General features: G+C 38.2%; 26 protein-coding genes, 4 long non-coding RNA genes and 1 pseudogene across 54 annotated transcripts in view; 19 read left to right on the top strand and 12 right to left on the bottom strand.

Moving 5' to 3' along the window:
* The first annotated feature begins 815 nt into the window (after nucleotides 1-815).
* LOC113684372 (uncharacterized) lies at nucleotides 816-40,670 on the top strand. Its single transcript, XM_089204531.1, has 74 exons — nucleotides 816-952; nucleotides 1,028-1,110; nucleotides 3,188-3,714; nucleotides 4,276-4,443; nucleotides 5,075-5,116; nucleotides 5,430-5,492; nucleotides 5,998-6,069; nucleotides 6,609-6,689; nucleotides 6,938-6,985; nucleotides 7,578-7,631; nucleotides 8,885-8,938; nucleotides 9,957-10,010; nucleotides 10,167-10,220; nucleotides 11,322-11,375; nucleotides 12,302-12,346; nucleotides 13,219-13,272; nucleotides 13,735-13,779; nucleotides 14,688-14,741; nucleotides 15,326-15,370; nucleotides 15,489-15,542; nucleotides 15,919-15,963; nucleotides 16,395-16,448; nucleotides 16,815-16,859; nucleotides 17,459-17,512; nucleotides 17,816-17,869; nucleotides 18,170-18,223; nucleotides 18,421-18,474; nucleotides 18,831-18,884; nucleotides 19,110-19,154; nucleotides 19,595-19,648; nucleotides 20,174-20,218; nucleotides 20,797-20,850; nucleotides 20,931-20,984; nucleotides 21,103-21,156; nucleotides 21,683-21,736; nucleotides 21,860-21,913; nucleotides 22,158-22,202; nucleotides 22,374-22,418; nucleotides 22,721-22,774; nucleotides 22,861-22,914; nucleotides 23,702-23,755; nucleotides 23,933-23,986; nucleotides 24,292-24,345; nucleotides 25,132-25,185; nucleotides 25,806-25,859; nucleotides 26,558-26,665; nucleotides 26,809-26,862; nucleotides 27,693-27,746; nucleotides 27,889-27,942; nucleotides 28,078-28,131; nucleotides 28,430-28,483; nucleotides 28,885-28,938; nucleotides 29,014-29,067; nucleotides 29,291-29,344; nucleotides 29,769-29,822; nucleotides 29,891-29,944; nucleotides 30,098-30,151; nucleotides 30,852-30,905; nucleotides 31,146-31,199; nucleotides 32,032-32,085; nucleotides 33,234-33,287; nucleotides 34,104-34,157; nucleotides 34,875-34,928; nucleotides 35,429-35,446; nucleotides 35,568-35,585; nucleotides 36,257-36,274; nucleotides 36,426-36,443; nucleotides 36,942-36,959; nucleotides 37,277-37,294; nucleotides 37,846-38,077; nucleotides 38,627-38,739; nucleotides 38,994-39,062; nucleotides 39,182-39,391; nucleotides 40,025-40,670. The coding sequence occupies exons 1-74, from the start codon at nucleotides 942-944 to the stop codon at nucleotides 40,160-40,162; spliced, it is 4,854 nt and encodes a 1,617-aa protein (XP_089060657.1). The 5' UTR covers nucleotides 816-941; the 3' UTR covers nucleotides 40,163-40,670.
* Nucleotides 40,671-42,177: 1,507 nt separating this feature from the next.
* LOC113684410 (uncharacterized) lies at nucleotides 42,178-44,361 on the top strand. Its single transcript, XM_027201781.2, has 3 exons — nucleotides 42,178-42,388; nucleotides 43,313-43,526; nucleotides 44,165-44,361. The coding sequence occupies exons 1-3, from the start codon at nucleotides 42,316-42,318 to the stop codon at nucleotides 44,184-44,186; spliced, it is 309 nt and encodes a 102-aa protein (XP_027057582.2). The 5' UTR covers nucleotides 42,178-42,315; the 3' UTR covers nucleotides 44,187-44,361.
* A 346-nt stretch (nucleotides 44,362-44,707) lies between these two features.
* On the bottom strand, nucleotides 44,708-46,645 carry LOC149047279 (uncharacterized). Its single transcript, XR_016186050.1, has 2 exons — nucleotides 46,546-46,645; nucleotides 44,708-45,428 (listed from the first exon to the last, which is right to left on the bottom strand). It is a non-coding gene; the product is annotated as an uncharacterized LOC149047279 (long non-coding RNA).
* A 557-nt stretch (nucleotides 46,646-47,202) lies between these two features.
* LOC113684366 (solute carrier family 61 member 1) lies at nucleotides 47,203-58,881 on the top strand. 17 transcript variants are annotated; one of them, XR_016186043.1, is made up of 16 exons: nucleotides 47,203-47,505; nucleotides 49,002-49,146; nucleotides 49,364-49,424; nucleotides 50,419-50,526; nucleotides 51,044-51,162; nucleotides 52,250-52,389; nucleotides 52,496-52,588; nucleotides 53,034-53,113; nucleotides 53,402-53,472; nucleotides 54,491-54,545; nucleotides 55,400-55,448; nucleotides 56,078-56,131; nucleotides 56,467-56,569; nucleotides 57,441-57,561; nucleotides 58,102-58,191; nucleotides 58,717-58,881. XR_016186043.1 is itself a non-coding variant. In XM_089204533.1 (16 exons), exons 1-15 carry the CDS (start codon nucleotides 47,346-47,348, stop codon nucleotides 58,143-58,145), a joined length of 1,368 nt encoding a protein of 455 aa, XP_089060659.1. In that variant the 5' UTR covers nucleotides 47,203-47,345; the 3' UTR covers nucleotides 58,146-58,191; nucleotides 58,717-58,881. The 17 variants fall into 17 exon arrangements, 8 of the variants coding, with proteins under 8 accessions (XP_089060659.1, XP_089060658.1, XP_089060660.1 ...); XR_016186041.1 differs by having other exon boundaries at nucleotides 56,404-56,569; XM_089204533.1 differs by having other exon boundaries at nucleotides 56,404-56,471.
* Nucleotides 58,882-59,498: 617 nt separating this feature from the next.
* Nucleotides 59,499-65,988, top strand: LOC113684368 (protein SLC31A2). The gene is made up of 4 exons (XM_027201726.2): nucleotides 59,499-59,891; nucleotides 64,548-64,614; nucleotides 65,086-65,245; nucleotides 65,365-65,988. Exons 1-4 carry the CDS (start codon nucleotides 59,742-59,744, stop codon nucleotides 65,714-65,716), a joined length of 729 nt encoding a protein of 242 aa, XP_027057527.2. The 5' UTR covers nucleotides 59,499-59,741; the 3' UTR covers nucleotides 65,717-65,988.
* Nucleotides 62,437-63,233, top strand: LOC149047278 (uncharacterized; annotated as a pseudogene).
* LOC113684365 (4-trimethylaminobutyraldehyde dehydrogenase) lies at nucleotides 65,923-72,522 on the bottom strand. The gene is made up of 7 exons (XM_027201719.2): nucleotides 71,855-72,522; nucleotides 70,716-70,871; nucleotides 69,337-69,599; nucleotides 68,631-68,771; nucleotides 68,188-68,376; nucleotides 67,707-67,936; nucleotides 65,923-66,727 (listed from the first exon to the last, which is right to left on the bottom strand). The coding sequence occupies exons 1-7, from the start codon at nucleotides 72,228-72,230 to the stop codon at nucleotides 66,520-66,522; spliced, it is 1,563 nt and encodes a 520-aa protein (XP_027057520.2). The 5' UTR covers nucleotides 72,231-72,522; the 3' UTR covers nucleotides 65,923-66,519.
* A 732-nt stretch (nucleotides 72,523-73,254) lies between these two features.
* LOC113684364 (uncharacterized) lies at nucleotides 73,255-76,923 on the bottom strand. 2 transcript variants are annotated; one of them, XM_027201718.2, is made up of 2 exons: nucleotides 76,864-76,923; nucleotides 73,255-76,743 (listed from the first exon to the last, which is right to left on the bottom strand). In XM_027201718.2, exon 2 carries the CDS (start codon nucleotides 76,616-76,618, stop codon nucleotides 73,904-73,906), a length of 2,715 nt encoding a protein of 904 aa, XP_027057519.2. In that variant the 5' UTR covers nucleotides 76,619-76,743; nucleotides 76,864-76,923; the 3' UTR covers nucleotides 73,255-73,903. The 2 variants fall into 2 exon arrangements, with proteins under 2 accessions (XP_027057519.2, XP_089060655.1); XM_089204529.1 differs by having other exon boundaries at nucleotides 76,843-76,906.
* Nucleotides 76,924-78,268: 1,345 nt separating this feature from the next.
* On the bottom strand, nucleotides 78,269-83,096 carry LOC113684419 (protein SLC31A2). Its single transcript, XM_027201788.2, has 4 exons — nucleotides 82,913-83,096; nucleotides 81,801-81,870; nucleotides 80,733-80,880; nucleotides 78,269-79,725 (listed from the first exon to the last, which is right to left on the bottom strand). Exons 1-4 carry the CDS (start codon nucleotides 82,916-82,918, stop codon nucleotides 79,473-79,475), a joined length of 477 nt encoding a protein of 158 aa, XP_027057589.2. The 5' UTR covers nucleotides 82,919-83,096; the 3' UTR covers nucleotides 78,269-79,472.
* Nucleotides 83,081-84,925, top strand: LOC149047277 (uncharacterized). Its single transcript, XR_016186040.1, has 2 exons — nucleotides 83,081-83,226; nucleotides 84,760-84,925. It is a non-coding gene; the product is annotated as an uncharacterized LOC149047277 (long non-coding RNA).
* A 2,360-nt stretch (nucleotides 84,926-87,285) lies between these two features.
* LOC113684394 (kinesin-associated protein 3) lies at nucleotides 87,286-98,156 on the bottom strand. Its single transcript, XM_027201760.2, has 17 exons — nucleotides 97,783-98,156; nucleotides 97,513-97,644; nucleotides 96,548-96,702; nucleotides 96,263-96,318; nucleotides 95,332-95,473; nucleotides 94,789-95,010; nucleotides 94,249-94,326; nucleotides 93,468-93,646; nucleotides 93,317-93,370; nucleotides 92,870-92,978; nucleotides 92,341-92,441; nucleotides 91,448-91,669; nucleotides 90,828-90,993; nucleotides 90,290-90,415; nucleotides 89,786-89,884; nucleotides 89,335-89,420; nucleotides 87,286-88,870 (listed from the first exon to the last, which is right to left on the bottom strand). Exons 1-17 carry the CDS (start codon nucleotides 97,809-97,811, stop codon nucleotides 88,259-88,261), a joined length of 2,568 nt encoding a protein of 855 aa, XP_027057561.2. The 5' UTR covers nucleotides 97,812-98,156; the 3' UTR covers nucleotides 87,286-88,258.
* Nucleotides 98,157-101,232: 3,076 nt separating this feature from the next.
* Nucleotides 101,233-124,225, bottom strand: LOC113685512 (conserved oligomeric Golgi complex subunit 7). The gene is made up of 23 exons (XM_027203021.2): nucleotides 124,019-124,225; nucleotides 123,311-123,355; nucleotides 122,711-122,766; nucleotides 122,346-122,430; nucleotides 121,864-121,953; nucleotides 121,675-121,743; nucleotides 121,449-121,484; nucleotides 121,042-121,162; nucleotides 120,532-120,614; nucleotides 119,514-119,624; nucleotides 118,513-118,671; nucleotides 118,303-118,354; nucleotides 118,051-118,178; nucleotides 117,047-117,121; nucleotides 116,397-116,462; nucleotides 115,819-115,981; nucleotides 115,237-115,446; nucleotides 109,912-110,045; nucleotides 105,349-105,438; nucleotides 104,034-104,148; nucleotides 102,443-102,583; nucleotides 102,111-102,201; nucleotides 101,233-101,674 (listed from the first exon to the last, which is right to left on the bottom strand). Exons 1-23 carry the CDS (start codon nucleotides 124,217-124,219, stop codon nucleotides 101,596-101,598), a joined length of 2,400 nt encoding a protein of 799 aa, XP_027058822.2. The 5' UTR covers nucleotides 124,220-124,225; the 3' UTR covers nucleotides 101,233-101,595.
* A 259-nt stretch (nucleotides 124,226-124,484) lies between these two features.
* On the top strand, nucleotides 124,485-139,169 carry LOC113685511 (ER degradation-enhancing alpha-mannosidase-like protein 3). The gene is made up of 22 exons (XM_027203020.2): nucleotides 124,485-124,750; nucleotides 124,835-124,880; nucleotides 126,761-126,861; nucleotides 127,538-127,577; nucleotides 127,687-127,799; nucleotides 128,185-128,338; nucleotides 128,812-128,946; nucleotides 129,244-129,349; nucleotides 129,692-129,789; nucleotides 130,315-130,440; nucleotides 130,617-130,700; nucleotides 130,796-130,879; nucleotides 131,136-131,260; nucleotides 131,540-131,702; nucleotides 132,655-132,839; nucleotides 133,738-133,867; nucleotides 134,423-134,507; nucleotides 134,801-134,916; nucleotides 135,603-135,722; nucleotides 136,225-136,270; nucleotides 137,014-137,211; nucleotides 137,436-139,169. The coding sequence occupies exons 1-22, from the start codon at nucleotides 124,644-124,646 to the stop codon at nucleotides 138,023-138,025; spliced, it is 2,952 nt and encodes a 983-aa protein (XP_027058821.2). The 5' UTR covers nucleotides 124,485-124,643; the 3' UTR covers nucleotides 138,026-139,169.
* Nucleotides 139,170-142,654: 3,485 nt separating this feature from the next.
* Nucleotides 142,655-154,482, bottom strand: LOC113685516 (uncharacterized). The gene is made up of 2 exons (XR_003447574.2): nucleotides 154,261-154,482; nucleotides 142,655-142,903 (listed from the first exon to the last, which is right to left on the bottom strand). It is a non-coding gene; the product is annotated as an uncharacterized LOC113685516 (long non-coding RNA).
* Nucleotides 147,703-185,930, top strand: LOC113685515 (voltage-dependent calcium channel type A subunit alpha-1). 4 transcript variants are annotated; one of them, XM_027203023.2, is made up of 44 exons: nucleotides 147,703-148,077; nucleotides 148,350-148,454; nucleotides 148,587-148,726; nucleotides 153,261-153,364; nucleotides 156,387-156,539; nucleotides 157,186-157,382; nucleotides 158,358-158,467; nucleotides 159,232-159,347; nucleotides 159,654-159,810; nucleotides 160,577-160,749; nucleotides 161,935-162,047; nucleotides 162,377-162,486; nucleotides 162,689-162,820; nucleotides 163,345-163,426; nucleotides 164,061-164,184; nucleotides 164,970-165,129; nucleotides 165,577-165,598; nucleotides 165,749-165,803; nucleotides 166,436-166,556; nucleotides 167,899-168,028; nucleotides 168,506-168,565; nucleotides 169,149-169,255; nucleotides 169,849-169,960; nucleotides 170,707-170,814; nucleotides 171,283-171,335; nucleotides 171,602-171,650; nucleotides 172,095-172,195; nucleotides 172,601-172,802; nucleotides 173,462-173,626; nucleotides 174,503-174,610; nucleotides 175,123-175,206; nucleotides 175,855-175,983; nucleotides 176,419-176,484; nucleotides 176,945-177,054; nucleotides 177,899-178,037; nucleotides 178,249-178,376; nucleotides 178,832-178,928; nucleotides 179,379-179,484; nucleotides 180,257-180,373; nucleotides 180,504-180,613; nucleotides 181,850-181,861; nucleotides 182,214-182,291; nucleotides 183,214-183,303; nucleotides 183,778-185,930. In XM_027203023.2, the coding sequence occupies exons 1-44, from the start codon at nucleotides 147,874-147,876 to the stop codon at nucleotides 184,111-184,113; spliced, it is 5,175 nt and encodes a 1,724-aa protein (XP_027058824.2). In that variant the 5' UTR covers nucleotides 147,703-147,873; the 3' UTR covers nucleotides 184,114-185,930. The 4 variants fall into 4 exon arrangements, with proteins under 4 accessions (XP_027058824.2, XP_089060652.1, XP_089060653.1 ...); XM_089204526.1 differs by lacking the exons at nucleotides 181,850-181,861; nucleotides 182,214-182,291; XM_089204527.1 differs by lacking the exons at nucleotides 147,703-148,077; nucleotides 148,350-148,454; nucleotides 148,587-148,726; nucleotides 153,261-153,364 and adding an exon at nucleotides 154,494-154,730.
* Nucleotides 185,931-187,584: 1,654 nt separating this feature from the next.
* Nucleotides 187,585-195,374, top strand: LOC113685517 (uncharacterized). The gene is made up of 10 exons (XM_027203025.2): nucleotides 187,585-187,998; nucleotides 188,346-188,557; nucleotides 189,227-189,291; nucleotides 189,389-189,493; nucleotides 189,841-189,973; nucleotides 190,221-190,907; nucleotides 191,524-191,602; nucleotides 191,764-191,832; nucleotides 192,320-192,408; nucleotides 193,364-195,374. Exons 1-10 carry the CDS (start codon nucleotides 187,759-187,761, stop codon nucleotides 194,040-194,042), a joined length of 2,358 nt encoding a protein of 785 aa, XP_027058826.2. The 5' UTR covers nucleotides 187,585-187,758; the 3' UTR covers nucleotides 194,043-195,374.
* A 1,710-nt stretch (nucleotides 195,375-197,084) lies between these two features.
* Nucleotides 197,085-198,085, bottom strand: LOC113685514 (uncharacterized). The gene has a single exon (XM_027203022.2). The coding sequence runs from the start codon at nucleotides 197,883-197,885 to the stop codon at nucleotides 197,184-197,186; it is 702 nt and encodes a 233-aa protein (XP_027058823.2). The 5' UTR covers nucleotides 197,886-198,085; the 3' UTR covers nucleotides 197,085-197,183.
* Nucleotides 198,086-199,701: 1,616 nt separating this feature from the next.
* On the top strand, nucleotides 199,702-206,402 carry LOC149047276 (uncharacterized). The gene is made up of 3 exons (XM_089204525.1): nucleotides 199,702-200,072; nucleotides 203,756-204,183; nucleotides 205,304-206,402. Exons 1-3 carry the CDS (start codon nucleotides 199,879-199,881, stop codon nucleotides 205,858-205,860), a joined length of 1,179 nt encoding a protein of 392 aa, XP_089060651.1. The 5' UTR covers nucleotides 199,702-199,878; the 3' UTR covers nucleotides 205,861-206,402.
* Nucleotides 206,403-208,645: 2,243 nt separating this feature from the next.
* On the top strand, nucleotides 208,646-210,151 carry LOC113682404 (sulfiredoxin-1). The gene is made up of 2 exons (XM_027199574.2): nucleotides 208,646-208,884; nucleotides 209,778-210,151. The coding sequence occupies exons 1-2, from the start codon at nucleotides 208,672-208,674 to the stop codon at nucleotides 209,985-209,987; spliced, it is 423 nt and encodes a 140-aa protein (XP_027055375.2). The 5' UTR covers nucleotides 208,646-208,671; the 3' UTR covers nucleotides 209,988-210,151.
* A 1,940-nt stretch (nucleotides 210,152-212,091) lies between these two features.
* Nucleotides 212,092-213,782, bottom strand: LOC113682403 (dolichol phosphate-mannose biosynthesis regulatory protein). Its single transcript, XM_027199572.2, has 4 exons — nucleotides 213,695-213,782; nucleotides 213,421-213,510; nucleotides 212,879-212,981; nucleotides 212,092-212,476 (listed from the first exon to the last, which is right to left on the bottom strand). The coding sequence occupies exons 1-4, from the start codon at nucleotides 213,695-213,697 to the stop codon at nucleotides 212,415-212,417; spliced, it is 258 nt and encodes an 85-aa protein (XP_027055373.1). The 5' UTR covers nucleotides 213,698-213,782; the 3' UTR covers nucleotides 212,092-212,414.
* Nucleotides 213,783-213,982: 200 nt separating this feature from the next.
* LOC113682401 (uncharacterized) lies at nucleotides 213,983-216,789 on the top strand. 4 transcript variants are annotated; one of them, XM_027199569.2, is made up of 6 exons: nucleotides 213,983-214,242; nucleotides 214,863-214,892; nucleotides 215,211-215,249; nucleotides 215,341-215,394; nucleotides 215,857-215,952; nucleotides 216,426-216,789. In XM_027199569.2, the coding sequence occupies exons 1-6, from the start codon at nucleotides 214,084-214,086 to the stop codon at nucleotides 216,513-216,515; spliced, it is 468 nt and encodes a 155-aa protein (XP_027055370.2). In that variant the 5' UTR covers nucleotides 213,983-214,083; the 3' UTR covers nucleotides 216,516-216,789. The 4 variants fall into 4 exon arrangements, with proteins under 4 accessions (XP_027055370.2, XP_027055369.2, XP_027055372.2 ...); XM_027199568.2 differs by having other exon boundaries at nucleotides 214,860-214,892; XM_027199571.2 differs by lacking the exon at nucleotides 215,211-215,249.
* A 1,409-nt stretch (nucleotides 216,790-218,198) lies between these two features.
* Nucleotides 218,199-220,998, bottom strand: LOC113682407 (potassium voltage-gated channel subfamily A member 7). Its single transcript, XM_027199578.2, has 2 exons — nucleotides 219,233-220,998; nucleotides 218,199-218,734 (listed from the first exon to the last, which is right to left on the bottom strand). The coding sequence occupies exons 1-2, from the start codon at nucleotides 220,440-220,442 to the stop codon at nucleotides 218,418-218,420; spliced, it is 1,527 nt and encodes a 508-aa protein (XP_027055379.2). The 5' UTR covers nucleotides 220,443-220,998; the 3' UTR covers nucleotides 218,199-218,417.
* Nucleotides 220,999-222,538: 1,540 nt separating this feature from the next.
* LOC113682409 (high affinity copper uptake protein 1) lies at nucleotides 222,539-229,727 on the top strand. Its single transcript, XM_027199580.2, has 4 exons — nucleotides 222,539-222,859; nucleotides 226,321-226,387; nucleotides 226,610-226,796; nucleotides 227,583-229,727. The coding sequence occupies exons 1-4, from the start codon at nucleotides 222,740-222,742 to the stop codon at nucleotides 227,782-227,784; spliced, it is 576 nt and encodes a 191-aa protein (XP_027055381.2). The 5' UTR covers nucleotides 222,539-222,739; the 3' UTR covers nucleotides 227,785-229,727.
* Nucleotides 229,728-229,799: 72 nt separating this feature from the next.
* On the bottom strand, nucleotides 229,800-244,533 carry LOC113682408 (protein SLC31A2). Of its 2 annotated transcripts, none has more exons than XM_089204523.1 (4): nucleotides 244,359-244,533; nucleotides 231,233-231,302; nucleotides 230,393-230,606; nucleotides 229,800-230,076 (listed from the first exon to the last, which is right to left on the bottom strand). In XM_089204523.1, exons 1-4 carry the CDS (start codon nucleotides 244,362-244,364, stop codon nucleotides 229,818-229,820), a joined length of 549 nt encoding a protein of 182 aa, XP_089060649.1. In that variant the 5' UTR covers nucleotides 244,365-244,533; the 3' UTR covers nucleotides 229,800-229,817. The 2 variants fall into 2 exon arrangements, with proteins under 2 accessions (XP_089060649.1, XP_089060648.1); XM_089204522.1 differs by lacking the exon at nucleotides 244,359-244,533 and adding an exon at nucleotides 233,007-233,199.
* LOC149047275 (uncharacterized) lies at nucleotides 234,536-236,094 on the top strand. The gene is made up of 2 exons (XR_016186038.1): nucleotides 234,536-234,560; nucleotides 235,897-236,094. It is a non-coding gene; the product is annotated as an uncharacterized LOC149047275 (long non-coding RNA).
* On the top strand, nucleotides 237,761-241,501 carry LOC113682406 (gamma-butyrobetaine dioxygenase). The gene is made up of 4 exons (XM_089204520.1): nucleotides 237,761-238,679; nucleotides 239,297-239,402; nucleotides 239,968-240,170; nucleotides 240,723-241,501. The coding sequence occupies exons 1-4, from the start codon at nucleotides 238,018-238,020 to the stop codon at nucleotides 241,057-241,059; spliced, it is 1,308 nt and encodes a 435-aa protein (XP_089060646.1). The 5' UTR covers nucleotides 237,761-238,017; the 3' UTR covers nucleotides 241,060-241,501.
* Nucleotides 244,534-246,687: 2,154 nt separating the features above from the next.
* Nucleotides 246,688-251,999, top strand: LOC113682405 (gamma-butyrobetaine dioxygenase). The gene is given in 6 exon segments (XM_089204521.1): nucleotides 246,688-246,825; nucleotides 247,364-247,575; nucleotides 247,578-248,004; nucleotides 248,556-248,661; nucleotides 249,916-250,118; nucleotides 250,680-251,999. Coding segments are annotated over 5 exon segments (1,236 nt in total). The 5' UTR covers nucleotides 246,688-246,825; nucleotides 247,364-247,412; the 3' UTR covers nucleotides 251,017-251,999.
* Nucleotides 252,000-252,171: 172 nt separating this feature from the next.
* On the top strand, nucleotides 252,172-259,135 carry LOC113682396 (GDP-fucose protein O-fucosyltransferase 1). Its single transcript, XM_027199562.2, has 7 exons — nucleotides 252,172-252,458; nucleotides 254,776-254,894; nucleotides 255,409-255,532; nucleotides 255,958-256,123; nucleotides 256,797-256,992; nucleotides 257,790-258,026; nucleotides 258,652-259,135. Exons 1-7 carry the CDS (start codon nucleotides 252,245-252,247, stop codon nucleotides 258,829-258,831), a joined length of 1,236 nt encoding a protein of 411 aa, XP_027055363.2. The 5' UTR covers nucleotides 252,172-252,244; the 3' UTR covers nucleotides 258,832-259,135.
* Nucleotides 259,136-259,832: 697 nt separating this feature from the next.
* On the top strand, nucleotides 259,833-262,492 carry LOC113682395 (uncharacterized). The gene has a single exon (XM_027199561.2). It carries the CDS (start codon nucleotides 261,162-261,164, stop codon nucleotides 261,903-261,905), a length of 744 nt encoding a protein of 247 aa, XP_027055362.2. The 5' UTR covers nucleotides 259,833-261,161; the 3' UTR covers nucleotides 261,906-262,492.
* Nucleotides 262,493-272,473: 9,981 nt separating this feature from the next.
* LOC113682399 (uncharacterized) lies at nucleotides 272,474-274,618 on the bottom strand. The gene is made up of 3 exons (XM_089204237.1): nucleotides 274,579-274,618; nucleotides 274,166-274,291; nucleotides 272,474-273,157 (listed from the first exon to the last, which is right to left on the bottom strand). Exons 1-3 carry the CDS (start codon nucleotides 274,616-274,618, stop codon nucleotides 272,562-272,564), a joined length of 762 nt encoding a protein of 253 aa, XP_089060363.1. The 3' UTR covers nucleotides 272,474-272,561.
* A 106-nt stretch (nucleotides 274,619-274,724) lies between these two features.
* The window catches only part of LOC113682394 (RNA-directed DNA polymerase from mobile element jockey), a 7,118-nt gene continuing 2,605 nt past the window's right edge, over nucleotides 274,725-279,237 (top strand). Inside the window, exon 1 of the mRNA XM_089204236.1 lies at nucleotides 274,725-276,971. Coding sequence (XP_089060362.1) covers nucleotides 274,725-276,971 — 2,247 coding nt within the window. The remainder of the gene's footprint in view (nucleotides 276,972-279,237) is intronic.

The following is a 279,237-nucleotide window of genomic DNA, read 5'->3' as shown; positions in this document are numbered from 1 at the left end:
CCGTGCTCGGTTTCACTTTATTGAAGAAAGTTGTCACATTTAAGAGACTACTAACTGTAGAATTCGGACTGTGCTGTAGATGTAGACTCTCATCTTACAATCGAATGTTGGTTGGGCTGTGGTTGTCCTTCTTTCATATTATTCTAAACGGTCAAGTCGGCTTACGAACTTTTCCGTCTGCTTTCGAGCAGTTCCTTCTGATTTTAGAATACATTGGATTGCATTTCTCGTGCGCTTTTCTGGGGATCCGTCATCTTCGACCAGCTCCGTCTTAAGGGTCAAGAAATGTGCACTCGATGGACTCCGTCTTACATCGCGTATTGCCTGATTTCTGGCAGTTCCCTCTCACCATGTAGGGCTCTCTTTGTTTTCAAACGCTTCAATCCAGCCCGGACAGTTTTTCTCTATTATTTACGACTTGGGCTCATTTTGAAAGGTTCCATATGCCTTGGACAGTTCCGTTAGCTCTCAGTGGTTGTGTCGGACGTTTAATAACATAAATCCTGTGCGCGGAGGCAAATTGCAGGAAGCAAAGTGCGGGCGACAGAAGGTCTCTGGTATGCGGTTTGCAGCATCTTTTCTGATCGCATTTTGGTTTCTAGTGACATTCAAGTCTCACAACTACGGTCACGTTCAGTATATTTGAAGGGCTTTATGTTTCATGTGTTTTCGAGACAAAGTTGTGTTGTTATTATTATTTTTTAATTTTTTATGCGGACGCAACTGAAATATACCATCTAAAGTTCTTTTTTCTGGTTCTGCACTTCGATCACATGTAAAATTACCCGCGTCTTAACTGGCCAATCAGTGGCCAAGCCTTATTCCAACAATGGATCCTACATAACCACAGCACTAAAGATCCCTGTGTTGAACTCGCCTTCTACCGCGGATAAAATTGCAGCATTGGCGGTCTCCACACAGGGCCGAAACAGACGCCAGCCATGTTTCCCTGGTTAGTTAAGCGTTTTTATTGTTTTAAATGCAAACTGACTCGCTCTGTCATTAAATTATGTTGTATGTGTTTCAGTTTGCAGGGCCTTAGCACGGCTATTTTATTATGCGTGCTCATGAATCATGGAGTTTCGTCCCGAGACGTTGCCATTCACCCCGGTATGTTGATGCTAATTTTTATTCTTACCCAGGTTATCCTCACCTAAGTAAATAGTCTAATGACCTCTGTAAACGAACTGTAGGTAGGAACTGAGCAAAAGTATGATACAGAAATGTAAGATCAACAGTTTTCCAGCAGTCTGTGTGCGGGTAATGCAATCACAGTAGTTAATTTCAAAATGAATCCTTTATGTTGCCCATTACAAAGCACGACTGTCTGCACATTGTGCGAATCTCTTACTGTCTTCTCCAATTATCTCTCTGAATAGACTAAGCATACTTAAGAGCATTTATCTCCCTCAGAATACTAATAAATTTTGTCAGAAAATATCGAACATTATTTTCACATTACCTGTCTGATCAGTTCTAAGATCGCGTGAGCGGGAATAGGTTATAATAACAACTCTTTCTTTCTGTACTCCTCAAGGGCAACAGAAGGAAAGAACATTAATGTCTCTTTCTAGCTTTATAATCAATTTTTTTTGCAAAATCTTCATTCTAAGCTTCTCAGTGTGAGCGATGAGTCATTATAAGAATTGGTGAATGTTCTAAGGTCCTGCTCATCAAATAATGTGTTGAAAATTCGTTGTTGTAAACAAACGTTCATATCAAAACGAGACCTCCAAAATATTTTAGTTTACGTTCACAAATTTTCATAAAAATAGAAGTTCGTTTCATTCGAGTGCGCACTATCACTTTGATCCGGACAGAGGTGAACAATTACTGCTTCTTTGATGGAGGTTCTAAATGAGCAATTTAACCCCAACAATGGTGCATTGTCTTTGAAAACTCTCAAGCCTGATATCTATGTAACCATTAGAAATATGTTCGTGAGGTGAACTGCTTCATAAGCCTTTCCAAGTAGAGTTTTAATGTTCTAAATAGCCAAGATCTCAATTCATTTAAGGATTGAGCTTTCATTATACTCTGCACGAGAAACGAAACTCGATCGCTTACGCTAAGGGACAGTCAATCATTGTTAAAATTGAAGGCCCGACGTGCTGTTAGACGATACGCAAAGAGAATGCCGAACCACATAACTAAGATGTCCCAGAATGTTTTAGTTATCTACGACTCTTAGCATTAGTTAATGTAAATTGGTTTGTGATAACGATACAGTATTAGTGATTTTAAAAAGAATCCTCGCTTTTTAAGAAATGTGTACGCTACGAAAGGACTGAAACATTTACGTTGATACAGACTTTATTCTTCTCCAAATTATTGTTGTTTCTATTTGTTTTGGTTTTGTGATGTTTTTAATTGCTCTTATTTGTTATGTGTGTATACAGACGTTCATGATGACATTTTCATTAGCTTGGTGACCAAATTTTCGTAGACGATTCGCGGATTATATTTGTACCGCGTATTGAGAGAAGGATGTCTGTTCTTTGAGAGATCAGAATGATAATTTGGTTTGGAAGATCAGAGAGGAAATACTTCTGACTCAAAGTGGCGCGAAAAAAAAAATTATATTCATTGTAACAAAACATTTCCACGTACTTCGTCAGAATTAGCCTTTCGAGTCTCTTCGGAAAATATTCAGAAAAAAATCTCAGCGTCCGGATTTGTCACACCAGTCTGCGCGACCTTCACACCACTGTGCAACCTTTATTTCCGTCACGCGCAACACGAAGCGTCACTGCACCGTGGGGGTGAATCTGAAGATACTGGAAGCAGAGATTAGAAATTTGGACAAAAATCAAACGAGCAAATATGAAGGAATTAGATCAATTTCATTCAACTGCATGCGCTTCAATAAAAGCGATAAGCCAACTCAGGGTAAGAAGGCCAAAAGGAGCGAAAACATTTACTGATTTCCAAATATTGAGGTTTCCTTTATCCTTTCATTGTTACTACGTGTTAGACTTTTTAAAGAGGGGGGTGGGGTGGGGTGGGGTGGGGAGAGCCGGGGGAGGGTCATTGTTTCACTGCAAGAGAATGGGAGGTGTTATCATTATTCATACAATAACCATTATTCATACAAAGTATATTGTAGGGACACCTTTTGCGTCAAAGGTGGTATGTCAAAGTTACAGAGCTTTATTGCGTGCCTCTTCCTGCTTCCATAAAATTTCAGATACTGCTGACTTAGCGGATTTTGTGCAAGAGTTTCAATGGAGTTTGAGCGAGCTCGAGATCGAAACGGTTGGTCTTTGTCCAAGCCGACCACTCCCTTCTTCAAGCGACCAAGAAGTTGAGGATGTTGCGTACGACCTATCGTCCACGAGTGCTACGATAAACACCACTGTGGAATCGCTTTTTCCTAATGGTTTTCCTGAAGATTTTGTTTTATTCGCCACTGTAAAAGTAGATCCTGACAACACCGCAGACTTGTTCACGATAATGGACACCGAGCAAAGTCTATCTTTTAGTTTGAGCCCTTTGGAGTTTGAATACAGGCGACGAGGGAAGGCCCCATTTCGAGTGAGATTGAACCAAAGCCTAGCTGATGGGGCGTGGCACAGAGTGGCCATAGCAGTTAGAAAGAAACACGTGACGCTGTCTTTAGATTGTGCCGAGCCCAGAGGACATGTAAGAAGGCCCAGGGGATTTAGACCTAGTTTTGGTCGAGACAGTGTTGTTCGACTGGAGGAGCAATTCCAGGTAAGGATACAACTAGACCTGACATGGAAGTCGATTCGGCATGGGGTTCATGATCTGTACAAGTGAGGTTTTGAAAGTTTACCTAACTGCAGAGAAGCAGTTATGTATAGTGCAGTTTGAAAACTTCCAGAACATCTTAAATAATCACAAATAATGAAACACACAAGCAAGTTTTTTGATTCGGTTTTTTTTCCAATTTGAGGAGATATACTTTATTGAGTATGTAGTTGGTAAAAGCTAAAATGTTTTTTCGACTTGTATACAGTGTTTGCAAAGTGGAGGTGGTTCGTGGCACGGTAAATATCCAATACTTCTACCGACACTGAGCGGAATATTTGTTTTATTATATACCATACAGAAACAAATAATTAGTTCATTTCTGCTAATATATAAAAAAAAATTGGTCAGAAGTTTCACTCTTGGTGCTCGCTTATGTCTCTTCAGGTACTGAGAGTTGAATTGTACTTGCCAATCACTTTCGAACTAGCCAATCATCTAACGCGAAAAGCATATTTACTTTCGTGGTTTAATCTAATTTGTGGTTTCTTTTTTCTTTTTCAGGGATCTTTACAGCAGCTCATAGTAGCCCCAGATGTGTTCAGAGTTCTTTCTTACTGCAAAATGTTTACTACCGATTGTGACAAACCTCTGCCATACGCGCCTTTCCTCAGTGGTGCTGCCCAAGAGCGCCGTGACAGTAACGTGCAGATCATCAACAACGTCAGATATGTAAGTAATCGGCTTAGTAATCTGTGTCGCGAAAAAACACTTAATAAGGCGTTGCGTCGTTGAGTAATCACTGATAAACTATATGACGCAATGTCTCGGCCAGAAATCCACGCGACGAGTGATACACTAAGCTAATCATGGGGTAAGATTGAAACATCAGCTTTTCTGTAAATGTAAGTAGGCTCTTTGCAGTCTGATCGAAGCGTTTGGTGAGTAAAACGAAGCGCGATAGTAAATAGCGCGATGATGGAGGTCAAACGAAAAAACCAGGCATATATAAGAAAAGAACGCGACCCAACTCAAACCTGCTTCCTTTTCTACTCCGCTTCTACTATCGCGCCTTTCGTCTGATTCGCTCCAGTTTCCTCACTGTACGCATTTTTCGTGATTGTCTCTTCATCTTTCTTTCTTGTCTTTATATACACCTTTTTCTGTTTGTTAACAGTCTAACGATATTGAATGCTCTTTTGTACGTAGTATGATGGTTTGTCTCACGATGTAGTCACTTTCGAAGTGGATCGCATCCACGTAGCATCCATATCCACTTTCGGTGTGGATCGATCCATATCAAAAGTGATTGAATCGGGACAAAAACGTTTGTATTATTCATTCAAGATGTTTTTATTTTCAGATCAAAGGCGAGAGAGGAATTCCCGGACCTCCGGGTCCTACGGTATGTTCCGTCATGTCTTAACCCTTTAACTCCCAAGATCTGATTGTCAATTCTCCCCTCTAACTGCTATCCATTTCCTTGGAAATAAGTTACAAGAATTTGGTGTTAGATCAAGATAACAACTTCCACCTTATAAGTTTGAGTATTCTCATGACGTGTTTGCTGGATAGTGTTTAGATATTACAGGGAGAAGTTACATATAAATCACTTTTGGGAGTTAAAGGGTTAACTTCTTAAATGACCCAACCTTCTCTACCGTTTGTCTTTTGTTTGTTTGTTTTATAAGAAAGCGTTTTCTTTTTTTCTTTGTCAGGGATCGCAAGGGGCGGTTGGTGAAAAAGGTTACAGTGGGCCTAGAGGTGATCAGGGAGCAAAGGTATGTTCTGGCATCATTTTCGCAGACGTTACAAACAGCCCAAGAGTTAAGGCCGTTAAGGAAATAAGTACAAATCGTAGGTTTTCTAAACCTGACTGAGCCTGCAGCATTTCCTGTATCGCTAAACAGCGCGATTTTTGCAAGACTAAGGGCGCGACCTTTCCATGAGTTAGGTAACAAAACAAGTTATCTGTAGTAGATAATAGCACTTACGAATGGTGATGTCACTGCACATATTTTCTTTTGTCGGTTATCAAAATATTGCTTGTTATGCTGCTGATTATCAGCGCCGCGCTTTCATCGGGAAACTATTGAATATGGCTGCGAACTGTTGTCAAAGTAAAACTTGATCGACAATTGCCTAACAGGTAACAAGAAAATCAAACACACTCATTTGACCCTTGACTGTTATATGAGATGAAAACCAGTCTGGTAAAGTATCGAAGAGAAAAACGTTGTTGGTGAATATTCTGGACTAGGTAATAGGGTATTTTTTATTTTACAGGGACCTCCGGGATCTCCCGGTACAGCTGGACCCCCCGGCCCTCCAGGGCCCCCTGGTGACGGAATCTATGTCGTAAGTGAAATCGCCATCCCTAGTTTCTGGAGCATTTTATTGAGTGTTGAAAGTAGTCCGAGATCGCGTTAGCTTGCAATCATATGGTACCGGATTAGTTTAGAAATCTAGTGCCAATCTCTCAACCAATCACACGGTAAACTAAAACCAGTGGTGACACTCGCATTGTCCTGCACCTAAGGACGGCTATTACACGTGCTAGCTCTGGCTTCTAATTGGCTCCTCTTTGGTCAGTTCTGATAGATAACTGAGGTTTTGGTCATAGTTTGCTCAATTGAAAAGCGCTCTTACAACCACTGAAATTGTGTAATCAAAGATCAAAAAGGAATAATGAATGAAATCGGCACCTAAAGACAAAGAAGCTTTCATTTTCTCGTACAACCACAAAGTGCACAACGCAAACTAGATTTTACACGATTAAGGGACAAATAAACAAAATTGTCCAAATTTACCTATTCGTTGAGACTCGCTGTTTGTCAGACCTGATTTTGGGTATGTTCACCTCTTCAATTATACATTTTGAACTTTTGTTATTTCAGAGATGGAATAGACTTCAAGGATCGAATGAAAAGGGCCCAGGCCCCGTAGCGGGCGGTCTTGTAGTCGAGCCCCCCGCAGTGGTGAGTTTTTTAACCAATCGTAACCTCTGAAGGGGTCTCCGCTTTGGGTTAACACAAAGCCATGGCGAATTCGAACAAAATGCTGTGTTTTGCGTGTTTTTTAAGTAACGAACCACAAAGAGATAAATTTTCTTATTCTAGCTACAGGGAGATACTGTTGAGATATCTGCCGATTAGTTCTCGGTTCATTGCATTTTTTCTAGTTTTTCTTTTTTATTTATTTGTTTTTATTTGTTAACATTTTTTAGCCGGGAGAGCCAGGCCCACGGGGACAGCGAGGAGCACGTGGACAACCGGTGAGTATAGAAAAGCCTCTGGTTCAGTAATGGAGCTGATGTAGATGAACTGTGTCATTTTCACCCCATGGTATGACATAGTCATACTATAGGATTTATGTAAGGACCTGAAATTCACTCATTCACACACTCCATTCTGATCTGTTAGACAAATAATTTATGCATTGAATGCGGATTAAACGTGTTATTCCCAAACTCTTTTCCTTAGCCGTTCTTTTTTCTTCAGTTCATTTACCTGGGGGAAGAAAAAAGGCGAAATTTTTTGCAGTTTCCTGCCACTACCAAATCGTCAGACAACGTTTTATTTTACCAAGTGCTTTACACACTCATCATACTTAACAAGACACGTTATAATGTCTTGGCACTTTCCAACAGTCTAATATTGATATTAATATTGTGAGCAATAATGTTTATCTGGTTCTGTTTGTTGCACGACTGTCTACATTTCACGAACTCTCGCAATGTGCTTCAGTTTAAAGAAAATAATATTTTAGAAAGGAACGAAAATCTTTCTTATCGAGAAATGTCGTGAATAGTCCTAGTTGAGGGTGATGTAATCTTGTTTGAACCTGCTGTAATCTTCTCTCTGCAGGGACGTCCAGGGAACCCCGGTGAGAAGGGATCCCAGGGAGATCCAGGAGCCCCGGTAAGGAACACATCGTTTTCTTTACTTAATACGCGTCCGGCAGTACTGAATAGGGAAAAGATAAATGACAACAATAATTTTAAAAAAAACATAGAAATTGCTTAATTACGTGATCACTCCGATATTTTTTTATAGTCATTGCCTAGAGCCCTAGTCGAGTTATTTCTACCTCACAATGACTCGTAAGCTTAGTGTTATCCTCTGCATTTAAGTTTGGTTTCTCCAAGTAAAGAGGCGCAATGACGGCGAGTTATTTGGCAAGCGATATATCAAGTAGCTGCACATGGTGAATAAAGACGCTATCCGCGCTTTCCTGAAAGAGAAGAATTATCATAAAGAACGAATTTCCATAAATAATGGAGAAAGTAAAGCACTGATTAAGTAACTGTGCGAACATCTCCCATGAAGACGTTTGGGTAATTTCGTACCCAGACCTTCCACGATCAAAAAAGCGGTTGTACATTTCAGTTACACGGTAGGATCTGGGTAAGAGATTAGCCGTCGGGTCTCATCGTTCATGGATCATGCTTTTCTGGGTCAACGTTTTTACAATCTAGTGTATGTAATTTAAGCATTACACCGCAGTTTCTATTGGTTTTCCAATAACCCCTACGTAGGATGTTGGAAAAACACAAGGAAAGTCCCGAGCTTCTCCTAACATCCCAAGTGGGTTATTTCGCCGGTAAACCGCTGGAAAGTGTGGTCTATAGCATTTTATGATATAACCAAGGTTTTACCAGTGCAATAAGCGATATATTTTGACCAATCAGGGCAATCGTAGTATCTCAGTAGTGATAGCTGCGGTGCGATCATGAGCCCTCTTTAGTGTTTGGAATACTACTATCCTGCATTGGACAACACAAACATAATTTGCGTTTTTTGATGTTTTAATCCGATAGCATCCACTGACAACTTTAACAATAGAAAATTGTATTAACCCTTTGTATACCAAGGGGGTGGTATTTATTTGTCACAAAAATGACAAAAAGCCTCAAAATTCGCCCAAAAACAAGCTCGATGGAAGAAATCCTCGAAAAAACTAATTAACGACTTTATGTAATTTACATTGAAATGTAGTATTAGTTTCCAGCCCCTCAAAGTGCTCTTTTCAGGCCGCCCGAATGGGGTCTGTATTTAAGTGGCCATATATGGCCACTTGGTACGCAAAGGGTTAATCCATGTCACATTTTCTTAGGGCTGATTGAGCCAAAAACTAACCGTTTAGCTGCTTTTGTCCTGATTTTGTTTCACAGGGCTTACCTGGTAACCAAGGCAACCGAGGTCCACCTGGTAGACCGGGAAAACCGGTAAGCTGTAAATGATACGTGAATATTTTTCTCTCTGTCGAAAGTAATCAGGGAATGCAATGGTTTTCCTAAACTTCTTTTTTTATTGGTCGGTGAATCTTGTGTAATCAGATGAAAATCTAAAACCGATAGCGCCTTGTTCATGTGAGTATTACCACGCCTCGGGCACGCTTTGAGTTCTGATTGGTTCTTTGTATTATCTATGGTTACTCTGATTGGCTTTCGTCACCAGTTGGCACGTTTTGAGCTCTGATTGGTTCTTTGTAATATCTATCGTTACTCTGATTGGCTGTCGTCGCTAGTTTGCTTTAGTTTTTCAACATTTGTCTAATAACGTAGATCGTGACTTATCGACTTCGCCGTTGACTCTACTGATGGATAATAATTAGATTCTGTTGTTGAACGCCACGCGACATTTAGGGATGGCTCCAATTGCCTATCCTTATTCTAACCCAGGCTCTCCGTGTAAATGACACCAGAGACCTTTAGCAAACCACGACGGCGACGGCAACGAGGACGTGGCAAAGTAAAAGATCTAATTAGCAGAACAATAGCTCAATACGTGCTTTTCAAAATTGTGTACATCTCTTAGCCGTCCTCTGTAAAATGACAACATGATATCATCAAAATTTGCGTGGTCCAAGAAAGGAAACCCCAACGGCAAATTATTTAAGTTTCCATTTGGAACTCAACGCCGCTCTCATACGTTTTGCTGAGGTTAACTTGCGGAAGGTAAACACATCGAGTCATTCGCGAAATTCCAACGAAAAATATATATTTATTTTTAAGTCGACGTCTTCCTTGGCGTTGCCGTCCTAACTGCAAAAAGTCCCTATTCTTTCGACAGCGCAGGAATGAGAAACTATTTCCGCAAGATCACTGAGAGTAATCGAAATGATTCGACCAAAGCATCAATATCCAATAAAGGAGTTAACTTCTCAGTCGCATTTATTGTATTGTGGCTCAACACCGACCTTAACCTCGCCTTTTTTAAACAAAAATATTTGTTTCTTTTCAGGGTCCCCAAGGACCGGACGGACCAAGAGGTACCCCCGGAGTTATGGGAGAAAAGGTAGGAGGGAGGGCTCGCGAACTTGAAAATTCAGGGTTACTGAATGGACGTAACACATGAAATGATTAACCATGACGCTCTGACAAGCATGTAACTTTTATAAAACTAAGACTATAGCGTGCTGTAACTATACTGCTGTGTGCTTCACTATTTCAGGGAGACAGAGGAATTGAAGGAATGGCGGGAATGACGGGCCACAAAGGACCACGGGTAACGTGAACATTTCGATTACCAGCTGAAGTTTTGTGTTCAATAAAACTTTTGACAAATTTCCCCAAGTTTTGAGATGTTTCGACATAAAACCATGAGAAAGGTTACGCTTAGGTCTCCATTATTAGCGATGTTGGACGCGCATTTTTACGCCCGCGAGAAGATTAGAGACGGGTTTGGGAGAGGTTTGCCAGGAGCCTGGCACTGGTAATTTTCAGTGCTTGACTCTCGCCGGTGCGTGATGCTTAATGCTTCATTAGTTCTCTCGGGCTAAGAAACGCCTTGGCTGAAGCGTTATAATGTGGTTCTGTTCGCTGGCCAGGTTACGCATGATGCTATCGGCAAACGGCAGAACTTGTTGCCGTTAGCCTTTTTTCAGCCGTTTTTATGCCACAGTGAAAATACCGTTACTGTTAACATCATTCTTAAAAACTTGCTATCACATCGTGTCTATTTCTTGATATCTCAAAGCAACGATTAACACTTTACCCTGGAAGAACTTGAATAAATTTCAGTGGTTATGGTTACTTTTTTACGCTATGAAAAAATACTTTGAATATAGTCAGAGCTATGTACTAAACAAGATAGTTGTAAGGAATGCATAGCTCAAAATTCGCTGAAACCGAATACGCAGTGATACAAGAAACTTCGAAGTAATTTGCGTTTTGAATAAAGTTTCATACTCTTCAGTTCGACAAGGACTCTTGTACATGAAACGATCTTGTAGAGGTGAAAAAAAGAGATGTATAGATCTGAATATTTTAACGAGCCGTACATCAGATTTTTAAAAGGAACTAAATCGCGAACATGCAGAGATTAAAAGATGATGAAAAGATTCGAAACAGAAATGGAACAGCGGTGGATAACGATGGGAAGACGTCCTGAAACATTAGTCTTAATTTTTCATACTTAAGATATAAGCAAACTGTAAAGCACTCCATAAGAGTTTTAAGTTTATTGATCGTCAGCACTAGTATGTGTAGAAAATGGTCTCTCAAGCGGCTGAAACTCGAGCAGTGTAATAGCAAACTACAAAATTTCATAAAAGCATATTTGATAAGAATATGAACCACATTCATGTAAAGTTTATATTTTTCCTAGGGTCTACCAGGCATGCGAGGAGAAAAAGGCGACAAAGGTGAAGCTGGTGAAAGAGTAAGTGCCTTTCATACCTAGATATGGCTGCGTCTCCTCTTGTTGTTTTTCTCTTCTTTCATTTTCTTTTCTTCTTATGAATTGTTCATCTATCCATCAGTCTGTCTTCCCGTCCTTTCGTTACTCGTCCTTTCGTTACTCGTTTCTGCCAGTCACGTGGTCGATCGGTCGGACAGTCAGTCGGTCGGTTGGTCGGGCTATTGATCGGTCAGTCAGTCTGTCGGTCGGTTAGTCGGTCGATCGATCTGTGAGTTAGTCGGTCGATCGATCTGTGAGTCAGTCGGTCAGACAGTCAGTCGGTTGGTTGGTCAATCAATCGATTGGTTGGTCAGTCAGTTGGTTGGTTGGTCAATCGGTCCGTTGGTTGGTCAATCAGTCGGTCGGTGGGTCGGGCGATCGATCGGTCAACCAATCTGTCAGACAGTCAGTAAGTTGATTGGTTAGTAGTTGGTCGGTTGTTCGGTCAATCTATCGGTCGGTCATTTAGTGTTAACAACTGGGTTGAAAACGTAAATTAGCCACCGTAAAGAGTAAAAAAGCTGACGTTTCGAGCGTTAGCCCTTCGTCAGAGCGATGGCGAAGGGCTAACGCTCGAAACGTCAGCTTTTTTACTCTTTACGGTGGCTAATTTACGTTTTCAACCCAGTTGTTAACACTAAATTACCTGCTTTACTCTCCCACCGACGCAGCACCACAGTTTCTTTAGAAACTTACCCCTTTATCGGTCGGTCAGTTGGGTCAATAGGTCACTCAGCCGGTAGTAAGTCGATCAGTACGTCAGCCAAGCGGTCGATCGGTAAGTTTGTCAATTAGTCCATCCGCAATTCGATCTGACCCCTCCTTAGTCCTATTCAGTGAAAAATGAGATTCTGAAATAACAGTGTGCGATGCTCTGCATTCACTTATTAAGCTTTACTGTTTTACAGGGCGATGGTGGCACACCAGGGCAAGCTGGAATGCAAGGTGAACGGGTAAGTATTATCACTGATAGTATCCCACCAAGTATCCCACTATTTCGTCTTTGTTCTCGACAGATCTGTTTCTGTTGTGTGTAATAACAAATGGTGGGACCAACGGTAAGAATATAAGTCAAAATAAATTAGTATCAAAAAATGGAAAATTTAGACTTCATTAGTAACGAGGACTTGTCGCCGTTAACAGACCAAGAGTTGTAAACTATTGAAAAGAAAAAGAAATCGTTGTTCTGGACTCATAAGTCCATTTTAGTACCTTATCACGTTACACATAGCAAGTTGTTTGCTGGTTCGTGACTCATCATCACTTGCGGCTAAAATAAGCAATATAATGTCTATTTTTCGAAGATTATAGTCAATTGACCAAAATGTTGCCTCTTGTGTACACACTGATTAATACTGTGATTGGTCAAAATTGTCAATAAAGCCACTCGTTCCAATCCACATCAATTCCACTACTATATCCCAGATTCTCTCACTAAAAGGCAAAATGGCGACTCAGTCAGCCCTAACTTTGAACGTTCTCAATGTAACGGTAACGCTGGTAGGGGTAGATGATCAAGAAAGAAGGTAATCACCGATCCTAGGGTCTCTAAAGTAATTTTCTGGAGAAGATTAGTAGTTTTTGCAAGCATAAAATCTATGTTTTTATCACGCATCGTTGGTAAAAGTTTCTCAAGGCGTGTACATACACTTAGTTGGCGATCGAGGAACAAACACAATTTGAACGATATTTCTTGGTTTTATTCAAACTTTAATTTTTGTATCACGTGATTACTCTATCTTGTTTGACAACTCTTTGTGGATTTATAAAAATTTAACCATAGAGTTTAACAAAATTAAAGTTGATTAAATTGTTTTCATTCCAGGGACCCCAAGGAGAACCAGGAGAACGGGGACCGCCAGGGCCGAGAGGATTGCAGGTAAGTATCGGCAAAAAACACCTTCACGGGTTTTTCAACTAATTAACTTTGTATAAACAAGTTAGTTGAAGTCCTTCAACACTACTCTAGTTCAGTGAAATAAGTAAAGCTGTGAATTTTGAGAGTGATCTGATAACTCTACAAAGTTGCAAAATGGAGAAAGTTGCAAAAGTTTAGACCTTTTCTATAGTAAGGAGGGGGTGCGGGTGAGGGGAAAAAACCTTGTTCCCACCATACAAAGTTCTTTGTCAGTTTGCAACACGTTATCATCATACTTGGCAGTTTTACTTATTTCGCTGAGCTCTTTCCAGCTGCATCTATAGATTTTCTTTCAATGGTGCATGTAAAAATTTTAAAAATTGCAAATAGGTCTATTTGAGGTGATTGGTTGTCATGAGACAGAGCCTTCGAGGCTAACTCTGTTACATTTTTACTTTATCCCTTAATTCATAATATCAACAGGGAGGTACAGGAGAGCGAGGTCCACCAGGACCCTCTGGATCACCGGTAAGGAAATAAGTAAACAATGGTCTTCATTTGGTATGAAAATAGGCTGAGATATTTGTCTACAAACATAACCTGTTCTAATAAGCAGACAGTTCTGTAAGAACAGTGCCAGTATTATCCATCAAAAAATTTTATACAATATGCAGGATAAAGCATTAAACAAGTTTTCCCTCAAAAACATCCACATGCAAGGGATGGCAACTCTTCCAGACTTGATCCTTCTCCTTTGGCTTTTTTGTCAAATGATTCTTCTTCTGATGCCAAAGATTCAGTAATGAAAGTAATATATCTTGTCTTGAACATTTTTCTTGTAACAAGATTAATCAATACCTTGTAGTGGAAAGGAAAAAAGATTTTGCACATATTCATTAGGGTGACCTCGAATATCACCCTAAGAAATTATCATGAATCTGATTCACAAGCAATACACACAACATATGGTTAAAAGAAAAGAAATTACCAGTTTTGGTCTTGTCAATATTGAGTGTACAGTTTTTTTTAGTGTTGACATGAAAAAGTTAGTAAAAATTCGTAAGATGTATGGTGAAATAAAGATTAGTTGAGTATCAGTGAAGGGTGTGCATGGAATTTTGGTGTGCATAATCTAACTTTCCTTCTTACCAAAGAAGTCTTGGTCTGATGTTTATTAGTTGAACTCAAACATGAGGGGTCCATAATCAGTCTGTAGCCAGGTCATTGTATTGCATCACATTGTGGGCAAAATACTGAACCCTTGAAGTGTCTCTCTCAACTCAGGTTTAATCTGGAATGGATTAGCACCCTTTTCAGAGGGAGCAGCGATATTCCCAGTAGCTTTGCATTGAAGAAAATAGATTATGCTCCAATGCTGTGGACCTATTGGCTTGAAACCAGACTTACTTTCTTTGTTTTTCCACCTTCCTACTTAGGGTCCCCCAGGTGCTATAGGAATTCAAGGTGTGCAAGGCATGAGAGGACCCTCGGTAATAATAAAATAAAGCTACATAATATTCTGACATTTTAGATATGTTCATTTAAACTAAAAGCTTAATAGAATGTGCACAATGGATGAGAATCAATGGAATTGTTGTTAGAATGGACACTTCTCACTGCTGAAGCCCAGGTTTGCATTCTTGGATATGTGATCAAATGTGGGTCAAGTTGGCTCTAATCTCAGTGGTTAATGCTTTTTCTCTGAGTTCATGGATTCACAATTCTCCACAAAAACCATACAGCCAATTCAAATTTGACAAGGAAACAGTGGAGGATTTCAGAGCTACCCTGTTCATATGCCATTTCTAAAATCCAATTTTATTTTGATTATTTTGAAGCTTGTTTTCATTTAATAAGACATATATTCAGAATGAAGGGTCTTTTTTTTTTGGAGGAGCTGGGAGAAAATCAGTGTGAAATACCATAAAAACTGGATGTGGATCAAACTGAAGGAGACTCTAGATACTGATGTCCATATTCATGTTTAACCTTCTTCTGTTTTGGTACAATTATATTTTTGTCAAAAGTAATATTCAATAAACCAGTATTCAATTTTCTCTTTTTTCTTTTCAAGGGACCTCCTGGTATTCCGGGTCCCCCAGGGCCTATGGGACCTAAGGTATGTCGCATAGCACTTCCAACCTTTTTCTTTCTAATACTAATGTGGGAATTACTTTTATTGGAGATAATTTGTCATTCATGTACCACAGTATATAATCCTTATTTACTATCTTTAGGGTGAGGCTGGAAAAGTTGGTATGCCTGGTTTCCCAGGTACTGATGGTGTGCCAGTAAGTAGAGAGAGAGAGTTATTTTGACTTATAACTAGTACATGTAACCTCCTATTAAAATACATATAATGTATTTTTATTGTGGTTATGGAAAACAGCAATTGATGGCCTACCTAAAACGCAGTTATTCACTGAAGAAATAAATAAAACCCATTTGCTGCAATTAAATATAAAATTTTCACATATGACCTTATGGTTGCATGAATTCTTTGTTATTGTCAACTTTAGCCAATGTGGTAATTAAACAAACTATTTTATTTCAGCTTTATGATTTTAAATGTTCAGTTAATAAACTTTGCATGAAGATGAGCACAGGCTTTGAGGAGTATGTACTGACTTCTTGTGGGGTAAATCTAATCCTCTGACTATATTATAGGGATACCCTGGCATTGAAGGACCACCTGGACCCAAAGGCGACAGAGTAAGTCAGATTTAATGTAACATGCTATAGTTTTCAGCAAAAGCTCTAAAGTTTTTGATCAGGGGGGAGAGAGGTTCATTAATTTTTTTTTTTTTTTTTTTTTTTTTTTAACATTAACCTCTTCTCTATTAGTATTTATAAAGAAGATAGCTTTTTACAGCATTTTAAGTATCTGAAATTATCAAACAACCCATTAACACCTTAGTCTAAGCTTGTGGATTGTAAAGTTCTTCAAGTTAACACGTTTTTAGTTGACTGAGTGCATATGTTTGTAATTTTATCACAAAGCACCATAAATTATTTTTATTAAATTTTTCACCCTTGTCATGCACCCTTTTTAAGTTTTCAACATTACAGAATTTGTTGTGTTTCTATTTAAGTTTAATTTTATCAATGTTTTGATTGATATACTCAATGGATGTATTTCCCAGGGTGCACCAGGAGTTAGAGGACCACAAGGCTACCCAGGCCTCCCTGGGCCAAAGGTGTGGTACAGTGATACAGCTCAAGGATATTTTCTATTTACAATAGGCATTTTCATCTTTCTACTCTGACACATTTTAAACAATTCATTCCCTTCAATATGACATACTTCAAATTCACATTCTAGGTTAATTTTCTAACTTAATTTTGAACCAAAAGCTTAATTTTGAGAAATCTTGTATCATAATCTATAACTTATCTTTGCATTTGTCATTGACCAATCAGAAATTAAATTCTTTGTTGGACTTGAGATTTTAACCAATATATTTCATTGTATTTTTTTTGGCCTTTGGCACTCAATCTTTAAGTGTGCTTTAAATGACAAAATTAGCCATTTAATGATAAAAGAATGCTTATTTTTTGCACAGGGGAGCAGAGGAAAACGAGGTCCAGAAGGAGAGAAGGGTGAAGAGGTTTGTATTTCCTATTTTGCATTTATATTATAAACCTGTAGACCAGGGGTGTTGGCTTTCATCAATTTTATTTTGATTCAGCTCTCTAGATTGATTTTACATCATAGACCAGCAAGATTATATTTCACGAAACCAATCTAGCCTCATGATAAATCTTCTGTTTTGCTTAGCTGTGCATTTAATGAAGAAAAACTGTCAGCACAAGTATTTTTTCAAAGGGATTTTAACCTGTTATTCCTGATTAACTGCTTCTGCTGTAGAGTTTTAATTAGTGCAAAGAAAATTTAATGATAACATAGCTTGGGAGAAATAGAGATTGATTCTTAGGTGTGAATATAACTGTCTCAAAAGGAAGCTGAAATCTCACTTAAACACACTAATGTCTACAAATAGGGCTTTTCTTGGGTATGGAAATCCTTGTAAAACACCAAAGTTTATTCAGTAAAAGTGATAGCTTCAGAGTATGTGAATCACAGGTACTAATGAAATGCATAGGAGCAACACTCATCCATCAAACTGAATACCTTAGACTTATTGAGACTTGACCCTCATCTTCTTGTAATCAGCTGTCACATTGCACCTATTAATAATCTTCACAGGGACTAGCTGGATTTCCTGGTGCAAAAGGTGATGAGGGGCCAAAAGGAGAAGATGTAAGTGAAACAAAAAACTAACTGTTTTTGAATATAACCTACCCTGCGTGAATTCCTAGCTAGTTTTATGCACATGCAGCTAGCATTAAAATGGTTACTTTGACTTTTGAAATCTCTTCTCCCTCAGAGTTCCAGTCACCTTACCAAAGGCATTTTGATATACCCTAAGTACCATAATATGAACTCATATGAATTTGAGTTGAAAAGAACCATTCAGTTATTCCTTGAGAAGTAAGGTTTATCCCAGGACTTTGCTTAAACTGCTGTAAGTTGTGATTACTGTAATCATCGTCTTCCTTGTAGGGTGCCTCAGGAGGAGTTGGTGTGCCAGGAGGTGAAGGACCTGAAGGGCCAAAGGTTTGTTTACCAGCTACCTCAGTGATCTGAATCATATTTCTTAGTCTTAATATATTGACAATCACTATCGACGGAAAATTTTTGAAGAGGACTGATTTCAAATTTTGAGAGGTTTCTCAAAAACAATGAGTTTACTCATGGCTTGAAACGTTAAAAAGCAAAATATACAGCTCTAATGACTGTTAGGTAAATCATTCAGTCCAAATACCTAGAAAGGCTGGTAGTCATCAACAAGCATGACCAGCACTGCACCCTTAAATGCCATAGGTAAAAAAAAGTGTTTACCTCTGATAATTGTAGGGTCGCAGTGGTATCCCAGGACCTTCAGGCCCCCCTGGACCTACAGGAGTAAAGGTATTGTTTATTATTGTTAGTTATTATTATTATTGATATAAGTTATTGTTTTCAAAACATTATGATTACATGTTATCACATTATGATCAGATCAGACTACTCTCCATATATAACTTAGTTTGAAACAAAAAGTTAATGGCAAGAACAGCCAATTTTATTACATTACCCCTTAACATTTATTGGCATTATTTTTTCAGGGAGAGAAAGGACCACAGGGAATGCCTGGGTACCCTGGTGAACCAGGAGAAAAGGTAGAGCAGACAAATCTTTAAGAGCTGTTCATCAGTAAATGGAACTGCTTTAAGCTCAATTAATAGGCAGTGATGTAGGGAATTGCTGGGAGCTGAAGAATGTACTTGACTATTAACAAAATTTTCCTAGGTTAAAAAAATTTAACACTGCACAAACTTTCGGTCGACACCGCCTTGAAATGACACTCAATTAGCTGCATTTCAGTGTGGTGTTTTGATCATCAACATGTGTTTTGGCTAAATCTGTTGAATATTGTGTTTCAATATATTTGATATTGCATAATGGGCAATATTAGCAAATTATAAAGGCTGTGTGTGTTGATATATCCTCATATATGTGTATTTTTTAATGACAGGGTAACACGGGTGCAACAGGGGCAAGAGGACGAGATGGATCAAAGGGAGTCAGGGTGAGTCTGTATGGGCTATGATGCTCTGCAAATAAATTAGGATGATTTTTCAAGACAAGAGACATGAGATGCATGGGACAAAACTCAAAAGTTTTTGTAAATTTTCCGTTATCGCCCCAACCCTGACAATATTTTAAATTCCAGATCCATGGTCAAAAGACTTGTCACACTCCTCTTACATTCATATTTCATGAGTTTGTGTTATTGTTGTTGTTTCTTTTGTAGGGGGATCCTGGACCACCAGGGCCGCAAGGAGGAAGAGGATCTAGGGTACAGCCAGGCTAAAAAGCCTACTCCTCTTTGTTCTCTTTAAAACACATCCATCACATTGTCTCATGAACCCACTGTTAAGTGTCATGGCAATAATGGTCACAGCCTGCCATGTTTTAGTGGAAGTGTTGAACATAAAGAAAAGATAACCTGAAATAAAACAAGAAGTCGGTGTCTGTAAAATAACAAAGAGTTAAAGGAAGCAATGTAAAGGGTCATTATAGTGCCACACCCTTTTTCCCTTTGGGCCCCCCTCTTCACCCCACACACCCTCATACTCTTTAATTTACATTATCCCTTTTTTTCTGTTGAATTATTGGGAACTTACAACCACGATGCCATAGGCATAAGTATTGCGAGTGATAGATAAATCCGTAAATTGTTGCACTAAGCCCCCATGATTTCAGTTGTTATAACTCACTTTGTTTACGTGTCCATAGGGTCCACGTGGTGCGCGGGGATCCCCCGGAACTCCTGGAACCAACGGGGCAAAGGTGAGTCATACTGGTTGAGTTTCATGATACTGGTACAACAATAATGATGACGATATCAACAGTTAAAATGCTAACAGTAAAAGGAATGATAAAAATCTTCTGAAACCACAGAGGTAACAAACCTGATTAAGTAACAATGATAGAGGGTAACTATTTTAAAGAATCTTGCCTACCAGAAAAAAGCGTCTTCAAAAATACGCTCACAACGCTAAGTTATAAGTTCTTTATAAATGGGAAATCTCGTGTTCGCGTCCATTTTATCACTGGTTGATGTTCCTTAATTAAACTCTTCCACGTTTTGTTTACACTGCGAACCTTCATTAAGGTATTCATCATGTATCTGTTGAAGGTACAATCTTAGCATTCGTAATTAGCACATTTTTTTTTAAATTCTAGACATATTCTTGCAGCTTCTTTCCATCATTGTTTCACCTTAAGCTCTTGAAGGGCGACACACTTAGAATATGAACTAATGCAAGGAGACATGTTTATTTTATCATCTTCATCTTTTAATTTTGTTGTTAGGGTGCTGCTGGTGAGCCTGGAGTACCTGGTGACCGCGGAAACCCGGTAAATAGAGATTATTCCATGGAAAATGTGCACGAACGATTTTAATTCACGAGTTGTGAAGCATAAAAAACGAACGAGTGAGCGCAGCAAACTAGTGAGTTTTTGATGCATTGCAACCAGTGAATAAAATTGTTCAAGCACTTTCCATGGTATGGTACTTTTATTTCATACATACTGAGATTTTTTCACATTTCAAAGATTGGAAGCGAACGACTGTGAAAATACACCGTTCGTCCAACCAGAGACACGAGCGATAGTACTTCATAGTGTAAACCTCAGTATCTGAAATAAGTAGTATTACAGGATTATGAAGTTACTTAAAAACAGCCTCGAGTGAATAAAATCACACAGGGGCAACAAGTTATGTTAATAAACGTATATGATTCGAGGATTTACGGTGCTGTAAAAAGTGACTGGGAAAATCTTAAGGAAGCTCTGTCACATTAATTTGAGTCAGTTTCTTTAACTTGCAAATTCAAGCGTAATTTCACTTGACCTGAAAGCTTCAAGAAATGCCGGAAACTTTTGCAAAGCATGTGTCTTGTCTATAGCTTGACGTCTTTGTCTTAATGAAACAGGGACCTCCGGGACCTCAAGGGGACCGAGGACAGGCAGGACCTCGTGGATCGATGGTAAGCCGTGTTTTGTTCACGTGATTCATCATAGGGCACTTAGAGTATAGAGTAATTTGAAAATATGTTTTTCATATCAGGGTATTCCAGGAAAAGCGGGCCTTCCAGGATTTCCTGGACCTCGTGGAGAAACGGTGAGATCCAAGTTTTGATAGAGACTTTTAGTTTATCTTGATCTTTCGCTCAAACTTTTAGTTCTCGCGATGTTTTTGATAATCTTTGGATTGAGTGCGTTTCTGTCGTGGGTTATAGGGACCTCAAGGAAAAATAGGGCCGCCAGGATCCCCCGGAATACCAGGTGGACGGGTAAGTTATTTTTAACATGTTCCGATGACAAAGAGGATCGAAAGAAAATTATCGGTTTAATTTAATCATGGCGAGGATTCCTTTCCTGTTATCACTTGACGATTTTTTTAGAGTAGATTATTGTCAATTTTGAAGTATATTAATGTTATAATTAATCCAGTATATAGGCATCGCTTTAGATAACAATTAAAATAGAAAAAGTCTTCAGTTTCCTAGGAGCCACTGAATGTCAAACCGAGAATTAGTCAAGAATTATTTGTATACTTCAGCGAGAATAGAAAGACCCGGAAAATTGGAGTCAAGTGGTTAAAAAGAGAATCCTTAGGAATCTGTTTCTGTAAACTGTTTGATATGAAGTAGGCTCATCAAAGTTGTCTAGCTTTTAAACTCTTGTCAAACACATAACCAATAATAATCCGACCATGCCAGGTGAGAATCCGTTGGACATTCGTTAAAAAACCGCTGTGAGTCATCAACTCACCGCTGTCTGCTTAGACTCATTTTTAACATCCTCTTATTGATTTAGGGTCCTGCAGGTGAAAGGGGAAGCTCAGGATCTAAAGGAGAACGTGGCCGACCGGTGAGAACACAATAACGCACTATCCCTCTGCCCGTGTTTGATATGATTCAAGAAGAGACATGATGAAAGTTGTGTGGATTCACGCACTACTCTCGATAATATCGTTATTTTTGTCGTATCTAGGGACCCCAAGGATCCACAGGAGACCCAGGGGAGCCTGGCAAGGATGGTTCAAAGGTGCATAACAGTTCTTTTTTTAACCTTCTAATCTTTGAGGGTTGACGGATTTATTTTTTTTTTCAGAAACGCCTGCAAAGCACTACGTAGTTATTTGCAAAAGTGGTATTAAGTAACCCTTTGGCTTTGTTCTGCCGTTTGAGATCTGCGTTTTCCTTTCTTTCGGATAAAACGAGTTATGTTGCATAAAACGTAAATCACACTTTCTTTTCTATTTATTTCGTTCTGTATTTTTCCTTATCAGGGAGAGCCTGGTAAATCAGGCGCGGACGGTAAGGACGGTACACAGGTGAGAGCTGAAATTTTCAAGTTCTCAGTTCTGGAGTAGAAGAGAAACATGATGGTCTTTTCCTTTCCATTACCATTCCGCTACTCTGGGAGGTGAAATGCTAACACTCAAACAATTGATTTTGCAATTTTTCTTTGGATCTGAGCATTTTTCTTGATTCTTTATATTTAGGGTCAGCCAGGAACACCAGGGCCGAAAGGTGCCATGGGACCGCCAGTAAGAAACAAGTTTTTAAAGAGATTGTCTATTTGTTAATTATCATAAGTGTTTTATTTTTTGAAAGTTGATTGGGAATGATTCTTGAAATTAAGCCTGAAACCCATAAGAGTGACTAGTGTCACCACTGATTATGAGACTGAAAGGAAATGATCTCCAACTGAAGAAATTCTTTCAGTATTTTTCCTTGTTAGTACCTAAGGAAATGTAAAGAGAACAGTATGGAAAATATGCATACTGATGTAAGGGAACAAGCCACCTTAAGATTATTATTTCTAAGGGTCATTTGGTTGTTTCCTCAGGGACCCGCTGGACTCAAAGGAGTAGAAGGACCGATCGGTCCGCCAGGAGCACAGGTAAAGCGATGAGTATTGGTCAGAGTTTCATTTTTTTTCTTATTACATCCACCAGCAGTGCAATTAAATCGTCCATATTTTTTCAGGGGCCTCAAGGAATGCGCGGACCACCCGGACAACCTGGACCCCAGGGTCCTATAGTGAGTTCCGCAAACATATTTTTAAGCATTTTCAATGCGTTCTCCATTATTATTCGAGCTACAGATTATTTTCATTTTTGATCTTGTAAGAGAACATCCTCTACATCCACTTTTATAATTTGGGATAGATGTACTTCGTATGTGTAATTACATGATTTCGAGTGCAATTTGCGATAAATAAGCGCGATTAAGTTTTTCAAATGCAAACAAAATTGCATGACACCGTGGGTCGAGTCCAATTTGTAGTCTTTGAAAAAATTTACGAGTTTACGAGTTTGTTTTCCTCTTTAGTTGATTTTACCTTGTGACATAGTTGACTGGTTCGCCCGCTTGCCTTTGCCTTGTTGCCTGAGTAGTCGGACTTCCCCCACTCTCTTTCCGGCTCTGTTAGGTATCGGTCTACGGCAGTAAACTGTGCACGAAAGCTATCACGCTCGTATTCTTGCCGGTTTTTCTTCCGAACTGTCACCTTAAACTCCTCGTGAAGTTTGTTCAGAGCCTCCGATTCATACTTTACAATTCCCAAGACTTCCAGACTTTAAGCCATATGTTTGCGCTTTTTGATGAATTTGTTTTTAAAATTCACCCTCAAACTCGGAATTAAAACGTTTTACTGTCCATTAATCTGTTCGCCATTTTGGTTTGTTGGTCTTTCGCGACTCTCCTGTCAATATATTTAATTTCAACTTTCTGCACTGTTTGAGATTAAATAAAAATTTATGCATGCATTTCATTATGAAATCAATGGAACTTTAACAATGATTATCAATCACGTGTCTTCTCGCAGGGGAGACCAGGTCGCCAAGGACCTCAAGGACCAGCTGGAGAGAAAGGAAGTAGGGTGAGTGCACGTGCGTAGCACTCAACTTCAATCCTCTATTCTGAATATCAAGTTAATTGCGCATGTCCTGAGTAACTGGTATTTGACGAGTTCGCGAGTCATACTCGCGCGTGACTTCTGGCATGGCAAACTATTAGGGTATTTAAAATTTGAAGCTTTCGCATGTTATCCTGTTAGGGAGAGGAAGGAGCTCGTGGAGAGCCTGGACCCGAGGGGAAATCTGGACTTCCGGTATGTAACGTTGACATGTTTCTGATCAGTAATGATATGCTGATGGATGTTTTATAATAGAATAGTTTTAGTTGTTAGGTAGAAAGAGATATTGTTCAGTGGTTCTTTCATCATTTGTACACAGTCCCTATGAGTTACTAAAACTTGCATCTCGTTACAGTAAGGCTACTGGTGAACGTTTTTGCTACAAACTGGACGCGTACCTGATTGTATTGAGCTGCATGAATTGATGCCGTTAGGGACTTTGCTTTAACCGTCTGCCAGCAAACACTTGACTGCGAGTAACTAATTATTTTCTTGTTTAGGGTAAACCTGGTGAGGAAGGACCAGCAGGCCCCCCTGGAGAGGAGGGTGAGAAGGTACGGGAAATGTTTACCTTTCTATTTCAAGAACTGCATTTAACGTGATTCCTCAGTTTTGCACCGCGCATCCTGTATTGCGCATTAAAATCACGTAATTAGGGGAATGAGCGTGCGTGTATTCCGAGAACGCAGTGTTGTTTTTCAATCCATGGACCAAGTAAAGAGGTACGATGATCTTTCGCTCTTTAACGAGCACGGTGACCTATATTTTTTTCATTGTATGATTTTGGGGAACAAATTATCCCTTTTAAATTGGGGAAATTAAGGAAAAATTCTTCGAAGGGAAAAAAAGATAAAGCTAAAAGCGTGCACGAAACCCATTACTCGAGGATGCAAATTATGACCTTTAAAGGAACCACTCGATGAACGTTTTGAGTCGATTTCGTTTAAATTTGCGTGATTTTCCCACAAATTATATATCAAATTGTTCCATACGCTCCAGACTTTCTACCTATTTAGTTTTTTTCAAGTGTTACTTTAAAAACCCTTGCTTCTAGCTGCAGCAAAATGTAACGTGAACCGATGAAATGACGCGCGTGATTAGTGCCAGAACAGGCATAAATGGTGTAATTTTGGCCCCATCATATGTCTCAAACAAGCACGATGACTCATTTTTTTTTATTGTATTTTCCTGGTATGCGTGTAAGGCTTTTTCGAAATAAAGGTTTTAATGAAAATGCGGTTCCTCTTTTTCATTTTTTAAGCTGGTCTTCTAGTAGGACAGACCTGTTACAAATTATTCGTTTGTTCAAGGACACGAGTTTTGAATTTTTTTCCCTTCAGGGTGACCAAGGAACGTCAGGCATACCAGGGAAGAAAGGAGGACAAGGACCAAAGGTCATTTATGACGTGTTTCATAAAATCGAACGTAAACCGCTTTTCGTTTAAGTGAGGTGAAATCAAAACCAAACTGACTGATTACAACGCCCATTAGCCTTTTAACTCCTGTGGGTGACCAAGACAGAGTTTCTCCTTACAATATCAATGCAATATCATGCAGACAAGTGATGAGAATAATGAAATTATCTGGGGATTAATAGTTGATCCAGTGCCAAATTCTCCGAACGGATTTCATTAGAATTGTAGGCAGACATTAAGAAGAATTACAAAAGAGATCTCGGGAATGAAACGGTTGATGTTCATGGCTTCGAGAGGTCAACTCAACAGCACCGTTTTTCACTATCAACAATAAAAGTTAATCAGAATGAACGGCAAAGTTTTTATTTCATCTAAAGAATGTAGACATTATTTGGAACTCAGTACGATTCATATACTCTCGAATTTGCGCCCGAAGCGTTTTTCAAAATTAGGTTTGGACAAGAATATTCCGAATCGCGGGTGAGAATTTACAACATTCACTGTGTACTGATTAATGCGGAAGCTAATCTTTAAGCTTCAAGTGCGCCTTAAGTGGTTATTTGCCAAACCCATCAACTGATATTACCTTACCTTTTCAGGGACCTCCAGGCCCCGCCGGACAAACTGGCCCACCGGGAAAAACTGGACCGCCTGTAAGTACCACAAACTGAGCAGAGAGCTTAAAGGCACTGTGCTACGAGTTTTGAAGTATGGAACGCATTTCGATTGAGCGTCGTTACACAAAAACCAATGAATTCAAAAGAGCCAATCAGAGCAAAGGAAAGTATCACAAGAAGCCAATGATAACTCAAAGTTAAAACAAGCAAACAGCCTAAAGCGCGGGAAAACGCGAGTGACCAAGTCAAGTAAAACCAAAGCAATCCCCGATTACTTTCGGGATTGAAAATTTCTCTGTGTTGTAAGATATTGGTTCTGTGAGATGGGAGAACCTTACAATAGTAAGAATGAGGATAGCAGTAACAAAAATAACGACAGATAAAGATGATTACAACAGGTTGGAAAATACGACTTTTGAGGTATTTGAGGTCACCTTTTGAAATATGCACAACAGATTTCAAGCGGTTTGTTTGTTATCTGTTGAAATTTTTCTCCATTTTCGTGCGTTCTCCATTCTATTTTCATTTTGGTTCAGTGGTACCTTTTTAAAAAATTTGTATATAATATGCTGCGCGACTTGTCTACCATGTCTCTCACCTTTGCAATTTAAACCGGTGCGGTTCGTTAATCAAGGATCGCTGTAAATTATAATATCACTGTAACTTTTTGATGACTTTGCGATGTTGTTAATCACTTATGCTTCTTTTTCTAAGTCACTTTTTTTTGTCCATAGGGCCCACCCGGTGAGATTGGACCCCAAGGGGCCACTGGTCCAAGGGGTGAGAAAGGGAGCGACGGAGGACGCGGACCACCCGGGCCTAGTGGATCTCCGGGAGTTCCGGTAGGAAACAAATCTTTGACTTCTCTTAGCGCCAGAGCTAAGGGTGAAATAGCAGTTAAAATTCAACGCAGTGAAAACGTTGTGGGTGTTTTTTCATGTATCATGATGTAAGGTATTGAATGATTTTTATTCCTACTTCGAAGGGCGTTCCTGGACCCAGAGGACTGAAAGGTGAAAGAGGACCCGGTGGTCCACAGGTATGTTCAAAAATTGTTGTCTCAGTCGTACGCGGAAGGGATTGTTGTGGATCACGTGTTTTTAATTTCTATAGTTTCGGTTGCGCATGCGTTTAAAGAACTTTCTAATTGAGTGTTGTAAACTCAGACTGTCGCAAACGGTACAGCCAATCCAAACAAAACCGGAAATGAGAAGCAACGAGAATGAGAACTCGAAGTAAGTACATGTAACCGACTTCAAGCGCGAGGAAACGTGGCTAATCAGATCGCGATTGTGTTAAGTAACACATCTGATTGGTTGAGAACATGGCGCGAATTTTCTATGCCAATCACATGGTAAAGTGAAGCTCAAAGCAACACAATCTTGGGTTAATTTTTTACAACTTTCAAGAAATCAGTTAGCTTTTCTTAAATCTGTTTTCTGTCCAAGGAGCGCCTTAATCGATAATTACAACGATAATGCAACTGATAATTCAGTTAACACATAAGATTTTAGTTGTGTTGACGTTAGAGTAAGAGATTCTGTGGCGCAAATTTCATTTTTTTGTGTCAAGTTATGACCAAGTACTTTGACTAGGATGTGCTCTCCTCTTTCCTAATGTTGTCTCAGTTGTCAGCAAAGCAAAAAAGGCTTACTTTGCGCTACATACCTTAACAATTAATATTTTGTTTAGAAAAACTGGCTTCTCAATCACTTAAATATTTTCCACCATAAAGGGACCTGATGGATTATTACTTTATTTACATCATGGTGCCGCGATAGTTTCATCATTGCGATGTAACTCATTCTAAATTTAGATTTTGAAAAGTTTGTTACATTGTTTGATGTCATTATTTCGTTGTTCTCATAGGGATCTACAGGATTACCAGGTCCTCGCGGCCCACCAGGACCGGCGGGAGCTAAGGTTAGTGACATCATTAAAGATATCATCCATACGTCAGGTTTATGTGGCCAAAAACTGTTACTTGTCCTAGTGTTTCAATGGTAACTCACTGAATAAGAGTGCGTTTGAGACAATGAAAACGTAACGACTTTGAACTCCACAGGGAGACCAAGGTGAACCTGGTGAAACCGGTACTGATGGGCGACCTGGAGAGAAGGTGAGTGGCTTCATTATCATCCCTTACAATGAAAACTCTTTTCTGTGGGATCTCTTTCTGCATTACATTTTTGGTATTTGAGATAACTTGGGTAGAATGTTATATGCTGTTCTAGAAGTGAATTTGGTTTCATAGGGAGATCAAGGGCCGAAAGGTGACGCAGGCGCCCCAGGGCAGCAAGGCCCACCGGTAAGCTTTTAATTTTATCTGTTTTCGTTTTGACATGTTTAAGAAACAATAAACCTCGTTTAGCCTGTTGCAGCTTACGTTCTCACGTGAATGCAATAAACTATCGAATGTCTTAGAGCCCGGTAGGTAAATAAAAATGCTCATATACGTATCAAGGACGGGGACTAGGAAGGCTGTAAAGGAAATTGTTTGAGGTTTTTAAAACCCTTTACACCCTGACAATGCAACGTCGTCGCTTTTCACCACTAGCTAGGTATGTTAATTCCTGGTTATTACACCACGTGAATTTCTTTTACAGGGCCGAGCTGGTCAAGCGGGATCAAAAGGCGACCGAGGGGACCCCGGTCCGCAGGTATGTTCAGATTGTGCAAATTTCTTTTTTTCTCCTTTTCATAAGTTTCTCAAAACAGTGTAGTCGATCAGGGCTGCATTATAAAAATTATTGAACGAGACGTTTTCCGTAAAGTAGAAGAGGAAGCCAAGCAACTGAGCAACTTTTTCTCTGGTTGAGCTGCATTCCTTTTCGTGTACTCGAGAATTAAACTCATGAAGCAGTATGGTTAGAGCAGTTTCAACATATTTTTTTTGTGTAAGAGTTGATGTAATAATGCTGAAAACAAGAGAAACGCGCTCCAGCCGGAGGCGAAGCTTTGGAGATGTAAGAACATGACCTTTGGTTGGTGAACACCGGGAACCCTCTAGAGGACTTGAAATTTGTGTTATATACTTTAATTGCGTTGCTTTCTTTGCTAGGGTCCCCCAGGACCACGAGGTCCCGCCGGCGCACCAGGACTCAAAGGACCAGTGGTGAGCATTTTTGAAATGTTGTGTATAATCAAGGCTATATAATACTGAGCTCTAAATTCTGGGTCATGATTTTAGGGTGCATCTGGACCCCCAGGACCTCAGGGCCCACCAGGGCCACAAGGTACTAAGGTAAGACTTTGGAACTGGCGTGATGTGGAGTTCTTGATATTGTGTAAACCATTTTCAGACAATCAACACTCTGTGAGGTGCGTTTATATGCAACATGTTTATGTACCTGCACTTTAACCCTACTCACGGAGAGAACCGTTATGAAGAATTACAGAATGTATTTGTTCATGTAAATGAGAGAGTTCCAATTTTTTTTTGTTTTCGTTTTTTTTTCTTTTAAAAGGGAGGTCCTGGTGCAGAGGGAAAGGACGGACAGCCAGGTCCCCCAGGAGCAAGAGTAAGTTTTCGTTTGATGGAAGATATGATTGTTTCATTTTTCTGGAACTTGTTGGATTTTTAATGAGACGTTGTGGCATCAACTTTTAAACTTTTAAAGATATTTTGCTTGACATGAAACAATTTAGTCATTTTTTATGATGGGTTGTTATAAATTTCATGAACACCAGAATACATTCGAAATGTAATTTTTTTTATGACCAATCACTTTAGAGATCTGGAAATGTTAAAAAAAACACACACACAAATCCACAAGCTTATTGGCGTACCTGCGCATGCGTACAGTTATGATTTCTCACGCCTAATTAGCTTTATTACCTTGACACGATTACATTTTTTTCTCGATTTTAAACCTTATTTTTGAGTCTTGCGGTAGAAAAAAAAATGAGCTTTTGGTATATTTTATTGTTTCACTTTCTACCTAGGGTCCTCCAGGCGCCAGGGGAGATGATGGAAACCCCGGCAGTCCGGGTGAGCCGGTAAGTAAAGCTGTGTTGATGACACAAGTAGTTACTTAGTCTCATTCTGTCGCACGTTGTCGTTGCAGGGAGAGCCTGGGCCTCGTGGATTCAGTGGATCTGATGGCGATCCCGGTGACAAGGTAAATACATCATCTGCTTTATGTAGGCCGCATTGAATTCAAGGGCTGGCAAAGTCTAATTTCTTTTGATTTTCGTATGAAGTCGTTCTTTGTCAGTGATGCATGCTCCCTTTGATGTCATGTTTATCATAACGTTTTTTTTTCTTTCTTTAGGGTGACACTGGTCCACTGGGTCCCCCAGGGGTGGCAGGTCCTCCTGGCCCTCCGGTAAGAATTACTTCTACGCAGCCTAAATTCAAATTAGTGAGACTGCAGCTCGCAGTAAAGTTGTTTAAAAGAACAGCAATCGTATTGTTGCGAGAATGAAAGAGGATGGGGTGTCCACTCTGCTGGCGAGTGAAATGAATCTCAAAAGATTCCTTCTCCGCTCCCACTCCCCCCAATTACTCACGGGCTGCGTGCGCATCACCCCTGCTTCTTCATCTGCATTGGTGAAATAGAGAGGTGGTTCGCATTCTTTGTTTGGTAAAAAAAAGGAAAATAAAAAAGGTGCAACAGCAAAATATGATACTCTTGGTTTCTTCTCGTTTGAGATGATACTTGCGTGTGAAAATATCTGGACTTCATCTTGATCCATAAAAACGTCAACGACAGAAACAAAGATCTCGGTCATTATACAGAGTTTTATTCTTCATCCTTGCTCAGTAATGGAAGTGTCCCAATGCAGAAGGTCCATTTTGGTTGTTTGGTACCAGAAGCAAAAAAGAGGCGAAGAATTAACAGAGTGTGGAATATTTCTGCTATTTTCACTTTTCACCTTTCAGAAGAAAATATCATTAGGTAGCCTCGAGGTGAAAAGAACTAAGAATAATCAGTGTGTATCTATACCATACTTAACGTTTGGTCAGCTTGTCTTACTTAATTACCCTGATGATCAAACACTAATCATTATGGATGTCGATTTCAGGGACCAAGAGGGGACAGGGGACCGGTCGGCGAAAGAGGAACCCCCGGTTCTCCGGTAAGTGGAGTAATCCCGTCATCGGTCTTAATCAGTACAATTGCAAACTTAAGAAGGGCTGAATCCTGCAACTCGCATTTGCCTTCTTCAAATATTCAGTTTTTCCTGAGTACCATACTTGATGTATAATTGCCACGCCTCTGGAGGGGATCTAAAGTGTAAGCTTTCGTTCTGAAAGCACGTTTGATATTGCCCTGGGTAATACGGTTATGATTTTTATTATTATTATAATTATGTTAGGGTGATCCAGGACCGCAAGGATTGCCGGGACTTCAAGGACCGCGCGGAAACACTGTAAGTATCTACCATAATAAGCTGCCAAATGAGGGAAATAGAGGAAAAGAAGAATGAACTTAAATTTGCCTCGCTCTCAACATGTGGCTTCATAGTTCAGTTGGTAGTGGCGCTCAACTAGTATTTAAAAGCCACCAGTTCGAAACCAGTGGAAGCCTAAATTTTTCCAGGTTCCTCTTTTTGCAGTTGTTTAGTTGAGGCTTAGATCATTTATTTACTTCGTGTAGTGTACAGCATAAGACAGCTCTGGTGACAATTCTTGTAAAGTGAGCTAACGAGAAATTCACTGACGCCAGCAAAAGCAAATATCACAATATCTTAATGGACCAATAACAGCTTGAGGTAGAAACGTGCTTCGAGTTGATTGAAGCGCGAGCTAACGCGCAACAGCATGCTTGTGATGGGCTCATTCACTTTTACTAATGTTCGCTTTAGCCAATAGGGTGTCTTATGGCATTGTTTATGGCCCGTGGAAGATATCATCCTTGCAAATACATGGAAACCCAATGCAGACAGGCAACTGCTTTTTAAAATACTTAGGCTCAATTATTCGAAAGAGACTTTCACAAAGTCAGGATTAAACATTCAACTAGGTTTTAATTCCTCTGCTACAAAAGTGTGTACAATGCCGACTTTCTAGGTGGTTTAATTCATTGTGAGACAAAACTTACGTGCTCATGAGCATGAAGCCTCTCTGCCAAGTCATAAAACTAAACGAATAATTTACCACGTGCCTGTGTTAGATTAATCATGATTGAAACAACCCAGCCGTGTCGCTTCGGTGCTGGGAGGCTTGTTTTCCGATGTCTTCAACGATATATTTTACTATTAGGGTCCAAAAGGAGAGAAAGGATTGCAAGGATCCCAGGGAGAAAAAGGAGACAAGGTAAGGAAAGAAAAATTGAAAATAAAGCAAAACGCAATAGTTCCTTTTGAAAGAAAAATCTGCAGATAGAGTTAAACTCTCAGTGACTTACGCTGGTATATTATTACAATGGAGACAAGACAAAAATAGCATCGTTTTTTTACATCAAATTTATTAACTTATCTCAGGTCAAGTAACTATTGGTTGCACAGATTTCAGCCTAGATAAATCACCACATTGAAATTAAGTAATGAAAATGATAACACCTTAATTATGATAATAATGATACTTAATATATGTAGCGCTATTTCTATTGCTATCCAAGTGATTTTAAAATATCTCACGTAGAAATGTCTAAAACATGAATAAGAAAAACTAACTAATAAAATGACTAAGCTGTCAAAATCAGAATAAAAACTAAGAATAATAAAACCATGCAAATAAAAACTTACTAGCTACCTAAATAACTTATTAACTGACTAACCAGTGATAAGTTATCTAGTAAAAAGCTTTCTTTAAAAAACTTTCCCTAAAGCTTTTCCCAAAAAAGCTTTCCTAATGGTGGGTAAGAAAGTGTAACCCAAATAGCTAAGTTAATCTAGTGTATGATCCTGATGAATTCTCTTACCAGGCAAGTGTGTGAGACAAGGTCACATCTGATAGAGTATAATAAAGATAATTACAAGTGATGAACAGTATCTTTGTATAAGATCCGATACGTGTAATACCCCATTTACACCAAAGCTTGAACGTGTCTTAAAGTTGTTTTGTCAAACACAGTGTAAGTTTTTTTTGCTTCATAGAAGCTGCTTAACCTAATATTTATTGAATTAAAATGTAGCACACCGGAAAAACAAGTTAGCAAGTATTTGAATCCTAAACGGTTAAGAATATATGAAAGTCATATATTTGAACTGCGGATAAAGATGTGAATGAAAGTGATCCTCGCAGTAATGTGCACTACTTAGGCAGTAGTGAAAATAAGGCCTGAAAAAAAAATTCAGGCCTGTACGGGATTTGAACCCATGACCTCTGCGATACCGAATCCTATGGAAAATTCAGTGTTTGAGTTTTCTATTTATGATTTTCACTCAGTAAAAACTTGTTTAACAAAACTGGTTTTGGTGGTATAAGCGATACAGTTAACCTTTATTTGTCGTTTTCTTTAGGGATGGCCTGGTTTCTTCGGTCCTACGGGAGTTGCTGGCCCATCTGGTGATAAGGTGTGTAAAACTAATGAAGGGGGTTACTTTCTGAAGAAACTGTGGTGCTTCATCAGTGGGAGGTGTTACATGATAATTTGGTTTTCATAACCAAAATTGGCCAACGTAAAGAGTATCTAAAGCTGACGTTTCGACCGCGAGCCCCTCGTCAGAGTGAATGAAACTAAGTTCATCAACTTATGACAGGCCCCCACGGTGGAAACGCTAATGGTCTTACTTATTACCGATTAAATCCTTTCACTGCCTCAGATTTAAAAATCAACCCTTCGCACTGTGTGCCATACATTTCTTATAGTTTCCCTCAAATAATATCCCCTACTTAACATTTTTTTTTCCTCTTATTACTCATCTGCTTGAAAATTTACTGATGTGGTAAGGAGAAATTTCTTTCTGGTCATTCCTGACAGTGAATGGTCGTAAAAGGATTTTTTGGTACAGTAAGGGCCTATTTACACGGTACGACTTTGTCGCATGCGACAAGCTTACGACAGGCTTATGACACGAATTGTTTCGTGTAAATCAAACCTACAACTCGCTTACGACTCTTAAGTCATGTCGTAGGCCTGTCGTAAGCTTGTCGCATGCGACAAAGTCTTGCCGTGTAAATAGGCCTTAATATGTCGTTCTGTTGAACAACTCCGTGCCATTATGAAACGATAGTAAAAGTAGAGTAGACAGAGTTATTTTAATTATATCTATTAGATTGTCACTCAACATATACACAAATGCTGGGGAATACAATTGAATCACACACACGTTTTTGAGATTCTTTCGTTTCTATAGCAACATTTAACATGCTAACTGTTTCTTTCCTAGGGTGACGTTGGTCCTCCCGGACCCCAGGGTTTCCCAGGACCCAAAGGTGACAGAGTGAGTATCAAAACAAAGTGAACTTCACTTGACCAGTACAATTAAGCTGTAAACAGGCTTTGCCACTTAGTACTTTTGCTTTTTACTGAATTTTTTTTTTTTTTTTTTTACGTAATTTGGGTTTTTTTTGTTTATTTTTGTGTTGTGTTTTATTTGTCTGTACCTTTCCTAGGGTGACATTTTGGTTTTGTACTTTATCTATCTAACGCGGCAGTTTTGTTGGATAATCATAAAATTGAATCAGCCATATACAACATAATAGGCAGTGCCTATCGCAGGGAGCAATTTGCCTGCACCATCCGCTTCTTCTTGATATCAGCATCCTGCAGACATTGTTGAGCCAACCCCGTAACTCTCGGGACAAAGTGTTTTGGACATTATACCCCCTCCTACCCAAACATTTTTATTTCTCGTAAATGTAGCTCCACGCACGTTTTCCAATATGTCGACTCACAGAAACTATTTCATGTGAAACTGCTGCCAAAACTGTTATATATATATATATATATATATATATATATATATATATATATTATACTTAAGTGCATTACATTGTCAGGAGCTCCTGACATTGTAAATCGATTGTTAGTACTAGATGGCTTAATGCTCGGAGATTTTTCTGATTTACGCGGCTTTAAACTGGGTTGAGTTTCATCAACTAAATGTTGTGACTTACTGGGTAGTCTCTATTTTAATGGCGTCTTTATTCTGTCCCAGGGTGAGGACGGGGACGACGGACCTGCCGGACCACCAGGGCCGTCAGGGCCTAGGGTGAGTAATGGTTATTTTTAGAGTAGATTCTAATTACTATATGGTTTGATGAAACTCGTGTATAGGTCCGCAATAGTATTTTTGATGTTTTGCGATTATAAAGTACAGTGTGGACTTACCGGGTAACTAAGACAACTACTGTCATTCAGACCAATAAACGACACGATCAACAGTTCCTCTAGGTTCCAACTATTTGTGGCTCCCGCTTACAGTGTTGCGTTACTTTGTGCGGTAATTCGCGCCACATACATTGCGTTACATAAGTCTATTCGTTGCTAGGTTTTGACTGACATTCATATACGTTGCTATGGGCCACGTGCACCCAGATCAGATGAGTTTGGAGGGGTTGTTTTTGCGAGTTTGTGTCGAGTAAGAAAATTCTGTCTTTCGGTAAAGACAAGTACAATTTACGAACCAGAAAGTGTGTTATGGTCGCCACAGCGACACTATTTATTATTTAAAGAGAGAATTACTCAGAATTGTTTTTACTTTATTTGTAGGGAAGCACTGGTCTACAGGTTTGAAAATTGTTTACTTCTGTTGTCTTGTTGTGAAACTTATTTTTCGCTGTTTTTGTCCCGTCCTTTTTCGTCTCAACTTTGCTTAGTGCTGACGTTTGTTTCATTTCTGTTTCAACAGGGTACCAAGGGAGATAGAGTAAGTACAAAAAATGAATCCTTAACCCTTTGGCCCTCAAGAATGACCAGCATCTAATTTCTTCCTACAGTATCAGCCATGAATCACACATTAAGGTCATGAGAATAAAGGAAATGATCAACAATGAAAGAGGCTATTGATTGTTAGAGAAATTCTCCTCGTCAGCACCTTTGGAAAGTATAGAGAACAGTAAAGAGAATATCCATGTTGATGTCAGGATATAAAGAGAGGTCCGAGTTCCAGCTCAGGGTGGGCTTATTGTGTTGTGGGGAGGGGTGCGAGGCTTGGCAAGCATCTCATGCAGAGGGAGTAGCAATAATCCCTATCTTAAGCGTTGTGGTTCACATGTCCCTCGATAAAGACTTTAGTGTTCTACGGCAAGCGACTGGCTTTGAGAAGAACTGTTTCATTTTCCAACTTTCTTCTTCGACTAGCCCTGTTCGATAAGCCATGTAAAAAAAAGTTATATTGGTAATGCCCCTTTGAAAAGCCTATTACCACTGATTAAAAAGACATCTTGGTAAAACGTTGCAAAAGTACTTTTGTTTTTCTTTGTTCATATCGTTGTCCTATGCTTGAAAAACATATTTTATATTCATACTGTTAAGACGTCGGTAGGCTTACTTGTCTCAAACGCGTTTTAATGTTTGTTCTCCTCCTCTTCCCTTCAGGGACCACAAGGAGAAAGGGTAGGTTTTGAAAAGAGTTGTTGTGTGTGCCCGGCTAGATCATCATGTGATTACAACAACTGTAATATTTTTTCTCCTGGATTGTCACGTTTATTTGTTTGTATTTTTATTTTCATGTCTCTGACCGGGGTTTGTCGTACTTTTATTTCAGGGTGACCAAGGCACTCAAGTAAGTGATTTTATAAGTTGAGCTCTGACAGATTGTGCGATCAATTTACAGTTGAGTTTTGAAAATAATCTATGTAAGGGTTAGGTGGTTTTACTTCACGCTGTGATCAGTTTAACCCTTTAAACCCCAATCTAATTTCTCCATACAGTAATGCTGCTGAATCATTCATTAGCACTGTGAGAATAAAAGAAATGATCACCAACCTAAGAAGCTTTGATTGTTAAACAAATTCTCCTTGTCAGTACCAAAGGAAATGTGTGGAGAATGTAGATATTGATGGAAAGGTGTAAGGGGTTAAGAAAACTGGCACCATGTTAATTTTAAGTATGAAGGCTTTTGGTTGAGGCAGTCTCTCTCTTTTTTATCATCCGATTGTTTTAGCGTAATCTCTGCTATCTCTCGCTTCCCTGCTCCATTGCCTTCGTGGTCCTTCTCTTCTTCTTTTCTCTTTTCTATTTCCTTTTCTCATAATTTTGTTTTCCATTTATTTTTCTTTAGGGACCTCCAGGCCCACCGGTAAGAAGTAAACTATTTGTAATCAAACATTTATAATTAACGTGCAATTTCCCCCCGCTGATTTAATGAGAGCTTTTTCCTTGAAGGAAAACGCCCCATCCCCCATCAATTAAATGAAGAAGTGCACGCAATAAGATTGCGTATTACACGTTGCGCAACACCAAGGATTGACCTTTAAATAAAGACCTTTTGCAGCCATTCGGTGCACAGTACATCCAATGTTCTCTTCAGCTTACAGAAAAAGTGCCTATTTGATTACTTGTGTCGAATAATTGACGACAACTTTCTGAATTCCTTTCTGTGAAATTGTTTTTCAGGGACCTCCAGGAGACATCGTAAGTAGTGAAATGTTGTCACCTTCTTAATTAAAGGTTTTCGACTCACCATTGTGCGAAATTATATGTGTACAGACGTTCACATGGCCTTAAGGGAAGCATTCTCCACCCACTCTCCCCAACCCCCTTCCCCCCTCTCCTTCCCATGTCTTGGAATTATGCGGTGTTGGCAAATTAAAATTAAATTTCCTTGGCTCATACCGCACGTGGCTACAGAGAACGTTTTATGATAACTAAATGAGGGATACTTATCTTGGTGCTGGTGATAAATTCACTGAACATGTCAATATGCGATGATATTACGGTGCAGAAAACAATTATTTTCTGGTTCCCTTTATTTCGGCTGAGAAAATAATTTTTCTCCTTGCATTTAACAGTTTAAATGTGCTGGAGCTCTTTCTCACTTAAACACGAATATTAGCCTCTTAGCCAACTTATACATGTTAGAATCAATCAATTAAAGATAATGTTCTTTTCTGGGGTCGTGAAGCTATACTTCGACTAAATCATTGTTCAGATAATGTTCACTCTTCTCTTTTTGCTTTTGCTAGAGTTCATTCCTAAGCAGTGGCTACTTTGTGCCCGGCCGCGTAGAAGTTGGTGCGGACAAAGGAAACACCAGAAAGAGAAGATCTGTGGATTCAACACACGACACAGACTCTCAGGGACTGATCCAGTCGCTCAAGGATGAAATCGAGAGTATTAAACGACCAAGTGGAACAAAAGCTAACCCTGCACGAAGTTGTAAAGATCTGCACTTATGTCATGGCGACTTGAAAGACGGTAAGTGTTGTTGAAACCTCCAGTCGGGCGCCATGGATATCCCATGTACCTAGTAAGGGTCGAGGAGAAGAAGCTAATGAATCGAAAGGTTCGAGAACTGTCTGGGCCAAGAAGACATTCAACTCTCTTTATCCACTTGAGATTGACCCTTTACACCCTAACATCAGTGTGCATATTCTCTATACTGTTATCTATACATTTCCCAAGGTGCTGACAAGGAGAATTTGTTTTACGATCAAGAGCTTCTTTAGTTGGTGATCATTTCCTTTATTCTCGTTGTTTAATTCAGGGGTGACATTTTATGGGGAATTTAGATGCCAGTCACTCTTAAGGGTTAAGAGGTTAATAGTCGGTATTGGCGAACTGTCAAGGAAACTCAGCTGTTGTTTGCGTGCGTGCTACTTGGTTTAGTCCAAGAGCACGCCTAGTTTTTCTCTCTAAAAACCGAGATGAGCTTCTACTGTAATTGGACTTTAGTCTCGTCAGAGTTTACCTTACCTGAACTAAACCTACTTCTGCTTCCTTCTTTTCTTCAATAAAAACATGTAGGTTTGTACTGGATTGATCCAAACCATGGCTGTATCGAAGATGCTATTCAAGTGCACTGCAACTTTACTGCTGGCGGACAAACCTGTATTTCTCCTGATGTCAACACTAAGCGCGTATGTACAACACCTTAATTTATCGTGAAAAAGTCCTTTACAGAGCCCATGTCTTTCCTCCGTCAGTATCTTGTTTGTAGTAGTCTCCCTTGCTGCCTCTTTTTGCAAGATGTCTGAGAACAATTCTCAAGAGGTTTCATGTAGCCCGATTTTCCTGTCTTTCTGTGACACCACTACTTTTATTACTAATTTTATGACCTCACTTTAAGGCGATAAAATTGGATGTGTTTTTTTCTTATGTCAAAAATGAACAGGCTGCTAACAAAAAGTGGAAGAAACTCACCGGATCTGAGTGGTTTAGCGAATATGAAGATGGTTATGAGGTGACATTTTTTCCTTCGTATATTTTCATTTACCTAGCATTCATAAGTTTTTGATTGTTGGTTGGTTTGGTTGTTTTCCATTGCATAAAAGTGATTCTTTTAATTATATCTTTTTCCAGATCTCGTATACGGGTGTTGGTAAGACGCAATTGAATTTCTTGCGGTTACTTAGCGAGAAAGCGACGCAAACATTCGACCTGACTTGCAAAGGATCTCAAGGGTGCTTCGACAGTAAGAGTAACGCGCTGGAGAAGGCCATCAGACTACAAGGAGCTAATGATGGCATCCTTTCTTACATGAAAAACGATCCAACCGTCAAGATTACAAAGGTATGAGCGGATAGCTATGACAAGTATGAAGATGACACAGTTTTAGCCAAGTCTTAGAATGCATCTCGAGTGAATAAATTTTTTCTTCGGTTCATACCGATCAAGCGAAGTATAGATTGCGCCCTGACGGACATACGCACTGTCGTCGCTCGAGAACCAGGGTTTCTCGGTGTGATGGATTGCCATGGATTCTTATGTATGGGACTCCTCCGGTGCACATAGTTATTTTTGCGCAGTAACTTCGCCATGACAAGACGTGCCCGGGTGGTTAGTCCATCGGATAGTTAGACGATTGATCAAGCTCCGATCGAGAAATCGACACCCTGAAGTTTATTTTGTATTTCAAGATTTCACGATTATCTGCTAAAGGATATGTCATGTTAAAACACCCTTTCAACTGTGTTCTTTGGTGAGTAAACTTACAGTGAAGACGAGGCCTTCAAACTCTGGAGTTATTGCGCACGAAGTAAGCGCGCTAGAAAAGCCCCATACCTAAGAACCTCTAGCAACCCCATACCTTTCTTGAACGTTCTTTTACAAGATAATTAACCACGAGTGAAAGAGGATGGTCAATGATTGGGGAGTATTGACACGCATTACATTCGACAACTTTGTTTTTTATTCTTTCCTTAGGTCCGAACAGACTGGAAAGCAGTTGTTCACGTAGAAACCGAAGACCTCAATCAAATGCCCATAGTGGACTTCGCCCCTGGAAAATTTCTTACTTCCAATGAATTTGGTTTTGAAGTTGGACCTATTTGTTTTAGTTAGTTCTTGTTGTAACTCAGTGTCTTTCCTCTTTAAATTAACTCTCGAGTGAAACTATTAAATAAGATGTTCCTCTGAAAGGTATATGGTTCTGCGTAGTGTTGTAGTTTTTATCCTGTTCAAATAAAAGTCGTCATAGAATTTCCTTAGTTTACCAATGAAACACCAGAGACAAATAATCATAATAAAGTGTCATCCGTGTACAATATCTGTTATTAGCGTTTCGTTAAGGCTAAACACAGGAAAATATGAATAAAAAATGGAGAGAAAGACTCTGGTTGAAACGCGCGGAATTATATTCAGTAGTAAATGCCTCATTGGCGCTTGGGTGTTTGTTTTAAATTCTCGCGTATTGTTTGAAGTTGCGAGACGAAGAGGAACCTTTGAGGAAAAGATTTCTAAAAATGACTAAGTCAGATTTCATTAAACTTTGTAATATTTTGTTGACTTCAAGGTATGGTTTGTGTTTGCAAGAATTATATTTATCCGAAAATAAAGTTACCCAGTACGAGAGGTTTCATCCCTTTTATCCACCCAGCACTGGTTCATTTACAATTTCATCTAGTTTAAAAAACAAGGAAACAAAACAAACAAGAAAAGAAGAGTTAAAACAAACCAGCCTGATTCAAATTCTGTCAAAAGGGCCAAGAAATCACATGGTATGAAAACGGCAATGTTCACAAAACATTTGGTAATAAGAAAATGTATCCTCTACACACGAACTCTCCGACGAGAGCCTCGGCACTCGAGTAAACACCGAATGTTTTGCTGTTCATAAAATAAGTAGCGTGAAAATTATTGCATTGAAGCCAGCTTTCAGATAAACAGTAGAAAGCTCTAACGACTTGGTTAGTCCAATTCTCAAATCATTTGGCATTTTAATCCTTTCACTTCAAGATCCAAGCGTTAATTCTCTGCACTGGTTCAATCATTACCGCTACCAAAATTGACATTCTACTTGAAAATGTATCGAAAATGATGTTGTCTTGAGAAATTACTTTTTGATTAATCCCGGAGTGAGATGCCCTCGTTCAGTCTACAATATGACCTGTGCTCCTGTTTACATGTGAGAGACTGAATTGATTTTATATGAATTAGAAGTGAACTTATGGATATGCAACTGGATTTTGAGGACATACCAATAAGCAAGAAAGTCGACTGTGTATAGAAAACAACTTATCGTCTGGGTTGTAATTGATGATTGTATAATATTCCACTCATTTAATTCTAATTCTGTCAGACGAAGTCTACGAAAAGGACCTGAATAATCGGACGACACTCGGTCAGGTGATGGAATACTCCGGGAGGGCCCCTCCAACTCACCTTCAGCCGTGTAGCTAAATTGCTGCAGAGATTTTCTAAATTTGGTCCTTATTTAGAAGGATTTCTCTCGAATCGCAAAAATGTTACAAATCTCTTGTTCGAAATACCGATTCAACTTCCGGCGACTATGTGACCCTGGTAACCGTAATATTTTAAGCAGATACTAACCTGCATTTCCTGTTCATATTTTGCAATATACAGTATCGTCTGTACCGCACCCAAACAAGTATATGATACAAGAAAACATGAAAACATGAACTGGTCCCCTGTGCGATGCAAATGATTTTTATGATAAAAGACATTGAAATGTAATAACTGCCAGTTGATAAAAACTGTTTGTTTTCCCGTTATCACAGCTGTCAGGTGACGTGAATAGTCCAATATTCATGTTATTAACTGTTGTGACATTCAGTGGTAAGGAACCCTATTCCATAGGTTTATCTATACCTTTTGTAAAAATACTTATCACAAGTGCGACAGTTTGGTAAAAACTAGATGGGTCGGTACGAATTTCTTGAGGTATGAATACAAGACCTGTCTTAGAATAAAATAACTCAGGTATTCACCTGCAGAGGAGTAAACAGTAGTTTTTGAAAAATAGTCAGAAACACGAAGCTTTACAAAGACAGTCTCTCGCATTGTTTGCTTAGTTCTAATTTGTGTTTACTTACGCCTGCTATCAAAAAAAAAAAAAAAAAAAAAACTTTCGGGATGTTTATTACATCCACACGAGGCTCTCATATTTCTTGAAGGGATCGAGTTACTATAAGACGTGCTGGCCGCGAGAAAAAAAATCGAACCACGTATCAAATTCGGGAACGAATTTCAAGAAAATGTACTTCAAAGTGTTGTTTGTTGTTGGGCTTATGCTCCCAGAAATCTCTTCAGACATTGTCGACTTAAACAGTAAGCTTATCATTTGATATTTTGGGATCTGTGACAGTTAAGAATTTGCTATTTTCTTTATTTCTTTACTCAACGCCCCTCACGTTCTCTCGAAAAAAAAAACGAAAAGCCTCATATCTATACCGCTTTCGAATTCTCAAAAAAAGAGAGCAGAAGACAGTTTTGACTATGAACACCTCCCGCTAACCGAGTTCGAAATCATATTGTAAGTTACAGACCGAGTATTTTCCCCTTCGATTTAAGGACTAAGGGCAAAAGAGGGCCAGAATTCATAGGAACAGAAAGGAGATACATAACTGACAGTACGGACTTGGACGAAATAGTCGCTAGTATGGCCTACTTTACAGAACTCAAATGAAAACCAAGTAGAGTGGCTTGATTCAGTATAGCTCGACAGTGGTTTTTAAATGTCTAATCTAATTCTATCACGCCTAATCAAAACGACTATCAAAACGAAAGTCCAATCCCCGCACTTGAAATTAGTTTGCCACGGAAAGAACGTGCCGTTTGAAATCAAGTCGTGCTCTACTAAAGTGCGGCACGGTAGGGCCTGGCTTTCCAAAAGTACTTGTAAGCGTCGTGTTGCTATTGTGCTTGGCACGCTAGTAGCGCGACGTTTGAAACGACGTTTTAGATAATTCTTATGTCTATGCCGATGATTGTGGTAGTTTTGGAAAACGATTTCTTCGGCTTCAAGTGGCTGACGGAAGAGTTTAAAATTACGATTAAAATGAAAAGTAAGAAAAAATATCTGCTTCCATTTTCCCACGCCGAAATGAATCAAATGAATAGTATATCCTTTAATTTTCTTCACTGTCAGTAACGGGCTAAATGCTTCATTTCTGAGTGTTTGTTTTTAAGATTTCTTCCTGAGCAGATCTAGAGTAATTGTTCGGAAGTTCAATGTAAACTCCTCCTTAACAGGTTTGAAATGTAAAGGACAGAACTCACCAGCCCATGGTAGTCTGACCTGCCATGAAGACACTACCACTAAGGAAGTGTCGTGCACTCTGAAATGTGACCACGGTTATGACGTAGAATTCCTCGCTGCTGAGCGTTATGTGTGTAATACTGATGGGACTTGGAGAGCTCAGCCATTATCCACTGGCTCACAATGGCCGAACTGTAAAAAGTACAGGTGAATATGCACAGAGAAATAGTTCAGATTGTCTCGATGTCTTTCTTTCTTTCTTTTAAGCGATTTGACAGCCACACACGGGAGACACAATAATCTTCGAACTGAGAGCCAGCCTCACATAAGATTTAGCGTGTTCGTTGACTCGCCTCCTTTCTTTTTCTCTATCAATCGATTGATCAGTCGGGATATAAATCAATTAATGAGTCAATCACCAATCAATAAATTTCTGATCAATCCATAAATCAAACCACCCTCCAACCGTTCGTCTGTCTGTTCGTTTCCTCATCCATCTATACAATTATCCATCCAGTCATTTACTTGTTTATTAACTTCTGCAACCTTCCTTCTTGATAAACATTGTTTGGGTCTGAGGCTATTTAAACACCTCAATCTGTTGTAACTTGAAAATTACCCGTGCAAGACAATACATATACAAAAAAAAAATCCAAGCGCCAGAAAATGAAATTATTTCTATTTCTTAAGTCGGCACTTACGTTTGCATTTGCGTTACGGAAGTTCACGCATTTATTTCCGTGCGTTCGCATTTGTGACCTATTTGCAAAACAGGTTTTCTAGATCCTTTGATGATTTAATATCAAAGCGTCACTGTATCAATGACATGTTTTGTTATGTTTCAGCCGTGGAGAACCGATTCCATGATCGATGATTCAGTGAAAGTATACGACAGGGCTGAGAGCTTCAAATATAACATAACTTTATGAAACTGACCTCAATGACATTAGTTCCAAAAAATATAATTGCTTCAGGAGAGGCTGTTACTTCTAATAAATGAATGGACGAATAAACAAATCTCTGGGCGACCTAAATTGTAAAATTATATGTTTGCTTGCTTGTTTGTTTCTGTGTGGAGTATTCAGGCCATATCCCTTAAAACAGATTTTCAACCATTGGATGTTTTTTTTTTTTTTTTTTAAAGGCAAATATTCCCTGCCTTATATCCGATTCCTCACAGTTCCATCGTAAGTTGAGGCTCGTTCCCGAAAGAAAACGTATGCGAGGCTGAAAAACGTAAATGGCAAACCTACGTAAGTTTCGGTATTTAAGTTTAAGCTCTTTTTTCCCTACAGAACTTCAGATTAAATATCACGACTATGCTTGGAAACGAATGAAATTCTCTTAAATTTGATTACGCAGCTTTAGTTCAATTACTGCCCGCAGAGGAAGGGTGCTCTCGTCCTGTTTATTTCCCGTCATTCTGTTACAGGCTATAGTCGACAAAGACTTAATCGAGTCACCCTGCTACAAAATTATCAATTTGGTGCACTTGTCACATAACGTCTCTCAGCAGAGGTTTTATTTTCCCATAATCTCAGCCAGGGAGGATTATTCTCTCATGTCCTTCTCAGTCATTTCTCACAGGTTTTAGAAGGCATAAATTAAGTTCCTTATCTTGCGAGGAACATAGACACCCACCAAGTAATGAAAAATCGTTTCAGCAGGCTCCACCATATTGGAGAGAGAATCCTGGAGATAACCGACAGCCCACCAACAGGCAAGTAAACATGCAGTCGAGGCTGCCGCGCAACACAAGGGCACAGAGAGGACTAAGACTAAGGCAAAGAGTCCCGCGCCAACCAAAGAGGACTCCGCTATTACGAACACAACAAACGAAACGATAAAAGTGATGAAAACGAATCCAAGAAATAGCATACAAGGGACAGAGCCTGCCAGAATAGCGGTGCTCACAAATAGGGCAGTCAGTGGTCTTCGCCTGAAGAATCTGAGCAGCCAAGATAGACGAGTAGATCGTTTGTTCACTGGCTGCTGTTTCTGCCAATTGTTATTTAACATAGTCTTTGGTTTGTCGTCTGGCAAATGGAATCTGAGTCTTGTGTGAATTTTGTTTTCACTAACAGTCCCTTGATCACGACTTGCCATAACCTTTGAGGAGTAAAATTTTTTTAGAAATTAGTAATCAATAGCTAAGCGAGCTGCATTCAATTTTATTCAGGTAAAAAACTTTGTAAGCGATCGGCAGTGGTTTCGATTTTGTCATTGCTAAAGCTCCTATGAAAAGAAATAAAAATACAACCATAATAACTGAAAAGGTTGACTAATTTATTTTCAATTGGAGGGTTCCTACGCAAAAGAGCAGCGTTACAATTTGTGAAAGTAGGTAGTGAAAGCGAATTGATGAATTCTCATCTGGCTATTCAATGAATGCTATCAAAATCTCTCAACCTTGTAATCAAAGGGAAAATGACGTTCATGCATGAGGATTGATTGCGTGGTCACGAAAAGGAATAATGGAAAAAAAGACTGGAAATATTTTGACCGAGAATGTAAGATGGCTGATTGCACTCAATGAGCAAGCCTTTCGGAGCGCTAGATTAATAGATATTAAATTTTGAGCGGTACGATCCGACTATTTGAATATGAAATGTTGTGTCTAGAAGTCAATCATTTGTCAGGGTAATATCAATGACTAATTTAGACTTCCAAACGTAGAAAAGCGGGAGAGCAAACAGTAATTTTTGAAAGTAGTCAGAAACACGAGGCTTTAGGAAAAACAGTCCCTCGCATTCTTTAGTTGGTTCCAATTTTATGTTTACCTATTACGCTTTATAAAAAAGATATCCTTCGGGATTTTTTTAACCTTCCACACGAGGTTCTCAGATTTCCTGAAGGGATCGAGTTACTGTAAGACGTCTTAGCGGCGAGACCAGACAAAATAGAATTTGTTATAAGATAAACTCTAATGAATACTTAATTTTTAAAAAAGACTACATTTTGAACTCTGCAATCTGATTATTTGAATGTGGAATCTTGCGCATCTAGAAATTGATTCTTTACCAGTGTAATTAGACTTTGAAACCTTGCAAAGGGGCTGGAAGAACACAACACAAATACGGTATCTGGTCGAGGGTCTGTTTCGTATCACTGACTTGCTGCACTACCCAAATAAACTTCAAAGCTGACCTTCTATTCTACTTCTCTCTATGAGTAATGATAAACAGATAAACAGATAAACAACAACGAATCAAAGTATCTCTTTTACCTGAGAACTAAATCTTTGTCATACAGACACCATAGTCCTTTCTTAGCATTTTGAATTTATCCCGTCTTGATGACGTCAAAATTGAATTGAATTTAATCGAACGTCAGTGCAAATGTAACGCGCGTGGGATATAAACTTGTCCCCAGGACTCTTCATCCCTATCTCGGTAGCTTTGGAGGCTTATTTCTTAACAATAAAATACAAGTACAGTCGAACCTACGATCGCCCACGATCGCCCACGATCGCCCACGATCGCCCACGGGGAATGACCGCTAATACAGGTTCCACAGAATAGGAGTATTATAAAAAAGAAAACCACCAAAAACGCCATATTTGCCTAAATTAATGACTCAGTGTACAAAAATACCTATAACTGATTATGGATTTTTATTTAAGTAGTTGCTCTTCAAGAGACCGTTCGATACAGGTTTGAGAACAATACAAACAGGCCATTAGGACTCAGCAAAGGGTGACCACGACCGCTTAATAGAGGAGACTGCTTGATAGAACTAAAAATAACAATAATTAAGGGGAAAAAATTTCGGGACTTCGAAAATCGACCGCTTAATACGGCGTGACCGCTTAAAGCGGTGTTGCTTAATACAGATTCGACTGTGCCTGAAAATAAATTATTGTCGTAACAGTAACCTTGCAAGTGTTTTCTGGTGGCTAAACCGTTAGATCTACCAGTCGCAATTCACTTTCTGTTGAGGCACAAGAGACTTTTCAAGAGAATTTTTCAGCATCTTGGAACGATGCCCCTCTAGATGAGAACTAAAGGAAAGGAGCTGAGCTAAAGGATGTTTATATACGAAGCATCATTTTTGTTTTTGTCAGTCTTTTGTATTCTTTTATATTTACTTACGTCTTTCGCGAAAGAACAGCCGGTGCAAAGTAACGATGGGCGACCATTTCGAAGATTCCAGCGCATGTACCTGATTGTTTACCTGATGGCACAAGGTGAAAAAATATATTTTTGCGCTAATCATGCTTTGAAATATTATTCTGATAGATGACAACTGTTTATTTTTGTGAGGAGAAAGGGGCTTCATGAGGGGAACTAATTTTCCCTTTACCTTTGCCGCGGTTGGGTAGGGTTGACTTCAAGTCATGGTCACCCGTTGTCCAGCTTCTGTAGCGATTGAACCAAAACACGAAATTATTACAAAGTACTACGTCTACACTAATGAATATGACAATAAATTTGCTTACTATTGATTTTTAGCAATTGTTTTGAAAGATACAACCGAAATTGAACCAGTATCAACAGTTTAGCAACAGGTACCCTGAAGGATGCCATAGGCAAGTAATTCGCCATTAAATTTTTTTCACAAATCTTTCAAACACATCTCTGATGCAAGTCTGATGTAATCTAATAATCTTGGGAGAAAGATCAACAAAGAAGTTTCCATATTCTATTTTTGTGGTTGTTTTTTTTTTATTTTGTTTGTTTGTTTGTTCAGTTTCACATTGAAAGGCTTTGTCACTATTCAGGAAATTAAAAGAAAAAAAAAAGACAAAAAAAAGAAGAGGTCACCCCAAAACCTTTTTGTTTTTTGACTCATTATGTTCGTTGATCCAAAAGACTAGTAACTCAGATTCTGCTGGTGTCATCGTTCCCGAAAATTTCTGATTATATTCGTCTACATTTACTTCAAATTCGGGAAAGTCGTTTAAACAAAATCCATTCTGGAAAGCGTTTACGACGGACTTTAAGTGACGAAAGGCCTCTACTGTCAATTCATCTTAGACGCTATGGGAGACGCGATAATAGATGACTCCAATGGCGCTAGTGCTGGGAAAGTGCTGGGAAAGGGCTGGGAGACTGGTAACTTCAAAACAAGCATGGAGACAAATAACGACATGGCGGCTAATGGCGTGTTGCTCATCCTTACAGAGTTTCCAGAATTTGAGGCAAAATTTCTGAAAAATTTGCAGACTGAGGGCCAACATCTGGCCGCCACTGAAAGTGTATACTTATATGTATGTAAACCTGTGCGTTTTACCCAGTTGTTTAGGTAGGAAATAATGTCTAGGGCGCGAACCGTGTGCATACGGACTTCTGGTCACATAGAAGTAAGCAAGAGGGTTAAAGATCAGCTGGAGGTCGTTGAGTGCGAGTAGAAAGACAAAATGGCGTGTGAGACAAAGGAATTCGATTTTAAATTCGTCGTAAATTGTACAACGAGCATAAAATGGAATTTTGCAGTTCCTTGTGGATTAAGTTAAAATGTTTGCATGTACACAGTCTGTAGCTTATGGTTTACCAGAAAATTAGACAATTTTGAATTTTAAGTATCCTATCCTACTAACCGAATCAAAAAAAATCTGATGATCGGAAAGAAACTGATCAATTATTATCAATATATGACTGTGAACTGACTATGGGTCAAAAGCGATGCTCATTTTTAATTATTTTTTTGTCCGGTAGTCAACAATTTGAATTCTGATTTTAGGAGCTGACTGGCTGCAGGGTCCACATGTCTACGCATTATTTTCCAGTTATGGAATGACATCCAAGCAAATCAACCAGCTTTTTGTGGTAGGATTTGGTTCCTCCATGGTTTTTGGTACAGTTGTGGGCTCGTTTGCTGATAGACTGTGAGTTTGTAATTCTGGTTTGCCCACATTATTCATATTTTGTTGTCTTGACACGTATAAAGAATAGTTTGTTATTATGCCTGAACTTTTCCATATCAAAACACACAGGGAAGCAAACATTATTAGCTAGTGCAGCTGTCAGTTTTTCCTGCTCTTTGAAGAGTAGGGTAAATATTGCTTGTGGAGACTTAGTGAAATTCTATATTTTCTTTTACAGAGGAAGAAAATTTAATTGTATTCTTTATGGAGTATTATATGGAGTGGATTGCCTGTCAAAGGTACGGCGACATTGGCTTGGTGAAACCAATTTTATTAAGGGTATTTTATTTACTTATTTGCCATAATTAGACATGATCGTGCAGTTTAGCCCAAAAGCTGGCTGAATGGAGGCCTGCATAAACAATAACAAGGCCTGAGACTACAACACTGGGAGCCATGTTCCCCATTCCTGGAGAAGTAAATGGGTTCTTATATGTCCCCTGCTAACCAGTACAGAGAAGGGGTCAGAGATGGGGTCAACAGTTTATTGTCCTAATCTGAGAAAACTAGAATAACTAGCTATTGGCAGATGTCACAGCAAAGGCAGTGCATTCCCCACAATTATTTTAAGACCCTGAGTGTTGGTTTGTCGGTTTGAAGCTTGAACTGTCAACCTCTCGCACAGCAGGATAGAGAGTGGTAGAATGGCTTGGGCATTTGATGCAAATGGAAATGCTGTGGAGTTAATTTGTCAAAAAGTCTTGGTAACTTAACAGGCCAATAACCTTAATCTTAAATCTAAATCTCACAAACAGTAGTGGACCGTTGGATAATTGACACAAAAACGCCAGGAAACCATCAATCATATAATCAACAAGTTTATTTGAAGGAATTATTTGATCTGAAACATACAATTAAGCAATATAATATGAAACATTCGAGTATTTACAACACCGATTATAAACTTAAAGTGGATAATAAACCGACAGTACAAGCTAAACTAATTGAAACTTACTTCTGTCACCAGTTTCCCGTTAAATTGATCATTTGGTGTAACTTTTATAAAACTGGTTAGCAAACACGTGTAAGAACTGAACTGGACTGAAACCTAATGAACTTGACATATGAAACAATTAAAAGTGTCAATTACATTGTTTGTGATCATTGTCAATCATTAATAATATTTTGTCACCGTAACAAGTATGGAGACCTTACAGTTTATTTCATTAAAGTTTATTGCACCTCACAATTATACTTATTATTAAGGAGGATTGTTATAATCTTATTTTTTAGCATGTACCCAGTTACTGGGTGTTGTTGGTTGGTCGTGTAGCCGGTGGAATGGCAACATCCATTTTGTTTAGTGCTTTTGAATCATGGGTAGTCTGTGAACATGACAAGGTATTGTTGGGAATTTTTGTCTGAATGTAAGTCTAAATAGAATCATATTTGAAATCTTTTCGGCTGTGATTATTAAACTGTGGGTCTGTGTCCTGGTGTCTCTTTGCAAATTTAAGGAACTAATGTGAATGCACCCTATCTAATAATGAAACCAGGCCATCCTTTAATGAAAAACTTGAAACTTTCTAATAAAGGTTGAATTTACTTGATACTGATGTCCAGAGTCACTGAAGTGGGAGATTTATAAAGCTACCCAGGAGACTGGAAGATTCATCCAAGCTATCTGAGAGACTCCCAGAAAATCTAAGTGATTTGGCATATGTGGGAAAATTATACTATGCTCAAGGAAATCCTTACCCCCTCACCCCCTCACCCCCTCACCCCCTCACCCCCTCACCCCCTCACCCCCTCACCCCTTTCAGAAAAGAAAATATTGATTGTGACTCAAAATGTAACCTTTTATTTCTTAACAAGACATATAGAGGATTAACCCAATTCAGTATCCATTTTGTTTCAGCAAGGATTTAGTAAAGATTTGCTTAGTGACTTGTTTTCAAATGCCTTTCTGGGGAACTCCTTGGTTGCCATTGTCTCAGGCCTGGTTGCTCAAGTCTTTGCGAGTCATTTTGGTTTTATGTAAGTTTATCTCAGAAGCTTAACAGTAAGTCTGTTGGACTCCAGGTCCAATGTCTGGGCTTGAGATCTGAAGGGGGGGGGGGTGGGGTTGTTGGGGGGTTAGTACCTTTCTCTCCACTCAGGAGTATAAATGGGAACCAGGAGACTATCAAGGAAGCCTGACATAATGCCAGTGTGGGGGAGGGGAGAATGAGGGGCGGGGTAACCTGGATGGACTTAAGCCTCTTAACTAAGAATCAGGGACAGTAGGAATACTCCTCATTACCTCATGCCACAGCTGTCTGGATAAGGTCTGGCACACTATGGCAAGTTGACTGCATACCTCACCTTTATCAAGCTGGGAGTAGCCAGAAGGGTTTCCTGTGGGGTGTGGTCAGAAAAATCAAAAAAATTTGTTTGGGCTGTACTTTTTTTGAGCTTATCCTACCTGTACTTTTATGGTCTATGTGTTTTTCCAGATTCTGGATTTTGTATCCAAATAGTCAAATGACTTAAAGATTAAGTTCTTATTGTGTTGCTGGTATTTATTATTTTTGATCAGCCTCCCTTACAAAGTTTTTATTTTGCCAGTCTTTTTATTGGTTACCAGTATATTTTCAATCAGTCTGTAATTGAAATTGCTGTACAGTGGTGTAGAACTGTAGGATTATGTGCTCTGTATTAACCTTTTACACCCTAACATCAGTACACATAGTCTCCATACTGTTCTCTACACATTTCCTTAGGTGCTGACAAGGAGAATTAGCTTAACGATCCAGAGCTTCTGTAGTTGTTGATCATTTCTATTATTCTCATGACCTTAATGTGTGATTCAGGCATGATATTGTAGGGAGAAATTAGATGCTAGTCACTCTTAGGGTTAAAGGGTTAAGCTTAGTATTTTCATTCTGACTGATAATTGCTGATTGTAGTTAAGCCCACATAACATTGCTTTGCTCTCTGTCATTGCTCAGTGATAAAAGTAATGGTGATGTTTTATACTGCTGTCAAGCTTCAGCAGCCACATGTACATGTAGGTTATACAATTGTCCTAGATCACATTGAGCTCTGAACAGTTTAATGATAAAGATATCTGTTCACGTTGCAGAGCTCCATTTAGTCTGTCATTTGTACTGCTGGTCCTTACAAGTGGAATTATCTGTTGCTGTTGGACAGAAAACTATGGAAATATAAGCAGTGATACAAGGCTCTCTGTAATTTGGCAAGGAATGCAAGTTATTAGACAGGGTCAGTAAAAGAAGATGAATTTAAGATTCACTCATATGGTTCTCTCTGTAGTATGATTTATCATTCATTTGGTTGTGAGTTGTCATCAAATCTTCATTGTTATCAGATCCAAAAGTTTTTTGCCTCGGACTGATACAGTCTTTGTTTGAGGGATCGATGTACTCTTTTGTGTTAGAATGGACTCCAGCTCTCACTCCTGGTAAGTTATCTCATAAATATGACTAATACTTATCTGTTGGGGAGGGGTTGGGGAAAAGATTACATTTCCGAGAAAGTCTGTACTCGAGCTAAGTGGCCCACCCAGCCAGAGCTTATCTCAGTTTCCTTAGCATGAAGAGACCAGGAGTATTGCTACTCCCCCTTGGATGGAATAATAGTCCATTGCAAGGTTACCCCCCCCCCCCCCGGAATTTTATCTGAATGGAGAGAGGCACTGCAAAACTAAAGTGTTTTGCCAAAGAACACAACATGCTGATCCAACAAAGTCTTGAGACCGGTCCTCTCCAACCAGAGTCCAGTGCATTAATCATTAGGTTACCAGGTCTCCCTCTTTAGAGTTACTGTAATACAATAAAAATTAAATGATATAACACAATCACAAGATTTAAAACAGCTGTCATTTTTACTCTGTGCATTGTTTTGAGAATTTTTAGATTCAGGAGTAGGCATAAATAATGTTGACCAAGACAACATTCCACATGGATGGATATTTGCTTCTTTCATGGTAAAGTAAAGAATTAATGGATGTAACTGTTAAGAAAAATTTTATATTAGACCAATAAGAAATTTTTGTGTGATTATGAGTTGTGAAAGAGAGGAAAAAGCACAGACTGCTCCAATACAAAAATTAAAAAATGCTCAAATTTGAAGAATTTCATCCTACCCCTAATTTTCAGTTTCTGTATCATGAATAACTTGTGTGGGATTTCATTTGGTGTGGTTAAATGAGGTGAGAATTCACACTCCAAAAAGACTTTTTTTTATGTAAAAAAAACGTTTTTTGTTGTTCTAGGTGTCTGTAATGCTTGGTTCACATGTCTTTAAGTTACTCTCTAGAGTAACTTCTGTGGAGTCATTTTTGAGGTACAGTGCACAGTAGAATTGTTTCCAGTAATACTTTTGGTTTAGCCTCTGAACTTGAGACCCACCTCACTAAACCTATTATATAGGGGTCTGTAACCCTTTATCTCCCAGAAGTGGTAAACAGGTAACATCTCCATATATTATCCATGAATTATCCACCAAAAAGGTCATGGGAAATCTCAAACTTATCAGGTTGAAGTTATCTTGATCCAGCACCAAATTCTTCTAAATGATTCACAAGGAAATGTGTAGCAGCTTGACAGGAGAATTAACAGAGAAACCTTTATTATTACTGCTTGGCATAATTGTTTCTTGAAAGTATGAGGCCTTGAATAATGCAAGCTGGGGGGAGGCCTGCCAGGGGAAATAGGGCCAGACCCCTCTTAAACCTCTCCTCGACTCTTTTCAAATCTACCTGCAGGCAGAGAAATACTTTCCTGCAGTGTTGATAATGATGGGCTGCTTGCTAGCTACCTTTTGGTTAAGCATTACAATACTTAGGTTGAGATCCACCTCAGTAAAACTTCTATATAGGGGTCTGTAACCCTTTAACTCTCAGAAGTGGTAAAAAGGTAACTTTCCTTTTATTATTCATGAATTATCCATCAAACAGGTAACGAGAAATCTCAAACTTATCAGGTAGAAGTTATCTTGATCCAAAACCAAATTCTTCTAATTGATATACAAGGAAATGTGTAGTAGGTAGAAAGGAGAATTAATAATCAGATCTTTGGAGTTAAAAGTTTGAGATGCTAGTGACCCTTGAAGGCTGAATGTGTCAATATGATTGAAAGGTTTGAAAACTTCATAGTTTAAAGTTCAAGTAAAACAAAAAGGTAGTGAATAATTCAGCAGAGTGTGATGGAAATGAAAAAGCCTTAAGAGATGTTGTAATCAATTATTCAATAGTATGTAATACAGATGTATATGTATGCCAGTTGCATTATTTCTAAGAACCAGTTTGAGGTGGACACTAGCAAGAGTTGCATGGATTAAGGTGTAACACATTTCTCCACAGACCTGTATTTGGAATGGCAGCCCTGTCGTTGATCACTCCTGTAGTTTTTTCAAAGGTTTGTTTACAGTTCAGAGTAGTGTAACCTGTAAGTGGAGAACCAACCTTGATTGAAGGCAAGCTGTTAACCCTTTCACTCCCACAAGTGACCAAGACAGAATTTCTCCTTACAATATCAATACAGTATCAAGCAGGCAGGTGATGAGAATAGAGAAGAATATCAATTATGGGATTATTAGTTGATCCAATACCAAATTCTCTGAACTGACATCATAAGAATTGTACAGCAGATAGTAAGGAGAATTACTAATTAGATCTTGGGAGTGAAAGGGTTAAAGAACTGTTAAGAGGTGTTGACTTTTTTGTTATCTTAAATTCCCTCCTCACTACTTACATCTACATGTAAGAGGCTTGTGAATTTATGAGTTAAATTTTATTTTTTATACCCCAAATCTTCAATATATTCGGGAAATTTTTTTTAAAAGCAGGAAAGTTTAGCCCAAAAGTAATTGAGTATCAAAGACACCAAAAAAAGGCTTAAGATAGCAAAATTGCCTCATGTGTTTTGGGACAATTTTTGATAAATGTTTGTGTAGCTGACATGTACACTTGCTGCCAGAATAAATCTGGTTCTGTTGTCCAGCCTAATAAAATAATGTTACCTCAAATTATTCAAGTAAGTTGCAGTGATTTCTTTTATTGAAAAGTAATGTCTCTTCATGCTATGTTGAATGGTGTCTTGTTAAAATCAACACATTCTCTATGTGTTACTCTGTTACTAGAAATGAAAGGGTCCTCACTTGCCCTTGTCGTTGAGTACCTTCTTGCCTGGAGTTTATGGAAATTGTATTCTTACTTTTAATTGTATGATTTCTGTAAGATTTCAAGTTTCTTTTCATTTCCATCATGTAGAACCAATCTGTTGTTTTTGTTGGATTCTTGGTGTTTGAGTTTTGTGTTGGTAAGATATTGATGTAACTCAACTTAAAAATAAAAGAAAAATCAAGTTTTATCTCCACTCGGCTTCTGGTTTGTGGAGGAATGGTAAAATTTACCATGGATAAACTCTAACAGGCAAAAACTGAGAAGGGTACTGTACCCTACCATCAAAACCTGACCCAACTCAGTACCCCAAAAAAGTATTTCTCTCCCATAACAAGCATGCTTGCGGTGCTTTAAGCACAACAAGGATCTTGTGTTTTTCTTTTTGTTTTGTTTTGTCTTGTCTTTTCTTTCTAAGCTAATCAGGAATAGGTTTTTCTTCCCCATGCTCCATAAAATGAAGAAAAACTCGTGCCGCCCTCTCGACCAATCAGATGCAGAGCTAAGTACTTAGTCCTTCGCGTCTGCTCGCGGCTGATTGCTTGAATTCACTGCGAGTTTTCATTGGCCTTTGAAATTTTTCCTTATTTTGATTGGCCATTATCATTAATTTGGTTGTGGTTTCCTTGACACTGCAAAGAAAAACAGCCCATTATTTTTTAATTAAAAGGATACCACTAAGCTTGCCACAATTCATTAAAATGGCAATTTATGTATGTTTCGCTGAGCTATGATGTCATAGCTTGTTGCCTTTTTTTTTTCTTGAAGGAGTCTTCTGGCCAGCTATGGGAGTGCTGAGAAGTAAATACGTCCCTGAATCAGGTAATCGTTATTTATCTTAACTTTTGGAAGCTTTTTTTTAAAATTATTTCTGAGTTTGACTTTAGAGAATCATAATTAAGTAGGTAAAGCATCTTGATGGAATGATGTATGTGTTGGGAACCCGGAAGGAAAGATATTCAATAAAAATTTCGTCTAAGGGAGATATTTGGTTCAAGTAACAAACTCGATGTTAATTCTTTTCTTGACTTGTGGTGTGGAGTTTAAGAATCTTTTCCCAAAATTTGACTGTCATGTTTCCTCTTCATTTTCAGCTCGTGCTACTGTCATGAACATATTTCGTGTTCCTTTAAACCTTATTGTCATCACTCTTCTAGTTCAGGTTTGTTTGCGCGCTCTGCGATGGTTCAGCTTGTTGTTTTTCAATCAGCACAGATCTGCGGTTATCGACCGATTACATTCGCATCAAGCTGTGTGCAGGTATTTTTTTATTTAAAAAAATCTATAGACTGGATTGTTGTTTAAGGCACATTTTCCGGCTCGCGTTGCTCAATCTGCATAAATCCGAGATTATCTTCCGGTTACACTAGCATCAAGCTATGTACAGGTGGTTTTGTAGAAAGTATAGAGAGAGACTGAAATGCTGTTGACAGAAAATTTTCTGATTTGGTTCCTTAAATAGCGACTGCTTTCATCTGATCAGAGAATAGCGTAAACCGTAACCGTGACACGTGAATCTTGTGACCTCAGAGCTTCTCAAATATCTTATAATTTTAAAATACGACGGTTAAATGTGATAGAGAGTTACGTGTGCACAGATTTAAAATTCATCACCAACTGGGTCGTTAGCGCTGCCTGACACGCTTTCTCCACTCGCGGAAAGATTTGAAACAAGTCGGGGAGAGATTCACCGGGGGTTTGGCACTCATTGTCAGTACCAGACCCCGTGTAGTCCTCTCGTCGGATCGCGTTGCTCATACTTTCCCGCGGGCGAAGAAACACTCGTGCTGATGCGATGATAACAAGAGTCTGCTCGAACGATTAGAGTTAGAGTCCATGCCTTTCTCCACGTTGTGGTGGTTACCTAAAATCTTGTCTAAAGATGATCCCTTAGCAGAGAGGAAGGTTCCCTTAATAATATTGCCATTTGTGCCCCGATGTACTTGAAGCAAATACGTTATAGACGTTTTGCAAAGTGGTTTAAACGTGAAACTGAAGTCAAAGAGGCACGAATTTCACGGAAATAGCTGTAATGTTTGTCATATATTTAGACAGTGAGAAAAAAATATTTTTAAGGGAATTAACTTGTACTTTTTGATCATTAATCAGATGGACGGTTCTCTCTCAACAGGACTTGTACCTTCCATCGGTGTTTTTTTGTTGTGTGGTGTTCTTGTCCATCTGTTGTGCCGTGCAGCACTGGTTATATCACTTATCTTTCCGTTTTTCAACTTCTACAGATGACGTAAAAGGTGAGTCGTTGACATTAGACTGATAAAACCTCATCATTTTCACTCTTTACAGCATTGATCAAAGACGAATTGCAACCCCTCGAATATTTGAAATAAATTCCTTTACATCTAACTCGTTTCATCTCTTCCTATGTTAACATTACCGACGCTGTTTTTTTGGATAAACGACGAGAACATAAAAGAAAATGTTTGAAAAAAGAACAAAATAAAAAGAAGTGAGAAAAGATTAACGAAAATGTATCTCGAGCACAATATCAGCTAAGAAGTCCTTCTCCCTTTTACTCGAATGATAGTCACTTTTTGGAACTTAAGTGAATATGCGCAACTGGTGTCACATGTGAATGTAGTAATGGCCTAGCTTATCGTAGTCTCTGTGGCTTACTTTTAGAGCATCGGAGCCTGGAATCTGAAGGTTTGACGTTAGATTCTTCATGGGGACTCCGAATTTTTTCTCATTGTTCCACGTTCATAACAAGACCGAGACAAATTTTTCTTTTTTAAGTAATCGCGTCTTGTTAATTCATGTACTTTTCTTTTCAGGAGAAGCGCATTCAGAAATTTGTGACGTCGTACGTACAGTATAGAACTGTTACGTGACATAAGCCAAAGAGAGAGCCTATGGTTATTCTGGTAAGAAATTAAAATCTTAATTTAAATGTCGTACACATAGACTAAACAAGGTTCCTAAAGAACTTAGTGTTTAAATAACTCGACATAGATAAGAGAGGTACCGTTGTGGATGATCTTTTTGCAACAAGTTATTTTTTCTCTTAAATATAATCTAACCTCGAGATCGGAAGTTCTGAGGGTCGAATTGTCTTTGAGTCTCACATTGCGTCTTTTTGCCGTGGTCGTGACAGATGTCCACCAAATTTATTAAGAGTTTTAAATGAATACCACACGTCTTTCGCGGCTCTGCTTAAAATCAGGTGGGGATTTCAGAATGGCCATCCACCATATGGTGTATGAAATGTCTTGTAAAAATGCTGAATTCATCATATCTCTTCGATATGTAACCGTCTAGTCATCCTTCTGAAACATGGTTCCTTTAGTCAAAGTTTTTCGTTTTTTTTCCGGCTTTTATTGAAGTTTAGACGTAATGACTGGTACTTTGTTTTGATGAATAACAGGAACGAATGTCCATTTCCTTTTCAGGAATACCTGAAGTTGTCTTCCTAAGGGTCAAAAGAAGGATAATCAACTTTTTCTCATCCGGACTGATTAAATTTTTTCATGTAGTTGTTAAAATATTACGAATCAGTCCGTGACTCATTTGGAACCGATTCGGTTATTAAAATTAAAAAAAAGTTATGAGTTGTCTTTGGGTATCACATTGTTTTTTTGCCGTGGTCGTGACAGATGTCCACCAAATTTCTTAAGAGTTCTAAAAAAATAGTACACATCTTTCGCGGCTGTGCTTAAAATCAGCTGGGCTTTCAGAATGGCCATCCACCATGTGGTGTACGAAATGTGTTGTAAAAATGCTGAATTCATCATTTCTCTTCAATATGGAACCGTTTAGTCATCCTTCTGAAACATGTTTCCTTTACTCAACGTTTCCCGTTTTTTTTTTTTTCGGCTTTTATTGAAGCTCGGACGTAATGACTGGTACTTTGTTTTTATGAATAACAGGAACAAATCTTCATTTTCCTTTCAGGAATACCTGAAGGTGTCCTCCTAAGGGTCAAAAGAAGGATAATCTACTTTCTCTCATCCGAAGTTTTTTATGTAGTTGTTAAAATATTACAAATCATTCCGTGACTCTGTTTCATTTGGAACCGATTTGCCAATTAAAATTTCAAAAAAAAGTTTTTAATTGAAGAACGTGAATCTGCATAAGTTGAAGGTTATATTGCACGTGAATAGATTCACGCAAGAAAGCTGAAGAGGAGGTCAATTATAGAAACCCACTGTAGTGGTTCGTGTTGGTCTAGTAAACATGCTAGAAGAACAACTTGAAGCCATTGTTTTATAAGTGCATCGAACCAATCAGATGACAGAAATGAAGTAGTCTATTTGTATGCGAATATATGACGCACTTGAGAAAATTAAGGAGGTTCATAACATATAATCATAAGAGCTTTTTACTGCGAAGCATTTATTCATAAGCTGCTCAGTCTCCGATGAATATTGTCTACTTGTGATACATTAGCGCTCTTCTGACGATTTCGAAATTCAAAATGTCTCACGGCGGTCATTCGCACGGTGGGGACGGAATGCACGGCGGTGAACGTCCAATGCTGACAACACACGCGTCTACCGCAGCCATGGATCATCACGGAGGAAGCTCAAACCACGGTGATCATAGCGGGGAAATGGCCGGGCATGTGGTAAGGAGTTATCAACGGCTAGCTTTTACTTCATATTGTTAAACTACTTTCTTAAAAATTTTCTCAAACAATTTCAATTTGATAAGCCAGGCTCTCCGAGAAAGAGCCTTACTGAAAGTAATGAGGCCACTGCTATGTTTGCGCTTTTCATATAATGTCTAAATTGCTATATAATACGGAGATTCTCGGTTTCGTGAGCACTGAAGAGAAAATAGACTTCACGCGGTTGAAGGAACTATTTCAAAGAGGGTTATCACAGTTTCATCACAAGATCTAAATAGCAGTTACTTTATTCCGGCTGCTCCTTTCGGACTTATTCCGGAACGCACAATCACAAGTTAGTTTCATGCGTAATTTCTTTACTTCATTTCTATTGGGAATATTTCCACACGCTAGCATGGACATAATAAAGTGATCGTTACCTCTGCGACCACTTCTTTCATTTCTAAGTTAGAGGTTTGTCTTTAACCGACCCTTGTTGAAGTCCTGCTGCTCTGAAATGGCGCATAAAAAAAGCTTCCTACTTCTCTGAAAGTACAAATACCAGAAAAGCAGTTGTGACACGAAAAGAGAGGTCGAACTCAGGAAAGTTTAGTATGCGAGAAAGAGGAAGCGTATATCAAAATCGGGGTAAAAAATAAACCTCTCGTATCAAGTATGGCTGTTTTATATTATTATTTTTGTGCACGCTTATATAGAACAAAGTTGTTTGGTTAGCTGCCATACTTCAGTTTTTGTTTGAAGGGTTTTTTGTTCTTGTTTAATAGCCCATTCCTCCGTTTACAGTGTTTTAAGTTATTACTAATGACTTGATAACCTTGCAGTAGAAAACATTCTTTTTTTGAAATAGATCAAGGAAAGGATCCTCAAATCAATCCATTTTGTTTAACAATGTTTATGTTTTCTGACAAGAGAATTTCGAAAGTTAACAAGGCCACTCGTTTGCCAAAGTATTTTGTCGAAAACAATATGCGAGTGAAGACCTCGTTGGTCTACAAAGGCGAAAAGATAATTAAGACGTAAAAGCCAATATGAATGCCTTTCGTGTAAATTGTAAATGAACAAATTACATTTAATCAGAACAAGATCAGGCTTGTTAAAAAACAGAGACTTGAATGACCTATTCGACGCAAAGTGTGAAGACACAAACCATTGTTTCTGAGGGTTTGTGAGAGAGGTACGTTGATAATTGCAGCGCGATTCTGACATAGCTAATCTACAAAGATTTTAATTCCAAATATTGGTGATTGTTTGTTTGTTAAAAATATATATCGCCCACGAAACCGGAACAACGCAATATATTTTTAAAAATAGGCACGTACTTGCGATAGAAACTTTGTTTTGTTTGTGGCGGTCATCTGGTCAGTCTGATACGTGCTTCAATGGATGACCTAGCTCGGTTAAACAATTCCCCCGGGGCATCGATATTTAAATTAGTTACGCATTCAATAACTGAGCAGTTACACCTTTTGCTGTTCATTTACGCAAAATGTACATTCATTTACGTCAACAGTTGAAACTATACGGCAAATATACATTCATTAGCACTTCAATGAAATTCATGAACGCGAACGAACTTTCAATAACGCTATTTGCATATTTATTAACATTCAATAGCATCAACGGATGAACAATTGCACCTTTGGACAATAAAACATAACAAATATACTTTCAATCTCGCGTAATGATTGATAAATAACACCAATAGAAAATCAATTGCATAGTATGACAATCAATTGCGTATTAGAGACATTCAATAATACAATTTGCATAGAGACGTACATTCAATTGCACCTTCATACAATCGTTTATTCAAAATGGTCAATCATTAACGTGAACTGACAAACATTGGTGTTTTTCGAATAAACAATAGGATGAAAAAAATATTCATTAGTGTCATTCATCGTAGTTACATGTATTTTATAATACTGAACAAAAATACAAGAGTATGTACATTATCATTTAAATTTTATGTTCCTTTTTGCGCAATATTTTGCTGAAGCAGATATAAAATGAAGAACATTTTACATGTTCAGTACACAGTACGCTGTATGAACAAGTGGACAGAAATAACCGGAGAAAATCATGCCACCAAGAAACAGAATCCTACTTGAACAGCGTCAAAGAATTATTCAAGCCTTCGAAGATGTGAATGAAGATTATTTGACGGTTGCCGCTACTATCGGAGTGAACCGTTCAACTGCAAGAAGTATCGTTGCACGATACTTGCGAGAAGGAAGGATCGCGGAGAGACCACGAGGAGGAGCAAATCATGTTCGAGTAGATGATGAAATGAGGAATTGCCTGAATGACATTTTGAACGAAAATTGCCTGCTGACACTAGCACAGATAAATCAAGAATTGAGACAGCGTCTTCCAAGAAAACCAACAATCCATGACCGTACAGTAGCAAGAACACTTGAAGGTATGTTGTATCGTGTGAAATTGGCAAGGCCACTCCCAGTTGAACGAAACCGCCCTGATGTCCTGCAAAAAAGAGTCGACTATGCCAACTGGTTCATGCGCCATGCTGTAGTGAATCATAGTATTTTCGTAGACGAGCGTGGGTACAATATTTGGACGGCAAGAAGTCACGGACGAGCAAGGATGGGAGAGAGGGCATATCGACAAGTATGTGGTCAGCGAGGGAGAAATGTTAATGTAGCACTGGCAATTTCACCCACCAATGGACTCGTTTCTCGGTGGAATGAATGGACAAAGATTTAATGATTTCCTGTCACAGACAAGGCTAAATCTCGACCCAAATGAACATGTGATTTCATTTATGACGGTGCACCAGCCCACAACAATCCTGCCATTCCTGGTCCTAATTCTGAGCTTAAAAAGCTACCACCATACAGCCCGTTTCTTAACATTGTAGAGCAAGAAATAAGTGCCTTAAAAGCAGCCATAAAAGCGGACATAAGCCGTCCAGAGCAGCAAGAACAGATGAACAACAGAGCACAGGCAAGACGACAAGGAACCGCGTTAGGCAACTTCCGCACTCAATTGCTACTTCAGGCCCTGCAAAGAAACATAGGCACCATCACGGCTGCTAAATGTGGACAGTGGTACAGATTTATGCAAACGTACATTCCAAGATGTTTAAATAATGAAGAAATTGAAGGATAATTACAAAACATTACATTACAGTACACTGTAATCGAACAATTTTGAAATTTCTTTTTCCCTAGTTGATTGTTATTACTACACACATGTTTGTCAGTTCACGTTAACGATTGACCATATCGAATAAACGATTTTATGAAGGTGCAATTGAATGTACGTCTCTATGCAAATTGTATTATTGAATGTCTCTAATACGCAATTGATTGTCATACTATGCAATTGATTTTCTATTGGTGTTAATGACTGATCAACCATTACGCGAGATTGAAAGTATATTTGTTCTGTTTGATTGTTCAAAGGTGCAATTGTTCATCCGTTGATGCTATTGAATGTTAATACATATGGAAAAAGCGTTATTGAAAGTTCGTTCGCGTTCATGAGTTTCATGGAAGTGCTAATGAATGTATATTTGCCGTATAGTTTCAACTGTTGACGTAAATAAATGTAGATTTTGCGTAAATGAACAGCAAAAGGTGTATTATGTAGGAAGCAAGAATGAGCAGAAGCGCAAAAATCTTCCGTTATTACGAACATAATCAACCAGTTTAATTAGAATGGTTCTGTTCTCTTTAGTTGTTTTGTTTGAAATGCACCATGGAGCTGCACTGGAAATATGGAAAAGTTGTTAGAGGTGTATATCAAGGTGCTTTCCCAGCTCGATACTTGGCAAGTCGGTTCTTATTCAGAACTATGAAATTCCAAAAAACTTCCTAATTTCTCCCTGCTCTGTTTGTTTCCTTTTCTTGTTTGTTTGTTTTCCGAGGGTACTTTGGTGTGACTTACTATTTACAAAACTGATATTGGCGACCGTAAAAAAAAAGCATTTTTTTTCTTTTTGTTTTCCCACTTCTAGACAGGAACGCAATCTGTCGGACACTTTGTGGTGTATAAAGCTTCACTCTTTTCCTGTCTTGGTTTCCTCTCGAACCGATCACACCAAAGTGTTGAGTCAGATCCACTCAGTTTTGACACACAAAACGTTTTTTTCCGTCACTCTACAAACACTTGATCACTAAGGCATCACAGTGTTGAGAGGGCTTGAAATTGGGAGGCTGGACAAGACATTTTGAGCTATAGTTATTTATACATGCTCAGCTGAACTATACACCCATTTCGATTGGTTATTACTCATGATCTACCAAAGGACAGTCCCATAGATGACGTCAGCATTAAAAACCTTTTGCTTTTTCATCATATAAAACAAATAGATTTCATGTTAATGCCGAGCGTCTGTTAAGTAATAGATAAAAGTAGTCGAAATGTGGTAAGAACACCAGTGGCCCACTTGGCTGAACTTCACGTACCACTGTTTTGTTCTCACCACATTTTGACGCCATCTGTGATCTGGACCGATGTTTATTTTCTGTTCACCCCAATCTTGTTTCTTATATTCCCTCTCCCTATGACAAAGGTCAATCAAGCCACGAAAACAAGTCACATATTTCAATTCCAACGTCCACTCTGGTAGACAGTTGGCATTTAATTGTCTTAGAATATTTCAAGCATAAGTTTTGCTTCCATTTTAAGATGATGTTCCATCTCAGGAGAGACCTCAGTGTCTTGTTTGAACATTGGGAAATCACTTCAACGAAAGGTAAGTATATTGATAAGCAATGAAACGATTGTGAAAGTGATAAATCTACGATAGAGTTTCTAGGTCGATATCACTCTTAATACACCAACAACATGATCTCGGTGCAAACGGGATGATATATACTTCAGATTATTCCAATGTTCCTAAGCTTCCGAGTTAAAATGAAAGCTTGAATAAAACTTAAGAAATACTTGAGGGAATTGCTGCGTAAAGTAGAAAAACGAATGTGAAGACATCAAATTCTCTACTGGATCCTAAGATAAGCATGTTCAAGTTCTGTTAATGTTATATTTCCACTCGTCACTGATGGCATATGCGCTCAACTCATGAACAAAAAGCTTTATTTTGGTGGCCTTATAACTGAAATCCACAAAAGCAAAAGAGGGTAGTTGTACATTACGCAGGCCTTCGTTCTAACAAGGCGATGGACCAGTGCTTACACTCCCCATTTCTTTCCCTTCCCAATTACAGTGTTGATTGGCTCATGTGTTGCAGTATTGTTCTTGGCTGTACTCTATGAAGGCCTAAAAATCTTCAGAACAAGGCTGATGCATACACATAGCAGAGATGCGAGGGAAAGCAGTCGTGGAAAAGACATCACATACTGTGGGAAAACTCGACGGGGTTGCAGGTGAGACGGTGATTTGCTGGTGTGAATTTGTATTTTGTGCCGATTGGATTTTCATCACAAGGTTGGGGGAGGGGGGAATAAAGAATGCACCATAATACTAAATTTTCTGTCGTTATTAGACAGAACATGTGCACATGCCATAATTTGGTGCAAACCATAATGCACGTCTTGCAAGTAGTGCTGGGATACCTCCTCATGCTGGTAGTTATGACGTTTCAAGTGTACCTTGGGGTTGCTGTCATAGTCGGAGCAGGCCTGGGCTACTTTCTGTTCGCAGGATTCGCTCCTGAGAACAATCCCAAGGAAACAGAGTCTTCTGCTAATTCCGGACATGGGAGTCCCGCCATGGTGGTAAAAGTGACCAATTTAGACGAGATAAGGAGTCAACAGTCTATGGAAAACCTAAGTTTTAATAATTTGGCCATTAAAAATAGGGCGTTTGATGGCGGAAATATTGAAGGTGAAAAGTAATTTTTTGACAAAGTCTGAGAATAGTCAGAATTTGTGCTTTGGAAATTCATTAAACTGAGAAGACCTTGATAGTATATAAATTTTTAATTACTCAGACATACAGAATTAATATAATTATTTTTCAGAAACAAGAAAAGCCGGAATAGACTCATGTTCTGTATGTGTAACATAATATCATTAAATTGGAAAAAAAGGTCGACAACAGCTTGCTCAATAAATCAAAACAGAGCTTTATTTTGTATAATTTCGAAGTAAAATAACTTATTAATTGACATCCGTATATCATTTTCTTGATCTGCAAGTATTAACAGTTGCCGGGTTACAAACTTAAGTGACCATAGCTAGATCATTAAGAGTATTTAGTTATAAATTGTTCCTCTCCCACTCCACATGCCTCACCGGACGGAGTTAGTTCGTCCTATGACTTTCCATAAAACTTCAGTCAGAGGGTGCTGTTCTGGTAGGTTGATTTAACACCAAATTCTTTTGAATAATTAACAAGATAATTGTGTAGTGGTTACAAGGGAGAATTATCTTTACCACGGAAATGAAAGGATTCCTTTTTGTGTGTCCATCGCAGGGAAGTATGCATTAATAATTTTTTCAACTATGAATGAAATCCTGACGTCTGCAAATTCACATGGCTTTGAATTAGAATTTTCATCAGTTTTCCCCTTTTGACTTGGTTCCTCTTTTAGAGAAATGCTTAAAACAGTATTTGGGTAGTATTTGGAATTTCAACCCGCAGTCAAGCTATCGTGCAACTCAACTGTTCGACGACTCTGGCGGATGCCCTGATTTGGTTAAAACGGCGACTCCACATCCCCCATTTCTACGTAAACTGACTTAACTTGCGTGTAATATTCAATGGTGTCTTCACCCAGTTCGCGACCCACGCCAGACTTCTTGTATCCACCAAAAGGAACCTCGACCGGTGTTAAATTGTAATTATTGATCCAACAGGATCCTGCTTGAAGATTAGCAATAACACGATGAGCTCGATTGAGATCTCTGCAAAAAGATATGAAGGATTTCGTTTGAGAGCACATGCAAAGTTTCGTGTCCACGTAATTTTACATGCAAAGTTTTGAATGGTTGCTCTGGAACGGGATGAAATCTGGCATTTCGTTTCTCTCTCTCGGTAGTCCGTTTTGAGCTTAATCAGTAATTTAAGTTTATAGGCATAGAGTAAACATTGATAAATTAAGGCGATGTAGATGGCCCGTGTGGCTGGAAGATTTGTGGGAGTTTAACCCCTGTACTCCCAGAAAGGATTAACATGAAACGTCTCCCTATAATGTCAAGACATTAACCAATAAACAGGTAATGAGAATATTCAAACTTATCCGGTAGAAGCTGCTATCTTGATTTAGCAACAAGTTCTCATAACTAATTTACAAGGGAATGTTGAACAACTGGAGGGGAGAGTTGACAATCAGATCTTAGGAGTTAAAGGGTTGATGCGCCATCACTACAAAAGCGACCAGAAATTCTATTAGGGGAATGGAGAAAGGAAAATTTGTATCTCCCCTGGATGCTTCACAGTTGGTTTTCGCTGCTCCACCGCCTCCATTTTAATAGAACCATAAAACCATCTGCTACACAAGTTGATTTATAAGAAGTGAGGAAAGGGTGTGGGAGTAACTCTTTGCCAATTAGCCGTTGGCTGGCGCTACGACGATGGCATTTCCTCATCCACAAGGAAGTTTCGAGGAGGTCTCGAGCAAAGTGAGCTGGCGCGAGTGTTACAAGGGGTCTAGCACTAATAATGAGGGGCCCTCAACGTAAGCTTTGCTTTGTTGCTAAGCGCTGGTACAGCTGGTAAAAAAAAAATGAAGGTTATAGACGTAGACTCTGACACAGGAGCCACACATATAACCACTGAGGTTACGAAATGAGAATGAATGGGTCCTCAACCCCACTGATCAAATGACTAACTACTTCCCCATTGTATCGTCTCTCAGACACAACCCCTCAAATGCACTCTTACTTTGTAAAAACTCCTGCAGCCAAACCAAAGTCAGTGTTGTTTGCTCTCTTAACAGCTTCTTCTTCAGTGTCAAATGGCAGCACTGTCATAACAGGACCAAATATCTCCTCCTTAATAACTGTCATCTCGTCTGAACAGTCAGTCATCACACAGGGTGACATGTAAAACCCATTGGCCAATCTGGGTTCCTCCAGTTTAAGGCGTTCACCTCCACAGAGAATTTTGGCACCCTAAAAATTGACAATGCTTTATTTTTAGTTTCCGTGTCTTAAAGACCTGTCATAGCTTACAAAGTAAATAGACTTCTACACTGAGAATCCAGAATTTCTTCCTCACTTTGCCAATTAGCCATAGCTTTGGCGAGCATTTCATTTGCTATTGGAAATATTATAGTATACCAGAGGAATTATTTAGAAGTTTCTCTCTTTTCCAAAGTCTTTTAAAATCAATGTACACTAAGCTATTCATAAGATGGTCTCACCTCTTTCTTTCCTAATTCCACATAATCAAGAACTTTGTGAAGATGTTCCTCAGAGATCAATGCTCCCATCTGAGTGTCAGGGTTCATGGGGTCACCCACTCTGATTTTTTTAGTGCGCTCCACAACTCGGCTCAGAAATTCATCCATAATGCTCCTTTCAACAAATACCCGAGTTCCATTGGAACAAACCTGTTGAAACAAACAAATACACTAGTAATACATACATAAGTAACTACACAAAAATTCTTAAAATAATTCCTTACTAGACAGTGCTTTGAGAATTGTGTGGTATATCAAAATATACCATTTACATTATATTGCAAACAGATGCACCTTGCAGACTCCTATTGCCTCATGAACTAATAACAGAACACTAGTTGTGTTCATGAAAAATAGTATTTTTGTAAAAATAATGAAACAATTGAAAAAATTCAGTTTTATACCTCTCCTTGTGTAAGGAAGTTAGCCATCATTGCTCCCTTAACAGCATTTTCAAGGTCAGAGTCAGCAAAGACGAGAAGGGGAGACTTGCCTCCCAGCTCAAGAGTGACATGTTTGACACCAGCTGATGCATCTGCCATGATCTGCAGAAAAAGTACAAATACATGTAGAGTGTAGATACAATACAAACAAAAACCATATGAAATCAGACCTAGAAATGGGTTTACTCAAAGAGAATAATCAGGTGGGAGGTGCAAGGGGGGCTTTTTCAAGTACATACCATGTTCAAGACCTCTGGTGGATAAAATCCCAACAAACATTGTGTATTACACAGTATCACTCTCAGGAATCACATTTTACCACACTGTCCTTGACATAAACACATTTTTTGCCCCATTGTGCTTCATGAAACCTCACAAAAAGACCTAGTCAAACCTTAAATACTTTATTAGACCTACAAGAAGTTGAAAAACTCTTGAAAAAAGCCTCTAAAGCTTATTTTCTGCACCTTAGAAATAATGTTCAAAGAAAAGGGATTGGTGAGTCTCCATCAAAACCTATCAACCTAGAAATTATGGCAAACATTTTCAACCAGCTAAGAAAAGAAAATCCCACTCAATTTCAACCCATACTATAAAAGGACATATAAATTGACTGTTTCCTATATTTGATTACTCATCTGTTAGCTATTTCTTTCACAAAGATTACCTTTTGTCCAGTGGGTACAGATCCAGTAAAGGAAATTTTTGCAACATCAGGATGTGATGTTAGCAAATGGCCTGTCACTCCTTCTCCCTGAATAACATTTAAACCACCATTAGGAAGCCCTGCATCAGTGAAAATCTCAGCAATAAGAACAGCAGTCTGGGGTGTGAATGGGGATGGCTTGAACACAATTGTGTTTCCACAAGCTAGGGCAGGAGTAGATTTCCAAACACAGATTTGGAATGGGTAATTCCAAGCACCAATTCCTGAAAATGCAAGAGACAGTAGATGTTAGTTTATAAACACCTAACTCGTAAAACTAAGGATTCTTTGTAATTTAACACATGTACAGTATTGTGAAAAAACAATAGTATAATCATTAGCTTTAAAGAGACTCTGGTCTATAAGGATCAGGTTCAAGCCCTGCTGGAGTCATTTAACCTGTTGTGTTCTGAGGTGAGATAGATGTTGCACTGACACCCACCACTGTGGTGTATAAATAACTACACAGCCAAGTGAATCCACAACAAATCTTGGTGGCTGTGATGATGAATATCATTGTCGATAGGAGTGCAGATCATGCTAAACCACTGTCAATTGGCTTTTTACCACAAAATTGACAATGACCAAAATTTGTTGGGGACTCCCTTGGCTGCACCTCGTGAGTCCACAACATTTTGACCATTGTGATGATGATCATCGTTGTTGATTAGAGTACAGACCATACTAAACCACTGTCACTTTGTTTTTTTACCATAAAATCAACCTTCAATAAAAACATTTTTTCATTGCATGACACATTGAAGTGAGCTGTGTTGTCTGTACTCTTCTTGACAATGGAAAATTGGCCAATCAGATCATGGCATTACTGTCAATTGTAATAAAATACATGGGGGATTACTGGGGGTTACTGATCACTAAGGGATTCTTGAGGAATTAATTATCATAGACTAGCATCTGATTTAGGTGCAGTTTATGTAGAAACTTATCAATTCATTATTTTCATGTTAAGGTAAACAGGGATAAGCTGACAGTAACTTGCTCATTAAGCTCTTATAATTCCTGTACTGGAAGTACTTTTGAAAGGTATCATATCGAGAAAAATTACATTTATCAAACAAATAAAGGTACCAAAAGCTTTAACATAAAATCTGGATATCTTTCTAAAACATCCATGGCTAGGCTTCCCAAATGGTTGCATTTTTGAGTAAATGAAAAGGCTATAATTCATATGCTACAATATTTGGTTACAACATATCATTGTTGCATTACAAATATCTTAGGCCAAAAGTCCACACCATGATCATACTAAATATTACTGAGCAAGACAACTACTTATCTTGTTTTCAACCAAATTATTCAGTTTTCTGTGCATCACTTACCTCCTACCACTCCTAGAGGTTCTCGCCTTGTGTAAGAAAAAGATCCATTAGGAAGCTGAATGTGCTTGCCACTAATGGTTGGAGCGAGACCAGCATAATAATCTGTGACATCTGCACAACCTTCAATATCCCACACTGCTTCATGAAATGGCTTTCCTATTTAATCAAAATTAAGAAGTAACCCACCAGGGTCCAGTTGTTCAGAGGGGGAATAGCACTGTCCAACAGATAAATCATGATATAGTGGATAAGTGTTTGCAAAAACATACTGGAAATAAATATGAAAGCTATCTTTGCAGTAATGAACACTACCTAAGCAGAAGTGATTCAGGTCTGTGCAGGATTTGAACCCTGACCTCTGCAATACCAGTACTATGGTCTACCAACTGAGCTAACAAGTCAACTGAGAGCTGGTCATTATGTTGGTTCAAAATAAACCCCTGAAGTGATGACTAAATGACTGTGAGTATGGTGCTGGGTTATCCACCAGAAAGTGATTTACCCAGCTGATAGCATTATCCACCCTTTGAACCACCAGGGCCAGCATTACAAAACCCAGTTGAGCGACAAGAATAATGTGGGTGGTACCATGCTGGGAGACTATAGGTTACCATGCTGATCAGCCATTGACTGCCAATAAGTATGTGATCTTCAAGTTTGTGATCACAACCACTAATAACAGCCATTTTTGATTACATGTCAAGAGTACTTCAGAATTGCTTTGGTTTTGCTATACTTTGCTATCTGATTGGTGCAGCAAAGCTTTGCCACATATTCAACTAATCAGCTTCAAAATTAAAACAAAAAGCAAAAATCGTGATGAAATTCAACAGAGTATTATAACACAAGAGGGCTTACTTATCTGAGGTAATATTGATTCCAAGAGTAAAAATTTTTGAGTAATGGTGGAACAAAAATGAGATGTTAGACAGGTGTGGCAAATAAGCTCACATGTAGGCCTACTAACCACTGAAGAAAAGAGAGGTTTTGTTGTGGGTGGAGGGAGTAATCATTGTGTCCACTAAAACTATCAAGACTGACCCATATTCCTGAGGGCGAATATTGTGAAATAAATAACCTCCAAAAAAACCCGAAAACAGGAGTTTGTAACTAAATATTAACCGATTCAATCATCCTACCGGTGTCCATGACCTCAACTGTGGCTAAGTCTTTGACTCTACTCCGGATAATTTTGGCCGCTTCACGTAAGATTTTCCCCCTCTCCATCCCTGACATTTTGGACCATGAACTGAAAGCCTCTTTCGCTGAGCTCACTGCACGATCTACTTCCTGTTTTCCTGAACCTTGTGTCTGACAGATAATTTTCCCAGTAGCTGGCTCAGTGACATAGATATCGCCTTCTTCTTCCTCGCTAACTGGATTGATCCGATGCCCATTGATGTAATTCAGCGGCTGGCAAGGTTGCCCAACATTGCTCGATAGATTACGGAGAGAGCATAGGAAAAGATAACGTCCATTTCGCAGAAGAGGAGTTCGAGAAACTTGTAATATCATGCCTTTTTCGCAAAATGTACGTTCTTCGATCCAAGTTATTCAGAAGTACAGCGATCTTTCGATGTAACGTTGTACGAACTGACTAGAAATTTGCTAAGCCACGAGAACTAGTGCAAGTCCCTCGCGAGGATGGTCTTATCTCCGTCACGAAAGCACGTCACGCTTAGTCACGCTCATATCAAAGATCATCAAACACTGGGGTCCTCAGGAGCCCACTAATGGGCTCCTGGGTCCTAAACTATAAAACCAGTTGAATGTTTAACGATGAAGTGGAAAAATCTGTCAAAACTTGAGAAAAAAGATAATGAGCCCAAAATTATCATATAATGCAACCTACCGTGACCAGCACTTTCGCGAGAGGTCACTTTTAGCGACTGCCTTGCTTTTATGTTTTTTCGCTCCTGTAACTACACATCCAAAAAGAAAATAAAAAGACAGTTGACATCGTTAAGATTGAAGTTAAAAATTCTCTGGAACACGTACGGAAAGGAGGAAACAAAAGGAAATACCATTTTCCTTCTACAAATCTAGGTAAGACACCAACTGCTAATCTCTCTTGATGACTCCGAGTAAGAAGAAAAATTGACGGAAGTCCTACCAGCTTAAGTCAATTAGTACTATTACCTATTTTTTAGTTGCCAGTAGATTTCTGGGCCGCCATACTTTCATTTGTTAGATAAATAGAGGGTAACCGCTTTTACGTTGACTTGTGAGAGATTATTCAGCGTTAATTGATTTCCGGTTGATTTTTTGCGATAAGTGACAGATGATTGAACAATAGGGTCATATTATATATTTAAATTAAGAGAGACCAGAGCGTGGGACAGAGAACGGTGAGAGAGAGCGGGAGATTAAGTTGATTTTATAAAATAAAACGTGAAGTTTCGGAACATAGCAGATTCTTTAGTCTCATTTCCGACAGACTTATGATGCCTCATTGGGCTTATAGGACCTTATAGCCGTATAGCACTTTCCCCTTAAGACCCAACCTCGTTTCCAGGGCAAGGAAAGCCCTGGAACTGAGTTTGCTTAGATAACACTAATAATTTTAATTCCTTCAGGTACTTTGTTTTAAGGGTAAAAAGAAAGTTTTTTACAAGTTCTTTTGACGAACGTTCAAGAATTGTTTGATTAAGTTGACCTCATCAAAATTTATACGCTTTTTCTCGTTTTGGATTTGGTGGTGCTACGTAAATTGTAACCAATGAGGGAACTGTTAGCTGTTCATCAAGGGAAGGGTTACTAAACCATCATGAAAGTTTGAAATCCGATTTAGGCAAAGACGTCAGTGTATATCAAAGAACAGGCTTCAATTTTTCTCAAAACATTGGAGATATGAATTTTGTGAAATTAGATCCAGATAAACAGTAGTAATTAGCCCGCGTTATTCAATCATTTATGTTGATAGTTTGGAACAAACATTTCGCAGAGCTTGTTCAACCTGTAAGAAAACACTAAGCTACTATAGTCTTTTTCGTGTCACTTTTTATCCAGTTTCTGTCAAAATATGAAGAAAACTGTTCTTCATCCGTACGAACTTGGCGAGGGAGAATGAAACAGATACAACACCGTCATTCTGGGAGAAGAAGACGTTCCATGAAATGTCATCAAACAGTTCACACTATTCGCCTCGTTTTAAAGTCAAATATAGGTTACTTCACACGAACAACAGCTTAGCCGTCGCTCAATAAGAATCGATGAATAATCTGACACATTTTTTGGAGAGCCGCTAACTCCTTTTCTAGCTTCTTAGCAGCAGTGGAAAGGTTCTTGCCTTTTGCGTAAAATTTGGAGAAAAGGAGGTCTTGTTGTGGAATAATGAAGGATGGAAAGGCTTTATCTTCACAGATACACTTGTGTATTCTCCCGTAAATTCTTCGGATCCATTCGGTTAGACTGCTCCTGTCATCCAGGCCATGCTTCTCTAACTCATAAAACAAGGCCATCTTGAGCCAAAATGAGCAAATTAAAGATTGAGCTTTGAAATTTGCTTCATCATAAAAATATTCTTGGCTGTCTATTAATGCTGGACAAACATCCCGAATAGCCTTCGCTGTGATGTAAGCATCCTTGACGACTTCAGGAAGCTTGTCAAATAACTTGCTTTCCATGAGTGAAAAAGATATTCTTACTTCATTGCCATAAATACCATGCTCAAAGCGCGGAATGGTCATCGCAAAAAGGCACTGTTTTGGAATGTCTTCTAGCACGGAACTTTGTGGAATTGCACCCCTGGGCCAAAACACCCCGGCATCTATTACTGGCACGAGGTCGACTGAATATAACATATTCTTGTACACTGGGCCATTCCAGCAGAGTTCAATGATGATTGATGGCTTTGGACGGACGATGCCTGTATCGGAGCTGGGAAGAACGAAGTTTGAGCAAATCCTGCAGCAACTCCACAGGCTGGAATCAAACATCACCAACCTTACAGTTTCCTCGAACTTTGATCTGACCAAATATGGCACGAGATTTCCGTCAGCGTCAAAAAATTCGTCGATATTCGCATTGTCGCTACTTCTTTTCAGACGTACAAAGCCAGGAGAGCATGAATCATCGTCGACCACCTCAAAAGAGGAGCTGAATTCTTCAAGACTGCACATAAAGTCGAACTCATCAGGTAGGCCAGTTTTGGTTTGCTCTCGAACACTACCAGACATTATCACTGTTGAACGGAAACGCTGATCACGGTCTGCGACTCTCCGAAGAATCTCCACTATCAGGTTTTCTGTTTCTTTGCATATCTGGACCACCTCAGCATCTTGAAGCGCTACTTTACCGATCCTTGGTGTATGAAGAATATGGGACAAGTATTCTTCCATATTTCTCACAGGATTGATTTGCACTTCTGCTGCATCAATTGAAATAGATTCTTCTCTCTTCCTAAATGGTAGATGGGGGTTAGCCTCACCTTCCTCGAGGGCAAAGAAGGCGCATAGTCTACATGAACTATCTGGCAATCTTCTCTCGTGCTGAGAAGTCGAACTTCTTTCGTAATTCCTAAGTGACTCCACCATTTCTTGATTGAGAGCCGAAAGTGCACAACTCATGGGACTTTCATCCAGACAGTTTCTTAAAGTGACATCGGCTGTCGCAAGTGAGACTTCCAAATACATGATCACGGCAGTGTTATTTGAGAATTCTGCATAATGCAGTGGCGTTGACATAAAATCGTCACGATCATTGACGTTCCAAGGCACTTCCAAACCTCCGAGCTGCAGTCCTCTGTTCGCGAAAACCATATGCGCCACTGTCACCCCTTGTTTTCGAGCGCTGTTCCAATCGATCTCCTGCACCACTTTCTCATTTTCGCAAATGCAGTCCCAGGGCAACTGAAATCCCGTCGTATGACTTTGTTGACATGTTGCAGTGACTTGAACAGCTGTAAACCCTTCCGCGTCTTTTGCATTCACGTCTCCTCCGAGTATTATTAACTGCTCCAGCATTTCTGTCCATCTATGAACATCAGCCTCATAACTTACATAATGTACAGGAGTGCGAAGCATTTTGTCAACAGAATTCAAAGATGCTCCATGCTTGAGTAGGACCTCCACGGATGATGCAACCTCAACTTTTGACGTTAAGGAGCTGCAGTTATGTAGCATCAGTACATGTAAAGGTGTCATTCCTTGATCGTCTGATATCGCAGGATCTGCACCATACTCCAACAGAAGTACCAAGGTAACCAAGAGCGCATTCTCGCTGCGGAGTTGAGACGTTTTCTTGGAACAAGCCATCATCAAAGGTGTCTGATGTTTTTTGTTCAGGGTATTAACAATGACACCAAGCTTCAACAGGACTTCAGCTATTTCGTAAGCGCGATATGAGCTGCAGATGTGCAATCCGTTTTCGCCCTTTGAATTGGTGTGATGAACATCTGCGCCATGTTCAATCAAAATGTTTATTTTTGGCAGATTTTCTGCATATTCTTCTTCATCTATACACCCGTAGGCCATGCCACAAGCATACAAGAAAGGCGTGTCACCAAAGTTGTCTTCAGCATTAACTCGTGCACCAGATTGCAAGAGTACTTTCACTGCCTCAGGGGAAGCATTTGATATGCAAGCATGTTGTAAAGGTGTCTTACCTAAAATGCTGCGGTGATTTACCTCAGCACCGGCGTTAAGAAGCATTTTTGCAGCCTCCTCAGATCGGCAATAATATAAAGGCGACTTACCCTCCTTGTCAAGAGCATTTACATCGTTTCCCATACTTATGAGATATTCAGTCACATCTGGTCTGTTCTGAGCCGATGCCACATGAAGTAGGGTCCACTTGTCGTACCTGACAATGGCGTTAACTTCGATATCTTGGCAGACCTTTGTTATATTTTCCAGTGGTTCACGAAACAATTTAGCTATTTCTCGATAGGAATATTTCTCCATATCTGTCTGCGTCTTTCACTTCTGAATATACCGTTGTAGTACCTCAATTATCATTTATCACCGACGACTATCCGTCAATCGATCGATATACTTCCATGAAAGGTCGCAACGTAATGTCTGGTTGCCTACGAAAGTTAGGTCAGCATTAAGTTATGGATATACTAGGACGCTGTACAATTAAGTTTCACAAGAATAAATTCCAGGATGAAAGTGAAATAACATACGTAGACGCAAAATATCTTAACCTGGAAGGCAAAATATGGCTTCGCTCTAACAACTTCCGGCTTCTTAAAGCGAAAGAGACTAACGTCATAAATGCCGATCTATAAGTTCCAAGCCCTTTTCGGCTTTCAGCATCCCAACGAGGCGAGACAAAGGACGTCTTCCGGTTCATCCGGTTCATAACTCAAGGTCGAGTCGGTACCAGGCCTGAGTCGGTACAGTGGAACCTCGATTTAACGAAATGCTAAGGGACTGGGGAAATTGGTTCCCTATATCGAGGGTTTGTTCTATCGAAATTTGCGGAGAAACAACCAAAATGTTCGTTAAATCGAGGGATGGTTAATTGTTTTTTTCGTTTTTTGTGGTGTGACGTCGCACTACCCAGCGTTTTGGGATCGGAACGATTACTGTAAATAGCGTTTGTGCTTTAATGTCTACATGACGCCGTACAGGTCTGTACATAGCTACAGCACCCTGTTTTTAAAGCAAGGAGCACAAATTTCGGAGCAACTGCAGAATACCCTGCCACTTTGGTCCACCTCATTTACATGTGTCGGGAGACTTTGAAGATCGAGGCATGACACAATAAACGTTATTCTTATTCAGCGACATGTAAATGAGTGGCAGGGTATTCTGTGACGTAGTCGTGGGTTTCATGATAATCACAAATCTCGTTGTTTTGTCATTGCGTTACTGGCTATCTTAGAATTTTCCTACTATACTGACGCAAATGTAGTAGCCATTAAGTCATTACGTTACTGGCTTTAATTTTTTATGGTCGGTAATAATATATACCATCCGACAAACTTAGTGGCTTCAAGAAATGCTCGTATGTATAGACGAACAAAATTACGAATGTCGCCGTTATCTCAATACCGTCGGTATTTATAATGAGCTGTTACCTGTGAAGTTCTTCAGATTGAAGGCTGTTGATTCTTGTTGGTCGGTTTCGCGTTTGTCTTTTGTCACGTGTTGACATTTGTTCGTTATATTGGGGTATAATATGCGTTTGGGCTTTCGGATTGTTTGTTTTAGCGAGGATTTCGTTAAATCGAGGTTCGTTTTATCGACGTTTTCCCATACATTTTATTGTAACTTTGGTCGGGCTGATCAGCATCGTTCGTTATACCGAGGACTCCGTTATCAAGAGGTTCGTTAAATCGAGGTTCCACTGTAGTTTGATCTGTTTTCTGATCTGGGTTTTTTTTTACGATTTTGTTTTAGTTTTCTTCCAGCACAAACTTTTTACAAAAAGCCAGACAACGGGAAAAAATGCTACGTTGAAAAGAGAGAGAAAAAAAAACACAAATCCAACGAAAAAAGGGATGTGGCCCTCTTGCCTCCTACTTGTCAATCCATCCATGCTTTGGATTGTCCAAGGCAGCATACACTTAAAAAAATGTCAAACAAACCATACATACAAAAATCTAATTTATAAAAAAATGTTTATTATAGTTATAACTCAAGCTTATTTCTTTTCCACCCCGGAATAGGGTTACTTGAATTCTATGCTTTGGATTGTCCAAACCAACGTACACTAAAGCATTTGTCAAACAAATCATACATACAAAAATCTAATTTATAAAAAATTTTTATTATAGTTATAACTCAAGCTTATCTTTTCTACCCTGGAATAGGATTACTTGAATTTACTTCGCGTTCTAACTGGTGTCTCTTCAAAACCTTCAAAATCTTTCCTTTCTTATTTTCAATAAACTTAATTATAAACTGACTTAATATCGATAAAGGAATGCATCTTGTTTTCTATGTTACTAGTATGTTTAGCCCAACAAAGAAAAGTCTGACTCCTACAAATGAATAATGTTGGCCAGGCGTTGATATAAAAACCCTATATTGGTCATACAACAAGAAATAATCCATCAATAAACAAGTGCTTATTAAGTGTATCCACTTATAAAAATTCTTAATATTTCTTAAATAGCCAGAGTTGAGATATTTCAGCTTGCTACTTGCTTTTCAGCAATTGCAGCTATAGGCTTACAATTCTTGATGTTACTCTTAAACAAAAGAGACGAGGGAAGCCATTGTGAAGGCAATACCTCTTTCATTGTGCTTCTGATTACCTTAGAAATCCATTACTGATGTCTCTAAACTGAAAAGCTATCATCATTCTAATCAAAACTATAACAAAATTCTTGAAATGTGGTTGGTCATCACCAGCCCAATTTGAGCACTAATAAAACAGGCTACATGTCATGCTTGTAATTGGACAGTGTAATAGGATAGTTACAGGGACAGTTAACAAGTCATGCTGTGTTAGTGGACAAAACACATTATGCGTGTGCGCTGTTGTCTCACAATTTCCAAGTTAATTGTTTATGCTTTTTTTTTTTAAGAAAATGTATAAATGATGTTACTTTCTTTCTCAAATTTTGTTATAGTTTTGATTAATTGACAGGACCAATTCTGTCTGTAATCATACTTGTGATTAAAAAAAACAGACTCCCATTTCCAGTTGTCTGATTTTGTTAATCACTTGTATGATTACAGACTGAGTTGGACTCCACTCAGTGGTCTTATTACCATTATCAATAATCAGAGAATTCCAAGCAGACACTTCCTGTACTAGTCAGTACACTGTTGACTGACCCTTTCAATTAATCATTTTTCTTCATAAGGAACCAGGATCCCCAAAAGAGGAGACCCTTCCGTAGCTGTCTAATGTTTGACTGGGAGCTTTCCTCTTTCTATCAAAATAACACTCCATGAAAGGGGTTGCCAAAAAATAACCAATGCCGCAACCAATGACAACAGCTAGAAACAACCAAACATTGTATGTCATAGCCACCAGCATAAGGAAATATCCAACAAGAAATTGTACTAAATACAGAAAAGTCCTCCTGAGGTGATCCATCAAATTGAACCTAACAATAAAACTCAGAGTCAAAAGGAAATTGTGACAATGTTCATACACCTTGCATCCAAAGCAGAAATGTTTAACCCAAGAGTTAAGTCAAACAAAGAGTGAATACAAGTGTAGTCTGAGCTACAGGATTCCATTCTATCAAACCTTTACACCCTTATATCAGTATTCATATTCTCCTCACTGTTCTCTCTATATTTCCTATGGTTCTGACAAGAAGAATTTGTTTGAAAGTCATGTGCTTCTTTAATTGGTGATCATATCCTTTATTCTCATGACCTTCTACTTGATTCAGGGGTGAAATTTTAAGTTATTAGATGCCAGTCACCTTTAGGGGTAAAAGGGTTTAAGTTAATTGAAATTTGCCTTTTACTATGGAACTGGTGTGGTGTAAATGAAACTAGGCAGACCATTAATTTTGAGATAAGGGGATGATAAATTTGTATCAAGCTTGGGACCAAAAGATATCTTACTCCTTACAAGGAATTTAACCTCTGATGCTCTAGTTCAGCACTCCAATTTTCTACTACAAAACAGTAGAGAACTCAATGGGTGAGTTTAGCAGTAACTAGTTTCATAAGTAACAAGTTTACACAGATCATGTAATGACACACTCTCTCTCTCTCTCTCTCTGGCAGATCTACAAAGGGAGAGAAAGGTTTGAGGTTTGTTGAGGGGCACAGGGGTTTAAAGTGGAAGTTACATACTACCATTTCTGAAACATAAAATACTACATAAATTTAACCAGAACAAAGGATGAACACCAAGCAAATAAAAAAAATTTTGCTTGCAGTTCTAAAAGCTCTTAGGGAAAGTGTTTGTTAAGAAAAGGCAGTTAATTTAGTTACAAAAAAAACTTGCTGAAGAGACTACAACAGTTTCATAAAATTGCATTTAAATATTAGAAAAATGTAATAAGCAACTCATTCTGCAGTAGTCTCTTTTGAAGTACCCTGACCAGTTTGTAACTAACTAATAAGAATAAGCACCGTTTAAGTCTAATTTTACCTGCTTTCATTGGTATGTAGGTGTCCTAAGAGAGGCATAGATTCAGAAGTTTTCTTTTCTGGTTTCTTGTTTGATAGGCCTTTATAAGACTTAAGACTCTCAAAGAAAACAGCAATCACAATTATGATAGTGCATGATCCAACCAAACCTGAAGAAAATGGAAATACAAGAATTCAGTGAATGCTGTTAATTATCCTTTGTACCCAAACATCAGTGAGCATGTTTTTCTTACAGCTCTCTATACATTTCCTAAGGTGCTGAAAAGGAGAATTTGTTTAACAATCAAGAACTTCTTTGGTTGATAATCATTTCCTTTATTCTTGTGACCCTAATGTGTGATTCAGGGTGATATAGTGAGGAGAAAAATTAGTTGCTAGTCACTCTGAGGGTCAAAGGGTTTGGGGAGCAGTAAAGTTCTCCTAATTAGAAGCATGTTTTTCACAAGGGGCAGTTTTTAAATATTAATGATTATATAATAAGCTCAGTTAAATGCACGCATTCTGATTGGTTCTCACTTATGATCTAATGGAGGACAGACATATAGATGACATCATCATTAAAATTTTTTTTTTCCGTATTTTTTAATTCTTTATTATATAAAACAGATTCCAAGTTGCCATGCATATGTTTAGTAATAGATCACAGAGGATGTCAAAATGTGGTAAGAACATCAGTGATACACTCGGCTGTGCCGCATGTGCCACTTTTTTGTTCTTACCACATTTTGACGTCATCTGTGATCTATTACTGGACAGACGCACAGCAACTTGGAATCTATTTGTTAATTAGATATTAGGATTTTGTTATCAATATCAAGTAACACCATTCTGTAACAATAACACAGCCATTAACCCTTTAACTCCCAAGATCTCATTTGCAATTCTCCTTACTTTTTTCCCAATTATTCTCATTATGTTAGTTTGGAGAATTTGGTATTGGATCAGTTAGTAATCCCATATTTAATATTTTTAATTCTCATCACTTGTCTACATGATATGGTACAGATATAGTAATGAGAAATTCTGTCTTAGTCACTCATGGAAGTTAAAAGGTTAAAGTGAAACCAACCTCCAACACTTGACACACTCCAATCTTTGAACAAAATATGTGAAATATCCCGTGAAATAGTAAACCACATCTAGAAAACATTAAATTAAACAACTTAGTTATCCACAGTTTAATCATGATTTAACATTTTCTTACACTGAAGTAGAACCCAAATATTATAAGTGTTTTCAAATGTTGGGTTACTGGTTCGTCTTTCATGGCCTTGATTTTTTTCATAAAATAACACACCAATTAACGTCAACAAAATTATAGACTTAAATAATCTGGAAAATATGATAGTTTCTTGGGGAAAGAGATAAAGAAAGATGTCTTTCGTCTTGACACGAGCGTGCGACAAAGGAAATTTCTGAGTTCCCATGAGGGATCGAGTCTCAGTCCTTCGGATTCCGCGCTCCAATGCTCTACTATTGCGCCACAGAGACTACGGGAAGTGGGGTCTATTACGAAGTTCACATGACACGCGTTCTGCATAATGCTAGGATCAAAATGTCGATAACGTCATGTTTGTAAATGGAATAATGGTAAGTTTTAAGCTCAGCAAAGAAATATAAAAAGATGTTTTCCGTCTTGTCACGAGCGTGGGACAAAAGAAAAATTCTGAGTCCCCGTAAGGAATTGAATCTCCGACCATCGGATTCCTCGCTCCGATGCTCTAACACTGAGCCACAGAGACTCTACGGTGGGCGAGGTGCAGCGCACTCTTATGCAATCTTCTTTCTTAGGTCGAAAACCTATCTTTCTTGCACGAGTTTACAATGAGGAAATGTGAAGGACATTAAAATCTATTAAATTTTCATCGAAATCATAGATGAAATGAAAAACATAAATTTGGAGTCAACATATAAATTTTGGAACAGACTCGAATAAGGCGAGCTACAGAGTACACTATTTCGGGAAAACATTTACATTCTATCTTTCTTGCACGAGTTTACAATGAGGAAATGCGAAGGAAATTAAAATCTATTGAATTTCCATCGAAATCATAGATGAAATTAAAAACATAAATTCGGAGTCAACATATAAATTTTGGAACAGACTCGAATAAGGCGAGCTACAGAGTATACTATTTCGGGAAAACATTGACGTTCAAATTCGAAGAAAAAATCACTTACTTGCATGGTGATGCTAGTCCCAGATTTTGATTGGGAGGTAATCGTTAATTTCTAGACTGAATATGAGTTGTTTAGATATTCAAGAAAACTGCTGCATCTCAGTCACAATTTAATTTGGAGGGTTTTATTAGGCAACTATTCCGTCTCATACCGATGCATTAGATTCCATCCACCAAAACCACCTTGGTCGAGAGGGACTGAGATGGAATGATGGAAAAAAATTACGAAGCTACGACAACATGCCGACTTATCCCGATGACCCAAGTGTATTATTTGTTTGGAAAATTGCGTCAAAACTTTTTACTAAAGAAATGGTAAGTATTAATTTATTGTTCGATTGTAGTATTATAAAACATTTTATGCAATTTTATGCAGATATTTCACGTATTTAAAAGGTGCTTAGATGTTACGTAGTTTTGGTGGATGTCATTAGGGAACATCCACCAAAACTTTCACCAAAACCATCAACAATATATTTTTTAAATTTTATCTATAGCCATTGTTAGATGTTCAGGGAGACAAAAGATTTATACCACTAATTAGCAGTTAGTGCTCTGGCTAATTATTTTTTATGGTGCACAATTGCTGACCGACCAAACGTTCATAATGATTATCATAACTCTTAACACATAGAATAAAGTGGTTTTGGTGGATGTTTCTCTCCATCCACCAAAACCACCACAGAAATTTCTGCTACTTCCTTACAGAAGACTGATGTGACCTGCTATTTGGAGTACATAACCACAATCTATTTCTTTGTATGTAGAGATATTTTGGAAAGTTCTTGAGTCAGCACCTTTTATTATTGAAACCGTAATCATAACATGGTGCATAATATAGAATACAAAAGGTTCTGGTGTGGTAATCATGTAATCTTGAAACAGGAGAGTTTTTAACTGACTTAAACTGATTTAAACAAACATTTGCAACAAAATTCCAGGTCCAGAAATTTCTTCCACTATTTCCGCCAAAATCATAACCTTTAAGTACAACAAATCAGCACATTAGTAATTGTTATCAGGGGTCTGAAAATCCTGTAAATCTTTCACATTTATTTCAAGTAACCTTTAATTTCACATGGATGAATAAGTATACACTCAACATGCAGAATGTCTTACAGTTTACAAACTATTTCCCTTTTTATGGATAGACAGTGAAAGGCCTTTGCCACATTGGTGAATCAAACCACTGTATACCATGCATTTTGTGATAATTGTTTGTTTTTGCTCACAATACCCAGAAAAATGGAGGGGATAAATTTAAATAGCAAATTCTCTGGTTAAAATTAAATAACATTGGAAGATCAAATTAACTTTGTACTGTTTAAAATTCAGTTTTGGTTTCTTGCTTATTCCAGCCTCTTGATATTCAAAAGCATTCCTTGTCATTTTTGTGTTCTTCTGTGTACATAACTTGAAAAATAAACACAGAGAAAGGAAACCACAAAGGATTAAACTTGAAGCTAAAGCAAAGTTTAAGTTGAGCCATAGCTGATCCAAATACTGAGCACTTTGTATTGTAACCCATTTTGCAGTAAAGTTTATCTATATGTCTGCCAGTTTGTCACAAGTCTTACCCCTCTCCTTCAAAAGTCTCTATAAATAAATTTTTCTTTGTGGTCCCTAATTGATGATTAGTATATTACAGCTCCTCAATTTTCCTCTCTCAAGTCAAGGTTACTCTAAATTTAACAAAGTAATAGACTTGATAAAACTCAAACTATAACTCAGCTGGCTGCTACTTGCAACTTTAATTTCTAGATATCGGTATACAATAATCAATATGTTATAAATAAGAACCCTAATGCTTAATTTTGCAGTGATCACCTTCCTCCTTTTGATTTGCAGACCAGACTGGAACCTCTATAGGTGTGTTTGCTTGTTTTGAGTGGGGATGGAAGAAAAGGAGTCATGCCGCATATCTGATTTATTAAATCGCATTTGTTCTGTTTATACATGAGTAGAACTACCTTGTTCTCTGAAAAAAATAAAATTTCTCGCATTTTTATCTGTGCTTCACAGTCAAACTTCCTTGTGTCTTAGACAAGAAATCTTATTTTCTTGAAAACAAAATCTTTATTTCCAGCCTTCTGTAATAGGTAAATATAACAGTGTAAGATGAGTGACAGTGTATTTCTCAAGTTATTTTTTGGAATGTGACAAAACGGAAGTGTCATAGCTTGATAAGGAGCAAACATATGATTGCTTGATAGAATGCAAAAAATGCAGAATTGCATATATTTTCTCCTTTGTCAGCAGCATATGTTAGTGAAAAGTTCTTACAATTGTTAACTTCTAAACCATCTTCAATTTAGCCAAGATTGAGCTGTTATCACGTTTGTCATAAAAGTATTCTGAGATCAATGTCATATGACCCATTCATGTATTTGACCTTTCAAATTAGCAAGCCATAGTTGACAGAAACACAAAGGTTGAGGATAAAAAGAAATTATTATATACAGTACTTCTTCTGTATCTTTTAGTTTCCTTTCCTCTCCAGCTGTTCAATCTATGCCGTGCTGGCAATTGAACACTTTCCTTCCCAAAATTAGGAAAGGCACACCAGTAAAAAACGAATTTTTGCTCCTTAAATATCTCATGCATCTTCCCCCAGTATTTTGTGACTTCTGTCCGAGGAAGGAGGTGTAAGCATTAAATTAACCCGAATGATTCCACGATTGTGGTATCATCCAAGCCATGCCAGAGGACTTGAACTAGACAAACTAGTGAGAATGCACAATAGCGATAGCAAAGCTTTGTAATGCTAAAGAGCTATATCAAATATATATAAATATATGTTCCCGAAACCTTTGACAGCTTTAAAGAAAGAAAACTTCGTCGTCAATCCTGTTTCAAATTCCGGAATAAGTTTAAGCGCCTCATCAACAGAATTTACGTATCCTAAATTATCTGCATGTCTACCATCAATGGTTCGCGACTTAAAATTCTCGCTATGCTGTTTCTGTTTGTTCCTCAAGAATCATGGGATTTACAGCTTCGGATGTTCGGCTACATCACTTGCGGATTTCCGAGAATCTTCGGTTATGTTTTGCAAGTTATTAAATATTCCATCTCAGTCCCTCTCGACCGAGGTGGTTTTGGTGGATGGAATCTAATGCTGACCCATACCATAGTTAGTAGATATACCGATCTTCAGTCACGAGATGAGCACAAGCTCAAAGTTGCCAGGCGTTCAAAGTATTCCTTTCCAGTCTCTTGTCGGAAAAGATTATTCGCTTCCCTTATCCCTGATGCGCCGACATCAAAAACATTTCGAAACGGTGTTCTGCAAAATTTCCAGAGAATCATGGGAGGTGGTCTGATGATCTGGTAATAAGTCAATCGTGGCCATCTATCTTCAAATAATGATTTCATCAAAGCGTGCGTTTTTTAATCTATCCACACGAAAATGAAAGAGTCAATGGAGCCTTCGTGTAGCCGTACCCTCCCCCCCAAGGTGAAACGGAAGCGTTATCTCGCCTCCGTTTCGCCTTGGGAGGGGGGGGGGGGAGGGTACATCTGCACGTAGGCTAGTGTCAATAGAAAAAAATTTATCCGGATGGGTTGATTAAAGTCCACAAGGAAAGGTTTGCGGACATGTTGGGCGGAAGGCGAAGTTGTAGAAATGGAGTCGACTTTTCAAATGTATTCAGTTACTCTAAGGCCTAATAGCTTTCTGATAAGACCGTTTAGTTTGGGAAGTTTAATGAACGTTTGATAGTTTCACATTCGTATCAATCGTGATTGAAGAAAGGGGCGTCTCAATCAGCTATGTTATAACACCTTGATGTTTATCGAAAGACTTTTAAAATTAAAATTCGAGTTATCAGGATAAATTTAGGCTAAGGGTAAGTGGAATTAGTTCGACTCAACAGGGAGTTCGAGTTATTAGAATTAGTTGATAGTAAATAAATGAAGACTTAAACGAGGTCAAATCCAAGGATAAATCGGATCATTTTCTAATTAGAGGACAAAATTAGGTGACGTGCAAACCGCAGTGTCCCGAAATTAGCTCCCAAAGTCATCTTTGGCGCCTTTCTGACGAACATGCAATGTCGTGTGTACGAGGAAACTGTCGTCAAAAAATAGCTATCTAGGAAATGATCATCGTGAACACAGCTGTGATAAAACCAGACACCAAACAAGACAATACCGTCAAATATGTGATTCCACCCTCAAATTCCTAAAAAAAGTGCGTAAAGGAAGACACTAGAGAATGCAATGGGGGGGGGGGGGGGGGATTTCAAGGTACAAAGAAACGCATCGGTTTAAGTTCTAATACCCAAGCCAGAAAACAGGTTTAGTTTTTAAAAAATGTCAGTTAATCATCGAACAGCTATAGAATTATTTCAAGCAGAAGTTATGAGATAAGAGTTAATTCTCGATAGCGCAGCTCAACCTTTAATAGGCAAATATATTAGAAGACGAAGAAAAGCACTGTGAACAACAAGTAGCCTTCACAATAAATATATATACACTTTTGGATTACTCACAAAAAGCGGTATATTTCTGAGGTTATTAAAAAAACACTGGCATGGCATCTTGAAAAACATCGTTGCGTTTCCACAATTTGTTCAGGAAAATTTGGGGTTTACATGTGATTTTTAACCACATTTCTCAAGGCATTAGGCAGACTAAAGACCATGCTCAGGGCGAACGCAAACGAGAAAACCACTGAAAAGAATCAAGAAAAAATATGAAAAAGTTCTCCTCTCCAAAACATATTAAAATAATTTTACATCACTTGTGTACGACCCGCTAAAAGGCAGACAGCAATAGATCATGATCGAAGTGTTTTCCGTTCGAGTATAAGTGATTCTAACCTTGCTCTCGTTCAACTCCTCAACTCTCAAGATCTGATTGTTTATTCTTCCCTCTTGCTGCTACACATATCGTTGTAAATTAGTTGTGAGAATTTGGCGCAAGATCAAGGTAGCAACTTTACCTGATAAGTTTGAGTATTCTCATTACCTGTTTGCTGGATAATATAAGAATATTATAGGGAGAAGTTTCATGTTGATCACTTCTAGGAATTTAAGGGTTAAGAGATGATCGTACTCTTTTTTTCTGTTATTCATATACATTTATAAGTTACAGTTGAGATAAATAGTCTGTTCGCTGTAGCCATGTATAGAAAAAAAAATCTTACAAACAATTAAACCAGATTGTAATGTAGTAAAGGCCAAAATATACACAGCTCGAAAGGAGCCAACCAAGTGTCAAAATGTTATTCGCTTTAACACAGAGGTTAGAGCCAACTTACATTACTCATGGAACGTCTAACAAGCTCTTTCATTCCTTTGATAAGTTTATAACTTTGGGTTAATGATCAAACCAAGTCAGATAACTATCTGTAACCAAACTGCGTGTCTTCATAGCTTGATCTCATTCTTGACACAGGCCTCCCATACATATCAGTTTCAGGCTCCATTATTTCAGCCCCATAAGCTTCAGAATAACCTGGTGACACAGGCCGACCATACCGACTGCTAGGCCGGGAAATTTGACCTTGTGGAGGACCATAAGGTGCCTTGCCAGGCTCGTCGTCTATCAAATGTCCCCAGCTCCCCATGGCCCCTTCCCCTGCATTAAAATACCCTACTCCGTCATCAGGGTATCCCTCATATTGCCCCATGGCATACGGGCTCACGGGATGACCCGCGGGATTCAAGTACGATTCTCCGTTGAACATTCCGAACTCGCCCGGATCCTCCATCATGTACTCCGGAGTCATGGCTCCTTCACGCGACATTAGCGTGACAGGGTCGTCGTATCCCGGATGACCATAGAAGAGATCAGGTCTGTCGAGTGGATCACCGTCCATGAAGGAATCATCACCATACATCAGGCTGTCATTGTCTTCCATGACAACTTTGTTTTCTATCATTTCCAGCCACTGAGAGTTGTGCCAGCGAAATTTCTCTGCTTGGATCTTCTTTGCCCACTCCTCGTCGTATTCCTAAAACATTAACATGGACTTACTCAACAACTGTGTTCGATCAATGACACGTATATGCTTCCGGGTTTCTGCATTTTCGACTTCAAACTAAAACTGTGTAGCAAGCACAGAAAAAAGCCACACGCACATTGGTTAGTTTTTGCATCAATGTCAGTATCTGAACAAATGCGCACCTTCCCCTTTTTTTTTGAAAAATGGGTTTTTTATGATTATTTTCTAAGGCTGGAAGTTAGCATGAAACCTTTGCAATTTCCTCGGCGAGTGTCCTTCACTGATACCAGCCAATTTCGTCCTTAACAAAACTCCTTGTTCAAAACCTGGCCGGTCAGTTATTGGAGAAGGGGTCGTGCTACGTAAACACCCCACATTTATCCATCTGTACTGCACACCCTTCCTATTGGGAAGTTTATGAAAAAACAAACAAACAAAAAACGACTTAATAAAAAAAAAGTCAACAACAGTACCATGATAATGTCGAGAGTCTGGTCACAGACTTTGCGGATTTCTGTGTTCTTGTCGTGCATCAGATCAATAAGATAAGCAGGGGCCTCTGAGATGCAATGTTAAGGTTTTTAAAACCCTTTCAGTTAAACTAAATGAAAATTGACGGGAAAGAAGGTTCATCATAAAAAGACAGAATTGATTTAGTATCGAATTCTTTCAAGAGTATTAAGTAAAATTACAGGAGAACTTAAAGTCTACTTCCCCGAATATTTCTGCAAGTGGGATTCAACCAATTCATTCTCATTCACGTAACAACATGGACAGCTAAACATCTAGCAGGATAGAACAGACACCCGCTTCATATTAGTATGAATCCATGTCCTTTGTAACAAAAAATTCTTATGAATACCCTCTAACTCTTTTTGTCCACATTAACTTTTTTTCCTCCAAGCAAGTTTATTTAAAGGATACGCGTTTGCTTCACAATGACCTCCCTTGTCGCCTTGTGAAAAATCATTTGGTAGAAAACGTAAACTATTTGTAACACAACCTCATCGTCTTCTTGTTTAGCTGTTACAACAAAAAGACAACAAAATAATCAATTCGAAGCCTCTCTCGATCTTAGATAAAAAAGGCAACTGTTACTTAATATCATAACTTTTCGCTTATTTACATCCTTATACTTCATCACTACTTATTTGCTCTTTGAATTTCCACTGATTTTGTATTTAAGTTTGCCAAGATCTCTGATGAGGCCCAGATGCAGAACAAATGAATACGTAAATTGCAATCTATGTCAATTTTCTCTATCTGTAGCCAACAGTGTTACTTCCTATGTTTATCATTTTACCTCTTTGATTTTCATTTTAAGTCTCCTTCAAGTTGAGGTTGTTTCTTCCCGGAACATAAAATGACTAAAAAATTTACAACTGACCCTGAAGTGAAGGGTCTTTTCTTACGACAGAGAAGACTTACCATTCAACAAGTCTATAAGCATTTGAATGATGCCCTCCCTAGCGAACACAGTGGCGCACTCATCGTCTAATGACACGGTGCCAATTAAGATCACTACTTCTAGAACAAGGTCATCCTCTGCTACACCTGTAACGAGGAGGTATTTCACATGATTGAATCAGTCACGAAAAAGTCGACAGTAAAAAGGAAATAACTACAGCGTGCAAACAGGACGTATTTCACGAAATAAAACTGATCAAGGTTAAACTGGTTTGTCATTTGGGTTCCCAAGGCTTTCAAAAGCAAAGAGAAGGACTTAAGAGAGCGGCAGAAATTCTTTGAGCCAAAAGAAGTGATATTATTTCTGTTCAAATCATAACCATTACAGTTTCCTAAAATAAGATTGGTGCATTGGTTTGTTACTAATTTTTCATTCCTTGTAATCGAACAATACAATCGAACAGATAAAGCAGCCAATCACAATAAGTCCATTCAGCTAAATCCATCAATCATACCTAGGTTTGAAAAACCCACCCCAATACACAGTGACTCTACTCGCCTGGATTCAGCTTTGTTTTAATGTAATTCAACATGTCATAATCTGTTAGCAACTGCTGAAAATTCACATCTGCCACTGTCAAGTTTCCTAAAATTCCCAAAGACTCCAAGACGAACTCTTCATCGGGGCATTTCTGTACAGCGTTGGCAAGGTCACCGATATATTCCTAAACAGACACAGTCGTGTTTATTATTACGAGAGTGGTCTTCACGAGTATCACCTGATTAACCAGTAGATTCTATGCTGCCGTGCGTCTGTTAAGTAATAGATTCCATACAGTGTATGGCGTCAAAATGTGGCAAGATCGAAAAAAAGCACACGAGGCGTAGAAAAATGTTGTAATAGGGTAATTAAGTATCAGCTGAGTTGATAATGTAAATTTGCCACCGTAAAGAATTTTAAAGCTGACGTTTCGAGCGTTAGCCCTTCGTGAGAGCGAACGGAGAAATTGTGGGTTGTGTGTGTTAGTGTGTGTAGAAAAATGTTGTTAACGGCGACGTCATCTATGTGTCTGTCCTCCAGTGGATCATAAGTAAGACCCAATCAAAATGCTTGGCCTTATCATAGTATATAAAAGATATGCATCACCAAGTTGGTCTTCACTGGTTAGTATCACTTACCACAAACTGGGCCTTGGTAGGTCCCTCATGCTGTGAGATATTCCTAATCATCTTTAGCAACAAAGGATCGTTAAACTTAAATGCTCTCCTCATGAGCAGCTTCAAGCCTGGCCCTTCACAAATCAACTGAGCATTCCTCTTGTTAGCTGCCAGGTTAATGGCCAGCGCGATAAGCTCCAGGTCAATACGATCTCCTGGACACTCCAGCATCATCTGCATCATCTAAGGCACAACCATAGTGTCAACAAAACAAGTGTGCCAAAGGAATAAAGGGGCTAAATTCCTAAAAAAAACTATAGAGCTGCATTAGTGGGGGGTATTACATGATAATTTGGATTTACTGTACTTCATATCGTTGTTCAAACTCAGGATTTTTCTTTGTTTCATACCTATGGAAAATGTATTTCATTTATTTTTCTTTTCTTTTCTTTTTAATCTTCAGCATCATTCGTGTTTTTCTAATCAATGAATTAAAAAAGAGGGGAAACTACACTGTACTTACACAGATTAATAAACTAAAAATGTATTACAATATTTCAAAGTAAATTTGAAAATCATTTGCTCAAATTGACAGCAGAACCTCCCAAAAATGTGAAACAAATCTAAATGACTATAAGGTTGAATAACTATGCTCCACTTGTTAAAACACATGATGAAGTCAAATACTTCACAAAAAAGTTACATTGGTTTTGCTTTTCAAAAAGTATCAAATCATGGTTTTAAATCAATAAGGAATGAACATGTAGTTCAAAAATTTTCCATGGTTGTCACCAGATCTGAGACAAAAGAAACAAATCAAAAGGGGTATGAAAAATCTTACACAACAGAAAACTTTGAGGCACATTCTAAATTATGTACAGAGTTCTCATGCAGTTAGGAAAAAAAAAACTTACAATAGGTATACAGTCTGTGTAGGTAAACATGGACTTGAATCTGTCATCCATGCTGATGTGGTACAGAATGCAAAGTACCACTACACTGTGAATCTCATTGGCTAGATCAACAAAAAACAACAACATCAAGGTATGAAAATTTTTGTTTGATGCTCTTGGTGTGATGGATCCTTTGGATGTAGCCAAAAAAGTAATTTTTTTGTGCTGATGCTTCTGTTCATATAAAAGATCATTTTTCTGAATACAATTTTTTTCCAGAGTGATTTCATGATGGAAAAAGTAAATCAAGTATGATGAAGACACTTCATTTCATCAAAGATCACATCTTGGCCATACTAAATCCTCACTTGTCATGATATTTATTCCATGCTACAAGAGTGCAGTGGGGAAAAAAACAGCGCTTACCCAACCCAAGATAAAAAGGAAAAAGTCAGCATATCAACAAAACAATATATCTGAGCCTCTTATGTAACTTAACTTTCCACTTGTTTAATCAAATATTCCAAAGGTTAGATAGATGAGGACTTACAAACAAGTTGCACAAGTTTTGGAAGAATTCCTGCTTTCACTGCTTTTGCTCGCAGGTCGGTGTCAAATGAGAGATTAAGAAGCAGGCGAAGTGCGATGTTAAGAAGATCCTTAAAAGTAAGATGACATGAAACAAATTATCACATGGCTGATGTTTTTGGAAGAAATACTTTTGTTGCTTTTTTTTAGAAACAAGATCATATAGCTTTTTCTTTAATTATTCTCATTCTCTAGTTTAGAAAATGCATTTACCTTTGTTGCTCACCACAACAAATTTTGTGGAAATTGTGAGGTTGTTGTTCAGTATTGCCACTTGTGTTACATGTAAAAAATATGCCACTCAGTTCCCAGATGAAGTGGTCATAATGAATCTACAAGTGTTTTAGTTAAATAAAATACTCACATTCATACAATAATATCTTTCCATACTTATTTCAATATTAAATACCTCATTTGAATGTGGAATCAAGTTGGCCAGCTTCTCTAATATGCCACATTCTGCCTGAAAGAAAAAGAAAACATTTTAATGATGAAAATTCCTAATCCTCAACTCCAAAGACTTAGCACAGTACTTTTCAACCCACTAAATAGTGACTCACCATTTCAGCTTTGTTCTCCATGAAAATACTCAACTTTTTAAGAAATGAGACAACCAAAATCAGTAAATCTACATTGTCTCTTTCCAAAAGCTGCACTAACATGGAAACAATCCCTTTGTTTTTCATCTTCATCTCAACCTTTGCATCTTCAGCCAGATTTAGAAGCAAGTAAGATAACACTAGGAGAGTGAAATATACAGCAATTATACATGTTATAAAAACACCCTTGACTGACTATTGCTATATTAATTAAAGGTAACTATAAAAATCAAATCAATTAACCCCTTTGACCCCTAAGAGTGACTAGAATCTCATTTCTCCCTACAATATCGGCTCTGAATCACACGTTAAGGTCACAAGAATATAGGGAATGATCACAAGCTAAAGACACTCTTGATAGAAAAACAAATTCTCCTTGCCAGCACCTTAGGAAATGTATAGAGAACAGTATGGAGAATATGCATAATGACATTGGGATGTAGAGGGTTAAACTTTGGGGTAAAAGTGGACTTGAGCTATACTCCATGAGAATGACATTCTGCTCTCTTGCTGGATTTCCTTTCAGGATTCTCTTTCAGGATTCCCAATGATTGCCCAATCACTTTTGCAGTAGAGGATTATTTCTCACTGGTACTCCACAAAGTAGCCTCCTAAATAGACAAGACTGTGCCCTGCATGTTATCTACTGTACCATTTTAGAAGCCACCAGAATCACCCAAGATATCTAAGGTTTAAAATCACAAATGAAATACCCCTGGAAGTGATGTCTTCTAGGGTTTACCTCTGAGAAGCTGCTCTTGCTTTTTGACAAGACCAAGAAATTTCTTGAAGCTCCTTTCATAGTCCTTTCTATTATCACGTTGTCATGTTAAGTGAAAAACCAGAGCTTTAGGCTCATAGTCAATTAAGGATAAGAAAACTTGAAGTGACTACCAATCCATTGCAAAAAAAAAAAAGAAAAAAAGGGTAATAATTTAATTATAGGTAGGGCAGGACTAGTGTGTTAGAATTTACTCCTAACATGTGAAGTCTTGAAGAGAATGAAAAATCCCGCACATCAACAGTTCCTCTTACTGCAGTAATTTAAATGCAATTTCTGAACAATGTGTTCCATGAAAGCATGACTGGAAATAAAAAACCAGCAAACCATCCAGGAGAAGAAGATTTTCATCAACTTCATTTTTGTCACATAAATTTTCCTTCCCACCTGCATAGTGAAAATATATGGTCTAAAGAAATTCCCTCTTGTAAAATCTGTGGAAGAACAATGCTGAGCACCATTTTGAAAAAAGTTACCATATGGACGACATTTTAAGGATATTATTTTTCTTCTTTTCCAGTTCAGCAGACCACTGCTCATATCTCTTAATTTCACTATCCATGACTTGCATACACATGGCTCCAATCTTGTAATGGATAATAATGGAATGGAACTGGGAGAAGCTGGAGAAACAGAAGAACACATACACAATGTTGGTGGTAAGTTCTGTGCTTTTCTTCCAATCCTCCCGCAGCACTCTAGACAAGGCACCCAAAACAGGTTCTACAAATAAGACAAGTAAACTGATCACTTTTATGGCATTATTAAGAATTTTTCAGCTACTTTTAAGGTTGTGTAAAACTTGCAAGAACTATACATTCAAGTGAAAAAAACACTTTCCAAGAGGGACCTGACATAAGTAATTAATAAGTCCTGTTGTAAGCCATAAATACAAGAGAATACCAGAGAGAAGCATGACTCTCCAACAAACCATATGTTGGTTGAAAATTCAAGAGGATTTTTTTAAAAAAAAGTTTTTTTTTCAATTAAGCGACAAAAGTGGTCCCAGATCGTATGGTTTTTTACTACTTTTTTTATACATACCATTTCCAGCGAGCTCCTCTAAGTTATCAGGATTTCTTGAAAGCTGTAGTATAAGTGCAGTTCCTCGTATTTTTTCAGGAAGTTCTTCATAAAGTAACTCTACATACTCCTCTATGTCATTTATGTTGGCTTGTTCATCTAGCTAGATTCAGTAAAGAAAAAGCTCTAATTATTCACTGAACCCTGGAAATCCCAATAATAACATGAACTTCAGGGCTTCTGCAGCATAAAATCTCTGGAAATTCAAGTAGAACTCATGACTAATAATTAAAAAATGAAAAAAAAATGAAAAAAAAAAATTCAGGTCTCACTTGATAAAATGAAACCTTTACCATACATACACACAAAATTAAACTTACACTTTATTTAATCCTTTAACTGCCACGAGTGACCAAGACAGAAATTCTCCTAACAATATCCATACAATATCAACCAGAAAAATGATGATAATAAAGAAAACTATCAATTTGCAGATAATTAGTTGATCCAGTAATAAGTTCTCTGAACCAACATTATAAGAATTGTATGGTTGACAGTAAGGAGAATTTCAAATTTGGTGTGGAAGTTAAAGCATTAAGTGGACACTAGCCCAAGCCTACAGTTTTTCCTCTCATATAAGCGCAGAGCACAATAACTTTGATCATTTTCAAAGCATTTATTCCGAAAATCAAGAGTTACTTTGGCTGCTTGAAATGATCAGATTTAAGACACTTGGTTGTAAACAATTAGTTCCAAGGTTTAAGTCTACAGTCACAGCTCAGATGTCTATGTGGCACTATTTGCCAAAGAAAGTCTTCTACATCAGTTTCTTTCAAGAAATTCAGAAAGGCCTATGAATATTCAATACATGTGCTTGTGAATTTTTAGAAACAAATGATTTAATTTTAAATTACTCTATTTCCAATTGCATGTGCCAAAAAGAAAAAAATACCTCAGTCCCCTCAAAGTCAGCTGCTGCATTTCTTAGACTGTCTCCTTTCTCTTTACCTGGAAGAGATTGTAAGCATGAAAGAAAAACTCAAAACAACATAATACAGTCACCTCAGGTTACAAGTTACTCTCTAATCACTAATTCAAAAGTATATGGTACAATATCACTTCCATTATAGGCTTAAATGAATTCATAGGTATTAGAAAAAATTTCTTCCAACTGCTATTACACATCATTCCTCTCATCTACTTTATTCTGAGAAAAATCTGGTTGCTATAAGATCACCTTTTGTTTTTCCCGTATCTTTCCTGTTTTGTAGATAGTACAGTAACTGTTCCACTTCAGGAAGTTTGGAAGGATGGATAAGCTTGCACTTTTCAATAACTTCTGCAGCCAGCTTTGCTATATTGGTTGTGGAATTTAGACTCTGAAGACGAATTCTGTTGATAAGTAACACATGATGTTCTTTATTTCCTGATTAAACACACTTTTTATTTGGGCTACCATGTAGTTTTCTTGATTGCTTTTAATTCATACTAATCACAACAACAAAAGAAGTTATTTTATTTAAATTTAGAAAATGTGTACTCCATATCAAACTTCTATTTTAAAGATTCCTCAGAGGTAGTACACCAGATTGAAAATTGATTAACATCGTCAAAAATTCTTCTGCAACATAAGTTGTATTAAAAGTGCTTTAATTGTTCACAGTAATCACAATAATAATGAATGCCATTTATTTTAAATTTAGAAATTGTACATTGCATATAAAACTTCTACTTTACTGATTTCTCAGTGTTCGTAAACCGGATTGAAAAAATTATTGATGTCATCCATAATTGTTCTGCAACATACGGAGATAGTACCGTGCTTCAATTCACACCAATCACAACAATAGATGTTATATTTTATTTTAAATTTATTTCATATTAAACTTATATTTCAGAGATTTCTCGCAGGTAGTATACTGGATTGAAAGAATTGAATGATTATATAAAAAATTCTTCAGAGACATATGAAGAAAGTACATGTGATAAACAGCGTAAGCAGCGTAACTAGGAAACGAATGAAGCGCCTGAACCGCCCACTACAACAGGAAAACAATTTGAAGTTGTAAAGAAATCCCAAGACCAAAGTCTAAGACTTGGCTAGCTCATTACACGAGTCGTCATTTTAACCTGCCTATCGGCCTATGAAAACTGTTCCAAGCCAAGAACCTAACAGAACCATTACACATGGTGATAACTTACACTTTCTGACACTCTTTCCGCTCCCCCAACATAGGCTCTCCCAACGGGCCAAGTATAACAGCTTCCAGTTCATAATTAACCACAATAGCCTTCTCTGTGGGATGAGCATCGATGCTTCCTCCCTTCACTCTCCTAAAGGAAGTTAAAACTCGATCAGTGAACGAGAACGAAATTAAAGCTAACAAAAATTGAAGGAGGCGCCCGCCGACCGCGGACAACGACCTTGTCAAACGAAACTTTCGCTAATAGTTCACACGGTTCACAGCTTACCGTTTCAGATATCTTGCCTCCTCTTGCATTTCGTCCTTAAAACAAGACTAGAAAGCGTCCAAATCTCTAAAATAAGGCAATTTTAACGCTGCCAAAGGTAATTGTGTAATTTCTTCAGCTGCCATTTTACATAACCTTGCTCCCCGTTGAATGATGGGAAATATAATATTTGCTGGAACGGACTTATGGAAAATGGATAAGCAGGGCGGAGAAAGGTTCTGAGCAAAAAGGTGGTGTCGACTATAACTGCCTTCAACCAAACATTGGCTTTTTCTGAAAATGGCGGCAAATTCGGCAATTTTGAATGCCGGGCTGGAAGAATTGTTTAGCCAGGATCTAGCGGATGACCATTTCATTTCCACCATTGTCAATATGTCGTCGCGGAAGTTTGTTGTGCTAGTTAGAGGAGTAAATGAACTGAATGATTGAAAATAGTTAAAAAGCTTCCGGGCAAACTTTGAAACATTTGTTTTATAAGTTCCTGTCACAAGCTGACACCTGTCACTTAGCGAGCGCAAGAAAAAGGCCATGTACTCTTTTGAATGAGCAACAGCAAAATGGCTATACCGACGGTTTTCTTTTAACAGTCAGTGATCTTAAGGAAAGTATAATTCACCTCCATGGGTGATTGATGTACGAGGATTTACCTCTGCTCAGTCAGTTGTGAATGACAAGGAAGAGCGATTGTTCTTCTTCCGTCGTGGCTTATTAAACACATTTATCAAACACCTCTGCTTAATCAGTTTGAATAGCAAGGAAAGAGGCGGCGAGAGTGTTCGTTTGTTTGCTGCAATGACGTGAGCAAATCTTATCTTTCTTCGTGGCTTATTAAACACACATGTTAAACAAAATTACTTGGCTTATTAAACAAAGGAAGCTTTCTAAAATGTTGAGAATCTCTGCTGTTATTATGGAACATAATACTTATTTGCACGTTTTTTATATATCAACGTAGATGTGCGAGACATTTTTAATTGAATCGTGAGGTTTATGGTCAATACATCACAGTTTTGATTATACTTTCTCGCACATTTGAGAACTCTCCAAATTTTAAGTAAACACTTAAAAATTTGTTCGCCAATCTTTCAAATGTAGCTGTTAACTGCCGTAAAAGGAACCTGATTTGATTAATGACAGAGAGCCATACTAATTCTCTATTCTATTCGCAAAGAATGGTCCCATTTAACATTTGCTGGGGAAAAAATTGTTCCTCGCATCTGACTCCGGCTTTTTCTTTGTAAAGACTTAAAATTTTGCATGTGCGTGGTAGAATTTTGCATGTGCATGGTAGAATTTTCCATTCATCAAATGAAAAGAAAGACCAAAGGTCGAGATGAGCACAAATAAATTAGACTTCCGCGCTGAATGACCGGGAGAAAAGCAGGAGAAAAGCGCGCTTTCTCTGTTCCTCAAAACGAAATAACAACTTTATCAAGTGAGTAACTTCACCTGGCAAAATGAAAGTAAACGAATCAGAAACTGTCGCTGATAAGGCGTACACTCTTAGATCACTGTTTTTTTGTTTGCATCTTCCAAGTTTCACCTGGGAGTTGGAGGAGAACACCATTCCCTGGGTTGTGTTTGGCATCACAGTTTTTTCTTCTCCCTTCATCGTCCTGCTGAACGTTTTAGAGATCATAGCAGTGAGCAGGAAGAAACGACTGCAAAGAGTGTCGACAGTATTGCTGCGTAGTATGGCGGTGGCAGACCTACTGGTTGGTGCTTTATCCATGCCGTTAACCGCTACTGTTGATTTATTGACTGCTCATCAAACGCTTCTGGATCATGTCTGTATATTTCACCTCGTTGGCTTAGCTGCGATGTATTGTGCTGGTGGGACAGTCGTGCTTCACTCGGCATTCATAGCCTGGGAACGATTCTTGGCTGTCAAGAAATGGAGGGTATACAAAGTGATTGTGACACAACGCCTTATGAAAAAAACTTGTCGTGGTCGCTTGGATGCTTGCGGCAATCATAGCAACACCATACGTAATGATTGGGGCTGGTGTAGATCTTAAAGTATATGAAAACTTAGCTCTGATACGGGGTATTGGTTATGTTTTCTTCATCGTGTTAATCATATTTTTTAACACTATGGTGTACCTTGAGTTACGTAAGCGAAAAAGAATCAAAACCCTTAAGCCGAGGTTAACTCTCTAATCAAAGAAAAGTTGGACTCTAAAGTTGCTAAGATGACTGTTTTGATGACTTGTGCAATGCTTTTCTCGTTTCTTCTTCCAGAGGCGTGTCTCTGGTTGGGATATTTGTTCCCAGTCTTTCGGAAAAACTCGGCTTTTCGATGGTACGAGATATTGATGCAGTTACACTCATTGGTAAATCCATTGATTAACTGCTTTAAAGAATGCTGTTTAAGAAATACTGTCCTCAAGCTGTTGCGATTTAAAAAATCCGAGCTAATTCGGCCCCACACTTCGTTCTGTTAAACATATGAAACCTCTCAGCCCACAAGAGGATGTCTTGGAGAACCAGATAGACAAAAAAGGAATTACCTTCAGGAGAACTACACCTATACCTGATTCAGTATTTGTTATAGAATCTGTTTATGATTCCTGCAATCGAATTAGGGAGCGAAGATCTATGTCAGTTCCATCGCTTGAGATAAACAGCACCAGATTTAGAGGTCTACACACTCACCAACGATTCACCTCATGCACCTTAATATCAACAATAACTGTCAATGCTCATGACAACGCACGACAAATTTTCAAGAACAGGGATCCCAGATTTCCACCTTGTGACGTCCAATTAAAGCAAGTCCTGAGAGCGGAGTCTAAAGATGTTACTGCATCAATGGATTTGGTCTGTTGCTGCCAAGACTCACAACATAATTTAGTGTCCACAAAAGCGGTATATCTGTTTTCATCAACCATGACAATCGGTAAGAAGGAATTAGCAGGACAAAAACACATTTGTAGGACAAAAATATGTTAAACTGAATATCTATTCTATTCTAAAGCACTTTCGTATGCTCTCTTGACTTCAACATCCTTGGACCTAACAGAAATAAATCATTTGTAGGTTTGGTGACATGCATGATATGTTTTAAGTTCGATATCGAATGGATCAAGGCACAAAGAAACGCTGAATTAAGAGTTGGCTCGGGAATAAATTCAGTGTTCTTACTTTTGCAATTTTCTAAGAATCTAAAACATCTACGATATAGAACTTTGGTCATAATTTTGTCAAAATGATGATTACATCATCATTGTAGTTTCTGTTTCGACATTCGCAGAAATATCTTTTTGGTGATTTTTTTTATGACTTTCCTTGAACTATACTCCAATACTGTGATTCTCCAGACTTGACAGATAATGTTGGCTTCCCAGGTTTTGTGACTTGTAGGAATCCAGAAATCTACTTTAATAGAAGGAAGCACTCGCTACAGAGATCAACAACGGAAGCAAAGCAGACATTCAGACAGATGTTCTCTTTTAAAGTTTTAAATTTTTCACATACGGTTCCAAAACTTTCTACGTGGTTTTTCAATAAATAAAATTTCCTCCCTATTCATTTGCTATCGAATTATTTAACATAGGTTGTTCAGTAAGTCGTGATTTTTGAGGACGATAAAAACATTCCTCTTTCATAATCTCTCCTCATTCCCCTCTCTGCCTTCATAATTGCAAGTGTCTCTAAGGGTGATCCTGTTACAAATTGATCTTGGCATTTTAGCTCTGAGGCGTGATTTTCTCTTCTGGCTGCTACACATTTCCTTATAGAGTGTAAATAGATTATAATCTTTCATCGAGGTACAATCTCGCCGATTGCTGGGTATAAATGCCAGGATTGCAATCAGTGGATGCTTCTTATTCCAGCTATTGCCATGGTGATTCGATCCTCCACACCCAGTTCATGAGCAACCTCGTGAAACCTGAGAGGTAGAGAAATGAAATCATTAATAAACGGCGAAAAATTCGTTCATTAGCAAAGTAAATGTTAGCCTTATAGGAACATTCTTCTCTTTTCAAATGTTGTCAGCTGTAAGTTCCCGCGCAAGGGGCCCCTTTAACAAGTGTGTGAGAGGCTAAACGCCACAAACCATCTCCTTTATTTAACAACTAGATTAGAAACAAAAGTTATTTTACAATAACAGAAGCAGCCTGCCACAAGCAATTAATACAGTAGGGGATCTAAGCCCAGTTGAATAGTTAGCTGGGTTATACACACAGACAACAGACAGATTGACAGACATGTAGACGGGAGGACTGAAGGGCAGTCGGACAGAGGATAGAGAGAGAGAGAGATAGACAAGGGGACGACAGAAAATTAACTAGAAATTACTTTGCTAAACAACCTGATCGACTTACTTGTCACTAGTTGCTTTGAGTAACTCATTAATGTGCGTCAGAGTTTGACTTGGTGTTACTTCTAAAGCTTCCAATACGTTGCAGAAGTAATCTGTGTCGAAAATATCATCTTAGTTAATACTGTGGCATAGATGTGTCAGTTACAGGTCCTCTGAGGCGTGTGTTTGGTGTAACACAAAATTATTTTTTTTGTCATTTCCCGCCCTACTAGGGCTATCAGAAGTCAGTTTAAGCTCCTTAATCAGCTAATAAATGCAAAAGGAATCAAGCAAGAGCAACTTCTTGCACCTTAACGCATGAAGAAGTAGAAGTTTATTAAGTACATTAAGTACCTATATCAGCCAATAGCTGTTGAGTGGAGTATGGTGTCAGCTCATGGATTTTCAGGATACTCTCTGTGTAAGCGTGCATGGTGCCACGAGCAATAGATCCCAACCAGAAGGTCCCAGGATGATGTTCATCTTCAGATGCAGCTAAATAACACAGAAATTAACATTAATGCAATGCTTACTCGTTCAATTCTATCCCTATGTGAGGCAAGTGAATAGGTTTGTGGGTCGACAGATTTGGCCAACAAAAGCTCAAGAAGTTGGGATTTTTGTAAAAAGTGGATTCGAATATTAGACTGTGGATCGTGGACCAGCTGGAATTTTGTCCAGATTCGGGATTTTATTTGTTTAGAGTTTCAGATGGTGAATCATATTCATTTGTTAGTCTCGTGTCGGACTGGATCAGTATGTTTGTTTTTCATCTTTTAGAATTTAAAAGAGACTTGAGAAACTTTCCGGTGGTACAATCCCTTATGAATTCACAATTCCATCTTTTCTGTGATGTAACGCTTTCACGCAACCTCTCAAACACCAGCAAATAACAGAAAACGTCGAGGAAAATCTAAGTGCAGTAGAAAAAGAGCACAACATCCATAGATACACTCATATGCTATGCACCATGGGTACTATTGAGGGAATCATTTTACATAGACAGATGTGAATTGTGAATGCTACCATTAACCACTCTGGCACATTTTCTCTTTTCTGTTATCAGTTCCCTGCAACTCACCGTGCACATGAAGCGTACTTTCTCGCTCGTGTACTTAACTTTTGTGTAATGTTACTCAGTAGCGATCCAAAAACCTCAAGGATTGAAATGAAATACTAAACTTTCACTTAAGGCCACTAATTTTTGCGGGAAACAAATGTTTTTTCAAGTTGACCTTCAAAATTTGGATTGCATTAACCAGTATCTGTTTCACTCCAAACAAAAAAAATTAACGCTTTCGACACCTCTCGCTATTATTTCCTATGTAAGGTAAAATGGTACACAAGCCGATAACCAAGATTGCGTGATCCAATCATAACGTTAAAAATTAAAAATCCGAGGCTAAGAATTAAGTAGTGTCTAGCAACGCACTTTTACATATGATGGCTCTATAGTCACACAACCAGTGCTACAATCAGAACACGCACTATCGTTCGAGAGCGCGCGCGTTTCCATCGCCTTTGATGACGTGACGATAGACATAACTGAAACTTCAGTTGAAGTCTCTGATTCGGACGTTGCGCAGACAATCTGCTCTTTCTGAGAACATACTATGACAAACTTAAACGCTGATAGACCAGCTAAATTTGACATCATAAAACTGTTAGGAAAGTGGCCTTAATCTGGAAAAGAACAAATCTGTACACTGGCGGGTAAGCGCTTACAAAAACTATCTCAACCTTGCCGATTCATCAGAATGCGTCGCCTGATAAGTTTTTAAGTTTTAATTTTATTTCAGGCATAATTTCAAAATCCTTGAAGTAGCGCTCAGAGAGAAATCATCCATTAGAGAATAGACAATTCACTGATTATGTCGGTTTGTGGAAATCTGACACTTTTTTTTTTACTTATTCTTATCCGCTTAGGGATACTTCATAGCGTTACCTTGAAGATCCGGGAATGGCAGATTTCCCGCCTTCATGGCTGTTTCCAGAGCGGGGTTTTCTTGTGTTATGAACGGCTCTAGTTGCTGAGGAAGAGTGAGGAGGTAATCTCCAATCTGTAAACGACAAAGAGAAATTATCAGGCGAAAAATTTCGGTCAGGCTATCAACACAAAGGTATGTGAGGCGTTTTCTTAAAACCTACTAGTACAGTTCATGTATTAAACTCATAACTCAGTAAGGACATAGGTGGCTTACAAAAAGCGCCTTCCATATCAGCTAGTCTCTTTAGTTTCTATTGAACTTTCTAAAACTGTTCAGTGTACTGATCAGAGTCATTCCTGTATGATCTATCTGACTGTAGATGAATATGGAACAACGCTTGCGAGAACGGCAAGATTATTTTTTCGCTTTGTCTCTATTTCATTACTGAATTTTTTTGAAGGATAAGACTAGACGTGAGCAAAATCAGGGGGGAAATTCAACCTTTCGTACTCGCAACTACCTTGAATTCATTCACATCCAGCAGAGTTGGAGAGCAAAGGCAATTTCTATAGGTTTCGTTGATGGCACGTTTAAGGGAAAATTAGCAAAAGTAACATAAAAGGACAGTTTCTAAAACATAAGGGAAGTAGTTACGGCAAATGAACCCTTCGCTGCGCTTGATAGCGGCTATGATCATCCCTATTACCAGAATGAAGGCCCTTCAAGTGGAAGGAGTTTAATTCACTTGGAGAATAGTTAGATTTTGGTAAAGCGGGCGACGGTTCAAAACAGCACTTTAAAAAGAAGTGAAGACCTCGGAAATCAAGACATATTAATGAATATGTCGCCGTTTGAGTTCAGAAATCTCTATACCGTTTGTTTGTCTCCCGAGATCTGATTCTTAATTCTCCCCTCTAGCTGCTGCGCATTCCTTGCAAGTTAGATACGGAAATTTGGTGTTAGATCAAGAGCTTTGAAGAGGGGCTAACGCTCGAAACGTTAGCTTTGAAACCTCTTACAGTGGCCAATTTACATTATCAACTCGGTTGATAGAACCAAATTATTTTGTTACACTCCCCCACAGACGCAGCACCACAGTTTCTTTAGAAACCTACCCCCTTTATACTTCATTACCTGTTTGCTGGATAATGTATGGATATTGTACGGAGAAAGTACATATTAATTACTCCGGGGAGTGAAAATTTTCAACTTCTTTCACACTAAATCCCAGTACTGGCTACAGCATGTAAAACTGACGATATGGACAGAAGGTGTGAACATCGTTCGTGGCTCCGTAATGTTTCTGGTCATGCTCTGTTAGTTGATACTCACGTGAGTAATGTATCCTAGCGGAGATAAACTGAACGCGGGAAGCTCATCACTCAGTGCAGCCCCAGATTCAGGGGACTTGGCAGACCAAACCTGGTTAACAGGGAATACTAGTTAGAGATACAGTAAATGGCTGGATCTGGTGGTAACATGTGAACGTGTAGTCTGATCGTCCGGTTGACGGTAGAATTAAGAAGGACTGTTGTCGGTAGAAGTGACTGTAGAAATCGATTTTCTTTCCAAATTTAGTTTAAAATTTTCCTCTTCCTCTCCCCCTGGGTATTCTTTATGTACACACGCGCACCGCGCGTGATTTTCACAAATAAGCCAATCATGTCAAAGAACCCTAACCTTAACACTGAAAACTGACGTGTACATTTTTCGCGTACTTTTGCTGTTTTGTTTTACGGAGTTAAATTTAGTTGTTGTTTTGAGCTTTCGTTCAAGCAAATTTGTTACCCCTTTGTTTGGAATTTAAGAAATGAAGGATTTTTTATTGAAGCTAAATGCTGTAGTTAATTTAACAAGATCGCTATATATATTTCTACGGAGTTTGGACTCTAGCCCCATTTTTCGTAAATGGATTTTTTACAGTGGCTGTAAATGATCATGCTCACATGATCGGAAGTCATCATCAGAGTCAAGTGACGAGTTATTGTCAGTCGAGTGTATTGAGTCCGATTCGTGTGAACTGATTGGTCAGTTTAATCGTGATGATACTAGCTGCAAGATTCAAGTGGCCTATATCGGTCGTGATTGGTCAGTTTTGATCTGTCGGTAATGTTAGGTCGTTCTGTTTTGTTTGGTTGGTCTGTGGTGTCAATGTTGCGAATAAGTCGTTTGTACGGTTCTGCTAATAGTTGACACCTGTTTAGAGGAGTTTGTTCTAAGTTAGTGAGCCTGCTTTAATGAGTCATTTGATAAAAAGAACTAGTGTTGTAGGTTAGGCATTACGCAGAGTCCCACTCAATAACGTGGTTTGAGAGTCTATGATTGCCAGCAGTGTGATCGTTGATATCACTTTTCCTCGTCGCTCGCTTGTGTTTGGTAGGTCTTCTTGTGAGGTATCTGCCAGTTTCTCCGATGTAGGAGGCTTGGCAGTCGCAATACTGGATCTCGTAAACTGCCGCCTGTTTGTTTTTCGGTTCTTTCTTCTCTCTGGCGTTGGTAGTAACTAACGTAGTGTAGTGATGGGTTGTGAGCAACGCGGATATTGAAGGGTAGGATGCACGAGATAATTTCAGACATGCCCTTTATGTACGGTAGAGTCGCTGTAGTCGTAAGAGTCGCGTTGTCGTTTGTTTCAGTTTGTTGCGCTCGACCTAATAGAGTCCTAATAGTCGTGGCTGTGTGATATCGGGTTGTAGGATGACTCGTTTGTTAATCAGTCGTTGTTTTTCGGTATTCTGTAAACTGTTATCCATAGCAAGCCGCCGTCACGGCTTTCTAGGAAGTCTGGAAAAGAAGTTTACCATGATCTTCGATTTCTTTGATAGACTGTATGTCAGTGCTTTGTGCGTTAAGGTGATGGCGGAATGCGTCGATTTCGTTCTGTCGCACAGCGGTTAATCGTATCGTCGATGTAGCGTAGCCAAAGTGGTATTGTTTGTCGTCAAGTCGAAAGAGAGCGTTACTCGATGCTCTACATCACAATTTCTACGACGACAACAGAAACTTACGATCCCACAGCTGTACCGCGTAACTGTTTTAGGGTTTACTGTTGTACTGAAAGTAAGTTGATGCAAGGCGCAGCTGCAGTTAGGTTATAATGTCTTCTCTCGATAGCGGTAGGTCGAGCGAACTCATGGTCGCATCGGGAAAACAGGTTTGTGTAGCTTCGGCAGACCGTAAAGTTTCGGTGGCTGTGGAACTGAACAGCTTAGTCGATAGTAGCGTTGGATGTCAATGGCGTTAGTCGTCTTAAGCGTCAGTAGTTTAGGGTTGAGTTTGCGTTGAGGCGTAAGAGTCGGGTCACGTTTGAGTTCTTCGTAGGGTTTGTTTGTCGTTGACTTGTACGTCCATTTTGTCGTGATAGTCAGTTTTGCCCTCAACAACGGTAATTTGTCCTTTTCGGCTGGTAGTAAAACTATATTCTCGTCGTTTTTCAATCGTGCTTGTTATTCGTCTTGAGTCAAGTCCACGACACTGACACTAGACTATACAATCAGCACCATTTCATGACGGTAATTTAACTAAAGACGAATAACAATAGCCAAGACGACTGAAAAACGGCAAGGACATAGTTATACTACCGGCCGAATTACTGTAAGTTGTAATGGACAGAACTAAGTCTCACTACAAAATTGGCGCATCATTCAACGACAAACAAACCTACGAAGAACTCAAACGTGACTCGACTCCTACGCCTCAATGCAAACTCAACGCTAAACTACTGACACTCAAGAAGACTAACGCCATTAGTATCCTACGCTACCATCGACTAAGTTGCTTAGTTGCACCGCCACGGAAACTTTACAGTCTGCCGAAAGTACACAAACCTGGTTTCCCAATGCGATAATGAGTTCGTTCTGTGGATCTCATGCAAACCAACCAGCTAATTACCCGACGACTACACTACAACGGCTCACTGAGAAATCCAGACAAAACTACAGTCCACCGAGGACTTCCTTAACACCATCAAGACTGTACAAATACACAAACCTGGTTTCCCAATGCAACCCATAGTTTCGTTCTGTAGGCCTCATATACACCAACTATTTAAGTACAAGACGATAATACTATAACTGACAAATCCAGACGTAAGCTACTATCAACCGAGGACTTCATTAACGCCTTCAAGACTGTACAGATACCTGACGACTACAAACTTATGTATATTGATGTTCACCAGTATTCCACTTCAATTGGCAATACAATCTCACTGAGACTGCGGTTCGGCCTACTTCCGTCACCAAGAGAAGACATTATAGACTTACTGAACCTTTGCCTTTCGTCAACTTACTTTCAATACAACGATAAACCCTAAAAACAGTTACAAGGTACAGCTTTGGGGTCACCAGTTTCCGTTGTCTTCAGAAATTGTGATGTAGAACATCGAGGAACACTCCCTTTCGACTTGCCGACAAATAATACTGCTTTAGTTACGCCAAATTGACGATACAATCACAGCCATAAGACACAACGAATTCGACGCATTAGACCATCGTCTTGGCCAACAAAACACCGACATACAGTCTACCAGAGGAGTCGAAGAAAATGGTAAACAACCTTTTCTGGACTTCCTGGTAAGCCGTGACGACAACTTCATATGGACAACAGTTAACAGAACACCAAGACATACCGACAGATTACTACACGAGTCATCCTATAACCTGACATCAAACAAAGCCACAACAATCAGGACGCCGACACGTTAAGCGCAACAAGCATGCAACGGAACAGACAGCTTGTCCGACGAGAACAAATACCTTCACCATGTTTTTTATTAAAAAAAAAAAACAACAACAACAACAACTATAACGGCGACCTCATTCGACCTACCCCACTGAGACAAACGGCAGCGCAACTCTTACGACTAAAACGACTATACCATACGTAAAGGGCACGTCTGAAACCATCTCGTGCATCCCACAAGCCTTAAATGTCTACGTCACCCACAAACTCATAACACTATGTCAGTTACTAACCAACGTGAAAGACAAGGACGAACTGGAGAACAGACAGGGGGCGGTTTTGAAGATCAAGTGCTAAGCCTTCTACTACGGAGAGAATGGCAGAAACCTCCCAAAACATGAGCGAGCGACTGGAAAAGGTGATGTCAACAATCACATTGCAGAAGATCATGGACGTAGAAACCACACTATTGACTGGGACTCTGCGCAACGCCTAACCTACAACACTAGCTACTTTTAACGGTTGACTCTAGAAAGCTGGTTCACTTACGAAGACCAGACTCCCTTCAATAGGTGTCAACTACTTCTAGTACCACAAAAACGACTTATTTGCGACATTTACGCCACAAATGAAACGAACAGACCGACCCAACGTAACCGACAGATCAAAACTGACCAACCACGACAGACCTACGCCACTTGAGTCTTACAGCCAATAACATCAATAAACTGACCAATCAGTTCACACGAACTGGACTCAATACACTCGACTGACGACAACTTTTCGTTTGACTCTTATGGTGACTTCTACTAAGGTTATCGAAACGTCAGTCACTACAACAGACGACGGTCCTTACGACTACACTCACCCCTACGATCATACTACCCGATCACAATAATTAGAGGATTGCAAGGTATTTTAAAAGTAGTATTTTAAACAGGGCCCTTTTCGAACGGGTGACTGAAGACCGAGGACGAAATAGAGACTGAACTACTACACCCATACAATAGAACTAGGAGCAGTTTAGTGTATTGTGGTGTACTTCGGTGTAGTTTAGTGTAATTTAGTGTAGTGGATGTATTGTGGTCTAGCGAGTTGTAGTTTCTTTCGTGGGTATAGTTTGGTGTAGTGTGGTGTAGTTTGTTGTAGTTTGGTGATGGACAATGGAGAACCAAGAACTGAAAAAAGAACAAGGCTAAATCTTAACGTTACCTCCAGTTTAGGTGTCCGCCCAAGCTGTTGTTTTATTTGGATGAAAACAATGTCAAAAGCAAAACTGTGCACTCGCTCATTCAAAGCTTGAAATTGATCAGAAACGGATGAAAGGACAGTGGCCGAGTCACCGGCTAAGATATAAACAAACAAGAACAAAAGGCGTCGCTACATCTAATATATGGGAATGTGGATCAATAACAAAGAAGGATGGAACATTAAGATACAGGGGTAAGTAAACTGATATAGGGGAATGTGGAGCAATAACAAAAGGAGGATGGAACAATAACATACAGGGGAAAGTAATCTAATATATGTGAGTGTGGAGCAATAACAAAAGGAGGATGGAGCAATAACATACAGGGGTAAGTAAACTAATATATGTGGGTGTGGAGCAATAACAAAAGGAGGATGGAACAATAACATACAGGGGTAAGTAAACTAATATATGTAAGTGTAGAGCAATAACAAAAGGAAGACGGAACAATAACATACGGGGGTAAGTAAACTAATATATGTGAGTGTGGAGCAATAACAAAAGGAGGATGGAACAATAACATACAGGGGTAAGTAAACTAATATATGTGAGTGTGGAGCAATAACAAAAGGAGGATGGAAAAATAACATACAGGGGTAAGTAAACTAATATATGTGAATGTGGAGCAATAAAAAAGGGAGGATGGAACAATAACATACAGGGATAAGTAAACTAATATATGTGAATGCAGAGCAATAACAAAAGGAGGACGGAACAATAACATACAGGGGTAAGTAAACTAATATATGGGAATGTGGAGCAATAACAAAAGGAGGACGGAACAATAACATACAGAGGTAAGTAAACTAAAATATGTGAGTGTGGAGCAATAACAAAAGGAAGACGGAACAATAACATACAGGTGTAAGTAAACTAATATATGTGAGTGTGGAGCAATAACAAAAGGAGGATGGAACAATAACATACAGGGGTAAGTAAACTAATATATGGGAAAGTGGGGCAGTAACAAAAGGAAGACGAAACAGTAACATACAGGGGTGAGTTAACATATATATGTGAATATGGAGCAGTAACAGTAAACTAATAAATGCGAGTGTGGAGCAATAACAAAAGGAGGGTGGAACAATAACATACAGGGGTAAGTAAACTAATAAATGTGAATGTGGAGCAATAACAAAAGGAAGATGGAACAATAACATACAGGGGTAAGTAAACTAATATATGTGAGTGTGGAGCAATGACAAAAGGAAGATGGAACAATAACATACAGGGGTAAGTAAACTAATATATGTGAGTGTGGAGCAATAACAAAAGGAGGATGGAACAATAACATACAGGGGTAAGTAAACTTATATATGTGACTGTGGAGCAATAACAAAAGGAGGACAGAACAATAACATACAGGGGTAAGTACACAAATATATATGAATATGGAGCAATAACAAAAGGAGGATGGAACAATAAGATACAGGGGTGAGTAAACAAATATATGTGAATATGGAGCAGTAACAGTAAACTAATAAATGCGAGTGTGGAGCAATAACAAAAGGAGGGTGGAACAATAACATACAGGGGTAAGTAAACTAATAAATGTAAATGTGGAGCAATGACAAAAGGAAGATGGAACAATAACATACAGGGGTAAGTAAACTAATATATGGGAAAGTGGGGCAGTAACAAAAGGATGGAACAAAAACATACAGGGGTAAGTAAACTAATATATGTGACTGTGGAGCAATAACTAAGGAGGACAGAACAATAACATACAGGGGTAAGTACACAAATATATGTGAATATGGAGCAATAACAAAAGGAGGATGGAACAATAACATACAGGGGTGAGTAAACAAATATATGTGAATATGGAGCAGTAACAGTAAACTAATAAATGTGAGTGTGGAGCAATAACAAAAGGAGGGTGGAACAATAACATACAGGGGTAGGTAAACTAATAAATTTGAATGTGGAGCAATGACAATTAAGGAGGATGGAACAATAACATACAGGGGTAAGTAAACTAATATATGGGAAAGTGGGGCAGTAACAAAAGGAGGACGGAACAATAACAAAGAGGGGCAAGCAAACTAATAAATTTGAATGTGGAGCAATGACAATTAAGGAGGGTGGAACAATAACATACAGGGGTAAGTAAACTAATAAATTTGAATGTGGAGCAATAACAAAAGGAGGACGGAACAAAAACATACAGGGGTAAGTAAACTAATAAATTTGAATGTGGAGCAATGACAATTAAGGAGGGTGGAACAATAACATACAGGGGTAAGTAAACTAATAAATTTGAATGTGGAGCAATGACAATTAAGAAGGGTGGAACAATAACGTACATGGGTGAGTAAACTAATATATGTAAATATGGAGCAATAACAAAAGGAGGATGGAACAATAACATACAGGGGTGAGTAAACAAATATATGTGAATATGGAGCAGTAAAAGTAAACTAATAAATGCGAGTGTGGAGCGATAACAAAAGGAGGATGGAACAATAACAAACAGGGGCAAGTAAACTAATATATGTGAAAAAGGAGCAATAACAAAAGGAGGATGGAACAATAACAAAGAGGGGCAAGTAAACTAATATATGGCAAAAAGGAGCAATAACAAAAGGAGGATGGAACAATAACAAAGAGGGGCAAGTAAACTAATATATGTGAAAAAGGAGCAATAACAAAAGGAGGATGGAACAATAACAAACAGGGGCAAGTAAACTAATATATGTGAGTGTGGAGCAATAACAAAGGGAGGATGAGACAATAACATACAGGGGTAAGTAAACTAATATATGTGAAAACTAGGCAATAAGAGGGGAAGATGGAACAATAACATACAGGGGTGAGTAAACTAATATATATGAGTGTGGAGCAGTAAGAAAAGGAGGATGGAACAATAAGATACAGGGGTAAGCATACATATATATGTGAATATAAAGCAATAAAAGGAGTGAGGAGCAGTATATATCAAGAGGGAGTGGATACGGTATATATCAAGGATGAGTGGAGAGTAGTATATATCAAGAGAGAGTGGGGAGCAGCTATATATATTAAGGAGCAGTGGGATCAGTTTATATCAGGAGGGAGTGGGAGCAGAATATATCAAGAGGGCATGAGGGACAGAATATATCAAGGAGTGGGGAGAAGCATATATCAAGAGAGAGTGGGAGCAGTATATATCAAGGAGGAGAGGGGAGCAATACATATCAAGAGGGAGTGGGGAGCATTATATATCAAGGAGGAGTGGGGGGGCATTTAACATCAAGCAGTGGGGAGCAGTACATATCAAGGAGGAGTGGGGGACATTAAATATCAAGCAGTGGGGAGCAGTACATATCAAGGAGTGGGTAGCAATATATATTAAGAGGGAGCGAGAAGCAGTATATATCAAGGAGGAGTGGGGAACAGTATATATCAAGTAAGAGTGGGGAACAATGTATATCAAGGAGGAGTGGGAAACAATTTATATCAAGGAGGAGTGGTGAGCAGTATAAATCAAGAGGGAGTGGGGAGCAGTATATATCAAGAGGGAGTGGGGAGCAGTATATAGCAAGGAGGAGTGGGGAGCAGTATATATCAAGGAGGAGTGGGGAGCAGTATATATCAAGAGGAAGTGGGGAGCAGTATATATTATGGAGTGGGGAGCAGTATATATTATGGAGGAGTGGGGAGCAGTATATATTATGGAGGAGTGGGGAGCAGTATATATCAAGGAGGAGTGGGGAGCAGTATATATCAAGAGGGAGTGGGGAGCAGTATATATTATGGAGGAGTGGGGAGCAGTATATATCAAGGGAGAGTGGAGAGCAGTATATACCAGGGGGGAGTGGGGAGCAGCATATATCAAGGAGGAGTGGGAAGCATTAAATATGAAGGAGGAGTGGGGAGCAGTATATATCAAGGAGGAGTGGGTAGTAGTATATATCAAGAGGCAGTGGGGAACAGAATATATCTTAGAGGAGTGGAGAGCAGTATATATCTAGAGGGAGTGGGGAGATATATATTTTAAGGAGAAGTGGTGATCAGTACATATCAAGAGGGAGTGGGGAGCAGTATATATCAAGGGGGAGTGGGCAGCAATTATTATCAAGGAGGAATGGGGAGTAGTGTATATCAAGGAGGAGTGGGGAGCAGTACATATCAAGCGGGAGTGAGGAGTAGTATATAGCAAGAAGGAGTGGAGAGCAGTTTATATTAAGGAGGAATGGGGAGCAGTATATATCAAGAGGGAGTGGGGAGCAGTATATATCAAGCGGGAGTGAGGAGTAGTATATAGCAAGAAGGAGTGGAGAGCAGTTTATATTAAGGAGGAATGGGGAGCAGTATATATCAAGAGGGAGTGGGATTAATTGATATCAAGGAGGAGTGGGGAGCATTCAATATCAAGGAGGAGTGAGGTATCAGTAGCAAGGAGGTAGTGGTTGTACCACATATCAAGGAGGAGTATAAAGCAGTATTCATCAAGGAGAAGAAGGGAGCAGTATCTATCAAGGAGGAGTACAAAGCAGTATTCATCAAGGAGAAGTAGGGAGCAGTATCTATCAAGGAGGAGTAGGGAGCAGTATCTATCAAGGAGGAGTAGGGAGCAGTATCTATCAAGGAGGAGTGGGGAGCAGTATCTATCAAGGAGGAGTGGGGAGCAGTATCTATCAAGGAGGAGTAGGGAGCAGTATCTATCAAGGAGGAGTGTGGAGCAGTATCTATCAAGGAGGAGTAGGGAGCAGTATCTATCAAGGAGGAGTAGGGAGCAGTATCTATCAAGGAGGAGTGGGGAGCAGTATCTATCAAGGAGGAGTGGGGAGCAGTATCTATCAAGGAGGAGTAGGGAGCAGTATCTATCAAGGAGGAGTGTGGAGCAGTATCTATCAAGGAGGAGTAGGGAGCAGTATCTATCAAGGAGGAGTAGGGAGCAGTATCTATCAAGGAGGAGTGGGGAGCAGTATCTATCAAGGAGGAGTAGGGAGCAGTATCTATCAAGGAGCAGTAGGGAGCAGTATCTATCAAGGAGGAGTGGGGAGCAGTATCTATCAAGGAGGAGTGGGGAGCAGTATCTATCAAGGAGCAGTAGGGAGTTGTATATCTTAAGAAGGATAGCAGCATAATAAATGTCTTGCCACCTGGTCACAGATGCTGGTACACAAAGTTAAAATAGCAGCAATAGCTGTGAAGAAGAGAATTTGTGCTGGTTTTCTACATAGAAAAAAAGATTATGAAAAATATGATAGAGTTAAGAGTTAACATTTTTCCTCTTAAATTTTCAAGTTTAAAATCACCAGTGTTGGGAAAATTGGGGGAAACAACTTGTATTTTAAAATTACCTGAATGAAGCTTTTGGATAAATTCATTGAAAGTACTATATTCAATGGGCCTCTCCTGTTGCAAATAATTGTACCACTGAAATGGTCTCCGTGGAGCAGCAGTCTTTTCACCAATAGCATCATCAACTTTGCTGTCAGAATCTTGCACAGTACTGAGAATTGATGCAAGTAATCTTTTGTCCAAGTTTTCAATTTTTATCAGCAAATCACCTGGAAAATAAATCAAGGGAAATTGGAATATCAAGACTAAATTAAAAAAAAAAAAACTAGTAGAGGAAAGATCACAGAGATTGTCATTAGATTTGATCTGTATGTAGCTAAGTTTCTTAACAGGGCTTTGAAAAAAAATTGTTTTTCTATCTACCCTGGATAGAGAAGTTTGCATGCAATTAATGCTTATGGTTTCCTTTTAACAATTTCAGGCTTTCTGATAAGTGATGAAAAATGGACTGAGCTAAACATGATCTTTCCTTGAAGTAACAATTACATACTTTCCTGACCCCAATGGAATGCAACCAACATTGTGAGGGCACATTGAAGGTACAATAAATATTAAGTGGAGTGAATATAATAGTTATTTACCACAAATCTGAATTAGACGAAATGCATTTTGAAACATTGTCCAGTCCTCACTGATTCCCTCATTGGATGTGGCATCCACTTTAGGATCAACATCTAAGGAACATTCTTTTCTTAGAATTGAAACACATTCATCCATTCGTCCAGTATATGCCCCAAAGAACTCCTACAAAAAACGTGTCTAATTATGTAAATTACTGCTTTGTTTACAAATAGCATTACAAAGAATATGGGGTATTAAGTTTAGGAAAAGAGGATAGCAACAACCATAGTTCATTTTATTATTATATAATACTGTAGAGAAGACAAATGAACTGGAATGGTGTACACAATCTTAGTATGTGCATGAATAAGACATTAATTTTTTAAAAGTCTAGGCTAGCTAGTAAATGGTACAGACTGGTATTTAATGTGCAAGTAGCAGTGTTTAGATGGGGGTAGTATTTTAAGGATTATGGTGGACAAGTTACTTAAGCTGTTAGTTTGAATTATCCTAGTTGTGGAGTTTGGCCAATCATTTTTCTAGGCTTTTTTAAAATTATTTGTCACCTCTAAAACACCAAACTTTTGGCCGTTCTTACCTCTAAAACATGGCATAGACCACGGACAGCATAACCATCAGTAAGATCAGTGCAATACTCAACAGCCTGTAAAAGAAAAAATCAAAATATTATTATAATAAAACTTACAAATAAAACAGAACTTAATTAAGAAATAATAGCCCTGCAGACTTGAAAAACCTAGTGACCAAGAACACTAATCATAACAAGGAAGGGATGTCAGTGTCTTTAGACTAACTCAAATATATCTTCTTAATGATAAACGCAAATGAGGACACAGCCTTCCTAAGCATATAGTCATTGCATCTACCTTTTTCTAATCATATCTTGATCTATGATAAAATTTACTTGATTTTTAAAATTTATTTCATCAAATTTAATTTTATTTCATTAAAAATCAAACAATACAAATTATAAATGATCTGTGTCTTTTCACACATGTAGCATCTTAGCTCAGTTGGTAATAGTACCTATGACAACAAGTATCTGATGGACAAGGAGTTGAATCCTGTCAAAGCCTTCACAGGCTTCTTTTCAGACATTTCTTAACTTGAAGTTCTAGGCATCACTATTTTTTTATCATATACAGATTGAAAAATAATTGGTTTTACTTCAGTTTGATAAGACCTCTTTCATAGGGTATCATACAGGCCTAGTATCACAGCAAGTACCTGTTCAGCCAGGTGAAATATTTTCTCAACAGATTCAGCCATAAAACCAGCAGTTTCCATAAACCCATCACCCTGCTGTGTGGAGTGAAACAATAAACAAACTTTAAGACAACACAGTAATATAATATATAGATTTAGTCAAGCCTAAAAGCAAAGCTCACATTTTATTTTTCCTGCATGTCTAAGGGGCACAATGCCTTGCCCCAGCCAGGACTAGAACCCAGGTCGTCTGACTCAGAGCCCAGTGCACTGACCACGGGACTACTGGACAAAGCTGTGGCACTGGCGTGCCCACGGTACAGTTGACCACACATGTTAAAAGTAGCACCTTGTACGGTTGTACAGTTGTACAGTTGTACATCCAAATTTTTTGGCTTGATGGGTTACTACTATTTTGTATAATTATGGGGCTACACAAGCTCCACTATAAAGTGTATCTTCTTCAATCTGGTATGTGTTGTTTTACTGTGCTGTTCAAAAATTTGAACTAAGAGTCTCAAAGTCAAAGTTGCTCTTCTTTTTTACGCAACCATTATTTATTATTACTGTAACAGTACCTATAACCATCTTTAGGTATAAATAATCAATATGGATTAAAATCTTCCAATCACAACCTAGGAACATGACCATTTCCACCCTTTCTTTTTGAAAAGTTTAAATTATCACTTGAAATATGATTCACGTGTTGTTATCAGGGCGCAAGTAATTATTGACAGTTGCTAAATTTTTTGTGGGTAAAATTTAAAAAATTAAAAATTACTGTAACTTGTGGTAAATCCTGGTAGTTAACTCCAAAAAGTGATTAACATGTAAATTCACCCTATGATACCCATACATTGACCAGCAAACAGCAAAAGAAAATATTCAAACTTATTAAGTAGAAGTTATTTTCTCAATTGGAGAAGTAATACCAAATTCTCATAAAAGCCAAACAGATGGAAACCATGATTCTTGAGTATCAAAGGAGATGAAAAGGGCTAGCAAGTGCATGATTTGATGTTTACCAGCCGCGTTGCTTGTAATTGCTCCACAAGGAAGGTCTGCTGTAATGTTGGATAATCCAACAGGTAAGGAATATAAGGAGAGTATACCACATCAACCAGTTGATTTGCCGCATGGGTGCTGCATTTGTCTGAAGTGAAAAAGAAGATTACAGGTTAACTTTCCCTTCTCATCTGAGAACCTTTTTCAAGTCTTAAAGGCTACAAAACAGAAAAGCAATATCACCATGGGCTTTAATAATTACTCTACTGCACCTTGCTGTAGTGAGACTGCCTTTTCTAAGCCATGACCAAATCGTAAAGTGACCTGTAAGAAACATTTGAAAAAAAAAAGGAGTTTAAATGAAGCTGCCAGCTAATAGTTACCAAAATGTGTACTGATATCAACAGAAAATCTTGCCATTTTTTGTATTCAGTTTCTATATTAAAGGCCTTAAGCTATATGTTATAAATATTCACACCCACCTGTCGCAACTCAATCAACTTTGCAATGATGTTTGAATCATTCTTTATAAACTCTGTGATGCATGATGACAACGATGGGTCTAAATGAGCTAGTGTTTGACTGATGAGTGTGCACAGTACAGTTCCAGGCTCAACAAAAACTTGACCACACCAAGTCACCTTAGAATAAGATACAAGAATTTTTTTAGCTGCAATTTCTTGCTTTTTCAGGTTATTTCTAGTACAGGTTAAAGGAAAAGTAGGCAATCCAGGTGAGCAGTTCACCTACATGTAGCCAGGCTTTATTCTCTGATTTCCTTTGCTTTATGAACTTTTGCTCTCCCTGGATAGTACGCTAGCTCAACACAAGTCCCCCCTCCACCCACACATCCAGCATTTTGTCAGGTTTCCTTGATAAAAACTAGTACCCATTTACACTCCTATGAGGAGAAAGGCACTTGGACAGAAAAAATGTCCATTTTGCTAACTGCTAGGTTACTGAGTCTCCCACCTGATATTAACCCTTAAATTAACACCCTAACATCAGTGTTCATATTCTCCATACTGTTCTCTGTACATTTACTAAGGTGCTGACAAAGAGAATTTATCTAACATTCAAGAGTTTCTTTAGTTGGTGATCATTTCCTTTATTCTCATGACATTAATGTGTGATTCAGCAGTGATATTGTAAGGAGAAATTAGATGCTAGTCACTCTTAGGGGTTAAAGGGTTGAGCAGAACATGGTGAAAAACTCTTACAAGCTGAATGGCCCCTTACTACCTTGGGATTATCCCTGTTTTATCAGTATAAAGCTATAAGCAGCATTGCTTATCCTCCAAGATGGGAAGAAACCCTGTTACTTACAACACAAGTCTGCAAACAGTCAGTTAGGATAACTAAATAACCGTGCATTAGGGTAATGTTAATCTTCAAACAGTGCTAAACTTTAAGTATGATCTACTACTTATTATGTTAAACTATACATTTATCCTGTGGATAATTTTAGCAGAATCGCATTAACCTCTGTATGCCAGGTTGAAAGGATAACATCATAGAATGTTGAAAGCCACTCCAGCATTGTCCTATTTGGATCCTCAACACGCACTTCATTCCAGGTCTTTTGCAATTTTGTCTATGAATTTAAAGAGAAAAAGACATCTTTTATCATGATTATAATTTATAGTTATTGTATAGTTAAAGGTATATTGCTAGCTATCAATGTCACTGCCTTCATTATCATTGGTTCCTTGTTCCCCAAGCAGTTCATGAAAGGCCTCCATGTATTTCAATCACAGATACAGTATAAGCTAGATATTAGCCATTTAAAATTGTATCATTATCACTACATGAATTATAAAGAACCAAGAGTGATCAGCTTTTCATTCCTCCTCACAATATCAACATGCTATCATGAGTGAGAGTCAAGAGAATCAGGAATCTGATCAGCAAAGGAATCTCGCAGATCTTTATCAAATTCTCACAGTCAGACCAGTGATAATAATTTACATTTTGACTATGAGACTCAAATGGTTGACTGGTTTCCTAAACCTTCACTGTAGCAATAAATTAGCATTCTTATTTCCTTAACCCATCAGTATCCATATTCTCTATACTGTTCTCAGTACATTTCCTAAGGCACTGGAGAATATGTTTAACAATCAAGAGCTTGATGATCATCTCCTTTATTCCTGTGACCTGAATATGTGATTCAGAGGTGATCATGTGAGGAGAAATTAGATTCTTGTCACTTTTAGGGGTTAAGGGGTTAATTACAATAACTTTGATGCCCAATGCCTCTTGATTTCAGGATGAAACATTAAATGTGTACAACACAGATTGTACACAGATTGTAATTGGTACATGTATATTGTAAGAGATGGTTGATTTTATGGGACTATTAATAACAATAACTTTCGATTGATGCCCAATGCCTCTTGATTTCCAGATAAAACACATACATGTGTCCTACACAGATTGTAATTAGTACATGTAGGAGACAGTTAATTTTAGGGATTATTGAAGCAGACCACCATACAAACCTTATGACACCTAATGTAATAACTTTGAAGCTGGTCCAGTCTTTCAATGTTTGTAAATATTTTGACATATTCTTTAGTGTCATCTGTAACAAAAAAAACCATGTTATGAGCTGCATTCATGGAACCACTATGATATAAAGGTGCAAATTAAGAACAAAAAATATATACCTATCAATCAATTTAGATATACTGTACATATTTGAAAAGGAAAGTTGAAAACTATTTGTGCCTGTGAAATCTGACCAGGCTACTTTCAAGCCAGACTTTGCATGACAGTTGTATTTTCCTGATTTTACCTATTTATCTTCTAAACAGCATGCATTTATTTTATTGACTTTCAGTTTGTGAAGAGAACTGGGGCAAAATTATCAATAAACACATTTGAGGGGTAGGGGTGTAATTCAAAATCAAACATCTCTGAATTCAAGTTTTCCAGGGGATGGCATACCTGCCCAATAGCTTCCACTTAAAAACTTAATTAACATTTCTCTGTCACAAAGAAGCTCTTACCAAGAGAATGATTATTGAATGCAGCCACAATCTTAGGACTCAGGAGTGCCTCCAATCTGTTTTTAAGCCCTTCAAGTCGTCTACGTCTCTGTGCATAGTCTGGGACATCTTGTAGGACAGTCTTTAGAATGGAAACATAAACAGCAAAGTGAGTTGCTAAATTAAATGCACTGGTAAATTTCACTTAGCCATTTACATTTTTTGGTGAAAGGACGATAAAGTTTCATCTATTTTTTAAAGCTGCCCATCATTTTTGAGTCAGAGATATGACATTTTTATTCTGAATTTTTTTCAGTGGACCTTATTCACAACTGCTGGTGTTGTAAATGTAACAGACACATGCAATACAAGTGCATGAATTATCATCATTGACAACTTACGGAAAAAGAAAAAAAAAATGAACTTACTAAACTTTTGTGCATTCCTTCCAGTTTTGCTGCTATCTGAAATTGAAACCAATTTTATCACTTCATATGTGTGTTCATGATTCCAAACAACATCTCACTTTTTATATTGCTGGTGAGTTTTAAGGGACAGCTTCAGTGCAAAAGCATCAAGAGCATTTTTTTTTAATTTGAGAAAATACTACTACCTGGTGAATGAATAAAGGTGTGTTTAAATTGATATACTTACAGCACTAACATCCCCAGATTCAAAAACTTTATCCACATCAGACGACAGTACTGTCCAGTTATCTGCTTCCTATAAAACCAGATACAACACTGCTTGGAAATATTACTACATAGAGGATGTGAGATCTTACAGGGTAGGTATCTACAAGATATAGTACATTTAAGTGCTATAATTGATGTTAACATTTACCTTAAGAGCTCTTGATGCATCCTGCATTCTTGATTTAACTGTATCAATCTCCATCAGCATCTTCATAGATTGAGCTGTATTTTCCTCCACCTCAACAAGAATGATATACTTTTATTTATATCATAATATACACTTTTTGGCGTGCATGCCTAATACAATAAAAGGTAAATGAAAGAGAGATGTTGATAAAAGATCTTCCATGATGAATTTGAAGTGATTTTGAGATAACATTCATTGAATCTCTAAAGAATCTTGTTCATTAGAATTTATTTATTGATTTCTCATAATTGAGCCATTATGTACAGGAGAATATTGGTACATTACAGTTTATTGACAGAAGCTGTTCCTGCGACAGAAACATCAAGAAAATGGCAGAGGCCACAAAAAGAAGTACCTCAGCATTAACTGCTCAAGGTAATTATAACAGAAATTGACCAGTTGCAGTTAATGAATCTCTCTAAATTCAAGAATATCATGTTTACCACTCTAATGTCCTCCTTTACAAGATTCATTTGTTCCTTCAGAAGGGAAGCATCATGACGAATGTTCTCTATCTCCCTTAGAACTCTGAGGAAGGAATGGTGTTGACTATAACTTTCACAATATTATAAAAAGCAATACTATACAATTTTATTGCGACCATAGGTACCAAGACTCTAGGATTTGTGAAACATTTGTCAATTACATTGTGAAATATTGTCCACAGCAAAGAAGCCATAATTATTGTGCAGAACTAAATGTTAGCCTAGACAAGACAGAAGGTTCAAAGCCTGAAATTTGCGCAGAAGTAAACAAAGATAACATGAAACGCAAATGATTGTGACCAAATGTCAAAATTAGATTGTACCGTGGAATATTATTCACTGATTGAGTGCTGGTTTCCTCTAAAGCATTATTAACCTCCTGGAAACAGAATAATATTTTAGTGTTAGTAGAGCATGTGAGAGATTTAATAAATACAACATTATCAATCCTGGGGGCAAATTTTCAGAGAAATAAATTAATACAACCAAGCACTTCCAAAAATTTGTTCATAACACAAATATAGTGTTTGAGTAAAGAAAAAGTAAAGCTGTAGATTTAGGTTTGTGTGTCAGTATCTCTACTGCATCACTCAGTCTGAACAACTGAATCAAAAACATACATTTTCAACAGCAGATTATATTTTTGATTTGCTCAAACTTTGTAGTTTTAATGGGAGGCTTCAACATTACTAGTAATAAAAATAAATGATTTTAATTGAGCAATTTTCAATTCAATATTAATAGATTACCTTACTTTTTCTTCACTACCCTGAGCATTAAGCAGCTTGCTATTATTTCTTTTATGTTCTCACAGACTATTATTGAAATTTCCTTTGTTTCAACTGGCCGTAATAATCACTATGGCTTGGGTTTTAAGACTCTTAATTGAAATGTGCTCTATTGAAATGATTATATAAACAAACCTGTATAAATAACTGCAACTTCATGACCAAGTTTGATGCATGAGCCTTCAAAGATAAGTTTGGATATAGTTAGGAAAGATGACATGAGAAAAATTTCTTCAATAATACTGTAGATGAACTGAATCAGAGTTGGTGCCTTAGGACACTGGAACAGGGCAGCAACAGACAGAAGACACCCAATTGCAACAATACATGGAGATGGGCTAGATTTTCTCATTTTTTTTCTCTTAAAGAGCCAGTAATTATCTATATATGTGAGTCATCAACTTCAAAGTCTTTTCTATGCTAAAACTTTCAACTAGGAGAATCTACAGGAGGTCAATTAAAAGATAAATTCACATAACACATCCATGTGCAGATAATACATGTTTATGAATGTTAACATAGTAAACTACATGCACCGGTATGTAACTGGCCTAATAGACACAAAGTTGAAATTTGTTCTTAAAAAAAACTGCACCGGTAATTAGATATTGACATACTAAATATCAAGATTGTAAGCTAGACAATTAAATACATTATTTTATAATGATCAGAACAGAATTTTAAAAAGGATCATGCAGGGGAAATTTTTCTTCGAGTCATATTCATCAAAATGAATCGAGCACTACAGACTTCAATACATTTCACGACGATTATCTGGATGGCACAAACTTTGTACACAGACATGTCGCAAACTCAAACTATCTACACATCCTTCAAACTCACGTCAATAGGCGTTCGATCATCACGGATTCTTAGCGCCGAGTTCACCCACTCTTTAACATCAAAGTTATCATCAGAGAATTTGGAAAAGTCCATATTGTGAGAGAATATAAAACAGAATACAAACGAGGACAACAGTGCCACCTCACAGCTCATTTGCCGCCATTTTGAATTTGACTCATAAAGACGTGGTGTAATGCTCATATAGTGGCTCAACAGGCCACTGTATGATTGCGGACTCCATCCCCAGGTAGAGGGTGCAGCAGAGAAAAATTCCACCAAATTTAGCACCACAACATTTATTTTCTCATTTCATATAAAGTTTAAAAAAAACAAACAAACCAATGAACAAAGAGCAAATTTTCGATACATTGCAAAGTCTTTAATCACCACGCGAGGAGAACGCGTCCTTTTGTATGAAGGCGCGAGACGTGGGTGTCTTACTCTGACGTCATTAGTTTCCAGTCCCAAATTCCTCTTTGCCACGAAAGCAGAAAGTTAAAAAATGGCTGTGTCTGTTTCTTGTATAGGACGCGTCTAGTCATTAAACACCTGAAACCATGTAATTTGGTCAACGAACTCTTCGTTTTACCCGTAGACTGGACTTTTGTCCACTCAGCTCGTCGTGATGAGTTGGTGTCGGTTGTTATCGTTGGTTGCATGTCTTAACCTTGTTTATGCCGGTGGCGAATCCAGTCATTCCTCGATGACACCCGAGGAGAAAGGCACGATGAGGTTTGTTTGCCTCTTAAAGCCGCCAGTTTTGTAAGCCAGCCTTTTTGAAGGAAATTAGAGTAATATTTCACTGTATTTTTACAGGGATAAAGTGTTGGAAATGTTTCACCATGCCTACAACTCTTACATGGTTAGTAGTTATTTCGAACACAACTACCTTTTGTTAGGCCTTAAAGATCTATGACGCAAACGGTCTCACACATGTTACGATTGCTATACAACTTTATTGCCTGACTATATTTCTTCGGGGGCTTCAATCAAACGAGAGACTTGTTGTACAATATACCTATTATGTATTGTTCGAGTTGTGCGTGTTATTTTATTCATAACGTTTACTCTGAAACTTGCCTTCGTGCCTCTTAGAGTCGTTTTTAAATGTTTGAGTAATCGGGCGGCATCAGCAGCGAAATTCAATATGCCTTCGGCTTTTGTTACGAAAACCATAGCGATATGGTAGATAAGAATCTAAGAGCGTCATCTTATATAGTTATATATTAGTAAACTGTTGTGACGGAAGTGAAATTAAGTCGGTAGGTATATTGTTTAAAATATTTTGTTTTTTGGTCGTTTATTAGTGAACATGATTTTAAACAGGTTAAGCATCTAGAGTTGAGCTTAATTCGAGAGTCAGCGCCTGAATTCTATTTTGAATAATTAATTAACAGCTGGGCACATATTTATTTTATATCCTAAGGTATTGTTGTTTTACGTTCATTAATGCTACAGTACAGTAACATTTATCTCACTTTGAATGTAGTAACATGCAGAGTAAGTTGAGAACTGCACAAGATCATTCTGTTAAAATTATGTGAATTTCGGATATATTATATCAGTATCTAATTTGATATTTGTTTCAGAAATGTTCCGATTTCCCACATCTCTAGTAGTTGAATACTATTTTTTGAATGTACCAATATCCTACCAAGATGTGGGCAAAATCTTGATGTGATATGAAAAATATCTTCAATTATGAAAGTTTCAATGGAGAAAATCCTTCCTGACATTTTTTGGGAGGAGAAAACTCTAAGTTATGGCAAATTCACTGTGCTCATCAGAAAAAAAAAGTGCTGCTGGCTGTATTTATGTGGCAAGAACTTTCACCTGTTCTGCTTAGATGTCCCAGCTATGTTATATTACTCTTGATGGGTTCAGGGTTGTACTAATTATACCACTGACTACCATTAAGCTAAATTTAACTTATATAAGAGATGGATACTGCTGGTGTGGTCACCAACATGCAACAATTGCAATCAAAAGATGAAATTAAATGAGATGGAATAAACAACTATGCAAATATAGATAAAAAACAAGAAATATTTTCTGTTTGATGCACATGCAGCACTATTTCCTTGAAAAAATTATTGTACTATGGGACAATATGTGAAATTTAAAATGAATTCAGATTTAAATGAATTCACACAGGTTTCATTTACGTTTTACTTTGGTCAAAGATCATGGTGATGTATCTGGATCAGAAGGAAATGAAATTACTTTAAACCTACAACATATACTTGTAAACTTATAGTGTTTGAGGATTGAAAGTCCTCCAAAAGAGTTTTGTTGCCATGCTGTCTTGACAGCAAGGTGTTTGTTCAGTGGTAAATGTTTGTTACTTCACTAAAAAACTAACCTCAAGAGATCAGCTGTTAACAGGAAATTAATCCTAGCTTTGTTGTTTATACATTGGCAGTTGAAAAGTTTTTAAACCACCGTTTTATTGTGTATTATAATTTTCTGTAAAGTTTTTCCAAAAACTGACGGCTTTGTTTATAGGACACAGCTTTTTAAGTGAGGTTTGGCGATGTTCTCTATCATAAAGAAATTATGAGATTATAAGTCCATATAAATGTGTATTTGAAAGTAATCAACATGCAATCAATTCATATGCTTTGGCAGAATTTGCTAATTTTAATATGGGTTACTTGTTCATAATGGGAAATGATTACTGCTCTTTGGTTGTAAGTGTTACATGTGTTGTAATGTGGAATCCTGCTTTGTTATTGCTCTTAGAACCATGCATATCCTGCTGATGAGCTTATGCCACTTAGCTGCAAAGGTCGTATAAGAGGTGTAGATGCCAGTCGTGGGGATGTTGACGATGCTCTTGGAAAGTGAGTTCCTCTTTACAGTGTTTATGTACTTCTTTTTTATGTTATGTTTTTTAAAAATTTCAAGAAGTAAATGCTAATTTAAATGTGGTGATAAGATAAATTTGTTCAGAAATCATCAGAAAAATTACCTTGAATGACAAGCAAGGTGCTTTTCTAGCCTTGTCATTCATAAGATCCCTCTAGATCAGCCCAGTGGAAAACAAATCTGCTATTCATTTATAAATAAAGGCAGGCTAGCTTTGTCACCAAGACCTTGTTAAATTAATGAGATGCCTTTTCAGATGAACACTCTAGCCTTGAAAGTGGGATGAAAGTTATCTCATTATACTATCCTGGCTGGAATTTCCTACATTACAGTAGTTGGGGGTATATCTTAGCTAAATAATCACATTGAAATTTTTAGATGAACAGGCAAAATTTGTATCACAAAGTGGGTGACAAATATGAAAAGGCAATGAGATGTTATTTTCTAATAAAACATTTTGCCCTGTGAATGTAGTTGATATTTTCCAGACAGCAGTTTATCGAGTGGATAGCATTGTGGTACGAAAAACATTGTAGGTCAGCTAGAGCAAGGATTAATTACTGGTAGCTATAACTATGATCAATACATTCTGTTACCTAACAGCCAACCGAAAAAGTTATATTATGTTTTCATTATTGTTTTGTCTTTAAGGTTTTCCTTGACATTGATCGACACTTTGGACACGTTAGCAGTAAGTTTCTTGTTCCATTATTTGTCTCCTTTAATCTAATTTTTTTCTGAATTCTTTATTTTTAAATTTTTGTACAGTTGTTTTACCTGAAATTTCTCTCTTTTTCAAGGTTTTAGGAGAAGTAGAGGAGTTTGAAAAGGCTGTAAGGCTTGTGGTCCAAGATGTTTCATTTGATAATGATGTAGTAGTTTCAGTGTTTGAAACAAACATAAGAGTTCTAGGGTAAGAAAGATACTGTACATATATATGTTGATCATATTCTTTCATGATTGGTAAATCATCATTTCCTGAATGAGTTGATCAAAACAGAAATGTGAGCTGTTAACCCTTTGATTAAGTATAAACATTTGTCTCCACCTACACCTGTAGTAGATGAAGTCTTCCCTTACTCAAGTTTTTTACAGCCAAACATCAGTGTTTATATTCCTTTTACTGTTCTCTGTACATCTGGTTTGGTATTGACAAGGAAAAAGGAAAAGAGAAATAAGATGCTTTGCACACTTACAGGCACTTTGAGTCAGTCCCTCAAATTTGACTTTCTTACTGCAAATAGAATAACTCTAGTAAACAGAGTGCTTGCCAATTAATTGTGTTTATTTTTGCGCAGAGGTCTCCTTGGAGGTCACTTTGCTGCAATGGCATTGCAGAATTCAGGAAAAGGCATGTTGTGGTATAACAATGAACTGGTGGATATGGCAAAGGAAATTGGCTATCGGCTACTTCCAGCTTTCAATACCTCAACTGGAATACCTTATCCACGAGTAAGTTACATTCCAATCATTATTCAAAGTAATTTGTGTCCATGAGATAGTGTTATTACAATCCAAAAAACTTAATGAGAATCTTTTAAAAATAAAATTGCTACAGCTGTAAATAACAACAGAAGGTATCACAATTGGTACTACAGAGGATTCCATTGATCTTGAAGCTTTTTGGATGGGGTTTAGTGAAGGGCAAATATGCAATACATGTTGCTTACATTTATATGTAAACAATAGCCTCTTTTTGGCATGAAATCATGCATGGATGTTTGCCTGCAGACATTATCTGTTCCTAGATGTGAAAAATTTTCCAAGAGTAAAGCTCAAGGAAAACTGTGAGCTTTGAGGAGCAGATGATGTCTAAGGACAGATATACAAGCATATTTTTGTGCAAAATAAGGGCTATTGAGTTTATTATCATTCAAATATTTTGCAACACGCATGTCTGTTGATTTCTTGTTACATATCTACAGGTAAACCTGAGGTATGGCATCCATCATCCATCATCAGGGACAGGCAGTGAGTCAGACACTTGCACAGCCTGTGCTGGAACAATGATCATGGAGTTTGGTGCTCTGTCTAGAGTCACAGGGGATCCGATATTTGAGGTGTGAATTTAATATACCCCTTTTAAGTTTGGCTTGATGAAATTGTGTTGAACAAAATAATCTGAAATTCATAAGGAAAGAAAATCAGTTCTCAAATAAATTTGATGAAGTTAATTTGTAAGAATTTAAATCGGTTTTAAGAAACATCAACCTAAAAATGAAATGAAAAAATTGGTTCTTTCAAATTGAAGACACACACACACCTCTTCATCTAGATGAAGATGTAGCATGTGATTTTAGGAACAGCTGTTTTGTATTGATAAGTGACACTTGAGTCTCCATTTTCTGGTTCAACAGCAAAAGGCCCAGAAAGCTATGGAAGCAATCTGGATCCATCGCAGTCGAGCGAGTGATCTAGTGGGTACTGTTATCAACATTCATAATGGTGACTGGGTTCGAAGAGGTAACTTTCACTTCATGTGCTGTAAATAAAATTATGACTCAACAGTGCTGAAAAGATCTTTTGTAAGGTAATTTTTCAGGTATGTCTAGAAGCAACATGAATTATCCACACATCAACTACTTTAAAAATGTTTTAAAACTAATCTAGCAAACCAATCTCTTCCTGTTGCACCATTGGTTGTTTTACTTGTAGTGATATAGTCCAGCTCTTTCAATTTGTTTAACTGTTGATAAAATTTTGAAACCATCTTGTTTCTCATACTGCACATGGTGTTATTTTTTTCTTTACAGCCAGTTACTTTGTTCTTATTTTCTATTTGATTTTTTTTTTCTTCACAAACAGACAGTAGTGTTGGTGCTGGTATTGACTCATATTATGAGTACTGTTTGAAAGCTTACATACTCCTGGGAGATGACAGATACCTGGAGAGGTTTAACAGGGTTTGTGAGACACATTTGAATAGTTCTTTTTTTCTTCTTTTTTTTACCTACTGATAACAAAAGTTTAGGTCAATGGAAAGTATTGAAAGAGTGATGATTTTGGATTGTTAAATAAGTCAATATTAGGGTTAGGAAGAAATTACAGTGCTACATTGGTGGGGGAAGGGGGGTGTTACAAGCTGAATTGGTTTTATCAACTGATTTGATGTAAATTGGTCACAGTTAAGACTATCTAAAGCTTATGTTTTAAGCATTAGCCCTTTGTCAGATTGGTAAAGTCAATATTTAGTCCTACTGTGATGAGATAAATTGCATTATTGTTCCTAATTTTGAACTGGTATGTTTGGATTTGATTTGAAAGAGCATGCTGTTATATGTATTTTAATTACCTGTGTGTACTTATTGTTGTGTGTAAAATAGTTTAGATGATCAAAGCCTTTGATGGTATCTTTCAATGAAACAAAATGACTTTAAGAGAGATTCTTTTTGAGTGATTTATGTTTTTTAATTTCTTTTGTCCAACAGCATTACAAGTCAATAATGCAATACATCAATCAAGGTCCGCTGTTCTTAAGTGTTCAGATGCATCAACCTGACAGAACAGCACATGCTTACATGGATGCATTGCAAGCATTCTGGCCTGGACTTCAGGTAACCTTTCACCCAATAAGACTGATTGTTACTTTAGGTTAATTGTTTGCAATGATCATTTCAAGGAAATCTGCTTGCTGTGAAGTTGTTTTTTCCCTAGAAATATGATTATTGAATTGTGATTTCAAGGTTGAGTGGGGCTGTAACAATTTTGTTTGTCTAAAATCTTCTTTCAGGTACTAAAAGGTGACCTTAAGAAGGCCATTGAAACACATCAGATGTTGTATGAAGTCTCAAAGAAGCACACCTTTCTACCAGAGGTACATATGCATGCACAAACAAAGATATAAACACACTGAATCTTATTTCAGGTTTGTTGTAATTTTGTTCCCCCATCATACATTTTCTTTGCCAGGCATTTACAACAGATTTTGAGGTTCACTGGGGGCAGCATCCTCTCAGACCTGAGCTTGTAGAAAGCACCTACTTCTTGTATGAGGTAAGACACTGTTGGTATAAAGGAGAAACAAACGTTTGGTTTCTTTTCTTAAAATTCTTCTTTCACTAAGTTCAAGGGGAAATGGAAGAGAGGGAAGGTTGTATTGTGATGTTTCATATTAGTTGTGTTCTTCTGAGCCAGTGAGGCCATTGAAAAAAATATTAAACAAAAAAAGCATGTACTATGATTAACACAATAACGAGTTAACAAATATAAGATAGAAAAAATGTATTGTAACGTTTAAACTTTGCTATAGGCCACAGGAGACCCATATTACCTTGAGGTTGGAAAGAATATAGTGGGAAAGATTAATGAACATGCCAGGGTGCCCTGTGGTTTTGCTGCTCTTCGAGATGTCAGGACATTGAGCCATGAAGACAGGTGAATTGAATATGCTTGATAAATGGCTCTTAAATCATGTTAGGTGTGTCCTTGGAGCGCTTTCAATAACTACTTAGAACTCTTAGGAACAGGGCCTGAGGCTTGAAGATAAAACTGCATGTTCCAGCATTAAAAACCCTATTGCCCTATTCAGGACCCACCATCCTCTTACTGGAGAATCCTGTTACACTCATATCTTACCAGTTTATTGTATTGAAGTAATTTAAACAACCAAACATTTCAAATAACACAATAATTTTGCCATGTTTTTTTCTCTAGGATGGACTCGTTTGTTCTTGCAGAGACGTTCAAATACTTGTTCTTATTGTTCAGTGAAAAAGAAGATCTTGTTTTCAATATGAACCAGTTTATTTTTACAACCGAGGCACATATCTTGCCTCTTAGTTTGTCCACTATGGCTGTGAATACATCAGCATCGCAGGTAAACGCAACTTGTAGTTAGAAAGAAGGAAATACCAATGAGAGGCGATGAGAACTCAAAAGTACCTAAAGGGAAAACGTGTGAAAATGCGAGAAAACGCTAGCGCCAAGTCGTGATTGATTTTAATTTTGCATCTGGTTGGGAGAGTGGTGCGATTTTTCTGGACCAATCACAGTACGAAGTAAAGCAAAAACACGCAATCTCGTATCATCTTCGACGCATGATTGAAAATTGTTCCGAGAGTGATGATCTTAGGTTGCTCAGAAGGCATTTCTGAATCAAAGTAAAAGAGGGGCTTTTGATAGTGTAGGCTCCTTTAATGATTTAATGAAAAGCGACCTTTGCAATCCCTTTAAAAAGCACAAACACAAGTTAAAATCAAGCATGAAGGAGTAGTTTTATTGTTAAAATTTCTGTTGCTTCAAGTTGGTAGTCTACAGTCAAGCTTACATGTGTTGGTGTCACAATAAAAGCTAACAGAGCTAATATTAGCTAACGTTTGCCTTGAAGCAGAGGTGACATCCTGTTAGGCTGTACCATTAGATAGCCTTCCTTACAGAGTAACTTACTCTGGAACTTACTCCTGGAGCAACTTACTCTTGAAAGGCTTTCAACTTGATGTCGGAAGTTATGTTGGATTGCGGTAGCTCTGCTTTGCTATACGATGTAATTGGTCTAGAAAAAGTGCACCACCCTTTCAATCAATCAGATGAAAAAACCAAAACAAGTCATGACGCTTGAGCTTGGTCCCTTTAAGTTCTCACTTGCTTCATTCTTTGATATGATTTTGCGACTTTCAAAGTAGAAAAATTTTTGTGAAAAAAGCGCAAGCCTTTCATGAGGCGAATCCTTCTCCTAATTTTTTTTGCAGGCTCTGGAACGAAAATAATGAAACTGGTTTGTCGACCGGCTTTTTGTTTTGTGACCTGAAGATTTTTATCTTCTTTCGCAGGAACTGAAGTACAATCTTACCATCAGCTCAGACAATGAGCATGAGTACACATGTCCTGCTACGCAACACAAGCAAGGTTCAAATGTTAAGTTTGCCGAGGAGGTGCGACGCAACAGCAGGGCTCAAGCGCAGGGAAGCTGCCCAAATAGGAAACCGCAGCAGGCTTTTGCTTTCAGCTCGAACAAGTAAGTGATTTGGTTTTTAAAACCGTTGCATTCATGGCTCTTTTTTACATCAGTTGGGAGTGGAAGACACAGCTCCACAGCAGTTGGCGCACCGGGCCCAGTTGTTTAACCCTTAAACCCCTGAGAGTGACTAGCATCTAATTTCTCCTTACAATATCACCCCCTAAATCACACATTAAGGTTACAAGAAAAAAGGAAATGATCAGCAATGATAGAAGCTCTAGATTGTTAAACAAATTCTCCTTGTCAGTGCTTTAGGAAATTTATTAAGAACAGTATGGAGAATATGTCTACTGATGTTAGGGAGTAAAGGGTTAAAGGACGGATAACGCTATGCAACGGTTAAATCGCTTTCTAGCAGATAGATGTTAACAAAACGTTCTTCGCTATCCATTGGATAAAAATTGAATCAGTTGATAGCGTTATTCACCCTTTGAACAACCGGGGCCTGGACTTCAGATTAAGAGGGCTGGGTTTGAGTCCTGGTTGGGTAGTTGTGTTTTGACCTTGAGCCTGGCGCATCACTCTCTCAGTGTCTATGACAAGGGTGACAATACTCCTGTTCTGTTTATACCACAGAAAATGAGATATGCTCTATTAGTTATTGCTGTCTTGGTCCGTAAGACTGAACCATGCAACAGTTGTCGTTACTTGTCTCGGGACAGTACAGACAGAGTGTAAAAAGTGAAATGTCTGTCATATCGTAGGACATTTTACTATATTTACATGCCTTTATTATCACCGTCCGTAATACGAGGGCATGCATAACATCTTTTCTTCTACTGGGTTTTTGTTAGAAACAAATTAAACGAAGTTTGAACTCTTACTTTTTGTGTGTTCTTGTTTTTCATCTTATTTGATATCATTACGGAATCTTTCTGTTTTTTTTTTTTTTCAGGCCTCCAAGGTTGAGAGCCGAACAATTTGTTCCAGGAAATCAAGAGCACATTAACGTACTCAAGGCCATGGGTATCACTGTAATTCAAACCAAAGATGGCAGAATAAAACTTATGCAAACTGCTTCAACGGTAAGATTTGAAGACTAGTTGCGCCACTAACGTTGAAATCGAACTGCTCCAAAGATCAGTGACCTAATGTATCAAAACGTGGTCGCGAAGTCACAGAGTCAAATCCTTCGGAAATTCACCCAAATTTTTGTCAGACTTCTTTAACCCTTCCTGCCATCAGCTTACATATTCTCAATACTGTTCTCTATTTATTACCTAAGTTACTGACAGGGAGAATTTGTTTAACAATCAAGAGCCTCCTTAGTTGATAATCTTTCCCTTTATTCTCATTACCTTAATATGTGATTCAGGAGTTATATTGTAGGGAAAAATTAGATGCTAGTCACTCTTTCTTAGGGGTTAATGGATGAACACTGGACAAGATTGCGTAATAATTCACTGCGACGATCAATCAATCTTTTTAACAAGTCGTGTTGACGCTAAGACCTAAGGCCTGCGACAGTCTTAAGCAAACAACGTAGCATACTAATCGGCCACGGGGAGCACTCAAATATGTTTCATATTGCCGCTTGTCGTAAAGTAATCGCGTGTTGTTTCTCTTTTCTCTGTGGCCAGGCTGAGTCAGATCGTGATGCAGAAGATGGCATCAAGTTCATGCAAGAGATGATTGAATTGGCAAAACAACGAAATGATGAGTCAGGTATTACCAATTATTTATTAATTTTTTTTGTGTGTATGTGTGTTTGTGTGAATCTATGAAAGGGAGTGTGTAGGAAAATGGAAACAGTATCCTAGGGTCATTAGGAAATTAGCGCTGTGCAAGTTGATATGAAATAGGCAATGAGTAAAAACTTACCTACTACCAATAAATCGCTGTACAAAGAGTTCCTGAAATGTACACGGTGTTACAACTCTAAGTCCTGAGTGTTTACTACTTGTGACTCAATTCAATTTAGGTATTTTTCAATAATTTCGGCTATCGTTCATCTTTAGCTGTTCAAGAAAAGCCTCGTGTGGTTCAGCTTATGTCTGCTCCTTACAAAGGAGATGTGGTTCTCAACGCTTGTCCAGCGCACTTTGGTCTGGATCTGAGCAAAGGAGATGTAGGGGTGAGTACCGCGTCTGTGATGTTACTGTTCTTTTTTCCTCAGTCTTGAGGGCTTCGTAAATTCCAGTTACTTTGCTGAAAGAGTGGATAACTTTTGGCGGATTAAGAGAGGGGAGGGCACGGGGAAAAGGGACCAGAGATGGTGGGGGACCACTGGGGGACAGAGGGATTCCCCACTAATTATGGAATTTTTTTAAGTGAAGAAAAAAAGTGACTTAATGGAGCCCCGCTTCTGGGTTTGGCTATATCTTTTATGAGAGTTTTTTCTCTTGCAACCTTGGGTCTTTTGAGTGGTTGTTAGGGTTCCGTTTGCTAGAGGAAGGCTGTGCTTTATTTCGGCGCCTCTTTTCTTAATTCTTTGGACCCAATTGTGTAATGTTCACTTGCCAACATATCCCCTACAGAAAATAGTGTGTCCGTAGTTTAGTAAGAATTGAACGGTTCAAACTTCCTTTTCCATGGTTAAATCACCAGTAGGCGAAGATTGTTCTATAGGAACAAACCGCCGCCAGGGTGTTTTTTGGAGTACGCCTCATGAATGAAATATATGTATATTGTTGAAACTTTTCCTTGTATTCCAGAAACTAATCCTACAACTCAGTCCATACACTAATAACAAAGCTGATAGATACGGTTTATAAACTATCCCTATGGAATTAAGGTAGCATTGTTTCTATTTTGTTTCAGATGGGTGCAGAGGTTTCTATAGCTGAGCCTATCAAGGCATGTTCTTCTGTTTCAAATGCAGAGGAACTGAAGCATAGAATTGCTATTATGGAAAGGGGCGAATGCATGTTCATCGATAAGGTACGAGGCAAATAAACGTGAAGGAGCAGTGGCTGTTTTGCTACTGATTTCCCCAGCTATGTAGGCAGATGTCTCCTTCTTTGTCGTCACGTAACATTTTTTTTTTCTTTTCACAAACGAAATTCCGTTGCGTGATGCACATGTCTATAGCCACCGGGCCGAACAGGGATGATGATTGTTTCTTGTGAGTAGTTCCTCGAGCTTCTTCTTCAGTCACGATAGTCAGGCATGCGTGTGAGAGGGCGCGAACAGAAACTACGGGGACAGAGAGGGAAAACCAAGCTTTGCCTGGGACATATTGAGACCACCAATATTACTTTTAGCTTTAAAGAGGAACAGAATTCCTTTTCCTTAGATGTCCTCACTGTGAATTGTTGATTTCCCAAGTCGTTTTCTGTTTTCATTGTCTTTTCTCCTGAAAAGGAGGAGCTATAAACCATGGCAAACGCCTTCTAAGGTTTCACGCTGTTAATTATTGTTACTTTTCTTGTTTTGTTGGCAGGCTCGGCATGCTGAGGCCGCCGGGGCAGTTGGTGTGATCATCATTGGTAAGATTTGTCCCCAAAAGACTTAAAAGATCACTGTAACTTTAATGAAATCGTCTCGAATTGGACAAACAGATAAGATAAAAACCCGGAGCACTATGTTGTCTTGTTAATTGATATTTTTCTATGAAATGAAGGCAAGTCATTAGATTCTTTTGATCACATATATTTATTCCAGAGTACACCTTTAATAAAGCTTCTAGACTGGAATCAAGATGACATAGTTCCAGGACACAGTACCATGTAGTTTTGTTTCCATTGGTAGATCGATTCTTAACCCTTCAACTCCCAGATCAAATTTGTAATTCTCCTTACTGTCAGCCATACAATTCTTTTAATGTTAGTTCAGAGAATTAAGTATTGGATCAATTATTAATAACCCCCCAAATTGATCTTTTTTTCTTAATTCTCATCACTTATCTGGTTGATATTGTACAGTTATTATAAGGAGAAATTATTTGTTGGTCACTTATGGGAGTTAAAGGGTTAATGTAACCTTCGAAATCAGTTAGTTTGAGGGTGTTACATTTCGAGCTCGGCAAGACGTTTGAGCTACACGAAGAACAAATATCAAAAGGGCTAAACGAGATAGACAAGGGAGAGTTTCTTTTCTGTATCATGCTTTCGTGGCTCGAGAGCATGGACTCATTCGTATCTTTTCGTTAGACCCCTCAAACCTTGTGCGTCATTGGCAACGGCCCAATCCTTGTGATTGAACTAACCAGTAACTTTTTGCCTCTCCACAGATAATAACGAAGGTAGCTCGAGTGATACACAACCAATATTTGCCATGGCTGGTGATGGTTCCGACAATGACGTGAAAATACCAGCCGTGCTTCTGTTCAGCGAGGAAGGACGCATACTAAAGAACGCCATAGCTGCAATGGAGGACTTAAATCAACGGCTTACGGTCCGTTTGGCTTCTAAAGCCACTGGAAAACCAGGTATGACGCTGTTGATCTTTTTTTTCTTCGTTTCACTTGATCAGGAGTTTTTATGAAAGCGACCACCGATGGTCTACAGCTGCCTATAAGTACCTCTTACCGTCGTCTGTTTAGCTTGCGAGCAGGATCTCGTGTTTGGGTAAAAGGGTTAAATTTCTAAAGAAACTGTGGTGCTGCGTCGATGGGGGGTTCCAAATTTCATTTTATTTTGTTCTTGATCACAGCTAAGGAAGAGGCTCTAACTGCCGGACAAGCTGACGTGCCGTCAACTACACAAGAAAAATCAGAGAGCACAGAGTCTGTCAGTGAGGAAGAAAGTCCACCTCCAAGTGACGATATTAAAATTCAATTATCTGAGGAAAGTAAAGAAGTTCACGGTAGTAATACAGAACAAATCGAGGCCTCACAAGGTATGGAATCACATCAGAAAGCTGAAGACGGCAAGGCATCGACAACATCAGAAAATTCTGACCCGCGCAATAGCGAGACACCGCAAAATCCGGCTGTTGTGTCAGTGGGACAAGACGAAGTGTTTTGTGCCGCTACCGGCAAACCTTGTGCCATACCAAACCAAACTCACGAACCAAGCGTTGATTCAGCAATTCTGGCTGAAACTTCAAATAGCGACAGTTCAAATTCTGAAACAAGCACGCTTTCTGAGAATACCGACGTCGACAATGGAGGTGAAACAAATAGCGAGGCAATTCAATCGAGTAAAAACACAGACGCTGAACTAAAAAATGAGCCAAGCGCAGATGTAGCAGGAAATACGAGCGATGAAAACGTTCTTGACGCTGCTTCGAAAAGGACTTGAATCTCAAAATTACTTTTATTAATCAATAATAATATACTCAGGTGCTTCAGTCTGACGTCATATAAGAACCCTTGGGTTGTCCAGGGGTGAGAAGAAACAGCTGACTCTGGTGCAGACTTGCATCCAAATTAATCGGGAATTTTTTGTGGTTTTGCCGCAACTTTTTATTCCTCTTATTCAAGTACCAAACTCTTCTGGGTTTGAGCCAGCATTCAGTCTTAGAAAGTAAGCAAAGTGGAAATGACGTCATAGTGCAAGCCCTGCTATAGCCGAACAAATGATGGGTCGATGTGAAACTAGACTAGAACTATCGGGGAAATATTCGTATCTGAGAAGTTTCCGTTATTTATTGTCCAGTCGACAAACCTTTTCTAGCTAAATGCGTAAGTATCGCCCTATTCGCGCTGTGATCAGGCGTTGTAGCGGATCGCAGGTGTCTACCTGTCACCTCCAATCCAATACCATTTTCTCGAGCTAAAAAACGCACCAAAAAAGCCAGATTGCAGGTCTCTTAAAAACATCCTTAGCCTTACGTTAATCTTAGGGACAGTCTTGACCCTGGCGGTTACGAAACTGAAATGATTACACTCACGAAGATCCTATTTTGAATGTGCAGAACGGTACGATAACAGGGAAGGGGTTGGGGTACATAGCGACTGTTAACATTTTGTTGTCGCTGGGGTTGTAGAAGGAGTTGGTTATATGCTAGCAAAACAAACGACTCTGAGGGACAAATTTATGGTTTCAACGTTCTAACCTTCAATAAGACAGGATCATATCTTGCTTTTAACATTTTCGCTCCAGAAATGACTGTAAAGGAATTTTCCCTCACAGTATTCATACATTTTAAAGGGGAAAGTTGATGAGAAGAAAGGAGAATATTCACAGGGTTGAAATGTTTGGAAATGTAAAGTAGACAGGGTGGGGAATTAGAACTTAGTCCTTGGGAGTGAAAGGGTGACATTTTAACTGCTCTTAAAGCCACATGTGATGTAATTGTAAATATTTATATAGATAGCTTTAATTTTCGAATTTAGTACCTTGGCATAATATACAGTTGAGAGGCTAACTGAAATGTTTATTTACCTATGATTTAGAAATTGTTTTAACCATTAAAATCAGTCAATGTTTTTTGCCAATCAAATGGCTTTGACGACCGTCTGTTTTATTTCGCCTAAATTTTAAAGACTGATTTTGGTTTCAATTGTTGCAGACATAGCTCAAATTTATCGGTAGGCAGTGTGGCTTGGCGCGCGCGCGGGGGTGGGGAATATTGTATTGTTAAGTTGTAGAACCCTACAGCGCCTGATGTGGGTAAGTGTTGCGAAATCTTTAATATTTTAGCAGTTTAGCCAGGAGATTAATCACTGTAAATATGGATATTAGCAGTGGAACTGTATGGAAGATAGATAAAAAATATTGCGTGGACTGACTGGCCAACACCATCACTTACACAAGGTTCAATGCATTAAGGATCAAAAAGAGGAGAAGTAAGAGGATGTGACCAACGCGATGGACTAAGCTGGACCCAAGGGGCTATCAGAGTGTATCACAACAAATCAATAAATTGATTTATACTTTCCATCTTGAGATCACTGGTGCTGTTCGCAATCTAATTGGCTCACAGCAGAGCGACTCCTTCACAAAACGCGTTGGCTTTTGCTCCAAGTTGTATCTTTTTCCCAGCCCATGAGAATGAAACAGTAATAAAACAACCATTCAGATTTTAACTTTGCAAGGCTTGTCTGAGGTTACAGACCAATTCTAGGAAAATAAGGGGCAAAAAAAGGTCGTAAAGTGGCGAATTCTGTGGGAACACTTTGTGTTAAAAAATGGCCGAAAACTGACTTACACTTAGGTTTTCAGACTGTTCTTTTAAATTAGAAATCACACCAACGACATCTGGCCAAATAACATTCAACCCTTGCCAACTTTGCACTCGTGTTACATGACAAGGCACTCGTTTTCAGCCAATCAGAAGTGCGTAATTTTTTTCATATACATTATTACGAATATTTTTTCGTGCGCGCAGAGATTGCACCTCATGAATATTTTCCACGAGAAGTGTTCTTGGCAAGCTAAGAGGACTTCTTCTTCAGTTACTGGAACAAAAACTTTTTAAGATTAGCCTATTCTGGGTAGTGCGTTTCAATGAAGTAGTGGAGAAGCGGGGCGAGCTAGAGAAAAAAAAACGAGGGGGAATGAGGAGAGGGAATAAAGGAGCGGCCCCATCGCCCTTTCTTCGTCGCTCGTGCCGGAACCCCGCCGAATGTCGCTCCCGCGATTTTCGCTCGACCCTGCTGAGTGAGGGCCTGGGGCAAACTAACTTGAATAACTGGAGTAGTATTTCACTTAGAAAACCCCGTTTACAATTACTCAGGCTTTGTAAAATCATTTACTCTGGTGAAGATCGTCCTTGAAAAATGTTATCTTCCGTTTTGTGAAAAAGACTGGCATAGGAGCCTAGACAGGACAGCTTGTCGAGAAAAATTTGCATGTCTGCCTTTTGGCTTGTTATCCCCAGGAGCCGAACAAGGCTAAATATGGAAGTATCTTTTAAAAGCCTTTCGCACCTGTCATATTGACTACGGACTCGTTATCGAGCACATCTATTTTCTATTGACCCCTATGCGATAAACATTAGATGGTGGTCGTGACTTTCGAGTCTTGCCATGTTACGTTGGCTTAAAGTTAACTGTCGAGTTTGTGGGTTGAGTCAGAGTAATTTTATCAGCCTGTTCAAAGACCAGTACTATTATCTCTTCTCGCGCATAGTGCGCGAACAAAATAAGGGTCACGTGGGAGTAAACAAACGCAAACGTAAAAAGGTGGCACTTTCGCGTATGCGCTCCTCGCATCTTCCTCGTTTCTGTGGACAGACTAATTTGTGACCACTTCGTGCAAATGCTTTCCACCATTCTCATTTAAAATGATCAATACTTCTTAAAAGAAAAGCAAAACTTTGTCGCCATATTTCAAGTTTTTGATACGGATGATGGGAGAGGCACCACAATTCCTTTATTCTGGAAAAAAAATTGACGCCATTAATTCATTACCGTACTGCAATATTGGAACTTGAATTTCTTGCTTTATCATTCTTATTCACCCACAAATTAAGTTCTTAATTAAAAGATGAATTCTTCTCGATCCATTTGGAGGTTTCCACTGTCAAGACGAAAACTTTGAAAAGTTTCAGTTAGGCTCCTTGTTCACTGCAATTTGCCCTTGGACTTCCCACTTTTTTGATATGATAAAAACTAACGCATTTTACAATTTGGAATAGGCTGTACGTCTCTATGCAAATCAATCATGGATGATAAATGGACATATCTACCCGTAATATTTACGTCTTTCACATCTTAGAGTCCTTTGGAAGTGCTCAATTATTAGTTTAATTTTGGAAGCTTATTTTGGGTAAGTGTGTTGAATAATTTAGCTAAAAGAACGGAAACGACGGTAAATTATTCATGAAATTTTTATTAACTTCCCGTCTTGAAACCTGGATTTTGATGACAAAGAAGCAGTCCTTCGTTTTTAACGAATAGATCCTGTGGAAACATGGAGGTCTCCTGGACGAGATCGACAATAAGGCAATTGCTCAATAGTTTCCACGTGATAGAAGTTTAATTGCAATGAGAAAATTCGCATTGGCCCACGTTGGCAGCGTACGAAGGGAGGGAAAGAATGCGATAACGATCTCAATTTGCGCTCGCTGTAACTTCTGTTTCTTCTGCCTTGTTTACCTCACTCCACGCGCTAAATTCAACCAAACGTCATGGCAATGCTAGTAACGTGACCTCTTCATTTTGGAAACGAATTTACTTGACGGCGTATCACAGTTGTGATATTAACCGGTTCTGTATGGGCGTGGATAATAGAAAGGTTGAGGCTTATCTCGTACCCAGATCCTGCCGCGCAACTGTAACTTAAATCGCCGATAGAAGGAATTGCTCGCTCTCACTTATTGCCTAGTTCTTCGAAGTTAGCACTACAACCCCAGCCCAGCTTCTCAACTAGCTACAATATAGAGAGAACTGGAATGATTCACATGATGGCATGTCCTCAATTCAAAAGCTAAACCAGATCGGTTCTTCGTGCGAAGTTTTAAACAAGGCAAAACAAATCACGGCACTGGTCTCAATACTTTAACTAAAGCTCGCTTCAAAGTATTAATTATCACTAAACCCATCTCCATAGATGCCAACCTATGTTGCAACTACAGCAAACTCGCGCAAGTTCAAGGTTCAAATTCTATCAAAGTCAATACATGAATATGAGTGCGAACATTACTTTAGCAGCAGTGAAATAAGGCCTGAAAAAATTCAGGCCAGTACAGCATTTGAACCCATGATCTCTGCCTATGATCTCATATGTTCACAGTCATTTACTCATCACTTCACGGGTTTATTACGAACCAAATAAATGCACAGCTATCAGTTGGCTTGTTAGCGCAGTTGGTAGAACACTGCACCGTTATTGCAGAAGTCACGGGTTCAAAAATGCGAAGATCGTTCGCGCATTCATTATTTAATCCGCAGTTCACATGCCTGATTTTCATATATTCACGGTTACTTAAAAGAATTAAGTTAAAAAACTATTGTAAAAATGCATCGAGTCATACCAAAAAAAGATAGTAACGAGAATTTTATTGTATAACATCTTTAATGAAACAGTTTGCAAAATACGAATTCCTTACTAAGTGACCACCCCCCTCCACTACATGTCCTACAAGAATGATCGACCGATTCCCATCAGCTTGTTGCAAAGACCCTGATCCATTTCATTCGTTCCTGCCGTGGATAAAGAAAGATTGTGTTTTTTTCCGTGAGGAAAATATCTGGCTGAGGGAGGTAAACGGCTTGTAGAGCTGGTAATAACCTAATGGAAACAAACAGTCGAAACGTTATCATCACAAATAGCGTACGCAGAGTACGAACAAGTTATTTGAAATTGCGCTGTTAGGGCGATAACTCGAGGGCAAGAAGTAAAAGACTTAGTTTAGATCTAATAGGCCCGAGGAGATATGCATTACATCGTTCGCCTTCGTGCACGTCACCTACGTACCCTTAGCGTACTTTCCGAAAAGAGAGCTTGATCGTAAGCAGGAGGGAATAGAATGCCCCGACTGCTGGATTACTAAAACACAGAGAGAAAAAGTAATCGGAGCTTTGAACACTACGTTGGGTTGTTTAATACCCGATTAATAATGATTCTTCGTTAGCTTCATACAACTGAGCATTTAAAACGATACCAGAGGCAATTTTACTTCTTCTGCCATGTGCCGTGGTTCATTCACATTGGCTGACTGATCTGAACACAGATGCTAATCAACGAGTAATTTTAACTCTGCTATAATTACTCACTGAACAAGGCCAGTCGTGGCTCTATTAAATTCAAATTAAAATAGATCTATTCGAAGCTGCACAAACGTGGAAGGCAAACGGAGTAATGACAGGAAAATAACTAAACATCAAGGAACGAACGTAAACTTATAGAATAACTGAGAAAAAGAAAAGAAAAGAAAAAAAACACTGAGATGAGATCACGAAATTTATTTTCCGCATTGCTGTTATTTTCCTTAAAAAATCCCTCTGTTATTAACAATGGACCTTTGTCAGACCTTGAAAAATGGCTAACGTCAGAGGCATTAGAGGCGACAATACGCAAAAAATATTCAATTGTTAATAACTAGGCAACTACATTTAGCACCGCTTACAATTCCAGACAGGTACGCCTCATATTGGTCTCCTTTTCGTCTCTCTTGTCACAATTCCAAAACAAATTAAAACAATTATCTTAAGCGGGTTGATTGCTGGCACAAGGAGAGGAAAAGAAGAGAATAGATATGGTATTATATGCATAATGACTCAAAACACCTGCTGAAACATAATAATGAATATCTGGCGTGCGCTGACAATTTTTACCAACAAGGCGCCAATGAACACTTATCCGGAGCCGTAAAAGATGTAAAAATTGTTAAAAACGATAGCTATTTTTCAAGAGAGCAAAATGACTGACGACAAAGACATCTGCCATCATGGCGCCCTGAGCCTCTAAACCAGGGCTTCTTCGATTGCCTGATTTGACACTCGCTCAAGAACAATCTTGAAATCGACTCTCAAATTCTCTTGAAGACGCTTAATACCTCAGGGTTTTAACCAGCTAATGAAGTAAAATTAAAAATGCAAACTATCGAAGGAAGAAAAATTAAAGTTGAGGATAATTTCTTGGGCAAAAGGTACCTGAAGTAAGGGGGGCTTTTATATTCGCGCGGAACCAAACTTTCTTCTCGTTTCACCAAATATGATTGAATTTTGCGCGAGTCAGAAAGGTACGAAGAAGCGCATTTTATTTTCATTTTCATTTAAATCCACCTGAAAAGAAAGAAATACGCCGCAATGCTGATCACTCTAAAAATTCCTTTGTTGAAACCACCAGAAAGAATCACGGATCCAGTTTAAAGGAAACAAATTCTACATTCAACAAGATAACATCTGATACAGAATTCTAACAAAGGTCAAACGAATAAATTTACCGTATCAGGCTACAGTGATACCTGTATAAAGCGAATTTCACACTAAGCGGACAAAAACGAAGTTTCTACTCCTACCTTTTCATACTTACGGTAAAACAAACCAACACCCAAAAAACACCTTCAACGAGTAGACATGAACCCTAAAATTGAGACGTTCTTTGACGCAAAACCCGTTCTGAGCGGAAACTTCAAGAAGTTTCCAAACAACTCCTTTCACATAAAAGAAAAAAAAAACATAACAGAGACGATACAAACAGGAAAAAAGCTCAAAAAATTTGATTTAATAGATAGACAACCACGTATACGGTTTAAGCTTGTTATTGTTGGGTAATTTTCCCAAAAAAACTCACAAGTTCACCCACAATTTCCATAAGGTCAGGATCCAGCAAACTGTAGAGAACAGCGGAAAAAAAAAAACAAACCTATCAGCTGGGAGTGTTATCCTGACCAAACATTAAATTCTCTTGACTATAATAGAGCGAAACACAGACAAGCTAAAAAGGAGAATAGACAACTGAATCGTGGGAGCTAACGGTACACTAATAGGAGGCATACTGAAATTATGCCGGTGAATTGGAACTTAAAACTCCATTGCTGGAACATACAGAGGTTTTCCATACAATTATATATTTCAAGTTCCTTTTATCACTAGAAAATCAAATTCATGAGTACGGTACACGCTTGCTTTCCGTCCACAAAAAATAGGATTCTGTCATAATAATAAGATTGCGTTCCTCTGATACGAGAGATGTGAAAATGACCGCAATCAAAAGTGTTACCCACAAAACAAGAAAATAGAATTAAATACAGTTCCAGACCGCAAGAATGCACTAGAACATTTCCAATTAGTCCTTCTGTCAAACCACTCTTTGAGTTTCAAATGCCATGACTACATCGTTTCCAGAAATTTCAAAATCAAATCCAAAGTGATCTTGCTAATTGGAGTTAAATTTTCCCTAAGGGAATTTAGAGCTAAAGTTTTCAATGATTTCTTTTAGTGACTTGTTCATTTAATTTTGTTTTGATTACAGTTTGAGGTTATGTACTCTCAGGTGGGGAAAATACGAGAGACTGGCGATGGTAAAAAGAAAAACAAAGTCGTGAAATGCATTGTCATGGCTAAGCTCTAAGATGAAACCAATTCCCGTTTGTTACGGGAACCATCTCCGTGTTACAGCCAATTTCTTTCACAATCTATTTATCAAAATATCAAAATATTAAAATAAAAAAAAAACACGCCACAGAGAACTATTATAAAAGCAATTTACAGCACATTCAGAGTGAGAGGTCAAAGAAATAAATATATATTTTCCCCTATTGGCTGAAGCGCATCAAACATTTCACTTGCAGCGAAGAATATGAGTTAACAGCTCACGAAATAAATAGCGCAGCGAGTAAAAAGTTAAATAAATGCGTCCATCAAATAACAAATAATTGTTGAAATACCAATTCAAGCTGCGTAATGAAATCGAGAGGAGAATAAAGGCCATCAAAAGTATCTAGTCTAATTTAAACTTGGCAGTATGACACTCAAGAAGCAACGAGAACACGATGTCATGGCAGAGAGCGTTCGCTTCATCAAAAATCAGCCTAGCGACAATCTATTTTTGTTATACTCAGCGGTTACCATGAATCTATTTCTTGCGCGTCGCGTTTTTGATAAACGTTCATTGTTTCCAGTTCGGATTGAATAATGATGCCGAGAAGACAGCGTTTGTAATTGAGTATCCGGTTCCCATTCTCGATAAGACTCACCCGCGAAGAGCGTTCGGAAGTGAAGGCGCAAGTTAACCATAAGAATTTCGCTTGTAAGTTAGTAGAATAACAGCTGTCAAGATGCGTATTCATAATTCATATCGGTTAAATTAAAGTAAGACAGGAGAGAGATGAATTAAACAGAGACATCCTAATGCAGAGTTGTCACTTCAATTATGACCGGACGTAGATCCTTGGACTCAAAAAAAAAAGGGCGCGCATCGACAGAAAAGTTGCCTAATTCTCCAAACACGTAGAACTGCCTCGAGGATTCCCAAAGTAATTCGATTAAAACAACCAAGCCTTATCATGTTGTGAAAGCATAAATATTGCACGACTTGGAGAGACACTTCACTCAGTTAAGTCGAACAAAATATATCAGTGCGGCGATGGAAATCATCGTCGCTAAACAGTCTTGTTTCTTTTTCTACGATTCTCGGCACAGTTTTGATCAGGCCAGGCTCCGCGGAAGAATTTTTGATCAGTTTTGCCGCAGTAAAATTTAGCGCTGGCGTGAAGTTCTCGCCGCATCACCTGTTTGCCGAGTATAATGAGGAGGAATTAGGAATCAAGGGACTTGTTGATGTTTTTTTTTAAGTCAATATGAGTAGCATATCTTTCTCCTGTCCTACTCCAGTATTAACTAGGATAACTTAAGTTACTAAGCACCAGCATCGAACAAAAAACACGAGCATCGGCAGGAATCACTCTGGGTTGAAATAGGAATACTGTATCACCAGGGGAAGATCTTTCAAGAGAAAAATATTCAATATGTATCATTGAAAAATTGTTGAAGAAAGGTACTTATAAATCGAACGGTAGTATTTGTTTTTCCGTATTTTGCAACAGTATCCACAAAGAGAGAAAAAAAACTTTCAAGAGCGAGGCAAGCGAATGATCTTTGAGGAGTTTTAAAAACGTTTAAAAGAATCGTTGATGTGTATATCCCTGATGATAAACAAACTCCTCTTAAACGCAATGTACTTAACACTTGTAGTTTGATGCCGATGGGCTGAAAATGTGACCAGAATAAAAATATAAAAGAAAAGAAAAAGGGTACGTGTAGATTTGTTGAAATTCCACCCACTAACAAGCACGGGACGTCATTTTATGCAGGGTTGCCCATTCTCCTGGAAACAGTATTTATAATGCATACAAAAGATTATTTCATCAAAGGAAGTCTAACAGACCGAAACAAAAGGACTCTTTTCGTGGCTGCTGCTACGAAACATGGTACTTGGCAGAGATTTGGAAACTTGTAGCAGGTGTGTTCGAGTTGGATTTGCAATGAGAGCTTTTTTTCTTTTTCACACCCAAACCAGTACCAGTAAAGTCACGTGACCTGCCTGAGTCGGCCTCATTTGATAGGCCACTTGATTATAGACTCGGCTTCTAATTAGCATATGGTGTCAAGGCAAGAAGGAAACCCAAAAGCCCGTGTATGATTGAGTCGCTTCAAGGCGGCTAGTAATTCAATGGCTAGGAACGATTTTTCGTGTCGCGCGAGCGCACCAAAACAGTCATGAATGACGCTTGAAAACAGCCTAAATCAAGAAAAATGGCAGATAATCGAAGGCCGTCCTCAGTGCCGTCAGAGGACTTCTACAAAACGCGTATGGCCAACTCGGCGAACGCTTCGCGTAAGTCTTCGATGCAAGCTGGTACTGAAGCGACGAATATCGTATGTGCAAACCGATCACTCTTTATCTTCTCAAAGGACAATATCATTCGAAAAGTTTGCCGCACGATCGTCGAGAGCAAAGTATCCTTTGATGCGTGAAAGCGTTCTTTGTACAAAATCTTTTCTAGGCCTTGGCGTTGTCTGTTAGTTTGTTGTCGTCTATTGCACGAGAGGAGCGTGCGTGTTGGCTGTGGCCCTGTCAATGTCTAGTGTTGTGAAATTTTCTTGAAATTTTTCCTGGACAATTTTCACTGAGTTGGTGGTATAGCTCCGTGTGAATTGATTTTTTTATCTTCATTTTAGCGTTTCTGTGAGTTTATGTTCGTATCATATATTCCTTAACTGAAGACAAGCCTTTTGAATATTTCATTTTATTGACCATCTTTGTCAATTGCATCCTCCTCGCCGCTAACACTCCACTGCCGAAGGAAGACAAGTCCGATCTTGACAGAAAACTAGTAAGTACACATCTTTACCGATATCTTCTCTAAATAACAGCAGAACTCAGAACTGTTCGCCGCTGCTGCTCTTGTCGTACGAAAGTTATTCAGTCATTCTCTCACTTTATTATTTTTCCTGTTCTTCCCTAGGAACAAGCAGAAATATATTTATTGGCAATATTTTGCCTAGAAGCTCTATTAAAAGTTATAGCTCTTGGGTTTATATTACACACTGACTCGTATCTACGGAACGGATGGAATATCTTGGATTTTGTCGTCGTTGTAACAGGGTATGTCATGATGATGTATACAAGGGTAAACGTGTTTATACCTATGCTGAATAATGCTGGGGTTTTTTTATTCAGCCATGTATGTAGATGCAATTTTCACTCGTGAATTTCAATATTTAAACAAGCTTTTGCTGCTGTACTGTAAATCTGTGGTGAGAAGATAGTCGTCTATTTTTTAGGAAAGAAGTTTCCAGCCCGCAATATATCAGGTTTCGCGGAAAAAGTGAGCTTGAAATATACACTGTGGGTCAACGGAAGCGAAATTCGCATCGGCATATTTCAACTTGACGACTGAACGTGGACCAGAACAATTCTAGGAACTATACACACGAAAACTAAACATGCTAAGCGGATCGTTACTTTATACACTTCATACCGATTGGTTGCGCTTAAAGTTACACTAAACTAGGCGATTGAACTCGGACAACTTGCGCGAGTTGGCGAAACGTAAAATGATCGAATTTTAACTGAACAGAATACTCGCTCAAGCGAATCACACTAACAAAAGCAGCCCCCAGTTTGGTCACGCTAGCGGTCCTGTCTATTTCAGACGACCTCATGGCAACACTGTTGTAAAAAGTTGCTTCTATTCTTTTTAGCTTTGATTGTCTGCGTCAGACAACTTTTACAGGAGGAAATTGTGTTTCCATTAGGCGATTATCGTTTCGCCGCTCGTCCTAGCGGGTAATAGATTTCGATATTTCAATACTTCACGCGATCTTAAATCCTGCTAAAATGTATCTACGATTAAAAGCGGAATTTCTTTAATTGCCCTATTCGCTATTATCCTCGACAGATCCCTTTTTTACTGCTGGATTTCAAATGACACGGACTAACGCTGGCATTCCGCAGCGCAACAATTCCTCCACGCCAAAACTCATCGCCGTTAAATTATTTAGCGTCGCTAGAGTAAATAGTCATGTTATAAAAAGTCAAAACACAAGTGCTAGCACATCCATTACACGAAGAACCGGCTATTTGCTCAAAATCGAAATAAATTGTTAAATCACGTATTAAAACGCTCTGTACACAACTCCGACCCGGTGCAGGTATTGAGTAGACCCTCAATTAAACAGCAATATCAAATAAAGCAAGGAATAACTCTACGCGGGATTTGAAAATAAAATTCAAATCAGAAAGTATCGAAGAGCTAAGCTCACAGTTGTCATCTCGTGCGAGAAGATAGCGCGCAGTTTTCACAAAGTTTTCCGTGCACTGCAGTCAAATTATCACCAAATATCATTTCAACCCGGAATTTCTCGTTAACAGATACAATGACTTAAGCTTAACATGACATAACTCCTCGCCTACGCATTCAACATGACTCGTACGAGAATAATTTTCGACAAGTGAAATTTCCCACGTAGTATCTATGGTAACAAAGGTCGTCGCAGAAAAGAAAGACAAGAAAATGAGAGGGAGATGTTGAGTACAAATAACCGGATAGTTTTGAAAACTTTTGCGGAGTAAATAAAGCGTCGGATAAAGCGCAATTGAAATTAGAAAATTAAGACTTTGGTCAGAATCTCGCTCTAAATGGAACTACTTCCTCTATATATTTTTACTAGTAGGATAAGCTGGCAGTCAAACGTGAAATTTTAATTGAAGCTTCCTTTCAAAAGCCAAGAGACAAACTGATATTTCCGTTTCCTGCGGCCAAAGACTTCATGTTTCTCTGTTCTCTCATTCCCAAACCAATTGTTTGCAGAACGGGTAATAAATTATTCAAAGCTGCGGGGAACTTGCCAGGGACGCAGTTTCGGCACTACACCTGTCAAAATCTCCTTGGGTTACCCCGAAAAATTGCCACTTTATCGCCAAACTACGCCTTTCTCTGGTAATTCACTAAACGGGACTGAGAAGCGAATGCAAATAAAAACTATGTTTTACAAACATTATGGCAGAAGGTCGACTGTTTCTATATTTACATAACAAAACTATTTTACGCGGAGATATGTCACATCGACTTAATAAGACCCTTCACAAAGACGCGTACTTTTCTTAGTTTGCATTTGCATGCTAATAATTGAGGTTACAGAAAAGACAATAAACAAATAACTGCTAGTTTTCCGTCTTAAGGAAAATGCCAACATCTCCGAAGTTGTAATTGTTTCGGCGAATAATGAAGGCTTACGAATCAAAGTAATTTAACTTTTCCCTCGATTGACACATTCTAAATAATCGTTTCAAGAAAGATGATTCTATCACCTAAAATATCTGTGTTACAGTTTTCAAGGTCTTGAACAAGTTTTTGTTTGTTAAACTTACTTGAAAGGTGAAAGAAACACGATAACATACTGCAATTTGCTTAAACAAGTGTTGTCTGTTATTTTCACAAGCGAAAGTAAGGTGTTTGTGGTAATGATGATCGCTCATGCAAGGAAATGAAACATTCATACATGCAAATCATACCATCATTTTTTCTTCTTGGCTCTGCTGAAGAATGCGAGTTCACATCTCAATCCAGTTCTACACTTCATACAAGATAAGAAAACATCTCTGATGTGATGAGGGAAATATTGGACATTTCTTTTTACAAAGACAAATGCTGATATAAATTGGAAATCTGTGTTTTCTTTCCTCAAAAAAAAGGTTTCCGCTCGGTGCCAAAGCTTGCTTAGACAAACAATCCGCCAAATTGTAAAATTCAACCTACCATCAAATTGAGAGCAAGAAACAAATAAGATCCATAAATTTTCTTCCTGCAATCTTGTGAAAGCAAGTGAAAACCTATATTTTTAATTTCAGGTTGTTATAGCAACTTCCAGTTAAGTTGGTAATTCACCAGCAATAGTTTTAATAGCCATAATTTTTTTTAAACATCATCAACAAATATGCAATAATTATGAAGAATGTCTCATAAATTTGCTAAATGCAGTTTTGGTCTTTGAATATTGTGAGTGAAAGAAAATTATTACACAAGGTTCCCCGCAACAGTCCACTTTTTTTTTAGAAGGACTGTCAAGGCCGACACTTAACAATTGGTTTTAAGCTGAGCGATAAATTAGCAGTAAATTCGAAATGAGCCATCAAAAAATAGTTATTGACAGTCTCTGACAATATATCAATTTGATCATAATACATGTGTTGCAATTAAAATCCTTCTACATGCTAGATAGAGGATGGCAACAAGAAAAGGAGAGAAAAAAAAGGAAAAATCACATGGAAAGCCGCTAAATGAACTGTTCTGCGGCATTATAATAATAATGACACATCTTGTTATCACCACACATTTTGTACTGAAGGCAAGCAAGCATTTTGTAATAGGGGCTGCAGCATTTTGTTACAACAGTTAGTCTACACAATTTGTAACAACATCTTGATGTGAACCAACATAATGACCACACTCCAGTAGGCTGGTTAGCTCAGTTGGTAGAGCACCGCACCTGTACTGCAAAGGTTATGGGTTCAAATCCCCTACAGGCCTGAATTGTTTCATTATGGTGAACATCACTTTCATTCATTTCTTAAACCACAGTTCACATGATTTTCTATTTTATGATTTTCATATATAGTGTATTATAGCGACTGATTTAGAATTTTTCTTAGAAAAAACTTAGAATATTTGTTTACTTTTTAACCCTTTAACTCCCAAGATCTGATTGTTTATTATCTCCTCTTGTTGCTACACAATTCCTTGTAATTTAGATACAAGAATTTGGTGTAAGGTCAAGATAAAAACTTCTTCCTGATAAGTTTTAGTATTCTCATCAACTGTTGGCTAAAAATGTATGGATATCATAGGGATAAGTTACATGTTAGTCACTTCTGGGATTTTAAGGGTTAAGGTAGATAAGCAGTAGTCCAATAGTCAGTACACTGAACTCTGGGTCCAGAGATCTAGGTTCAAGACCTTGCTGGGGCAATGTGTTGGTATAACTGTCCAGAAAGCCAGATGAAATGCTGGGGGATAACCTTGCAATGGACTAACATCCCATTCTGGGGGGAGTTGTAATACTCCTAATTGTTTCACGCTGAGGGAACTGGGATAGGCTCCGGCTGGGTAGACTACTAGGCTAGAGTACAAAATCAAATTCACAAGACGATAAATAGCTCTTTGACGACTCTTGGAGGCAATCAGTCTTTGGCTCTTTGTACTGATTTTTCCTTAAACAATTTCTTCTGTTAAGTGGCCACTTTGGGGCTGTCTTAAGATTGTGCTCAGTCACTAACACCAGTTATTGTGTTTGTGAAAATATGAAAATCATATATAATTGAACTGCAGTTTAAGAAATGAATATGAAAGCGATCTTCGCAGTACTGAATACTGCTTAAGCAGTAGTGTGTAAATAAGGCTTGAAAAGAAGGTCTTATTTTCACCATACAAAATCATTAACAGTCACATGTAAAATTGCTTCATTATACCTTACAAAGTCACATAGCTTATCTACTGTGTAATTTTGAGAAAATGATCAGTCACCTAGTTAGTTAAAGCAAGTTAGAATGGCTAATGTAACATCATTCATCAGTGCCTCTAACTCAGATTGCTTTGCACTGTATATTATAACTTTATTCATTTGATTTCTATTTTCAGCCTTTTGAGCTTGCCACAACTAAGAGTCTTCGAAGCTGGAATGCTGAAGGCCCTGAGAGCTGCCAGAGTGCTGCGGCCACTGAAACTTGTATCAGGCATTCCAAGTAAGTCTAACACAGATTTGTGCCCTTATTACCAAATTTTTCTTATCTTCCTATGGTAGTAAATCAACTCTGAGCTGCATTAGTTCTGTTAATTTTACATTTACTGATGATTCTAGAAGAATCTGTTGGTCACGCAACTTATACCAATTAGCAAATTAAAATAAATTTTCAGCTGAAACATAAATCTTGAAAGTTTAAGAAATTTCTAAAGCTGAAATTTTCGGTAAATTTATTCAAAAGTTTGCAGTAAACTAACTAATGACGAGAAAATTCAGGACGGCTATTTCTAAGTTACTCTTTGTTTAACACTAATTTTCGGTTGAGATATTTCACTGGTAAACAGTAAAACGACAACTAAAAACCATTATTAGACTGTGACTCAACCATGTTTTATCCAAGCAATATCTCCCCCTTTCACCCGACTTTTATTTGTTTTTTTCAGTAAAAATTCCCGAGAGAATAGAACTGTCCAAGCGATGAGTTAGCCAATTTGCCGGTCACATTCATTTAAAATCGCTTCTGTATGGCCTATGTTATTATCAATACCTTCTTATTTAGTATCTCTTTCGCCTTTTGACCTTTAAGTTATTTTCATACCCGAATAACTTAAAAACTGATCACTATCCCGAAAATGTTTAAAATTTCAGTTCCAATATGGCTTTCAAAGATAACAGTCTAACTGCATTAGCGCACCTTCCATGTATGCACAAGCGTGACAGGGAAATTTTGTTGAATCATGTGTGCTAAAGCAATGAATTAAGGTTAAATAGATAAACATATGCCTTTTATTGATTTAAATTGAAGCAGACAAGATGGCGTATTCACCAAAATTGCTTTTAACGGCTAGAAATGAACAACACATTACCCAAAACAAAAAGTACAACAGAAGTACTTACCACGGTTATTCCCAGCGGGATATTAAATCTCTTTTCGAGTTTTTACCAAGCTTTTCCAATTCCATTGAAGTAAAATTGAATTCATAGTGTCGACATTCCTTGTTCGATGCCTTGGATCGAGAAACAAATGGCGAAAATATCGACGCAAAGTCCTATAAAACCTCCCACAGTGTGATGGCATGCAAGCGATGCAAGCACATTTTAAAGAAACGCGAAAGACCCTGGGGCTGATCAGAAACAGCACTTGTACAGCGGAGATTCACATCGCACTAACATGGCTACCAAACTTTCACTGAAAATGTAACGATTGTTTACATTACTTACAATTTTTTTGGGGGTATTTTTTGAAAACGTTGCAATATGTGGGAGATGAATACACAGTTCTTTTTATCTACTGTTATGGACTTTCGGTTGTTCGACTTTACAATAGACAATTCAATAAGTTGTTGTGAGTGTATACCCTATGACAGGTTAGTACTGATTTTTCCAAAGGTGATTTTTTTTAGTTATGCTGTTTTTCTGTTTCGTTGTTTTTCTAAAATTTTGTTTTAACTTGTTCACAAGTGAACATTGACGTACAAAAGATTTACACCGGAAAAAAACATACGTTGTGTGAATATCGGAAAGTACCAGACAGAATTGGAAACTGTTGCAGCCATTTATTATTTGGTAGAATTCTTCGAAGGATCTTTTTAAATCAAGCTGTTTGAGAAAAGGGAATGACTCTGTTTGTTTTGTGGCTGAGAATTTTTCAGCTTTCATAAAATTATTGAACACTGTACTGTTTCATTTTCAACAGGATGTATCAATATTTCTACCAAAAGTAAATTGTTCACAGCTTTGAGTAGAAGTGTATTAAACTAACACTTACTGTAACAGAACAAAAGGCAGGAAAAACATTCATGGATATCAAGCGGAAAAATTTCCGCACAGCCCCATACTTAATTATGCATGTACATCTTACTGGTGATACACTGAATAATAAAGCCCCATATATGGATGTATAATGATGTATGGGGCTGTGCGGAAATTTTGCCAAAATGACGCCACAAAAAATCGGATAAAAAATTTTACGGTTCATGTATCACAAAAGCAAAAAAATTTCTAGTTCATGAGGTTTTTAATTTCATATTTTTACAGATCATTAAAATCAAAAACACTTTATTCCACATCACACAAAAATCCCTTTCATCCTCTATTTTTAAATATTTTATTTGGCTTTATATTTGAAGCACAAATGATAAGTTCCAAAATTTAGATACCCAACAGCTGACACTGATGTAATTATAGTTAAACCTCCATCCTTAACCTAAAGCCATTTCACAAGGGACTAGGAAAGTGTGCTCTTCCAATAAGAGAGGTTTACTAATGAGAAGTTAAAATGTAAACTTTCTATACAGTAAGGACTGCAGCTTCCCAGAATTTTACCCAGATTTTGTAGGAGATGGGGTGCCCTAACATTTAATATGCTAGGCTTAAGTCACAGAGGTATAAAATGCAAAACCTGGCCAGGCGATTGTGTTGTGCTTAATTAAGGGCAAGACACTGCCGCTTAACTGCCAGGTAACCTGATATAGTTCTAGCGGGTAACCTTCCATGAACTAGAATCCCCTCAAGGGGTTATGGTCACTTCTTGCCATGCAAACTAGAATAATCTCCAGCCCGATGAGCCACTGAGCTTGATTGCATACTCTGCCAGTAATGGTTTTTACTCTTAAGTGGAGAGTTACTCTCTGAGTTAAGTGTCTTACTTAAAAACTCAATGCAGTGACCTGGCCAGGTCTTCAACTCAGACCTCCTAACCTAAAATTCATTGCACTAACCATAAGGCCAGAATATCTATTTCTTATCCACCAATTGATTAAACCTTTAATAACATGAGTGACCAACACAGCATTTCTCCTTATAATGTCAATAAAATATCAAGCAGACAAGTGATGAGAATAAAGAAAAATATCCACAAGGGGAATATTAGTTGATCCAATACCAAATTCTCAAAGCTAAAATCACAAGAATTGTATGACATACAGTAAGGAGAGGTACTAATGAGATCTTGGGAGTGAGGGGGTAAATATTCAACAAAGCATCACAATACATGGTAATGATATGTTTCTTGTTCTCAACAGGCCTTCAAGTAGTTATGAAGTCCATCATGTGTGCAATGGCACCACTTCTGCAAATTTGTTTACTCGTAGGATTTGTAATCGTAATTTATGCAATCATTGGATTAGAATTTCTTGTTGGAAAATTTCACTATGTGTGCCATAAAAATGTTTCAGGTGAGCAAGATGGTTTATCCTTCATGTTTTTGTCAAGTTGATCAAATATTGCTGTCCCACTGCTATCAAATACCTCTTTGCTGTTGCTTTCTATAGGATCAATCAGTTTTATTTCAATGTTTTGTGCTTTATTTCAGCTCTTTAAACTTTCTGGGATATTTAACATGCTCTCTCATGAGCATGCTGAAATTTTTGCATGTCTATGTTTGTTAATTTTTCCTCACAAGGTCACCCCTGAATTATACATTAAGGTCATGAGGGCAAAGAAAATGATCACCAACATTTTTGTTTGTTACTAAGTAGACAAATTCTCCTAGGCAGCACCTTAGGAAATGTATAGAGAATATTATGGAGAATAAGGGTACTGATGATAGGGTGGAAACAGTTAAAGGAAAAAAAATTATAACTAGGGTATAGTGTTTGACTTAATACCAAAGTCTCAAAACTAATGTTATTAGAAATGTAAGGCCAGCAGTAAGGAGAATTACCATTGAGATCTTGGGATGGAAAGGGTTACAAAAATTGTTGCAGTTTTAATGTAGTGTGCTTGGTTTTGATATTTAATGAATTCAAGATTTCAACTCTGTGATTTCTTGGCAATTACATGCAGATGCACTCACACTTGTCACTTTTTTAAAAAACACAGGTGTCTGGCAGATGGATGATGACCCACAAATTTGTGATGTAGATGGCAAGGGAGTAATTTGTCCTGATTCTCAAAAGTGTCAAGAATACTGGGAAGGACCAAATAATGGAATCACATCATTTGACAACATATTTGCTGGATGTCTAACGGTGTTTCAAGTAATTACCAATGAGGGTTGGACAGATGTAATGTATTGGGTATGTTAGTTTTTTTTATTGGTTCTAGTGCTTTATTTATCAGATCTCATGATATGACCTGAACATGTCAATTCAGGGCTTTGAGGTTAAGCTGTCTTAAAGTCTTAAAAGCTGGAAAAGAAGAAATAAATTACAGGGTTAAAAGCTTTAGAAACTCTTTGGGAAGGCAAATTTACATTATCAATTCAATTCAACTTAATAAAACCAAATCATCATACATTAGACTAGCCACGTGGTTTGTCTTTGAAATGAGCACTGTGGCTGAAAGTCATTCTGGAGGGTTCATGCAACATCTGCAGGCTTAACCTTTTACACCTTAAGAGTGATAGGCATCTAATTTCTCCCAACAGTATCATTCCCTGAATCAGCTATTAAGGGCATGAGAATAAAAGAAATGATTGCAAACTCAAGAAGTATTGATTGTTACACAAATTCTCCTTGTAATTACAATAGGAGATGTCTTGAGAACAGTGGGAATAACTTGCATAGTGATGTTAGGGTGTGAAGGATTAAACCTTTATCCCCTAAGAGTGACTGGCATCTAATTTCTCTTTACAATGTCACCCCTGAATCAAACATCAAAGTCATGAGAAAAGAGAAGATGATCACCAACTAAAGCAGCTCTTGATTGTGAAACAAATTCTCCTTGTCAGCTCTTTTGGAAATATATGGAGAATAGTATGGAGAATTTGTATACTGATGTTAGGGTGTGAAGGGCTTATGGTCTGATGAGCATGGGAAAAAGGCTCTTGTTTGTGCACAGTGGCAAGAAAGAGCAAGTCAAATCAAGAATAAAACAGGTTGTAGGAGGTTGGTGGGTTTAGTTGGAGATGTCAAAGGGTGTTAAATTTCATAAATATTAAGTAGAAATAATTATTGAAGATAGAGAGAAACAAATTGTGCATAATCATATTCTTACTGTTTGAATATTATTGATTCGCTCCTTTTGTTTGTTTATTTTATTCTTTTTTACAGACATTCTATGCCTATGATAGACATGGTTACGCATTTTGGATATATTATTATTCCCTTGTTATAATAGGATCTTTTTTTATGCTCAACTTGGTTCTTGGTGTTCTTAGCGGGTAAGTGTCTTTTATTCTTAAGTAATAACTTTGTTTTCGACAGTCCTTCAACAATACATCTGTCTATCATGCCTTAACCCCTGTTTGAATGTTCCATACTAAAACAGCCTTTGCTAGAGAATTCCCATTATTGATAATTACTAGTTATTGATTAGTACTTATTTCGGGGTATTGCAAATGTCAGGAAATGTTTCTTGAGTTATTCTAGTTTGCAATATTCTTAAGCGATAGAAGTATTATACACAGACTTTTATCACTCACAGACTAAAAAGAGTAAATTCCAGTTGTAAAGATTTTGAAAGAAATGCACATCTTAGAGCTTGAAATAAAATCCTTTGTAAATGAGATTTTAAAACTCATTACAAAGACTGACAATATTTTGAGATCAGATGATAAGTTTGCTAGACACATGATTTCACCAGGTACTTGCACCATACACCTTGCTTACTTTGGTTTACTTGTTTTGCTTCTCTCCCTCCTCTCCGCCTCTTATCTTTTGGGTAAGTTTCCATTCCATACACTGGCTTCTCTGTGTTGAATTGTCAGATGCCTAGAGGTGGGCTGTGGCTTGGTTGCCATGGTGACCTCCTTGTAAAGCTCTTGTCTGTAGGTTCCTTAAATTTATGGCTCTCACCCTTCTATACAATTGATGTAACTTGTTTAAGCGACAGTTAACATGGGGTTGTACAGTTGGTGGTCTATAACTGTCAAAAGAAAACATCAAATAATCAAGATTTTATTCTGTTTTTCCTGATGCTTTTCAGTGAATTTGCTAAAGAGAGAGAAAGAGTTGAAAATCGTAGGGCTTTTCTCAAAGTGCGTAGAACACAAAAGATGGAGAGGCATCTGCATGGTTATATAGATTGGATTAGTAAAGCAGGTAAAATCTCTTTCTTATTTTTATAATTATGCATACTTAGGAAAATATGTCAGCTGAATTAGAGTCCTTGATCGTTCACTTTCTCCTTGCAATAAACATCATCTTTTAAACATTTTTTATCAATTTAGTAATTTAGCTAACATTACAGTGATCAGATCATTCTTGCTTTAACTTCAGTTCAAGTGTTGTGTCATATTTCCATGCAAAATCTTCTCTACATCCATCTAGAAATTAAATTCATTCTACAAATTAATTATTGTTTTATTAAAAGTACTTTTTTCTGTGGAAACCCTTTTTTCTCATCAGAGGATCTAATGTTAGAGGAAGAAGAGGAAGAAGATGGAAATGTAGACTTGTCAAGAAGAAGAAATCTTGATAGAGTGGAGGATGGAGATGTAGCAATGACTTCTGTTGTGCTTACAGGACAGTCAGGAAGAAGGCACAGATTGAACACAGGAAAAAAGTTAGTGCTTGTGGCAAATTCCTTGGGTACTGAAATTGGGAGATTTTTATCCACACCCATATGTGTGGGCACCTGAGTTTGTAGAGACAGTATAACTTAACCCTCTCTCTCCCAGGATCTAATCTAAATGTCAATTCTCAGTAATGTTCCCCATGTGTTGCTTATGAATCAAGTTCTGAGAATTTGATGTTAAATCAAGCAGTTTCCCCTTGTTGATATTTTCTCTCTTCTTGTTACCTTTCTGCTTGAAAACGTATGGATTTTATAAGGAGAAATTTCTTATTGGTCACTCCTGGGAGTGAAGGCTTGATGATTACTGTGCTAGCCTCTAGTCTGAGGGATCTGGGTTTAAGTCCTGGGCCCTGGCCTTGCCTTTGTGTTATGTGTATGGGTGACATATTGTTCTCACAAAGATTCCAACAAGAGCTGGCATCTGGCCAAAACTTCTTGCTAGTTCACCTTTTTTTTAGCAGGCTTCTGCTCAAAGTAAAGGAATGCAATAAATTAAATAAAGGCAAAGAAAAATAGTCAACAACACATGATATTATGCGTGCTCACCCATCTAAGAAGTAACCACAGCTGACAGGGCTAAAGCTCAGCAAGAAGCACAAGTATGTGCTGCTACAACAACACTCAAGCAACTTTTTAACATGGTGTGTCACAGCCATCCCACATTAAAAAAAGTTAACTACCTTTGTCCGATGTAAATACTCCTAGATGGAACAGATCCTAATTATTATTTTTGTTTTTATATTACCTTGCACAGGAAAAGTTTATGGCAGAGATTTCTCAGGAAAAACAAAAGGTGGAAAATCCGTGTTAGACAAGTGGTTAAACATCAGGCTTTCTACTGGACTGTACTTATATGTGTTTTCCTCAACACAGTAATCACTGCATTACAACATTACAATCAACCTAAGTGGCTTACAAAGTTTCAAGGTAATTGTAACTACTTGAAATTTGATGTCCACCTTACTAAAGAGTTGATCGCCAACTTTAAGTTGTTGTGTTTTTATGGTTATGAGTGAAACCAATTAAATTTGAATTGTTTTTCTCACACACTACCGCTGGGGTTATTAATGGACAATTTGTACACTGATGTAGGGTGTATTGGGTTGTGTGGCCTTTAATAAGTAGTTGCTCCTATTGGATTAAATTGGCTTTGTTACAGATCTTTTCCAACTTCCTCACCAACTGAAAAGATTTCAGTGTAAGTGCTCTATCTAGAAAAATTCTGACAATCTGAAAAGCACCTTTCAGAAATTTGTGACAGCAGTTTGAGACAATTTATTCATTTCTATTTTTCATCGACTTTAAGGAAATAATCAGTTAAGTGCTTCATGTGCATGCTGATACAGAATGACAGTTCAGTAATAAAGTTAACTTATCATTGTGATAAACTTATTGTTGTGATATTAGCAGAGCTCTCAACATTATTTTCTGCCAAAGAGTGTGATTTTTTACTGCATAGCATTGATTCCCTGGAAAGTAGTGAAAAAAATTGAAGTAGCTAAGATGTGTGTTCCTTTATGCTGAGCATTTGTGGTGAGAGTCCACATTAGCAGTCCACAATCAGAGTGTGAGGATGTGCAATAGTCAATGCACTGACTAGTTGAAATTAAGAGATCCACGCAGCTAAGAACCGGTATCGCAGAGATCATGGGTTTAAATCCTGTACAGGCCTGAATTTTTTTCAGGTCCTATTTACAACTACTCGTTTCAGTAGTGCAAATATATGAATTTTCATATATCTAAAATCTGCACTGACTAGTGTTAGTAATGGTGGCTCTGCAGGAGACTTTCCACTGTTAGAAAGTGTTCAAAGCAGGTGCAAAGGGAATAAGGAGTAAATTTGTATCAAGAAGATAATTGATTTAATATGCACTTAAATAAAGCAGCAGTTTGCTATCTCAAAATCAACAGTTAAAATTAGAAACCGTAAATGAGTTTTTTGGCATAAGTCACACACTCAATGCACAAGACTTGAGAGCTCTGTGTTGGGTATCATTTTGAATACTGTATCAGCATCCACTGTCAGAGGCAAACCATTACTCTTTTTTCTTTTCTCCATAGTATACAATTACATACAAGTTATTGCTTTATTCAAATTTACTTCCATACTAGATGTAGCAGAGATTGTGTTCATCACTTTCTTCTTCTTTGAGATGATGCTGAAGCTTTATGGTCTTGGTCCTCAGCTGTACTTCAAATCTCAGTTCAACACATTTGATTGTGTGGTAAGAAAAGGGTTTCTTTGTTAAATGTCAGCTTATCAAGAAGTCGGGATATTTGCATGTACAAACAGTGAGCTGAATGTTAATGATACCTTATTTTCTCAAATAAGTGCCCCCCTCCTCCCTCACTTTCTTGAATAACAAGGTTGTAAGAAAAATCTGTTTCTACTGCCATTTTATTTATAACTTTTCAAGCTTCAACTACAGCAGAATCAGTTGAGGAGAATAAGAAGCCCCCCCTCAATTAAGTGCCCTCCTTCCAGCAAACACCTTTCATTTTAGCTGAAATTTTAAATAATAGCCTTAAACAGCCATACTTTCATTTATTTCAGGTTGTGTGCTGTGGTATTATTGAACTAATTATTTCAAAAGCAGAAGGAACAAGCTTGGGTATATCTGTACTTCGACTCTTGAGGCTTTTAAGACTTTTTAAATTTACCAGGTAAAAATTTAGGCTTGTCCTTTTGTTTTTCAAGTGATGCTGTATTTCATGTCTAAGACAGATAGCAAAGTGTTGGGATACTTTCTCTCTCACAACCAAATTGATTTCACAAGTTTAAAGTTTGATTTTTAATGCTAGATTATCCTTCATGTTGTTTCTTTTGGCAAACAAGCTAGAACACTGATTGTTTTTACTGCACCAGGTATTGGTCCTCTTTGCGCAACTTGGTGACATCCCTGTTAAGCAGTGTCCGATCCATCCTCAGTTTGCTGTTCCTTCTCTTCCTGTTCATTGTAATTTTTGCTTTACTGGGAATGCAGATCTTTGGTGCAGGGTAAGTTTATGATAGATAATATTCCAATATTTTGATTTTCTTTTATTTGTTTTAATCTTTCCAGTTTCCTTGTTGCACTTCTCCGAATGGTCTTGAGGTTCATTAGCATTTGCACCATCAGTGATCTTAAGTAAAAGCATAAACTTAAGAATAACTGGCAACTCATATTAGCTCGAAGAACAAGCATGATTTCATACATTTTCAGTTGAGGGGTGGCAATTATGTGTGAGGCAAGGGACTCCTCTCCTCTGGCTTGTTGCGTACCTTGCACTTGCCTCTCCTTGCATGAAAACGCCCAACAAAATTGTGTTCTGCAGGCTAAATTTCAAACGACTTAAGAGTTGAAATGTATAATGGTTCAATTGTGGGTTTAAAAAGGCTTTTTAAAAAAACAAACAAACAAACAAACAAACAAACAGCATAAAAATCGTGACAGTTATCAACTAGGGTTTTAACTTGAATTTTGACCTACAGTCTGTAGTCAAAAATGATGATCAATTTTCATTCTTGTCATCATCTAACAGCTTCAGGGATCTTCCTGGAAGAGATGCTAATCCTAGAACGAATTTTGACAATTTCTGGAATGCTGCATTAGCTGTTTTTCAGGTAAGATGTTAAATCAAGTACAGTTTTTTTTCCTAAATCATAATCTGGCAATTCTAGACACAAGTCCCCTTTTGAGGTTTAACATATTTTAAGTTCAGATTTAAAGACAATGAAATAACTCTCAAATGTAAAACATTCAAGTTATTGTAACTGATTGAAAAGGTTAATTTTCATCTCTGTTAGTGGAAAGTGACCTTCACTATATGGAAATTTCATTTGATTGTAACAAATTACAGCTCTGATCAAGAAGAGTAACTGATAGAGTTTGTAAAAGGCCTTTTGTTCTTTTTACTTCGACCCATTGTGTCGTTCTTTTAAACTCAACGTTAAAAGTATCATCCATTCGATATTTTCTTTCTTCCCAATGCCTGTCTGCTTGATATCGTATTGCATCTAATTTCTCTCTACATGTATTATATCACTCTTGAATCAAACACTAACGTCATGAATATGGAGGAAATAATCACCAACTGAAACAGCTCTTGATTGTTTAACAAATTCTCTCAGTCAGCACCCTAGGAAATGTATAGGGAACAGTGTGAGGAATAATCGTACTGGAGTTAGTCTGTAAAGGGTCAAAACGGGGTCTACTTTATTTAAGTTTTACTGAATATCGTTTTCTGTTCATATTTAGATCTTAACTGGGGAAGACTGGAATGCCGTAATGTATGATGGCGTCTTGTCACAAGGATACCCTGACAAACCTTTTGCGCTGGCTTCGGCGTTGTATTTTGTTTTGCTCGTTGTACTTGGGAATTGTATCCAATGATACCATAATATCTAAATTAATTTTCATATTATGAGCAATGATACGTGTAACATGACGGCAGAGCGAGTTTTGACTGAGTGTCAAAAGTAACCCGGAATTTTTTTTTTTTTTTCACCAAACGAAGCTCCGTTATTGGTCAGAAATTACACCCACTATCTTAACCGATCAAATGCAAAACTAAAACCGATTGCGTTTTGCTGCGCTTCAGAAAGTTAGTTTGTTTTTCGACTTTGAGTTCTGGTAAGCTCTGTGTGGTCTTTCATTGCTGTTCTGGGTGCTCTGATTACTACGTTTCACGACACTCAGCCGTAAAGCGCTCTTATACTATGTTTCGATGGAGATTCCAATCAGTTCTGACCATCTTGTTATCAAGACCAACATTTCATGACCCCGAGTTGGACTGGTCCTCCGTCTAAGCCAAATGGGTTGACGGAAAGATCAGTAGATCGTTACAACATTTGTACTACGGAGTAACAAAGCGCCGGGAAACAGTCGATGTGTGTCTTCCTACCAAGTTTTTCTTTTGAATTGGAACCAGTAATATGGCGGTAAAACTTGGCAAAATGCAAGAGGAAGTAACGTGAGATGAACTACGAGTGCCATTGAATCTAGGAATGGGGGAGGGGGGAGGGGGGAAGGGAAGATTGTTCTCTTAATATGCAGTCAATTCAAGATACGACATTGGTTGGCAACAGGGGTGATTTTGTTATATATAACGCCATTTAAAATAACTGTTTAGTGGGAAATTTATATGCACCTTAACAAAATGACCAGATACTCTTCTTAATGTATTCTTGGCCATTGCTGTGGACAACTTGGCAAATGCTCAGCAACTGAGTCAGGACGAGGAAGCAGAAGAAACTGCAAGAGAAGAAAGGAAAAAAGAAATAGTTGATCAGTACCGAGATTATGGCTCTCCCGGGCCGAGCCCAGGGTGAGGCGCATAATAAATTTTATGATTTAAATGTGGAGTCTTGTTACTGTTTTTCCATCTTTAAGCGCTAAGCCTAACTTTTTTTTAAACTCGTCTTTCTAACCCTGACCTAAGATCTGATTATTAATTCTCCCCTCTAATTGCTACACATTTCCTTGTAAATTAGTTGCGATAATTTGGTGCTGGATCAGGATAACAACTTCTACCTAATAAGTTTAAGTATTCTCGTTACCTGTTTGCTGGATAATGTGCAGATACTCCAGGGAGAAGTCGCATGTTAATCACTTCTGGGAATTAAAGGGTTGACTCGCAGTTCCTCAACAGAGGAAGGAATTTTGATGGAGAACAGAAAATCTGACACAGAAGTTTCACGATGTGTAAGTTTACAGGCTATAACAGATATGTTTGGTTGATGTAGTTCTAATATGTTTCTTCTTGTTCCCTCAGACGCAATGGAGATGCGAGAAGGGTGAGACTTCTTTGAAAGTTCCATTTTTGTTTTATTCAATATCTTGGAATTATTATTGTTACCTTCTTTTTATTTGCTCCATCTTTAATTCAGAAGCAACTAATGCAATCACGTGTATTCAATACTAACGTTTTGATGCTCTATGTGTAGGGTTTTGATGAAGCTGGACCTACTGAAGATGAATTCGAGTCAGAAGCTGATGATGGTATGTTTAGCAACCGTTCCCTTTTTATTGTGATGATTTTGCCAAAAGTTCCCTCTTCTGTTCGGTTGTGTCGCCATTCAGAGTTCAGTGGTAATGCACCCTACGGAGAGGGGTTAGGGTGGGGCAAACAATGATAGAGAGGTATTTAGGGTCACCTGACGGCTATCAATCAATCATGTCGCAGGGGTAGTCTTAAAAGTGGCCACTAAAGGTAAATGCTATGATTGATTCTTTTTTACGCGTTGGTGATTGGTCAATTCTAGTCATGTGTAAGTGATTATGCTCTCTCATTAACCAGTGAGTTAAGTGAGTTGCGTGTGATACTACTGTTCAGGTTTGGAGATCTCCGTCACAAAATGTACATCTTGGAAAAGAGTAAATCTTCTCCATCCTGGCCTTCCACTTCATTTATTTCACTTAGGGACAAGTCATTGTTTATCGCCGGAGGGGGAAGGGGGGGTGGGGAGGGGATGTTGTATTCTTATAAAGCCCCTTTCCCTTGTACTATATTAACTCCCTCCATTCACCCTGAAAAATTCCCCCTACCCTCTCCACTCTTTGTCTATCCTGTAAGCAGTTATTTACTGTGAACGTTTCCTTTAAATGGACAACAATTTCCTGTTTACTTTCAGGCCGACCATCATTTCTGAGCAATCTTAGAAACCCTGGCAGAATGGTTCCCCAACAAAAGCCAGGAGATACTGTACCGATCATAAACACTTGGTCCTTATTTCTCTTCCCACCTGGAAATCCGTGAGTGAAAGCACCATAAGTAATGTTATAGGACTGAGAGGAGTCCAATTCGGTCTGTAATCACATGAGTGATCTGCAAAATAGGACGACCGCAAAGTGGGAGTCCGATTTTTAAACTACGGGTATGATTACAGATAAAATTGGACGATACGAAGTCCTATTACCAATTAATTAAAACTATGACGAAATTTGAGAAACACATCGGCCATCGGTTTTCATAAACGAAACAATAGTCAACTCAGCGAAACCAGCGTCAAAAGTGCATTGTCTCCAGTTATACAAGCAGAACGCATACGCTTCCTATGAGTGCTCAAATCGGGCCGGTGATAACCAATTACGTTCAAATATTTTGTCATAGTTTTGATTAGATTCGAAATATTTTGTAGTAGTCTTCATTTTGTGAGAAAGCCATTACAATGAAGTACGAGTGAGATACTGTTTAAGTTTAGTGACAGGTTGCCCAAGTTCATGGGCATTGAAAAAGGCATTGAAGCTGCACGATCTACTGTCTTAAGTGTGCTACAAGGTTACCCATGCCTATGTCTGCCCATTTTTAAGTTTTGTATTTACTCTGTTTGAAATATTTCACGAACTTCTGTATGACGTTTACTGAGTTTTAAGTGCGCAAGAATGAGTGGTGTAGGGATTTTGCAACGACACCTCTTTATATTATTGGGGAGTTTTTGGTCGAGGGTCGTAGAAAAAAAGCAAAGTAATCAAAACTCACAATCAGAATAAAGACAATTATCCTTAGGAACCAATCAGAACAAATGAAATTGTCACAAGGAACCAATCAGAACAAATGAAATTGTCACAAGGAACCAATCAGAACAAATGAAATTGTCACAAGGAACCAATCAGAACAAATGAAATTGTCACAAGGAACCAATCAGAACAAATGAAATTGTCACAAGGAACCAATCAGAACAAATGAAATTGTCACAAGGAACCAATCAGAACAAATGAAATTGTCACAAGGAACCAATCAGAACAAATGAAATTGTCACAAGGAACCAATCAGAACAAATGAAATTGTCACAAGGAACCAATCAGAACAAATGAAATTGTCACAAGGAACCAATCAGAACAAGTGAAATTGTCACAAGGAACCAATCAGAACAAATGAAATTGTTACAAGCAACCAATCAGAACAAATGAAATTGTCACAAGGAACTAATCAGAACAAATGAAATTGTCACAAGGAACCAATCAGGTCGTAAGTGCTAATGTCCTGTAGCGCGTGAAAACGCGGTAAGCTTTTGACACCCCATTGAAAATTGCTTCCTTACCTCTGACAATGCAGTAAATACATGTCGTGATATATTGTTTGTCTTTTCGGAAGGGTACGGAAAGCATGTCACTGGCTGGTGAATTTAAGACATTTTGACAACTTCATCCTGGTCATCATCCTCATCAGTAGCGTCTTATTGGCTCTTGAAGATCCAGTTGACGAGAATTCCAAACGAAACCAGGTAAGAAGCCGCGCAGTTTTAGTTGCCATTGTAAAGAGATTAAGATAACGGTGTGAGTATGGACCACTGTGTGGCTCCAAGGTTATTGCACTGGACTCCGGGTTGAGGGGTCTGGGTTCGAGACCTGGCCAGGTCACTGTGTTGTGTTCTCGGCCACAAAAGACTTGATTCCCACGGTGCCTCTCTACACCCAAGAGTATAAATGGGTGCCGGCGAGTTGTCAGGAAAGCCTGACTAACATGACTAGTCGCCTCATGTCAAGGAAACCGGGATAAGCTCCGGCTGGGTGATCACTTGGAACGAGTACAGACTTCTACTTTATGAACAACTGTTTGGAGAGGTTCACCTGAAGTTTTCTTCAATCACCTCTTATTCGACCCATTGTCACTTTTCCCTAGCCTCATGACATTGTTTGAACTAAATGATTACTGGTAAGTGACTAGGTGTAATAACAATGATGACTTTTGAATTTTTTAGGTGCTGACGTATTTTGACTATGTATTTACCACAATATTTGCAATGGAGGTGATTGTCAAGGTAATCTATCTCATTTCCCTGTATTTGTATGTCCCAGTCAACGCAAACACCATGTAAAAAGATCGTAGAAACGTAAGGGAGCTTAATGAAATATAGCACTTTCAGAAACGCTGGTTTAGTATCGCCCAATGAGTGATCCGCGATTGCACAAGTTTTACTCGGTGCTTGGTAATTGTTTCGAACTTGTAGTTCAAACTTTGGGCCGGTTACCTGTGTTTTCATTAGCTCCTTCTAAAGTTTTCTTTGCTCTGATCGGTTGCTGCTCTAAATCAAGGATTTTGACTCCCTCAGCCAGGCAATTAGAGAATCCGTGATTATTTTTAAGCGTGATGGTTTAAATCTTTGATCTACATTATTATTATTTATTTTAGTTGATATCTTTTACAGTCTAACAATTTTTATATATTTCAGCGTCGAATTTTATCGTTGATTGTGTGTATTTTGTGTTTTTCAACCGAACGAGATCCTTTTTCAAAACCATGTTTGATTGAAAAAGTTATCTCAATAAAGAATGTCATAAATTATTAAATCCTGATTAAAAAAAACTCCCTTTCTAAAGCTATGGACTGTTTTTTCCTCGCAGCTGATTGACTACGGAGCAATTCTTCATCCTGGCTCGTACTTCAGAGATGCCTGGAATTGTATCGATGCCCTGGTAGTATCCTGTGCCATAGCATCGCTTGTGATGAGGTCAGAAGCATTGTTTTATTGCTTTGTTTAAGCCTTTACACTCTTACATCAATATGGATATTCTCCTTGCTATCCCCCGTATATTTCCTAAGGTGCTGGCAAGGAGAATTTGTTTGACAATCAAGAGCTTTTTTAGTTGGTGATCATTTCCTTTATTCTCGGAAACTTAATGTGTAATTCAAGGGTTTTATTGTGAGGAGAAACTTGATGCTTATCACCCACACAAAGGGTTACGAGAAGGGGTAGACACTTTCCTCTCAATGTGCCCTCCTCCACCAAGATGTATCACTGGATGCCAGCGCATCGTCAGGAGAACTTGACGAAATGCTGAGTTTGGGGGGTGGGGGTATTAAGGCCGAGCAGAAATAATCCTCGTCGCTTTAGTCCAAGAAAACCGAGACTAGCTCTGTCAATGTTTGTCACTTGTATCGTGTATTGACCTTAACCTTTAACCGTAAAAGACAATATGCTTCAAAGCAGCAATACTTTCTTACCGATGAAAGGCCAGAAGTTTAAAGGTTTTGGCTCTTAGAAAGTTTTTCTTTCATACGCTAATAGAATAACTGTTTATTTTGTTTGTTTGTTTCGTGTAGCAATCAGGATCAATCCACTATAAACCCACAGTCTAAGAAGACAGTGAAGGTTTTGCGAGTTCTCAGGGTTCTTCGGCCTCTCAAAGCGATAAACAAAGCCAAGAAATTGAAGGTGCACTTGATTATGATTTTAGACTCTACTTTTGAGAATTTTACTCGGTTCGTTCATGGAAACAAGACTTGTTAAAAAATGAGACTTAAATTGTACTTGTGGAGGCAAAAACTCCATTATTACTCCGATGAATGAAAATTACGCTCATCCTATTGGCGGTATTAGAGAAAGACACAAAAGCTTATTGGATCAATGTCAGTATCTAAGCAACTGCTCACCTACCCCTCCCATAACCTAACAATAACAATACTGACTGTTTTTGGGTTAGGGGAGGAGTTGATGCGCATTTGCTTAGATACTGACATTAATTCAGCCTATTCCTTGCAATTTGAAACTACGTCAAAGCAAACAGTGCACGTTAAAAGGTTTCCAGGTCATATATACATTTAAACATAAAACGGTAAAAACGAACGATAAAATCCGACGTTTCGGAGTAGTCATGACTCCATTATCAAGGTAAAATATATAAGATCATGCAAATTACAGCATTTAAACGATTTTGGCGCGAAGAATTAACATCAGAGGGTTAACTTCAAAGGGTGCGAAGATTATGAAAATACTCTCGTCCGAATACTTTCGCCCGTCAATATTTATGTAATGAAATGCTTTTCAAAGCCTAGGGTTAACACTATGTTCAGTCCGAGCCTTAAAGTTAGATGTTGTTTTTAAAAAGAGTAAATGTTACAAAAGTGTACAACGCTAACCTACTGGGGATACAATCTGACAATATTTTTGCGCCATTTCAGGCCGTCTTCCAGTGTATGGTGTACTCGCTGAAGAACGTTCTCAACATTTTAATCATCACTTTATTGTTTCTGTTCATCTTCTCTGTTATTGGAGTTCAGCTTTTTCAGGTAACTTACGTTACTAGTAGATGATATCTTTATTACAGGCGTTATTTCTCGAGCATTAATTTAGCCTGGTGCAGGCTCTCGGTCAGCGGAGAAGGACAAAAGAGCGGGTGAGCCAAATAGTGCGCTAGTCAAGGAGACGCCTTCCTAATTTTTTTCTTTACCTGAGTTCTTGCCCCTTTTTGAAATCCCGCCTTTTCGTTCCTTTCTCCAGACTAAGGAGCTTGGAAAACGGCAGGCCAGCATTAGGCATAACAATCCGTCAAATAATTGAATGAAAGCAAAAACTAAAACGGCCTGGCATGCCCAAAAATGCCTGTTCAACCCTCGTATTGGAATCCCCCCCTCCCCCGCCCCCACCACATTGAGCCCGTTCTTGTCTTATGGCTGTCATAAACCCACAAGGAAATGAGAAACAACAACGAAAATTCAAGAAGTAAACAGCCCGTAATGTACTTTGTGTTTTTTCAGGGAAAATTTTTCATGTGTGATGATCCCTCGAAGATGACTAAAGAGGAGTGCCAGTAAGTTCTCCTTATCTCTCCACCATTTTACACAGTTTCTCGTGGTAGTTAGACCAGTTAGCCTCTTAACGCCTCTTTATCAAGGATTGGAATCGATAACATATGAGCTTGATCTTGATGTCTTAAACATTTTTTGAGTCCGTCATATTCATCTTCCAATTGAATGAGTTTGAGGGCCTGCTCAAAGAAGTCTGTGAAGCAGTTCATACCCAACAGAATAAACTTACCTATAGGTGTATGGTAATTGTCTTTTATTCTTTTCATAGAGGAAAATACTTAAGTTACCCCGATTTGACAGACATGTCCAACGTTGAGGTAAGTAGCTCTGGGTGTGTGACAAAACAAAAATTCACACATCCGGGCTTCGCGCTCCGATGTACTACCACTGTACTACTACAGTTAGGCCATAACTAGTTGGATCAATATCAATATCTGGGCAACTGCCCACCTACCCCTCCCCTAACCCAACATTAACCCTAAATTGTTATCAATTGACTGTTGTTGGGTTAGGGGAGGGGTAGGTGGACAGTTGCCCAGATACTGATATTGATAGTTTCATACGTGACACGCTCTCGCATGCTGCAAAGGTCAGCAATGTTAGAAGCGTCATATGGGAGATTAGATTATCAAAGATGGTAGATTTGGTGCTTAGTAATGAAGTAGAGAAAGATATTTTAAGACGCGTTCATAAAACCAGTGTCTACGTGATTGGTTTCATCTAACACAAACCCTTTTTATGAATTTCTGTCATCCTACTAGGTCAAAGATCGAACATGGGAGTTACAAGATTACAATTTTGACAATGTAATCAATGCAATGTTAGCGCTGTTTACGTCATCTACAGGAGAGGGCTGGCCAGCGTAAGTTTCCCCCCCCCCCCCCAACAAGTGAATAGCTTGTTACTTTTCGTCTCAGTATCATCACATGAGCCAGCAATATGCTGATTAGATTAGACAAAGAACCCAGCAGGAGGTTGTTATCTTGATGTGACAGGATTTCTCATAACTGATTTCCAAGATAACTAGGAACAGTTTGAAGAAAGAATCTTGGGATTTAGGGGTATATCAGTGGATTTCAGGTCAGTTTAAGTGAGCTTTTGCACAGTAAAGAAATTGTCTGCCCATTTTTCAGGCTCGAAACCCAAAAACCCATTCCTTGTCGATTGGCGCGTACCTTTTCAAGCTAGATAAGAGACCCCACCCCTCCCCCCGAGAAAATTTTGACTCATTAACCGCTGAACGAAATTTTACGTTGCTCCCTTGCAGACTCATGCAGGCCTCTATCGATACAACAGAAGTCGATCGTGGACCGATCGTGGATAACAATGTTCAGATTTTGCTCTTCTATATTTTCTTTGTGGTGGTTTTTTCGTTTTTCTTCTTAAACATTTTCGTGGCTCTTATCATCCTCACTTTTCAAGAACAAGGCGAAAAGGATCAGGGAGAATGTGAACTGGACCGGAATCAGGTGAGTTGTTGATCCCAGCTAAAATAAAGTTTGTACTGATATGTAAAATCGATTAAACCTTTAACCCATAAGAGTGACTACCGTTTAAGTTCTTCTTACAATATCACCCCTGAATGAAAGAGTAAGGTCATGAGAATATAGGAAATGGTCAGCAACAAGAAAAGCCCTGGATTATGAAACAAATTCTCCTCATCAGCACCTTTGGGAATGTATAAGGAACAGTATGGAGAATATGCATATTGATGTTAGAGTGGAAAGGGTTCATACGCACAGGTGTGAAGCCAGACTCGGATCAAGGGGGAAAAGAAAAAAAAAAGAAAGAAGTCAATAATTACTTGTTAGAAAGTTTTTTAAATTTATTCTTAAGGACGCTAGTATTGGAGTGTTTTCAATTTTGCAACTAAGGGTGTTGAAAAACTTAAGGCCTTGAAAGGAGACGGAGAACTGCCTTCTGTGTGTGACAAGCTTGTCTGCATAACAGCAATCAGAAGGTTATGAAAAAGAGATACCGCTTTGAATTTTTAGTTTTAAACGTAAGAGCTCGAAGCCAATTAGTGGATGAATTCAACGAACATGAATTACAATGCGGAAGTGAAAATCCATCCGACAAGTTTACTGGAAAGGGTTTCTTACAAAACGTCTTATCTTTCCTTCATTAGAGAGACTGTCTTCATTTCGCTATTGTGGCCAAACCTTCCGAGAGATTCATGCCGGAAGATCCTAACACGTGGCAATACCGCATATGGACGATCGTGGATTCTAGACCGTTTGAGTATTTTATCATGTTACTCATTGCTCTCAATACGCTCATCCTAACTATGAAGGTGAGTATAGAACGCAGGCTTTTGTCAACACTCAAAACCCGGTTGACGCACCGGAGTTCCAACGCAGGATGGAGGGGGATTCCTTTTACAATCTAAGCGCTGTCCAGAAGTAATCATGGTAACACTCTAATAGGCCGTATATATTCCATGAACCACTCGCCAAGACCTTCTCATAAGTTCCTTGCTTCTCCTATAAGTTAGCTCTTCCCCTGCCTCTAAAAGAGTACCGTGAAATGGCCAACACATTTATCCGTCACGCGTAAAAATTGACAAATTTTAACCGTTAGTAATGAAAAAAGTTAACCGTTAAAATTTTTCTTTAAATTGCAAAGGAAGGATGTTTTAATCGTAGCCGTAAAATGGCCAAAATTTTAACCGTTAGCCGTAAGAACCATCACCCCATTGGGACCCGATTGTACTTGACGCCTTGCAATAGTCTTCTAGTTAGATATTGTAAGTTTTTGTTTCATTAACCAAAAAAATGCATTTGGCTCACTAGTGATTGTAACAGGGCGATAGTCAGAAGGAAAGAAATGATTATCATTTGATAGCATTTAAGAGCCTTGGGAGTGAATGAATAAGTCCTTTGAGTCTTCATCAACTGACCACGCTTGGTTTGATGATTAGTTTTGGATCACAATTTAGAATGCTTGGCGTGATTGATTTTAGTGTTGCATTTGATTGTTGGAAAGAGTGGTGCGAGTTTTTTGGACCAATCACAGAGCGAATTAAACCAAACCATCAATCTCAGATTACTTTCGACGCACAATTGAAATCTGCTCTCTAGTGATCGGCGACGGAAGAAATCTGTCTGTGCATTTAATTTAATTCAATACACTCTATGCATACCAACTGTGCTTTCCTTCTACTTACCAGTTTCATAATGAGCCTCCAGAGTATCGATACGTTCTAAACATGTTCAACACAGTCTTTACCTTCATGTTTACTGGAGAGGCTATCTTGAAATTGTTTGCCTTCCGAACGGTAAGTGGTGTCTTAGTTTTTCCTAGGACTCTATATTTAAGTTGATGTTTCACATTGACCAGGTCGTAATGCTGTATGTCGATGGCATATAAATCGGATATCCACAGTCTTCCTTGACTTTCAGGAAGAAGTACTTTAATCGAGATTAATTTTTTAAACGGCGTTTTCCGAAAACACTATCATTTCACCGACGGCACATTTCTATCTGAATAAGTTTGAAAAGGAAGTGCTGCCTTGGTATCATATGGATAACAGAGCGTGCGCTAATACTGATTGAGAGGTGACTGTTACCGAAACATGCTGGACGTCAGCTTTATGAAATCCTTGGATTCCATGATAATGACCGAAACTTGGTTTTCTGCAAATGTAAAAGAAAGGCCAAACCGGACAGAAACAGTTATTGTATTACTTCTGTGTTCTCATAGTTCGTTAAAAAGAGTACTTTATCGACGGTGGTTAAAAGTATTATTCAGTGCTTATTTATAATGTATTTTTCTTTTTCATTTTACAAGAATTACTTCCGAGACAACTGGAACGTTTTTGACTTCATCATCGTCTTGGGCAGTTTGTTGGACTTTGCTCTGTCGCGAATCCAGGTAATACTAGCAAAATTATATTAATCAACAACAAGACATTTTCTGATTTTGGTGATAGTGGAATACTAAAGTTCCGCGCACGCATTTATAGCTGTAACGAGAAATACTGAAAAGTTCAAGGAGAAGAGAGTTATCGGAGGATGGCCTGGGGAAGAAATTACCTAAGAATGGAAGAACAAAACATTGCATGCCTCTATTTTTTAAGTGTCGTTCAAACGATTTTTCTTACTTGAAAGAAAACAGTGAATACGGGACTATTTTGCGAGAAAAACGAACCGAAAAGAGCACGGAATTGTACTTGGATCTAGGTGAAAAGGCCCTTTCGAGTTTGCGTCGTTTTCGAAGTATCGATGGTAAAATTATAGTTTATCTATGGAGCGATTCGAAAGGAAATCACTTTCGTTTTTTAATGCGCACCAACAGATGTTTTCAGTTACTGGTAGGTAATGGTACTCTTCTCAGGAGATCTGCGCGTAGTTACCAACGATTGAAGTTGAGGTCTTCTTTGTACATACTTTGCTGATTTTCATTTCCAATTCACTCCGTCATTCTACGTGCTAACTCTTTGGTCCCTGGGATTATAAGTTAATCCTAACCCAGCTCTCTGGTTACATTTTATCTCAATCACATCACTCTGTTTCCTTGCAGTCTGATGAGAACCAGATGCCTTTCGATCCCAGTCTCTTCCGTCTCTTCAGGGCGGCTAGGTTGATCAAGCTGTTAAGACAAGGTTACACAATCAGAATATTGTTGTGGACCTTTCTTCAATCATTCAAGGTGAGCCAAAACATCTAATAGCGGGGGAATCAAACAAATTTGCTTTTAAATTTGATTATAATTCGCTAAAAGAAACGGTTTTTTTCTAGAAGAAACGTATCGTTTAGAGCACATTTCTTACAAATATTCGTCTGCACACTGTACCAAAATAACTTCGGTTTGCTCTTGGTTTCATCCGATCTGCATTGCTTGCAGTCAAATCTATGTCAGTTTACATGCAACTAGTTTCAGTCTCCCAACGGACACTTGAATTAGGCGAATACCAAAAGGATATGAACATGACTTCTTGAAGTAATGGCAAGTACCCCGCCATAATAGAACCTAACATCATCATGGTCACTAGCGAAATATTGTTTCCAAAGAGTGCCAAGTAGAGGCATAACATGGATTTTAGTAATTTCGATTTTTTTCAACTGTGAATGTTCTTTGTTATAGGCCTTACCTTACGTTGGCATGCTCATTGGTCTTCTGTTCTTCATCTATGCGGTCATCGGCATGCAGGTATGTTGAAAAGGGGTAAGTTTCTAAAGAAACTGTGGTACTGCGTCGGTGAGAGAGTATAACAGGGTAAATTGTTGGTTGGCCACCGTAAAGATTTTCAAAGCTGACGTTTCTGACATAGGGCTAACGCTTGAAGGGCTTCTCTGACGATGGATTGACGCTCAAAACGTCAGCTTTGAAACTCTTTACGGTGGCCAAGTTACTTCATCAACTCAGCTGATAATACCAAATTACCTTGTTATGTAGGTATGTTAGTTTAGGTGATGAACTCTTGTGGAAGAACATATTGCCTAGCGGATTAGCGGTTTTTTCTTTGTGTGTTTCCTGGCATAAATGTTTGCTGTTCAAGAAGAAGAAGTGGGCGGAGAATGTTCCATTCACATTGTTGCTGGGGGCTTGGTACCGTGGTGCGTGGTGATAGTTTTAAATGGATGTGATTTGACGCTGTGGTCTTTTGCAGATGTTTGGCCAAATCAGCATTGAGAATGACGATCGTGGTGGTATGTGGGGAGAGATTAACTCCAATAATAACTTCCAGTCATTCCCAGCAGCCCTTCAAGTACTCTTCAGGTAGAAACAATACATTTACGCTTGAGTCTTTTTTTCCTGAAAGCGTTGTGTGAGATTTTAAGGTTATACCGCTGATATACAACTCGTACTGATTAGTGCGGGCTCATCTGATTAGAAATTTACTTCTGAAAACTGAAATGATGGGAGACCGTATGCTTATGTACGTGCAGTAACACCTGGGGCCAAAATAATCCAAAGACATTTCATCATGGTTGCGTTTACATAAACAGCCTCGTTCACATTTTGAACGATCGTCTCTTGTCCTGCACTGGGAAATGATATATATTTAATTTGCGGAAAGAAGTCACTGCTCGATATACTTAAAGAAATGAAGTTAGGGAATTATTCTCATTAGAGTGTTTTCGGTGATTGGCTTAAAACCGCATCTAAAGTAACTATAACAGCCAATCATAGCAAGGAAAATATCACGGGCAAAACGCGGGAAAACGCGATTGACCAAGTTGCGATTGGTTTTAGTGTGAATCTGGTTGATTGAGAAAACGGCACGAGTTTTGAGGACCAATCACATAACGAATTAAGGCAAAACCAAAGCAATTCTGGATAATTTTCGACATTTAATTTAAAATTGCTCAAACGTGGTAATAACGACTCACGTTTTTTAGAGAAAAAACGTCGCAAATTTGTTGACGTGCACACGATATGCAACACTACGACCTCATACCTTACTGAATGGCCCAAATCTAAATTCAATATTTTCTCTCCCACCACATTTTGCGCTTTTGTGCTCAGCTCCAAGATCTTACAATTCTTGCGTCACTTACGTATTAATGTTGATTGGCTGGCTGAAAAGATTGTCACGCTTCTTGCGTTACTGTTTATACAGGTCCGCAACAGGTGAAAACTGGCACGTCATCATGAAGGCTTGTACAAGTGATGCAGACTGTCAACTGACCGACAAGAAATGTGGCAGCCCGTTCGCGTATTTGTACTTCATCTCCTTTATTTTCTTTTGTTCTTTTCTGGTTAGTAGTGTTTTCTGGCTGTATACTTTTTAACTTTTACCGATTTTATTTCGTGAAAGTGACCACCTTTTGCCCAACTGACTGACGATAATTAATCGGTCACGCAGGTGGTTGATAATGTGATTGGTTCAGAAGGTGAAAGCGTTTGATAAAGTTATTTATGGTTGATTATTTCATTTATAAGCAAGACCTTCCTCTTTTCTAACTACAGCTTTTGAATCTCTTCGTGGCTGTCATCATGGACAATTTCGAGTACTTGACACGTGATGAATCTATTCTTGGTCCACACCACCTGGACGAGTTTGTCCGCGTGTGGTCTGAGTTCGACCCAGGAGCCACGTAAGTTTCTCCACTGAGTCTTGTGTGTTCTTTAAAATTGTAAAGAAGAGGGCGTTTTGATTGAGTTTCGTGGACAAAACTAGAGTAATCACCACGGCCGATCAGAACCTAAGAAAAATACCTTAAAGAGCCAATGAGAATTCAAAGGTAAAACAACCAAACTGTAATTGGTTTAAGTTTTGCATCTGATTGGTTGAGAGAGCGGCGCGAGTTTTTTGGACCAATCACAGAGAGAAGTAAAGCAAATGAGAACTCAAAGTAAATGAATGTCCTTTACAGGCAGATCTTACGCAAGAACGAACAAACGAATGAACAAGGTAATAGACCAGCGAAGGTACAAACGAACAAACAAACAGATAAATGATGCAAAGAAACGACAACAGAACAAGGGAAATAATGCATTGATGAAGCAATATTTTATTTATTCCTTTTTTTGTGTGTTTGCTTTTCCCCAGAGGCCGCATCAAACACACAGAAGTATGTCAGTTGTTACGACAAATGTCTCCTCCAGTCGGAATCGGGAAGAAGTGTCCTAAGATAGTTGCTTACAAAGTAAGTCAAAAGCAAATTTGAACTTAAGATATTTATACGTCAAAGGTGAAAACTCTGAGCGTCAAGTCTTGTAGTATGCTCCCTTTCTGCGTCATTCGACACAGCGATCAAGCGTCTGCGCTTGTGCAAATGTTTTAAAGCTAAAATTAACATGAAACCTTAAGTTGAATAAGCTCTGTGCACAAAAAGTCTCGACTTTTCCTTTTCCCAATTTTTGTAGCTTTTTATAAATTTCTGTGAACGTGTCAATATTTCTGCCTATATTTAGTGTAGAAGAGTAGCTGAATTTTGCGCGGGAAATTGGCTCGAGGCGACTAGCTAAAAATTGATCTTCTTTTCGTATGCCCTTCGTTTGACCGCTGTGTTGCGCCACACTAGCATGGTGCTAGTATCTTAGATTTTTCAAATGTGGTTACACGTATCACTAACCTTTATCGGTTTCTTTTTCAGCGCCTGATCAAAATGAACATGCCGCTGCATTCTGACAACACGGTCACCTTTACTGCTACCCTGTTTTCCCTAGTGCGAACGTCCCTCAAAATTATGACAGAGAAAAGTAAGAAATGACATCGTTATGTTTGCAAGTTGAGAACAAATGATTTTTTCGTTTGACTTTCTTAAATTACCAAAGGCGGGTTTTGTAAGGGATACTTCGACCCAATGTTAGGAGGCCTATGGGACCACGCCGGTATTGAAAAGGTCTGTGTTTGTACCCTGGTTAAGGTTATCTCGTTCTTTACTCACGTGCGTAGACTGGATCGAGGACGAGGAGAACAGGAAAACTTCAGGCGAAATAATATGAAACAATATTCTGGTCTTGTCGTGCGGCACAACTGAAAAACGTTTGCATTAAAAGAAATAAAAGCCAAACAGAACAGGTCGAAACAGAAATGAAAATTGCGTTTGCTTTTATAAAATATTTTCGCCCAAGCACTCGACTCGGTTTTTTTTTTTAGCTTTCCTCCAAATATTTCGCTAGTGGGCTTTTATCGATTTTACTTCGCTAAACCTTTACACCCTAACATTAGTACACATCTTCTCCATACTGTTCACTATACATTTCTCAAGGAGAATTTTTTAATAATCAAGAGCGTCTTCAGTCGGTGATCAATTCTTATATTCTCGTGACTTTAATGAGTGATTCGAGGTGAGGAGAAAGGGTTAGGAGTAATAAGGAGAAATTAGTGGTCAAAGGGCCAATGGGGATACGGTCGTCTGCATTCCACTTGTCTCCTACAGCTATCTTCATCCGAGAAACTTAAAAATTGCTAACAAATCCCAGCGTTCCATCCGGGAGTTGTAGCATTGGTCTTTGTTTCCTTTTCCAGATAATCTAAAGGAGAACGATAAGGAATTGCGAGCCATGTTGAAACGTGTTTGGCCCAAACTTACTAAGAAGACACTGGACAGAGTGGTGCCCAAACCTCCAAGTCTCATCAACAATGGTATGCATACTCCGTGCAGTGTCTAGGTCTTGTAGTGGTGATTATTTTTCACATTTATTTTTGCCATCGATTGTGGAGTTCCATGGGGATGATAATAGTTTACAGATTTCTTCGCGGTTCTTTTCCTCAGCGAATCAAGTGAACCAGCAGCCACAGATGACAGTGGGTAAGATCTACTGCGCCAAACTCATATACGAAAACTATAAGTTCATGAGACGGAAAGGACAAGCTCAATCAAGGGTGAGTGAGTGAGGCAAGGAGCTGAACAGCATTAGTAGATAGACAAACATTTTTTAACTACAGTAGTTTTTTTCAAAAGATACCAGTAGCTTTTATAGGTGGCCATTTTGTAAGGATGTTTTAGTGGCGGAATTGCCCTGCTCGTTTCTGCAGCCTTATCATTTCCATCGAGCACCCGAGAAAGGCTAAGGACCAGAAGAGGTGTTAATTTCAATGCTTTCTGGATATGTCACGTGACAAGTTTGCTTGGACCATGTGAACAGTTACTTCATATTTTCGTCGAATCACGCTCTGGGGAAAGTTCTCGAAAACATTTTGCATTGGAACGGTTTGCTCAAAATATGTAACTTTTCTGTTCCAATTTATTACAAGACGAGTTTTTTTGTTACACTTTTCATTCCTAGCTGAAAATTCTAGTCACAAGAGCAGGTTTTTTGTCCCTGTGAAATTGAGCTGAATACCTGTTGCTCCTAACTCTGGACAGTCTCTTGTGTAACCTCTGGCTTCTCTCTTTTGCACTTTCATCGCTCACGGATTCTTCGTTGTCAAACACTGTGCATTGTTCGCGTATACTTTGTTCTTACCTTGTTTGTTATTTTCTCACCAGCGAAGCTCAAGTTCTGTTTTAATGCTGTTTGCACATTGCATACAATTCTCATACTAACTTAAAGAGTATTTAAACCATACTGAAATTCTACATAGCATCTCGCAATAACACTTTTAAAGAAGCGACAAATAAGCCTAAACTTGTTTAAGGAAATTGTGGATAATACTTATGCTCTCCTGGCGAGTTTTTTTCTTAACCGAGAACGATTAATATTGCTTAAATGACGTGTTCATAAACTTTAAAAGATATTTTAACCTAAAATCTTTTCAACCATAAACTTTATTTATCAAAAATAACTTTAAAGGAACAAAGCTATTTCCAGGCTCTTTCCTCGACCCGTCCTTATGAAAGAGGGAGTCTGGCGACGAGACAGAAAGTCACTACTTTTATTTAAAGTTTTTAGAAAGAAGCATCAACGGAATTAGCAACAACTTATAAAGACGATTATCTTAAAACCTTTCACTGATTATAATAATATTAATAATAATAATAACAACGAAAACAATAACTATAGGAGTGATAATAGTAGCGATGACGATGAAAGTAATCTTATCAATGATAACAATTTTATTTAAAGAATTGCTACTCATCTTCATCTCTCTTTCTCCCTCTATTTTTTCATGGAGCAGGATTCTGACCAGGTGGGTTTCACTTCATATTCTTAACTTTGTCTCTATCTCTCTTCTTTGTTTATTACTCTTTATTTTTATTTGTCAAAACGTTCATCAAAAAACACCAAGTGGAAGAAATGTTTTGCATATGATCGACTGACTGACTGACTGATTGATTAATTGACGGCTCCATAGATTCCTTCGTTCATTCATTAGCTGCTCATGGATTCCTATAACAGTTTTAGTTTGTTTGTTTGTTTGTTTGTTTTTTGGAAGCAATCAGACAAGCTGTTTCCTTTGCCAGTTTTGTTTTTTCTTCCTCTATTTTTCCTTTTTCCTTATCTCTGTTTTTCCTCCCCATTGACTGGTGTTGATTTCCCAGGGAACTGTTCTCAGTCGATTTGTCGGAGGACCAATGTTCCAGAAATTCCGACGAGATAACGACCCCGAGCTAGGAGAGGTACAGATACGTTGATATCTCATACATGCGCTTCATCGTTTGTCTCCTCCACTTACTATTAATCAATGGCTGTAAGGGTTGATCCACGTGATTAAGAAGCTGTATATCACGTGCTTATGTTGTGTGTTACTTGCCCTTACATACATACAAACGATTGCGACGCATTTTCTTATCTTTTTTTTCTTCGCTCATTACATGTAAACTTAACATCAGCCGAATATTCTGTCATAATGCAAACTATGAACGAGGGATTTTTAAACTTAACTTTATAACCATATTCCATAATTTTTATAACATAAAATTACTGTCCCCTGTAGACGTTTTTCGTAAAAAGTCTTATTTGTATGAGCAGCATGTTTACGTCTTGAGTCCGGCACTACTTGTGCGACCAATATAGCTCTTGTCACGAAACGTGAATTAAGCTGTTTAGACGAAGGTTATTCTTTTTGCTGTGAAAACGTTTGCATGGGACGGTACTAACATATATTTGCTAAACTTAACACTAAAAGAGTCAGTTCAACTGACGTAAAAAAAAAATTATTACTCGTCGCAAATCCCTTCCATGTCTCCATTTTAACATTTCCTATCACGTGTTCTTGTTTGCACCGCTATACTTGGCCCTGTCTTGTCTTCGTTTGGGCCACTGCTGTTCATACATCACTCATTAGTTCTTATCCTTTTACCTTTGACCTTTTTTATCTCTTGACCATAAAGCATGCTCTTTACGTGCCTTCCACTCCCTCTTAATAGTACACCGAAAACACAGAGTGGTCTGCCAAATGTTCCATGTTTTAGTTATTCTTTATGTTAAATAACTTGCTGGAAGAATCAGCTCTTTGACTAGTGAAAGGTACGTGGAGGTGCAAATATGATTGAATTTTTGAAGTGAAAACTTGATATGTTTAAAATTTGTGTGTAACAGGGAGTTCCGATGAACGACATAGCTATTAGCTTAGCTGATGGACCATATCACTCGGGTTCGGCACAAGCTTTGTACCATCCCAATCATCAGGTAATGCAGCTTTGTAACCCAGCTTATGTTGCCTATTGGACGACTGTCTGAAGTTTCGTTCCTTATAAGACCTTTATAGCTTGTGTCCAACTAGGTCCATTATAAATGTTTTGTCTTCATGGCAATGTGCATTTAATTATGTGGTAAAGTGTACTTGAGTCTGTTCCAGACTCATCTTACCTCCCAATTTTAAGGGAAGTGCTTGCCTTATGGCGACCGCGCGCTGGACCTCGGAGGGAAGGGTCTGGGTTCGAGCTCTGGCCAGGTCACCGTGTTGAGTTGTTGGGTAAGATACTTTACTCTCTCACCATGCCTCTCTCAAGGAAACCTGACGAAATGCTGGGAAATTACCATCCTTGGATTAGCATCCATAAGCAGGAGAATTAGCAACACTGCTAGAGGCTTTATCCTAGCGTAACCGTAATCTGGCTCAAGTGCAGACTTCACCTTTTTTTTTTCCTTATTAATTTTCAGCCTAATGATAGCCCATCCCGCCGTTACCGTCAAAACACTCCAATTGCTCACCGATCTACGACTTCGTTGAACGAAGGACGCGGTCCGGGTGTAACGACGGCTTTAGTCGGCCCCCACCGTCGACAATTGCCTCAGACTCCCGGCTCTCGAAATGGCTCGCAGCTCTCCTTGACTGGCAAAGCACCAGCGTTGCCAGAAAACCGGGGCGACAGTGTACTGGAAAATGGCTATCATCCCAATATGAACCAGCACATTGCCATGGCAATACGAAGTGGGCAAAGTCCTTATGCAATTTACGGTTTAGAAGAAATGGGCGACGAAGACGACTGGTGCTAGCAGTTAAAATCACGTGTGAACCACGTGCTAATAATTTGAAGGACATAAACTACCTCCATTAATTTCTGTGGCTTGGAACATTCACATGCTGGTGTTTTGTGCTGGTCGCATGATTTTCACGTGATCATTTTGGTACTTCGAGCTTACTTTTGAAGTTTAAAACATTCAACGTGGCTAGAAATTTATTCAGAGTAAAAAACAGAAGGAGAAGACACCTCCTTTCCGTCAGCCTTACTTCAGAGGGAAGGAAAAATTATTGGTGCCTTTTTAATAACCAAGTTTTGTAAGCCTCACTGTGCCGAGATGTATCAGACTTCAGCCAAGAAGTGGAGGAAAATATACACTCTTTTTTGAAGCCAATTTAAAATATAACAGGGAGATATGGAACTCCAGACAGAATAATTAAGTGTAGGTACTCCACTACACAAAAACCACGCAAATTTGTTTGCTTTTGATAACAAATTTTGCAGCTTTTCTTGAATTTTTTGTTGTTGTTTACCTATTTATTCGATAATGGTGACAGTTCAGATGCATTAAGGCGTAATGAACAGGCCAAAGTATATCTTGATTTGCAGAAAAAGCGATAGATTACTGAATGTTAGCATAACAAGTGAAGCCCGCTAAAAAAGAAGGCGTTTCCCTCGATATTTTCCGATACAGTTAACACTCCCTTGAGTGTTATCTAATGTTTTCAGGTAGACAAGGGCTTTTAACCTGTTTAAACTTATTCTCAACCGCTGATGAGTTTGTTTTGAAACGGTTGCAATTTGAGCTTCGGTCGTGTTATTCTTGCGCACTTTGAAAGACGCCGTTGAACGCATAACGTGGTTTGTAAACGTGGCTACGCTGAGACCAAACTGATTGACAACAGAAACAGTAAAAGGCTCCAAAGAAAAACAACGCAAGCTTTATGGAGCACGGATACACTCACAAAGTAACGCGACTCGCTGATTGGTCAAAAGGAAGAAACTTGTTTACTCTGATTGGTGGTCAGTCTGTGCCCATCAGAGGGCTCAGAATTCGAGACTTAGAAAACAGAGTCAGGTGACACGGTCAGCCAAAAATTGGCTCAATTTTGAATTAGGAATGTGTCTGTTAAGTTTGTAAGTGGAAGCGATGTACAAAGGGAAACGAGAATCGTTTTAGCGGCTGTTTCCCGCACTTTATTGGTACATATAAATCGAATGGAATTTTCAACACTTGTTGAAAACAGAATTGGAGGATACAGGTCTTTTCGCGCTTTGAAGCACAATTTTAGTTCAGGAATATCGCTACAGAATCTTCCCACTAATAGCGAAAGTTATCATTTAATGCCTTTCTGATGTAGCTATAAAGTTAAAAAATAACAATAATAAATCAAAAATGAATTGAAAGTAACGAATCATCGCTTTTGGCAAAGTTTTCAGTACGCTAGCGATTTCTTTCTTGCATTGCTGTTGGCATTTTTTGAGTTAGAGTTCTTTTTATAATGAGTTATTCCACTTTTAGAGAAATAAATCACACAGAGCCGTGACGAATATTAATTTTTTAACTGTTATTGTCATTATTATAATTACCTTTGATAGAAGAAATTACTCGTCATAATATATTAAAAAATCAGTTATAGAAGATTCTTATTCTGTACTCAGTGCAGTTTATTTATAATAATATTATTGTAAAAATGACTTATTTATGGCTACATTGCTTTTGAAGCACACACTTCATAGTTTCAAATAATGTTCTTATTGTACATAAAGCAAATATGTAATGATTCTTTCAGACACGAGTAAATTCAGATTTGTTTTGGAGAAAGAATAAATTGCTACATTGTGACACTACTGGGTTCTGGGATTTTGTTTTCGCATGGACGGGAGAGTCTGTGGAGTTCTTGGAATGGACAGCTGGAGCGAATATCTCTATACGATTTCGTGGTGTAATCTAGAGAGACTACCCCCCTCCCCTCCCCTGCCACGTTCCATGGATATTTGCAGGAGAATAAAAAATAACTCGTAATTCGTTCACGATTGGAAACCAGCCATCAGTGTTTGCCTGTGGTTGGGGTCGGAGAATTTGGGGGATCAAATGGTTTTCAGGTAAAACAGGGGAAAAACTTCTTCAGGAAACGTAGGGGGGGGGGGAATTGGTCGTCGCTAAATGAGTACAAAGGCGGTACTATAAAAAATTGACTGCCAATTTAGGGGGATCGTTAGAAAACTTCAGAGCTTAAGGGGAGATCAGGTGAATGTTATTGTAACAAAACCAAAATTCCCTCCCCCCCCCCCCCCCGGCGATATATAATTATCGGTCTCAAATTCATTTTCGTTTAAAAGCGAAATGAACTAATGAAAACGGAGACTTTCGAAATCTGTTTCAAAATTGGAGTTTTAAACGCTCTGTTTCTCAAGTGGACTAGTGAGAGGCAGTAAAAATGCGTTCCATACAGTCTCTTCCAAAGGCATTTTCGGTTGTTTTACAAAAATGCAACACAAATTTATGCATTTTAAAATCAAAATAGTAAAGCGGACATTTGAGAGCAAAATGAAAGCGCGGCCTGGGTGAATATATTATATTGCGCTTTGTTTTGTTTGGGACGAAGACGGACTCTTTGAAAAACGCCGTGGTGTAGTGACCTTGGGAGATGACACCGACTGATGGCATAGTTCGAAAGAATAGCGTCAGAAGGTAGACTTAGACACAAAAAGTCGGGTATATTTTAAGATATTTAGAGCGTTTTGGGATATAAAGAAAATTTTATAATATTGTGATACGAATATTTAGGATTTTTTCCCTTAAGTCATGATTCGGTAGTCTTGTGATGGTTTCAATCCCAATTTCCTTGTCAATAATCCAGTTCATCAGTTACTTCAATCAATAATATATCCCTTCACCCTGTAACCCCTGAGAGTGATTAGTATCTAATTTCTCCTTGCGGTATCACCACTGAATCACACATTAATGTCATGAGATTAAAGGAAATGATCATCAACTAAAGAAACTCTTCATTGTTAGACAAATTCTCCTTGTCAGCACTTTGGTAAATGTACAGAGACTAGTATAGAGAATATCTTAGGCTTAAGTGAAAAGTTTATGAGCGTTATCCAGCCAGAGACTGCCAGACCACAATCTTGTTTTGATTTGCCTGTTTGCTGATGTACAACATTTAACTTTGCACAACGTTAGATCATTTTGGGACATTTCAAAAATTTATTTTCAAATAATTTCTTAGATATTTAGAACAGTTTCAAGACATGAAGAAGAAAAATTTGATATATTAAGAAAATAATCAAGAATTTCCTGAATCATCATTTTACGTAATATTTGTGTCTAGGTCCATCTGAGGGGCGGCCAAAACATAACTTCCCTAGGGAAAGAATGTACACGATAACGGGAGAACCTAGGGCAAAGTTAACAGGATAACTCATGTGACTTTTTTGGCACGTGTGATTGGTTTTCGGCAAGTTTAAATCGACGCGCCGTTCCGCGCCTAATTTTGAATGAACTTGTGTCTGGCTACACGTGAAAATCAACCACATGAAGTGCGTGAGTAAAAGGTGAGCTGACAGAACAAAAGCTTTCATCTTGGCTACCGTTTACAACGAAAATTGTCTCCTTTTAAACGACAGCTGGGAAGGACAGAATTAGGAATTTGCCGTCGAATTTTCCGCTATGAGCGTCGTGAGAAGAAAACTATTTGAGGAAGGATCGAATTCTTGGACCTCGGATCAAACAATCGCTGAAAGGCCAAATAACGAAGCAGTTAAAAATGAGCGCACAGAAATTGTTGAATACACTGTTGTAAACGAAGGAGATGTAGCTCTGAAGGAGCCAAGTGTAGAGACTCCAAATGGATTAAAAACGCCCCAAGAAAATATGTTTCGACCGACAACTCCTTCGTGCTTTGAGAAGGTAAACATTTGATTAAAATTTGTTATAACTTATTTCTCTTTATTCGAGTCACTTTTTTCACGTTCGTTCAACTCAATGTCTAATTTTCAAAGAAATTTTGAACAAATTGTGATTCGCAAACTATTCTTACAAGAAAAAATTACGTGAAGCTTTAAACAATCTATTCCATGGAATATTCGAGCGGGACTCAAAAACCTATTCTAAGATTTAAAAACTTCACCGTAATTCGATAAACTTCTTCGAGTTAAAATCTTTCAGTAGTTATTTTGGGCTTGCTTATATATTTTCCTGTTTGTGGAGACATTCCAAAAAATAGTTTTGACGAGAATCATTGAGTTTTTTCCTAGGATCGTGAAAAGAAACTTCTGATTATTGACGAGGCAGAAGATGAAACTGTTCGCAAAGGATGGGCAGAAAAACAGACACTTAAAGGGATACAAGTTGTAACATGTCATTGTACAAACCTGATCTCGGTCTGTACAAAAGAAACATTTCTACTTATTTTCCTCGATATATCCTCAGTGGCAGGAAACGCTAAAAAGATAGTTTCTACGATAAGGTAAGTACTCTCAAAATGTCGGGAAAGCAGTTTTAATCTATTTAGAGTACACCTTGTATTGCACGCAGCGTGCCGCCAAACAATGACAGAAAAGTGTGATCTAATTAACGAATACGATTTTGTGATACCAGGAACTTCTTCTTTGAGGATAAGAATATATCAAAACTTGCAGAGAAAGCTGTTAAGCAATAATAGGAAAAGTTGTGTTCTATGATTCAAGAAACTTAATTTAATTAAAATAGCAATAGAGAATTTTAATAGCTACATTGGATCCCTTCTGTGGACTCGCTATTGCCTACAATTTTCTTTGCCTTTGACGTATTTATCCTTTTCTTCTCATGTTAATTCTTTATAACTTTGCAACATCTTATCATAATCATACAATTCAATCAACAATACTAATCATGATACATATGCATTCCAGCATGTTCTTTGCCCGAAAACAAGTCGAACAATCGTATGCTATGCAAAATTAAAATTTAGTGCAGGAAGCTGAGATTTAATTGAATGTTTTTCATCATCAAGTAAATCAAATAATTTCAAAAGCAAGTGAAACTGAATGAGCACAAATAGATGCTTTTCACAACTAAAAACTTCATCTCCCTGCATAGCAGTATGTAATTTAAATTTAACAGAAGATCACTTGATTACCTTTACAAATCACTCTAGGTACAATCCCAATTCTCTGAACCGTTCAACAGCAATAATTGGATTAACACAGGAAGGAGATAAAGGTATGTTCCAGAATCAAATACATCATCAAGAGGCTGCCCTTTTGTTTACTTTTTTTTTCAAACTCAATCCACAACTTTCTTTTTTTATATCTCAAAGAGGACTTCAGTTACCATGAAATTAATGATGTCATTCAGCTTCCAGTGACAGATGAAAGGGTGAACCAGGTTTTGTTGAAGTGGGCTGGGTACAAGTCATGTGAAGGTCAGTACTAAAACCACCAACATGGACAATGTAGTGTCCACCCTCAAAGGAAGAAGTTCTTTACCTCTTCTTCACCTCTTCAAAGGAACTATTGTCAATTGTTCCATTGGATGAGATATGAACTAGATAGGCTTGCTAATACTCAAAAGTTTTCCATGTTTTGATTTATGAAACCTATTTCCTAAATAGTGTACAAAAAGGTACTTCTGAGCACCTGAAAATGACAATTTTCAGGAGAGAGGCATGCTTCTTTGACCCCCTTGCTGGTTTTTGGTGCACACTCCATAGAGGAAAACTCTTAATGCTTCTGAGGGCTTGTATGAATTTATATTTTCACATTATTTCAGGCATGCCATTGACACCAGAGAGTCCAGAAGGAAACATTCATTCAGCTGGACCAAAGTCTTTAGGAACAACCAAAGAAAACACAGGGGAGAATTTGTCATCAATTATAAAATATTCGACATCACAACCAATTCAGTAAGTGGGTTACCTTAATTATGTATGTAGCATGGGTAGGCATGGTCATTATATATAAGTTGGTATATTGACTGATAGTCTACCAGTGGATAATAATCTGGGCCAGTTACTGACCTTTGCTTAACCAGGATGTTAAAATCACTGCTGATTGTTTAAACATTAGCAAACAGTGTCTTGTTATAGTAAACATGATCGAGAATGTCTAAAATTAATCACTGATTTAAAACTGTTATCATTCTCTTTGCAGACAGAATTGTAGTAGTAGAGTGTCCCAGGCAGACAACTCTAATGGAACATTGGAATCCTTTTGCAAAGTCTCCACACTCCATAACAACCAGTCAGGGCCAACCTATCAACAGCTATGTCACAATGGCCAATATATTCCTGTCAGTAGAAGTGGCTTTGCTGATCCATCACAGAACAATCAAGTCACAGATGACAACAGGTTACATCTTCAAAACAGCAATGTTGCTGCTCCACAGAACTTTCTCCTTGGGGGAAACCAGATCCAAAGTCAACCTCACTCATCACTGATTCTCCAACGATCAGCAGCAGATCACATGCTCACCCAGGAAGATCATGTTTCTGTTCATATTCCCCCAAATGCAGTCCACACAGTGTATCCTGAGCATTATAATCACATTTATTACAAAATACCACCTACAAATCAAAACAGACCAAATACCATTCCACCACATTTTGTTGCTATCAATTCTTCCACATGTGTCCAAAACCCTGCAGGCTTGACATCACAGGCAGCTCCCAAGGCAGATCACTCTGTAGTGACCACCCATTCATCACCTGACAGAGAAAGTGGAAAGATAGTTGGCAGTCCTGCATATATGATCAGTGGACAACTGGGAAGCAAAGATATGAAAATCACGTTACTTCATGATGACCTGTCCAAACACAGCTCCAAAGAGAGGATTAGAAGGTAACAATGACAAAGTTTTACTTCTTAACTGCTAATTTCAACACAGAAGGGATAATCTGTTTGTTTAATTTGCATAAACAGTATTTGGTGTCTGATCCCTGGAGAGAGAAAGAGAGGTTGTCACAATTTAACCAACTCATTTGACTTTTTCTTTGGCTAATAAGTTCAATGATAATGCAACTGGGAGTATCACAGCTTCACTGGATTGAAAGTAATCAGGGACTGTAAGGAAAACACCATTATGGAGTCAAATATTAAGTAAAGTCATTTCTCCAAAGAAACCAGGTGACTATATCCTTCTACAGAGCAAGCAATGCAAAAAGCATACTTCTTTTGTTGATGGGTATTCCTTGTATAGCCAGAGTAAATAAAAAAGGATCTTTCCAGGTCTGTGTTTAATTAACCAATTACCTTGTGTATAAAACATCCAGCCTGTTAAGGTACTGTGCATTTTTAGTCATCAGTAGCAGGTTAGATTTGCATTATTTGTCTACACTATAGGGAAACGTGATGCAGAAAAAATGAGAAAAGTACCAGAAGTAGCCCCACACATCATTTTAAATTACCTCAGTCTGTTCTTCTAATGAAATCCTCACATTAATTCATTTTCTTCTAGAGAACGAATTAAGGAAAGCTGCGATCAACTCCGCTTTTTGCTACCTAGTGTTGCTGGGAAAAAATCTGATATGGCTTCCGTAAGTAACTTGAAGCAAATTTGATTCATTTTTGTAAAATATATTTGTGGTAAAACTAAGTGTATCCCTAATGTTTATACCTCAAATGAGAAGATGATGGTTGATTAATAATCATACTTTGATATAATAGCAACAATAAATACATTTTCATTACTGATCAGATTCTTGAAATGACTGTAAAATATGTGAGAATGATCAAGGAGAGGCTTCCACCAGCTGTCCTTCAAGAGGTAATAATTGTTCATTAGATAGGACTTGGCTGTCTTCCAGGAGGAACAGACTATTTGAAAAGTTTAAGGAAATCAAGAAAATAACCAACAAAAATCCACCAGATGGAGAAAATATGCAAAAGAAAAATTGCACTCCTCCACCAATGCAGCACCACAGTTTCTTTAGATACTTACCCTCAATACCCTTAAGACTCTTCCATTAAAATTCGTCTTACACTGGAAAGGCTTGACATTTCTGATTCAAATTCCCCATGCCCTTGGGTACAGATGACAGTGTAAATAATTGGCACGTGAGTCTGAAATTTATTTAATAATGGTTCAGTTGACTTGACCCTGTTCACTTGAGTAATTCTCAATTACCATTTGTTGGAACTATCACCTCATGCAGCTATATGTAATTTAAGCAAGACATTTTTTTGCAGCTGATTTAAGAGTTGTTCAAAGTATAGCCTCTGATTATATGTAAACTTCATACTTATTCTTTCAGATCTCTCAGAATATTGCTGACACAACTGCTACACTTCCTAGGAAAAGAACCAGGGACTTATCAGCAAACATTAAACAAACACGTCCAAGGTAGTGAATGGAAACATTCATAATCTATCAACAACTTCAAACAAGGATATTCAATCTACTTTTCAAACACACTTGTAGTTCAGATGAAAACTTTAAGGTATTTGTAGGATGCTTTTTGGCAAAGGTAAACCTTGTGCCTGGTACATGACGATATTTAATAGAGTAGGTGTAAGTTTTCATGCAATTCATCTTATCCACCTGACTCTGATAACCACCTTTTATTTCATACATACTGAGATTTACATTGTGAAGTACTATCATTCATGTTCTATAGGGAGAGCAGTGTATTTTCAGTCTGTAGTTCTCTCCCAATCTTTGAATTTAAAGGTGAAAAAATCTTTGTATGTTTGAAATAAAAACATCATACCATGGAAAGTGATTGGAAGATTTTTTTTCACTTGCTACAATGCATCAAAAAAACTCACTCGTTCACTGTGCTCACAAGTTCATTTTTCTGGTGCATCACAACTCATGAATAAAAATTGTTTGTGTGATTGTCACCATGGAAATAATACTCTTTCTAATTACTTAGTTTTGGGGTAATTTTCCTGTAGAGGATTAGAGGGTAGGCTTAATTAGGACTGGTTCTGGTCAGTTTTCTTCTCTATTCAAGACAAAAAATTACTGTAGATTGAGGTATATTGATTTTATGACACTACTGTAAACAGTACCAGCATATTTGAAACATTTTGAAAAGGTATGACAGATTGTAGGGGTGAACCATGCACCACCAGTATACAAACCTTATTCAAGACCTTGTGTATAGGAAGATGGTAACAGGTGTAATTTCATACCTTGCTTAATATTTAGACCCTAAAAACTATACACTACTAGGAGGTATAGCCTGTCAAGGCACAGTAAAAACGTGTCCCCTCCCCCTTGCAATTTAACATTCTGTATTGGTAACAACTGTAAATTTAAAAAATGAACTTAATGTAGTTAATTTTCATTGCAGACTTACACCACCTGCTAATATTCGTGAGGGACCACCAAGATTACCACACCCTTTACCACCATTCTATATGACGCCTGCACCATTTCAAGGCAAGGCTCCTACAATAGTAACCACAACAGGTCCTGTGTATATGCCCCACCTACATATCAGGCCTGGTCATGAACACACCCAGATTCCTTTACAACAACATCAAATTCATCAAGCAGACCCAGCCAGCTTCAGACTGGCAACATCACCTCCTTCTGCATTCAACAGCTGCCACAATGAGAATTCAACCAGAGGTACAAATACATTTCAGCATCAACCAGGGCATGAACATGTCATGATTAATCCACACCAAGATTACAATGCAACCCACTCATCATTCCACTCTAAACACATTTTTCATGGAAACCACCCTCCCATTCCTCCTGTGCCTGGCCACAGTTATGACATGCCACAGCAATGGAGCTTTTTAAAGTTACCCCCTATTGGAAACATTTTTCATTCTTTAAGTTCAAGTAATTTAAGCCAAGAAAGTGGTAAACATGATCCTTGTGAGTCTGGGAGATCTACATCAACAGATTCTTCATCAATGACACCCCCACTTTGGGAGAGCAGTGGAAATCTCGTAATTGCAGGAAGACAAGATCATACTCATATTGACAGTCCTGTAATGTTCAAAGGTACATCAATGTAACTCCTGAAAAGGAAAGCTCCACTTGAAGCCAAGTGCAAACTTCTTTCTGTATGAAGGTCTAGGAGAACATAGGTTAACTGAGAAAGACAGCCAAACATATAATTATAAAATTATACACAGATCAATTTAAGATTTTTGGGAACCTCTCCTCATACAAAGGGATAAAAATAGGAGCATATAAAGCCTTTGATAAATGTATGGCAGATGCAATTGATATCTGGGAAAACCTCCTAGTGTTCAGTTGATTTAGAGAAGGGTTGGGTTCTCTAGAAATTAAGGTCACAATAGAGACAAAAAAGGTGCTATCATCAGTGTGTAGAAGGCTAAAGAACTCTGCATTTGATATGTTGACCTACACAGGGTTTTCTCTGTAAGCAAAAGGAAACCTCAACAGATATAAACCATTACCTGAATAGAAAGCACAATTTTCACTTTTCCATTGTTGTTAATAATTTTGTACATCAGATCAAAGTCAAAATAAGAGATAGTTCTAGCGTGAACATGGATGCTACAAGCTCCTATGAAGAGTCACACATTTGCAATGCTTAAAATAATGATCTATGCCATGAATTATCACTATAAATATTTATTACAGTTCATAATTTACTGGCAAGTTCTACAAGCTACTTTTAAACTAGAAAAAGGGAAATAGATCACTTTGACAATGTAATATGTTTATCATTTGTCAATCAAAGAGAGAAAATCATTTTTAATTTAGGGTTACATTATGCAGCACTTGCTCACAAAAGACCACTAAATTTATTTGAGTGAAGTGGCTAGTTTTGGGACCATAGTTTCCTGATCTTGAGTTTTCAACAGACTTCTATAGAAACCTTACAGATGGACAAGATTTACTACACCTGAGCATCATAACTTGATGTAAAGACTGAGATGTTTTTTTCCCTGATGAAAAAGTTGATGATATTTCATAACATTGTCAGATGTACATTTCCTGAAGCAAAAGTTTTAAAATAGGGATTAGGTAAAAAAAAATTACATTGGATCCATTTTCTTAAGTTTCAATAATAGCAATTTATCGGGTGGTAAGACTTCATCACTCACATTTTAAAATATTCTAAGCCATAAGTTGTGTTTACAGATTGCCTTGAGTTATTCCTTTACCATAAGTTACTTCTTTAATGTGTATCTGAATATAAAGGCATATTTTGATGTACAAAGTGCATTAAAAAAAGTTTCTTTGCTATGTTTTAGCCAAACCAAAAATGCAAAAACAAATTGGAAATTTGATGTTATTAGTGGACGTTTGACACATTTTCATGGTTAATATTATTACAACTTACAGACTTGATGAATAAATTGTCATGAAATCAACCAGTTTAATTAATGTCTCAAAATTGGTCACTATTATGTTAAAAAATATCTCTTATTAGCATATAGCACACAAATGAATAGCGCTTTTCATGCACTTACTAGCTAATTTGGAGGCAAATAGCAAGTACTATTCACCTCTGAACAGCCCATGAGACGAGTGTCAAGAGTATAATTTCTGAACATTTTTCGGAATATTGAGAAATAAACTTATTTTTTAGAATCTGTGTGGTTTATACTAAACCAATTATTCACTTCAGGGGTGGATAATTACCTCAATTTTAGTGAATTGATTTTGTTGTCCAGCTGCACGAGAATAACTCATGAACAGAGTACAGGTATCTTGCAATATTTTACAGTTAGTTACCTTACACTGTAAAAAAAGCCCATTTAACTGGCTGACTGTGCATGCTCTTCTCTATCTGCTTTGTTTTCCCTGCCTCATGAAAATTGAGCAGACACACTTGGCAGAAAAAAAAAAGTAGTATCGCTTAGTACTTTACAAATACTCATAAATACTACTCAAAAATACTCGTACTATACACCAAAATGTATAAAAAAAATTTTTTATGTATAATATATATACTGTTAAGAAATACTCTATTATAATATGCGATTGTTGACAGCTTCATCAGGGAAGGTGGGAAAAGGGTGTACTCCTAGCAGGTAGTGCTGCATGAGTTTGAGTTTATTAGCCATGTTTTGTGCAGGGCATGACACTAAATTGGCTCTGCACAAACAATATTTCATCAGCTAATGATAATAAGGTAGTACACATGTACAATTAAATTGTCTACCAGATATTTTCTCTTACCCAGAATTGCTTTAAACTCTTCACATGCACTAATATCTCCCAATTAAACCTGAGGAATCTTTGGTGGTAATCTATTCAAGATTTTTGCTTTAACCTATCAACCCTCATATCCTGTGCAATGAAAAAATGACTTTGAAGTTGTTACATATGAAAAAAGATACTTAAGTTCACAGATTTTCTACGAAAAGTTGAGTCTGTTTTCAAAGGTTAGCAGATTGTATGTGGTTTTTTTTTGTGCACTGTGAAGAATATTTAAAGGATAAGGATGACAAAAGTATATTTTTCTAGAAAATAAGCTTGTCATTTGCCTGTGGATATTATCTGTTCCACAAAGCTCATGGTTTTCCCTGAGTTTGTTCTCTAACAAACGTGTCTGGACCTTGAGCCATTTATAGCAGGTTGCACCATAAGTATTTCTTTATACCATAGGTACAAGGCAATAGACAAGACAATAGGCAAGACAATACAAGGCTTTCTTTGCAATATGCAAGATTTAAAAAACGTTTTCTCAGTGGTTACTGTTGTTGGGAGAGGTACCTGTCACAAAGAAGACCAGTGGTACAAATCTTTAAGGAGGTTTAAACTGAAACTGCTGAATCAGGGTAGGGTTTGGAAATATGTACACTACTATTACAATATGTAACAAATAGAGAAGCCTTTACTGTGCTCTGTTCTGTTGTAAAGCATGCTAGAAGGAGCTGCTAGAACACAAAAGAAGTGTAAGGAGTAACACAAGAAATAGTTCGAGTTTGCCTGGTTCTTTTTTTACCAATTTGCTAACTCGCTTGTTCCAAAGTATGGGAAAAGATGGGACATTGGCAGATGATGTGACAGCTTTAACTCAGCTTTATGCCTCGTACTCTGATAGAGCACGCTATTTTAACCGATGACAGCGCGCATTATATCTTAACTTTATTATAAAAGTTAATAAATATTATCACTATTAATAGTATCCTTGTCAAAATTCAGTCGCTTGTAGTAACAATGTCCTCATACCATTAACTCCTGAATCTTGACAGAGATCCAAAAGTTTCTTCGAATATTTTTTCAATAGCAACTTTTCCATTCTCTGGTAAAGCCCTTGTTCCGATGCCTGTAAAATTTAAAGTCAGCCTTGGAGCTTCACAATACACAAATTTCCTCTTGCGATCCTCGAACTGTTGCCACAAACTATTCACGATGTCGAACACATACACGGGTTTTTTGGAATCGACTGCCATTTGCACGGCCCATCCTGTGCCACCCTCGACTCTGCTTCGACTCGCACTAAGTTTGCCAATGGCAAACACACCGTTTGAATCTTTCACTTGGTACCAATTACGACGAAGTAAATTATTTACAAAGTTGTTGCTTGTCGGGAAATGCCTCTTTAAAGTTTTGTTCGCTTTAAGTAAGAATTCATCAGCCTGTTTCAATTGTTCGTTGCTAAGAACAACTCTAGCAGTATTTTTTCCTCCATGTGCCTCAAAGGAAAACGCTTTTATGCGAACACCGTACTTTGCTCCCAAATTTTGCCAGAACATATCACTGCCACTAGCAGCACCGGTGAATAGAGTGTAATGTCTAGGATTTCCCATGAAGTCGTCTTCTATCCTTTGTAAAGTTTCTTCAAGGAAACTTTTTCCCAACTCGTCCTCATCGAAATCATCAAATTCAAAGAACACATCCTCAGATTTGTGCGCGCCAACGATTAACGCCATTTCAACAAGTTCAGGGATCAGGCCTGGTTAACTATGCAGTCACGTGGTTTGAATTTCAATTTATAAAATAATTCAAATAGTACGCGCGCTCTGATTGGCCATAAAACCATTTTATATGACCGTATATAAACACGGTTTTCGTTCCTCGAAACACGGTTTTCATTTCGATAAGCTGGAAACCACTCCGCTTCGCATGGTGGTTTCCTACGCTTATCTCGTGTTCTCCCAACCTCCCGCGTGTTTACATCAGGGTATGTAAACACGGAAACCATTTTACATTTCTTCAATAGCGGCTCATATGTGTACTGCAGACGACATCTCATGACCCTCATGGGTGAAATCGCTTCTTCTCTTGCCGAAGTTTTCATATTCACAGATATATCAGCACTCAAAAGACTGCGGTAATGTAAAAATCGACGACAATCGAAGAGAAGTTTGTATTTGAGATTACAAACATTTTCGAGCTGGAAAACAAACTTGCGGGAACACGATCTTTAAGATCCCAAAAGGTACATGAAATAGGCACAAAAGCGAAGCAAAAGAATCGCATAGAGAATTTTTTGGTGATTTCGTGAATTAAGGTTAGAATGAAGCCATGTTTTGTCGAAAACTGTTATTTTGTTATGTTCCTCGTTAATTGTACACTCTAGTAATTTGACTGGCGGCCGGTCAAGGTTTTCAAACAACTAATAAATGACCGACAGTCGGATATTTTTCTGAAAAATTTGACAAATCGAGAGAGCCTCTACAATAGAAGCTATGACATGTCGATGAGGGACTGCTAAGCGATCTCTAGGGAATTTAAAAATCTCATGTGTAACCTTGAGAAATTGCGTGAGGTCGACTTCCGGTTTCTTTAATGACTGAGTGACCGACAGTCGCACATTTTTCTAGAAATGTTCAGAAATAGAGAGGACTTGTACAACTCAAAATATTATACGTCGATGAGGAACTTCTAAGCGATCTCGAGGAGATTTATAACTCTCACTAACGCTCGGTTAACGCTACCTCAGAATACCTAGAAATTGTGTGGGGTTGATCGCCGGTTGCGGTCACGGTTCTCAATGAACCTAAATCACTGGCAGTCGTTTATTTTTCAAAAAGTTTAAGAAACCGAGAGAACCTATACAATCCAAACTATCACATGTCGATAAGGAACTAATGAGCGATCCCGAGGAGATTTATAAATCTCATGTCTGAAGCTCGGTTTACGCTGGGCTCCTTTACATGTTAGAGAGATACACGGAAATTATCATGCTGGACACGAATCATTATTTCCTTTCGAAAAAGCCTCTTGTTGACCTTAAAACTAGAAGACAGGACCCACCTTTTAATCTCCTAGTTTGGCTCTCTATAAACTTATAATCCTCGTCTTCGAAATGTTCAGAACACACTTTGGTACTGGATGTTACTTTTAAGTTTTAATTGATCTTTCCCCAGTCATTCTTAAATCCCAAGTATCACATTTAGAAATAGAGATGAGACGAAATTATTTTTCTGACCATTTACTCATGCAGATTAAAACACAAATTTGTGAGACTGGAATTTGAAGAAACATAACATTGATATTTTACTTCTGGTGCTTAAGATCCTTAGCATATACAAGAAAATGTAAATCCGAATTTAAGGAAATATTATGGCAGTTACAGACGCAGAGATGGTCGACCATTCCTCACAGTTAATTTGTTGTGCCCTCGACTGTTGTTCACTCATTTCGGACCACGTGATCACTCTATGTATGAACCCCAAAAAAAGTCTATTAAAGTAAAGAAAGCGCCAGAATGTTTGGAACGTCATGTGACCACTTAATCTATTAAAATCCCGTCTTCTTATTGGTTTAATGTTTTCCTGTTTCGTTTTCCATTATAAGGCCCGAAGATTCTTGGTAGGGGAATATAAAGTCTTCCGTGTCTCTATTATCTCGACGGCCGTAACTTGATGAAATACTTCTAAAAATATCAGGAAGTTGATTCTGTGTTAGAAACAACAAATCATGGCAGCGGGTGGAAACATAAGTGGGAAACATTCGGTAATCTTTAGTAGAATGTGTGTTATTTTGGAAGATGAAGGGAAACAAGCAGAGCTCAACAATGAGATTGAAAATCTGATGAAAAGGCCTGAATTTGATTTGTACTTTACGTCACATGAAACGATTCCGCAAGAACAATTAGACGCACTTCCAACAGGGTAAGTGAGGCCTTCTGTTCGTTCTTGTTGTCATAATCATGCTACTCGAGAAATCTTGACACGATTACGGATCAATACTCGTCGTATCGTTGTAAGCCACATCACTCCCGCTTGTACCAGAAAAATGTCGTTTTTTCACCACTGGTACACTCATCATTTTGCCAGGGAGTATTTACTCTCTCCGAGTCTTTCTTGATCCTTTTATTTCACGAAGAGTCTGCTAATTAGAGAAATCGTTTTTTTTACTTCCCGTTCCCGATTTGATATTTGGAATATCTACAGTTTGACACTACTGTTTAAATATTTCAATTCTAGTTCCGTCGACCCACTAGGTTATCTTAAAATATCGAAATGTAGTAACAGGTATTGCTACCTTAATTTGTAATAACTACGTGCGGTCGAACATGAACCGTTTATTACTCCCGCGTGTTTCGCGTGCCTAAGTACTCCGCTTCAAATTTAATGCACAGTGGTGGGGTATGCGGAATAATTTGGACGCAAAATGTAAATACATTACGGGAAAGATCTGTAGGGAAGGGTTAAAGGGAAATAATGACGCCTGTCCCTTTAGACCAGGTCATGGATGCATGTTTCATTTTGGAACAGATTAACTGCCTCATCGGACAGAATGCGTGGACATCATCAATTATTCATAACCGCTATATAGCGTGCATCGACCAGCAAGCTGTTAGTAATTAGGAGCTCTTTTCAGAGCTCACTGAATCCCCGTTCGCTTTGCAATCTGTACGCAATCGGGAGATTGAATGATCAGTTCCAGTCCAGGGATAGCACTAGCATAAAACGCTCGATAGAAACTGTGATCCTAAAGTAGTGAATTTGTTCGTAAGCTCTACTTCGTTCGCTTTTTCCTTTTCGATTCGAAAAAACTTACGTAAAAGCGATTCAGAGACTTAACTTTGTCCTTCATTTACGATAAAAGAAATGTTTTGATGAGACAATCGAATCCTAAGCGGGAAGTGAGATATCAAAAAGCAGTTTTCTTTTGCAAAAAGGAAAATTCAGCTTTATCGGAGCACACATGCCTAATTAACCATACAGTTGGGTGGGATAATTCTAAAATTATCACCACTAATCGGCGTTACCGCCAGCGCCTTTGTTTGGAAGTTTGGCATATTAACTCCGCCCACGCTCCTTTAAATCGTGACGATGGCGGCTTACTTCCTGACGCCCATTTACACCTCATCAAGAAAAAGGCAGCTAATTGGTGATCATCCAAAAGGACCTCTTGTTGCAGCGTTTAGATCACCCCTGATGAAGGCACTAGACAGGAGTGTCACGTTGGGTCTATGAATTGTAACTTCTTCGGTTACATTCATTAAATCTGTAAACCAGAGTAGCATCAAACCATGTCTAACTTTTCTATAATAAACATCGAACGCATATGGCCATTAAAAATCCAACGCTTGACATAGCTGAGTTCAAATATGCGCGCGCTAAGTGTTACATCAGAAACAATAGATGAAACAATAAGTTTCACGGCCTCTGTGTCTTAGCTCCACCCTAACAAGTTAATAAGCTAATGAACTATTCCATACTGCTTCCTTTGTCGCTGCACATTTGGCGACCTGACAATGATCACAGTGTGAGAACTGTGTGGGGGGGGGGGGGGGGGAGAAAATTCGGCATTGGCCTCCCAGAACTTTATTCATCTGCAGCAATCTTACATTCGCTGCTGTAATGTAAGCAGTGTGAATGGTAATCTATTTCACACTGCCTCCATTGTCTGCAATGCAATTGGGGATAAGTTTGGCTCCAAACCTAATCTTAAATCCCCGCAACTACACCAAAATGCAATCCAATAGCCGTGGAAAGAGAAACTGTCTATTTTCATTCACCGATCACCCCTCATTGTAAGGTCTCTTCCCTGGATTATCGGAAGGAAAGGCACACATCAATCGTTTCAACTGGTTAAAGTCAGTCTTGCCGAGGCTCACCTGGAATTCAATTGCATGAAGTAGAGGGCTGTGTGTCTACGAGTCCAGCCAACATGGTCCATGATCTCAGCTAAATCCGCACCTGTAAGGGCTTAAGTGATTACACAGCCAGAATGAAACCTATGAAGAGTTTCACCTGTGTCCGCTTTCATTTCCTCTGGGTAATTCTTTAATCCCGATTCAGATGCTGAGGAAGTGAAAGGGGCGTTTTTAATTCCAAAATCTGGAGTGATTGAGCGAAAGAGGTATCCACGCGGCAAGTCTACTCCCATTTCATGCGCCACCTCCGCATAGCGTTAAATGGCTCGAATGGGGCAGATTTCCATTTGCACATTTCTCCTAACTCCAAAGACATTCTCATCCCCATCCCTTAGTGTCTTTGCCCAAATATGGTTGAACAGAAATTCGTCATCATTGGGGAATCGAAGGATTTCAGGAACTTTAACGTGTCTCAGATTGCCTGGTCGATTCCCACTAAAAAAAGCTAGTATAAGATATGCTTGATCGCGGGCAGTCACGAATCTGTCAATCGCTTTACAGTGCATTCCGAATTTTTCCGTCCAAATGCAAGGCGTAATTGTGTCAACTTATCAACAACAAACGGGGTAGCCTGTTACGGTGTTACGCGCGCCTGTAACTGCTCAGCGGTAACCAGCGTGTATGCACTTAATGTTTTCATATATTCCAACTCTCCCGGATACAGAGCCAATCTCCCGCTCTCCCGTACGGGTGACCAAAACTAAAGGATAAAAGGAATTTTGGATCAGTTGCTGACAAAAAACTGAGATTTATGCTCCGTCTGTTCCAAAATTCCAAAATCATCTGACTTCTAATGCTTGTATTACGGTTTCTGGCTTCATTTTCTTGAGTGATACACGTTTTTAGGGGGTTTAAATCAAAAAAGATATTTTCAGGGAAGAGGAGGGTCGCATTGGTGAATTCGGTTGGGAGAGGTGTGCTGGTCCTAAAATATATCTCCAGATTTGAGATCTCCAGAGGTTGGCATCTCTGTGTTTTCTATACCGAATTAAACCTTGTCGACACTTTCTACTTTCCTGACTTTCCGCTAATAGTCACAGTTCTGGCAGAATCAAAAATCTTGGTCATTCAATTAATATCACGACAATTATCATTATAGTCATCATCAGTATCATCATGGTTGCCACCATCATTATCATCATCATCATCATCATCATATGAGGTTTAAAAGAGCCATTTGCAGTTGAGAAACCCACGTAAACACAAGTTCATCGTATTAATCGAAGATATCAACGTGGGTAACAAAACAACATTTACACTGACTTTAAATTACAAGAATAGCCAGCTAGTGGACTTACTGCTTACTACATTACTGTATACTTAAAGTATACAAAACACCAACACAATTAAGATTGAACATCTTTTCATTATTAAGATACGTAATTAACCTAGGTGGCTGCCATTGCAAAGGAATTTACCTTTTTCCCTTTCAAATATGGTAATGACTTTAATACTCTTGGTGTCTTCAACTGTCTTGAGAAACAAAGGAACATCTGGTAATTTTCTTTCATATTCCTCTAAAATATTTGCCATATATTTGGAGAAAAAAATGAAATAGTTGAACATCAAATGGAAGATTTTAAAGATTTTTCCATGTGTTATTGAAAATTAACTCAGAACATGAATATTTTATCATTTTCAGAATAAATGGCACATTGGCAAATCAATTCAATTTTGTTCTTTTTTCAGATTGACGTTTCTACGGCGGGGTAAGGAGCTTCGAGACTTCATCAAGAATACTTCAAGTAAAGGTGAAGTTGTAATAATTTGTGGTGCTGTGGATAAGGATATGCATGTGGCAGCAAGCACAAAGTCATTCCTTATTGCTGCTGGCTGGGTGAATCTAGAACCCGGAGTCGTGAAATATGGTATACCAGCACCCACACCATCAAAGATGAGAGCAATTATACAAATTGTAGCAAATCAGACTAGCTGGTACTATTCATGTACCTTCAAGGATCCTGTACCAACCAAGGTGGTTTCCCTTTGTCTGGCAAACACATATGGAAACATTACTGATGATGAGAAAGACATGGCAAAGGCTTTTCAGGCCATCTTGAAAAATGGTGACAACAACCCAGTGATTAAGCAAGCTCTGATCTGCCACCTTATGGCAGGTGAGGATAGTGTTTTTTCAGTGTTATCATCTTTTATTGTATGACTTGTCTCTAGAAATCTTAAAGACACAAGCAGCATGTGAGAGATGGTGATGTGGGTGTGAAATTAGAGCTTTCTTCCAAGCGGTCACAACTCACACTTCAATTCAACTAATTTAAAACATGAATATTAAAATCAACTAGACACCTGCAGATGCATAAGTAAGTTTACAGTGTTCTCACCAGAATTTTTCCATGGGAAGTCCCAGGGCTGCCTCAGCTGAGAAATAGGGGCCCTGTAAGAATATTAGGGGGGCATAGTTACTCACGGTCCACAACTGGTGTGGAAAAATTCTTTGTGAGCACTTTAAATAGTTTGTTACATGAGGTACCATGACCTGATCTAATGTGGTGGTCAAGGTGGTTAAGATTTGCAGACATTCACCAATCTTTGCCACATATGTGGGACCAACAGAAATAAAGGCAATATAAAATTAAACAATTTAAATCTTTTGATATCATGTTTGTTATTCATTTTATTCAAACAAGCTAAATACCAGAATGTAGGTTGACAATTAAGACTACTTAATGTTCCAAAGTCAATTCGACTCTTTAAGCTTGCCCCTGCACTGCACCTTAAAGGGTGCATCTTCTTAGCTTTAAATTTGCACCATCTAAGTTTTTCTTGCATGAATGCTGCAAGGCCACGGCCTGGTGAGAACACTGAGTTTATCAACTATAAATGGATATGCACTGCAAACTGCAAAATGACCAATCTCTTTAATTTTTGGTGCATTTGTTGTTGGCTTGTAACTCTACTAATGAGTGTCCTGTAATTGTCAGGTCAGAATTTAAAGCAAAAAATTCCCCATACCAATCCAAGGAGAGCTTCAACTGTATAAATTGATCTTGGGTGGGGTATGATAACAATAAAGTTTTGCATAGAATACTTTGACTCTGCTAACTGCAATTTTTTAAATACAATTTTAGGGAAATAACGTCATTGTCAGAATGAGATATCTTGCTATTACATAAAAATTCAGCTGCCATAATTTTGCCTCTATTGAGTTATTAAGTAAATCCAATTTCAAACATTTTCTAGGTATACCATAATTGTGTGTGTTCTCACTTACTCTAATAGCTATTGCTCACGATCCCGAGTTCAAAGATGTTCAAGATTGGGCAGTGGCCCCATCCTCTTCAACAAACCTACCACAGATTATGGAGGAATTGAAAGAGCGTGTAAGATACATGATGAATGGACGAAACGGTGAAGCAATATTTTCGAGACATACACAAACAACAAAATCACGGTTTGACAATAGGAACTACAGAGAAAGTGATAACTATTGCCAAAAGCACTTTCAATCTATCATAGTAAGTGAAAATTATAAAAAACTGGAAGAGAGGGTAGTCTGTGTGTTTGACGACTACCTCACACAAGGTAATACTTTTGAGACATTGCGGAATCTCCTAGTTAAATGCAAAGTGAGTAAGATAATCTTAGTTTCAATAGGAAAGTTCAAGCGTAACGATGAAAACGTGTACAAGCAAAAGTCTTTTTCAATAAGTGGTGATGTGAGCAAAAAAGGTTTCGAAGCAGAATTAGAATCTGTTGCAGAACACAATTGTAATATTGATGTAAATGCTCAGCGAAGCTTGCAGTGTCTCAAAGAGCTTGCCAAACATTTAGAGTAAATTTGTACAGAACTCTTTCAACTGACTTCCGAAACTACCTTACATAGTTTTATTTAGAAGGTCTCTTAAACTCCTTTATGTGAAGAATTAAAGACCAAAAAAATTTTAAACAAAAGAGAGAAAATTCACCTTTTCCTTAATTAGTAAAGCAGAGTTAAACATTATGTTAAATGAGCTAAAAAATTGACTCAAGAGGAGGGTCCACTTATATTAATTCTTGAAAGAGTAGAATTTCACATCTAAAAACCTTAACTGTCCTTGTGCTGGACAACTTTGACATCCATAATTGTCATGTAGAAAAGCTAGTAATGGGGAATTCAGACTTCCATTAAAGAAGAACTTGTTATTTCAATTCAAACTTGGTTTGTGCCCAAGTATTCAACAAAAAACATTTACGAAATGGAATGGTATAGATGCTTTAGTGATTTAATTTTTTTTATTTGTGAATGGTGATTAAAGATGATAAATTCTTTTCTTGTCCATATGAATAATTTTTCTATTTGTAAGTGACCGGTGATTGAGAAGCTGAAATAAAGATGATTGTGAACGTTTTTGTTTTGCCTGATGAATTTCTAGCTATTTCACATTGTACACATTGTTCTTGAATGGCTGTGGTCAGGTAATACCAGAACGTGAACTTCATATGCATTGATAAAAGTCATGAAACAGACCACTAATGGTTCTTGAACTGAATAGGATACCATTTTAAATAGGTTAGAAAAAGTGAAAATATCAATTTGAGAATTTGTTTTTCTATTTTTATGCAAATTTTATGTGAACATGAAAAAATTTTTGATATAATAATTATAATTATTATGCTTGATGCATGAGAGTTCATAGGAAATTATAAAGCCTCCACTTGCTTTAAGACAAGACTTGGCTATTATCTCAGGCATCTCATGAGTTAAAAACGTTTATTAGTAATATTGTACAATAAATTGTGTTATTTTAATGTATCTTTATGCAGCTTTTCTATTAAATCCCTCATATCATTTTAATTTTAGTTTGTAGAAATAAAATTTTTTAACAGTGTTTTTTAGGTGTTTTATGACGTAAAGAGGTTTATCACTGTTTCTAATATTGTCAAGTGTTACCTTCTATTAGGAAAGTCTACTATTACATTTATTATAAATGAACAATAGCCCCCATTACATGCAAAGACATCCACCAATATTTTTCTGCCGATATTAAACATTCCAGGATGTGAACAATTTTCTGAGAGCAAAGCTTGAGGAAAACTGTGAGTTTTGAGGAACAGATAATGTCCAAGGAAAAACATATGAGCATCCTTTGGCACCTGTTGAAGGCTATCTTGTTTTTTATCCTTCAAATATTTTAACAAAGTTTGGGGAAATTGTAAACATTCAGCGTGCTGTTTCCTGGGTAGGATGTTTACTTTCCAGAGTTCTCTGGTACCACTTAATGAAAAAAAAAAATTTCCCTTCTTCTGTGGACATAAGGTTTGAAGATTGGGGAATATCACCAGGGGTATATCCTGGGAGATTCCCTTGTTTTAGCTGGGGAATATATTCAATCATGTGATGTGTTTAGACCAATTGTATGCGAACAAAAATATTTGATGGATTATAAATTGAACCATAGGTCTAACATTCATGAAACTGTTGGAAAGATTAAGGAGATAAATAGCCTTTCAATTTCTTAGGTTATAAAAACATAGGCATGCAAGAGTTTTTTGGAGGGTTTGGTTGAAATGGAACAGTAAATAACTGATGGTTTCCATTTTTGAAAAAGAAAAAGTGCAGTTACTTTCAAAAGATTCCAATTAACATATTATTCAATGGGTAACAAAAAGAAACCCTTCCAATTTATCTGAAATAAACTCAGACAAACATATTTTTATGTTTTGTTACCACTGGTATCTGAATAATTGTTAGCAAAAATAAAATGCATTGTGCCAAGCTTCCTGAAGTCTCCTTCACAGCCCTTGTTCAGTCTCATCACACAATGCACTCTTTCCCCGTTTGTTGTCTTTGAAAAATTTACTTGGGCTTACAACACCAAACTGCACATGAAATCATGTTGCTACCTTTACTAATTTCAAGACATTCGATATGAGGGACGACACTCTGACACTCTTATTGGTGCAAGCATATCCCAATTCTGTGATCTGATTGGTGCAAGGTACCCTAATGCCATGAACCGTTGGTGCAAGATACATAACCTTATGCTGCGATCTGACTAGTGCTAGCAACATACCACTCCATACACTAACATAGTTATTTTGTTTTTGAAAAAAAATTTTTCCAAATAACTCAGCAATAAAGTATTGTTAATTTTTTTTAACTCACACCCAGACGATCAGACTATATGACCAAACGAGACTGTAACTGTATGACTGTATATAAAATTTTATGAACAGCACAACGTTTATTTTTTTTCTTAAGAGGCTGGTTATGGTGGTTGGAATGGGCAGCTACGACCAAGAAAGTAGCCATACAAAACCTTGCAAACGAAAATCTTGACACGCAGTAGTAAGGGCTCCTCTAAGCAGCAATGTTATAGATAGCACCTAAATTTTGTCAGTACGTATCACTCCCATATTTTGCGTTAATAGAGAATAGTGTGTAATGTCTCAGATCTCCCAGATAGCTTTTTGAGCCTTTGTGAGTTTACCTCTGACAAAGCCACAGCTTTCTCGTCAAGCTTCAGATCGACGTGGCCTACATCATCACTTCCCCTCCAAACAAAAATCATAATAAAATTAACTAATCATAGTAACCAGTTCTTTTGGCTGAGCATTGGAAAACTCGTCCCAGGGACCATCATGGCCTAAAACTGCTGCGTTCAACTATGATACAGAAATGGCTGCCACGTTTGGTTCAATCCAGATTTGCGTTAATGTGTTGCATAACTGAGCCATTTATGCGATCAATGGCTGAAGGAAGCAGCGTGCATTCAGATGGAATCAAAGAAGTCCATCAGGTACCGATGAATGTCATCAATCGACCAATACCTTCTGTGCTAGAAGAAGAAAAAGTGCAGTCTCTAATGAAAACAATCCAGGTAAGAGTGTTTTAATTTATAGCCTGGAAAGTTCAGATTTTCTCTCGATACCTTTCCTATGCTTCTATTAAAAGCATTTTCTTAATCTAAAGTAGTGCTGGAGATGTTTTGCTCCTCAAACGTACAGTACAATAATTGTTTGAAATCATCAAAGAATATGACAAAAAAATTTTGTCAAGCCTAACACCAGTTTAAGTCGGTATCTTGGGAGTCTTCAGACGGAATATCAACTAGTTTATGTAACTTTATGTATTGATTTGTTCAAAGAAGGCACATTATCACTAAAACGTAGTAGGTTTTCTTTTTGCTTCAAAATTTTCTCAACAATTCACATTTCAAGTTATGTCTACACTTTGCAAAATTCCAAATGCTGACACCAATAGAATCACAGAAGTTTCCTGAAGAGTCTCAGGAGACTCTCAGGAAAAACATATTTTGTGGGAAACTATCTAACAGTTATCTGTGACAGACCTGTTTTCTCCCAACCTTATTGTGTGATTGAGAGATTCAAGGGATTTGAAATGTCGATCAACATCGGTTTGTGAAAGGAAAACTTCCAAGGAAAGGAAAATTTTCCGGCAGATGTAGGATAAGATGTCCTATCTGATGGTTGTTTATAAAATTCAAGTTGCTGTTTTATTCCTCCAGAGGGTTTTCTCACAGCACTAAATGATAAATGTAAACGAGATCCCCATCATTCAATTGGTGGATAACACTGTCCACTGGACAAATCTCTATCTGGTGGATAGTACAGTGTGTTTTGAATGGTGTCTGACATGTGAAATACAGTAATTCTGAAATTATATTAAAACTGACCACAAGGTTGATGGGAAATTTTTGCTCTGACCCCTTCATTCCATAACATTGGCAATAAATTGTCTCTTCAACTTTAGGATGAGAATGCAAGATATTCTGTGCCTCCAATTGATGTATTATGGATCAAAGGAAGATTAGGTGGTGACTATTTCTACTCATTTGGGGGATGCCATAGGTTTGAAGCTTACAAAAGACTTAACAAGAACACAATTCCCTGCAAGCTAGTTAAATCAACAGTTGAAGGCCTTAAGGTTTATTTAGGATCTTCTTTGCCAGACCTGAAATAAGAATCAGTCTGTAGTGTGTTTTTGTGAACATGTATGACTCCACGATTCTCAGTCATCTACAATAATAGGGCTGGCAAATAGTGAAATGTGATATTCTAGTTTGAATATTGTTACCCTTAAATCTTAATCACACTTCAGTAGAAAATAAAATTATGTACATGAAAGGCATATAGTCATGAACTGTATAGAAATGGTATTTTCAAAATTGTACATATTATTAAGAATTGTCTTATAATTGAATGACAATATTTCATTATTCTCAGTTATCGCTCTATTCTTTAATTTTCTCTAAAACACTCCATACTCTTACTCCTGACCAGACATGATACACAGGTCCAGTTGGTTTGGTTGAGCACAGACACTTTTTCTCCTTCCTTTAATCCCTTTGACTCCCAGAGGTGATTATCATGTAACTACTCCCTATAATATTCATACATTATACAGCAAACAGGTAGTGAGAATACTCAAATTCATCAGGTACAATTTATAACCTTGATTGAACACCAAGTTCTTGTAATCAATTTACTAGGAAATGTGTTGTAGCTAGAGGGGAGAATTGACAATCAGATCTTGGGAGTTAAAGGGCCAATCCCTTTAAATAACCCGTCCTACCACCTCTGAATTCATTGTAATGCAAGGGATATTAATTTGAGAAATTGAATGGATTGGGTATGCTTACAGGTATTTGTTTTCACAATCATTGAGTGTGTCTATAGTGAAAGGGACTGATTAATTACAGTGTTTGCATATGTAGAACTCGTGTATGTTTTTCTGTCCACTCTCTCGCGACTCCACCACTCAAGAATATTCTGATGTCTTGTGTACACTGGCCAGTTTCTCTTATATTTCTTTGCTCTTTGGCTGGAATTTGCTCCTGTGACAAAAACAAGCCACAGGTTGGGTTCAACTATATGTTGCTACATATTTTTGAGTCTCTAACCTGCGGATCAAATTGACCTATTTTGGACATATTATTCCTGTCTCAAGTCTGGAGAATAACTTGGTCATTCATTCAGGAAAAAATTTTGGCATTCTTATTACTTATGTTAGCATTTTCTTATTTCTTTGTAAATAAATGTGCATGTTCTGCAACCCTGTCTAGTTTATTGTGCTTGAAGTTGTCAGATTGTCCTTGAAAAATCTGTGGAAAAAGTCTTTCCATGAGCCACATATCATGGGGAAAGATATCCCATACATTACTTTTACAAATAGGGTTGGAATAGTTTATTTCTATTTGTGGGTTGGTAAACTGTCCAAATTAATGAAGCCTTACAAATGAGCTCCAAGAAGAACCTCCAGGTCCCAGGTGATGAACTTCCTTGTTACAAAAGTGTTCTGAGAGGTAGGATGTGGTATTTAGGTGGAAACTTTACTTTGATGTGAATTGTAGAGTGGCAACATAACCAATTGGACAGTTTTAACCCGTTAATACCCAAGATCTCATTAGTGATTCTCCTTACTATCTGCCACATAGTTCTTGTTAATTTAGAGAATTTGGTGTTGGATCAACTAATAATCCCCTAATTAATATTTTTCTTTATTCTCATCACTCGTCTGCTAGATATTGTAAAGAGAAATTCTGTCTTAGTCACTTATGAGAGTTAAAGAATTAAACTGCAAAATGTATATATTCAAGTGACAAATAATTTTTACAATGCAATTAGGGGTTGAAGTCTGGTCAAATGTAGTTGTTAAATGTGGTGATAATCATAATGTACCAAAGAAAATCTTGCTCATGAAGCAGGCAGGTAAAACTACTGGTATGTTTGGTGTCAACAGTTTACAATATTACTGATAATTGCACAAAGTATTAGCCACTGGCTATTGGATTTCTCTGGTCACAATTCAAGGAATTTTTTTTCTGTGGCTGGGATATGTGTTTGAAGTAAATCAATATCAATCCAAAGTTTTGTAAAGTAAAGGTAGCTACTTTGAAAACTTTTATTTTTTTTTCTTAAAGGATACAATGAAATTTTGGGGAGTGTAGGAATTTTCAACAGGCACAAAAGTGAGATTTTTAACACATAGAGATCCTTACAAAGTTCACAATAAGAGTACTAGTACACAAAAATTCCAATTTTTTTAAAACAACACTACTAGAATCTTTAATCACAAACCTCTTTATTTTTCCTTTTTTATACAAAATGCTTAAACAGTTCACTTGATATAATAAACTCTGTTCTCCCTGTGTTCTTGCTCTGGCTGCTTATGTCAGCTCCACACAAGCCTCTTCTGCAAGATGTACCGTGAAAGCAAAATTATGTTTACTTTATAAAAGGTAAGGAAATCAAATACTACATAGAGTTTATTGGACAACAGCTTCTTCTATGTGCATCTGCCATTTGTCAGATGTTTCTTGTTTTATACAATAATTTAATCTTTTTCTCGTCTAACTGTAAAGTAGATTCCATTTTCTAGACAGCTTCTTCAACTCTCTTTCTTTGGGGTGGGTTTCTTGCTCTTAATCATCACCACAGCGACAAATACTCCTAAAAAAATAAAAATTATCATAAGTAGGTAAAACTTATAAATATACATCATCATGATATTCTGTCACATAATTTTCTAATCTCACATAGAACAAGGTTCAAGTCAACAAAAGAATTAGTGAAACTTGTTTGCCAATTCAAATGCAGCTGGAGATGTTACAAGCAATATAATTCTGAAAATCTGAACAAAACAACATTGAAAAAAAGGCAGTCCCAGATTTGCTTCAGGTTGCTCATCTAACCATGGAATTTCTATCTTAAAATTTAGTAACAGTAAACAAACCCTGATCCACTACTGTATGGATACACTACTGTATGCCGCTTCTCTCATTCAGAGGTCCTCTTACTCTGTTCCAAAAAATTGATGTCTTTGTGGAAGGGGTATAAAAAAAGAGCAGTTACCTATTACTCCTAACAATAGCACACCGGCAATGACTGGAATTATAACAGCATATATTCTGGGTAGAAATAATCTCTGAATTGGATGACCTTTCTCCACAAATGGCTAAAAAGAAAATGCATGAGTACATGAAGTCTGCAGAATACTCTGTTATTGCATGTAAAAGGGGTTTGTAATTTAAAATCTCAAAACTATTAACCAAAATACAACTTTTCTACGACACAAGCACGCATTTTAAATGCAATTTGCGATTCAGTGCATTAAAAAAATTACCTTTACTTCTCTCTTAACAATCAACCCCCAGACTGCAACTCTAGCAGACAGAGACAACCATGACAACGACAGTCACGTAAAAAAAATGTGAAAAGATTCACAAAGACATCCTTCGTGGCTATTTCAGGTTAAAACTGATCAGAATCCGGTAGAATTAAATATTTTTAGTATTAGTAGAAGATTTCATGTGAGTAAATAAAACCAGAGGGCAATCCTAATGACTGTTCCGATCATTGGGGTACAAGAGAACATACACCGCCATGGTACTTACCAGTAAGACAACCCATATCGTGTAATACACAAAAATTACAGCACTGACTAACATCATCCCATACCCAGCCGCACGATCCGTTCCTGTAGCCTAGAATTCAAATAGTAAAGTCAGGCGAGCTTTCATATCTATGTGGCACGAGACCAGAGGTGTACCTATTCTCGTGCACTGAAACAATCGAAGCCTTCAGAGCTCGAGAAAAACGAGTAGTTGAGGTAAAATTTCAGCGGAAGACGCACCAAGACCATATTGAACCCTCAAACACAAAACTTACCATTTTATAAAGGAAAAATAACGCTAAACTATCGAGTTGAACTAAAAGCAGACAGAAAACGCTGTGAGAAGTTGAATCTTTAAAACAGTTGGTCAGCGGAGTAATACCGGAAGTTGAGTTGCAGACAAGGAAACAAAGTTCACTTAGCTAACTTTTGTGAAAATGTCAAAGTTAACAAAGGGATTGTAAAAATTGTCAACAAAATTATAATAAATGCGAACAAGAATATTCCCGTCGCATGAGAAAGGTAGTCGTGTCCTTTACCAGGGAAGAAACCATGCTTTTATCACTTACAACTCACAATCTCGTATTAGCCGCGGTAACAGTAACGGATCCTTATCGAAGAAATTTAAAGTTGTTCCTAGATTACGGAACCGATTGTTTTCAAAATGAAGCTGTTGATTCTTTGCCTTTTGGTGTTCACCTCTGCGGGCTTCGTTTTCGGTGACGAAGAAGAAATCAAGCCGAATTTTATCGATTTGGATGAGAACGATGATCAAGCCTACGAGGATTCACCAGAAGACTTCGTCGAGGACGAAGGAGACGACGTAAGTAAATATCAGGACGCGGCTAAATCTGACGTTAAATGAGATCTGTTATATTTTATTAAATTTTTTATCTCAACTTTTAAATCTATTGTCGAGGATATCATCGAATTTTAATTGTATCATGGGTTTCGCGTCAAGTTATTGAGAAGAACAGACCAAAATACACTATGATTCCGTCAAATATTCCACTTTCGCGCAATGATCATTATTTCATTTGATAACTCTGAAAATTTGAGTTCATCGCGATCTAAATGCCATAGTTACCTGAAATATTTATTTCCCAGGAGTTGATTCCTTTGTGGAGAGATTTTTCATTCGTACAAACGAAAATTAAGTGCCTCCTACTCTCGCTCATTAAAAAATGCCGTATGGCTTGTCTATTTACAAATGGTTGAATTCTAATTTAAGAGAAAGAGCCAAAAATAATTCCGGTAACTTACGTGTGAATGGATCAATTGCGAGATTCAGGGAAAATTTTCTACCAACTTTCGCGGCTTCAATGGAGAAACCGTCTAGAATGAGCTCTTGAACCAAAATATTTGAAAAAGACGAGGGTAAATGGTTACAGATTTCATTATCTTGAAAATAATTTCGTGCCTTTTTTACTTCTTTTCAAGCAGTATATGTTGGATGAGGAAGACCTTGATGAGGTAAGTAAAAACTACAGATCTCATCAACATCACACAAGTCCCTCAGACTCATGAATTTCTTTCAATAAAAGAGAACGTCACTTCAAAAAGCTTCACCTTCGACAAATTAACTCATCCCGCAACCGTCTCAGTGCTAATAAAGTACTCTCCCATTCCGTGAAATGGTAAAAATCACCAAAAGAAATAACGAACATCCTAAATAGTATCCGAAATCTCTGTTGCTGATTATGCTATTGGTAAAAAATTCATATTTCTCGAGTCGGCGCCAGTAGTTTGCAAGCCATTCTAGATTCAGTGAAAAAACTAATTTTTCAACAGGAAGATGACAGTGAACCCAAAGATCCTGCTGGCTTTAAGGCAATTATCATCTTTTTTGTTCTTCTTCCAGTTGGATACCAAAGCTTTTCATGTCTGATTCCGCAAACTGTTTTGTCTGTTTTAAATGTAGGACGATGAAAACGACCCAAATTCAACAAAACCTAGGGGAGGAAAACCCGTCCAAGTAAGTACAATTGCAGTTCCGATATATTTTAGAATGTTTCGTCTAATCCTTAAAATCATTTTAAGTTTGTTACGATTTCCACGATAATTCTGATTGTATGAATTTCAAAAAACTCTGGGAGGAACGAGAAAAGAAGATGAACTATCTACAACAGCTGTCCACGTCCCTCCCCCATCAATGGACATAACGAGTTTTAACTTGCTTGGGACATCTGTTACGTCATCGACGGTAAAATGTCCACGTTCATCTACTGGATTGATTAACGGGGATATCACGTGATAACAACCTTGAATTCTTCTATCACGAATAGGGACATCCATGAATATAACTCTGAAAAATATTTGTTTTTTTAAAAAATCTTGATCGACGATTTACCCCCATACCTTACAGTTCATGCTCAACAATCTTCTGTTTACGTAAAAATATAGGTAATAACGAATGTGAAAAAAATTGGCTTTATAGATCGGTGAAATAAAAAAACCAGGAATTGAGGAAGCAAGCAGCGGCATGCCGGATCCGATAGACAAAAAGGAAAACCAGAATACGAAAAGAAAGGAAGTAAGTGCGGAATGAATTTTTCTCTTCAATCGTGTCGCTCTTACCAAAAAATCCTTTAGTGTGTCAAAGTTTCCAATATGAAAAAAATACGAAAGAAATTATATGAACGTACACTTCATTTTAATAAGACGGGGACCGACATATGAATTGTCTTACAAAACCGCCAAGATGAATATACAGAATGAAAATTAACCCTTAATTCAACCCTCAGACGTGGTTGGCATCTCATCTCTCTACAATATAAAAAATTGATCAGTTGGAGTCGGTTTTTCTTCTTATAATAACATCACAGTATCTAATTTACAGATCAATTTGAAGCCGCGACAAATTAAAATTTAAAATCAAATCTTGAGAGTTAAAAATTCCAGCCACAGGCACTAACTAACTTGCCAGTGCTATACTAAAAACAATTTAGCATGAAATTTCCATGTATCCAAGGTTTTACAATTCCTGCCAACAATTTTCTTTAACAGGACGGGAATCTGCAAGACGCTTTGGTGGATAAGCTAGGATTGAATTTCGCAGGAGAGTCGGACGATCCAGACTTCGTCACCAAGAAATAAACTCCAAATAATCTAAACTACCAGTGATGACACCAATGGCGAGAGGCGTAACTTAAGCTTTTATGGTGCACATTTATACGTTTTATTTTGGGCAAACTTAAAGGGGAACATTTTTGATGAAATAACTGAGTTTTTTCTGTGGTTTAATTTTAATACAGTTTGGCTTTTATCAGACAAACATTTATATTCATATTTTTTGTTTCATTTACTACAAAAATTAACTTGTCAATCGATTTTCAAATTTCAAACTTTATTAAAGAGTAATGCGCCTCTACGCAAAGTGTGTGTTCTAAGTTTTGCTTGATATCTTTAATCTTCCAAAAAAGTTTAAAGGAAGAGATAGCCATTGGCACTCTCACTTTTGCAACCAAGGAAGGAAACTCAAATTGGTGCAAACATCTTGAAACAGTGTCAGGCAACTTTTGTAACATGAAGAATTTCTACTGCAGCCCGATAGTTAAGAGCCAGCAAAAAGTCTACGACAATTTCCCTAGTAAAAATGTTTTACTTTTCTCTCCTGGATATTGTCTCGCCGTGAAAAACGCGCTTGTTTTCTTCCTTTTTCTTTTTCTTTTTTTCTTTTCGTAACAAAAGTGCAAGTGAGCAGCCATGTAACTCGAATCTCATTTTTTTCGTACTCAAACTTCGTTCTCCGATCATCGCTTTCGTCAGTTCACCACAAAGATCAAGTGGTCTTGAGCAAAATTAAATTTGAAGGCTAATTCCATCTTCCGGGCGCGTTTTTCAAAACGGGCTTCCTTTGATATTCGTGAGTTTTACTCCCACCCACCCCGTACAATGTTGAGTAACTGATTTCATGTCACAAAAGTCTGCAATCCTGTGTCGTCCTGCGCTTAAAGGGAAAAACGAAGGTCCTATGAGTATAAACCAGACATTTTCATGAATTTTTGACGCAATTCGTCTGAGATAGTCGCTAAAAGTTTAAAATAGTATTTCTTGGCCTTAAAACTTCGTGAACTGGAAAAAGTTTTGACTATGAAACATAGAAAATGATCACTTATCGTTTTCGTTCTTTGTCGCCTTAGCTACTGAGAAAGTAATGTGTGAAAAATTGTGTGCGAGAGAATGGAAAAGAAACAACAGGAAATGATGAAATCTTATTCAAAATTGGTACTCCACAGAAGGGGTAGGCTCGATTACTAGCCGTTCTAAGGGAATATGAGCCCACGCTCCCCTCTCCCCCCGAACTCTTCTCGAGGAGGAGTGAAGACCGGACACGAGAGAGCTGCGGAAATCGAGCCTGCCAAAGGGGTAACCGTCACTGTTTAAGTCAATTTAGCTGCTATGGTCACTAATAGAACAATTGTTAGGCAAAGCTTGAAGCATATGATGCAAAATCTGAGAGACTTGTAATGGACTTTGAAAATTAGAGGGATATCATGCGTGATCAGCAGTTTTGATAGGGTGCAGTAAGACCACCACAGACCACCCTCAGTATTCCGCTGGGATTGGTCTCCTGGCTTGAATTATCTTTATCTATTATCAATGATGTGCCCCATTACAAAACATAAGTTTGGCCGGAACACAAAAAACAATAAAAAAAGGCGACAATTAATCACCAAGGAACAATGATAGCTTTGGATAGAAAAGATTGACAGGATTAAATAGAAATGACAAACTTAAAAAATTCCAGTTACGTTTTTCAAAATGCAACGAGAGTGCTTTAGATGTACTGTCCCTTTATTCCTATTACTGACCAAAATGGCATTTATTTCTCCTTATCGAGATATTCACATATTTTCAATCAGAAAGGTGACGGAGGATAGAAAGATATCGGGGGGATATTGTTCGATCTAACACCAAATTCTCAGAGCTATCATAATACGAAATATATGAAAGACAGTGCGGAGAATTGAAAGTTTGATCTCGGGAGTGAAAGTGTTAAATTACAGTGACACTCCTCGGTTGTACACTCTTCGGTCGCACACTGAACTCTATCTGACTTTCAAATGATGAGTTCTTTGTGGTGGGTGGAATCTCAAACGAAAAGTCTTCCTCGGCAAACGTCACGGTCCTTCTCCAGTCTTCGAAAGAGTCGGAAGAATCATCATCTGAGATCTGAAGCTTTTCTGAGGTCAAAAGTTTCTCGATTTTGACTTTTTCTTGGACACTGTTGAACTTGGAGCCAATGATTGGCAACAGAGGGGTAATGATGATCACTCCAAATACCACACACAAGGCACTATTTATTTTGCCAGCTGAAATAAAAGTTTCAAAAATAATTCAGGGTAAATTTGGTTAGAAATTCGTCTGTCTGAAGGAGAGGAATGAAAGAAAATGAAGATGATGATTTTAATTCTATTTTAGATCGATAGAGATTATCTCCCTTTGAGTAATAGACAAGGTGCTGACAAGGAGAATTTGTTTAATAATCAAGAGTTTTTCTGAGCTGGTGCCGGACCATTTTCTTTATTCTCATGACCTTAATGTGTGATTCAGGGATGATATTGTGAGGAGAAATTCGATACTAGTCATCCTTAGTGGTTAAAGCGTTACGGCTGTTAGTGATGTTCTCCTGCTGTTATCTATTTTGTATCAGGGGCTCGTCGTTGGTGAAGATAAAGGAGACAGATAGAGTACATGCATAAGTAGCATCCCTGTATTAATAGAGAGAGATACGAGCTAGACTATCATAAACCTCAAATTTGTACAACATAGCAAAGACGTACCTAGCTACTTAACTTATTTAAACCTACCAAGAGTTACCGGGACCATATCTCCATATCCCACACTGGTCAGCGTTATTATGGCCCACCAAAACGCCGCGGGAATGCTCACAAAATCAGTCCCTTCATGTTCTTGCTCGAAATAGTAACAGGTGCTGGCAAACACAGTCGTAGTCATCAGAATAAGAAAGTAGAGCAACAGGAAATCCTTGACGCATTCTCTAATTGTTTTAACAAAGATCTGCACGGAGGAACTGTAGCGATATATTTTCGCGAGTCTCAAGAGACGCACGAGACGCAAAACCCTCAGAGTATACGCGGATTGTGTTGCGCTAACAGAATGCCAAGACATAACGAGAGAGAGGTAGAAAGGTAAAACTGCGAGGAGGTCGAAAAGGTTGAGAAGATTCCAGAAGAAACGCCGTTTTTCAGCGGAGGCTAGGAAGCGGATTATCAGCTCTAATGAAAAACAGGCAACGCAAAATGTCTCGATGACAAACAAAGTCCGAAGTTTATTTGATAAACTTTGATTTTCATGTATCACCGTAGGAATGTCTCCTGTAATATTGGTCGGTTTTTTTCCATTTGTTTGTTTCCGAATGTGTGCTGAAACACCGCCATTTGCTTCATCAAAGTCAGGGAGAGTTTCAATGCACAACATGATGATAGACAAAATAATCACCAGTAGCATAAACACGTTGATAAGTCGGGCAGTAATGCTAGAGCTTGGATTTTCAAAGAATTCCCACACCATTCTTTGATACTTGTTGGCTGGAAGAATTACCTTAGAGGGGCCTACAGACAGTGAAACATTTCCAGGCAGCAAAAGATATTGTAATAGACCAAAAAACTGCAATTCCTTCATAAGTAGGTCGTTCGGAATATGTTCAGGACGGAAAAACTCTCCAGCAGTTTGGTAAAAATGATAGACGCTTTCAAACGCCATTCGATTCCTGTCGAAGAAATACTCGTCCCTTTCGGCGTCGTAGAATTCCTCTCTTCGGGCAGAGCGGGCAAGCAGACTCTTAGGGAACCTAAACAACCGACTGTATGTCAATTCATACTTCTTTCCACTCACGTTTATCTTGATTCTTTCGACGCACTTTCCTGGGATCGCGACAGAACTTACGCCCGGTCGTCGGTAACGCGTGACGTCTCCAAGTCTGTGTCCCAAACGAGGAGTTTTAATTCTTGAGTCCGACCAAGACCTTCTGCTAGCACCTACCGGCGGCAGAATCATGAAGTCAGCTGTTTAAGAACCTACTGCAAAATCCGATAGAATTCGGCACGTCATAGGCATGTGACAATAACAGAACTACAAACTGCATTTGCGAATCACTACTTTCCTTTATCAATTCTGGCTCGCCAAACAAGTCCTGCTCCGATCTGAGAGTATAATCAGCGAGTATGCCGACTAATGAATTACAACTTTTCCTAATCTTTAGACATGAGGTGAAGGCCGGACCAGATAGTTCAGATAATTTATCATTATCTTCAGTCAGCAAATTTATTCAGAGCGACAACTATAGATTTGCTTTTTAATGGCATCGCGTTTTGATAAACTCCCGCAGTCATGTATCAGTAGATTACACTTAAGGCTGACGCTGTTAACACAGTAAGACTCTTGATTTTGACAACATAAAACCAAAATTATTGATGTTAAGTTTACTTTTATTGAGGTGCGAGTGCGAGATCGTTTATGATTGCATAACTCAGATCCAAGGTCCAGACATCTGCCCCACGATTTTGTTTTTGATAAAGTGAACTTTAAGCATATGAGATAAGACTAAAGATAGCGCCGCGCAAGGGAAACATCTTTTGAGTGTCAATTTAATCAGTAATTCAGGATCAGCGAGGCGTTTCATTCGAGGCCTACAGAACAGGTGTTCAGTCAAACGGAGGCAAGCGCGAGGCGACCGCGAAGTAAGAGTTACGCACGAGTGGAGGAGTGCAAAAAAATATGAATTGTTCTTTTTTTTTTTTTTTTTTTTTTTTTTTCGAACTCCTCCCCTTGCGCCTGACTCGCGCTTCGTGCTCGCCTGGCGCTTTTCTCCGTTCGCTTGAATGTCGCATGTTCGTATGTAGGCTTGACTTCTGCTGTTCGTGGAGCGCGGGCTCATTTTCTGAACATTGGCTCACCTGCTGTCGTGATTTTCAAGGTTGAGTCGACGAACATGACGGATCATATCGAAGAACATGCATCAACAGTACTATATACTTGACTATCTGACCACAAGTAACTACCGCTTTCATGATCGACAGTTTTGTGAGATTTCACGAGAGTTTCTTGGGAATTAAGTTATTTGAGAGAAGCTTCAATATCGGTTCCAGTATCCAAAAAAACACGCGGTGATAATAACTCGTTAAAGAAGCTGGAGAGCTCATGGGTTCAAATCCCGTACAGGCCTTGTTTTTGTTGTTGTTCATTTCCGCGAAGATCGCTTTCATATTCAATTCTTTCTTCTTATGCTGGCTCTGTAGTGGCAAACTGCTAAAAAAGAAACATAATTGCAGACACGGCTTGAGACAAAGTCGGTGCGTTTCGCTTCTTGTAGTTTGTGTTTAATACACTTTATAATACTTATAACACACACTCGTGTATATCCTGCAGTGGACTAGTTCCTGAAACCAGACCCTGCTATGTACCAGTCCCCTCGTGTGTGCCGACCTTTATGCTGTGTAATGTTAATTACGGTTACTGCCTGAAGTGGACATGGTATTAAAACTGTACAGTTTCCCTATGTAATCTTAACTCTATGATAAAAACCTCTTGGAATGCCCCATTTCTACTGGCTTTGGGTCTCAAAAGGCTCTGTTTTAGTAATAAATGTAGATGTTGAAAGAGGGGGCCGTAAACGGAAATGTACACAGCGTACGTGGCATTTGTAAAAGATCTCAAGAGAAATAAAAGCGATGTTGTTAAAACTACGGGTCTTTTTTTTATCTCATGTCTGGATTATCAATATTACATTGGCTGGCCAATACAATATGACAAAATCGGAAATTTAGCTGGTGTTCGCTTATACGGGGTCCTTTCACAGGCCAGCCCACAACAGTAGAAGGCCTGAATGTATGAAAGTCCTTAATGCAACCCAATGCAATCGTTTGTCTCTGCCAATGCATTGTTATAGTCGACATCCACATTGAGATGCTAAAGTGACAGTTGTCACACTAAAGAATCCTTTGGCCAAAATCCTTTTAATTTACTTATACTGTCGATTGGTCAGTTGGCACTTTTATATGTCAGTGCGGATTAAGAGTAAATGTTATTACATTTAGGACTTTAGTACATTTAGGACTTTAGTACATTTAGGACAGTTATTACACAAATGCCTCACAGACAGGCCTAACTTTACCATGAGACGCTTCAGCCAATCTGGAAGTGACACAGTGATTTACAGAGTGAAGACTGGTACCAATATCATGTTAGTATTAATATATCTGCGCATCGTAGGTTGATGTAGCGTCTGAGCTGTTGGTGTTCTCTTGTCTTGGTCTTTTGATAAAAGTTTTTTGAGAAACGATTTAAACCTTAATATGGGTCATAATCACATGCATGGTAATAATGTGCATTCTGGAATGAACATGTCTACAACGCCGCCTATGACTCATGGAGATCATGGCGGGCACGGAAGCACTGTCCACCATATGATGCAGGTTTGTATTGGTTGTTTAGTTAGTTTCGTTTATTATTTCATTTTGAAAACGGCATCATTTCAGTCAGAAATTTGCCATTGCTCTCATTTTTAAAGGGCGATCTTGAGGAAAGACTCGTCTTCCTCCGTCAAGTAAAATGACCAAAGAGGACTAGTGAGGCATATCGTTTATCATCCCGTGACTCTGGTTCAATTTACTTCGATTTCCTTTAATTCCGTCGAAATCTCAATGAGTAATGTCTACAAACATGAGCTATTCGTCCACGATCGTTCAACAAAGTTTATTTCCCATTACTTATACGATTACCATTCACTTGATGTACTTTTTCCTCGTAATGAAATCCCACTTGACGAGCTTTTGATTCGATCTCGCCACAGATATTATACCAAGGACCAAACATTTTGATTGCCGCAATTGCACATGCTAAACTGATTTTATTGAAAGCTCAGAACATGTTTTGGTTTGAGAGTTTGAATGGTCATCGTTTGTATCTTTTTTTGGCTTTTGAGATCGGAAGAAATTGTTTGAACTTACTTAAACGAGGCAGACTTGACGTAGTACTTTTTCGGGTAATATTATTATTTTACTTCGGTTTAAACGTAATATTTAGTGGCTTGTAAATCTAAGTTATGACATGTTTCATTTACCCATGAGCTAATCTTTTATTAAGGAGTATAGAAAAAATGGTTTTGAGAAAGAAATCGGGGTTCTGGTATTCATCATTTCAATAACATGCCAATGTTTATCATGACGACAAATTTACATCTGTTAACTAATGACGTATTGATCCACACGCCCTCTTCTTTGTTCTTAGAATTGTTTTTTTTGCCACATTTTTCTAAAGGTTTCCTGTGAGACTATGTTAGCTTTACACATCTGTTTAAACACCTCTTTTTATGTCTTGGGAACTTAGCCTGATGTAAAATCCGCACAATGTGCCAGTTTACAAATATAACAGACTTGTAACAAATTTCAGAATCTGACATTTGTTGTCTTTGTTTGGTAAGCTTGACACCAAGGAGACAACAGCCTTCATGGATATTTACATTTGACAATATTGGACCTGTTTCAAGCACTAGGGTTCTCACACCATGATATTGCAACTTTTGTAGTCAACCTTAATTAACTTTTTATCTATTCCACACAACATTTGTGTTTCTTTTTAAAACTACTTGGTGAGGATGTGTTTGGTAACTCCCCTAATTATTAAGAAAGTTTTGCCTTTTGTATATTGGTAGTAAATGTTAATTTAGTTATAATGTTTTTTACCCTAGGGAAGAAATTTTTGCTTCAGCTCTGACAAGTTGTTGGTAACGATTTGTTATCATGGTGTTCCCTTTTAATAAAATTCTACTTGGATCAAATGGCATCCATCCAACTTTCTATCACAATTGGGCAAATTGTAAGAAATTGCTTGTCAAAATTGTTATAGATATGTAGAAAGTATCTAAGCAAGTTATATAATTTCAACTCCGTTTTGGTTGCCTAAAATGTAGCTTCTGATCCAATGATTTTGCCAGTGCGAAATTGAATTCCAGTGGCAATCTTTCTTGTGAGTAGTTTCATATGTGTTTTTCTTCTGCTGCATAGTGATGGAAAAAATGAATCCTAACATGGAATAATTTCTTTGTCCTTCAATTTTACACATCCTCCATTAGGAGATGTAATTTGAATATATTTGGGCAACATGCCAAATTTTATGCATAATTTGGCATCATAAAACCAAATTCAGGGAAAAGAGACTAAAAAAATAAACCATATGTTTCACCATGAAGTAGACTGAAAAAGTTATAAATGATTGGAACTTGTTCTCTCACTTTGGGCATATCATAATTTGAATTTACTTGCAAGCATTTATATTGGAAGGTCTGATGTGCAGAGATTTTTTCATAAAACAGGTAAAAATTTGCTTGTGTCCTCTAATTCTTATGGTATGTTCCATAAATAAGCATTAACAAATGAAATTAGGGTTGCAAGGATTAGAAAAAAACTAAGTGGAAAATTGAAACAACTACTTCTTTCTCAAGGTTCTCTCAAAAAATGCTTGTCACTCCAACCAAAAATGTGTAATAGTGCTTTGGTCCAATGCTTGTCAAAAGGCAGATTTATTTAATGTGTTATGACAACTGTGTAGGTTGCAAGTGTCAGTTTTGCTCTAATATTAATTGTGCAAGATAAAAATAATATGATAATTCCTGTAACTTGAGAATGGAAGTTTCTTATCCAGAAAACATTTCATTATAAAACTAAATAAATCACGCCAATTCATCCAAAGCAAGTATGGTGTGAAAAAATGGAAAGAGAAATTTTGCTCATGAAATTTTATATTAGGGAAATTAAGAAATGCAGTAAGGACAATTTGTTTCTTTTGCCACATTAAATATTTGATATGTGGTGGTAATTACTGACAGCAGGTAATATAATGTAGCTAAGCTGATGACTGCATTTTTACCATCTTGGCCAATACGCTGAGCTGTATGTTACACTGTGAGGTGTCTACAGGTTTTAGTTTTTCCTTTAAACTTGATTGCTAAAAGGTATTCCAGGATGGGAAAGGTGATAAAAAGTTTTCTTCACTATTTTGCAAATCAGTTGACCATATCCATTTCATGATATTTACTTTGAGAAAATCCTGGCATCAGATTTCCAGGCTCAGAGGATGCTAAGTGTGGACCTTCACAAATTTCCTTAGCAGGACTGCAGTTATTGTATAAACTGTAATGGGTGACTCGTCTTAAAAAATAATCCAAATCTTATTATATTGTCTTTCATTTTTGTGTCTAGCCATTTTTAACTTTCCCCTTGTAGAGAACATTCCAGCATGCAGTTTATGGCTTTAAATTGCATCAATATACAAATGATTTGTTTCAAGAAGATGTTCTCAAAGCTATAGTGACATAATTTTTTCCCAAAGTCATATTTACGAGTGCATGATAGTAACCTTGATAAATGATCTGACTTGAAAATGTTTGATCATTTTAAAATCTTGATATGTTACAGAAAATTTATGTATAATTCACAGTAATTGTTTCTTTGGATTAAAATTCTTACACAAATTTGAACACAGGACTCCCTATAGAATCTTCTTTACCATATTTAATTGTCACAGAGAAGTACATGCTGCATTATTCTTTTCATCTATGTTAGACTGTCAAACCTGCACAGCTAAAAACTTAGCCTTGTTTTTAGGCTTATATATAATCTGGAGATATGATAAAATTTTTAATTATTACATTTACTGAAACTGAATGTATCTTAATCTAATGCAGCCTTAATTGGTAAAAACTTAAATTCATATTGCATAAATGCATAATTTCACCTTCATTCAAATATTTGCGCAACTTTGCCACACTTTTCTGACAATTTTTGCTTGTATCATTTTCAATTGGAAATAAGTACTTTTTTCTCTTACTACAAGGTAGGTGTACAGTTGTAATTATTTATTCTTTACTCTTTTATAGATGTATTTTGTTGTAAGCAAGAGTGCAACTATATTGTTTGAAGACTGGAAAGTAGATACAGCAACAGGTACAGTGTACATGTTAACAACTAGAACTTAATTGGCTGCTATTGTCTGTTTGACTTTGCATTGATATTGTAAGGAATAATTCTGTCATGGTCACTCAGGGGAGTGTTTTTAAGGGCTGTCAGGTTTTCTTGTTAAGAAATGGTAGAGATTTTGACTATTAACTTGTATAACTCTATTTTTGTTGCATTAATCACTTGATGCATTGATTTATTGGTTGATAGAAATGGTTTTCTCCTGCCTCGGTATATTTGTTCTTGCTGCACTCTATGAAGGATTAAAAGTTCTTCGTGAAGTGTTAAAGAGGAAATATAGCTATGTGGTTAGTGTGGATTTAGCAGAGACCAAGGTGTATGGTACAGGACCTACTCAAACAACTGTTGTGACTGAATCAAAGGGAAAGATTCCAAGGTGAGATTTGTTTCCACTACTAGTGTGGAGCTAATATTAAAATGTATTTTATTGTTTTACGGGGCAAATTTTCTTTTTTCCACTCTTTGTTCAAGGAAGCAGACACCTGTCACAGCATCATTTTTAACAACCCTTTCTTTCTTATGACTAAGCAATGTGTGATTTCTTCCTACCACATCAATACATCGTTAAGCAGAGAGGGATTGGGAAGAAAGAAAATATTAATTGGGAGATTTTGTTTGCCTTGTCTACACCAAACTTTCAGAGCTGAAATTTTCATAAATGTTTGACAGGCAGTGTCAGGATCTTGGTAGTTGAAGGGTTGAAAAGTTGTATGTTGCTATGTTGACATTTCTTTCATGTTGGTTTCATTAGCACTTGATGTGTGAGAAATGGTAGCAGGGTCAAATCAATCATGCAAACTAGAATATGTAGTCATATCATGCAGTTTTAGAGTTCCAATAAGCTCAGCTATTATGGCAGTAGGCTTTTTTACAGTTGTGTCCTTTGTTGGGAAGCCTTTGATTTGGAGTAAGGCTGAAGTTGGCCATGTTGTGATAGAGACCAGTATCTAGTTAGCATGGTCATAAAGTAATCTACATTTGAAAAGCAGCAAGGTTTGTTACATCATAACAAGGTCAACCTTAGCCTCACTCCTGTTCAAAGGCTTGGCAACTGTAAAATGGACTAGATATTAATGCTTTACACTGTATCTCATCTGCTTTTTTCTGTAGATTTTTGTTTTGTTTTCAAATAAGTCAGGTTTTATTGCCTTTTTGTTGACAGGTCCAGAATCTGCAATTGGCATCATATACTTCAAACATTCCTTCATGTTGTCCAAGTCACCCTGAGCTATTTCCTCATGTTGATCTTCATGACATACAATGTCTGGCTGTGTCTGGCTGTTGCTCTGGGAGCTGGCTTTGGTTATTTTGCATTTGGATGGAAGCTGAACAAAGTGGTTGATATCTATGAACACTGTCATTGATCGGTACCATTCTCTTACAATAAATTTTTTTGTTTGAAGGAGAGCACCAATATTGATAGTTGGTATCTTTTTTTAATTTCAGTTTTGTCAAGTGGGTTAGTTAGCATACATATTTTTTTATTTAATTGAACCATAAGTTAATTTCACTATGCACACAGTCTGCTTTATACTTCAGAAGTGCTCAGAAGAAAATTCATACACAGTTCCTTTAGAACATCTCCTAAACTTTTTCTACACAACCACAGGGATTTGTTTGGATATGATAGTGACTGATATGAAGAACATGTCCACTGAAAAATACTGAAAAATAGATAGGGAAAAATACACTCATTTTAAAAACAGAGGGTTACAGAAAATACCCAGAAGTATCTCATGTTTTTTTTGCAAAATCTAGGTGATCACATCAATGGATTCATTAATTAATATGTGGCAGGAAGATTGATAGCACCATTCACATAAAAAGTATAGCTAATTTTTAGACGCAAGCCAAAATTTAAGTAATTTGTGAGACAGGCAACATTGTTCCCATTCTATTTTCTGACTGATTAGGGTTTTTTTTTTGGTTGGGGGGGGGGGGGGTGTGGAATATTTGTAAGGATCAGTTTTACCAGTGTGGTTGTAGAAAGGTGTTGCAACTTTCCATCTATGAAGATCTTGGAATGAGTAGTTTGAATTAGCTTTTATCAAAGCAAATTACTTGCAAAGAATCACTGATCAAAGTTAATTAGAGTTAAATTGATTTTCCAAACTGGTGAATGTATGGTTAAAAATATTTTTATGGGTAAACAGACAATAAGGATATTTTTGTTTTCATTACGATATTTCTAGGATTATATATTCTCTGCTATAAATTAGATAGACAACTTTTATGGGCATTTGATATCTTTTAAGTTAGTTTTGATTATAGTTGTGGGTACTAAGTGCAGTGCAGTGCAGTGCAGTGTAGTGCATGTGTCTAAGTAGCTTTGAAGATCTGTGCAATGTGCAGTAACAAAAGAGAAAGGTGATATGAGAAGTGCAAAGGAGATGTGGAATAAAAGAGGGAATGGGATCTAGATGAAAGATCATGGAAAGTGCCCATGTCCTTCTTCCTCATTTTTCACTTTGTCACACTGATTGCCTGCCTTGTCTCCATGTTTCTGTTCTCTATGCATGGTGTAGACTAAGACTTGTGCAACTCAGCATGATTTGATGGAAGTTTTTTTGTTCTGTATTATGCTAGCATGAGGTGAGATTTGTTATTTATATGTTTGCATCAGTCTGTTGGTTTTTTGTTGTTTTTGGATGTTGTAATAGGCTATTATATACTTTTTGCTACAAACTTGTAGATTGATGTGGTCATTATGTGACTAATCAGTTCACAGGAAATTTATGTCACACAATCATAGCAAAAAGGGTATATAGAGGTGATGATAATTTTGCAAAAATATATTTAATTTTGCACAGTCTTTTTTTATTGCATCAGGTGATGTTGTATTCTAAGGGGATAGGGAACGAGGGAAAAGGTTGTTTACAATTCTTTTTTTTTTTTTTTAACATAGTCATCAACTTCCTCATATGAAAGCCAGTGGGTTACAGTTTCAAGAGCCAGAGATTAAAAAAAAATTAGCAAGGTTAACTAAAGCTAAACAAAATGGCTACTGTGATGGGCTGGCTTGCATTTTGTAGACACTGACCTATTCCATAGTATACTATCTCTGACGGGAAAATAATTTGTGATGAGAATTCAAGCCATTATTCATGTGAATATGTTTTGCTTTTTCCATAACTGGGTCAGTAATATTAAGATAACCTTTGTTTCCTGTGCAGGAAAAGTATGCTTAGTGATAACTGCTTTTAAGCTTAATTTTATAAAGCCTATTTTGCTATATTTATTGCATAGGAAGGAAATGTATTTTTCAATCAAGTAGGATCATTGATATTAAATCAAATTGAACAATTCATTTTGTTGTTTTCCTTTTTTTGGAGTCTTTCAGTGAGGAGGCTGAGTGTTAGTAAAGTGAATGTCAAACGAGTAAGGCGCATTTCCTTTATTACTGTGACAAAAGATTTCTTTGACATGAAAGCTCATTTAGATCTAAAGCTTTTTCATGGTCTTCAATCTTTCGGAGCCTCAAGTCATCGGGGAAAATAGCTGAGAAAGCCATATACCCAACTCCTGCCCCAGCAACCACTGCAACCCCAAGCCAAACATTATACGTCATAACTATTAACATCAGCACATATCCCACTAGCACTTGTAGCGTGTGAAGACACGCCTGCAATGTGTGAATCTTAATTCTCCATCTTTGGCTGCAAAGAAAAAAAAAGGGAAGAAGGTCACTGACGTGAATCAAACGCTCGTAATCGTTAGGACTCAATGATGTTCTCTCATGAGGAGGGAGGAGGAGTGAGGAGGCGCTGCCAGGGGCATGTTTCCGTAGCTATATTTAAGCAAGAGGAAGCGTTAACAACGGCGTATTCGTTCTGTTTCTGGTTTTTATTTTCTCAATCGGCCAGGTTCGCTAATCACGTTGTCTGTTCCTGTTTTATGTGTATGTATTTATTTTCAATGAAGGACAGATAAAACTTTCGATGACAAGTGATCAAGAAAGAAAGTCATGCTCACCTCCTGTTCGGGAATCTAACAAATAGTTGTTGTAGGGTTTCTTTATTGCTACATGCGTCCTCAGGATCTGTAACATCTAAACTTGTTGACGTTGAATGACAGATGTCTTTGAATAAGAGACGGAGAGGTCTGCAAACCAGCCATTGCCTGAATATTTTGAGGCCCTCGTATAGAGTAGCAACTAGAACTGTGACGAAAAAAGCTCCTATAAGAACTGAAACAGAAAGGTGAAAACTCATTAACACCGAAAAAACTGTCAGAAACAATATTTCCTGAGACTTTGACTGCGCAGAAGTAATCAACAAGAACGAACAAGGTTTTACTCTCTGACTCGGACTGGGCTCAAGTCTGAGTCTTTTTTCGGCGCATGGCACCCAGTAAGCGTTTGTTTGTTTGTCTGTTAGAGAACTGATGATTTTATGTGATCATTGGTATTTTTTGCAATTGGCCACCTCTGGTCTTTCAAGTAATGTGGTGTTAAAAATTGATTTGAAAACGTAAATTACTCACCGTAAAGGGTAAAAAAGCTGACGTTTCGAGCGTTAGCCCTTCGCAATCGCTCTGACAAAGGGATAACGCTCGAAACGTCAGCTTTTTTACCCTTTACGGTGGCTAATTTACGTTTTCAACTCAGTTGTTAACACTACATTACCTGCTATACTCTCCCACCGACGCAGCACCACAATTTCTTTAGAAACTTACTCCTTTATTCATCTGGTCTTTCAAGGGTCAGTTTGTCACGTGTCATCAAACGCCACGTAATTTAGATCAGATCTTTACGGTTTGAGAAGTTAACCACTCAAACATTGTGAAAGAAGACTGCGTAAAAGGCTATCATACCTTCGATTGAATTAAGCTTCCAGTCTTGAAGTAAGAGTGTTCCTTCGGTCCTCAAATGAAACACATTATCCTAAAGGACGCGATTGGAGAAAAAATTAAATTTTTGATGACTGAATAAGTCAACGCCTTTATCTTGTTTGCCTAAAACTCATCGAAATCTCATCACGCTTTCTTGGAAGATTGCAGGACAATTCCCGTTTCAACAGGAAGCACGATTAGTCAGAAAACAATTTCGTTCCCGAAGGGCTTTCCCTTCAAATCATTCGTGAGGAAAAACATCATGGGAACATCGGTGTAGATTTTTTTAATGGCGTAATAACTATAAACGCAACATAAGTTCGTAAGAGGCGCTGTGAAACCTGATAGGCCATGAAAACGTGCTTGTTGCGGGTGGAAGGGAGATAGAGGATGGGGGAGAGAGGGAGCCATGGAGAAAGACAGGGCGATGATTAGCCTATGAAAAATTGCAAGTTTTTACCAGAGGACAGCGATAGTGGCAGTTAAATAAAAAAATGTCTTTTCTATGCTATGCAACAATCTCCTAGCTTATCTTTAACTGTAATGTTTGTACTTTGACACTTGCTTATTTAAGGCGAAAAAAGAGCTGATAGGTATTATGGTCTTCATGACAACAATCTTGAATAGGGCAACTACGCAAATAAACTGCGATTTAAAGAGATGAAACCATTGTTCCCATAATTTCTTTTAGAATTTTGCATACTAAAAAGTTATTTGTGTCAATAGCTCCCTTTAAATGATTTTCTTTACAATACTGTTGATTAACATACCACTAAAAACTTTTTTTCGAAGACCCTGAGACATTTCTTAACCACTCCATGGCAGATAAGGCATTATTTATTCCATAATCAGTTCCTCAATACTGTTACAGTTTCTCTCAGTCTCAATATCAAATGTAAATCTGATGTTCCGCAGTTGTCTTTTGCGAACGTTTTGATGGGCGAATTTGTGGGAGTGATACAATTATATTGTTGCCTGACAATAATATTTCGCCCGAACGAATCGCTATTTTAGAAGACTGTTTTCTTAATTTCTCCCTCTGCTTCCTGTAGAATGCGAGAACAGCGGTCTAGTATATCCTCTATCAAGTGCCTGAGCAAATCAAGCAAAACCCGACTAAATCGAAAGGGGTAAAAGTCGTCGTTTCATCGAAGCCTTTCGAAAAAGAAAATTAACCAAACTTCGTCTTATAGATAGATTCTTAATATTTTTGTTCGAGATCAGATTTATTACTGCCAAATTTACATTGAGCCAGGTAATTAATATGAATAAACCTGCTATTATTTCCTGAAAAAAGAAATAAAAAATATTATAACTTTAATTCAGTGTTGATCAAAACAAAACTGTTTATTCTCAATGCCTTCAATCCAGAGTGGCTCAGAACCTCTGCAAATGATTTCGGCACCAAACGAATTTTGATCCTTGAAAGTATGCGTAATTTAAGAAGTAATTTCAGCGCGATTGTTTTCCTTATCTGAGATTTTATTTTAGTTACCGAGACGAACCGACCAAAGTCCTTAAATTATCTACTATACAACTGGGCCATGATTGGAAGGAAGGAAAGAACGAAATCTCTCACTGATTTTTTTAAAATAGCTTTCGGAGAAAAGAGTGAGTAAGGCGAAATCACGTTTAAAGGGTCCCTCACTATACGACAGAAGAAAATATACGCCGACGAAAATCGAAAGCTGCCAGCAGAGGTTGACTTTGTTTAATTTAAAACCAGTACAGTTTAATCACCAGTTTCTGTACTTACCTGCATTCTACGCTAAAACTTTAGCGATCCTGTCAGTGAGCTTTAGTAGGAAATAATAAAATTTAGCCGCGACGTGCAGATGCGGCTCAGCTCGTGCTAACGAAGTTTAAACAGAGCGAGTGGCAAAAGTGGAATATTTCACACCGGTAACAGGTGTAGCAACAAAACACGGAAAACCATTGACAGCTGACACAAAAAATAATTTCCATGTCGTGAAACTTAATTGTCAATCAAAGGCAAAGGCGTCAGTCAGAGCAAAGACCCGGCTTTGCTCAGTCTCTGACCAGAAAAAGACTTTCACATGTTTACTGTATGAACCGATAAAAGACCAGCGCGATTAGTGAGCCAAAATTATGGAAAATTTGAACGGTTTTGATATATTCTTGAAAATTTGCCTCTAATCCTTAATATTCTTTCAAAAGAGATCCCATTAAAGTTTTCCGTATGTGATATTTCACGAGGAAAACAAAAAAAGAGGAAGAAGTAAAAAAAAACGAAAAAACAAAAATAATTATTAGGGTCCCTTTTTGAGGGACAGCGGGTGAGAGAAGGGTAGATTCGTAGGCTAGATCTCGGGTCCTAAATAAATACAAGAAGCCGAGTAAGGGATCTATTTTTCGAAAACACGATAACTTTTCAGATCCGAAGTTATATCTTAGCGGAGCTCGCGTAGCCCAATAATTATACAAAATAGTAGTACAAAATAGTAGTAACCCATCAAGCCGAAAAAATTTGGATGTACGACCGTACGACCGTACAAGGCGCTACTTTTAACATGCGTGGTCAACTGTACCGCGGGCACGCCAACACCACGGCTTTGTCCAGTAGATCAATGGTCAGTGCACTGGGCTCCGAGTCGGACGACCCGGGTTCTAGTCCTGGCCGGGGCAAGGCGTTGTGCCCTTGAGACGTACGGGAAAAGAAATGCGAGCTCCGCTTTTAGGCTTGGCTAAATCTATATATTAATACCCAATTCCACTCATCGAGTAGACTCTATGTTACGGTGCGTTATTTCAGAAATAGATCACAAATTACGTCAAAACAGGGGGGGGGGGGGTGGCGTAGGGGGAAAGTGTTGCGTGATATCCTTTGGGTAGTCTCTCATATACCGGGTTCTGAAATAACTAATAATTAACTGATAGATATAGCAGAAGGGTAAAGTGAGTGGGTACAGAGGATCAGTGAACAATGGGCAGAACGGACCAGTGAGTACAGAGGACCAGAGAAACAGTGAGATCAGAGCAATAGTCTTTATCAAAGGGTAAAGTGAGTGGGTACAGAGGATCAGTGAACAGTGGGCACAGCGGACCAGTGAGTACAGAGGACCAGAGGAACAGTGGGAACAGAGGAATAGTGGGCACAGAGGACCAGAGGAACAGTGAGAACAGAGGACCAGTGGGTACAGAGAACCAGAGGAACAGTGGGCCCAGAGGATCAGTGGGTACAGAGGACCAGAGGAACAGTAGGCCCAGAGGATCAGTGGGTACAGAGGACCAAAGGACCAGTGGGTACAGAGGACCAGAGGAACAGTGGGAACAGAGGACCAGAGGACCAGTGGGCAAAGAGGACTAGTGGGTACAGAAGACCAGGGGAACAGTGGGAACAGAGCGATAGTCTTTATCAAAGGGTAAAGTGAGTGGGTACAGAGGATCAGTGAACAGTGGGCACAGCAGACCAGTGAGTACAGAGGACCAGAGGAACCAGAGGAGTAGTGGGAACAGAGGACCAGTGGAACAGTGGGCACAGAGGACCAGAGGAACAGTGAGAACAGAGGACCAGTGGGTACAGAGGACCAGAGGAACAGTGGGCCCAGAGGACCAGTGGGTACAGAGGACCAGAGGACCAGTGGACCAGTGGGTACAGAGGACCAGAGGAACAGTGGGAACAGAGGACCAGATGACCAGTGGGCACAGAGGACCAGTGGGAACAGAGGACCAGAGGATCAGTGGGATCAGAGGACCAGTGGGTACAGAGGACCAGAGAAAAAGTGGGAACAGAGGACATGAAGGCACCAGATGGGACAGTGCTAGAAGACACCCAAAATTGTTGAAATCCCATGGCTGCATTTAGAGTTATTCATATAAGGTAGCAAATCATTTTCCAACTCTGAACCTTGTGTTTCTGTACTGTAAGAATATTATTTAATGTGTTTTCCTTTCAGTCACAAGTCTAAAAGGCTAAGTTTAGAAGTAGGGCAAAATTTTTTTCTTATGCAAAATGCGAAAAATATAAGGCTTTTCTAATTACTGCATCATATTCTCCTAGAGTTTAAGTGTTGAAGTTTTTTCAGACTTGTTGTAAAATATGTTTTATTTTATAATCTCAATAAGGATGCTACAAACTGCCACCTTTGTTCCAGTCAAAGCAACTTAGCTATACCTTTTCCACTTAACAAGCAATTTATTTGATTACAAACAAAGCTATTCCTCATTAATAACTAAATTATATAATAATTAAAAACTTTCTCTTTTTCATAATAAATCCCTAATCAGAACTTAAATCATACTTTTCTCCTTGAATATCTCAAATTGACACACTTTAGAATTGTTACATATCAGCTGGTAACTTCTTATACAACGATCACTTTATGACACTCATCTCTAATATTATTTCAGAACCCAGTATATGAGAGACTACCCAATAGGTGTAACAGGAGGGTAAAGTAAGTGGGTACAGAGGATCAGTGAACAGTGAGCATAAAGGACCAGAGGAACAGTGGGCACTGTGGACTAGTGGCACAATGGGTGCAGAGGACCAGTGGAATAGTGGGTCAGAGGACCAGTGGAACAGTGGGCATAGAGGACCAGAGGAACAGTGAGAACAGAGGAACAGAGGAACAATGGGTACAGAGGACCAGAGGAACAATGGTTACAGAGGACCAGTGGAACAGTGGGAACAGAGGACCAGAGGAACAGAGGACCAGAGGAACAGTGGGCACAGAGGACCAGTGGAACAGTTAGTACAGAGGACCAGTGGGTACAAGGGACCAGTGGGTACAAAGGACCAGAGGAACAGTGGGTACAGAGGACCAGTGGGTACAGAGAACCAGAGGAACAGTGAGACCAGAGGAACAGTGGGTACAGAGGACCAGTGGGTACAGAGGACCAGTGGGTACAGAGGACCAGTGGGTACAGAGGAGCAGAGGAACAGTGGGAACAGAGGAACAGTGGGCACAGAGGACCAGAAGAACAGAGGGTACAGAGGAACTTTTGAATAAATTCCTAGACAAGCACCCACAGAAGGCTCAACTCTGCCAGGAACACCATATTGATCCAGAGGATGATTATATTGATTTGGCTTAGGTGACAGAACACAAAGCTTTTGTCTACTATTAATAAAACTGCTTTGCCATTCTTTACATGTAGTTTAGGATCTGAAAATTTGGTGGCCAATCAAACTCAATCCCTTAGTTGATAATTTGTGTGAATTTTGAATGCTTTGGTGTTGTGAGCATTCATATTACTCCCACGAGGAGTGAAAGGGTCAAATCATAAGGTTATGGAATATCTACTAGGAAGATTTTTCTGTGAGAGGGAATATTTATTACCCTCTGCTACCTTAGACAAAAATTTTCACTGAGAACTTATAGGCTTCTGTTGTAACTTTGAATTCTCTCAGGGAAATCCTGGCTACAGATTGCAATGGCACATTCAAACAATAGAGATGAGTGTCATAAAGTGATCGTTGTATAAGAAGTTACCAGCTGATATGTAACAATTCTAAAGTGTGTCAATTTGAGATATTCAAGGAGAAAAGTATGATTTAAGTTCTGATTAGGGATTTATTATGAAAAAGAGAAAGCTTTTAATTATTATATAATTTGGTTATTAATGAGGAATAGCTTTGTTTGTAATCAAATAAATTGCTTGTTAAGTGGAAAAGGTATAGCTAAGTTGCTTTGACTGGAACAAAGGTGGCAGTTTGTAGCATCCTTATTGAGATTATAAAATAAAACATATTTTACAACAAGTCTGAAAAAACTTCAACACTTAAACTCTAGGAGAATATGATGCAGTAATTAGAAAAGCCTTATATTTTTCGCATTTTGCATAAGAAAAAAATTTTGCCCTACTTCTAAACTTAGCCTTTTAGACTTGTGACTGAAAGGAAAAAACATTAAATAATATTCTTACAGTACAGAAACACAAGATTCAGAGTTGGAAAATGATTTGCTACCTTATATGAATAACTCTAAATGCAGCCATAGGATTTCAACAATTTTGGGTGTCTTCTAGCACTGTCCCATCTGGTGCCTTCATGTCCTCTGTTCCCACTTTTTCTCTGGTCCTCTGTACCCACTGGTCCTCTGATCCCACTGATCCTCTGGCCCTCTGTACCCACTGGTCCTCTGTACCCACTGGTCCTCAGATCCTCTGTGCCCACTGGTCATCTGGTCCTCGGTTCCCACTGTTCCTCTGGTCCTCTGTACCCACTGGTCCTTTGGTCCTCTGTACCCACTGGTCCTCTGTACCCACTGGTCCTCTGTTCTCACTGTTCCTCTAGTCCTCTGTGCCCACTGTTCCACTGGTCCACTGGTCCTCTGTTCCCACTATTCCTCTGTTCCCACTATTCCTCTGTTCCCACTATTCCTTTGTTCCCATTATTCCTCTGTTCCCACTATTCCTCTGTTCCCACTATTCCTCTGTTCCCACTATTCCTCTGTTCCCACTATTCCTCTGTTCCCACTGTTCCTCTGGTCCTCTGTACTCACTGGTCCGCTGTGCCCACTGTTCACTGATCCCCTGTACCCACTCACTTTACCCTTCGATAAAGACTATTGCTCTGTTCCCACTGTTCTTCTGGTCCTCTGTACTCACTGGTCCGCTGTGCCCACTGTTCACTGATCCTCTGTACCCACTCACTTTACCCTTCTGCTATATCTATCAGTTAATTATTAGTTATTTCAGAACCCGGTATATGAGAGTTGAACGGCTACGAAAACCTTGGTAGTAACCGCAAGGTATTCTGGTTAGTATAGTTGTGCAATGATGCACGAAACCTAGAAAAAAAAATGTCTCGTTTTGTTAGGCAACTTTTTAGGACACCCCTTATCATACGATGTGGGCTATTAAGCCCGATGTCGACGGCAGTTGAAGCTGCGAATATCACAGCTTCCAGATTTCTTGTCCAGAAACTCGAGAAGAAAGCAGAAGGTGGTATGCTACACGTAACATGGAATAACAACTCCATGAATCGCTATCCTTTTGCGTACCTCCGCGATAACTGCCAGTGCTCGGAGTGCTTCCACGAATCTGCCTACCAGCGATCATTTGACACTGTGGGCAAGTTAGATCCGAAAATTTTACCGGAGAACTACGATGTGAGGTTAGATGGGAAAGAGATAGTCATTGCGTGGCCCGACGGACATGTCAGTGTATTTGACTCAGACTGGCTGCACTCTCGTCGACTGGTCGACGCGAAGGATGATCCAAGCAGCGTTATGCTCCCTAATCTTAATAAGGAGGGGGTAGAGTTTTGGAATGCTGAAACACTGCAGGGAAAAGTTCCTAAGCTCGATTTTAAGGACCTCATGGAGGACGATGGTGCACTTTTCGATTGGCTCAAAATCTTACACAGTGTAGGAATTGCTTTGGTGGTTAACACCCCTCTGGAGGTGGAACAAGCAGAAAAACTCTGTGATAGGGTTGGATATTTTAAGACAACTCACTATGGGTATGTAGTTATTATTGTTTTTCATTATTTTCCTACACTAGGTTACATGTAACTACTGTATTTACCCGTGTATAATACGCGCCCATATATAATACGCACCCCGATTTTTGACCAAATTTTTCACAAAAAAAAGTTTTCACAGAAAAAAACACGTTAATTCTTCCTACAACTGACGTTTCGCAGTGGTAAGTTTCGTTGCCATTTCGAGTTTCTGGTCGCTTGTGATTACAGTAATACGGTACGATCGTGATGTTTATCTCGTCGGTTGTTTCTTAAATACTCTACTAAATTTATTCATGGATCGAAATTGAAAATGTTTCATTGGTAGATTATTTAACTCAAGCTAATAAAGACAAATTACTGCGAGGCTTTTATTACTTTCTTTGTTGTGTCGACGTGTCTAGGGATCGAAACTGAAAATGTTTCATTAGTAAATTATTTAACTTTCTTCGTTGTGTTTTTAAAGTATGCAAATTAGGACGTACTTGAAAAACAATAGAATCCGTGTATAATACGGATCACTTGTTTTTGTAGTTAAGAAAATTCATAACTCTTGTCAACTGTTAAGGAGGGTTAATTCTGTAGAAATCAAGAACATTTTTTCTTTTTACCTGCAGGCATTATTTTGATGTGAAAACAAAATATGAAGCAAATAACTTAGCATATACTTCAAACTTTTTGCCATTGCATATTGACCTGCCTTACTATGATTATATACCAGGGGTAAGTGTACTAAGTTTCTTCATGAAGGTCTGGAGCCTTGGGAACCCTTGGATTATATCTGTTTTACTTACTGGTACATTAATTTTAATCCAAATAGCAAGACAAAAACTACCCAATAAAATTGTAAAATGATATTGTCTATGTGTCCCACCGGAAGTGACCTTGTTTTTGTCTTTTTGTTTATAATGTGTGAAAGAGGGTTCCCATTTTTGCTGGATTTGTCTGAAAGCTCCAGACCATTAATTTTTTCTAGTAGGTAGGGCCAAAGTACTGGTTGCTGTTAGGGTCACATGTCCAAGTCATGTGACCTGGCCTGTGTCCTGTGCTTCCTCCCCCTTCCCAGACCTTTTTCATGTGACACAGGTCTAAAATATCTGATTCAAGGCTATTACATCCCAGCTGTTGTAGATTTAAGAGCAAGAACCCCTCTGTTCGAGTCCTAACAAACTCTGCTTTTTCTTTTAAGATAAAATGTATAAAGAGATGTATTGTGTAATCAATGAAAAAAATGTTGCTCTTTGAATTACGCTTATAGCACCTCTGACAGTAATCTTCTCTGTTTTAGGTTCAGATGTTGCACTGCATTGAACAAGCCACTGGTACAGGCGGAGCAAACCAGTTTGTAGATGGCTTCTTCGTTTCACAGAAGCTGCGAAATAAAGATCGCAAAAAGTTTGATATCCTGACAAAGACGCGAATGCAGTTTGTTGACATTGGAAAGGACATGTTTGGAGATTTTCACTACAAATTTTCTCGACACATGATTGAGTAAGTCAGTTACTACTCATGAACATTATTGTGGAGTTAAGTTCAATTGAATGTCCAAAGTAAATCCGGAAGCGTTTTTGATTTGCTCTTCTATTCTCTGTAATTGGTCTACGGAGTTAGAGCCACTTTCTCTCCCAGTCAGATGCAAAAGTGAAACAACTTGTGACTTGTTCCCTCGCGTTTGCTAACGCCTTTCTTTTATACAACCCGGCGGGATCTCAGTTGATTGAGCAAGGACATTTAAGTCGACTATGCAACGGTAGAGTTCATGAAGCGTTTTTCGAGTGAGTATCGCAAAACCAAACCCAAGTAAAACATCCATACTGCATAAAGAGCGGGAAAACGCGGACGACCAAGACGTGATTGGTGTTAGTTTTGCTTCTGTTTGGTTGGAAAAGTGGAGCGAATTTTCTGGACCAATCACAGAGCGAAGTAAAGCATAACTAAAAACAATCCCGGATTACTTTCAACATTCCCTATGGCCCTATGGCCAAGCGCTTTACCCGACAACATACAAGAACTGATTGCTTTTATGTCACATTTTTGTCTCAGGTTGGACAAGAACGGCCAAATTGTGCGTTTTGCTTACAACAACCACGTGCGAGACTCTGTCGTGCTCAACTCCACCCCTGAGGAGACTGTTCAACTTTACGAAGCTTATCTTACTCTGGGCAAGATGTTAAGAGAACCGGCCAATCAAATAGAGCACAAAATGGTCCCTGGGGATATGATCACCTTCAACAACAGTCGCGTGTTGCATGGGAGATCGGCGTTTACTGTCCAAGGGGGACAAAGTCGGTTCCTTCGCGGCATTTACTTGGATTGGGATATCATGTATTCTCGTATGAGAGTGCTGGCGAAAAAGCTGAATATTCCGCTATCGTACTAAAGCATACTACATCTTCTTGAAGGTAAAACACACATGAATGGCCCTTGAAACATGATCGAGGTGAACTAAAACAATAATAAGTCATTCTGCAGCCCTTTCCGATAAAAGGAAATAAACTCATTTCGATTATTTACGGGATTTTTAGGTAATAACTCGTGTTTCGATGTGAAATATTATTAAGAAATATTTCAACTTACTTCGCTGAAGTCAACACACTGAATGCATGTGGCTTTTCGTGAATTTCGTACAAGAAATAGTAGTAGTTGGACCGGAAGCCGTTTTCCTCGTTGCCTTTTCATTTATCTCCAAAAAGATAAAATTGAAACATGTAAGTTCTTATGATATCAATACGTTACCCATCAAATAGATGATAAAAATAGACAAACTTGTCTGGAGGATGAAATTCCCCCTACTGAATATATAATAAAAGGTATGACAGCAAGGAGAGAATTACCTATCGGATTAAACCATAAAGCTTGTTATTATCAGTCAAATTCCAGAGGACTATAGAATAATTTTTCTTCCGTGTAGAGTTGTAAAATTTTATTTAGTCCTGGTTTGGTTTGTAATGGGGGTAGAATGCATCGTGTCATATATATAGCGGGATCAGAGGTTGTAAGAACTTATGCTTAGCCAGAACATAGCCGGTTTGATTGGCTTTAGAATGGGGTAGAATGCATTGTGATATAAATATGGCGAGTCAGAGCTGGAAGAACTGGTGCTGAACGAGGTCTTTAATTTTAGTCCTGGTTTGATTTGGTTTATAATGGATTGATTCATATTTTGATATGAAAATAATGAGCTCAGAAGTCGCAAGAACAGATGCCTAACCAGAAGATGCGGAATGACAGATATCTTGTTTTAAGAGACGAAGAGGTTTGGAAAGTAACCATTGCCTGAATATATTTAAGACCTTCATTTGGAGCAGCAACCGAAAAAAAGATAAAAAAAACAAACTCGCCTTTACTCTGCGCGAAAAAATTGCTCGTATATTTGTTCTTCGACATTATCTGTTCCTCGAAGCTCACAGAAAAATTGTTTGCATCTTCAAACAAGTAATGTCTGCGGGAAAACAACAGTGCATATTTTCGCGCCAAATAGAGGTTATTGTTTATTTAGCCTCTCATAGGGAGTTAAGGTCACCTGTGATGTGGTTTACAGCCTGCGGCATGTACTAAAATTAAGAATACTGGGACACAGTAAGAGAGGAACGCTGGAATACCGGAACATCAGAACACACCGGAACACGCCAGAAAATCGGAACACACCCTAACACGCCAGAACATCGGAACACGCCGGAACACACCAAATGATACCTATTTGTAGCACAAAAAACAGAAACAACCGGGGATCAAGTAATTGCAGTAGATCACAATTGCAAACGACATAGTTGTGTCTGTGACCTTTGAGACAGCAACAGAACATTGGAGATCGGTTTGTTCAAATCTCTGTTTGCCCGCGGGAAAGCAAATTGTCCGTTCGTATGACATCATCAAGAGTCCGACATAACACTCTTTCTTTAGCGTCTGCTTACAGGAATAATTTCCACAAGCAGATGGTTCAACTAACAAGAGTTTCCAAGAGAGAGATTTGATTGTATTTTAATGTTGGGAGCTTTAACGCACCCCCTCATTCCAGCCCCTTATTTCCTCCAAAGCAGGGGTAAAAGTCGTCGTTTCGTCGAAGCCTTCGAAAAAGAGAATTAATCAAACTTCGTCTTATAGATTGATTCTTGATATTTTGTTCGAGATCAGGTTTATTACTGCCAAATTTACATTGAGCCAGGTAATTAATATGAATAAACCTGCTTTTATTTCCAGAAACGCTCAAGCATACAGACTCACACACCGTTCGCGGTAGACCCACTCTAAAAGATGGCTTGTGTAATGAGCGTATATTTCGAAACGGGTTGGTCCGCGAACTCAAAATAGCAAAAGAATCAAATGATTTAGCGAAGGTCTCACTAGAATCTATAAAAGCGGGAATCTTTAAAAGCGGGAATCTTTAAAACGGGGAATCTTTAAAAGCGGGAATCTTTAAAACGGAAAATCTTTAAAAGCGGGAATCTTTAAAACGGAAAATCTTTAAAAGCGGGAATCTTTAAAACGGGGAATCTCTAAAAGCGGGAATCTTCAAAATGGGGAATATTTGAAAGCGGGAATCTTTAAAAACGTAATCATTTTTTCGGCAGATGGCAGTGTCACTCGATTATCATTTCTTTTATCAGTCTGAGAGATAAGTCAGTTATCAGCCCTGTAAGCAATCATGACTGAATACTCCGATCTACATCGTTTTCCGGTATTATCTTCAGGATTCAAAATAACAGCCGGCTGCCGTTTTAAAAGCTTTCTGGAAACGTAAACAAGTGAAAAGTTTCGAAATTTCAAACGTGCTACAGGGAGTATTTTTGTTTACAGTATTCAGCTTTTACGTATTTGTTCAAGCATGAAACATGCAAGTTTGTGTCCATACCGTCAATTTACCGTGTTCATGTTTCTGCACGTACATACTACTTTTAATCAAGATTTATTTTCCACCAAATCCTGTCTAATGTCGTTTGTATAGCCTTCTCACGCGTTCAAATTAAAGTCGGTGCTTGACAGAATGGATTTTCCATAACTGTAAATGATGAAGCGCGACAGTTTGTCTAGACAAAGTTGAATATTTCACGCTTGAACAAACACCGAAAAATTGACCCGTTTTGACTACACTTTGTTAGAAAGAGACTGAGGTGCTCATCAAAGCTTTTAGAGGTTAAAAAGGGCGGGTTTAGTACCTCTTGGGCTGTTCAGCCTCAAAAGGTCCACAGCAGCAGAAGCCTCTGGGACACCTGTCAGGGTATTGCACCAAAAATATGTGACAGTGTGTTGTTGTAGAATTGGTGCCTCTCAGGGGTGAAAAAATTTTACACCACGCCCATAAACTAGGACCATGGTACCTCTGTATTTCTTTTAGAACCACTGCGCACCGTGAGTGGTCAACACTTGTAACAGCGCGTCTACCTGTAGCCCGACTTACGATCTTAGATCGTCTTGTCTTCTATACAACTGGGCCATGATTGGAAGGAAGGAAAGAAGGAAATCTTGGTTGAAATTGAAGAGATCTAGCTCGCCTAGAACTTACTGATTTTTTTTTATAGTTTTCGGAGAAAAGAGTGAATGAGGCGAGATCACATTAAAAGGGTTCCTCCCTATACGACAGAAGAAAATATACGCCGACGAAAATCGAAAGCTGCCAGCAGAGGTTGACTTTGTTTAATTTAAAACCAGTACAGTTTAATCACCAGTTTCTGTACTTACCTGCATTCTACGCTAAAACTTTAACGATCCTGTCAGTGATCCTTTAGGCTTTAGTAGGAAATAATAAAATTTAGCCGCGACGTGCAGATGCAGCTTAGCTCGCGCTAACGAAGTCTAAACAGAGCGAGTGGCAAAAGCAGAATATTTCACACCGGTAATTGATGTAGCAACAAAATACGGAAAACCAGTGACAGCTGACACAAAAAATAATTTCCATGTCGTGAAACTTAATTGTCAATCAAAGGCAAAGGCGTCAGTCAGAGCATGGACCCGGCTTTGCTCAGTCTCTGTTAAAAGACTTTCACGTGTTTACTATATAAGCGCGATTAGTGAGCCAAACTTATGGAAAATTTGAACGGTTTTAATATTTTCTTAAAAATTAGCCTCTAATCTCTTCTTGTTGTCCCTCTTGCAAAAAAAATCTCATTTAAATTTTTCCGTATGTGATATTTCACGTGGAAAATAAAAGAAGAGGAAGAAGTTAAAAAAAACGAACAAACAAAAAATAATTATTAAGGTCCCTTTTTGAGAGACAGCGGGTGGGAGAAGGGTAGATTCGCCGGCTAGATCTCAGGTCCTAAATGAATACAAAAAACCGAGTAAGGAGTCCCTTTCTCGAAAACACGATGACTTTCCGGGTCCGAAGCTATATCTTAATACCCATTTCCACTCATCGAATAGGTTACGGTGCGTTTTTCAGTAGTAGATCACAAATGACGTCAAAACAGGGGGGGGGGGGCGCGTAGGGTGAAAGCGTTGCGTGACATCCTTATGAACGGCCACGAAGACCTTTCGTCCCATGTAAGGTAATCCAGGACAATATTAGATTCTGGATTCTACGCCGTGGATTCCGGATTCCAGGTGCTGGATTCCGGATTCTACCCCAGCAGATTCCGGATTCCAAAACGCAAAAGATTCCAGATTTTAGTTTCTGGTTTGCTCCTAATTTTTGCATTTCGTTTTCTAAGAATGGCTTCAATGACGGATTTAGTTATTGAAGGACATGTTTGTGAATGCATGTTTGTATTTTTATATTTCCATAACAACATTTGATAATTACAAGAAATATATTACAGCAAATTAAAGGATAAATTTTTCTTCTAGGAATACCTGTTGAGACTGTCCGTCTCTTAAGTCCAATGTCCATTCATTCCTCATCTTTTAAGCAAATCTGAAGAGGCGAGGCCATATTCTTTCATTCAGGTTCCTCGAGGTTCTTCAAGTGATTTAACGGTATCAAAAGAACTAATAGTTCAAATTATTGCCTATCATTTCTAATTTGTAAATAACTGTTGGACTAAAAAGTTGTTTTAGCTCAGCATAACATTGTTCCGACTGGGAAAAGGTGGCCAATTTTTGTCATCCAAAATTGACTTTATGGAGAATTGTCAACAAAACAGCTCGAAAATATTTCCCTATCATCTCAAATTACACTTTTAACTTTCCTTTCAAACAAAAACCATAGTATTGACGAAAAATTGAAATTGAAATATAATTTTAATAACACCTTGTGTATTTCGCAACTAAATCGCAGACTATGACTAAGAAAGGCTTGTTTTCCTATATGTAATTGGCGATGATGTTCGACGTTATGAGATTGCGCACAAAACGGTGTTCAACCCACTCAAGTATACTTAAACCTTCGCAAAATCTCAAAAGATCTGCATTTACACGGTAATTTTCCATGAATAAGAGATTCTCTTTTCTTTACTTCTTTGTTCTTGATAAGGTTAGCCAAGTCAAGTCACATTACTTCGGCTATGAATTCTCCAGAGCAATGATTCTAAAGGTTTAAGGTGGCCCGCCGATATTTTCCTGTTTTACCCTAAAATCTGGTTATATCGTATTTTATTTGCACTGAGATATGATGCTTTATGAAATCTTAACTTTTGTTACTCCTAATGCCAAATATCAAAGAGAGCGGTTGACGTTTAAATGCCGAAATTTTGACTTAGAAATAGACCTCTCCGCCTTCATTAATATTCATATATATATTAATTCAAAGTTTATCGTACTTGGAAACGTTTGGTACGTCGCCATGTTGGAATCCAAGCAAATCCGGTGGGATTTGAATGCTGTTGTTATGTAAACAATCTACTTAGTCCTTCTAAATTTACACACCCATCAACCACGTGAGTGGCCTGCACTCTACAGTGGTTGCATCGGCCATGATAAAACGCAGACTGTAGACCATGCGGACTGTGCAGACCGTGCGGACCGTGCACACCGTGCAACTTTTTTGTTTGCTTTTCTTAAAACTGTGATTTACATATAACTAAAGTGTGTACACCGTTTTCTTACTCTTTTGGTAGCATTGGAACTGTTTCCAATTTTTGGACACCACATGAGGAAATTTTACTCTCTCGCGTTGGTAAGACAAAATCGCGGGGTCAAGTTTCTCGAGCTCATGCAGATTAGCCCCACGCGACAAGATGTGATTTGTGTGGACCGTGACGCTGACTTAAAGGTAAGAAATGTGTTGTGTGAACGATGCAAATGATTACCTGGATTTTCACAAGACAGCCCAAAGAACTTTACAGTAAAGAAAGTGCTGCAAGCCAAAATCGAACTTTACTAGGAAGGGTTTTGAATCGGAGTGGAAGACTGATCGATAGTTACCGAGTAAGGAACTTTGGCCATGTCAGTATTGAAGTCGATTGAGTGATAGGTCATGAATGAATTTGTCTGGCTGTAACAGTCGAAATTCTTCAGCGAACAAAGCGCGCTCTGCACGGTCTGCAGTCTGCATCTTAGCATGACTGTGGACGCATGGATGCGCTTGAAAGCTGTTTATACGATTTTAAATGGATTCTGAATTCATTCTTTAGCGGGATTCTGGATTCCAATGCCCAATATTCCGGATTCCACGAGCAAAAATATCCTGGATTCTGGAATCCGGATTAACTTACATGGGGCGAGACTTTGATAGTAACCGCAAGGTATTCTGGTTAGTATAGTTGTGCAAGGATGCAAGAAACTTAAAAAAACATGTCTTCTTTGGTTAGGCAACTTTTTAGGGCACCCCTCATCATACGATGTGGACTATTAAGCCCGATGTCGACGTCAGTCGAAGCTGCAAATACCTCAGCTTCCGGATTTCTTGTCCAGAAACTCGAGAAGAAAGCAGAAGGTGGTATGCTACATGTAACGTGGAATAACAACTCTATGAATCGCTATCCTTTTGCGTACCTCCGCGATAACTGCCAATACTCGGAGTGCACGAATCAGCCTACCAGCGATCATTTGACACTGTGGATAAGTTAGATCTAAAAATTTTACCAGAGAACTACGACGTGAGGTTAGATGGGAAGGAGATAGTCATTGCGTGGCCCGACGGACACGTTAGTGTGTTTGACTCAGACTGGCTGCACTCTCGTCGACTGGTCGACGCGAAGGATGATCCAAGCAGCGTAATGCTCCCTTATCTTAATAAGGAGGGGGTAGAGTTTTGGAATGCTGAAACACTGCAGGGAAAAGTTCCTAAGCTCGATTTTAAGGATCTCATGGAGGATGATGGTGCACTTTTTGATTGGCTCAAAATCTTACACAGTGTAGGAATTGCTTTGGTGGTTAACACCCCTCTGGAGGTGGAACAAGCAGAAAAACTCCGTGATAGGGTTGGATATTTTAAGACAACTCACTATGGGTATGTAAATATTATTATATTTCATTCTTTTCCTGCAGTAGGTTACATGTAACTATGCTGCAATAGGTCTCTAACTAGTTACGTGACCACCTTAACCCAAGCATGAGAAGGCTCTTTCTATCCTGTTTTGGAGGTAGTATGGTATAACATTTAGCATCTTGGACTCATTAAAGCAACCTTTGGGGGAGGAGGGGGGTTCTGGGGATGAGCGGATAACCTGCAATGATCCAGTATCCCATACACTGGGAGTAGCAGAGTCTCAATGTTTCTTGAGATGAATTTGAGAGAAATGTAGAGGTTTGATGAAATGCTGTGTTACTTGAGGATAATATTTCAGTTGATAGTGGTTTGATTGATCCTGCACTGTATGGTTTATGCGATATGCATATGATTGAAAAAAGATAGCCCTATAACTTTTTTGATTCATGTACTGTGACCAATCCTGTTTAGATCACTTGTTTTTGTTGTTAAAAAAATTCATAACTCTTGTAAGCTGTTGGGGAGGGTTAATTCTGTAGAAATCAAGAACCTTTTTTCTTTTTGACTTGCAGGCATTATTTTGATGTGAAAGCAAAATATGAAGCAAATAACTTGGCATATACTTCAAACTTTTTGCCACTGCATACTGACATGCCTTACTATGACTATATACCAGGGGTAAGTGTACTCAGTTTCTTCAGGAAGGTCTGGAGCCTTGGGAACCCTTAGATTATATCTGTTTTAACTACTGGTACATTAATTTCAATCCAAATAGCAAGTCCCTTTATTACTGGCAAGAAATGTGATGTGGTTAGTTTGTGGGTTGTGGCAAGAATTGGCTGTGAGATAAGTTTGAGGGTAGGGAAGTGCAGCCTGATCTGAAAGAGGGGCTTTGGAGATGGGGCAAAGCTAATGATCATTTGTTACTCAATCCTCTTTGCTACTATTGAGATGTTAGATTGCATTTAAGTCCTTTCATCCTGTTTAATGTTTTTCTGGCATTTGGCCTTGGCCCTACCATGTGGAGATCTATGGCCTCAGCTCTTTCTTGACAGCTTTCTGCCATGTTGTTTCTTTTCCCTGAGGGTGTTCATTAAATCTACCAGGATTTTTCCTTTCCTATTTTCCTTTCTTTTCTTTCTGCAACTGTTGGTTAGCTATAGTTAGTTTGCTCTGATCAAGTTTGCAGAAGTGGGAAGTGGGAGGGGAGGTTCTCCTATACATGGGTTGTGCTGAGATATCACTCAGACAAAAACTATACAATGAAATTGTAAAATGATATTGTCTACGTGTCCCATGGGAAGTGACTTTGTTTTTGTCTTTTTGTTTATAATGTGTGGAAGAGGGTTCCCATTTTTGCTGGATTTGTCTGAAAGCTCCAGACCATTACTTTTTTTAGTAGGTCCTCTGGGAGGCACAGTGGCCTCATGGTTAGTGCGCTCGACTCCGGACTGGGTGGTCCGGGTTTGAGCCCTGGCCGGGGTCATTGTGTTGTGTTCTTAGGCAAGTCACTTTACTCTCACAGTGCTTCTCTTCACCCAGGTGTACAAATGGGCACCAGCAAATGTGCTGGGGGTAACCCTGCAATGGACTAACATCCCATCCAGGGGGGAGTAGCAATACTCCTAGCTGCTTCATGCTAAGAAAACCGGAGTTAAGCACCGGCCCCATGGGCCACTTGGGCCCATATAAAGGCTTTACTTACTTTTACTTTTAGGGCCAAAGTGCTGGTTGCTGTTAGGGTCACATGTCCAAGTCATGTGACCTGACCTCCTCAGACCTTTTTCATCTGACACAGGTCTAAAATATTTAATTCAAGGCTATTACACCCCAGCTGTTGTAGATTTAAGGGCAAGAACCCCTCTATTCGAGTCCTAACAGACTCTGCTTTTTCTTTTTTAGCACCTCTGACAGTAATCTTCTCTGTTTTAGGTTCAGATGTTGCACTGCATTGAACAAGCCACTGGTACAGGCGGAGCAAACCAGTTTGTAGATGGCTTCTTCGTTTCACAGGAGCTGCGAAATAAAGATCGCAAAAAGTTCGATATCCTGACAAAGACGCGAATCCAGTTTGTTGACATTGGAAAGGACATGTTTGGAGATTTTTACTACAAATTTGCTCGACACATGATTGAGTAAGTCAGTTATTACTCATGAACATTATTGTGGAGTTAAGTTCAATTGAATGTCCAAAGTAAATCCGGAAGCGTTTTTGATTTTCTCTTCTATTTTTTGTAATTGGTCTACGCAGTTAGAGCCACTTTCTCTCCCAGTCAGATGCAAAAGTGAAACAACTTGTGACTTGTTCCCTCGCGTTTGCTAACGCCTTTCTTATGATACAACCCGGCGGGATCTCAGTTGATTCAGCAAGGACATTTAAGTCGACTATGCAACGGTAGAGTTCATGAAGCGTTTTTCGAGTGAGTATCGCAAAACCAAACCCAAAATAAAACATCCATACTGCATAAAGAGCGGGAAAACGCGGACGACCAAGACGTGATTGGTGTTAGTTTTGCTTCTGTCTGGTTGGGAAAGTGGAGCGAATTTTCTGGACCAATCACAGAGCGAAGTAAAGCATAACTAAAAACAATCTCAGATTACTTTCAACACTCAAATGAAAATTGCCCTATGGCCAAGCGCTTTACCCGACAACATACAAGAACTGATTTTTCTTTCATGTCACCTTTTTGTCTCAGGTTGGACAAGAACGGCCAAATTGTGCGTTTTGCCTTCAGCAACCAAGCGCGAGACTCTGTCGTGCTCAACTCCACCCCTGAGGAGACTGTTCAACTTTACGAAGCTTATCTTACTCTGGGCAAGATGTTAAGAGAACCGGCCAATCAAATAGAGCACAAAATGGTTCCCGGGGATATGATCACCTTCAACAACAGTCGCGTGTTGCATGAGAGATCGGCGTTTACTGTCCAAGGGGGACAAAGTCGGTTCCTTCGCGGCATCTACTTGGATTGGGATATTATGTATTCTCTCATGAGAGTGCTGGCGAGAAAGCTGAACATTCCGCTATCGTACTAAAGCATACTACATCTTCTTGGAGGTAAAACACACATGAATGGCCCTTGAAACATGATCGAGGTGAACAGAAAAAGGAAATAAACTCATTTCGATTATTTACGGGATTTTTAGGTAATAACTCATGTTTCGATATGAAATATTATTAGGAAATATTTCAACATACTTCGCTGAAGTCGACACACTGAATGCATTTGGCTTTTCGTGAATTTCGTACAAGAAATGTTAGTCGGACCGGAAGCTGTTTTTCCGTGTAGAGATGTAAAATTATATTTAGTCCTGGTTTGGTTTGTAATGGGGGTAGAATGCATCGTGTCATATATATAGCGGGATCAGAGGTTGTAAGAACTTATGCTTAGCCAGAACGTATCCGGTTTGATTGGCTTTAGAATGGGGTAGAATGCATTTTGATATAAATATGGCGAGTCAGAGCTGGAAGAAATGGTGCTGAACGAGGAATTTAATTTTAGTCCTGGTTTGATTTGGTTTATAATGGATTGAAGGCACCTGTGATGTGGTTTACAGCCTTCGGCATGTACTAAAATTAAGAATACTGGGACACAGTAAGAGAGGAATACTGGAATACCGGAACATCAGAACACACCGGAACACGCCAGAACATCGGAACACACCCGAACACGCCAGAACACACCAAATGATAGACACCTATTTGTAGCAAAAAAACAGAAACACAACCGGGGATCAAGTAATTGCCGTAGATCACAATTGCAAACGACATAGTTATACAGTCATTTCTTCACTAACAGACACCCTCGTAATCGGGTAGTTTTTTCCATTCCCATTTTTAAATCCGATCTGTATATACTCAGTATTTATTTATTCCCGTAAGTGGACGGTAACTCGCAAGCGGATGCGGACACTAAAAGTGAAAATTGGATTTTTCTTTGTTTACGCTCTCTCGTTAGCGGACACCCATGATAATTGATTCTTGGAAATAAAATTTGTCTTGAATTTGAAAATCAAAAGTCCTTTTCTCTGCTATTTAAACGAATTACTCGCTTAGCTTACGGTCTCTACCTTCCCTGCATACTATACATGAAGTAAAACTGATGGATTTTACATCCTTCCCGCTCTCAGACAGACCTTCAAGCGCGTTCGCGTACTTATTTCGAGCCTGCGTTCACAGACTACCAGTGGTCGCCCTATAACCGTAAGTACGTCATATACGGCGATCTGCAGCGGGTAACCATCGCTCTTGACTCTCGAAGCCATGAGGCAAAGTTTGGAAACTGGCGGTTCTTGGATCCCTCTCTTTATTCCTTTGTTAGGAATTTTTTCGATTTCTAGTGCACAAAATCATGTCGGTGAAGATTTAGACGCGAAAATCGCTTTTGATTTACCGGGACAACAGCCACCAATCTCGTTTGCGCAATCTACAACAGATCATCCAAGCACGGGATATATTGTCTATTGTCCTTGTATGGGTAAGTTTCCACTATCTTTTGTTTTGTCTTTCACATGAAACGTCTAGATTTAGGTGACATGGCTTTATTTTTTTTAAAGTTCCCGTTTATTTTCCCGGATTATAACAATCCTTTAACGTTGTTGTATTTTTCTTTGTACGACTTGTGATGAGATAAATGTATACAAAGGGGGTAAGTTTCTATTGAAACTGTGGTGCTGCGTTCGTGGGAGAGTGATAAAAAGGAAGTTTGGTATAATTAAATGAGTTGATAACGTAAATTGGCCACCGTAAAGAGTTCGCTTGAAACGTCAGCTTTGAAACTCTTAACGGTGGTTAATTTACGTTAACAACTCAGTTGATAATACTTAATTACCTTGGTAATGAGACAAGCTAAGCAGAGTGAAGGAAAGTGTAGATAACGCGGTATCTTCGTCTCGTTTAGACACAGGGAAAGGTAAATATGTGTTTGGCTGTGGACTTCTGAGGTCAGATTAGATTTTCTCCTCCTTTGGAAATATGATGCTAATATCTGTACAGCTCTAAAGGTTTAAACCTGGAGTTAAAATAATTATCAGACAGCATAGTGTAAGAAAATGTGGGTCATGAATAACAGATTTGTTTGCAACACTAGCACTTTCACATAGAAAGTTTTGGTCAAAGACCCATTCTTTACTATCTTAAATACTCTTTGATTTAGCCTCTACCAAAGCACTCTCTGAAAGACCAAAGCTTTTTACATATCTGAAGAGCTTGTTACTCAGAGTCTGTAGTTCTTTTTTCATTTGTTTTGTGAATCACCTAAAGCCTTACATTAACCCTTTGACCCATAAGATTAAACAGCATCTAATTTAATAATAATAATAATTTACCAATTTATATAGCACGTATTACATTAACCCTTTGACCCATAAGATTAAACAGCATCTAATTTAATAATAATAATAATTTACCAATTTATATAGCACGTATTTACATGTGCTGATCAATAGTGCTGTACAATCATATGTTTAAAAGAAAACGAAAATACATTACCGTGAGAACAAAATAAACTAAGTTACAAACTATAAAAAATACTTCTTAAAAAGATAGGTTTTAAGTCGAGATTTAAAACTGTTAAGTGATGTTGCTTGACGAAGCTCTACAGGTAGCTCATTCCAGAGTTTCGGAGCTGCTGCTGAGAATGATCTTGCTCCCAATGTTGTAAGCATCTTTCCCTTGGGATGGTCCAATAAGAGCTTACCAGTAGACCTAAGATTACATAATGAATTCGATTTTATACTAATAAGATCACTAAGATAAGTTGGCGCTAGACCATAAATACATTTGAAAGTCAAAAGTGAAAAATCTTATAGTCAATACGCAAAGAAACTGGCAGCCAGTGCAGCTCATAAAGCGCCGGTGTAATGTGAGAAAACTTTCCAAAGCCAAGAATAAGTCTTGCTGCTGCATTTTGTACACGCTGTAATTTAGCGATCTGCACATTTGGTAAGCCAAACAATAAACCATTACAATAGTCAAGACGGCTGGTTATAAAAGCATGAGCCAAAGTAATTAAAGAATCTCTCGACAGGTATTTCTTAATACGTCTCAAGTTATGTAAATGATAAAATGCCACATTACAAGCCTTGTTTATATGATCATGCTTAAGTTGCTGTCAAACCAGGATCCAAGATTTCTATCACATGGGCTTGGACTGATACGATTATTGCCCACAGTTATGGAACACAAATCTAATTAATCAAGCTGTTGTCGTGTGCCGACTAACAAAAACTCCGTTTTATCATCATTGATCATCAACCGATCTTGAATCATCCATTTCCTCACCGCGTCAATGCACTTTTCCATAGCTTGTATAGCATCAGCTTGAGCAGTTAATTTCTCCTTACAATATCTCCTCTGAATCAGACATTAAGGTCATGAGAATACAAGAAATGAACACCAACTAAACAAGCTCTTGATTGTTAAACAAGTACTTCTCAGCATCTCAGGAAATGTTTAGAGAACAGTATGGAGAATATGTATACTGATGTTAGGGTGTTGAGGAAGAAGGTCTTGATTGTTACAGAAATTCTCCTTGTCAGCACCTTAGGAAATGCATAGAGAACAGTATGGAGAATATGCATACTGATATTAGAATGTAAAGGGTTAAGCTTTAGGGAAATAAACTGGGATAAAAATATAACTGTGAAGATTCTCTGAAAAAGCTGAGTACCTTCTGTTGGGCGTGAATGTAAACTAAGGTTGAGAGAATAAAGTTTGTTACATTGCTGTTTCTACTGAAGTGTAGCTTATTATAAATTTATTGTGATGTTTCTCTATTTTTTTCTTCTTTTCAGGCCGGTTTGGAAATCAAGCTGACCAGTTTCTAGGATCATTAGCATTTGCAAAAGGATTAAATCGCACCCTTGTGTTACCTCCATGGATAGTTTATCCAAGTTATAAAAGAGGTGACTCTGTGAGTTTAATTCTTGATTTACTTGGCTAGTTAAATTATAAGTATTCAATCTCCTAACTCCTTGTAAAATGAAAAATTTATGAATTTCTCTCTCTTGTCAATTCCATTAAGAACCCCTGACGACTGAGTAATCTTAAGGGCAAGTGAAAAGCAATGAGTGAAGATAATTTTTTCAAAGTTTTGGGAAGAAAATGTGGAGTGCTGGTTCTTGAAAAATCACAATAAAATTGTTGAGTGCTTGAGATTTTCCCTCCCTTTCACCTGTCTTTCTGAAAATGTGTGGGCAACCTCCAAAAATTTACCAAAGCAAAAAAAAATTTAACTGTCAAATGAGTTATGAGGGGTTTCTTGAAGATGAATAATGTGTTTTGCAGATACATTTAAAGTAACATATCTTTGATCCTTTTCTTCAAAATGAATTAAGGATTGAATCAATAAAGCACAAGAAATAGTTCTCCTGTTTACCCTTTACATCACTTTATTCAAATAGTACTCCCTGCCCCTTTCCCCACAGGATCGAGTACCATTTGATGACTGGTTTCTTGTTAAGCCACTTGAAGCATACCACAGTGTTATAACAATGGAAAAATTCATGAAAGACATTGCTCCAACAATTTGGCCACCTGGAAAAAGAATAGGTTGGTATTTGATTATAGATGAGTTTTTTTTTTTTAACATTTATTGCAAATCGCGAGGAATATATATTTACAGGGTTCTAAGCTCCAAATTTTTCAAAGGTCAACTATTAACCTCTTAACTCCAAATCTCTGGGTTTTAACTCTACCTTCTAGCTGTAACACATAAAATTTCCTTTTAGACTAGTCAGGTGAACTTGGTTTTAGATCAAGGTAGCAACTTCTACCTGATAAATTCAAATATTTGCTGGATAATATATAGATATCTTAGGGAGAAGTAAGATGTTAATCACCTCTTGGAGTTTGAGGGTTTCAGGGGGTTAAGTGCCCCATAAAGACATTTTATGTAGCAGCACTTGTTTTGTGCTGTGTAAAAAGCAAACAGTGTACTTGTAACGAGAAAATTGATGGTGATGATTCTGTCTCAGGCTTCTGCTACTCATTCCGAGATGGTCAGAAGTGTGAGATGAAGCAGGGAAATCCCTTTGGACCTTTCTGGAATCACTTTCATATTGACTTTGATGATTATCAGGAACATTCTGGCTTGTTGTGGGACACAGAACAAGAATGGGCTAGAGTTGGATGGAACACAAGGTACATGTATCTCACCAAAATTTGTCATTGTACTTTGAAACTTAGTTCATTTCCTTTCCTCTTTTTTTCTGTTTTTAGCAAATACCACTATGATAATTATTAAGCTACATTTTGGAAAATTTCCAAACAATTGCCAAAAAAATAGGACAAAATATATTGCAAAAACTTTTTTTACTAATTGTAACCTGGCAAAGGATACAGTTTAAATCAATACAAATATTTATCCAATATCCTTCACAGTCAGGTGCATAAGAAAGTCAAATGGTTTTAACTACTTTAAGGGCTTAAATTTAATTTCATGGAGTGGTCTTGTTGACAAGAAAATATGCAAGCTGTGAGAAATTGAAGTAAAAACAGGCAAATTACCAAAAATGTGGGAAAATGCTGGCGACTGAGTCATGATTCCTCTTAGTATTGAGTCTGATTGGTTGAGAGGATGGTGAAAGTTTTCTAGACAATGGTAGAACATGGTAAAGCAGACTGATTCTGGAACACTTTCTATACTTAATTAAAAATTGCTTCTTGAGTCATGAAAGGGTCATGATCGTTATTTGGGGGAAGTGTGAAGCAGGGTGTGCCCATTACTCTCCTTTCCAACTGTCCTGTCCAAATAGAAATTCTCCTTTCTACCTGTTAATTTATTTTTGATTCATTTTTTCTATCGTTTTTTCAGATTTCCAGAGTCAGAGTTTCCAGTGCTAGCTCTGATGGGAGCACCAGGAGCTTTCCCTGTACATTCACAAAACAGATGGTTACAAAAGTTTGTCCAGTGGTCGACTAAAGTTGAAAATACAGCCAAGGAGTTTATTTCTACAGTACTGAATAATGAACCTTTTGTTGGTATTCATTTACGAAATGGAATTGACTTTGTGAGTGAGACCAGACAGTAACGGTCCAGTTTAAAAATAAGACTACTTTATGCTATTTACAGGCCTTTTAGAGGAATTTTGTCAGTGTTCTATTGCATCAACGTTATTATCTGAGACTACGCACCAACTACGCACCAACCCTTCCCTTAACAAAACAACAGTCAACTGATAACGAGTTAGGGTTATTGTTAAGTTCGGGGAGGGTAAGTGCACTGTTTCCCAGATAATGACATTAATCCACACTATTTGTAGGCAGTCAAAGGAATTGTACGAGCCTGTAGAGCAAGTAAAATGTCAATTCCGATATCTTTCCATTTATATTATTTATGGAATAGGAATTAATCAACTGTCTAGGTCTGGGCTCATCTTTCAAACTGAAGCGCTAAAAAGATTATTTCGTACACTGTCATCATTTCCCGTATTACTTCTCTACAATGTACCACAATGTACGAACCCAATGAAGCTTTGAAACATTTTACACTTATGATCGTGGACCGTTACCAAAACTTTATCGTGCGAATCTTCTCTTTACTCAATGGAACTCGTTCCTTGTTAGATTATTGTGACCCATTCAGTTATACTCTGTTAGCGACAAGTGATCCCACTTCCGTCCCCCCTGGAAATCATGTAACCCTTCTCAAAATCCTCCGCCCCCTTTCCCCCCCCCTCCCCACCCCACCCTGGCTATAAGTAATGAATGATCCCCTAGTTTCCGTTTTCTACCTTAGTAGCCACCATTATATTTTTGGTTCGTCTAAAATAGTTCTTAAATGTAATAAAATCATCTTTATGTTCAGGAAAGAGCTTGCGAACATGTTAAGGATGGAAGTACCTCCTCCTTCTTTGCCTCGCCTCAGTGTGTTCAACCTGGCTCCAAGGACAAGCTCACGCATCAAATGTGCCTACCACTGAAGAGTGAAATCCTCGAAAAGACCAAAAAGGTGGTGAAGAAAGCTAAGGCAACAAGAGTGTTTGTGGCAACGGACAATGATCCAATGATTAGAGAGCTCACAGAAGCATTGAAGTCTTTAAAGGTAACAACTTGAACATTCTCGACAAAGTCGGGACGAAATATATTGAATCAATGACAGATGAAGTGGCTTAGCAGAGAAGAAGGCTTCCTTTTTAGTTTGCAATGGTTTTTTGTTCATGGCTCTTTTTGATCGGCTTTCTAAAGTCAAGCCATCCTCTAAACCAATCAGATGCAAAGCTAACATCAATAACGGCTCGTTAGTTTCCTACGAATTCCTGTCGTAGTAAGGGGGGGGGGGGGGTGGGCTCACATCATGGCTATGAATCAAGTGAAAGGGAAAGGAATAGAAATAAGCATTGGAAGAATCTTACTATAGGTTATACATTGTCCTTTTACGAGCACGCCTCATTTATTATCATCCCTTCAAGATACCCGCTCCCTTTTGATCTTATGAAGGGGGTGGGAGAGCTCTAAAGATTTTTCGTTTTTGTCTGTGGTAGCCGTTACCAGTAATCAAACTCCTGAACCTGGCTGTTCATCCCAGCTGCTTTTATGTTAAAGTGTTTATCTCTGGGTTCTTCTAGGTTCTTTGCTCTTTAAAACCTGGGTCCATTCGAAATGTTAGCTGTAAACAGGGCTTTTCTTGATAATAATTTTCGAATGTGTTGTTGTGTTTGTCTTTTCAGGTGTCTGTACACAGAAGGGAACCTTCAGATGAAGTTAATGATCCGATACTGGACTTGGCAATTCTTACCATGTCGAATCACTTTATAGGCAATTGTGTGTCAAGCTTCACTTCGTTTGTGACTCGCTATCGTGAAGTCAATAATAAACCAACCTCATTTTGGGCTTTTAAAGATAAATAGCAAAACTAAGAAAAATCGCTTTTTTTTTCGTTTCTGTATGAGGTTGGTTTTGAGATCAAAGAATTTTTACATCTTGACAGTCTTGAAATTACTGCTGCTGCCAGAGTCCTTCTTTTATTAGATTTCTCGATTGTCTATGAATTAACTGCAAATGATGTTGTAAACTAATCTCGATATGCACAGCCTCTCAGTTTTTCGTGGCACATTGTAGTTTCAATTGTAACTTAGTATAGGATATTGAATTTTATAGATAGGAAATATTACAGAAACAAATTTCATTTGAATAAAATTTCCTTTCCAGAAATCGTTTTTTTTTCCCACATTATCAGCCATACTCGAATTTGAATTTGCGCCCGTTTTCGTTCAGTTCCGTCTTACCTCGGACACTTTAAGGACTGTTCATGCTTTTATCCGTTTTGGGCGGTTGCGTCCATTTTCACATGTCTTCGGGGCGATTTGGGACACTTGCGTTCATTTTCGAACGATTTAGTCCGATCTCGTACTCTTACGAACGTCTACGGAGGGTTCCGTCCCTTTTCCGGCACATCCTGCTCGCTTCCGAATGGTCATGGTCCCATTGAAATGACTCCAATCGCTCTGTCGAGGGGTTAACGATCGAAACGTTGGCTTTAGAATCTCTAAACGGGGGAAAGGGTAAAAAACAGGGAAACCGGAAACTCATTTAGAAACTGCTGAAGAAAAAAAAAAAAAAAAAAAAAAGAAAAATCTAACCAACATTGCCCCCACTGCCTGGGGGAAAGGAAAGAGGAGACTTCAAAGAGAAATCCCTGATATAATTTCTATCCATCACACCCATAATCAATTTAAAATGACACTAACTGATTCACGTGGAACCGAACACGGCAGGCTGAAGTATAATAGAATCGAATTATACAGAATTACCTACTCTCTTGCACTCGAAACCCGTCAGTCGCGCAAAGGAGGTCACGTAAGACTTCCGCAAATAAATGATACAAACCACAACGCTTAAAAATAAAACAAACAAGCGAACAAAAGCACACAATATTTTTCAAAGGCAAGTATAATCGCGAAGAGCATCATTTAATATGATGGCCATGACCTGCCTGGACCAGAAACGCAGAACGCCACGCAATCAAGTGTGACATCATGAATTTTATACATTTAGTACATTATTCTACCCTCCCCCACCCCCAAATTACCGTTATTCCATGTGTCTCGTACCCAGATCGTAATTAATTGTTAGCATGTTATCTCTCCTTCGAAAGCGGTCGGGTCTAGAGTAAGCTGAAGTTTTACTTTATGATTTTTTACACAGTTTTACGTCATACAAATATTGCTTTGTACTTTATAGCGATCGAATATGGATCCAATCACACCCACAAATGTGTAGTTGACGTTTCTCCTTACATACCCACCTATCCCTCTATGTTTTTCGTTTTTTTTTATTGTTTTGTTTTGAATTTTTTTTTCAGACTTTGTTTTGATTTGTTTTGGTTTAACATTCATTTCTTCCGTCCTAGTTTTCGCCGTATTAGAAACTCGCCGCCAAATCCCTTATTCAAGTACGCTGCTTTAATAGCTTTAAATTCATCTTCTCGTGATGTGGTATATGGCCGGCCGATGGTGACCTCATCGTTGCGGGAAAAATAATTCGGTTGATTAATGCTGATTAGCACCTGGTTCAAATTGTCGTGTTGTAAAACACGTACGGCTGATACGAAGAGCACGAAAGGATCTAACGTCACCTCCTTAATTATTCATAAGTTTTATACAATAGACTGTTTTTGATCGGAGAGTCGCTTCTAAATATTGATTACCATTTATTTTCCTATAAAATACGTTAGACTGAGCTGGGTTATTTCAAGAAGAAAGGTTAAGTTTAAGTCGCTTATCTCTGGCAAACGTTAAATTCTGCTGACGTCTTTCGTTTCACGTATTCCGTTTTCTAGTAATTTCCGGTCGAATACATCAATATTCATCGAATACCATCTCCCGCCAAAAGGTGCCTCACCCTTAGCAACAGAACAAAACATCACTAAATATAGCATCGATGAACGTCAGGCTTCTGTTTGACGCGTTCTGATTGGTTGCTACTTTACGACACGTTTATTCTAATACATAACCACCCCTGACGTAATGAACGCTGATTGGCCGACTGCATCCGAACGATCTCGATTTCACAATTGTGACGCTCTTCAACGTCTATTCATTCACGAAACTTCAATCGACTATATCGTGTCGAAGTTTCGTCGTTGAAAAATTTAAATTTAACCGGCAAGGTTACTCATCTATTCGATTCATAACAAACTTGTCGAGTGTATCATACTGTTGAGCACTTCTCTACGAACATGGATTGCGAAGCAACAAGAATTCTTCAAGTATCTCTGTCGAAAATAACGGACTCTCGCCGTCGGCGTGGCGGTCCTGTACTACGACGTAATTTATTAGTTTCCCACGTCTTAAACAACGTGTTAACCTCGACAGACTCAGCTTATTGTACGTACAGATCGAAAGTGGAGATAGATATGGACATAGATGCTGTTGAAAACGAGCTTGTGCCTTTTGATAAATCGAAAATGACGCCCAATAACCCAGCTGGACCTGACGCAGGAAATGCGAGACATACAGTGCGTTCCGCGGCAAAATCAAATGAAAAAGTCACGGAAATGGAACAAAGCGTGCCTAGCAAGGACAGGAAGGAAAGCGTAGAGCTTATGAACCTTGAGAAAGCCTTAATAGGCGATAAAGAATGTGAGAAAGTCAGGAAAACCGAACTTAAACGTGTCACTGGTTCGAAACGGCTGCGATCTTCAGCGTATGGTAATGAACCTTGTGACAGCCACGCGGTTGACAACAAACGTTTGAAAACTGAAAGAAATGAACTGCCAAAAACGGAACCGTCTCATCAAGAACCCATGGACATATCAGGACTTGTTAATGTGTTCAGTAGTAGTTTTTCTGGACTATCTAGTATTCCTAGAGCAACCCCTTCGCTCAAGTCAAGTTTGGACTCCTTTCAATATATTTCTCCCCCTGTTCAATCAGTTGGCGGTGTATTCGGCTGGTCGCAGACCATCGTTGAAGCCTTTTAGTTAAGTTTTCATTTCATATTTCCAAATTTTTCCTTGTTTCAACATATTTGCCTTTGTTTATTGCTGCCGTGCAACCACTGGCGACCGTTTGCAGCCATGCTCGCGCAAATGTTTTGGTTATGATGAAGCCAACTCATTTAAAACTTACGTAATAGCTTTTGCGATAACTATCTGTGGTTGACCTTTTCTACTGCATACTTAGTAAAAGCGATGGTAGGTTATATGATCTGATGCGTTATTTTTCAAGTATTTAGAGTTCATAGTCGCTAATTTGTATTCTGACCGTTTTGTAAGAGTTCAGTAAGTTTGCTTGCCTTTTCGCTGGCCCTTTGAAAAGTGTTTTCTAAAAGCTTTGAACATTTTTATAGCATGAACCTAGTTAAATTACTGTGCATCTGCTATATTTTTATTCATCTTTTGAGGGAGAAAATTATGAAATATTTGCTGAATGTGTATAAATTGGTGGAATATGTCTTGGCATGACACTGAGGTTTGATAACGACTGTGTAAATAACAGAGTTCTTTCTATGAAATTCATGTATACGAAAGAGAAATATTATATAAGAGAAATAAATATTTTGAAAGAATTATCTGTTACTGGTCGTTTGTACAAAGAAAGTAGCATTCAACCGTTGGGTACATGTACAGGATATTTGCATCATCATTGTGCTTGTGGAATCAAAGTAAGGATGCTAGATTCTAAAATTAACCCCTCGCTGCAGATCACATGCTTGGAAGGTCAAGTTCGGTATTGTTCAGTTTCTGTTTACATTACGTCATCGCCATATTCGTGACCTTCTACGGAAGTTATGCTAATTGTAAAATGCCTCGGACATTTGCCCTACTGAGTGAGACTAACAGGATTTATTTTAAATAATGATTTTTGGAATTTTTAGGATATTTTCCATTTTACAAACTAGTAGAGTTTTCAGAATATTTCTATATACTGTCCTCTGAAATATCAAGATAGATAGGTGATCATTTCAATCATGCAAACATATGTAACACTGGCTGAAACCAGGAGCCCATTATTAAGTAATGGGCTGCTGAAACCCAGTGTACTTCAATTTTCTTACTTCCCTTTTACGCTTTTTTTGGCACATGGAGCTCTGTGTATTGTTACTGGTATGCATATCTTTCCTTCCTCATCCTTGAATAAATATTTTCCTATTACATATATGTCCTTATATGGATCTCTCACACTTTTTTTCAAATCATTAAGTAGTATACAGATGTAAATCAACACTACCTTAAAAACAAGAAACAGAGCTGCCATCCTAAAGGAAATAAAAACTTATCAAAGTCAAGGATCCAATTTGAAATCAAGGAGCCTGCAATAAAGGGTTTCCCCTAATTCCATCTCTCTGTGTTCCATTTTTTTTTTCTCATGCTTCTCCCCATTACAGGCATGGGATAGGGACATCCTGTAAACCCTTTGAACCCTAGGAAAGATCAGCATTTAATTTCTCCTTACATCAATACTTCTGAATCATTCATTAGGAACATGAGAATAATGGAAATGATTTCTAACCTATGAAGCTTTGATTGTTAAATAAATTCTTCTTGACAGCACTAAAGGAAATGTATGGAGAAGAGTATAGAGAATATGAGGTATAGAGGGTTACAAAACATATTAAGACAACTGAAATTTGTAACAAATCAAAGAAACTAGCTGAATTGTGAACTTGAGAGGAACAATTGAATAATTGCTATTAGTCGCAAATCAATTTTAGATTAGTGTTATGGTCGCAGGAAAAATTCATTTTAAGTTTCCTGTTTGTTCAAATTTTACGGCAGTTACAGCCTCTTGTGTAGATACTGAGAACATCTTTTTCAAACGGTGATTCTGAGAGGATATCATTGTTAACAAAAACATATGTAATTTAATTCTTAATTATTTGTAATTAGATCCAGCCAAGCAGCCTAAACTTCCTTTGACTGAAAACCTACTCCTTGCCAGGGAAGTGGGGGGAGGGGGGAGTAAGGGAGGTACATGGATCGATTTTTTTCTGGGTATATGCAACTGGCTGCCCAGAACCCATACCCCATATTCTTTGCCCAACTATAGACTCTGTCTTAGTCACCTTTGGTAATACAGTAACAAATTTTGAACTGTGAATCTTCCCATTTTTGAATCTCTGCTTACCAGAATTTTCTTTCCCTAAAAATCCCAAAAATGTGTGACCCCAGTCTAAGAACTCTTATAAAAGTGTGACCCCATATTGGTCAATCAAGTGATGAAAAGTGCAACCCCATCCAGCAGCACTTCCCCCTTAGTCTATTACAAGGAAGACCCCCCCCCCCTCAATCCTTGTCTCAGAAGCAAATGGTGCTCTGAATCAGAGTCACCTGTGATCACTCATGACCTTTTCTGTCACTTTTTCTAAAAACTTGGTGGCCATTGACTTTACTATAAACTTTGATAACATTTATTTGCGATCATTTATTACATGATTTCCTTTCTACCTCATGGTATGGTTTCATGCGTTGATCAATTCAAGGCTTCAACATTCCTCCCAGGCAACTCCCAAGGCAATCAAACCTTTGTAGATTGGTTTGTTTAAAATCCCATTCCATGGGGAAAACTTTGTGTTCCAACATCCCACCTAAAGTTTTGTGTAACAGGCAAAATCAGCAACAGTGCATGATGAGCTTTGCCTCGGAAAAAATTTTTTATGCATTTTACCTGGCTGCACATTCAATGTTAAAAATAACCCTCAGGTATACACTACCCAAGAGGGTATAGGAGAGATTAAGAATAACCCTCAGCAGGTATACACTACCCAAGAGGGCATGCAAGAGACTAAAAATAACCCTCAGGTATATACTACCCAAGAGGGTATAGAAGAGATTAAAACTAACCCTCAGGTATTCACTACCCAAGAGGGTATGCAAGAGATTAAAAATAACCCTCAGATATACACTACCTAAGAGGGTATAGAAGAGATTAAAAATAACCCTCAGGTACACACTACCCAAGAGGGTATGCAAGAGATTAAAATAACCCTCAGGTCTACACTACCCAAGAGGGTATAGAAGATATTAAAAATTAATCCTCAGGTATACACTACTCAAGAGGGTATGCAAGAGATTTAAATAACCCTCAGGTATACACTACCCAAGAGGGTATGCAAGAGATTAGAGGTAATCCTCAGGTATACACCACCCAAGATGGCACGAAAAATTGAATTCCCACTTATTTATATCAGGAGACCGCTCTTTGTCTGGACTCTTTCTTTTGACTGAAAGTTGAGGCATCCACCATTAACTTATATAATTATTATCCTTTACTAGTTCTCGAATGTCTTTGTCAAGCTCGGCTATTCTTGACTGACATCATTGCAATTTCCCATGATATTTCGACTGGAGGCGTTTCCCGCCTAAAGTGTACGGTCGAGGGCGGTTTGATTTACCGCATCAACGATAAGATTATATTTTGAGACCTTGCGAATCCATCTGTTGGATTTCTCCCTGTCTAATTAATCCGGCACAGAGACCAATTGAAGATATAACATGCATGTTATTTGGTGACCTGGCGTTGAACGAACAGCCTTTGTTGGCGCGCTAAAGACCTGCTGGCGGGACAGAACGTATTGTGGTCATCACGGAATCGACGAAACAATTCGTTTCTATGAAAAGCTTTCGGCCTGATTTCACATTAACTTTTCGTTAGCACATACCAGGACTTTTTGGGGTCGAGATTGGATCCCGTAACTATAGAAAGCTCAGCCGAACGATCGAAGACTTCAGCCGCCATGATAAGATCGCGCCAAGTGATTTTAATGCCAGATTTCTTGTGTTTTCGTAATTGAAATTCGAGCATAGATGTAGTATTAATAATTAGGTGAACCTTTAACTTATAATCAATAGGTTTAAGTAACCGCACAGACACCTACCGAACGCAAACGTTGATGTAATTCTCTACACTGATGACAGAAATATAGCGCCTCCGTAGAATGCATGCTGCGAATTTTTTTCGGGGCCAAAGCTCCTCATGTTTCACTCATTAAACAACCTTTAAGAAATAAACCTTGCAGACCTTTTCCTCTGAGACATTTCCCTCGCGAAAGTGAACTATTCGCCTAAACACCTCCGTATTTAAAGACATAACACTTATAATCCTTTGGAAAGACATTTCCGGGCAAAGTTAAAATTCTCCTCCTCTTGGGCATGGACGACGGTCAAATGCGCGCGGGTGGCCTGAGGCTTCGAATTGATCGGTTCATTAGCCTTAGTATGAGGTTAAGTTATGGACCTATAATTCACTCTGTCACTCCATTTTGATATTCATGCATTGAACTTGGATTAAACCCCACCGCCACCCTTCCTAGGTTTCGTCCTGTCCCCAGAGTCGTGCTACTGTCTCCCATTTAAATATCTGAGGGGTAGAGACAAATGCGGAAATTTTTATGTGGGCACATAGAGAGATCAATATTAATACTTGTTATATATAGCTGTCGTGTCAGGCTAGAAGCTAAATTTATGAAGGTGGTTTTCCCTTCCTTTCGCTTCATCTTTCAGTTAAAGTACAGCCTTGTAGATCCCCCAAACTAAGAGGAAATGTGCGCGAGATCGAAAAAAAAGGGCTTCAAGGTCTTAAAAGAGACGATGGCCTCAGTCAGAATGATAGATGGTTATTTCATCAGATACATCACTTTATTTGAACAACTAGGAATCGATCAAGCGCAGGAAAAAGGCAGGATGTGGAATGTACACTTTACCAGCTGGAAAATGGGTAGGCTTTGTTCCTCCTATTGCATTTTTTTACAAAACCTGTAGAACAGATAACTAGCAAGGACCTGACCACCATCTTTTCAGGCCCTCGCCATGGAAAATTATGTTGGCTGCAACTAGACGTCATTTTGTTGTTATTGGACTAACTTTGGAAGTTGATGTAGAAAATAAGCAGGAGCATGTTGATGACGTCATTAGGACACGCCTAATGTCACGCGACCCAAACAAAAAGTGAACAATTCTACAAAGGCATATGTAACGTTTTCAGTGGTGTCTTTTTATCTGCCCTTTCTTCCGAGGAAACTCAAGTTTGCATCTTAATCTCTCTCTCTCTCTCTCTCTATTAAAAAAAAAATGCTTTTCAGACAAAATTTTCTAAGGGTAAGTTCTATTTGCTATTTATAAAATTACAACTTCTTTATTTAAATTGAATCTCTGTCTAAGGAGAGGCATTCTACCTAGTTTCATAACTGAACGGAACAGACCCGGAGAACTCGGTATCGATTATTTTGAACCCGCCTTTGAAGTCGGGAAACTCATTTGAATAACAAATAATTTTCCAAACTAATATTCATATAAGCGCTCGGTCTTTCACGTGGAAAAGCGTACGAACTACAAGAAATTTGAGCGTCTTTCCTATAGCTTCTATGGAGTCAAGAAACACTTCATTTCCACCCTACAACCCGGATAATGTCTGTTCTGTCCAAGTCGGCGAGTTTCTGTTATGTTGGACCAAGTGGTTCAGATACCATGTCGAGGATTCATGCTTTCCAATTTGTCATGACATCTCTTCAGGTAAATTACCCTCGGAAAGATACATTTGGATGATAATGCCGTGTTCACCTTTCTCGTTGTGACCTTTGTAAATTTAATTTACCGAATCGAATGTAAGAAGGATGAGCATACTGCTCATAGCACAGTATAGGACAAATCCTCGGTGGCAACCGCCATGACAGTTCTTCTTATTAAGTCTAACAAGGTTAGATGATAGGCTTTTTATAAGAAATTAGCTATCAAGGAATATTCGTCTGCGTTAAATGATTTGACCCAAATTTACAGAATATTTGCAGTTTGAAACTAGCTCTGTCAATAATGAGGAAAACTTCAAATTAAGTAATGAATCAATCTCTTCACTGTCTAATTTCGTGGAGCTCTTTCCGATTGAGGTGGCATCAGTTGCTTTCAGCAATGCTCGTTTGACGAATTAATTCTACCATGAGTACTTTTTGTCTGTGTCACCAGTGTCAATTTATTACCTTGTTATCATTATGCATGTTATCACTCTCCACCGGACCTACTAAGTTACCGTAGCAACGGTTTAGTCTTTCAAATTAACTTCAAGTTCTAAGTTTAGGGATTAATTGTTAAAATGGTGTCGATGACACAACTTTACTTTTACTTTACTTTACTTTAAAAAATGATTGTCTGAAACTAGCTTGGTTTCACATAAAGACTACTACATTTGTGAACTTCAAATAGAAATAATGCTGCCCAAAGCAACGAACAGAACATTAAATTTGTTGGGATGAAAATCTTATTCAAAACTGAACTGGTATAAAAAGGAGCGCTTACAACAGATACTGTGCCAGGGAATTCTCTTCCAAGGTACTCTGTAGCTGTGGTAAAATAAAATGCCAGAACGAGGGTCATAAGATGTTAAAAAAGGCGTTAACTTTGAAGGCAGTGAACTGTTTCTCAAATTGCTTCCTGAGTTTATCATCACCTAACATAGATCTTTTTTTTTTCACCGTGATCTCAATGAAAATCTTAGAGACTAACGTTAAAAATGTATGAGGTCTTAGGGCTAAAAACAAATTGGAAAATTATGTTCCCTGAATTGAGGTTTGTTTCTTAATTTGCCTCCAACTAATAGAAAGCTTGATTTCATTCTAACAGTATTCGAACAGTAAGATCAAAAGTTGAGTTTTGCCTCTCTAATTGCTTTAACAGAAGTTCATCAGCACGGTGTATTACAGTACTTCAGCCCATTGTTTTCTAATTTGAGTACTTAAGGCTGAAAGCAATCGACTAAGAGTAAAAAATTGATATTTTTCTCTTTAATTTTGTTTATAGGCAACTCGGATCGAACTTTTCTGAACGTGATTCAATGAAAATTTCGGAGATTCCTGAACTCGTAAGACCGAGACCAAATCTAAAAAAATAGGCTCCAAAATTTGACGTTTGTATTTCATGGTTCTTCAACAGTTTATCATCAACCGATGAAAAAATTGTTGGACGTGATTCTAGAAACATCGTAGAGTCCAATTATCAACTGTTTGAACTCTTGAGGCTGAAAAAAATTGTAAGAGTATGCTTTAAAATTTAATATGTCTCCATTTGTGGAATTCATTCTTAAATCTCAAAGTGGTTTTTAATTTCTTATAGGGAACATCGTGGATGGGGAAAAAGGAGAGTACCATTTGCTCGTAGAAATAAAAGATTCCATTCAAGTGTACACATTGGTTTGGGGATCCAGTTTATATGTAAGTTATATTCATTATGCACTTTTTAGTCTATTCCTGTGTTGAATATTTTGAATCCGACTTAATTTGTTAGTGAAAAAACGTAAAATGGTTTCCGTGTTTACAAAGTCTGATGTAAACACGCGGGAGGTTGGGAGAACACGAGATATGCGTAGGAAACCACGACCCGAAGCGGAGTGGTTTCTAGCTTATCGAGTGTTCTCCCAACCTCCCGCGTGTTTACATCAGGCTATGTAAACACGGAAACCATTTTACATTTCTTTTATAAAATAACTGATGAAAGAGGAACGAAAACCGTGTTTACATACGCTCATGTAAAATGGTTTTATGGCCAATCAGAGCGCGCGTACTATTTGAATTATTTTATAATTGTACTTATTCACCCCAGCATAGAAACTGTAAAGTATTTACTGCCACCTTAATTCAAATCTCGGTGACTCAGTAGCAAATGGCTTTGCTTAACCTTTTCACTCCCATTCCTTGATTGCCAATTCTCCCCTCTAGCTGCTACACATTTCCTTGTAAATTAGTTATGAGAATTTGGTGTGAGATCAAGACAACAATTTTAACCTGATGCTTTTGAGTTTTCTCTTTACTTATTTTCTGAATTATGGATGGATATTATAGGGAGAAGATACATGTTAATCATTTCTGGGAGTTAAAGGGTTAACACTGGTAGAGCAACAAAGAAAAATAGTCTTAAGTTTAATGATTGAAAGATGTTCACTGGGAACGAAGTTATGAAATTTACAGGTTGATTTCATAACTTTTAGCAAAGCCATTCATTAGAGAATAATTACGCCACATTACTCTGTTAGTAAAATCTGTTCAAACGTGGCGAATTTTCCCGCCAAAATACGCATGCACCAATTTTTAAAAAATTAAGTCCAAATAATTTTTAAAAAATTAAGTCCAAATATGTCATACTTCGCTAATAAACTATTTATTTGTTTTTTTCTTGATTATTCACATCTACTATTTGAAAAGCCAATAAAGTAATCAGTTTTTGTGTCATCTTTTATTGACACTCAATAAACACCAAAAGTTTCATATTCAAAAAAATTCTTTTGTTTTTGTCTGTAAGCTAATTAATTAACTAATTTTAAATTAAATTGATAAAAAGGTGCCAAGAAAAACTTTTCCTGTATATACTTAAGACTTTTGGCGGGAAATTTGGACAAATTTGCACATTTGAATTTCCCTTGGCGACTCTTTTTGGCAAAAATTAACAAGACTTCCCTGAATATTTCCGCCAAAAAATAATCCGACAGCAACTCGTGCAAAAAGCATTGAAAAGTAATCGCCAATTTCTTTTTCACTCATAATAAAAGTCAAAAACACTCTAAAAAATTCCGTTTCGTTTCTTTCAAAATAATTTCTGACTAAAAAAATTTTTTATACTCAAATTTTTTTGCACAAGACGGATGTATGGAAGGTTCCTAATGAAAAAGCAGCACAGCAAACTATAGAGTATCTAATCAAAATATTAAATTTATCCCCAAGTTGTGATCAATTTGTTCAATTTAAAGTTTGTTTTTTAACCAATCATTTTTTATAGGCTTCTAACCTGCCATGTCTTTTTTGAAGTAAAAGATCTTAAAGCCGCCAGTCTCAAATGTATCACAGGATTCATCGAAATATTTTTATAAGACATTGAACTATGTTTCTGAATTCAAAAGACCAGTCATAATGTTCTCATAGTGTGGGAAATCTTGTTTAAATCAGAAATACACTCTACCTACTTCACTTGGCTTTTTTTAATAACTCACTTTCAAAAAAGTTTGTCAAGTTTGATAGTACCCAGGACCACAAGAGCCGAGTGGTTCACCAGGAGTAACGGATGTAATATAAGATTTCAGTGTGGTACAAATTCTTGCTTCGTTTGTGCAAAACAAAATACTTCGCTTTTTGAATAAAAGTTGCTAAACTTCCATTTTAACACAGTTGATACCGACTGATGAATTTTCAATTGAAACTATATGTTTTTGGTCAACGTTTTCACCTGTTATCATTCAGTTGTCAACCTTAAAGTATGATCGCGCGGGTGAAAGTGTTCCCGAAAAGGTTTGTTGTCGGGAACAGTAGAATGGCCTGAGCAGAAGTCAACAGAGCCGTGTGAACAATTGTTTACAAAGTCCAATGTTACAACTTTGGTTTTTGAAAGTGATTTGTCAGTTTTGCAGTAAGGTGATTATCAGACTCAAATGGCCATCGTCCATTGATTAGTCAGTTTTGATCAGTCGGTAAGGTTGGTTTGTTTTCTTTGGTCCGTTGGTGAATAGTTATTATTTTTTTTTCAAGTCGTTTGTAAGGTGCCAAGCTGTTGTCATCTTAGTTGTGATGAGCCTTCTCTAAGTTATTAAACTAGCTCTTTAAAGTCAGTGTTTGAAGATGGCGTGAGTCGAAGTTACTCAGCAATGTTTTTTTTGACGTAAAGAAAATCAACCTAATTAAAAGATTTCAACTTTGAATTTCATTTGGTCTTTGCCGACGAAGTATTTTTTCAGTGCCACTTTAATATCACCTTTGTTAGACATCAACTAAGATATAACTTAATTCAATACTAGGAATACTATGCATGTGCTAATAGGAATACTATGCATGTGTCCAGTAAATACTCTGACACACGAAAAGATCTAATTTAAGACTGGTATCATTGAAGGGAATAGATCTCTGTAATGAATAGTGAAATATTTGAGGTCTCATTTTGAAATTGCTCGAATAAATGAATAATTGATCGTTATTTTCTTACGATGGGAGGGTAACAAAAGAACACAAAGATGATGATGACGCACTGTAATTTACCGGTGAAGGAAAAAAGGCGTGATATTAGTCCATTAACACTCTCTCATGAAGGGAAAAACAAGTTGAAAATACGCAAAATGAATAAAAAGTGCTGATTCTATCACACAAGGAGAAATAAACTTGGGCTTTGAGTTATTTATTATTAATTAAGTGACCAACCTCACGGTGCAACGAGCTACAGTAGTCGTAAGAGTAGGTAAACTGAATTTAGAATGTTGTGGCATATTTGTCGGCGAAACATGACTAAACGAAAGTGACCACCATATTTGAAAACCGTTAAAACAAATAAAAATTATTTCTATATTGTAACGTATAAGAAAAAGAAAATCTGTTCAATTGTAGTAAATTTCACTTCACTAGGAAAACGTCGTTGTTATCCTATCCTGAAAGTTTTAATGTATGCGGAAGACATTCATTACTTGCTCCAATTACCGATTTTTTTTTCCACAAGTTTGAGCTGTGATAGACGAAATTTGTCAGTTTATTCAAGCGTTAAGCACTGTAAACATTTGGCCTCCCCCGCCCCTTCCCTCACTTCCCACAAAGAAAAAGTTGAAAGTAGTGTAAATAAGGAGTTTATTAATCACGGAAGGATCCTTTTACAAATTACACGAAACAAAACGTTTCAGCTTTTTTACGCTTCGTAATTCGTCTGATAAAATTGGACGATAGCTTTAGCGAAAGAATTTTTCAAAGCATCATCACCATTCCACTTGTCACGAACCCCTATCGGCAGTTCCAGCTGAATGGCGTCAATTTTCCCTCCATATCTTGATCCGTAGCGCCTGGTCGTATATCCGCCAGAGAAAAATTTTTCCCCCTCTGGATCCTCGTCAAGTGGTGAGGGTACAGCATCCAGTCCTTGATTCATAAAATATCCAAGACCTCGATTTCCTTGGACGAAATCTTGAAAGCAAGTGTTGTTGCCTTTACACCAGTATTTCCCAAGGCTTCTGATGGAAGTGTACTTCATGTTGTAGGATTTGCGCACGAGCCGGAGTTTGGAAATGAGATATCCCAGCTCCGTCCTCTCAGGTTGATGTGTTTGGCCGTGGATGTCTAAGAGAAAGCCACGCCCTGGAATGGCCAATTTTGCTTGGCTGATAAAATTGGTGTAGTCGTTATAGGCTGTAATTGCGTCTGGGATATTCAAAGTTGCTTCATTGATTTCTCTGTTGGCATCCAGTTTTGATCTCCTCAGCAAGTTGTACACAACATGTGGCCGAGTACCTATTGAAACGATTCGCAAACAGTCACTAAGAAATGAACATATATAAGGAAAGGAAATTGAATAAATATTTCTTGTGGCTTGAGTCACGGATCCTTCGTATAATTTTTTCTTTATATAGATAGAATGGACCAAAAGAACTTCTTCTCTTAAGTGCATGTAAAGATGGTTTTAAAACATTCTGTACTCGAGTCAAAAAACCCATCCAGTCGCAGCTTATCGACTTAGAATCCAGCACACTGACCGCAAAGCCACCGCGCCTCCCACATTCAAATCAACAAATGTTTAACAACAAAAATTAATGAAAAAAAGTATGGAAAAACATAAGATCGCCAATAAAGTACGCAAAAAGGCTGTTTTAACAGCCTCAGACGTTGTTGAAACGTTTGGTCGTTTGTTCTGCTGTAAAACGAATCAACTTGACCACTAAGTACAAAAACTGACTGCATGTTTTGCCTCCAGTGTGACATGCAGCACCTTGAGCACAAGACCGCCTTTTTCTGTCATCGGTTATTTATTCATTAAATCTCTAAATCAGAGTAGCATCAAGCCATGTTTGATTGTCCACCTGGTTGCCATATGAATTTTGATAAAATTTTCCATGAGTTTACCAGTACAATAAACGATAGGTGTTTGATCAATCGGGATTATTCCGTTTAACTAAAAGCGCAGAACAACTTTAGACTTTCTTCCACCTGTAATGTCTCTGATTGTATCTGCAAGGTCTCCAGCGATCTCACCACTGGTGTGTACGAACCTCTGAATGCTTTAGTGGCACACTCTGTAGTGGTGGGAGAGCATGAGTGTGTATAGCTACATTTTCAAGGGGTAGAGGCATCCGTAATAAGATGTTGTTTCTTTTTCTAATGCATAATAAATGCATCTGAGCACTGAACGATTGTAACCACCATCTAATACGCGCAGAAGACGTTAACCTGATACTCACACATTCCATCTTAGAAAAAAGTGCATCATTTCATTTGAATTATTATTTAATATCTGTCCATTACCTGTAATTTCCTTGATTTTGTCTGCAAGATCTTGAGCAATTTCTCTGGTGTTTCTATCTCTCAATGTTCTGGCAGGGCAATCTTTATTAGATGTGGAATTAGTCGCATAATGGCGGTCACGTTTTGCTGTAGCTCCAAGGTTCAAAGAGGTTTTCTACTTTTAGGCTTGGTTTTAACACATCTAAATGTCATCCATAATGCAGCTAAGTATCCTCTTCATCAGTACACTACCTTGATTGTACCAGAAACACTAAGTACTGCAATTGAGGGCGTTATTTGTCTTCGGACTCCTGCCGGCGACAACAACTTCAAGCCCGCGACTTCTGGCGGTTTTTGTAAACGCAAGGGTTCCTGGAGTTCATGCAGAGTTTTGTACTATGCAAACTCTGTGGCTACTACACAGATACTTTTACTTTCTGGTGATGCAGAGCTAAATCCTGGATGGCGAGGCATATCTACGGAAGGTGAAGATTATTTACTCAACTTTGCGAGTGAAATCAACCGTGGCTCAAATAATTTCAGTATAGCACAATTGAATGTTCGAAGCTTGAGGAATAAGATGGATGAAATCAAGCTATTACTTAAAGTGTGTCGTTTCGACATTTTAGCAATTACCGAAACATTTCTAGACGCGAGAATATCGAACAAGCAACTACATGTGGATAACTATAAGATTGTTAGAAGGGACAGAAATACGGGACAGGATGGAGGTGGCTGCTTGATTTACATTGCGAGCCATATTTGTTATTCAAGGCTCAAATCCCTAGAGCCCCCTGATGTTGAATTAATCTGGATCAAAATTATGCATAATTCGTCTGCGTTGATATTAGGAAATTGTTATCGACCTCCTTCTGACTTCCAGTTCTACGAACGATTTTGTGATTGTCTGGAGAAAATGTGGCTTAGGCACAGGAATGTGGTGCTTGTCGGTGATTTTAACTCGGACTATTTTCGTAGCTACAAGGGTGTTACATCATACGCCGGTAGAAGATTACAAGATATACTCCAGCAATTCAGCTATAGCGTAATGAACGATAGGAGCCAGCCAACGAGAGTTACAAGTGAGACAAAAACACTGATTGACTTGGTTATTACCAGCAAGCCGGAGATTATCAAAGGAACTATTAAAACAACTGAGTTGGGAATCTCAGATCATAAGCTGGTTCTTGCTACAATATGGTCCAAAATAAAAAGGCCGCCTCCAAAGATAGTCAGGGCCCGCACCTTCAAAAGATTTGATCAAGCTACTTTTGTGAAGGATATCGAGAGTGCCCCGTGGTCAGTATGTTCAGTGTTTAACGATCCAGACGATTGCTATTGGGCGTGGTTACGCATATTCAAAGATATCTGTCAGGTGCATGCGCCTTACAGGGAAGTTAAAATTAGGAGCGTCTCGGTACCTTGGATAACACCGCAAATACGGCACTTGATGAATAAACGTTTCAAAATGCTTAAAATGGCACAACGTCTGGGTGATCCAGACCTGTGGGCTGAGTATTCGGAGTTGCGGAATAGAGTGACACGGGAAGTGAGGCTTTCTAAGAGCAAATACTATTTGGAACTGTTCAATGAAGTGAAGGATTGTAAATCCTACTGGAGACTGGTAAAAAATGCGACAAACGGCAAATCGATTACCCCGATATTAGGGATCAGGAATGCGGATGGAAAAGTTGTCACCTCCGATCTGGACAAAGCGAACATACTTAATGAACATTTCTCAACTATAGGCGAAAAACTGGCCAACGAATTGCCGAATACCAACTCGACACAAAGTAACGTTCATGTATCTACCGTCGCGCCTTGTGTTATGAACATAAATTTATCGCAGGAGGTTATTGTTAGTTCGATGGCTAAGTTGAGAGCCGATAAAGCCTCTGGGCACGACAGAGTTGCTCCAAAACTTTTAAAGCTTGCCGGTGACTCAATTATTCCATCTTTATTGTCTGTTTTTCAAATAAGCGCCACCTGCAACAGTGTACCGGCTACTTGGAAGGCTGCAAACATCTCAGCTCTCTACAAAAGTGACGATGAAACCGTTAAGCAAAATTACAGGCCTATCTCGCTATTAAGTGTACCAGGAAAACTGATGGAGTCTATGGTGGCGTCAACTATTACCACGCATGTCACTGAACAAGGACTTGGGAACCCTCACCAGTGGGTGTATAAAAAAGGTCATTCCACCGAGCTGTTGTTAGTGAAAATAACGGATGACTGGAGACAAGCGATCGACAAGAAACATGTTGTAGGCGTGGTTTTTGTAGACTTTCGTAAGGCGTTTGACGCAATTCCCCACTCCATTCTGCTCCGAAAACTTCAAAGTCTTGGTGTAGCTGGGGACTTGTGGTGTTGGATAAGAGATTACCTCTCTGGAAGAACGCAAGTTACGACGATTAATGGGTGTCAATCTCAAGCTATGCCAGTTACTTTTGGTGTACCTCAAGGGTCGGTGCTGGGCCCTACCCTGTTTTCCATCTTCTGTAATGATCTGCCCAATATTACTGAGGGAATAGATGGTGACCCACAGCTTCACATGTACGCAGACGATACCACCGTCTATGTCTCAGCTCCGACCTATGATCTGGTGGCCTCCAAGTTGAATGAAGTACTAGCAAGGCTATATACATGGTGTTGCGAGAACTGTCTCACTCCACATCCCACCAAGACGGAATGTATATTGCTTGGTGGACGCGGAAAATTTACTGGGCCAAAACAAGCTATTAAGATGGGTGATTATGTTGTCGGGGAGGTTGTTTCTGCAAGATGCCTAGGTGTTCAGATAGATAATGCTCTTAAATGGGATCATCATGTACCGGAATTAGCTAAGTCATATACGCAGAAGTTGAATTTACTTAAATCCTTGTATTTCCTTCCTATACAGGCAAGAATTGATTTCTATTTTAAGGTTATTCTGCCGTCTGTGACATATGGTATGTTAGTTTGGGGCTCTTGTGGTCGAGTATTTTTCTCAAGCTTAGAATCTATACATGTTAGAGCGGCGAAAATAATATTTAACTTGGATTGGTGTACTCCAAGCAAGGAGGTTCTTGCCACAGCAAAATGGAATACCTTAGAGATTATGTATGAGAAACGATTACTAATCTTAGCGCATCAGGCTTATTATAATCTTTTGCCACGTCCTATGAGCCGTCACTTTGAAAAGTATGTAAGTAGCTACGACTTCAGGAGGAAAATGACATTTAAGTTACCTAGACCTAAGACCGATATGGTCAAGAAATCATGCTCATACAAGTCAATTACTCGGTGGAACGCTCTGGAAAATCAAATGAGATCAATTCAAGACGTTGACGCTTTTAAAAAGTCACTCAAGTGTATTTTTAAGCCACGTATGTTATAATGATGTACTATGTAGAATTTTATTGTTGAAAATATGTAGAAATCTTACATTAGTCTTCTTATAATTAGTTAGGAATTTAGTTTTATTGGATTTAGTTAGGAATTTAGTTTTATTGTCCGTACACGACCACATCAGCTTTTGCTGAATTTTTTATCGTGTTTAAATAAATGCTGTTGTTGTTGTTGTTGTTATTACAGTCTTCCATTAAGATCATCAACAATCCTAACTAGATTTTCTTAATTTTCGTGACCTCACGTTTCTTTCACAGTGCTGTGGTCCAAAACGAACAAGTTTCTATTGTTACAGTTCCTCTCTTTTGTGCCATCAAAGGCGTCCCAAGCTCATGTCTCGAGAAAAAGCAAACGATTAATTCCTGAAAGCGTCACGCGTAGTGTACTTGATGTTAAGTTACGAGAGGAACCGTTGAACACGTTATAAGGAATAGTATGGAAAACGAAATATGGTCGATTTTAACTTAACACCGAGCCACACAACTCCTGGTGCTTTCATGAATTAATCGTTTGCTTTTTCATGAGACGTGAGCTTGGAATGCCTGTGGTGCCTTACTGCCGGGAAAACGTGACGTCACAGGAATTATGGAGGTCTTCAGTAAAGAGCCAAACCCTTTAAACGAAAGATTAAATGAGCAGAACAGTTGCTTTAGAGACGTGTCTTTCACCGAAAGGGGTAAAGAAATTGCTCTCCGATCACTGTCTTCGAGGCAAAATATTAAGTGAGAATTTCATCTAAATTATTTTATTGTCAATTAATCAGTGATGAAATAGCAGATTCGTCTAGCATAAGGGATTTAATTTATTTAATTTGTTTTTCATTGTACCTTAACAAAAACAGAACAATCAAGAATTCAGATTAATTTGGTATGTATTAGCTCTACTATCTTCCTTTACAAGGAAACAATTGTGACACAGAGAGATGCAGTGGATTGAAAAAGTTAGTTCTTCAAAGAGTCTTTCAAACATCTCTGAATGAAAGATGATCAGATTATACTAAACACTTAGAGAAAGATCAGACAGTTTGCCCCCTCCGGTTCTGAAAACCTCGTGCCGCTCTCTTAACCAATCAGAAACAAAACCAAAACCGATCGCAATTTGGTCGCACGCGTTTTCCCGCGCTTCAAGGAGCTAACCCTTTCTTCCTTTGAGTTCTGTTGGCCATTCTGAGCCCTTTGGCTCTGGTTGAACGGCACCCAGTGCAATTCGCTCAAACGAATTCTAATTTCGTTTTTCGCCTGTCACCCCCTGGGTCTAAAATAAAAATTTATAAGCCTCTTTCAAGAAAACAAATTACTTTTAAAAAGTTAAGCCGAATGCAGCACAGGTGTCCCAAGCTCACGTTTCGAGAAAAAGCGAATGATCGATTCATGAAAGCGTCACGCGTTGTGTGACTTGGTGTTAAGCTACGAGAGGAACCGTTGAGAATTTGGAGACGTTATAAGGAATAGTATGGGGAACGAAATACGCCGGTCGATTTTCAACGACAAATATTTCGAGAAATGAACATTTTACACGTAAAATCATTAGAACTTACTCACATCTTGTGTTTCCGTTGTGGTTTCCGGTGTTCTATTACGTACCAACCTGAAGAATTTTTCCACATTCACATTACATCGGTCACGTAATAATTTAAAATTTTCAGCCCGTTGCTAAGTGCTTTTTGACTTCTTCTTTTAATTTTGATGGAACTTTTCCGACGTTTA

This window comes from Pocillopora damicornis, chromosome 4 (assembly GCF_964200805.1).
Source record: "Pocillopora damicornis chromosome 4, jaPocDami1.2, whole genome shotgun sequence".
Lineage (NCBI taxonomy): Eukaryota > Metazoa > Cnidaria > Anthozoa > Scleractinia > Pocilloporidae > Pocillopora > Pocillopora damicornis.
The sequence above is the reverse complement of the archived record's forward strand: the minus strand, read 5'-3'. Positions and strand labels throughout refer to the sequence as shown.

What these genes read in the sequence shown, in the direction of transcription:
- LOC113685517 (XM_027203025.2), top strand. Translation starts at nt 187,759, where the DNA reads ATGAGCGTCGTGAGAAGAAAACTATTTGAGGAAGGATCGAATTCTTGG. An exon ending in CTCCTTCGTGCTTTGAGAAG is followed by an intron (nt 187,999 to 188,345) that starts GTAAACATTTGA and finishes GTTTTTTCCTAG; the next exon opens with GATCGTGAAAAGAAACTTCT. An exon ending in ATTAAACAAACACGTCCAAG is followed by an intron (nt 192,409 to 193,363) that starts GTAGTGAATGGA and finishes TTTTCATTGCAG; the next exon opens with ACTTACACCACCTGCTAATA.
- LOC113684366 (XM_089204532.1), top strand. Translation starts at nt 47,346, where the DNA reads ATGTTTATATACGAAGCATCATTTTTGTTTTTGTCAGTCTTTTGTATT. An exon ending in GAGTGGATTGCCTGTCAAAG is followed by an intron (nt 49,425 to 50,418) that starts GTACGGCGACAT and finishes CTTATTTTTTAG; the next exon opens with CATGTACCCAGTTACTGGGT. An exon ending in TAGTCTGTGAACATGACAAG is followed by an intron (nt 50,527 to 51,043) that starts GTATTGTTGGGA and finishes ATTTTGTTTCAG; the next exon opens with CAAGGATTTAGTAAAGATTT.
- LOC113684419 (XM_027201788.2), bottom strand. An exon ending in GAGTGTGTCAAGTGTTGGAG is followed by an intron (nt 80,881 to 81,800) that starts GTTGGTTTCACT and finishes CATTTTCTTCAG; the next exon opens with GTTTGGTTGGATCATGCACT. An exon ending in CTACATACCAATGAAAGCAG is followed by an intron (nt 79,726 to 80,732) that starts GTAAAATTAGAC and finishes TTTTATTGTTAG; the next exon opens with GTTCAATTTGATGGATCACC.
- LOC113682399 (XM_089204237.1), bottom strand. Translation starts at nt 274,618, where the DNA reads ATGCCTCGCCATCCAGGATTTAGCTCTGCATCACCAGAAA. An exon ending in TAGCTCTGCATCACCAGAAA is followed by an intron (nt 274,292 to 274,578) that starts GTAAAAGTATCT and finishes TTGGAGCTACAG; the next exon opens with CAAAACGTGACCGCCATTAT. An exon ending in CAAAATCAAGGAAATTACAG is followed by an intron (nt 273,158 to 274,165) that starts GTAATGGACAGA and finishes TCGTTTCAATAG; the next exon opens with GTACTCGGCCACATGTTGTG.
- LOC113684364 (XM_027201718.2), bottom strand. Translation starts at nt 76,618, where the DNA reads ATGGAGAAATATTCCTATCGAGAAATAGCTAAATTGTTTCGTGAACCA.
- LOC113684368 (XM_027201726.2), top strand. Translation starts at nt 59,742, where the DNA reads ATGTCTCACGGCGGTCATTCGCACGGTGGGGACGGAATGCACGGCGGT. An exon ending in GGGAAATGGCCGGGCATGTG is followed by an intron (nt 59,892 to 64,547) that starts GTAAGGAGTTAT and finishes TTCCATTTTAAG; the next exon opens with ATGATGTTCCATCTCAGGAG. An exon ending in GGAAATCACTTCAACGAAAG is followed by an intron (nt 64,615 to 65,085) that starts GTAAGTATATTG and finishes TCCCAATTACAG; the next exon opens with TGTTGATTGGCTCATGTGTT.
- LOC113682404 (XM_027199574.2), top strand. Translation starts at nt 208,672, where the DNA reads ATGATACAGAAATGGCTGCCACGTTTGGTTCAATCCAGATTTGCGTTA. An exon ending in CTCTAATGAAAACAATCCAG is followed by an intron (nt 208,885 to 209,777) that starts GTAAGAGTGTTT and finishes CTTCAACTTTAG; the next exon opens with GATGAGAATGCAAGATATTC.
- LOC113684394 (XM_027201760.2), bottom strand. Translation starts at nt 97,811, where the DNA reads ATGCAAGAGGAGGCAAGATATCTGAAACG. An exon ending in AGATACGGGAAAAACAAAAG is followed by an intron (nt 96,319 to 96,547) that starts GTGATCTTATAG and finishes AATCTCTTCCAG; the next exon opens with GTAAAGAGAAAGGAGACAGT. An exon ending in ACTGGAAAAGAAGAAAAATA is followed by an intron (nt 94,327 to 94,788) that starts ATATCCTTAAAA and finishes TAACATGACAAC; the next exon opens with GTGATAATAGAAAGGACTAT.
- LOC113682403 (XM_027199572.2), bottom strand. An exon ending in CGATATGGGTTGTCTTACTG is followed by an intron (nt 212,982 to 213,420) that starts GTAAGTACCATG and finishes TTTTCTTTTTAG; the next exon opens with CCATTTGTGGAGAAAGGTCA. An exon ending in GCTATTGTTAGGAGTAATAG is followed by an intron (nt 212,477 to 212,878) that starts GTAACTGCTCTT and finishes TTATTTTTTTAG; the next exon opens with GAGTATTTGTCGCTGTGGTG.
- LOC113682407 (XM_027199578.2), bottom strand. Translation starts at nt 220,442, where the DNA reads ATGATTCTGCCGCCGGTAGGTGCTAGCAGAAGGTCTTGGTCGGACTCA. An exon ending in TATGGTCCCGGTAACTCTTG is followed by an intron (nt 218,735 to 219,232) that starts GTAGGTTTAAAT and finishes CTTTTATTTCAG; the next exon opens with CTGGCAAAATAAATAGTGCC.
- LOC113682396 (XM_027199562.2), top strand. Translation starts at nt 252,245, where the DNA reads ATGAGGCAAAGTTTGGAAACTGGCGGTTCTTGGATCCCTCTCTTTATT. An exon ending in GTTATAAAAGAGGTGACTCT is followed by an intron (nt 254,895 to 255,408) that starts GTGAGTTTAATT and finishes CTTTCCCCACAG; the next exon opens with GATCGAGTACCATTTGATGA. An exon ending in AGAGTTGGATGGAACACAAG is followed by an intron (nt 256,124 to 256,796) that starts GTACATGTATCT and finishes TCGTTTTTTCAG; the next exon opens with ATTTCCAGAGTCAGAGTTTC.
- LOC113685512 (XM_027203021.2), bottom strand. Translation starts at nt 124,219, where the DNA reads ATGAGCATTACACCACGTCTTTATGAGTCAAATTCAAAATGGCGGCAA. An exon ending in AATCTGGGGATGTTAGTGCT is followed by an intron (nt 121,485 to 121,674) that starts GTAAGTATATCA and finishes TTTCAATTTCAG; the next exon opens with ATAGCAGCAAAACTGGAAGG. An exon ending in GCCATTCCCGGATCTTCAAG is followed by an intron (nt 102,584 to 104,033) that starts GTAACGCTATGA and finishes TGTGTTATTTAG; the next exon opens with CTGCATCTGAAGATGAACAT.
- LOC113682409 (XM_027199580.2), top strand. Translation starts at nt 222,740, where the DNA reads ATGGGTCATAATCACATGCATGGTAATAATGTGCATTCTGGAATGAAC. An exon ending in CTGTCCACCATATGATGCAG is followed by an intron (nt 222,860 to 226,320) that starts GTTTGTATTGGT and finishes ACTCTTTTATAG; the next exon opens with ATGTATTTTGTTGTAAGCAA. An exon ending in TCAAAGGGAAAGATTCCAAG is followed by an intron (nt 226,797 to 227,582) that starts GTGAGATTTGTT and finishes TTTTGTTGACAG; the next exon opens with GTCCAGAATCTGCAATTGGC.
- LOC113684410 (XM_027201781.2), top strand. Translation starts at nt 42,316, where the DNA reads ATGTACTTCAAAGTGTTGTTTGTTGTTGGGCTTATGCTCCCAGAAATC. An exon ending in AGACATTGTCGACTTAAACA is followed by an intron (nt 42,389 to 43,312) that starts GTAAGCTTATCA and finishes CCTCCTTAACAG; the next exon opens with GTTTGAAATGTAAAGGACAG. An exon ending in CCGAACTGTAAAAAGTACAG is followed by an intron (nt 43,527 to 44,164) that starts GTGAATATGCAC and finishes GTTATGTTTCAG; the next exon opens with CCGTGGAGAACCGATTCCAT.
- LOC113682408 (XM_089204523.1), bottom strand. An exon ending in GAAGCTTAATTCAATCGAAG is followed by an intron (nt 230,607 to 231,232) that starts GTATGATAGCCT and finishes TTTCTGTTTCAG; the next exon opens with TTCTTATAGGAGCTTTTTTC. An exon ending in GTTAGATTCCCGAACAGGAG is followed by an intron (nt 230,077 to 230,392) that starts GTGAGCATGACT and finishes TTTTCTTTGCAG; the next exon opens with CCAAAGATGGAGAATTAAGA.
- LOC113684372 (XM_089204531.1), top strand. An exon ending in CTGGACCTCGTGGAGAAACG is followed by an intron (nt 20,985 to 21,102) that starts GTGAGATCCAAG and finishes CGTGGGTTATAG; the next exon opens with GGACCTCAAGGAAAAATAGG. An exon ending in CTGGAGAGAAAGGAAGTAGG is followed by an intron (nt 23,756 to 23,932) that starts GTGAGTGCACGT and finishes TTATCCTGTTAG; the next exon opens with GGAGAGGAAGGAGCTCGTGG.
- LOC113682395 (XM_027199561.2), top strand. Translation starts at nt 261,162, where the DNA reads ATGGATTGCGAAGCAACAAGAATTCTTCAAGTATCTCTGTCGAAAATA.
- LOC113685515 (XM_027203023.2), top strand. Translation starts at nt 147,874, where the DNA reads ATGGCAGATAATCGAAGGCCGTCCTCAGTGCCGTCAGAGGACTTCTAC. An exon ending in CGAGTCAGAAGCTGATGATG is followed by an intron (nt 165,804 to 166,435) that starts GTATGTTTAGCA and finishes GTTTACTTTCAG; the next exon opens with GCCGACCATCATTTCTGAGC. An exon ending in ACAAAGCCAAGAAATTGAAG is followed by an intron (nt 169,961 to 170,706) that starts GTGCACTTGATT and finishes GCGCCATTTCAG; the next exon opens with GCCGTCTTCCAGTGTATGGT.
- LOC113685514 (XM_027203022.2), bottom strand. Translation starts at nt 197,885, where the DNA reads ATGGCGTTAATCGTTGGCGCGCACAAATCTGAGGATGTGTTCTTTGAA.
- LOC113684365 (XM_027201719.2), bottom strand. Translation starts at nt 72,230, where the DNA reads ATGATATTACAAGTTTCTCGAACTCCTCTTCTGCGAAATGGACGTTAT. An exon ending in AGTTGAGGTCATGGACACCG is followed by an intron (nt 70,872 to 71,854) that starts GTAGGATGATTG and finishes TTGATTAAATAG; the next exon opens with GAAAGCCATTTCATGAAGCA. An exon ending in ACCTCTAGGAGTGGTAGGAG is followed by an intron (nt 69,600 to 70,715) that starts GTAAGTGATGCA and finishes TTGCATTTTCAG; the next exon opens with GAATTGGTGCTTGGAATTAC.
- LOC113685511 (XM_027203020.2), top strand. Translation starts at nt 124,644, where the DNA reads ATGAGTTGGTGTCGGTTGTTATCGTTGGTTGCATGTCTTAACCTTGTT. An exon ending in ACAACGAAATGATGAGTCAG is followed by an intron (nt 134,508 to 134,800) that starts GTATTACCAATT and finishes GTTCATCTTTAG; the next exon opens with CTGTTCAAGAAAAGCCTCGT. An exon ending in AGTTGGTGTGATCATCATTG is followed by an intron (nt 136,271 to 137,013) that starts GTAAGATTTGTC and finishes GCCTCTCCACAG; the next exon opens with ATAATAACGAAGGTAGCTCG.
- LOC113682406 (XM_089204520.1), top strand. Translation starts at nt 238,018, where the DNA reads ATGTCTCGTTTTGTTAGGCAACTTTTTAGGACACCCCTTATCATACGA. An exon ending in TTTAAGACAACTCACTATGG is followed by an intron (nt 238,680 to 239,296) that starts GTATGTAGTTAT and finishes TTTTACCTGCAG; the next exon opens with GCATTATTTTGATGTGAAAA. An exon ending in ACTATGATTATATACCAGGG is followed by an intron (nt 239,403 to 239,967) that starts GTAAGTGTACTA and finishes TCTCTGTTTTAG; the next exon opens with GTTCAGATGTTGCACTGCAT.
- LOC149047276 (XM_089204525.1), top strand. Translation starts at nt 199,879, where the DNA reads ATGGCAGCGGGTGGAAACATAAGTGGGAAACATTCGGTAATCTTTAGT. An exon ending in TTAGACGCACTTCCAACAGG is followed by an intron (nt 200,073 to 203,755) that starts GTAAGTGAGGCC and finishes TTCTTTTTTCAG; the next exon opens with ATTGACGTTTCTACGGCGGG. An exon ending in GATCTGCCACCTTATGGCAG is followed by an intron (nt 204,184 to 205,303) that starts GTGAGGATAGTG and finishes TTACTCTAATAG; the next exon opens with CTATTGCTCACGATCCCGAG.
- LOC113682401 (XM_027199568.2), top strand. Translation starts at nt 214,084, where the DNA reads ATGAAGCTGTTGATTCTTTGCCTTTTGGTGTTCACCTCTGCGGGCTTC. An exon ending in ATGAGGAAGACCTTGATGAG is followed by an intron (nt 214,893 to 215,210) that starts GTAAGTAAAAAC and finishes ATTTTTCAACAG; the next exon opens with GAAGATGACAGTGAACCCAA. An exon ending in GGGGAGGAAAACCCGTCCAA is followed by an intron (nt 215,395 to 215,856) that starts GTAAGTACAATT and finishes TTGGCTTTATAG; the next exon opens with ATCGGTGAAATAAAAAAACC.